This window comes from Phragmites australis, chromosome 6 (assembly GCF_958298935.1).
Source record: "Phragmites australis chromosome 6, lpPhrAust1.1, whole genome shotgun sequence".
In the NCBI taxonomy this organism is placed as follows: domain Eukaryota; kingdom Viridiplantae; phylum Streptophyta; class Magnoliopsida; order Poales; family Poaceae; genus Phragmites; species Phragmites australis.
The window spans coordinates 39166020-39395805 of NC_084926.1; the positions used below are offsets into that span (position 1 = coordinate 39166020).

Genomic DNA, 229786 nt, shown 5'->3' on the forward strand with positions numbered 1-229786 from the left:
AACTCGGATGTCATAGACCACTTGCATCGGTTATGTAATGTCTATCAGTGTTGTTGTCTTTAGCAATGTCCGTACAACTAGATATTTGGATAATGAATGAATGAGTTTATGTACTGACGCTTGCCATATGTCCCTATGACGCGTAAGAAAAATAAAGCAAAAGCAAGGTGATGAGGAGCCGGAGGTGTCCAGGACATGCTCACAATAACTCCGGTGCCGTAGGGGCATGTGCAAGTGGGTATTTCCGGGTATGAGAAAAGTTGTCTCAAGGGCTAAGAGGATGGACCCAGGTTGTGTGGGTAAAGTTGTACCCCCTGCAGGGTACAAGAACAATTTGAATTGTCACGCTCTCGATCATGAGCATGCTTCTGTTCATCCGCATCGGTCATAGAGTTTCCAAATTTGGGGCTATGGCATGGTATGTTGGGTTTGGTTGTTGAGGATTATTGGTTACATGAGATTGTTCCTTTTACAGTTATGTGCAGATTGATGTTGCATGATAGATGTACATTGAGTTAATTATAGATGCACACACATAGAAATCTAGATTTCTTACGAATATGAATTTACTTAACCTTGTGGCCAACTTCTTGCTAATGATTTAAATGCATAATCCTAGGAGTCGGGTTATTTATATGTACTCCTTATGGATTAAGTCTTGCGAGTACCTTTGTACTCACGCTGCTCTTTCAGGTTCCACAGGTGAGGAGGAGCTCGTGTTTGGCTACTTCACGTCCGCTGATGTAGGTGACGGGAATGAGTAGTGTAAGCTATTCGTGTGGCGTGCTTTTGAGTTGAGCCTAAGGGCATATGACTTCACCTATCTTTTGGTGTTAGTAGATGTTACCATTCTACTGCGTAGTTTCTCTATTCTTTTATTGTAAATTGTTGAAAATGATGATACTCTAATGCTTGAAATGTAAATTTAATTACTTTTCTTTCTTAAGCTTTGTTGTGATGTTATATGTTGGAAAGGCATGTGTTCCGATCTTTGGTATAAAACACGTGCTTGGACTACTGGGTGATATTCTGATTAATCATTGTAGTCATGATTATATAAATGGTCGACTTAATGATTAATTAGAATATTATTTAGAGGATTTCTCACACTCATAATCACTATCAACAAAATCAGGGTCGTTGTCGCTGTCTTCACTTGCACTGTTTGCCTCTGCCTTAACTCCTTGTTCAACTCTCCTTGACTTGATATTGTCGTAGAAAACATGAAGCTTCTCACCGACCTTCTCCTCAACAATGTTCTTAGGGCAAAAAAACCTTAGGCATTGTAACAATTGGGTTTGCTACAATGTCATCCCAATTCAAGCCTACAATATTATCATTATGATTCAAATATATAACAAAATTATTGACCTTTTTTACGATAGATGCCATAACAAATGTACCTGCATCGTTGACAATTACCCTTAGACCATCTGCAAGAGTCTTCCCTGGAAGCAACCAATATGTCTTCAAACATTGACTCTTCTCATACCCAAGTTTAGCAACAAAATCATCTATCCACAATGGTGAACAACTATCTGTCTCACAGTGATCGGACCAGTTCACTTTCTCATTTATGTAAGCCCAGTTTCCACCTTGACAACAAATAACACACCATGATGCAACTCAACAGAAAACACATCATTCCCAGAACCTACAAGATCAAATCCGCAATAATATAAGACCGGAACCTCCAGAGCAACAATTTCACCAAAATCCTAACTATAGGTGCAAAAGTTGAACATTTCGACCACCAAGAACATCTACATCCTACAACAATAAATTGAATAGATTTGGGCTTCAATTTACTTATCATACACGGACGGCGGCTCCCCTTTTCGCCGCCTGGTGGCCACCATACTCTCCGCATCACCGCAATCCTCGCCTTAACCTGGACTCGGGCGAGGAAGATCATGCCTTCTTTGTTGTTAGTTGGTCCCTAGCCGCCTCTTCGCCTTCCAAGTGACAAAAATGAAGTGGGGAGCGAGAGTGAAGTGGGGAGATGAGAGCAACCAGGGGGTTCCTTGCATATATTCAAAGCCGCGACCTCCTCACACGCATCTCACGTGTGACGCGAACACCATGTTGGCATGGCCACATCAGCTCCCAGAGCCCATGCGAAGGGGTATGGACCTGCAGTGCACCACTTAAAAAGTTTGATGGCTTAGAACTGAAAAAAAAATCATGGACGTATATAACACAACAGGATAAATTCATCGGCCACTAGTATATTTTACTCTTTGAAAAACATTATAATCCCATCCAACCACATGTATTGTAACAAGAGAGATCCAAATCACATGTTAACTGCTTTAGCCCATGCCCAAACAAAAGTCGTGACCCGGTTCAAGAGGATCCACACGGACTATATGGGCAAGCAAAGTTTGGACCCAATTGATGTTCCCTCAGGCGAATAGAGTGCCATCAGACAGGTGCTGACGTCGATTGGACGTGTATGTTTAGCATGAAACCTCTAGCGGCTTTTTTTGGCGGAACCGTTATAAAAAAAAATTATGCTTCTTATTTGCTATCTTAAATCTAGATCCTAGCAACCACATGTAACTCTTTCTTAAATCTAGATCCTAGCAACCACATGTAACTCTTTCAATAGCAAGTGATGTATCTATCAATAGTGAAGTATCTATGTTAATTTTGTCGATCTCTAAACTCTACAGCTTTGATATTCAATAGACGTTGTATAAATATATATATGATGCTGTGAATCTATGTGTATATGTTTTCAAATTGTATTGATGTTTTTTTAAAAAAAATCACGGCTCGCCACGAACATGGGTAACTCCAACGACTGTTTTCGCCGCGTTCCGCGCACTTGTCCTTCCGGTTTTCACACCGGGCGGCGGAGTGGATTGGTAGGCCACTGCGAATGCGAGCGCTGGTGCGCCGGAATTGGGGTCCCGCCGACCACGCGCGTGCTCAGCTTTGCAGCCGCCGCGTGTAACTCCTAGTGGCTAGTGGGATCAACCTTTCATCAATGGCATCTACATTACAGGACTCCATCATGGCTCGCAACAAGAAAAACAGCCTTCTGTGGGATTGTCCAATCCTCACCGACTACCAAGAGCGCAAAGGTATCAGGGTGCTTCATCCTCTCGGAGTGCTCAAACTTCGTGATGATAGGTATGGACAGTACACATAACGGAGTTATATTGATTAAAAAAATATTTTATTAATTGTATTTGTTTTGATAGATTAAACTGGTTTTCTGTTTAGTTGATTAAATATGAGATTATATGAGTAGGTGTAAGAGTTTAAATTGTGATATATGAAGATGTTTTTATGATACTGGTAAATGGATCCGTTTGTATAAATCAATACAGAAGCTTATATCTACTAGGTTAGACTACGGAGAGCAAATACAGGAGCTTGAATCCATCGAACTTCACTCTTAGGATAGGATGAGACAGTGTATTTGCACCCGTTGGACTATACTGTAACAATGGATTTAAGCAACCAAACAAACTTTTTTAACATTATATACATCCATCAAACTAGATTGAGACAAATTCTGATAACCAAACATACTCCAAGTGTAGTCTTCATTCTTTTTTTAACTGAATTAATTCTTTTATTTCAAGGCAAGTTCCCATTTCACACGTACAGTATGTGGGCCAGCTCTAACGAAGCACATTCATCGCAATCCTTTCCGTTAAATCTTTTCCAGCATAGGGGGTCTATATAGCTCCACTCTTTGGACACTAGTGCCCAAAGTCTCCCTCTTCTTCGTCTCCCTCTTCTTCCCCTTCCTTCACGCACGCATTCTGATTTCAGATAGAGACAGAAGAAAGAAAGAGATCGGGCAGTCTATAGCTAGTACGTAGGAGATGAGGAACGGTCGTGGGAGCAGTGAGTCTGAAGCAGGCAAGAAGACCATGGCGGCCTTCAAGCTCCCCGAGATGGCGCTCAGGTTGTGCGTGATCCCGCTCACCTTGGCGTCCCTGTGGGAGATGGCCACCAACAGGCAGGCAGATGACACCTACGGGGAGGTCAGGTTCTCCAATCTGTCTGGATTCAAGTAAGCAGCAGCTTATCTGAATTGTTCCGGCGTGTGTTCTGCTTAATTTGTTTTTCCAATTTTCTTCGCAACAACTTTACGACTTCGGACAGATGCGAAAAATAGAAGCAAGATCAACTATCATCGGTAATTAAGTTATGGCTACCTACTTAATTAGCTTAATTTTCCCCTTGTTGTTTCTTGATTCTCTTACTGTATGCCCTTTGGAGTTGGATGATTCTCTGCAAATCACTATGATTGAGATTTCTTGTTCTTTTACAACATGGGACTATAATTTGTATCATGAATCTGTATCGTTATTCTGAAAAAAGTTCAATCGTTTGTCAGGTATTTGGTTGGCATCAACGCCGTCACAGCTGCCTACGCGGTAGCCTCCATCTTGCTATCATCCTTCAAGTCCCTCGCGCAATATGACTGGCTGATTTTCCTCCTGGACCAGGTCTGACGCAACATATTTTTATTTTTTTCCCCTTTGAAGTTCACCAGTATGTATGTACTACAGTATTAATCTGTGGAGTAGCTACTGCTTACTAGGACCAATTTGATCAATTGGGTTAAAGCAATTGTTCATCAAGGAATTGGATACTGGAACGCATATCCTGCGGTTTCAGAACAGTGGAAACTTAAAAACTAGTAATGTTCAGAACAACCTGAGAAACTTCGTCATATCCAATGTTTTCGGAGACTGTATTTTTCATGTGTTAGCAGCAGACATTAGCATTTTCACAATTCAAACGAGTTAACACATTTTGCGTGCGTCCTTAGCATTACATATGAATGCTTTAAGATGTCACTAACTCTGGAAAGTGTGATGCTAACAACGACACGCAACCTAGAGGCTGGCATGCAAACAAAGATGGTCCTGGCCGCGAAACAATGACCGCTAACAAATGTACGACAACGGTTTTGGAACGCTGGAAATTTTTCTCTGGCTCCTGAAGTTGTTGAACATTTGTTTTTCTTTCTGAAGATCGTTCAAAAGTCATGTCACGTTGCTGCGTTCCAAGTATTGTCTGACGACATCGCCTTTGCCGGGGCATGCAGGCGGCGGCGTACCTGCTGGTGACGTCGGCCTCGGCGGCGGCGGAGGTGCTGCAGCTGGCGCGGCGCGGCGACCGGGAGGTGTCGTGGGGCGAGGTGTGCTCCTACTTCGGGCGGTTCTGCGGGAAGGCCACCGTGTCGCTGGCGCTGCACGCCGCGGCGCTGGCATGCTTCGTGGCTCTGTCCCTCGTCTCCGCCTTCAGGGTGTTCAGCAAGTGCCATCCCCCCGGCGCTTCCGCTGCTGACTGCTCTGAACCCGAGCAGGCAGGGGAGCAAGGGAAGTAGGCTGGTGACAGCAGCATTCGCCTGACAGGCTGATGTGCCCCCATTTGCATAAACTACTAGCTCTCGTCGTCGTTGTCTGTCGATGCTTGTCAGAGGCACTGGATGCAGTAGTGCGCATTTGTGCCTAAGACATGCCAGTGTTGCTGTAAGGGAAAGGCAACTCCATAAGCGGTGTAGACACACGGGTTACCTTATTCGTTTATTCCGACTACTTGATATATATCTACATATTAATTCTCTTACTTGTCTAATGATGTTTTTTATATATCTCTTCAATATGAATCTTATCGTAAATGAACGGATTTGATAGATCATATGTATGCAAGGACTAGTAAAATTTTTATCTCCATTATAATCTTGCGCGGTTTTATACATATAATAAATAGAAGGAAATTGTTGAAATGGAACCATCAGCTGACATTCAGGATCCTATCACAGCAGCGAAGTGTCACTGGACATGTGGTCAAGTAATGTGCCTTGTCGCTTGTCGGAACGCGACTGTGGAAGTAAATGGCATCCAATGAGGGCAAGAGACCAAGAACAGTGCGCTTAGCTAGAAAAAATTCAGAGAAAGAAATCTGACTACCCGCAGCAACAGCTCCCAGAAAAGTGGCACTCAGACTCAGCTTACCTGTTTGTCCCCTGAACCAATCAGCCATAAAACCAATGATTCACACATCTCACCTGGCCACTTCAGTCATTAGCAAGTAAACAAGAACATGATGAAATCTCAACCGCAAACTGACCATAAATCTTACATCCCCAACTTGCACAACCACAACCGAAGTCTGAAAATACATAATCACTGCCTAAGGAGAACATAATTCACATAGCAAAATCACATTTTACGGGGCGTTTGGACCATGGTCATCCTCCGGGGATTTTTCACGATTTTACTGAAAGAAAAATCCCATCATCCGAACATTCCCTTATCTGCGATCACCACTTGTACTGTCGGAAGATGGCCTCGGCCTGCGCGTTCTTGTAGGCGCTGCATCCGACGAGGTAGAGGACGACGAGCGAGACGGTGGCGACGACGAGCGCGATGTTGGCCTTGTGCCACTGGTCGCGCAGCGCGCCGAGGAGGCCGGCTTTGCAGGACTCGCACTCGTAGCACAGCTGCCCGGGGTCGTTGCTCCACAGCCCGCAGTCCGGGTCCGCCGCCGGCCGCGCCGGGTTCGTCCACACCGTCGGGCTCACGTAGCTGAACCCGCACACCGACGGCGGCTTGCAGCAACCCGACTGCATCCATGCACAGCGTCAGTTAACATTGCCAGGTGAATCAGAGGTTCAGGGTTCACGAACTGTTAACTGAAGCTGCAGCTAATTCCATCAAAGAAACTTTGCATGAAATGTTTAGTCATTTTGTTACAGCAAAAAAAATAGTTGGTCATTTTGCAGCATTGTCTACCTGTAGATCTGAAATTTGCTTCCTTGATCGCATCAGGGCTTAGAGATTGTGCCAAATAGATCTTGCCTAGATGGATGAACGACCAGCCCGGAATACGCGGGCACAGACAGACAAACTCCTCTCAAATGAGGATACCGAGATGATTATCAGTGTACCCACGCTAGCTGTCTGCCTGCCTGCACTCGCTCCAATCCAAGAACAAGACTCTCAAGCGTCCTAGCACTCGCTCCAATCCAAGAACAAGACTCTCAAGCGTCCTAGCACTAACGCAGAGCTCCACAATTGACAAGAAGTAGTCTCACTCCCCTAGGCACCGTCCCATGCGACCCTTATCTCCTATCCTATTCCTACAGTCTCTACCAATAGCTGATGTCACCCTTTTCTCACCGAGATATGGGACCACCTGTGTCAATGGTATGTGAACCATGATAGCAAATCATCGAAACGTAGCTAAATTAGTGAATAATAGTAATTCCCTCACTGCACGAAGGGTGCAGTGCTTTTGAGACGCGGGAATTTCACATGAATTTTTTTCTAGTGAACTTTGTGGTAAAATTGTATTCCAATGTTTGAGATAGAGCTTAAGGGAGGATTAAAAGTTAAGACACTTTTCTTCAAGAATTCCTCCACCACGCGATTGTGTTCCCAGTCTATGCCAGTATTTGTTTCAGAAAAGGTTGATTATATGGAACTATACATGGATGCCCCTTTGGACCATTTGGCGTTTGCACACTAGCGAAAGATGCCACAGTGACGGTAAAGATGCCGATGATTTAACCCCTGACTTTTTCTATGCCTTGTCAGAAAAGTTTGTCATCTGATTCCTCCTATCCCCTTATAGTAGCATCTCTAAAGGTTTCGAGATTGATTGATCCTAAAACATGGAAAAATTCCTTCTTCTTTTTTTGCTTCAGCTAAGTGTCACTAGCTACCAATATGTATGTTCAAAATGGAAAATGCTTTTCAATATTGAGAAAAAAAATCATATTTGAACATGCTTTTATTGGAGGTTTATATATTGACAAGTACTAAGAAAATTATGCAATCTTGACTAGAGAAGTTAAAACCAAGAGGAAAACATTAAACATTTCATCAACGCGATTCTTTTGCAGGAGCAGCAGTAGTGAGGTTAGAAGGTGATGAGAATGGATATATACCTGGAGCGGCGAGAGGTGGGACATGTAGAACTGGTCGGCAGTGACGAACGAGCCCTGCCGCGCGAGCTTCTTGCAGGTGTCGGAGACGGCGAGGCACGCCTTGATCTTCTCCCACCTGCCGGGGTCGTCGGAGACGTACCCGCGCAGCCACATGGAGAACCCGTCGAGGTGGTAGTCGTCGTATGCGCGGCCCAGCACCGGGTAGCCCCCCGACCCGCGCGTGACGGCGAAGGCGAAGACGAGCAGCACGATGAGGAGCACGATGAGCGCCGCCATGGCGAAGAGGTAGAACGCGAGGAGCCTGCGGCGGTTCCAGTAGGCGCCGACGAACCCGGCGAGGGCTGCCAGGAGGAGGAGCCCGCCCAGGATGGCGACGGGCCAGCGAGCCAGGCGCGCGCACTCCTCCCCCTGCGCCGACGCGAACCAGACCCCCGACGCGATGACGGGCACCGCGCAGATCAGCGCCATCAGCGTCACGCATGCCGTGATGTTGTTGCTCACAGCCATGGCGGGCGCTGCACGGTGGCCGCCGGCGTGAGTCGGGTTGCGCGGGTGGCGTGCAGGTGTTGTGTGGGGGTGTCTTCTGACGCGGCGCGGGGTGGCTTCGTCACAATCTGCGTGGGTGGGAGGGTGGCTCTGGGAGTTCGAGGAAAGGTGGCGGGGGTAAGGAGCATGGTTTTATTAGCCGGTAACAGATATTTATTAGGAGTTATCTTTTTCAATATTTATCATTTTTATCAAACACGCATACCAAAATATATCAAATGCAGTATTAATTTTAAATAGAAAAACACAAAAATACCCTTAAAAACTAGTCCAAATATTTTAAAATCTATCGTAAATAGACGGGTAAGAGATATTTTGTATGAATAAAATTAAAAACTATGTTTAAAAAAATGTGAAGTAACAAGTATTTGAAAACAAATGAAGTAGTCAAAAGTGATAAGTATTGATAAATGAAGGAAGTAGAAATAAGAGAGCATTATTGATTTAAAGATATAACGGTAGTGGTTGTTATGCGGGATTTAAAAAACAAAAAATTAGATCATAAAGAAATTTACTAGGCCTAACTGGTAATACGAAAATATCGGAATGTATCACTGATAATTTTTTTCCTGCCAAGAAGGCTGACATGTGAGGCGGGGAAAAGTATTAATTCGGTGGTCCACTGCCAACACTGTAGGCTCTAGAACAAGTAAATTCTGCTAAACTCATGGGTAGATGAGACCGTTTATTTATATTAAAATTTATATTGGAGAGATGAGTGAATATATATATAAGATATGTGAAAGAATTAATAGATAATTCAGTAGGATTGATAAAAGAATCAAATGATGATAATTATCCGATGAGAAGATGGACGGCCGAGAACATTGGTACGCTAAGAGCCTGCAGAGTTGAATTTCCACGAGCTTTTCCCCGACCCCGAGCTTGTAGCGCGTCTGCCAAGCGTGTGGGATTCGATGGGCGTCGGACAGTGTGGTGTAGGCATGGTCGGTTTGCTCGTACACCGGTACATGTCGTCATGCCACACGTGTGAGCGACGGGACGATACATCAGACAGCTCCTCCCGACGCTTTACCATGCACGTTTCAGTCTTCTAGTCTGCTCCTCGTCAAAAAGAGGAACCCGGAGCTGTTTCAGCTTGTTGTAGTCTTCTAGAGTCATGCACTCAAGCGTACTGACATACTGTAGTAGTAATTTTCAGTAAAACTTCTAGCGGTAGCTGCAGGGCCGTACTTCGCTCAATTGGCAATTCGTCAGTTCATCCTTCCTATTCTTTTTATAATACTTCTAAACTTAACTTCATACTTAGTCTTCTGCTTCAATTCGGAGGCAACGATAATTCATTTTCAAATAAATTCGATAAAAAAAACACATTTTTTAATATAGCCATATTTGGAACTTGAGAATTTTATAGAAATTAAACAAAACATCAACAATCACTAAGTATGAAGTATATATTCTACCTGTTCAAACACATGGATATTTTTACACACTTATAAGAGAACAATTCAATTTGACAATATTGAAAAAAAAATTATGTCTGTCAAGGGGAAATAGACCGTAATTTTCCGGTTGCATGTATTTGGTATAAGGCCCAATTTTGATTTTAGCACAGAGCCCTTAAATAGTACGGTACGGCCCTAGGTACCTGGCGGTCTACCAGAACAACGAGGGCGACATGGTGTTAAAAAAAGAAAAGAAAAAAAACCGACAAGGACAGCACATGCTGCCCTCTAGACGCTGCCAGAGCCCAGATGTATGCTCGCGCTGTGTACTTGCGTTCGTACCATGGCTTCATTCTCTAGAACTCGCGTCGCGTTGCCATGCTGGTAGAGAAAACTAGCGGATTGGCGTGCTTAGGTTGTACCTGTTTTTTTTCAAAAAATATGATAAAACAAAATTAAAAAAATTAGGTTCATCAATTTTGTATATCTCAATATTTATTTATAAATTTATTAATATTTAACACATTCATTTAATTATAAAAATAATAATATTATTTTTATGTATGCACATAATTTTAATACGTAGATGACAGTAATACAAACCTAATAAAATTTGTTTCATATTTTTTTAGTTTTAGTCTGTACATTTTAGATTATTTCAACCAATTTATCAATATAACTATTATACCTTTCGCTATTTTTCTAAAAATTATATTATACATATAAATATACGGATATATATATACATACAAACACGTATATATATATACATATATATATATATATATATTCATATATATACATATATACATACGTATGGCCACATAAACAGTACCTACCGTGCTTGAGCACCTCCACTCGCTCTAATTTTTAGAGCTTTAATATATAGTATTGATTCCATCGCTCTTTGCGGAAGTATGGTTATTACCCTATTTATCTATGTTAAAAATTAATAGATAAATAAATATTAAATAAAAAATAGATAATAAGATAACTTATATGTTCACATCTATACGAAATTACCTTCCCTATCATGCTGCACGTTCTTTTGCCTTCTTTTGTAAAAGCGTAAAAAGGAGGTTCTGCTTAATAATAAAAAAGAAAAGCAAGAGAAACGAGAGTGTCATCGAGCGTTCTGCACTTTAGCCGTGCACATTCTTAAACCACTTCTGCATCTATTATTAGTCACGGATAAAAATTGTTACCTACATCCATGATATGTAGACACGTTTGTATGCTCGCTAATATAGTAAATATACATTAAACATAAAAGCAAGTATATAACAATAATATTATTAATTTAAATCTGTCTCTCAACTAAGATAATAAACAAATATCTCATATATATATATATCATATTACTATATTATCGTATAGTTTACACATATAATTATTATTTTACAATTTAATAGTCCTTAGTGCAACCTAAACAATATTGTTCAACAAAACAATAAGGATGAAGTAGGTATACGGACGAAACAGCACATGTAGATCTATTTAATACCAGTCACTCTATATCTATTAGGTTTAATTTCAAATCTGTCTATACTTATAGATAAAAATTACATTTCATCTGCAGGCAAGCGGGTAAAATGTGCCCCCATCCCGACCCGCGAGCACGAAGCGTCCGGTGACAGGGAAGGGTTCACATGCACCGCACTGCACGGTCCGTCTGTGGAGGCACATGGCGAGGTCGGCACGCGCGAGTGGGATCCCGACCACTTGTCTCTTTCTGCCCATGGGGGAAGCAAAGCATCGGCCGCCGCCCACGTTGCCGCGTTCGCAGCCTCGTGCCGTCCGGCGGGCCACGAGCCCAGCTCGCCCGCCGCGGACGGACGGACGGACGGACGCGCCCCGCTTGTTGACGGCCCGTTCGTTTTCCCAGCCCGCTTACTCAATCCTGAAGCCCACTAAAGCCCACCTCGCGGGGAGTCCGCCGTCCAGTTGAGCGTCGCGTGTGCCGGCCCGCTCCTCGTCTTCGTGATTCCCAACCGGCAGCCTCCCCGGTCCGCGACCCCTTCGCTGGCGCCGGCCATGGCGTACGGACGCCGGAGCCCCGGGGCCTCGCGCCCCCGTCTCCTCCCGACGCTACTGCTGCTCGCGCTCCTCGCCTTCTCCTCCGCCTCCGCGGCGGCGGCGGCGACCCACGCCGCGATGCACAACAACAACTGGGCCGTGCTGGTCTGCACCTCCCGCTTCTGGTGAGCCGTCCATCTCCTTCCACGCCACACACCATAGCTCACCCCGCCGCGCCGCGGCGCTGTCTGCCCTGCCCGGCTGGCGAGGGATCCGGTCCTATTGCAGCGGAGTGGATAGGCGGAAGGATGCGTTCGGCAGGTTTCGCGTGTGCGACGGTTTAGGGAGTTACATATTTGTTTCGACTTCACGGGGCTGGTCAGCTTGTTGCCCTCTCACGTGAGATCAAATTGGGGGAGGATCACGCAAATGATACTGTTTGTGTATTTTCTAGTTAATGATTTAGATCTCTGTTTCGTAGCTAGTGAATTAATGCCTTCATACGCAAGCAGTAATCTTCCATTTCCTAAAAAAAAAAAAGCAAATTGTAATGGTTGCTTCCATTGATCATCGCGTGATCTTGCCGAGGTGGAGTTAATCGTGCTAAAACATGCAAAAAGTAGATTATGAAGTTCTTGAACCTCCAATTATTAGTCAGTTTACTGTTTTTACTGCAATGACTGCGATTATTACCAAAATGTAGTATGATTTGGTAGTTGATTTCTCATTTTTTTTTGGGAGGGTGAGGGGGCAATCTGACAACAAATCCGCCATTTTGTTGCTGGGGTTGTTGGGTAAGAATAATGGCACTTCAAAGATTAAATGCTTCAACTGTGATGACGGGAGTCCGGTTGTGACTCACTAACTTAACAAGTTCATTTTTTAAAACAATTTTGATCTGGATTCGCACAACTTTGCATTTGGAATGCATGTTAAGTTATCATAATCTAATCTAGCAATAGCATTCAACTAGATGGATAATGCTTTTACATTATTTGCACATATCTCTTACTAATTATTGTTGATGTTCCAAGGTTTAATTATCGGCATATGGCGAATACTCTGTCCCTCTACAGGTAGCATGTTGATTTAGATTCATGTGGAGTTTTAATCCTTGTCCTGTCTACAGCTTATCGCTTATTGTATACTTTTTGTTTCCTTTCAGAACTGTTAATAGATTAGGAATACCTGATGAGCGAATCATACTTATGTTGGCGGATGATATGCTTGTAATCCTAGGAGCAGTTATCCTGCCCAAGTTTTCAACAATGAGAACCACCAGCTAAATCTTTATGGTGACAATGTTGAGGTGAATCTCTGTACTCTGAAAATATTTGTTGTTGAACCATAACATCATAGTGCCTAAGATCACTACACAATGCACTTCAGAATGTTTACTTTAGCGTACAAGATGCGTGTCTAATCCATATGATAAAAAAAACAGCAAATCTTAATGCTTTGATTTTACTCTTTAGTTTCTAATGACAGGTTGATTATCGAGGGTACGAGGTGACAGTTGAAAACTTTGTAAGAGTTTTGACTGGCAGACATGAAAGTGCTGTACCTAGATCAAAGCGTCTCCTAAGTGATGAAGGAAGCCATATTCTTTTGTACATGACTGGGCATGGTGGTGATGAATTTTTGAAGTTCCAAGATTCTGAAGAGCTTCAGAGCCATGACTTAGCAGATGCAGTAAAGCAGATGAAGGAGAAGCATAGGTGGGCTATTGTTCATCAGTTTATTTTGTTTTTTCTTACATTTTAACATACAAAACCCCCATAGGTAAAAATCAAGGAATTTTCAACAATCAAATGTTGCCTATCTGTCTTCAGTTTGCAATTGTCGATTCTCACCTCTCTCTCTCTCTCTCTCTCTCTCTCTCTCTCTCTCTCTCTCTCTCTCAGATTTAAAGAACTGTTGATAATGGTAGACACCTGCCAAGCTGCTACTCTCTTTTCACAGGTTTGTTTTTGTTTCACTGGTCAAATTTCTTGAAATACTTCTTGACATATACATATTGGCCATGTGCGTCACTATAGATTTAGACAAGATGGCTTAATATATCTAATCTGCCATTATGTGGCACAGTTACACATTTTCTGTATCTGAATATAATATATCTCTGCAGCCATACCTGACATATTGAATTTCTGCAGCTTCAATCACCTGGTGTTTTGGCGATCGGTAGCAGCATGAAGGGTGAAAACTCTTATTCTCACCATCTTGATTCAGATGTGAGAATGTGCTTTCGATTCACAATTGTGACAGATATTCCTTGCAAATGTATGCCTTACTAGTTTTCATGAAGCTGATCAGTCTGATATATTTTTGTTGCAGATTGATGTTTCTGTTGTGGATAGGTTTACCTATTATACACTTGCTTTCTTTGAGAAATTGAACATGTATAGCAATGCCTCACTGAACAGGTAAAAGTGTAAAGCAGACTTCAAATGCTGTTTCTTATGTTTATGCGTACTGATTGTAAGTTCATTAATTGCCATATTCCAAACACAATGCCTGTTCTAGGCTTTACTGGGATATGTATTGAATAAAAAAAATATGGCTCCGTGTTTCTGTTTTAAGATGTGATTGAGTCTCTTGTTCCACTTAACGGTTTTCATGTGATATCATGTTAGTAGAAGAGCTGCATAGTTTGGGTTCTTTATGTATCGTTACACTATCTTTGATACCATATAAAAAATTGAAACACTGCTGCAACTGGCAAGCTTTTATCAGATTTGTGTGAATTTGTATTATCTGCTTACTGCTATTCTGTGGTCACATTGGAACATATATTTTGGGATATAAGAGTAGCATCTTTTTTTTTTCTTAGAAAAAGAATGGCATCTATCTTTTTGCCCAACAAGTAGGACAAGAATGGAAAGCGGCTCTAGAGGACAAGGAGGATATGCAACTATTTGACATAACAGCTGAAAGGAGCCTCTATGCCAAACAAATTATTGTTGTTATGCCAGGCTCAAATGTTGTTTCAGTTGATTTTGCTGACCTTTGGGAGTCTGTTGTTTCTTAAATTCTGTAGCTAAACTATTTGGCATGACACTCAAGTATATTCAGTTTTCTATGTCAAAAACAATGTAACCGGATAGTAACACTCTAATGTTCATATTATATTCTATAACCTTCTCATTTCTTACATTACAGTCTTTTCAACTCATACAATCCTTCCATGCTGTTGTCTACTGTGTATTATCGAATGGATATTTATGAGCGGCCCTTAAACGTGGTAATTCTGAAATTATATGTATTTCTAAATTGTAATTCACCTTTTTATTGTTCATACGCAAGCCTTTTCTCTTTATCTTCTGTCCTTAGGTGCCTGTGACAAATTTCTTTGGATCAGTCATGAAGACTCCACACGGATTCAGCCTACACAGGTTTCTTGGCTGCACATGACGATGAAACTCTGATGCCCATTGGAGATAATCTACATGACCATTTCATGTTAAAGAATGAGGCTGGCACTGGAAGATCAAACATAGAAGAGGTGAATGTTAGTCTGAGAAAGTTTTCAGATGTTTTGTTTCGAAGAGCTAATGCTTTACAAATTGCAAAATGCAGGAGGCGCAGTTAACGTCCCATGGATGGACAGAGATTCTGCTGGAACAGCTGGAGGGCAAGAATACTGAAACTGTTGTGATGTACGGACTGGGTGCTATGGGTATATTGTTGGCACTTTCAACCTGGTTATCAATGTAGGCACTATGAAGGGTGCTGCTCACACAGTATCCTCTTCCAGAGAGAACTGATCATACTAATCCTCCAGATAGTGGGATCAAAAACAGAAAAGAAAGCACTTTGAAGGGTTTTTGTATTTTTCCCTTGGTTTTTAATTCATGAGCGTCCATTAAATCTGGAGCGAAATTGCTGTATGTAGTTTTAGTATGCCACATTCAATTCTACTCCATTATCACTCATTATTTAACGTGTTCTTTTTTGGAATATTTTATGCGTATGCTTTACAGCTCTTGCATCGCATATCTCAATCAGTTAGGTTGTTTTGACAACCATTTGAGTAGAGCTTTTCTCCACGCAGCTTCTGAAATATTAATTAATATATCCATATCCAGGTGTAGGATAAAAGAATAATAGCTCAATATTGAAATTTCTGGAAGCTCGTTGCATGGTGATATTTTGGACAGGAAACCTGTTTACATGCACATTAGTCCTTAACCTTTTTGTACACAAAAGTACAGGTAATTGGGCAAGTATCATGTCAAAAGGCTCAGTTGGTAGAGCCTCCCATCGAGGAGGCCACCCACCTGGGCTCGAATCCGGGTGCTCGCAGCGGGTACCTCCTTGAGAAATCTGATTTTAGTGTGATCTTGGCCAGCCAGGGTTCGGTACCCCCCCCCCCCCCTACCTAAAAAAATCAATGCCTGGGGAATGCCTCTCCCTGGTCAAGGAAAAAAAATAGAAGAACTGTATACTGTATACAACCATTTATCACGGAAAGTAATTGTTGTTACCATTAGAGGCAACCTTTTCTGTGTTCCATTACCATATTGTAGTTTAGTTTAGTGCATTACATAAAGCATATAAACATGTATACTTATGACATATTTTTGCGCAACAATACCAAACTGAGGCTGCAATTTTCGTTAAGACAAGTATGCACACGCTGACTGCCTTACATTACATTTTTACTATCTCCATATGAACGAGTTAGCTTGTAGGGTGGGCACAAGTGTAATGAATCACACGGAGTTGCCCCTACCTGCCGTGATTCTTTTTTTCAATTTATGGTTTTTGGGGCATGTTTTATGTGTAAGGTGTTACAATTTTCTTCATTATTTATGTGACGACATGCAGTCGTGTTACATTTGTCTTCATTATATGACAACATGAAGCCAATATGCTCATTTCACTCAAATTTAAAGGTTTGTAACAATATTGAGGCAATATTCCTGGTCATGGTCCTCATGGTCTATACTTAAGCTGACAAGACAATAGGGGGCTGGCAATGCTGCGACAGAATTCAGTTTCACTTAGGGAACATTACTCACTTGCATAGGCACTTACTTGACTTCAACACCACAATAAAACCATATTTATTTGGCTGTAGAACTCTACATCTTGCCGTGTTACTCGTGTTCCCTTGCATTTGTCATTTTGCACATTGCATTGGGTAAAAAGTATGACATGAATTGCTGTTCTATAAAGTTCATTCTTGTTGTTCTCTATTATTTCCTGAATGTTGACTATGTCTGTTGTTTTCTGATTATGCAGCTAACAATCATTTGAGTCACCTGCTATAGTCTTCAAATTATTGTAAGTGTGTAATACTAGGGTGCACAATATATTCTGTTATAAGTTAACAAATATATACTTGTTAAACTTATTTTTTCTGAAATTTATGAATTATTCGAAGTAGATTTATTTGCAAAATTGAGAGCGTTTAAATGCATGGAGATCACGCAAAGCTATTCTATGATTGGAAATGTTGTCTTTTTCTCCATTCACAGCTAGCTGAGCTGACAGTGCTTGTGTCTGCATCGCTACAGGAGTGGGATAAACAGAGGAAAAGCTTTTAAATGTCACTGATGTGTTCTGCCCTCTATATTGAGCTCTTCCAAGGAAAAATGTTCACGAGTAATCAAAATTACAAAGCTTTTATCCACACAGTTCTGTCATCTTCCCTGTTCGTGGTCCTGAGTTACTGAAATTGAATTATTACCACCGACCTTAGTCTGGTCCTGGTATCTATTCTGGCCCTATTATTTGTTGTGACAAAGTCCGGATGGTGGTCCATGGTGGCAGTAGCCTTAGTGTCCATCTCATCCATAAATATTGTCTTGCCTTTTGCAGGGAGTTTCTTGCACACATATAACAGTACTGAAGCAAAACAAAGCAAAGATAAAGTGCTGATTGCATTTATCAGAATTCAGATCTGTCATCCAGAGCGATCTGAGTTCAGGACAGCTCCGATGCTTATTGTACACTACAGTGGCTGCTTTAGATTTGCAGTTGGAAGGCATTTTTGCATGTTACCTTTTGTAAACTGCATCAGTAGATGGCAAGTCATTGTCAGGGTTGTTATGAGAGAACAGCAGAGGAAAAGCGTCTGTGCTGTCTCAGCTGTTCTCCATTAAGGCACGGTCCCAGGGATCTACAGTCAGCTCTTCACCTCAACAGCAAATATCTGCGTGCCAATCTTTCAGATATCTTTTTTGGTGGATGCCCCATTGCCCGGTAATAACTGTTACTGGTTGGATGAGGAAAAAATTCAGTTAGAATGTATTGTCTGCTTTTTTTGCAGTGCCATGTTATATCATCCTTATATGAGCTGATTTTGCTCCTCTACTGACTAATAGTTGGTGGGATGTCATTGGAAGATGATTTAAGGGTACGAACGAGCCTCTGTGGAGGCAAATACACAATGGAAATGACAAGGAATTCTTGCATCGAAAGCAGTGGATGAACTGCCTGAGCATGGATATGCCATATCTGGCATTTTCTAGATTCAGATGCCAACTTGTTGGCTATATGTGCTAGGTATGAAAGGCTGGCGCACCAGCTCCTTTGAAATCACTGTTTGAATGCAAAGCTCGAATTGTTTACATTAGGGTGTGTTGATGGGACTTCATCCGATAAACCATGGTACCAACTGTCGGCTATGTCAACTGCATACCAAATCCTTGGGTGTCGGTGTGCTGGATGCTTTGGAGAATAATAGAATATGTTCACATCTATGGATGACAGTTACCATGCTGGTCTGGGATTATGTATGTGGAACTGGAAGTCGAATGCCGCAAGTGCCGGGGACTCAGAAAGTGGTTGTTCAGATTTCGGACTCCCATCTGGCTATCGCAGTTTCTGTACAGGCTAGTGAGGTTAAAACTTTTGGCTCAGCCTCACCTTATGAAAGATGGGGTTTCTGGAACTATGAACTGTGAAAGATGGGATGAGGATTCACAAAAGGAAATGAATCCAAGGGGTTCAGTGTTTGATGGTGAGAAGTGAAATTACGTGAGGCAAGTTGCTAAAAAATGGAGTGCAGCTGCGTGAGATACTTGCCTTATCCAGGACCTACGCTGGTACATATTCTTTCGCCTATGTTTCCTGGTATCTTGGTCTATACTCTATAGAGGTTGAATTGAATTATGTCGTCAGAATAGTATGAGCTAAATATATTGATAAATGAGACTGATCTGATAGGATGAAAGGGTGCATAGCGCTCCGTGCAAGCTAAAGTTAGGCGAAAAAGGCCCGTAGAGGAATAAAGGGATAGTTCAAATACTTTCTCGAACCCATACACTAATAGTGTAGTGCTCCGTTTGGTTGTTCTACCCTGATCGTTTGAAATATCATGCTACCGATTTAGCATGGTTTTCCTATAAGTTCATGGAGTGCGTACTCAATAGTAACGTACTCAATAGTGTCCTTGTGATTAGGCATGGGCTTCCTATATTCTGTTTTGGCACCAACATCATATAGTAACGTTCCCTTTTGTGAAGAACTGTGAATTTGGGTTCTCTAGAGCCTACGATCCGTGGTTGTAGCTGGTTATTAGTATTGGTTTTGGATTGAATCGCTTGCGGGGTGCACAAGTCTTTTTGGATTTTTTTAGTGTCCTGACTTGTGAGGACTAGGGATCCAAACAGGAAGTGCTTAAAATAGTTGGTTTTATTGTAGCTTCCATAAGACTGAAGTCCGTGTAAGCTTTTCCGTAGTTTTATATTTCTCCATTGAAAAAGGTGCCCCATAAGGCCATAATTCTGACTTCAGAGACGACTATCAAGTCAGTTGTGCTTGAAAGAGACACCAAGATAAAACAGGGACACAAATCTGTACACGAGTTTAAGATCTTATTGATCACTGTTGGTTAACAAAGATATCTTAGCTGGTCTGAAGTAAATGAACATTAGAGCAGGAATGGGAGTTGGTACAGTAGTGCTTTTGTTAGGTATGCTAGCTTTCCTGCACTGTTATCAATGCCAACAAACAGCTAGAGGCTAGGATGGATCTGTTCCCAAGGCGAGGTTAAAGAACAAGAAAGGGCATTTTCCGTGATCAGGAGTACTCACATGTCATTTGTACTTTGTAGTGGAGTAGCATGGGGGCAGTATCATGAGCGGACATTTTTATGTACAAGGTCTCTACAAAGTATAAACTCCACACACTTTAATTGGAGGGTGTAGAACATGTTTGATGATCTACACTAAGAATATAAGTCATCGGAGTAATAGTTAGGACACGCTATGCTGATGTCGAGTTCTTACTATTCACCTAAAATTAAACATGAGCTAGGAGTATCTCCAACAATACATGTGAGCTAGTTATAAGGCAGTTCACATCAGATTTTTGTCTAGGTGGAGAGAGGTGAAGAAGAGATAGAGAAAAGCTAGTTTTTAATCATATACAAGACAAAAGGTACATGGTGATTAGTTGAGAGAGAGCATGTGTGGGTGGACTAATTAAAACTTTAATTGTGCTATAGACCAACCATTGAGAAGTAAGCTGTTGGAGGCGCTCTAAGTTTTTTTCGATAATGGAAGCTTTTATTGAACTCAATCAAATACATCAAGATGATACAATCGAGCTGAGAACACTTCCGGCCTCTGTATAACTAAGATGCACCCAGCTAAAAGAGGAAAAAAGAAAACATCATAAAAGTCTATCAAAAAAGAGACAGGAGTTGCTAAAGTGCGCCAATTCTCCGACTAGACCGCCATCCAAACTCCTGGGTAAAAAACTCCCTGACCACCTGCTCCAATTATTGACACGCCTGTGCAACCATATCCCGAGAAGCTGGCCTCTGTAAGATGACCTAGGTACGGAGCCAGTGAGTATATTGGTAGATAACATGCAAAGAAGAATTAATATTTCTCTTATCAAACACCATATCATCCCTGCATAACCATAACGACCAGCAAGTAGCAACCGCCCCCAGCAGGACTTGTGATTTCAAGTCCTTTCTAATACCCTATAGCCAAGTACCGAACATATGAGATACACTACAAGGTCGGAAAAGTCCTGAAGCCACTTGTATGATAGACCACACAGCACGGGCAAGCCGACATTAAAAAACAGATGTTTGATTGTCTCCTCTTTGTGACAGAAGCAACACTTCGTACTGCCTTGCCAATTACGCTTAGCCAGATTATCCTTCGTCAGCACTATGCCTTGGCGTAAGTACCAAATGAAGATTTTGACTTTAAGTGGGACCTTCAATTTCCAAAGGCGTTTGTTAACGTTGGGAACATCACAATGTACTAAGACAAGATAATGAGATTTCACCGAGAACAGTCCATTTTAGGTTAAGTTCCGGTGGAATTCATCTTGCACTTGACTGAGCACAATATTAGCAATTCGCGGAAGTAATGCATTCCACGCTGGTAATTTTGGCCCTATAAGGTCCCTTCGAAAAGAAACATTCGGAGGGAAGGTTCGGAGGACTTCCGCTACAGTATCCTATTTGTTCCTTACTATGTTGTAAAGGCATGGATATTGTTCCCGCATAGTTGAATTTCCCAACCACTGGTCCTCCTAAAACCTGATCTGGGCACCATCATTGATTGTGAAACTTCCAAAGCGGAGAAAATCTCGCTTCACTTTCATAAGGCTGGCCCAAAAGTGTGAGTCCCCAGCTTTCCACTGGACTTGCGATAGAGGCTTTGAACCCAGATACTTGTTGCGTATCAGTTGTTGCCACATTCCATCAGACATGAGTAACTTATAAAGCCATTTACTGAGTAAGGCAATATTCTTTATATTTAGATCATGGATTCCGAGACCCCCTTGGTCTCTCGGGCGGCACAAAATGTTCCATTTAGCAAGGCGGTATTTTTTCTTTTGATCGTCACTTTCCCAATAGAACCTTGAGCAGAGATAATCAAGTTTTTTAAGTACCCCTTCGGTACCGCAAAAAAGCACATCATGTACATAGGCAGACTGCTAAGAACTGGATTAATCAGTATCAGTCGTCCACCTGTTGAAAGGTGTTTTCCTTTTCCAACTACTGAGTCGCTTCTCGATCCGTTCCACAACCCCATTCCAATCCGCATTCCTTAGTTTTCTATAATGAATAGGAACCCCTAAATACCGCATGGGGAAGCTGCCAGTGCCACACCCGAAGAGTTTGTTCGCTCATACCTTGGGCATCGCCAAAGCAAAACAATTCACTCTTTTGAAAATTGATCTTAAGTCCTGATAGTTGCTCAAAAGCACAAAGCAATAGCTTCATGTTGCGAGCTTTCTCCAGGTCATGATCCATAAAGAGAATCGTGTCATCTGCATATTGTAGAATAGAGAGACTGTCATCAATAAGATGAGGCACTACTCCACAAATTTGCCCATCTGATTTGGCTCTTTTAATAAGAACGGCTAGCATATCAGCAACAATATTGAACAAAATCAGGGAAAGAGGATCGTCTTGTCGAAGACCTTTTTTCGTGGAAAAAAGGTCCAACATCATCATTCACCTTAATTGCTATACTACCTCCCGAAATGAAAGTCTCAATCCAAAAGATCCACTTGGGTGAGAAGCCTTTCATCCGAAGAGTCTGTAACAGAAAGGACCATTTGACTTTGTCATAAGCCTTTTCAAAATCAACCTTGAAGATTACCCCGTTCAATTTTTTTTTCTATGTAACTCATGAATTGTTTCATGTAATATTACAACTCCCTCAAGGATATTTCAACCTCGCATGAAGGCAGTTTGAGTGGGACCAACCACTTGATCCACCGCGGAATTAATCCGATTGGTGGCCACCTTCGTGAAAATCTTGAAATTGACGTTTAGCAAACAAATAGGTCTGTGTTGCTGGATGCAGTTTGCCTCTTTGATTTTCGGCAGAAGTGTTATCACCCCAAAATTAAGGCTAAACAACAGTAGTTCACCCGCATGTAATTCATGGAATAAATTCATCAAGTCAAACTTTATGACATCCCATAATTTTTGGTAGAATTCTGCCAGAAACCCATCCGGGCCAGACGCTTTATTGTGTTCCATATCAAACACAGCATCCCATACTTTCTTCTCCGAAAAAGGGGCCGTAAGGAAAACATTTTCCTCCTCTGAGACCTAAGGGACATCCTCATTCCTGAACTCATCAAGAGAGAAGGAGTTGTTATCAGGTGGTCCAAACAATCTCTTGTAGAAATTTGTAATGAAGGCCTTCAGAGCTGCCTCGCCTTTAATTTTGTGACCATCTTGTTCCAGGCAGAAGATTCGTTTCTTCCTATGTTTACCATTGGCAACCATCTGAAAATATCTGGTATTGTTATCACCAAGCAAGACGTCCGTCACCTTCGCATGTTGGTATCACTTGAGTTCTTCTTCACGAAGAAGTCTGGCTAGCCGCTCTCTGGATTGATCTAATCGATCTCTCTCAACGTCGGTCAAGCCTCGTACCTCAGCGGCAATGTCCAAATCATTTATAATGGAGGCGCTCTAAGTAGCAGACATTTTCTGTTCTCAATCCTTAGCAAGGTTATGGGTCAAGCATACTCGCACTTTCTGCTGTAGTAGATGATGTTTTCATTTTGTCAAACTGTAGTCTTTTATATTTGTCCCTGGAGTTCTCAAATTCCTTTGTGCTCACTCATATACAAGTAGCAGGGTGACGGTGAGCCGGTGATATCATTATAGGCATAACATCTGTCCTTAGAACATCTCCAACCGAGTCCTCTTCCTACCCCTTATCCTATATTTGAGAAAAAAAACGATGAAAATCGGTCTCCAACCGAAACCCCCTATCCGCCCCCTTTTATTTGAGGAGCTCTTAAATCTCCTCCATCATCTCCTACATCTAGGGGCTCCTCATCCGGCCCCTCACTCGCGCCGCCGCGCCCGCGCACGGCCCCTCCCGCGTCGCTGCACTGCCCCGCACCTGCCCGCCCGCGCTTCCCTGCACCCGCTCGCCCGCCCATGCTGCGTCGTCGCCCCCTCACCCGCCCGCCCGTGCCGTGGAGGCGTGGAGAGAGGGAGCTCGAGGAGAGGGAGGTCAGGGAGAGAGAAGGAGCGGGGAGAGAGAGGGAGCTCTGGCCGGCGTCGGGAAGAGAGGGAGAGAGGGGAGAGAGAGGAGAGAGGGGAGAGAGGGGAGAGAGAGTTACCAGATATTAATAAAATAGAGATGATTCAAATATAGAGGGTTAAATATGAGGGGTCGGTTGGAACGCGCTGAGAACTAGGGAATAAAATCTGGATGAGGAGCCCCTAAATAAGAGGAATAGGGGGTCAAATATGAGTAGTTGATTGGAGATGATCTTAGAGCCCTTCTTTCGTGTGGTCCCTGGCCGGCTTGTGTTTCAAGCATTCTCTTTAGCAAATCTTGCTTTTGTTTTAATTGGAGCACTTTGGACTAGATGATTGAGAGCTACTATTTTTCTTCCAAACACAATCCTTAGGGGCATAATGGTTTTTTTGGGGGTTAATATAGTGCAGTAAACCATAACAGGCGTTGGATCAATCTTAGAGCTTATTTGGAACCCAGGAATTCCAAAGTTGAGATTTTTTTTCCCCATCTTCTAATGGTTCCTTAATGTACCACGTTCTGTGATGATGTTCATCTTTACCTCCATAATATTTCGTTCTCATTTTTTGCAGTATACAGATTTCTTTATGATTTGCGATCACACCTGATAAGGTGAAGGGCAATTTTGCACGCAAGTACACATACTCAGCATCTTCTTAACATGTTACATTGGAACCTTCAATTGTATTGATCTAGGAGGGGCATAAATCGGTTGTTGGTATAGCACGTTGCTTAAAGTATAAGCCCCTTGCGTCATACGGCAAGTACGTATAGATACATTATTCACGTTACCCTCTGTGCTGGTCTTGACTGTACTGGGACCATTTTTGTCTGTCCCCAACAAGAAGGAACATGGGAACCCCAAAACAAGCAATGCCCATACACAAAAGAATCTGCACGTGAAAGCACTAAAAATATTGTGGCACGCTACTATGTAGGGATAAAATTTGGCACCAAGGATGCAAAGCATGGCAATAATTGCCTGCTAATAAGGAATAAGTGGAGAGCTTGCTTGGTGTCCACCTCTCTCACTCCTCTCTTTTGATCTTTTCCTTTCTAACGGAATATATGTTAAAGTCTTGATCTTCTTGCTCTGCCTTAATGTCTCCGACTCCACAAGGATATCCTTTTAAAAAAAAAAATCCATGGACTCCACAATGAGGATGGAAAGCTAAAGCAAGGGGTTCTAGAGTGACGGATTGCTATGGTGTGGAAGATTTCATGGGATGAACTAGGTATCCTCATATAAGCAAGAAGAAAGGCACCCAAATTCGACTCGAATCTAGGTGATTGCAACCGCGCAATCTAAGTCGTCGAAGATTTTTAATGGTTCATATTGCAGTTGAGCACAAGGAAATTAGGCACGCCAACGCTTCTTTCATGCTTATTATGACCGGTATTACGATGTCACCAACCAAACAAGCATCCTCCGTCCGGTGCAAGCACCCCTTGTGCTCGTGATCTTTTTCATTGTGGCCTTGTCGGCGTCCATGGCCATGAGAGGAGGGATCACAAGCTCTACAACTAACGGCCGGCTATGTACAATGTCCTCGACGGGTTCCATTAAAGGCCGTCTTAGCACGGCTAGCTAACTTGTGAGCTATCCTTTGAGTGGTATTTGTAGTTACGGGGTAGTATTTATTAGCAGTACGACACGTTTGTACGTTCGATGCTGGTATGGTGCATGGTGAGATTTTTTATATTTTGTCCCTTTTTGCAAACATATTTTATAAATAGGCCTTTGCAAAAATATTTTTTTGAAAATAGGCCATTTTGCATAGCGTCATAACATGTCATAACATTTGACGACGTGGTTAAATAATACGGTGCCGTGTCAATTAGCACCGTGACAATCATGTATAATCTTTTACGTTAGACTTGTAAGATCATACGTGATATTTACTATAGCGTTAATTGTCATGACATCGTATTTAACAACGACGCTAATAGTCACAGGGGTCATAAAAAAGGTCTATATTTGGACATTGTTTTCCCATAGGTTGATGTGCAAAAAAAGTTTTTGAAAATGGTCAAAATCTAAAAATTCCAATGGTGTGCTTTTCTGGTGTTTTCACTCACCAGCTTAATTTCTCTGCGAGTGGTGGTTGCACACGATAAAGAAAAAGGAAAACGCGTCCCTGCAGATCTGTCTAGTGACACGCATGAGGTCTGAGGAAATCATGGACCGTGAGCGGCTTGTGAAGAGCCAGCCAGATCGAGGATGGTAATGGCACGTGCTGCAAGTAAATTAGGATTATCGCTTTCTGTCTTCTCATCCGTGTGATCTACGCGCGTGCTGCTCCCGTTGTGGAAGTTATCTTTCTACTTCTCCAAGATATATGTATCCTGGGTTGTTTATGGAATATGAAATTCCTGTGTTCCAAACATATCGTTTTTCTGTTTATCGAGGCCAAAACTTCTATTCTCCCCCCCCCCCCTGTTGGTGTTGTGATGGAGCCTGAACTTAAAAAGGATAAAACCCGTATAATTTTTTTAATTGACACTACAGTCTGGTCGTCCAAATAATATATATATATAGAGAGGGGGGAGTATCTCGTATAAGTAGGAGTATCTCATATGATAAATGATACTCTAGAAGTATATACTTATATACGTATTTTATAACATAAGAGTATCTTATATGATAAATGGTATATATATATAGAGAGAGCAAGTGAGTATGTAAGATCATCTAAGTGATATATATACTTTTTAAAGATATTTACACATATTTTTTAAGTATATTATATTTTATGTACAAATATAAAGGTATTATTAAAATCTATTAAAATTGATAGACTTCTTTTTAATTTTTTCATATGGTTCATATTGAAGTATCTTAAAATAAGTATATAAGTATACTTATAGTGATAAAGGAGTATATCCAGTTTATTTATATGGTATATTATAATAGAAAGTATGTATTTTTAAAAATACAGACTAATTTTTCTCTCTCTTTATAGGTATATGTATGTATATATGTATGTATGTATGCCTGTCTGTCATCTACTACAATTCGACACTTTGCTAGCGGTAGAGTCGTGTGAGAGGTGAGGATCCTACCTATTGGCCACACTCACATGCTTTGATGATCAGTATGTGCAAAACCGGATCTAAGACACATGAGCTTCTGCTTTTTGTCTCATTGAACGAACGAAATTAAGAATGTCAGATGGAATACGAAATACTAAAATAATTGTATATAAATACTCCTATCTTGATATAAAATAACGTGCGCTCATCCATCCATGCACGGCGCACGTAAATTTTTAATTTGGGCACAAAATAAGCAGTATACATTCATGTTTAAAATAAAAATTAGGAAGACTTCAAAATTTCAGAGATTTATGTATTGTAGTGTGGTTTTGAATGCAATATAAGGATTTGAATTTTTCAGCCTACTGTACTTGATAGAGTCCACAGGCTGCAGCAGAATCACTGTCTGCTTCTTTTCATTTCATGTTTGGAGCATCTGTTCGTCTAGGCGCAAGCATACCATGGGAAAAAGGGTAAGCACGCGCTTCGTACCTCCGAAAGTGCACCCGTGTCAGAGTTCTTTTAACATCGCTTTCAAAATTCAATTAAGGGCAAATAAAATTATCCTTGGGTACTGAGTTTTCTTATACAACAATTAAACTTTTAATTTTGCAAATCCAGACACTATATAAAACGCTATTGTGTGAGCTTCGCCCCATGGCTCCAAAATGTTGGTGGTCCTGGTAGATAAGGTAGACGGATCCAAAATATCAGTGGATTACAAGAACTGCTTATAAGCATAACGAGTGAAATTATTTCCAAAACAGATGATATAAATCATTTTCATATATCTAATCTAGGTATTCGTAGAGATACAGTACCGATTTAGAAGATTTTAAAAGTTGGGCTGAAATTTTATTTTCTATATCGCAGGAAGTAGACAGGACAGCATTTCATTCACATTTAGCAAACAAAAATGCTTACACACAAAACATGGCCAAGACTAAAAGACATACTGTGCAACTTACACTTCTTTATCTTACTCACTCTGATCCTAAATATAAGTCAACTTAGGTAGGTTCTAAGTTAATTTTTTTTAGCTTTGACTATTAATAGAAAAAATCGTCATAAGGTTGATATTACTGAATTTATCATGAAAAATACATTCATAATAGGCCACATCTAAAAATTACACATGCACGGTTTAGACTTATGATATGCACACCTATTTTTTTTTTAAAAAAAAGTCTAAACATGAGCATTTTATTTTATTTTTGAACTTTTTTACAATTGAACTTGCAACACTTACCTGTGACCCACTTCAATGTGTGGCAACAACAGAGGAAACATTTAATAAATAATCCATTTGTTCACCTACCTCTTAAATGTAGTTATGTAAACAAATTTGTGAAAAATAGTAAGCAAATTAGAATGGATTAGTGAGCAATTTAAAAAATAAGTTAAGACAATTCAGATCGTATTCAATAAAAATTTGTGAAGAAATTAGAACCATTCAAAGGCAAGATCAGATCTAGCTGGTACATATTTTCAATAAAAAATAAGAACAATTTGTGAATAATTTTGCTACAAGCAAATTTTAGAAAGCAAATTGGTTCAAATTTATAAGCAATTTTGTATATTTTTTTGGAGCAAGTGTGCGTGCCATAAGACTAAAGCATGAACGTGCAGTTTTTAGATTTACCTTCATAATATATTACTCTGTCTATTTGAAATAATATAATTTAATAAATATTATTAGTCAAGATGTTATATTGAACATCATATCTATGTCTAATGCACTTATATTTGTGATGTGAGGGAGCACTTTTGAGAGCCATGAACTCATTTACTCCACTCCTTTACCAGAATAACCCAAAAAGGAAAAAAAGACAACACTGTGGGCCCCACCTTTTCCACCACCCCGGCGAGATTTGCTCACCTTTTCCCTCCTCCACTTCTCACTCATTACTCCACCGCGCTCACTCAGCTCGGCTCGGCGAGTTTGACACCATCATCCTCACAGTGTCACACGGTCACCACACCCACTCCCACTTTCACTCCCGTGCAGGCGTGCACACTCCCCTCTCCGTCTCCAAGTGCGCTGTGCCGTGTGCGCACTCAACAGTCCAACTGTCCAAGCTCGGCAGCTCACCGGCGAAGCGAGCGTTAACCATCCATAAAGGGGCGGCAAAAGGAGAGATCAAACAAAGGGGTAGTAAAAAAGAAGCAGCAGCAAAAAAGCTCGCGCATTCCTCCCGTCGCCATTGCCGCCCCCTACCAGCCTCTCTCGATAAAAACGCCACCTCACTCCCTCTCTCACGCTCTTCCCGTTTGCCAAGCTTGCCACCTAGCTCGCTCCAAGAAGCAGTGGGTCACTGCTCGCCCATCGGCTAGCTTGCCAAGGCACGCGAAGAGAGGGGGAGAGAGAAGCTTGGTACTTGGAGGTGAGGAGAGGCGTGGCACCATGGCCGCGGCGCTGCCTTTTCTTGTCGCCGGCGGCGGCCGCATCCTTCTGGCCGCGTTCCTGGCGGCCTCCCTCTTGGCCTCGGCCAATGCGGCCGTCTCCTACGACCACCGCTCCCTCGTCATCAACGGCCGCCGCCGCATCCTCATCTCCGGCTCCATTCACTACCCCAGGAGCACGCCCGAGGTACGCGTCACATGCCCATGGCCGTCTCTTCTCCACTCGCCCAAATGCAGCTTGCTACGGCGGCCCTCTGGTTGAGAAGATGGCAGCTCTGAACTGACTGGTTCTTGGTTCTTGCTCTCATTCCGCTCCGCTCCGAATCGAATGCAGATGTGGCCGGGGCTGATCCAGAAGGCCAAGGACGGCGGCCTGGACGTCATCCAGACCTACGTGTTCTGGAACGGCCACGAGCCGGTGCAGGGACAGTACTACTTCGCCGACCGCTACGACCTCGTCCGCTTCGTCAAGCTGGTGAAGCAGGCCGGCCTCTACGTCCACCTCCGCATCGGACCCTACGTCTGCGCTGAGTGGAACTTCGGGTACCCACAAACATTCCTTGCAGATTGCAATTGTTTGTTCTTGATTGCGAAGTAGAACTACTGAAACATTGCAACTGCTATGTTTTTCAGTGGATTTCCTGTTTGGCTCAAGTATGTGCCCGGCATCAGCTTCAGGACGGACAATGGCCCGTTCAAGGTAGTGCCGCTGCTACCCAAAATATTTGATTTTTTTATGACACCAAAGGAAAAAAATTCCATCCTTCCATTTTTCATCAAATTGGTGCCCTGATGTGTCTGATTCTGCTGTTTTCGTGTTGGTGCCGCAGGCTGCAATGCAGAAGTTTGTTGAGAAGATCGTGTCGATGATGAAGTCCGAGGGGCTGTTCGAGTGGCAGGGCGGCCCAATCATCATGGCTCAGGTGAAGCCCTGAATGAAAATTCTTGGTGCCATTGCATCTCTGCAATGCAGCTTGAGATTTGAGCTGACAAGTGAGAGGATCATTCTCCAATTGTGCAGGTGGAGAACGAGTTCGGGCCGATGGAGTCTGTCGGGGGCAGCGGCGCCAAGCCGTATGCGTACTGGGCTGCCAAGATGGCCGTGGGGACCAACACCGGCGTGCCGTGGGTGATGTGCAAGCAAGACGACGCCCCAGACCCCGTGGTACGGTGTTGCACACTACTGCACCTCCATGGATCCATGGTGGTGTGGCTGGTGTGAAAGAAAAACTGAGTTGGTCATGCAGTTTTGTTGTCTCGGTACTCACCTTGTGTGAATTGATCATGGCAGATTAACACTTGCAATGGCTTCTACTGCGATTACTTCACCCCGAACAAGAATTACAAGCCAGCAATGTGGACTGAGGCTTGGACTGGATGGTAATTCTCTTGATCCAACTCGTGCCCAATTTGCACGAAGCCTGTGAAATCGTTTCAAATATTGATAATTGCCTAATTTTGCACTTTTACCAACTTGAAGGTTTACGAAGTTCGGAGGCGCTGTGCCTCACCGGCCGGTGGAGGACATGGCCTTCGCCGTGGCGAGGTTCATTCAGAAGGGTGGCTCCTTCGTGAACTACTACATGGTAAGAATAAGGCCATGATGGTCACACCGGACTGAATGCTGTTCGTTCTCCCTTGTTGTGAGTGACCACATTTGCATGTTCTGATGCAGTACCATGGAGGAACAAACTTCGGCCGCACGGCCGGTGGTCCCTTCATCGCAACCAGCTACGATTATGATGCCCCCATCGATGAATTCGGTATGCAGTGATTGCCATTTTTGACGAACTTTAGTTCCTGTCTGCTGCCCAGAGATATTTTCGTGAAGTTTACAGAATGGTTTTAGCTGTTGTCTGGCATGTTTCCATGAGTTACTGAGCCCTACTGAATATATCATGGCATGCACATTTCAGGTCTATTTAGACAGCCGAAATGGGGTCACCTGAGGGACCTGCACAGGGCCATCAAGCAGGCCGAGGCAGTGCTGGTTTCTGGCAATCCGACAATCCAGAAACTTGGAAACTACGAGAAGGTTATTGTTGCAATGAATTTGCCCCATACGTCAATGGTATCTCAAGTGTAAGAAAATAACCATAGATATTGACGGGCTGATCACTTTCTTCAGGCATACGTCTACAAGTCGAAGAATGGAGCCTGTGCTGCGTTCCTGTCGAACTACCACATGAATTCTGCCGTGAAAGTCAAGTTCAATGGGCGTCACTATGACCTCCCTGCATGGTCCATTAGCATTCTACCGGACTGCAAAACTGCGGTCTTCAACACCGCAACGGTGAGGGAACACTGAAGTTGAATATTTCTGTGGACTCCAGGAGCCTATGTTCTAACTGGGAAAATGTGATAATTGTGTAGGTGAAGGAGCCAACTCTGCTGCCAAAGATGAATCCGGTGGTTCGGTTCGCTTGGCAGTCCTACAGCGAGGACACAAACTCGCTGGACGACAGCGCATTCACAAAGGATGGCCTGGTTGAGCAGCTCAGCATGACATGGGACAAGTCGGACTATCTGTGGTACACCACCTAGTGAGTGACTGACTGACCTTGATCCTTGATAACGCTCCATTTGGAACATTTCTTTGAAAACCTGGTGGATACCCTTTGAATTATGCTCGTTGCAGTGTCAACATTGGTGGCAATGAGCAATTCTTGAAGTCTGGCCAGTGGCCTCAGCTCACTGTCTACTCCGCTGGGCACTCGATGCAGGTGTTTGTCAATGGGAAATCATACGGTACTAACATCTATCCGACTGCATTTCGTTACGATTAGGTCAGTACCGAATATTATACCGATGGAATGTTTGTGGTGTAGGATCTGTTTATGGCGGCTACGACAACCCGAAACTAACATTCGATGGACATGTGAAGATGTGGCAGGGCAGCAACAAGATCTCCATCCTAAGTTCAGCAGTTGGCCTTCCTGTAAGCTGATCACATCCCAGTTCCATGTCCTGAAAATCATCGTGCTGAAAAATGTTAACATTGAATATGGTGGTGGTGTAGAACGTCGGCAACCATTTTGAGTCATGGAACGTCGGCGTCCTTGGACCGGTGACACTCTCCGGCCTGAATGACGGGAAGAGGGACCTCAGCCATCAGAAATGGACATATCAGGTGCTTCTATCGTCCACAGAAATATTGTCATCTGCTTCATTTAGTTCACTAGCTCAAGAATAATCACACTGATTCTGAATCTCGCTGGCGCAGGTCGGCCTGAAAGGCGAGTCGCTCGGCCTCCACACCGTTACCGGGAGCTCTGCCGTCGAATGGGCCGGTCCTGGCGGCAAGCAGCCACTGACTTGGCACAAGGTCAGTCATTGCTCTGAAGAAATATTAGCAGTAATAGACAACGCAATAACTGTTGCGCACTTGCACAGTTGCACTGCAATGTGCCAGCAAGAACTGAATTGCTGCATTGTAACAGTTCATCAGCTGCATAACTGCATGTCCGCATCTTGTTTTCGTTAGATTGCATCTTGTGTGAATTCTTGTCATGTGTTTGCTGAATTATCCGGCGGCGCGCAGGCCTTCTTCAACGCGCCGGCGGGGAGCGACCCGGTGGCACTGGACATGGGCAGCATGGGCAAAGGCCAGATCTGGGTGAACGGCCACCACGCCGGCCGTTACTGGTCGTACAAGGCCTACTCCGGCAGCTGCGGCCGGTGCAGCTACGCCGGGACGTACCACGAGGACCGGTGCATGTCCAACTGCGGCGACCTGTCCCAGAGATGGTAAGCTCGGAGTGACCAACCCACGAGCACTGCTACGCGTACAGAGAAATTTTATATGTACTTTCTCCGAGAGGTTTGGCGGTAATATGGGCCTTTTCCTTGCGAAAAATTGATACTTGCAGGTACCACGTGCCGCGGTCGTGGCTGAAGCCGAGCGGGAACCTGCTGGTGGTGCTGGAGGAGTACGGCGGCGACCTCTCCGGCGTCTCCCTGGCGACAAGGACGACATGAACAAGAGCAGGAACTCATTCTAACTCATACATACTGCGACGTACGAATATGTTTACAGATTTTCGGAGCCCAGGAGAGTAGAAAACCGGTGACGCAGTATTTGTCGACAGTATTTAGGCACACCACAACACCGTACACACACACAGCTACAGTCTACAAGAGGAGATGAAGGTGACATTACTGCCGAGCGGAGAGGTTGTTGCCGGCCATCAGTGCGGCTGCAGGAACGGCAGCTAGCTGCACCACCGGCACACACTTCGAGCTCAATTCAATTGGATTCTTTTTTGGTTTCAATGACTCTGAGTATTGCGACAGTGTATGCAGGCAGCAGTGTTGCTTGCGATAGATTGCGGCTGCATTTTTGCAGATGTCAACATTGATCGACCTATTTTTATTTATGGAAGGGTAATGGTTTATTAGTCCATCCATTCTTTGTGCCGTCTTGAAAATTTCAGGATTTCCATTTCGTTTTTCTCTCGGTCAATCTACATGACAGGGAATGTTGAAGTACTGTAGTTGAGATCTATTTCAATCCGAAAGAAACATTTTGTAGGCGAATTAGCTCATGCACATGTGAGTATGTGACTCACCGTGGTCGAACTCAAATCCACGATAGTACAAAGTCAAGCGTAGAATGCTTGCAGCTTGCAGTGCCAGAGGCTGAGATACTGTACTAATCCCACAGTGCGAGTCTGACGCAGAAGCCATTTGAAAAATTTGCGAGGCACCGCTGTTCACGCGTCGAGACTGAAAAGTTGGCGTTGGAATCCATGAAAGTGGAGGCTCTGGCTCTGGTGGTCAGAGCACAGCTGAGGATGACAGGGCAGGGCCGATATGCAGGGTACTGCGCAAGAACATGTTTGTGTTCGTGAAATTTCAGATTCAGAAACGAAAAGGCTGGCGCCGAAAGTGGAGCGGAAAATGCACAGGAGCTTCGGCTGGAGATCTGAAGTTCTGCACTCCAAATGGAGCGCGCGCGGCAAATTTCGCAAAATTTATCCAAGAGGGGACGCGACGAGGCCCCTGCATTCCAAGGGTACGCATGAATTTGACATGAAATTTGGATGGAGCAGTTGAAGTTCAGCAAGAACCGGGAATTCTCATATCCCGAATAGGAGCTCGAGATTTTTGTTTTGGTTCCTATGAATTTGAACTTGATACGAAGTTGACGAAATTAGGTGCCTAGCATTTTCAAAGTGACTAGTTTGAGCTGTGGTATTCTGCTCGGCAGTGTTCTATGTTGGGCTTGCTAGGCCCATTATCAGTCTGGTTCTGCGAACTCACGATACCGTACGGACGCGCCCAGTCCGAACTCGAAACGGACCACCTGGTCCCGGTGGCGAGCCGCGCACGACACGGACTCTTCCCGCCAGTTCCTCCGTTTCCAGACTCGGCAAGCGTCCTTCTCCGACTCCGGCACCGTCTCCTCCTCCAATCCCCCACCCTCGGACTACAAATACCAAAGCATCTCATCCTCGACTCGCCGACACCGTCGTCCGCCGCAACAAGCCGCCCGCGCGCCGCCCGACCGAGCGATCGGATTCTCCCCGGCCGGACGCACTCGGGCCTCGCCTGCCTCTGCCGCTCGATCCGTCTCCGGCAATGGGTCAAAAGAACAAGGGAGGCGCCAAGGGCGGTGGCGATGTGGCGGCCCTGCCGACGCCGTCCGTCAAATTCAACCCCAAGGACATGACGGACCCGTTCGAGCTCCTGGACATGTGCGTGGCCGCGCTCCACGACAAGCTCGCCTCCCCCGCCACGCGCGAGGCGGCCATGGCGTCGCTCGTCGGCGCACTCGAGGGGGTCGTTCCACTCGACGAGACTACCGACGGCAGGTGCCTCGTCATCTTCGCCATCCGCGGCGCCTCCATCAAGAAGGCCGGCACTTCCTCCGCCCCTGCGGCCACCAGGGAGGCCCGCCTCGCGTACCGCGCTGTCGACCTCCTCGCGTTCACGCTCCGCAAAGGCGGCGCCACGGAGATCATGGACGAGTCGTTCCCGATGCTCTCCCGGGCGCTCCAGGTCCAGGCGTCACAGAACGAAGAGCCAATGCTGATCGCCGCGTTCGACTGCCTCGCCGCCGTCACCTTCGCAGGCGCGCTGGGCACGGAGGAGGCGGAGCGGCCGCTCAAGGCCATCTGGGGCGTGATATTCCCAGAGGACTTTTACAGTACACCTAAATGAGTGCATGCCGTCTATTTTCTTCATCCGGTGGTTTAGATTAGCCTAATGATACTCTATCGTCCATCAGTATCATGGGTATCATTAAAGAGTATCATAGGTATCATAAGGGTAGGATTGAAAAAAAAACTTTGATAACTTGTAAATTATATGTTTAATTAGGGAAGGTCAAAATGTTAGTTTATTTTTCAGATAAGTTTTCACTTATTCTGTTCATTTTATTTATTAGTGTTTCACCCTCTGTCAATCGGTCGATGATGGGTGGCGAAGCTCCGAAATCCGGTCAGTCAATAACGTAATTACTCTTAAGGGTATCAAGATAATTACAATAATACCTACTAAAATAGACGGTTGGATCATAACAATGATACTCTTCACCATTGAGTATCATGATATACTGTAAAGGTTCTCTATTCTCAAGCTCAAGCTCAAGCTTAAGATCTCCCAAGATCTCGACGAAGACGAGCCCGCTGGTGGTGGCCGCGACCGTGTCCGCGTGGACGTTCCTTGTCACCACCGTCACGGACTCGCAGCGGAAGGCGGACCGCGCCGCCTGGAACGCCACCATCGCGTCCCTGGCCAGTCTCCTTGAGGCCGACGACCGCGCCGTCCGGATGGCCACCGGCGAGGCGCTCGCCGTGTGCGTCGAGCTCAACCTCACGCAGCACCTCCCGCGCAAGGACATGGAGGCGCTGCAGGCCAGGGTATCCGACCTCGCCGCGGAGGCCGGCGGCAAGGGCGCGGTCAAGACGCTGCTCCCCGAGCAGAAGGACCTCTTCCGGCAGATCGCCGCCTTCATGGAGCGCGGCGAGCGGCCCAAGAAGTCGGTGCGGACGTCGTCGGACCGCCGTGAGTCGATCAAGGTGTCAACGTGGGCGAAGCTTGTGCAGCTCAACTTCCTGAGCAGGTTCCTCGGCAACGGCTTCCTCAGCCACATCAAGGGCAACAAGCTATTCAAGGAGTCCTTCACCATCGGCGCTGACGATCGCAAGATGCTGTCCATAGCCAAGAAGAAGGTAGAGAGCAAGACGAGGCAGAAGAGTATGAAGATGAACCGTGAGATGGCGTGGGAGACGAAGAACATTTTCCTCCTCCCGCAAGGAAGAGCTCCGGACAGCACCAAACCGGAGCAGATGCTGCAGCTTGGTTGGCACTGATGAAGTTTTTTTTATTTCTTATATATATCATGTTTAATATCTTAATTGGCACAGTTTGAAAGTTTGTTTTCTTATATATATCATGTTTAGTATTTTCTCCGTTTAGAAATAGTAGACGTATTTTAAAATAATAAATTTTATATACTTTAATTAATATTTAATTAAATTATAAGAATATCTAGTGTATAAAAATTATATAACTAGATTTATAAGTCAAAATAATTTTACAAGTTTTATAGCTATAAATAATATATTTTGTAAAAAAAATTAGTCAAAATCTAATTTCAAAGACCAAGCCTAAAATAAATAGGTTTACTATTTTTAAACAGAGGAAACATCTTAATTCACAGTTTGATAATGAGTTATAAAGTTGGCATTTGATTGATTTGCATTGACTTTCGATGTCAACAATGTGCAAGTTCGCTGCACAGTTTTTTTTTTCCTTCTGAGAAGGATGTGACTTTATTATTTATCAATAATAATAACTGTATATACAAAGAATCACTACGTGAAAAAAGATCATGAGTGACAGATAATAATTCTTGTAAGTGATAGGTCTTGCATCCATCACCCCTAACGAGTTATTGATGGTTAGTCATTAATAACAAGTAAGGACCCGTCACCTATGAATATTTTCTATTACATAATTGTAAGACATAAGTGACAGGTGATACTCTTCATCTGTCACTTATGTCCTGACATAAGTGACGGATAACATATTCACTGTCACTTATGTTAAGTGACCGGTAACCTCTTCAACTGTCACTTATGTTAAGTGACGGGTAACCTCTTCAACTATCACTTATATCTATTAGCCATGTAATGGGAGGAATAAATAAGTGATGGGTAAACTAGTTACCAATTATTTATATTTAATATAAGTGATGGGTAACAATGTTACCCCACACTTATGTGTATGTTATCATATGGAAATGTCCTGTTTCCAAGTTGTATCCTGGAGTGTAAACAGGATTTAACAACCGTCTTCTTCTTGCAAACAACAACAACACATCCAAATCTATATCGACAAAAACACATAAAAGAACTCGCTTCATCACATAATCGCAAATGTTACAAAGTTCCGATCAATTTATGACAGAATCACAAATATTACAAAGTTCCAATCAACTCATATTACACATATAAGATCTCACAACCTAAGGATTCTATAGTGGAACTCGCCGTGTGGGCTGATGACTTCAGTCACCAAGAACTCTGCGATTCGTCGTCGAATCTCCGGGAGTGCACCAACATAAAAAAAAAGAGAGTCAAATTCCTGAATAATTTGACGTGTAACAAATACCATGTTACCATGGAATTAAACAAATTACTAAAATTAGTTACGAATAATCTCGTATTGAACTTACATCGGAAGATTTGATATCCTTCATGCGGCGCGTGAGGAGTATGTTCCACGCAACATAGAATCCACAGGTATTACCCGGTGGTTGGTGGTGGCACTGCTGGAAAGAAAAATTAGTTTTATATCAAAAGGAAAAAAGCAGTAGCAGAGAGCATTTGGTATTATGTTAGGTAGCATTTACCGCGGACCTGGTCTTGTGTGTCAGTTTGTGGTCGGCTTTCGAGTCGTAGTCAGGTTGAGCTCGAATGTACTTGTCAAAAGCCCTACATAAGGATGAATCGATTATGTTAGAAAAGTTAAATATATAAACTAAGTCAGGCAGAACTTACGCGTCGAAGAGTCTTTTTACAACGCTGTAATCACGCTATCCAGGTTTGCCTTTTCGTCCTATTGGTTTTGACGAGTCAAGGTAGAACACCAAGTCCCACTTGAGGCAAATGACCAGTAAGATCCAATGGCCACCGGTGTTGTGGGCGCCTATCAGGTATTGTATTTTATAATATTGTTGCATTGCCCTGGCCACATGGTCTACAACGTAGTCGGGGTGAAGTTGGATGACCGATATTGTAATGGCATCAGGGTCAAGACATGCGATGTAATCCTTATTCTTCTTTGTTTCTTTCATCAAGTCTCTATAGATAAGAACATAGTTAGATTCAAGACTTAGTTGTATCAATTCATGAATATTCAGTTTCAAGGAATTTACAATGTGAAGATCCGTAATAATGAAACGTCTAGGCCATCAAGGATGAAGAGGTCGTATAAGTCATTGAAACTCATAATGAAGTAGTTGTCATCATTACTTAATAGGTGTCATCGTTTGTACTGTACGACTACGGATGTGGCATTGCTGTGTCTAAAAACCTGCATGTAGTAATTATGCAGGTCGACACATGCTTTTCTCGCCTTTGTTAAGCCATCTACCGTCATCATAGGCTTCCCATATTGGAATTTCGTGTTGGCACTAATCCATGCTGCTCCGATGTCTGTAGACTTTTTTGCCGGTACAATGGCCTTTGACATCTTCGACAGGTTCTTCTTAGAGCATTTTTTCTTAGCCTCATTTTCCTTCTTCTTTGGACTCTCTAGGGGAGATGGAATTGGATCTAGAAGCGAGGCTGCCAGATGTGGAGGAGGAGGCAGTGAAGCAGGCTTCTCTAGAGGAGGGAGCAACGACGGTGCACTTGGAGCTCATCAGACTGGGATGCACTGGAGACCACGATGTCGCCCCTCTTTCACTAGATCCTTTAACGAAGAGCTTCACTCAGAGTTGTGACTTCATCATTAGGGGGAGCTCCAACACGTGATCGGTGGTATTTCTATGTACCATGTCCACCGTAACCACAGTATAGTCTACATGTATCAGGACCATATATAAGATACGGACGTCTTGAAGCACTTAACCCCTTACAACCTCGATGTGATACCCACCAGGCCTAATTACAAGGCTGCATGGCGTGGGCCCTTCTAGCAGGTCAATCGTATCTGGCTCAGTCACGGCAGCAACTACTTGTTGCTCGACCTACTTGGAGGCACATCTACTCTTCCCTACAGCTTCGGGGCTAGCTTCCACTAGGATGGAAATATCTATTCCCTTTGCTGTAAGCTGCTCTATGATTTTTCAGTAAACTTTCCAAGTGATGCCCTGTGTCAATGCATCCACTTCCACTGCATGCCTCTTCCTCTTCTTGTATATCCCGAGGTCTTCGGGAAAGTCGTATTTCCAGCCCTGGGAACTTGATACACCTCGCACTTGAACCGAGTGCTCTGGGTTTCCCAGCGCCACTGAGAGAACATCATGTTCCCTGGCCCCGGTGAAAGAACCTTAGCCGGTTTCGGCTGCCTTTTCTTTTACTTTTTCTACAACTTCCTGGGTTTCGGTGTTTCTGAATGTGATTTCCCTGCTTTTGGATAGCTCACCCTTTGCACACAAATATGACTGCGATCGTCCCGAGAATTGGAGCTAAGGATTCTCGTGACCTTCTCTGGATAACTTTTTGTCCTCTGCCTGTCATTTAGCCCTTTTCCCAGCGTACCCGGTTGCGTTGGTCCTGTGGTTATGCTTGTTCCTAGTCCGAAAATGCTTCTTCTCACTCTCCTTTTTAAACTTCATCTGCGCAAAAGCATCCCAATCTTCCTCTTTCAAGTGCTTGTAGCTCTCGAAGGGTGTCACCCCTTTAGCCAAGTACCTATTCACAAGCTTGCTCTTAAAGCTTCGGTGAAGTTTTGCGATCGCTTTCATTGCTGCATTGAGTGCGACGATCGTTTGATGCCCACTCATGTTTCCAGGGTACTCCAGATACTTCTTGGCGATATTATCGAACAAGTCCCTCTTAGCTTCATCACTGAGGTCTTCGAACTTAGTCGTTATCGGCACACTCTCCCGAGCAATGAACTCTGTGACCCTCTGGAATCTATTTAGGGCCTTTTCATCCATAGGCAGCCAATCAGCATCGATTCCTGTGACGGTATCCTTGTCCGTCAACCACTATGTTTGTGGCCTTGCGGGCTCGTGCACCGCTACCAGCTGTCTGGCTTGGAAACTACTCTTCTGCCATCTAAAGAGAAAACAAGGGGAGCTGATATAAACAAAAAATACTCATCCATTTAACAAGTATAAAAAGCATCGACTCATATTAATACCTCTTCGGTGGGATTGTATTCTTCGTCACTTGCCCGACGTCGGCTCTCCCGCATTGGTGATGGGTCAGGGCTTGGGCTATGATACTGGCTTTCGCTGCTACCGGAGGAGAACATTGGGTGCGGGTTTGGGCTCCTATCCGCCCCATCTTGTGCTGGGGCAGCCTCTAGTACTAGCATCCTCTGTGCTTTTGGTTTCTCAGGGGTGACAATCCTCTTCTTCCCCATGATTTCTTAGAGGAAAGAAAATGAATCAAGGTTAAGGATATTCTTTGTTGGGGATGATCTCTCGCCCTCCCCTTTCGTAGGGTAACTCGAAGTCTACCGGAGGCTACGCATTCGGGTGATTACAGGGGTGTTTCAGGGAGTGCAGGTGAAGATCACAAAGTGCCTTCGGTCGCAACCCGGAGGTTGGCCCAAGTCCTTCATCCGTGCGGGCAAAGACCCAGATGATCTTTTGGTTGAAAACCGAAGGCTTGCCCGCTGTCCCAGCTACCCGCGTCGATGAAGGCGACAACGGGCCTTCGATCGAAAGCCGAAGACTACACCGTCAATTTTGCTGACTGAAATGGGCGAAGGTAGCAGCGCATCTTTGGACTGGGACCGAGGATCGACTCGTGGCACCGAAGGGGAGAAGCGAAGCCCATGGTGAACCTCCGGCTGATAGCTGAGAAGCCTTCGACGGAATCTTGGGGTCGACCGAAGGCTATGACTGGACGTCAGGGCCCACTTAACTGCCCAGGGCAGAGTTGTAATTATGTAAATACGCTTGATTGTACCATAATGCCCCCGAATATTCCGAGAATATAGCAGGTAAGGGGGTAAAAACTGCAAACCCCGCATGGAGTGGTTGAGTACGGGCTATAAATAGGGTCATACTGTATCCGAGACGAGGATCAATTAAGACAATTTACCCCAAACACATGTCACACCTAGAATCCTTCGGCTTTCCCTATAAGCGAAGGTTCTCCTTGTTTGGGACATCAGTTCCAACATTTGGCACCGTCCGTAGGGATCGAACGAACCGAAGCCATGCCACCCAAGAAGAAGACGAAGCCAACTGGTGCATCGGAGGCGTTGCCAGAACCTTCGGCTGCGGCCGGGGCTTCGGTCGAAAGACCCCCTTTGGCGCTACCAGGGTCAAGCAATGCTTCGGCCGAAGGAGCTTCGGGGGGGGGGGGGGGGGGGCGAACAACACTACGGTGTTGATGTTGCACCATTAGGAAGCAATGAGGACAGACACAGAGCGACCGTCCAGGAAAATGCGACACCAGTGCGGGTCGCGGAAACAAGCGATCGCGCACACTATGAGCCTTCGGCACAAGAAGGAGGGAAGGCGCGAGACGAAGAGTGGGAAGACCTGGATGACTTCGCAGAGTATGAAGACAAAGATGAAACACAGGAAGAAAGAATAGCCAGGCTAGAAGCCGAAGAGCTAGAGAGGCAGATTGCGCAGAAAAAGCGCATGTTAGACAGCCTGGCAGCAAGCCGAAAAGCTGCGGAATATCGCAGGCGGGCAGAGGAAGCTAGGAATACATTGGAGAAAATGCAAGAGGAAATCGATATGCTGCATCGTGTGGAGGAAATAGCTCACCACGTGATGCCGCTCGAAGACACGGCACGACCTCCACAGGACCTTCGACGACGGTCATCCGCGGGAGACCCAGAATCCCCGCTATCCATTGGTCTGCAGAACCAACCGTGGCCCTCGGGCTTCAAGATGCCCAGAGTAGTAATGTTCGACGAAGAGTCAGATCCAAGGGAATTCGTAATGAGTTTCGAAGCGGCAGTCGAATCCGCCGGAGGAGACAGTGCAACACTAGCGAAGGCCTTTGTGTTAGCTGTAAAAGGGATAGCAAGATCGTGGTACTCTGCGTTGCCTCCAGGATCCATCTACTCGTGGGAGCAATTGCGTAATGCCCTGTACAACAACTTTCAGGGAAATCGAGCAGACAAGATCTCCGCGAGCGACCTCTTCGCACTGAATCAACAACCAATAGAAGGGGCTGAGCGAAGACATAATCATCGATGTGGCAATACGGGGCATCAGAGGGGGACTCTTAGCATGAAAGCTTACAAGAAAAAGGCCAGGGAGTGTACAAGAGCTGCTCAACAAGATGGAAGAATATGCAAGATCCGAGCTCGACCATCTTCGGAGGAAAAATGAAATGGTAGCCTCAAAGGCAATAAAAACAAATACGTCGACCAGGGAGGCAGGCACTGGCCACCCTAGAGACAGATTGCTGCATGTGAGGAAAGCCGAAGCATCTGACTATACAACAAGGCAAAAGGAGGTCAATCAGATAGACTCCAGCCCTTTTGAAGCTGTTCAAGCGGCAAGCGAAGGTCAAAGTGGGGCTACTCAAGGAGGTCGAACTGGCAGAGGAAGGGGCCGAGGTGGACGAGTTCTGTAGGACCCGGCCACATTTTACTGCAAGTTACATGGCGAAGGAGCCGGCCACAGGACCAAGTAGTGCCCGCAGGTCATGGCCATGAAAGAGAGCTTAGCGAAGCAATCCTTCGATCAAGCAAGAACCATACACCACGCCGCACAATTCAGGCAAGGTGAAGCGTGGGAAAACCCCAACCCGAGCACGATGTTTGGCAACCAGTGGCGACTGATGCTTGCACCACCACAATATGCCCCTGCAGCCTCGGCTCAGCTGGATCAAACGAGGCAACTGACCCCCCCAGGGGAGCTGCCTCTGCCTCCACCAAGACCTATGATCGAAGCACCACCAGAGAGCAGTAAGTCCGTGAACACGGTAAATCATGGATACAATGTGGTGTTAGCAATCTCAGGAGGATCTAATCAGGAGACAGAATCTAAGAGGCAGCGGAAAGAATACGTGCGAAGGGTAAACCACGTTGGTGTAGGGCCAACTTACATTCACTCAAGATGGTCCAATGTGCCCATTACATTCTCGCAAGATGACATGAGGGTTTTAGATTACCCACACACGGATGCCTTCGTAATCACAACAAACATTTCAGGAAATGAAGTGCATAGAATCTTAATAGATGGAGGAAGCTCCGCGAATATCATTTCTGCAGATGCCTTCGACAAAATGGGTCTACGTCGAAGCGACCTAGACCAGGCTGGATCCCCATTGCTATGCTTCGGCGGGAACGCAATCAACGCTCTGGGAAAGATAATAATCCTAGTGTCATTTGGCGAAGGGACAAATTTCCGGACGGAGGATATTACCTTTGATGTGATCGACATCAACTATCCATATAATGCAATATTCGGTCGGGGAGTCCTGAACAATTTCAGAGTAATACCGCACCACGCGTATCTATGCATGAAGATGCCTGGTTCTGGAGGCGTCATAACGGTGCTTGGATACCAGCAAGTGGCCCGAAGAATCGAAGTGGGAATCACTCTAGGACGGCGAAATGTCCATATGGTGACGGAACCTTCAGCGGATCGAGAGGAGAGTGAGATTCGGCCAAAGGTAAACAAGGTGGCGAAGGCTATACCGGAGGGGGAAACCAGAATAGTGCCGCTACATCAAGAAAAATCAAATAAAAAATCACCATAGGGGCGGAGGCCCCAGAGGAGGACCAACAAGAACTGATAATGTTTCTTCGCAGCAACGAGGATGTCTTCGCTTGGTCTCCAAAGAACTTGCAAGGAGTCAATAGGGAAATCATTCAGCATAGTTTAAATGTAGATCCTCGTGCGAAGCCAAGAAAGCCAAAGCTCAGGAAAGCTTCGAGTGAAAGGGAAGAGGCAGTGAAGGCTAAGGTAAAGAAGCTGCTTGATGCTGGCGTAATACGTGAAGTGTTGCACTCAGAGTGGCTAGCCAACCCAATATTTGTTAAGAAAAGTAACGGTAAGTGGAGAATGTGCGTAGACTTCACAAACTTAAACAGGGCTTGTCCGAAGGATGATTTCCCATTACCTAGAATTGATCAGCTAGTGGACTCCACGGCTGGTTGTGAAATGTTGAGTTTCCTAGATGCATACTTAGGGTACCACAAGGTCTGGATGGCAAAGGAAGATGAGGAGAAGACAAGTTTCAGAACCTCCTTTGGCATATACTGCTTTGTGAGGATGCCCTTCGGCCTCCGAAATACTGGCTCAACCTTCACAAGGTTGATGCAAACAGTGCTAAGCTCATAGATAGGGCGAAATGTCCTAGCATACGTTGACGACATGTGGTCAAGAGTGCCAGAAGAAGTCAACATCTCGAAGACCTACGTGAAACCTTCAGAAGTTTGCGAAGGGCGGGGCTAAAGTTGAATAAAAAAATGCGCCTTCGGAGTATAGTCCAGGAGGCTATTAGGGTTCTTGGTGTCAAAGAGAGGCGTCGAAGTGGAACCCCAAAAGATCTAGGCAATAATAGACATGAAACCTCCACAAAGCAGAAAGCAAGCACAACACTTGATAGGCAGGTTGGCGGCACTAAACCAGTTCATTGCAAAATCTGCAGAACGAAGTCTACCTTTCTTCAAAACGTTAAAAAGCTCCGACCCATTCAGATGGGGGTGCGGAGAAGCAGGAAGCCTTCGATGAATTGAAGAGCTATCTGACAAAGCTCACACCCCTTTCCACTCTCGATCCTGGGCAGATTTGTTGTTGTACATAGCGGCATCCCCTTCGGCAGTAAGCGCGGTACTTGTGCAGGAGAGGCACGGAAACAACAAATTACAGCAGCTCCCAATATACTATGTGTCAGAAGCTCTTGCAGGGCCGAAGAGATTCTACATCGAAATGGAAAAAGTAGCATACACACTGGTCATGGTATCTCGCAAGCTTCGACATTACTTCAAAGCTCACAAGATCATAGTACCAACCTCCCTACCCCTTCGCGACATGTTTGAAAATAGAGAAACTACATGAAGGATGGCGAAATGGGCAACGGAAGTCGCCCCACTCATGATAGGTTTTGTGGCAAGAACGGCGATGAAATCCCAAGCGTTAGCAGACTTCGTAGCGGAATGGACACCGCTGGCCGAAGCCCCGGTTGAAGAACCGTCAGAACCGGTCTGGATCATATATGGCGATGGGGCGTGGGGGGCTATAGGAGTAGGTATGGCTGCGGTATTATCTCCACCTTCGGGCGTAAAATTAAGATATGCTGCCAGACTAGAACTTCGATCTACAAACAATATTGCGGAGTACGAAGCCGTCCTCCTTGGCCTTCGCAAGGCGAAAGCTTTGGGTGCCCGAAGGGTGCTGGTTAAGACGAACTCTAAAGTAATAGCAAGCCAGATCGACAAGACGTTTAGGCAAAAGAACTAGAGCTTGTTAAGTACACGGCAGCAGTCCGAAGCATGGAAAAGTACTTCCGGGGGTTCACGGTCAAGAGTATATCGAGAAATGACAACTTTGAAGAAGACGACCTCGCCAAAGCCACCGCACAATATCTGCCTATACCACCAGATGTATTCTACCAAAAGTTGACCATGCCAACCGTCGATGACACTTCGCGGATAGCGCGTTCCATTGCTATGATTGAAAGCGAAGATTGGCGCTCTCCAATAATGGCTTACCTTCGTGGTTATTACGAGCCTGAAGATAATGTGGAAGCGAAGCGTATGGCACAAAGAGCTAGAAATTATAAAATTGTGGGAAACAATTTGTACAAGGCCGGAGTCTGTGCACCTTGGTTGCTGTGCATATCTCATGAAGAAGGGCAGAATTTGCTAAAAGAAATACACGGTGGACTGTGTGGCTCGCATGTGGGTACACGAGCCTTAGTCGGAAAGGTATACAGACAGGGATTCTTTTGGCCGAAGGCGCTCAGTGATGCGGATTACATAGTCCGAAGTTGTATACAGTGCCAATTCTGAGTGAAAGGGTCAAGCAGGCCTTCAACGAAGACACAACTAATCCCACCAGTTTGGCCATTAACACATGGGGAATTGACATCATCGGCCAGCTACCAGCCGCTCCAAGGAACTTGCGGTATGCCGTCGTTGCGGTCAAGTACTTCTCCAAGTGGGTGGAGGCAATACCGCTCGTAAACATAACATCGAAAAATATCCAAAAATTCTTGTGACAGAACGTCATATGCCATTTCGGAGTCCCATGCGAAGTGACAGCAGACAACAACACCCAATTTGACAGTGCAAGATTCAGGCACTTCTGCGAAGGCTTGGGGATCAAAGTCCATTTCACGTCTGTGTACCATCCACAGTCAAATGGAGCCATCGAAAGAGCAAACGGTATCGTCTTCGCTGGTGTCACGAAGCGACTGCAAGGCCTGGCGAAAGCAAAATGGGTCGAAGAGCTGTCAAAGGTCTTATGGTCTATAAGAACAACAGTATCGGGAGTGATACCGTAGTTTGATTTCAGATGAGATCCGAAAAATAAAAAGATTATCCGTTAATTTCCTTCCTATTTTTTTATTTATTTTTATTAGTAAAATATGTCCTATATCCGTAGCGAGTAACAAGACTAAGAGGCTGAATGACAAAAGTAGATAAATTATTTAAATTTTAGAGATTTTTATTAGATGTGAGAGAAGTAGGAAAAGAGTTGATGCAAGAACCAACTCATGTTTTATATTATTGAGATTTCGAAGTGTTTCTACACGAAATTCAAACGAAGTTTAATCTCCACATGATTCGGAAAAAAAAAGAAACCCCCCAATTCCAAACATGACCTCAAATTACTTTTCAAACAATAATATGCGGCAATGTGCATCCTGTAGGGACAAGTAACTGCTTTGACGAACAACTCAACAGAACTATCTGTTTGACAAACAATTCAGCAGGACCTCTCAGTTCTGGATCGCAGGTCACGAACTGAGGACCTGAGACGAACTCCATTCAAGGACTATACAGGCAGTTTGACCAAACATACAAGGTGCAAAGATGCTAAAATAGGAGCAGATGATTGGACACAACAAACATGAACTGAAAAGTCCTCCCCAACTTCCCTTTTTTTTTTATCGCTAAGCCCCTTTACTTAGGACCTTCGTTGGAGGCCATTTTAAAGAGATGTAAGACAATGGGGTTCGAACCTCGGTGGACGCTGCCGCTCCATACGGCTTGCTATCGGGCTACTTGCCCGTTCGCAACAAACATGAACTGAAAAGTCCTCCCCAACTCCCTTTTCTTGAGGCGTCAACAGCAACTGGGTAATTTTTTTTTTATCTTTTTGTTAGGAAACCTAGTAGGTTACATATTGAAGTGGGTCCGTCTCGAATCCTAGTAGAATTAGAGTTCAACACTTAGGAGTTTTTGGTTCTTTATATACGAGGGAGATCCCTCATTGTAACATACAAGAAAACAGATGAATAAAGAATAGACAGCATTTACCCTACGCTTGTGTCTCCTTTTGCAATTGTTCTCTTTAGGGATCGCTGGACTCACCCAGTAGCAGCGGTTTCTCAACACGTTATCAGCACGAAACTCTACCGGAGATCAAGCTAGCGGAACGAATCTGCCTACGACCAATCTGCACTGCATCGACATCGTCGTCAAGCGGGCAGGTCTTTGGCCTAGCCTATGTCGGTGTATTAGGAACCAGGGGTCCCTGAGTCCCGAAGACCGGGCCGGCCATCCGCCACATATCACCATCCCGCGAGGTCCACCCTGCAGGATAAGAAGAAACTAAGTCCTGGGGGAAGGTGCTCGGGGCCGTGGCCTCTAGGTTCCCGAGCACCCCGGTTCCCCGATGATCCGCAGAGTCCAAATACCGGGAAGGAAGTGCTCGGGAGAGAGTGCCCGGGGCTGCACGTGGCAGCCCCTGAGGACTCGGTTCCCCGAAGGTCCCACCGAAGTGCTCGGGAGAGAGTGCTCGGGGCTGCACGTGGCAGCCCCCGAGGACCCGGTTCCCCGAAGGTCTCACCGAAGTGCTCGGGAGAGAGTGCTCGGGGCTGCACGTGGCAGCCCCCGAGGACCCGGTTCCCCGAAGGTCTCACCGAAGTGCTCGGGAGAGAGTGCTCGGGGCTGCACGTGGCAGCCCCTGAGGACCCGGTTCCCCGAAGGTCTCACCGAAGTGCTCGGGAGAGAGCGCTCGGGGCTGCACGTGGCAGCCCCCGAGGACCCGGTTCCCCGAAGGTCTCACCGAAGTGCTCGGGAGAGAGCGCTCGGGGCTGCACGTGGCAGCCCCCGAGGACTCAGTTCCCCGAAGGTCCCACCGAAGTGCTCGGGAGAGAGCGCTCGGGGCTGCACGTGGCAGCCCCCGAGGACTCGGTTCCCCGAAGGTCCCACCGAAGTGCTCGGGAGAGAGCGCTCGGGGCTGCACGTGGCAGCCCCCGAGGACTCGGTTCCCCGAAGGTCCCACCGAAGTGCTCGGGAGAGAGCGCTCGGGGCTGCACGTGGCAGCCCCCGAGGACTCGGTTCCCCGAAGGTCTCACCGAAGTGCTCGGGAGAGAGTGCTCGGGGCTGCGCGTGGTGGCCCCCGAGGACTCGGTTCCTCGAAGGTTCGCGCAAGATCATTCGACGACCCGAAGGGTCCCATCGTCGGGGTGTCAGCCAGTCAAAGGCCCAATGCCGCATTTAATAGGCACGCGCGGCCTGACATCCTGACATTCTCAGCTGCCCACGCCCCAGTGTCAGACCCTGCCATGCCCTGGCAGGGGGGCGTGGGTCCATTAAATGCACGGGTCCCGTCCCGTTTCATCCGAGTGCCTCGGGATAACGTTGCCAGAATCGAAGCGCTCCGCCCGCCACCCTGCCCTGGCAGAAAGACAAGACAGGGTGGGCGCACCGGGCACCTCTGAGGCTGCCCGGTGGGCCCCCTTTATGGCGCCCGAGGGCTTCCACAGTGGCGGGTGGTCGGATGCGCGCCGCATTTCTCCATCGCCCCTGTCACTTCGCCAAGACGAAATGATGACGCCTTTCTCCGTGGCACCTTGGCACTCGCACCCCCTCTTTCCCATTCAGGATATGTCGAGGTCGGCGCGCCTATAAAAGAAAAGGATGGAGAACACGTAAAAGGGTGTGTGGAAAAAGAAAGAGGACGCAGACGCTCGAACCCATTCAAGCCAAGCTAGAACACGAGAGCCTCAAGCTCTCTGTAAGCTGCTCTCTCTTGAAACCAGATACATCCTTGAAGAATTCCCTTCGAGGATAGATATAGCACTCACATAGGAGTAGGATGTTACGCCCCCGTGCGGCCCGAACCTGTCTAATCCCTGGTGCACCCATCTTTCTCGCACTAGGACGATCATCTCCCACCAGCCAACGCATTTATTTTCGTTTCCCACTTATTTCCCAAACAAGCTCGCTCAGGATCATCCCCCCGGCCGAATCTTTAAAAAGGGGGTCTCTTGGGATCCCTGCGACAGGAGTTCATCCTCCGACAGCCTATATGCCCTACACGGCACGAATCGTTTGCAAGAATTGAAAGGTACGATCGATTCGGTATGTATCCTCGTAGCTACTGTCTTTTGCATCAAAATAGATCTGAAATCTTGCATAAACAGTAGCATGCATCGTATGTATGATTAGTACTGAGTATGTATGAATAGTAGCACATACATGCAAAGCACAATAGCATCACCTCATATGCATGAACAGTATCTTGCACAATGAACAGTAGCCCGTAGCGAGATGAACAATAGCTTGCGAATTCGATCTATACAGTATGGCATCACGTCAAGAACCAGCATCGCATGAACTCCGAGTATCCGATCTGGTGGGGCCCGCAGCCACCACCGCCCCACCGATCGAAGGCCACCGCCACAGATCGAAAAAGAAAAATATGTCGGCTCATGCACCTCTCGGGTCCTCGGGGAAAGAATGGGTGCTCGGGGGGGGGGGGCAGCAGTTCCCAGACCCGAGCACCGCCTCCCGGATCTTAGGTCCTCGGGGGTACTCGGGGGGTACTCGGGGTGCTGGGGGGGGGCAGCAGTTCCCGGCCCCGAGCACCGCCTCCCGGCTCTTACCCTTCTCGGGTCCTCGGGGTGCTTTGGGGGCCAGCAGTTCCCGACCCCGAGCACCGCCTCTAGGCTCTTGTCGTTCTCGGGTCCTCAGGGGGGTACTCGGGGTGCTCGGGGGGGCCAGCGGTTCCCGGCCCCGAGCACCGCCTCCAGGCTCTTTCCGTTCTCGGGTCCTCGGGGGGTACTCGGGGTGCTCGGGGGGGGGGCTAGCAGTTCCCGACCCCGAGCACCGCCTCCTGGCTCTTACCCTTCTCGGGTCCTCGGGGTACTCGGAGGGCCAGCAGTTCCCGGCCCCGAGTACCGCCTGCCGGAACCAGAGGCTCTGTTTTTGCCTTTTAGACCTTGTGGTTTCTGAAAATTATGCAAATTTTTGGAATTTTACGGGCTTTATGGAGAATCCTGAAAATATTTTCCTGCATGGAAATATCTCTAGAATTTGAATTTTGCATGTGTTTTAGCCATTATGCAGTATTTACTTCTATGTTATTTTTGCTATTTAAATTGCCTGAAATGCGTTTAAATTCAGTAAAATTCACATAATAGCATAGAAAATATCAAAAAATTACAGCAATCCAATTTAGCAACATGAAGCAACTTTACTGGTAGTAATACTTATATCATTTAAATATGTAGATGGTTGGCATCACGAACAAGGAGTTCGCTGAGCTGAGTGCTGATGGCTGCAACTATCTCACTTGGGCATCGGATGTTCGGATTGTACTGGGAGCAAAAAGGCTCCGTGCTACAATTGGCCTGGGAACAAGTAGTACAATTGTTCCCATGGAGGATGAGAATGATCAGGCGCTTCATTTTCTCCGCCATCATCTCTCTCCCACTTTGAAGGATGAGTATATGGCAATGACCAGCGCTAATGCTCTATGGGACGCACTGTAGGAGCGTTTTGAGCGTCTTAAGTACACCATCAAGCCTCTCGCAGAGCAAGAATGGGTCCAGTTCTATTTCTGTGACTATAAGCATGTCAGAGAGTACAACTCCGCGCTGCACCGTATATGCACACTACTGTGTCTCTGTGGGAAAGATATCACAGAAGAGGAGAAAATTGAGAAGACTCTCTCCACTTTCCACCCGAATGCGACAGAATCCGCACGCAATCACCGTCAATCGAATTACAAGAAGTATTCAGAATTGATTGATGTGTTGCAACTCAATGAAGTTCACGACGAAGTCATAAACAAGAACTTCTTATCCCAGCCGCAAGGAAGGAGGAGTGGACTAGAAGTCAATCAACTCTTTTTCAAAGAGCGCAAGATCCGTAATAAGAAGCGGGAGAAGGGAGGAAAGAAAGTGGTGACAAGCAAAGTCAAGCCTAGTGATGATAATGGCAAGACAAAGAAAGAAGCCAAGCCTTATGGTGAGCAGAACCAGACATGCTTTAAGTGCGGTGTTTGGGGCCATTGGTCCCGCATCTGCAAAGCACCTAAGCATGTTGTGGAAGCATTCCAGAAGAAGAAGAAAGAGCAACCAGAAGCACACCTTACCATAGCAGTGGGGATGGAAGAAGACAAAGCAGTCGAATTTGAAAGGGATGCATCTCACATAGAAGTTGATGATGCTCCCGCAATGACTGTAAAAGACCTCCCAATGAAGGATGCAGAGGCCCCCACTTGCCCTCTTCCACTGCCATAGTAGATGCCGAAATGAATGAAGCGGAAAACAAAGCCATTGAAGATGAAGTGGCCAGATGTTTCGCAGACTCTATCTAGAATTAGAGTAATTAGCCATTTATTTAGTTAGTTGCTGAATTTAGGAGGATTGAATAAAAGAAAGCTCTAGAAGAGTGGATCTTAGCTGCAAATAATTTTTCAATAGTATATATAAAGTATTTAGTCTTTGTGCTACCTTCTTGCATGTGAATGATTGAATGCTTTATTTATAGAATATGTGTGGCGTCCGTATGTAGGAAGTGTGTATTGTGGATAGTGGAACCACAAATACAATCTTAAGAGAAAAGAAGTATTTCTATTCCATCAGAAATAGCTCTGGAAAAGTGATGACTGTCACTGGTAGTGATAAATGCATAGTTAGATCTGGAAGAGCCATAGTCACACTACTTATGGGAACTACTTTGCACATTGAAGAAGCATTGCTGTACCCTGAATCTACAAGGAATCTCTTAAGTTTTAAAGACATTCGCGCTAACGGTTTTAAAGGTAGAAACTGGTGAAGAAGATGATAGGGAGTACCTATACATCACTAAGCGTGATAGTGAAGAAAGAATAATAGAAAAACTTCCCTCCATGAGCAGTGGCTTATACTACACTCGTATTAGGGCACCTGAAGTGTTCACTACCTTAAAGACTGTATTCCGTAGTGTGGAATTATTCTCCCTATGGCATGATAGATTAGGTCACCCTTGTCTTAGAATGATGAGGAACATAATTACTAACTCACAAGGTCATGGCATAAATGTGAAGAATTTCCTGAATCATGAAGATTTTGTATGCCCTGCATGTGCTACCGGGAAATTAATAGTGAGACCATCTGTCTTGAAGGTACAGTATGAAATCCCTGCATTTCTTGACAGAATCCAGGGGGATATCTGTGGTCCTATTCAGCCGCTTTCAGTCCCATTTCGGTACTTTATGGTGTTAATAGACGTGTCCTCGAAGTGGTCGCATGTATGTTTATTATCTACCCATAACCACGCCTTTGCAAAGTTGATCTCGCAGATCATACAAATCAGGAATAATTTTTTGGATCATCGAGTGAAGTCCATTAGAATGGACAACGCTGGAGAATTTACTTCGAAAGCGTTCGGTGATTATTGTACTGGCATGGGGATTAAAGTTGAACATTCTGTACCCACACCCAGAATGGACTAGCTGAAGCACTGATCAAGAGAATAAAGTTCATTGCTAGACCGTTGTTGCAGCACTGTAATTTGTCTGCTACATGTTGGGGACACGCAGTCTTGCATGCAGCTGCTCTCATTAATTACAGACCCTCCTCCTACAACATCCATTCACCTATGCAACTAGTGCAAGGGGTGATCCCAAAGATTTTCCATTTACGCAAATTTGGATGTATAGTTTATGTGCCGATACCGCCGCCACAGCGGACTGCTATGGGGCCTTTGCGGAAAGTTGGAATCTATGTCGTTTATGAGACTGCATCCATAATCCGATATTTAGAACCAGCAACTAGAAATCTGCATACGACCCGCTTCGCTGACTGTATTTTTGATGAAAATAATTTTTCGTCATTAGGGGGAGGAAATAAACCCTTAGATGAGAAATGCGGGAAATTATATTGCAGGCTGAAGGAATTGCGGCACATGATCCTCGCACTAGTGAAGCAATTGATGAAGTATAGAAAATCACCGACTTACAGAAATTAGCAAACAATCTACCTGATTATTTTTGTGATTTGAAGAGCGTGACTAAGTCGCATGTGCCTGCACGCAATGCACCAGAGAGGGTGGAAGTACCAAAAGAAGGTACCCCTCATCTTATCCCAGGAGCTCCGAAAAATAATAAAAGGACAAGAAATCCGGTTACTCAAGTCCCAAATAGCCAGAGACGTCTAGCAAAAGTGGGAAATGAGAGCTTACCACAGCCGATCATAAAAGTGCCCCAAAGGAAAAAGAAGGGGAGCCAGTTAAGACCTGGCGATGGTATGGAACCTCAGAAAGTAGGCATACCAGATTTGAATCTTTCCACGCATGAAGGAACCAGCGAAAATGCGTGCGCTGAAATCGACGCTGGTAAACTAAAGGACCTTGCTCCAATAGTAAGAAATTATGAAGAGTAAGATGAAGAAGCACCTGAAAGTGCAGCCCATTATGAAATAGCAATAAACTATGTGAATTCAGGGGAATCTTAGAATAGAGCAACCACAATAGTCGACACATACTTCAAAAATAAAATTGCCACAGTCATATATCATGACCCTGAGCCTGCATCGCTCGCTGAATGTAGAATAAGGTCAGATTGGAAAGACTGACAGAAGGCAATAATAGCTGAATTGTTGTCCTTGAACAAAAGAGAGATATTTGGGCCAGTATGCCGCACACCTCCCCACATCAAACCAGTGGGATACAAGTGGGTTTTTGTTCATAAGAGGAATGAAAGGAATGAAATTGTGAGGTACAAAGCACGACTAGTGGCACAAGGTTTCACTCAACGACCAGGCGTTGATTATGAAGAAACCTATTCCCCGGTGATGGGTGGCATTACCTTTAGATATTTAATCTCAATGGTAGTCAACCTAGAGTTGAAAATAAAATTGATGGATGTTGTGACCGTATATCTTTATGGGAGCCTAGATTCGGACATTTATATGAAGGTACCTGAAGGAATACCATTGCTGAATCAGGATAGAGGAAATAGACACCTTTATACCGTACAATTGAAAAAGTCATTGTATGGGTTGAAACAGTCAGGTAGAATGTGGTACAATCGTTTGAGTGAATTTCTTAGAAAACGAGGCTACACAAATAGCACGGATTGTCCCTGTGTATTCATAAAAAAGTTCCAGAATGGATTTTGCATAATATCTATATATGTAGATGATCTGAATATCATCGGTACAGAAGAAGATATTGAAGAAGCAAGTTCATACCTGAAGTCTGAATTCGAAATGAAAGATTTGGGTAAAACCAAATTCTGCTTGGGCCTGCAGTTAGAGCATATGGAAGATGAAATCTTTGTACATCAGTCAAACTACACTCAGAAAGTGTTAGAGCAGTTTGGTTTTGAAAAATCATTTCCTGCTAAAACCCCCATGGTCGGAAGATCATTACAAGCAGATCAAGATCCCTATAGACCTAGAGAAGAGGGGAAGGAAATATTGGGACCGAAATTCCCATACTTAAGTGCAATAGGTGCGCTGATGTATCTGGCTAATTGCACTAGACCAGACATAGCATTTGCAGTAAACCTACTTGCACGATACAGTGCAGAGCCCACTAAAAGGCACTGGAAGGGCTTGAAAGATATTCTGCGCTACTTGCAAGGTAGCAAGTATATGGGCATGTTCTACAGAAAGAATCAGGATCTAAGTCTTCTTGGATACGCGGATGCTGGGTACCTGTCAGACCCGCATACAGCGAAATCATAGGCTGGCTATGTTTTTTTATGTGGTGGAACTGCAATATCCTGAAAATCGACGAAGCAGAGTCTTGTATCTACTTCGACGAACCACTTAGAAATAATAGCTCTATATGAAGCCGCACGAGAATGCGCATGGCTTAGAAGAGTGATCAATCACGTCCAGCAGTCATGTGGCTTGAACACTACTAACACCCCTACCATTATCTATGAAGATAATACTGCATGTATCGCACAAGTGCAAACGGGATATGTGAAAAGTAACCTAACGAAGCATATCAACTCCAAGTTCTTTTATGCTCATGAATTGCATAAGATGAACGAAATAAAGGTAATGTATACCAAGTCGTGTGAGAATCTTGCATATTTGTTCACTAAGTCTCTCCCTGCATTTAGTTTTGAAAGATATGTTCGTGGCATTGGGATGATGAGGCTTAGAGAGTTGCACAATTCAGGGGGAGATATTTCACATAACACATATAAGAAGAATTAAATCTTAGTCAAGAAGATTAAGTACCCAAGGTTAATCATGAGGATTACTTGAAGCATTTGGATGAATTGTACTCTTTTCCCCTTATTTGAGTTTTCCTGAAGTTTCTCATGGCAAGGTTTTTAATGAGACAATTCGTGTGACTATGTCGCGAGCTATGTACTCTTTCTCTTAATTTTTTCCACTGGGTTTTTGGGAGTTTTAATGAGACATGTGCATTTCGCGAGAAGTGCCTAAGGAGGAGTGTTATGAAACCTAGCAGGTTACGTATTGAAGTGGATCCGTCTCGAATCATAGTAGGATTAGAGTCCAACACTTAAGGGTTTTTGGTTCTTTATATACGGGGGAGATCCCTCATTGTAACATATAAGAAAACAGATGAATAAAGAATAGACAGTTTTTTTCCTATGCTTGTGTCTCTTTTTACAATTGTTCTTTTGAGGGATCGCTGTACTACACCCGATAGCAGCGATTTCTGAAACACTTTTAAAGATAACCGGGGAAATATTAGCCACCGAATAATAAGCAACGCGCGCCCAAATTTGGCAAACAGCGCAACTCCCTGGAAACCCATTGCAGTTTTGGGTGGCTCGATCACAACAGAAAGAAAGGAGGAGGGGAGGACCAGACAGAGCAGGAGAAATAAGGCCAAGGGAGAGGAGAGACAAATGCCCTTCTCTGTCTCTCTCTCTCTCTCCCCTCCGTTTTCGCCTCTTCCGCTCTTGAATTTCTTTCTTTGCTTTTGCAACCTGTTGGTTCGTCTGTTGGGTTGGAAGCTGATTACTGTATTTGAGAGAGAGAGAGAGCCGTGCTTACCATTTGAGATGTACCTCTCGCCCTTCTCCGCGACATCTTCGCACAGCGGCGAGCATGAGGCTGCGAAGGACAGCTCGATCATTGCGGCCGTCGATCGGGATAAGTACAGCCAGCAAGCAGCGAAATGGGCGGTGGATCGGCTCCTGACGAGGGGCAGCACGCTCCAGCTGGTCCATGTCAGGGCAAACAAGAACGGCCAAAACGGTAGGTGCCTTTTCAATCCCGATATGTTAAGAAGTTACGAATTTGCGTCAAAATGCAAGTAAAATTAGAAGAGGTCTTTCTACATACCAGCACCCTCTGAATTAGGCTAGTTTAGGATCATAAGCATTTTCACTTTACAGCCATAGGGTGCTAAACTGTTCACTATTCGAGCAGAACGATTTCATACAAACTAGCTGATTTTAGGATTAGGTAGTAAACGATAAATGATGGCCACTTTTCTTTCTTTTTTTTGTTTCTATGATTACTTACCTTTTGTAACAATATGATGCCCATTATTGTCATGAACCATGATGTGGTGAATTCAATGCTATGCAAGTAAATTTTCAACGAAGTTTGCAGGAAAATGAAGCAATAAAATGCACGTTGCTTTGTAGGATGATGTGTAATACATTGTTCTGAAATTAATATAACTGTCTGTAATTGCAACATTCGTGAACATTTAATGTTCGCTAGCCTCAGTTGTTGTATTCCGCAATCTAATTAACACACATTTAAATTGATCCCACCACTACAGAAAAATATCTGCAGGAACTATTTTTATTTAATAACTAGGCAAATAAAACTTATTCTTCAATTCAACATGGTTTGCTTTATATTCTAGAAAAACTGTCTGATTTATCAACACTTTTCTTGTTTCATATGACTGTGCTACAGCTGAAGGGGGCAAAGATGAGGGGGACGCAGATATGGCACAGTTATTTATCTCGTACAGAGGTTATTGTGCTCGTAAAGGGGTAAGTGCCAATTGAATACTACCTTTTTCAAATATTGGTAAATAGTAGGCCGAGTTCATATAAAATAATATCACTGTAGGGTATTTATCTATAACAAAAACATTACACTGAACCGTGTATAATTCATTGGAAGAAAAAAACTCGACTCTAGTGGAGAGAGGTCTGAAAGTCGTTGTTAGTTATAGCTCTGAAAAGGCTCTCAAAGGCTGGCCACCCAGAGGCAAGTGACTTTATGACCGCTTGGGACTACACTGAAAACGACACACAACGAGGGACTTTTTTTTGCGAGAACCGGGGTTTAAGCCCTGGCCGGTCGCCTCACAACCGGAGGACCTACCGTCATGCTATGAGCACGTTCTCAATAATTCATTAATAGATACCTAAAAAAGGATTCTGACATCAAATGTTTCAGTATTACAATAAGAGGAGTTATTCTATTCTGAAAAAAAAGAACACAAATATTCAAATGGAACGGAATGACTTCAAGCAATACTTATATTAATTCCGTCTGTAAATCGCAGATGCATCTGAAGGAGGTGATCTTGGATGGCAGTGACATCTCCAAAGCAATCATTGAATATGCCACTAGCAACGCCGTCACAGACATCGTCGTCGGGGCATCAACTAGGAACACATTCATCAGGTACATTACGTGCCCATTCATCTGTCATGGTTGTGCACCTTTACGTCCCCTTGATGCCTATACTGAAAACAGGCATGATCATTATACCGTGCAGAAGATTTAGAAATCCTGATGTCCCAACATGCTTGATGAAGATGGCGCCTGATTATTGCACAGTACATGTCATACACAAGGCAAAGGCCATCCAGGTGAAGGCAGCCAAAGCTCCAGCACCCTTCACTACTCTCCCTCCAAAGCAATACTCCCAATCAAATATAGAGTCCGATGGATCTTCAAGGTAAGTCTGTGAGGAGAAATATCACTTCACTAGTTACATTGTGTACCTGTGGAACTTATATGATTCGTGGTAATCTGAACACTTTCATTCTTAATATCTGGGATATAGCATGGACTTACCTCCAAAACTTGTTAACGTCCATGTTTCAACAAAATAAACTGGTTAATATCAACTAAAGAAACATTCTGATTTTTAAACAGATCCTCAAGAGGGGACTGGAAGGTTTCTCATCAATTGTCTCCGACGGCAAATAGAGCATCGGTGGACCGATTATCTGCCTATGCAAGGGCCCCATCGAGGGATAGGCCTCTTTCTGGAGCTAGGACAGCACCCCAGAAGGATTTTGACGACTACATCGATTTTATAGCACCGCCGAGGCCCTCAGTGACTCGTAGTTCCTTTTCAGATGACATTGATATCCCCATGAGCATGGAGTTTCAATCCATGGACTTTGCTGAATCTCTTGAGTTGTCCTCAGGGGTATCCATGGAAAGCCTAAGTTATGCCGGGGTAAGTACCTTGAAAACATCAAGTTTTATTTTATTTTATTTGGCAAGTGACAAAATCAAGTTACTACAGTTGATCAAACCTTATATGTGCAAACTCTTATTTTGTTTCACTTGAAATCAGAAGGATGTAGAAGCTGAAATGAGACGGTTGAGACTAGAACTGAAACAGACAATGGACATGTATAACTCCGCATGTAAGGAAGCTGTTGATGCTAAACAGAAGGTGTGTTTGCTTCTGTATTGCTAGCCTTAAGCATAAATGTCAAGTAATTCCTGAACTAATCAGAAGATGTTGATATAATGAACAATGATCTAACTGCAGGCAGCACAGATGCATCAGATGAAGATGGAAGAATCCAAAAAGTACCGAGAGCTAAGGAATGCAGAAGAGGAAGCTCTTGCACTCGTTCAAATGGAGAAAGCAAAGTGCAGAGCTGCACTGGAGGCAGCAGAAGCTGCGCAAAAAATTGCAGAGCTCGAGGCGCAGAAGAGATTGAGAGCAGAATGGAAGGCAAAGAAGGAGGCCGAGGATAGAAAGAAAGCAACTGATGCACTGAACAAAAATGATCTCCGGTACAGGAGATATTCCATTGATGACATAGAAGCTGCCACTCATAAGTTCGACAAGGCACTCAAGATAGGAGAAGGTGGGTATGGACCAGTATATAAGGCAGTACTGGATCATACTAATGTCGCCATTAAAATTCTAAGACCAGATGCATCACAAGGAAGGAAACAATTTCAGCAAGAGGTAAATCCGAGACAGCAACTACAGATTGTGGTAGCCTTGAAATTTATGTACATAATTGGTGTTGTCGGTCTACACTAGGCAGCTTTAATTATCTAGATATTACTAGAACCACAATTAAACACCAACAACATTCCTTTTCTTTTATTTGCAACAAATTTGTTCACTCTCAGGAAGCAGATTTTGTTCTCTGCAGGACATCCCAATCTTCCTATTTATACTCATTTCAATTGATAGTAGCTTGTCAATTATGTACATGAAGTCATGCTTAACCTGTCTATATTTATGACAATAATAGAATCGTGCTAAATTTGCAGAATGACATCCTAAAATGCATGCCTGTGACAAATTTGCAGATTGAAGTACTTAGCTGCATGCGGCATCCAAACATGGTCCTCTTGCTTGGAGCTTGCCCAGAGTATGGCTGCCTGGTGTACGAGTACATGGACTACGGAAGCCTGGAGGACCGCCTCTGCAGACGAGGTAAAACATTGCCAATCCCATGGAGCATCCGCTTCAAGATCGCTGCGGACATTGCAACTGGCCTTCTCTTCCTCCACCAGGCGAAACCGGAACCACTTGTCCACCGAGACCTGAAGCCTGCCAACATCCTCCTCGACCACAACTTCGTCAGCAAGATCAGCGACGTCGGCCTTGCAAGACTGGTGCCACAGTCCGCAGCTGATGTCACGCAGTACAGGATGACATCCACAGCCGGCACATTCTGCTACATCGACCCCGAGTACCAGCAGACAGGCATGCTCACCACAAAATCTGACATATACTCGCTCGGCATCCTACTGCTCCAGATCATCACAGCAAGATCACCTATGGGACTCACGCATCATGTTGAGCATGCGATAGAGAGAGGAGCCTTCCAGGAGATACTTGACCCAACGGTGACGGACTGGCCGGTGGAAGAGGCTCTGGAATTCGCAAAGCTGGCGTTGCGATGCGCAGAGCTGCGGAAGAAAGACAGGCCGGATTTGGGAAAAGAAATCTTGCCAGAGCTTAACAGGCTACGCAATCTTGGACATGAGTACGAAGCTGCCCAGGTCAGCAGCACGAGCACAAACTGCTCAAGCTCTGCACCATATAGTTTCAACAATGATGATGTCTCAATATCGTAATAGTGTTCCATGGCAGTAAGAAAATCAAGCATACTTAACCGTATAGACAGACAGGAGAGTTGCTTTCTGGGTCTGGAAAACCACTGCCTGTCTTTGCTTGAATTCAGATCCTACCTCAGATGAGATGATCATGGACTGCAGCATCTGATGATGGGGCCTAACTTAGTCGGTCAACCCGAAGAGATTGTTAGCATGTAGATAAGGGGAGCATACAAAGGAAACTTAAGGTGTGCATGTATGTAACATAGTAAAATGCAAACTTTTTTACTGTCACAGCAGCCTCAAGTTTTCAACTATGGTTTGCCCCTCTTTTTTCATCGCCAGGCAAGCACACAAGGTTCCTGACAAAATTAGTCTTAGTTTTAGCAATATCTCAACAGCATGATAACAACTAGGACCATTTCACTCAATTAACCATTGGGTAGAGTAGCAAATGCTGGGCATTATTTTTTTTGTACATTTTTGTTTGGCGCATAATCTCAGGCAAGTAAAAGGGAGTTACCAATCATCTGATCAAATCAGCAAAATATCGGAACAATCGATCGTCAATTTCCTTTCAATTTCAAGGGATGTCTCCAACGAGGCGACCATTGATCTCCCCCCGCACATTGGGGTCTTTGGTTTTAGCGTCCACGTCAGCAGGATCAGGTAACTTGGCGCATCGTTGACCTTAGTTACTTGGACAATGCAAGGATGTTAAAATCTACATTTAAAGAAAGAGAATAATGCTCTGCTTCACGGTCCTCGCGATGTTCGCCTTTGTTCTGCTCTGGAAAAACTCCGCTTCATCGCCCACTTCATCGACGATGTTTCGCAATGTATCAGAGAGAGAGAATTTTTCCATGTAGGTGCTTATAAGAGTGATGAGATGTAAGTAGGTTACGCTGCGTACCGGTGAGACAGTTAAGGTGACGAAATAGGTTAGCACAGTTCCAGAGAAGGTCCCTGATATGTAGTCCCAGTTTACCTGAAGCACAGTCGGCACGGAGTTAGCATGTAGGACAAAGAAAGTTGCAAGGCTTACCAAGGAAAAGAAGAACGTCAGTGGATACCTTCAACCATTGCCATGCCATCTCGTGTGCCCCTGAACTCACCCCTCTAAGGACATATATTGCGTCCTGATTCCTTACCTAAGCGTGCAATACATCTTGAGTTATTCCAGTAAGATGAAACAAAGTTTAGCCTTATCATGTAGAACGCATAGAGCATATGTTACAGGGCCACGTCACTTACGCAATAGTCCACCAACAGCACTAATGATTAGCATAAACAACAGAAATTTGTGTAGAATTTATTGCATGTTTATTACCTCAGGTGATAGTATGAAGTCCAATGCTTCACGGACAACATCAGGGTCAGGGGAAGATGCCAAAGAACCTACAAGGAAAAGGGTCAGGAATTTTATGAGGTCCCAAAAACAAGCACACATTTGAACAGTAAAAAAGATATATTTGACTTACCTAACACGCGAACTTTATCCTGGCTTAGATCAGTTTCTCTGTAAATCTTCAAGAGTGATTCATAGCCAGCTTCGTTCGATTTGTTCACTGTCTGCATCAAAGCAACATATGCAGCCTACAAAACAAAACAAGATTAACAAGTGGATAGTACATACTTTTCATAGTTAGCTATATACACATCTAAAATTTCCTTAAGATGCTAACCTTTCGAACATCTGGAGGGAGAAGAGGTGTTTCTCTGTCTTCCAGAAAGACATTGAATCAACGAACAGCTTCATTTATGGTAGCACCATGGCCAAGTTCCGCTGGAGCGGTTAAGAGTGTACCTCTTAACAAAGCATTCAGGTGGCCTTCACCACTCTTAGCATCCCAACCAAGTTTCCTGCAATTGATACTTAAAGGTTAGGCAAGACCTCAATATAAAATGTTCTTCCACTACAGAATGATAGAGCAATATATTTACTGTGCAAATGGCTCAAGGAAGTCAATTAGGAACTTCTTCAGATTACCCAACTCCTCTGGAGCTGCAACAGCCATCATCTCAGCAATGTTCAGACTTGTCTATAAAGCCAAATAGCTTAAATTGCTTAGAACAAAATCAAGTTTAAGAATAGGGACTTTTCAAGTAGAAAGAACATTACAGTGATTGCATGTGCAAGCACGGTATACTCAGTCTCATCCTTGTACGCAGCAATCAAATGTAGCAAAGAGACCAGCTTTTGTTTCCCAGCCATACAGAGGGCATAAGTGTCATCAAGCACACCTGTATCCAACAATAACAATGTAAGAACAGTTGGACAGGGTAAGACTGATACACTTGCAAGAAGATGCTGAGAGAATTTACCGTATCTGTCTGCTGCACTCAATTTGTTGGTCTCAATTGCATACCAAAGTGGGGATGCAAGTTCCTAATCATAGCTCACTCTATAGAAGCTGGTCTGGTTGACATTAAGTTTAATCCAGAAGTCGTCTTTCTTTTGGCATTCCATGAGCCCTGACAAACTGAAATCTTCTTGCTTCCCATGAAAAAGGACTTCTCTTGGCGTGAGTACGAACAGCAACATAGTGTGATAGGAACCACCCATTGACCAACTCCTGTGGATCCACTTGACAGAAACTGTGTCTGCAGAAAGCCTCTAAACCAGAAACAACATTTGATTTTGCAAACTGAGAAAAGAACTTGCAAAGTTTAAATTACTTTTAAACATGTCTCCGGATAAAGAAGTCCGCAATGTACCTGCTCCAGTTGTAGCTTTCCATCCTTTAGTTTCACATTTACGACAGGATAACCTTGCTGTTTTGTCCATGAATGCATTAATGTTCTAACGGGTTCACCAGATCCCTCTTCAAGGGCAGCCCACAAGTCTTCTGTCTTTGCATTTGAATACGCAAAATTTTTATGTATGCAGCCAGAGATTTCTAGCAAAAAGAAGACCAAAAGGACAACTTTTTGTTACCACTGAAAAAATATTTACACTGACAAGTGACAGCTAGTATGAAAATTATTTGCATTTTGCAATATTGTGTTCCCAAAGAATAGTCTCAAGAAAGAACAGAATAAAGTCCTAACAAAAGCTTATGTAATATAGTAAGTGGCATTTCCAAAAGTAAACCGACCACAGGGCCAGGTCACAGACTCACAGCATATTGCAGCCATGCGATTATTCAGTTATTGCTTAAGAACTGTGCCTTTTTTTCAAAAGAGAAAGAGAGAGAAATAGTAATGAATAAGCAAAGCAAACCTGAAAGGTCTCAGCCCCAAGATAGCTTTGTAGCATCCGAATGACAGAAGCTCCTCTCCTATAGCTTATAGCGTCAAATATGTCATCTATTTCATCAACGTGATTTATGTCCACCTGAAAATAATAGAAAATAAGCCACATGATATGTGCATCAATATGCAAGGCAAGTACTAAATATGCATCGATTGTGCCAGTTAGACAATATGATCACTATTAAGTCTGAACAGATAATGGTTACCAATTTTTAGAACCATGACAACATAGTTTCCAAAAAAGAACCTGTTGACCTTTTTACTTTCAACACTTTCTCCAGTCAAATAGGTTTGCTCTGACTGATTAGAAATATGCTATAGACACATATAAATATTCGGATAATTCCTCATTTACTGATGCTAAAGTCCTTAATGCCAGATTTGCCATCCCACATATCACTGACACATGCGATGAGCAAACCCAGGATTGGTAAATTTAGCAGTGGCAAATAAGGAATTGTCCCATATTTATTCTGCTTGCATCCTGGCATCAAAATTGGCCATGATACAACTAGATATCATATTCGCAATCAAAATATTTTCATGGTATTTTAATTAATAATTTTGCCAATATATGAAAACCAAAATTAAACATCAAGTTCTAAGTTGGAGACTAGCGGGTATAAAACATATTTCACAATATCCATATGACATAAACCCTGATGGGTGTATCCAACCTTCAGTCCCAATAGAGAGTGATCCACGAATGTTTTACCAGATCCGAGCCCTCCCAAGCGCAAGCAAAGGAACCTTCAGGTATGCTGATTGAAGTTCTTATTATCTTCTTATTTTTCTTTCAAATTATCAAGTAGATACTTGAATTCATTTGGTTTGGATGAGTGGCCTTTTGTTAGAGAACGTCGAGCGTACCAGCCCAATCGCCTCCTCGAGCAACTGTCACTCTCGATGACCCGGCCGAAAAGGTAACTCTTCTCAAGTTATCGATTTTCTTTCGGTCATTCTACTAATGACGAGTTTGTGTGGGTAGCTTTTTTTAGGAACATCTGGCGCGTCCTCGCAATCGCCAACTCGGGGGACCGTCATGCCTGATGACTCGACTAGAGGGGTAATTTCAGTCGAATTATCGCTCTTTAGTTGATCATACTTTCACAAGATAATGAATTCTTATTATCTGGTTCTTTGCAGGCTACTAATGCCTTGACTTTACCTGGTCAATGTGTAACTCCTCCACCAGCTCCGCCTGCCGGACCAAGAACAAAGAAGGTGACCACAAAAAGGCTAAAGTCAAGCATCATTTCTCACTTTTCGATTTCAAAGAGGTTTGTCCTGGATCCTAATCTCGACTGGTCGATTGACAGTCCTTTCTTTTCCTTTTCTCTTATTCTGTTGATTGCAGACTATCGACTGAGGCGCAAACCAAAGCCACTGCCGCCGCTAAATGCGGAGCAGCGGAAGAGGAAGCAGGAGAAGAGAAGAGGTTCTGAAACCTCGGAGACTTCGGAGCACCGGAGGAAGCTCGATTCCGTGCGTGCGTACACTAGGCGTGTAAAACAAACCATATCGGCAAAAATACGAATTTGTACAATATACCTGAGCGTATTTATTGAAATAGACAACATATTGTTGTATTCACGAATCTAGCATCTGTATTCGGCACACAGTGTGCCAAAAATCACATGTATTGCACACCGTGTGCCGAATACAGGGAACAATATATTCGGCACATGGTGTGACGAAATACCTGTTTCCTGATATATTTTTTTGCGTGTGTTGTTATTTTATGTAATTGGCAAATATGGTTGTGGTCGGTTGCGGTTCGCTTTTGTCATCTGATACCGGCATTTTGTTATTTCATGTAATTGGCAACTTTCAACTAAATTTGAATCGAGTTGCTAATTTAACTGTCATTTTATCTCGGTGAGTTGGCACTTCATGTTATTGGCAAATTTCAACAAAATTTAAAATTATGTACCCGGTGTGTTGTCATTTCATGTAATTAGCAACTTTCAACAAAATTAGAAATTATTTTCTAATTTAACTGTACATTTCAAAATGCATGAGAAAGAAAGTATGTAGTCTCTAAGGCGGCGGGCAGCCTTAACACTTAGGTATGTCTGAACATGCACAACATTAACCCTTGTATCATTGATCATCTTAAGATGGTGGTAGAAAATGACGACGTAAATTAGCGAAAGAATGCTAGTTGTGCCAGTCAAGGCTATCAGGGTAAGATGGTTGTAATCTCTAAGGTGGTGGTTGGAAGTTGTGAGGACGGGTACGAGGAAATCCAACATCATCTTTACGGTCATCACGGTCCTCCGGAGATGGAGGCCTCGGAGCTTTGTCATCTTGAGGTATCACAGTAGGAGCACGGTCCTATTTCGTTATTGGTTGGACACCATATCGATGTGGTGTGTGAAGATCCTCTTTTAGTGTTCGTTGAACCTTCTCCTGTATGGCTGGTGGAACATCGAGGCATTGGTGGCATGAAATCATCGTCCGCATCGATGTCATCATTTTCAGGTAGAATAGTAGAGGGTGCTCTTGTACCCCTTAGGTTCACTGATCTTTGTCATCTTCTACACGAACCAGGTATCACACCCCCGCCGAAGAGCATATGCATTGCCAAGAAGTGTGAGATTTCTTTGTTGATCAACTCTGCGTCTTCTGGGAATGCCTAACGCATAAGAGGAGCATTCGAATCAATAGCAATAAGATAAGTAGGGTAATCAAATAGAAAATGACGAACATGTATGTGGGATGCATACTGGTCGGGCAACATCGCCACCCTTCTTTGCCTCATACAAAAACCCAGCACAGAAGGATGGTCGGCTAGTTCGCACACCCTGAGGTATATTTGGCAGCGCTCGTACAAGAGGGCCCTAAGGTCGTCGGTTGTTACATGTAGGAGTGGAACGTTGAACGCAGAACATGACGGTCTTGCATGCAATTTAGACACAGCTTGGATTAGATTGCTCTCATTGAAGGGATCATCATTCCCTCCATGCACAACCTGCAAGGAGGCATTTAATGCTATATCGATCGTTGTAGGTGTCCATGGATAGCTAGTACTAGAATATCCTGCCATATATGTATTGATCTTTGACTGCAATATTTTTGCTCTGCACCAAAGCACGGATCGTTGGTTATTTAATAAACATTAAACAGGTATGAAATATCGTAATTGATATATACGAATGCTTAATAAGTAACTCATAAATAAGTTATGTGTCCTAATTATTTGACAAAGATTATGTAAATTAAATATAATTACTTTAACACTGCAGTGCATAAGACATAGTACAGATGAGTACATAATATAGTGAATAACACATAGTACAGATGAGTACACAAAACATATGAGTACACAATATATTGCACTGGCTCATTAACGATGATGACGCCGCACGTAATCCCCAGGAGTGTAAGCATTTGGCGGGTATGTGGCCCTCATCCCAGCGGCCTGAGCTAGCCCCTGCCACGTGTGCCCTTGCTCGTCATCTTCATCGCCGTGTGGTGTTGCAACTCCATCGAATGCGTATCCAGAACCGCTAACTTGACCCTGCATGTACTATGATGTAGGATCGTCATGCGGGAGCGTGGATGCCGGTAGTACGTGCTCCGACGGAGTCTGGAATGCTGAAGTCTCAGCATTCTGGTACCACTATGAACCCCCAGGTGCATCGGAATATTGGGGGTACTGGCCGCTCAGTAGCTTGGTGAAGCTGACTGCTTGCAATGCAACAGCCTAGTCAAAATCTTGTGTGCCGCTCCAGGTTGGCGTCTGCTGCGTGCAGTCAATGACGTCCTCGTGATGAGTTGATAATACTGGTGGAGGTGTCTGCGTAGCCTGAGGAGGTTGTGTCCACTGAGGGGGCTGGAAACCCAGTGTACACTGCTCGGGACTAGGAGCCTCCGTGACCTCCTTGGCTTCAGCACAAAAACATGTCACATAATGGGCCACAGACGAAGGTGCCCCCCGTGATTGTGCCTCACGAGCACTGGACGAGCGCCTACTATGGGAGGCACGGGATGGGTCCATGGCTGGTACGTCGTACCCCCTAGGACACAGGGCACAACCACCCAGACCACGTATCGCGGGCAACAAGCGAGACCCTCTCGTCCTCATGTAGTCCCGGAGAGGGTTCCGATCCCTTCGCGTGGATGACCCACTTGCTTCCTCACATGCTTGCTCTGCCTATGTATGCATTTCGTACCCCACTTCAGTCTGTATTTGTTGAGGGTTATGTCAGTAATACGGATGTGTAACTAATAAAAATCATTAAAAGTACAATATCACTTACCACCACATGAAGAAGACGGGCACGATCCTCAGGGAAGGGTCTAGGGGTTGGCGGTACGTTGCTGTTGAGTAAGGTGGCAAGCGTGCGGGAACGGTACCATGAAAAGGTACTCCTAGTACGTGCCATCGTCGTACTGTCCTGCAGGAACGACGACATCCACTGAGCCTGACTCCATCCACCTGGTTATGTGCTCCGCATTAGTCTCCGACCAGTCATGTGTGCCTGCATTCCCCTGTGCGCTCCTCCTATACATGACATAAACAATTATAATTTCGTAACATGGATCACCTAGCATAATAATGGTATGTACAATAACACACTTACTCGTGCGCCTGACCAGCGTCTCGTTGGGGAGGTACTGGCACCAACTGTCGATGATCGAACTGCCTTTGTACACGTTTAGGAGAATACACTTCCACATTATTCATGTACAGCAAGAAGCATCTGGTCATCCATAAGTCCGAGTCACGAAAACAAGAGGATGCGATGAGGCATCCGGTCGCAATTTTGGTCACTCGTTCCATACGCTATGGATTTCACTCCGCGAGGTCGGCGCTAAGGACGTCAAGGTCACTGATCACCCGGGAGTAGTTACCATGGTCTTGCTGGTGAGTCCATCTCAGCCTGCCATGAATCCACCGATACCCCATCGTAGGCCTCATGTCGTCGGCAACGCCATTGGAGATGGGAATTGGATAGTAGGTCTGGCTCACCCACGGTCGACAAACCGGGAGATACTCCCAGCTCCAGAGCTGTAAAAGGTGTAGGTAGCCAGAAATAGATCCCATCTTCTTTGACCACTGGGTAGCGACATACAATCCTTTGTACGTAGCAGCCAACACAACAGATCACCAACTGTAAGGTGTCGGCTCATACAGATGTAACGCGAGCTGACCCGCTAACCATACAATATGAGGAAGTACATAATCGTCTACCGCGTTGCAGAACATAATACCTCCCAGCAAGATGTACAAGTACACCTCGTAATGCTGCATAACTGTAGCCTCGTCCGCATCCGGTGTGCAAAGACCGAACTGTGGTAGCCTATGAATCCATGATATGGAGAGCCCAACATCCTTCATGTCATATTGCACATTAAACCTACAAGATGCAGAGACTCAATGAAGCACGAGCAACACTGGAACATATGAAGTGTTTTACATAACAAATAATTACCTGTCCCGAATATAACTCTTCCATTGCTCCTTTGCTGGTCGTGAAGTACTAACGGGGTGATCCTTATCAGCAGCCCGGTCAGCATGGCCACATCCCGCAAAGTTACGGTCATCTCTCCACAAGGAAAGTGGAACGTGTGCATTTCAGAACGCCAGCGATCGACGAGGCCTGTGAGCAGTGACACCTCGATCGGCGGGAGGGGAGTCCTGCCACCGCCCTCCATGGGAGCGCCGGCCATCATAAGAGCAAACGGTAGTAGTCCTGCCTATGTGAGTGGCTCGTGGAATCGAGACTCTAACTCCTTAAGCTTGCGCACACTCCTGGAACATAACGGGACCAACTGCAAAGGTATGCAATACATTTATTGAGTAAGTACCAAGTTATCAGGGCAATTGAAATTCACGTATTATCATTGTACCTGTTGCCCTGCGAAAATCATCCTTCCCCTGTGGTTCTCGTCATACCGTAGCTGAAGAAGCTCGGGAAGGTGAACGTGAGCCATGCCAATGATTTCAAGCCTCATGGTTCAATTAAAAAAAACAACGTAAGACAACAGCTATTACAAAATAGGTACAACAACTAATAGGTGCATAACAAATTACAATACAAACCATGTTTGCGATTAACTTCATAAAACAAACTCAATTGTAACAAATCTAGTACATTCCAGTTCGATCATAGCCTGATAGTTTACCGCCGGGTCGAACAAGTCCTCCTGTCATGGTCAAATTGTTTGCATATTTTGCACCTACGTAGTTCATCAATAGCATCTGCTGCATCCATGTCACATTGCAGCCTCGTGGATCTAGACCACCCAGGATCCGTGCGTCGTGCTCTGGGATAAGGTACCCACTTAGGTCCCTCGATTGTTTTGTAGCTGCTTCCGATGTTGAAGGAACGCATCTTTGGAAGTCATGTGCTCCTCAATGCATCGATCGTGAAATAGGGTGATACGTATTGTAATCCGTCGTTGCCGCCCATGTCCCTGCAAGCGGCGAAGACATGGAAGCACTGGATATGGTGCAGTTTTGGCTTATTGCATGTGCACTTCACCTCGTGAGGATCAATTTGACATTTTTGCATGGTGTCCCCCGCGCTGCATCCTGAAGTGTACCGATGGCGACACATGACCTCGAATTCATTATTGGTCCAGCCGTAGATCCTAGTTCGATGAAAGTGTGCCTTACTCCTCCTTCTGGATATGATTTCCTCCAACTTAGGTGCAAACCGCGTGCTGCACTCCATTGCAGCTATACCATGGTCTCGAAAATAGTCAATCGTTCTATAGAATGTGAGCTCAATGATAGCACACAACGGGAGGCCGCCTACACCCTTTAGGACATTGTTGAACGCCTCCACTATGTTCGTTGTCATGATCGTATACCTAATATGAGAGACAATAATTTTAGATGGGATATTTTCATAACCTAAAGTAAAATACAATCATTCAAATGCTATGTTCTAACCTGGAACCATGAGTATCATGTATTAGGGCCCAACGCTCCGCCGGCTTTCCCACTATTCACTGGCTAAACGTAGCACGTGAACGGCTAATGATGGTTTGGCCCTCACCATTTGCGTCCGCAGATGGTCCTCCTGTGCTTTTTGCTCTGCTATCATCTTGCGAGTGGTCTCATTTAATTCTCTCCATATCCCATTGAACTTCGCCTGCTGGTTCTGAAGACACAACCATTTGAACCTCTTTACAAGACCCTTGTTGTGGTACCTTGAGTACAGGTTCGCACCTAAGTGTCGCATGCACCATCTTCTCTCCACATCAGGCCATGCAATGGAGTGGTTTGTGATGTCATGCAGCACTTCCAATGCATGCAAGAGGCCATTGTTGCGGTCTGAGATGATGCAAACTCGTTCCCTATTGCCAACGATATGTGTCCTCACCAAGGTGAGGAACCACATCCAACTATCATTGTTCTTACTCTCAACCATTGCATACGCGAGAGTAATGATCTGATCGTTTGCATCTGCTGCTATCGCTGTCATTAGGTTACCATGGTACTTGCCGCTAAGAAATGTGGCATCCACACATACCACCGGCTTGCAATGTCTGAAAGCTTCGATGCATTGGGCAAAGGACCAGAAAAACCTAATGAGGTATCTGTCAGTCCTGCTGTATGACCCATCCTCTAGCCTGATCGGCTCATCCGCCATGGCCCACTGGGTCCTTGGATTTGTCATGGCAATCTTCTGCAGCAGCTTCGGGGCATAGTTGTAAGACTCTTCGAAACTTCCAAACAACATCTTCAACGCCTTTTGCTTCGCTCGCCACGCGGTGTGGTAATTGATCAGCATACCCATCTTAGTCTGCACCTCCTCCATAATAGATTTTGGCGACAAACATATGTTCGTGCCAACATGGGTGATGAGGAGTTGGGCTATGAACCTCGCATCAACAGCGTGACTCACATTCCTAACAGCCTCTTCGCTGCATGTTTGTGGGGTGTGTCTACTCAGCACAAAATAGTTCTCGTATTTTGGCTTATGTGCTCGTACGAATTAAGGACAATTCGGGTGCTTGATACACCTGATCTCATACTCCGTAGGGTTAGACCGGGCGCACTTGTGGTCCCTTCTTGTGATTACAGCATAGTTGCTGATAAAGTGGATGACGTCCTTCCTGTTCCGAAATCGTTGTTCCACCTGGATGTCGTTATTCTGGTATCCCCAGTTAGATAGGGTGTTATACTCAATGATGGTACAATCTAGCAGCCCAGCATCATGAAAGTACTGGATTGCCGGCACCAGGTCATCGTTGTCAGCACCTTCTTCATCCCCACTACCACCGACTTCATCATCCATGCATCCTGCATCTACCTCACCATGGTCCACTTCAGGTCCCTTTGTACCGGAAGTGCCCTCACCGACATGCCCTCCCTCCTCATCATGCATCACATGATGGTCTAATCCTTCCACGCTAGGCCCCACTTCACCTTGCACCAGTCGTGATACTATGTTTACGTACACTCCCATTTCAAAGTTCTACTCTAATGCCTTGCGTGAGTACAAAGCCCATACGTTATTCCTTCTCAAATCGAACAACGTATGGACAATGATCGAGCTGTTTGGCACAAGTCGTGGCCACACACCCTCTAGGATAACATTGTAGGACTGCTGGTTCACACGCAAAAGGCTCATAACATGTGATTTTAAGCCTTCTAGATCAATAGGTAGCTCAATCGTACTCTCTACGTGCTGACAGTTCTGAATTGATACGAGCCTCCCATGCAAAACAGCGGGACGTTCTCCATAATAAATATGGATAGTCATAGTGTCTCTGCTAAACAAACGTAAATTGGCAAATAATTACTTAGATATATGTACTATAAACAGCTAATTACGCCCCCATACATTATCATAACTCTGGTTATCATGCCTATCACAGGATCAAAATTACGGTTACACTATAGTAGATTCTGTTACGAGATCATAATTACTATTACGAGATCATAAATTATGCAAATATTATATCTACTCTATTTTATCAACTTAATACAATTTAACCAATGTATTCGAACGGAATAAATACTCTACTCACTCTAATTACATTTTCTAATCTAAATATTAAGTACATATATAATCTACGTACAAATTACAGTTACACTATAGTAGATCCTGTTACGAGATCATAAATTATGCAAATATTATACCTACTCTATTTTATCAACTTAATACCATTTAACCAATGTATTCGAACGGAATAAATACTCTACTTTCTCTAATTATATTTTCTAATCTAAATATTAAGTACATACATAATCTACGTACAAAATTACGGTTACACTATAGTAGATTCTGTTACGAGATCATATTTACTGTTACGAGATCATAAATTATGCAAATATTATACCTACTCTATTTTATCAATTTAATACCATTTAACCAATATATTCTAACGGAATAGAAACTCTACTTACTCTAATTACATTTTCTAATCTAAATATTAAGTACATACATAATCTACGTACTTACTATTACAAAAGGTTGTCCTCTCCGCGTGCTGCTGCTCTACTCCTGCTCGCGCTCAACTGCTGATGCACTACACCTCCTCGCGCTCGACTGCTGCTTCAAATGCTGCTCGCGCTTGGGCTCACTTGCTGCTCTGCTCATGCAGGAAACTCGCTCTACTCACGCTCGCTCTGCTCTGCTCGTGCTCGAATGCAGCTGACGGAATGCGCGCTGCGAGCCATTTTATAGCAGCCAGCCGAGAGGAAAATGAGCAGCGACAACCGGTAGACGGAATTAAGCAAAAAGCGAAAGCGAAAAGAAAAGAAAAAGTAAAACGTGACATGACGGCACACGGTGTACGAAAAAGCGTATTTCGGCACACCGAGTGCCAAATACACATTGTTCCCTGTATTCAGCACACGGTGTGCCGAATACAGGTGATTTTTGGCACATCGTATGCCGAATACATATGCTAAATTCGTGAATACAGCAATATATTGTCTATTTCAATAAATACGCTCAGATATATTGTACAAATTCGTATTTTCCACGCTAACTTATGGTGCTCTATAATGAAAATATATATATTGGATATATTAATGTTAAATATAAATTTAAGGTACGAAGATATAGATATATTGTGGGAGAGTCATTGGATATGCTATGGGAGTGCCGTTGAACAAACACGCCAGGAGCGATTCCGTAGTTTGATTTTAAATGAGATCCGAAAAAGGATGATGAGATTATCCGCTAATTTCCCTCGTAATATTTTCATTTATTTTTATTAGTAAAATCAGTCTCATATCTATAGCCGGTAACGAGACGGGTAGGCAGGAACGTTAGAGGTTGAGGATGGATAGCAAAAATGGATAAATTATTCGAATTTTAGAAGGGTTCATTAGAGGTGTCAGAGTATTGAGTAAAAGAATGTCCTAGCTAACGGGTCCCACAAAAGATATGCTGACCAACGGGGATATTTTCTGAACCCTGGCTTATCGCGGGACTAGGTCCAAACTTGCACGACTAGTGCAAGGCATGCGCGACCACCCTACTTGCGGTATTATGAGATCGTGGTATTATAAGACCACCTTACTGGTCGCGGGATCGGTCCTTACCTAACTCATATAATTGCATTTATTGCTATCTACTCAATTGTTTTCTTTCCCTGGGTATCTTATCCAGTGAACAAAGTTATGACTGACGTAGTTGGGCACTGCCCCGTCCCGTAACATTAAATGCTACGGATGGGGCCTTATAGGCCAGCGCAGCACCACACGTCCTGTAAGAAGGGATTTTGTTTGGATAGCTAGAGAGATCTCATCTAGATCTCCTTCTTGACCAAAATTGAGCTTGAGTGGTGAAGGAATCAATGTGTGAGGAGGGATAAAGTGGTTGTTACTATAAGAGATTTTGTAAGGGAGAGAGTTCTGAAATGGCTCATCTAGACCTCCCGAAAAAGGGACGAGTACAGTTTGGATATTAGTGAAGATGACGGGTTACATCGGCTGGTTGTAACCTGTGTTAATTATTTGCATCACCGTTCATCCTTATTTATATAGGGAGGGAAGGTAAGGGTGTGGAGAGTGATCGGAAGTGTGTGGGGAAGGTGGTGAGTTGGCGGGAGATGGTGAAGGTTCTGGAGGTGACTTTCTGTTTTTCTAATCAGCCGATTCTTTAGATAGCAAATTCTTAGAAAAATCAATTTATCAGAAAAACTACTTAGAAAAATTGCCCTAAACACGATATCATTGTTGATCTCGTGTAAAGAACCGTGTGAAGAACCTGAAGTATTTTGTTGCTTTCTACCTGTCCAACCTATCGTCGCATCTGAATGATCTCAGCAATGGAGTTCTCGTTCGACGGCTGCGGCGACCCGCTGTTCTCGGCGTTAGTGCAGTAGCTGATGGATCTCCCCAACGAGCTGGAGCGGCAAATGAACGCGCGCCGACGCGCGCGTACGTGCGCGACCGCAGGGCGATGGCTAACACGCCCATGGACGTCAAGGAGCTACCCTCCGGCGAGATCGTCCTCGCCATCGACATGCCCGAGGTCAGCCCCGCCGACGTCAAGGTCCAGGTCGAGGAGGGCAATGTGCTCACCATCAGCGGCGAGCGCAAGCGCCCTGCCGAGGACGCCGCCAACGGCAAGCAGCAGGCTCACGGCAGAGGCGCTGACGGCGAGAAGCAGGGCGTGAAGTACCTGAGGATGGAGAGGAGGATGGGCAAGTTCATGAGGCGGTTCCCGCTGCCAGAGAACGCCGACCTGGACAGTGTCCGCACAGAGTACAAGGACGGCGTGCTCACCGTCCCCGTCGACAAGAAGCCACCGCCCGAGCCCAGGAAGCCGCGTTTCGTCCAGGTCAAGGTCGGTGGCTGCGGCAAGCAGCAGGGCAAGTAAGTCGACGACGGATCCTTGATCGATGCACGCCACATCAGCTCAGGATTATGAGCAAATAATAACAGGCTGTGATACTTTGATGTCTGTGTTCTGCTTGGTAGTAGTGAATTAGTGTATCCTAGAATAAGAATGTTGTAATAGCATGTACTCGAGTATTCCAGCTTGTATCTCTGGGACTGAATCTAAATGGATATGTGACATGGAGAATGCAACATGGCCAATGTTGTCGTTTGTTTCATAGTGAAAAAATGTATCCAGTTGATAAGCTCGACAGATTCTTCCACTTCCGCTACCAAAAAAAACAAGGATAAGTAAAAAGTACAAGAAAGTCTTTCTCCACTAGAGACGCCCGGTAGGGCAGAGGATCATCCTGGACAATCTCAAGGAGCTTAACGCCCTGAGCCTGTTACCCCTTCTATGAAATTGTTTTCTTCTCAATCCTACTGCATCATCTTCACTAGGGCTTACAAGACCGCCTACTGCTTTTCTCACGAACAATGCAATGAAGAAGCCTTCCATGTCGTCCTCAGGATCCGTCCGCAGCAAATGTTCAGCTGCAAATGAGGGAATCCATGGTGATGCAACATTTCGATTTTCACAGGAATTTATGTTAAATTGTTTGGATGTATATAACATACATCCTTCAAAAACGGGAAGGCCACGGCGGCGCCATTGAGGGAACGGAGTCGCAAGCTCGAATCCGAGTGATGTAGCTAAGGGCAGGATGGAGTTCACGACATCCTCGTTCTCAGCCTGGTGGATGGAACATGTGCTGTAGACAACTCTTTCCACTGAGGGAACTGCAAAGATGGAGGGACGGCTTCAGTTTATGCAAAAGCTGCCCACTGATATGCAGCCATTGGACAGACACACTGAGTAGGGACTTACATAATAGAGCATGTGTGAGAGCTTTCCTCTGAAAAGCGGACAGTTTCTGTATCCTCCAACTTGTACTAGCATCATCCTGGTGATCTGCAGAACAAGGTTTCATTCAGTGCTAAATTATCTAATATAACCTTGATAAAATGGTGGTCTCTCTTTGAAATTGATTACTGTCGCATGTTGCAGGACTGCTGCCATAAAAGCCTTTGGTTACCTCTAGAATGTGAAGGAAGCAAGTAGTCAAGTCTCTCTGTAGAGATTCCAGAACCAGAGCAAGAGGGGTCCAATAGAATAGCACGGACCTGCAGCGAAATAAGGGATAATTGTTCCGCATGATGAAGGAAAAGCTACCATATCTGTGTCCAGAGAGGTTTATAAGTTATCAATAGAAGTGGAGGGGTCTACGAACCTCAGCATATGATGGATCGTTGCTATCTATATCCAAAAAGTCACCAGTGACTGTTTGAATATCTATAACAATAAGTTAAGAAATGTTGTTGATGTATCATATGTCATGAATATTGTAAGACAATGGATAATGTATGGCAAAGGAGTACAATTTAGATAAGTCGTACATTTGGGAAACAAGAGTAAAGAACACATACCATCGAATGATGATCAAATAACTAGTCAATACATGTGAAGGTTTAGCTCCATTGATTATAGATTTTATTCTCACTTATTTTCAAGAAGAATTAACAACACAAGTCTGAGAGAGACAAACTGTAGACGATCAACTTTAGTAGCATTTCTGGAAAGTCTTCCAGAATAAGTTGTACCAAAATAAAAAGGTCCAACATTTCACAGATATTTACTAAGGGTAGAAATTATGCAAAATTTCAGAGATAACTTTGTGCTTTGTATTAAAGGTTCAAGCAGTAGACAGATATTTTAGTAAGGAGACGAGGATGCCAGGATGGTTTATCAGTAAAAGCTATGCTAAAAGAAAATATAATTGCAAGGTTACTATTTGCTCCAGATCTTCTGACAGTATGTTGTAATGTCTTGGCCCTCTCTTTGTTAAGTTCGCAAGCTATAATACTCCCCTCTCCATTCATGAGTGCAGCAAGGTGGACTGTTTTGTTCCCTGGAGCCGCACATGCATCAATAACCTAAGTTTAATGTTCAACTGGAAATCAATAACTTGAAATTCTATAATAAATAAAAGGTTATACAACCAGAGTGATATTTTTCAACTGGTACATCAGAATGTTTACAGCATCCACAACAGGCATCAAAGAAGGAAACCCACAGATAAGCATATACATTTCATTTGTTAAATAAAAATAATATAAATCATTGAATTAAAATATGTCAGTACTATTGTATCTTATCCGTACCTGAATAACCATAACTTTTTGGTTCTATGAAGATGCATAGATAGGATTTTAGGAAGTATTTTTGCAGACTTATCTGATACGAGAAACCATTTGCAAAGTTATGTACAAAAACATATGCCTAATCAAGACTACATTATTTTGTAAATTCCAAACCATCAGGTCAGATGGTAATATAAATAAAAGAAACATTTCTCTTGGCTGGAAATGATTGCAAAACAATAGTAAATACCAATAAATTTTAGTCCAGATGTAATACACTGACCTTCCAGCCTGGCTTAGGGCATAATGCGACTGCTACCATACAACTAGCTTTCCCCTGTAAAAAGCGGTCCAAACAAAATAACAATTAATCAATTAATATTAATCATGTGTCCTTTCAAAAGTAAATGCAAAAGAATTGCAAGGTCACCTGCAAAAACACTTTTCCATCTGTGACCAATGGATGGTTATGCAAATCAGTTCCAGGTGGGAGTACCAACATGTCTGGAACTATATCATCTTTATCAACCTATTCAATGCCGAGTAACTTAGCCATGTCTCACTAAGAATGGTAGAGCTCAAAATAAAGTCACAGTTGCAGCAGTAGCATCATCATAAAACATCAAACTGGACTGATGTTTGATTAATAAGCTTGCTTAACATTAAAAGATAGATGAAGTACCATGTGTATTTTGTTCAATTCTTCAATGACAGACTCTGTAGTAGTCTTGAGAGTGTTAACACGAAGAGACCTGGGCTTTGGTTTGACTGAAGAAAAAGAGAATAACGAGCAGCATGGCATGCATATAAATTCCTTAGTAGCATATACTTTAAGTTTACTAATGACTGTATATCATTGATATCTGGATAGAAATCAAGCAAAAGCACAGAAGCAATTGTGACATAACCTTTCACCAAACATGGTCACGATCCTAATAGTGACAACCAAATTGGTTTGCCAGGTATGAAAACAACTGCTGTTTATTAATTATTATCGGAAGGACATTTCTTGAAAATAGAATCGACAATTCACCAAGAGCCAACTAGAATTTGTCAATTATTATAACAAGACAATTGTGTCAAACATATAGAAATGAACTCAGAAGCTAGCATAGAGTGAACAGTAGTATTGAGTAATGGCACATGGAAATGAACTCAGATGGTCCTCTGCACATGAGACACTAAGTTCACAGTTGTAACCATATTATAATTACGCAGTGTAGATAAATATTTACTTTAAGCTAGCATTTTTTCTGAAACACTATAAACTTTGAATAATCAAATGAATGCATCTGATTCTGAATGGTCAAGATCATTATTAGATCAGGGAAGAATTTAAAAGTACTCATATTACAGGGGTAGTGAAAGATAGGCTACAATGCAGCAAATCAGATAGAGGGTACCTGCTGTTTTCTCGCTTAACAAATCTTCAACACAGCTGACTTTCCTTCTGGCACAAACTTTATCAAGAGCAGTCCTCAGAGAATCTTTATGTAGCATAATTAACTGCTCAGCTGACCCAGAAACTGTGATTCCCTAGAAATGTAATTTATTGTCAGATTTTCTTTAATAAGAATTAGGAAGAGGAGGAGGAATAACTGATGAAGTTGAATGACATGTTGAACTGGTGTTTAAACATCAGAGCGATGTACAGGAGTATTGGTAAGATGGGTACTTAATCAAACCCACAACTCAAAGTATAAACATTTATAGAAACAAGATTTGAACTTAACAATTTAAGGGTTAGATAAAGACATAAAGTAAGGGTCCGTTTGATAGAGCTCCTCCTGATCTAAATTCTACGGGGGAAATGATTTTCTGAGGAAAATGATTCTGTGGTTAAAAGTGATTCTCTAGGGTATACTCTATGAAGGAAGTGAATTAGAGGAAGCTGGTTTTTTCAACTCCCAACATCTAGTTCATTTTAGGAAACCACTCCCAAGGAATCACTCTGGGAGTAAAAAACATCAGAGCGATGTACAGGAGTATTGGTAAGATGGGTACTTAATCAAACCCACAACTCAAAGTATAAACATTTATAGAAACAAGATTTGAACTTAACAATTTAAGGGTTAGATAAAGACATAAAGTAAGGGTCCGTTTGATAGAGCTCCTCCTGATCTAAATTCTACGGGGGAAATGATTTTCTGAGGAAAATGATTCTATGATTAAAAGTGATTCTCTAGGGTATACTCTATGAAGGAAGTGAATTAGAGGAAGCTGGTTTTTTCAACTCCCAACATCTAGTTCATTTTAGGAAACCACTCCCAAGGAATCACTCTGGGAGTAAAAAACTATAAACTACCATTTGGCAGAGCTCCCACTGATTCTACTTTGGGAGCTAGTCTGAGAGCTATGCCAAACATACCCTAAATGCACACAAACTGTTCAACTAAAATTGTCAATTCAAAAGTCTAAGTAACTGACAAACCTGACCAAAGAGAATGTCATAAGCAGTCACATAAACCAATTCCACTTGCTTCTGCAGTAAAAAGGAAAAACATAGTTAACTTGTGAATTGCTACCTGCAGGTATTATAGATTGCTAGGCATTTCTAAATTAGAAAGCCAGCATGACATGTTGTCAACAACACTGATACAAATAGCGTACAGCAAAAGGAATTCAATTCCATCACAACACTAGATGTAGTTGGCTGACCTTCCATTTGCTATTGAGTACTGCACATGATGTTAAAACCTCCTTAAGAATTGGAAGATCTGACAAAAAGGAACAAAGAAACATGTGGGGAGACGTTAACACAATAAAACACAAATTATGCGTCGAAGCGCAATAGAACACAAAGTTGTCATTTGCTCAATTCAAGCAGCATGGAATATTGTTTTATCTCCTAGTCCTCGGCCACCTCCATTCAGATGGACTAACATGGCACTCTCCCAACTAGACCAAGCAACTCTAGTATGTGGCTGCATAAGCATGATAAATCTGACTTCTTCCACGGACAATGACTAGAGCAAAGAGAATTAAGTGTCAGCAGTGAAAGTTATTCAATGTTAAAAGCTATTTCTCTTACATTGTGACATACAAGTGCGGCCTATATAAGATATGATATCCACATAGGTGCATCTACATTTCATGTTTCGACTGCCACGATACTATGGCTACAACTCCTCACTGCAGACAACCCACCCAACCATCACAACACAAGTAACACCGACACATCCGCCTCATCCCATCGGACAGCCGCGTGGGACTGCGTCAACAGGGCACTGCACTGGCATTCCGTCGAACACCTTGCGCGCGTGCAGGGGAGCTTGGGGGGCGCTTACTTACACTTGAGAGTCTGACAGACGAGAGCGAAGGTGGCGCGCTTGTTGCGGACCGTGGGGGAGTAGACGAGGGATTTGATGGAGCCCGCGGCGCGCCTGGCAGCGTCCCCGTGGAGCACGCGCCGGAGCACCGCGGCCGCCTCGCGCCGCGCGAAGAACGCGGCGCGCTCCGCCGCGTCCCGGCTCGCCATCCGGCGCGGGGGCGGCCGGTTCACTCCGGTCGCCGCGGAACCGCGGCTGCGATTCTTAGGCTGCGGCGGCGGCATGGCTGATGGCACCCGGCCGTCTTCGGAGTTGCGAGGGTTTTTTGTGCGCGCTGCCACGCTGAATTTTAGCGAGCACCCCGCAAAAGCCCAAACCCCTGCCCAAAGGGGTTTTCCGTTGCTGCTCTTTTTACGGATTTCATTTTATGTATCCTCTCCAAAACTATAGAATTGTAAAAAAAACAAAGTTTGGGTATTACAAAGCCTTGTATTTTTAAGGCTAAAGAATATGAGCTCAATTTTAAAGAAATACTATAAACTATTTGGATGTGTAAGAGTTACGCATTAGTAGTTAGATACATGTGTCATACTGTTAAATTAACCATAACTCGATAGCACGAAAAGAACTATCTTAACGTTTCATGATATTTGAAGAAATAATTTGTGACAATATTCTAGTTTTTTAAATAAATTAGTACGAATAATTCTTGCAAAAATATTAATACTCACAATTCAAATCAAAAGTTGCTTTGTGCTCAACGTGACAACCAACTTTTTATTACAGATATGTAAATCCAAAATTCTTTAAGAGGTGATGGTGTGGATTTCTAAGGCGGTGCATCGACCTATCAAAACACCAACACATAAACTAAAGTGAAGAAAATAAAAGGATTAGAGATAACTATTTGATTAGAGTGTAATTCTAAATAAGAGGTACTAATACTTTCCAAGGGAAAAAAAGAGATAACATTGTTGTTTGAAACAAATAAAATTTTAACCACACTCGAATATGAGTCGTATATTTCTACAATGTTTTATGTGTTTTCTTATCATCTCATTTCAACTACCTTAAGTATGTTTAGTTCTTTTATAGGCAATTTGCATTTTTTTTGTTTTTTCCAAGCTACACTCCATGGAGACTGAGGCTCTCTTTTTCCCTTTTTCTAAATCTAGGAGAGAATATGCTTATTCGTGATAATAGAGTTCTCGTCAAATTAAAGGGGTGTGAACACACTTATATGAATTCAGGTAACACCTACAAGGGATAAAAATAAAGGAAACTGAGATCATCGTCACCAGCTCTACTTTATTATTTAGCAAACTATTAATTTATCACACTCATAACATCATCTTCTATCGTATATAAGAGTTTCTTTATAACTACATAATATTATACTACTAAAACTCAAGATAACATCATTTTTTATAAATAAAATATCGCAAGACAACCAATTTATGAAACTGACTAACCCATACTTTTTTTATTTTTTTCTCATAAAAAACTCCATAAGTAGCGCATATCGGCCCTTTTTAAACGCTGCCATGACATAGGCCCCCCCACACACAGGTCTACCTTGACCAGCACTTTGCCCTAGCTAATTACATTTCCACCCCTCCAAAACCACCAAATTGCACAGCGGCCCAGACCAACCTAGTAGCTCTGCACACCTGGAACGTTCCCCCAAACCCCAGCCCCGACCTGACCGCCGGCGAGCTCGCCCGCCGGAGAAGGAGGTCACCGCCCCCACCTCTAGCGCAGGCGGGAGCGGGAGCGGGAGCGGGCGGTGGAGATGCCGTCGCACGGGGATCTGGACCGGCAGATCGCGCTGCTGCGCGAGTGCAAGTACCTCCCGGAGCCGGAGGTGAAGGCGCTCTGCGAGCAGGCCAAGGCCATCCTCACGGAGGAGTGGAACGTTCAGCCGGTCCGCTGCCCCGTCACCGTCTGCGGGGACATCCACGGCCAGTTCTACGACCTCATCGAGCTCTTCCGCATTGGCGGCGACGCGCCCGACACCAACTACCTCTTCATGGGCGACTACGTCGGTGCGTACGCGTCCCCGCTTTTTCTTTCTCGCGGCTCCCTGCTCCCGCTTTCATCTTCCTGGTGCCACGCGCGCGCCGTGGGATTGGTGCGGGAGAAGTTGAGGTTTTCGAACCCTACGGAGGATTTGAGCGGTTTGTTGGTTCTGTTGCGGCCGGATTGTTGGAAGAATTCACTGTCTGGAAATTAGGGGACGTCTTTGCCGGTTGCCTGGTTATGTAGGCTAGTGGTATTCTTTTGGTGCGATTTGTGGAGGCCAATGCCCTGCGGTAGTCATGTGTCAAGTTTGGGCCTAGTCTATGAGGATCTTGTCGGTGTCCTGGCCTTCTCGCTCCTATGAGAATTGAGAAGCTTTATGAGCTCTTGTGACAATCAAGAAAACAAGAATTTTCATTTATTGACATTTGGATTTGGGGCTGACAATTTCACAAGAAATGTGAGTGTGCTTCAGGAGTGGGTGTCCGCGATATGTTGGTCTGTTGCTTCTGTGCTGATCTTTATTTAGAAAGATGCAAAAATGTTGCACCATTCTCTTGGCACTTAGATATGGTGATGCCATAGGCCATGTTGTTTATTATAACATGTAGAAGGAAAACCCTATCATTTCTTTTCTTTTTTGAGCTGCGTGGATGGATAATCTAACGGCTTCTTTCATTTCCATCTATAGTCTCTGTAGCATCATTGTCATGTTTGTTAAATTGATTCTATTGCTCTTCACTGCAGATCGGGGCTACTATTCAGTAGAAACAGTTTCACTATTAGTGGCTTTGAAAGTCCAGTACAGAGATAGAATTACAATACTTCGAGGAAATCATGAAAGCAGACAAATCACTCAAGTGTGAGTTATGTATTCTTGATTTGGACTTTATTCTGGAACTCCTAATTTTTTGTTCCCACTTTGATCGTTGAGTACTTATAGGGCTACAAGCGTTCAAGATGGATTTTTTTCTGGCATGCTTAATCACATATTGTTGCCTCATTCCTCAGTTAACTTTCTAGAATGTTGAATCTGGAAATGGATTATTCCACAGCAAACACATGTTTCTAGTGCATAATGCTTCAACGATGCTTGCCTTGCGATTGGAACTCTATTTAGTTCATAACATTTCACAATGGTAAGCCCCATGAATCTTAACTGTTTTGGCTAAGTTATTAGGGCAAGAGCTTGTTTATGAATGTGTCATCTTTATGCTGGACCATGGCAGCAAATTTGTATTGATTTAGTGTGCTAAACCATAATGCTTTTGTTGTGTTTACACGCTTGGCATTGTCAACCAGTTGTTTAGATAAAAACGTCCAGCTAAGATATGTGATCGACTTATTGCCATGATTTTTTTGCCCTATTAACACATTGCAGTAATTTTCTTAACGGTCTCATTATGTCGTTCCTTAATCTTTCATGGAATTTAGCATTTTACTGATGTGGTACTTTTCTAATTCTGTGCAATATCCGAGTTGAAATGAACTTATTTCACATGGAACATGCAAAAAACGAAGTACTCTTCAGTTGCAAGAACATGCTAGACTTGCACACTTTGCTGCTTTCACGAGCTATTCTGCAAACTGTACATCTGTAGTGCAACAACATAGTTTTCTTGACATTGACTGCTTTGTTACAGGTATGGCTTCTATGACGAATGCTTAAGAAAATATGGAAATGCAAATGTGTGGAAGTACTTTACAGACTTGTTTGATTATTTGCCTCTCACAGCTCTTATAGAAAATCAGGTTTGTAATTCAAATGATTATGGTTGGGTTGACACTACTATAGCTTACTGAATGTATGCCTGACGTATGAGAAACATCCATTTGTAGGTCTTCTGCCTTCACGGTGGTCTCTCTCCATCATTGGATACATTAGATAATATTCGTTCTCTTGATCGCATACAAGAGGTAGGCAAGAGTGTACCACTTTCTTCATGAGCTAGTGTCTCTTTTCCGTTACCAGTATCATCAGATTGTAACTTGTGGATGTCTTGTTTGCTGGAGATAGTTTTGTGATTGACTGTTGGCTATGCACAGATATAGCATATCCGGTGCATAGTGCATAGTATATCATACTTTAAAATCCTAAACATTGGGCTGTAACTCTGATAAACTATTCTCTTGGTAGGGCTCTTATCTTTGTGTTGCTTAAACCGGTATTAGTTCAGGTCCTTCAATACAACCCTTTTGTATTGGTTTCTAATACTTTCTTTGATTTATCATGTGGATGCCACTCTTGAGCTTGCGCGCAATGCATTTCTATGTAGCATATCCGGAATGCTATCTTGTATATACTGACTACTGTTTCGGTGATCTTCATTCACAATTTGATTGAGGGCATGGTTAAATTGATAATTATCATTTGTTCCACTGCTTGCTCTTTTGATAGTTAAGCTTGTAAAGCGAGTCATTGGTGCATATTTTACTTTGAGGATGAAATCATTCTTCATTCATGGCAGGATTTTTTCTTTTGAATTTGTGGATATGCTCATGGAAAGTTTTAGTTTTGACTGAACTTTTTAAAAAAGTGGCTCTGATTTTTTAGTACTTTGACTGCACGGTGTTTTTGGTAGAGCACTATTTCTCTTTTGAGGCCTGAAAGGCTGAAACACTACAGTTTGTTATGTGGATAACTAGTAATAGTTACGCAGATAGCTTTTTGCCTGAATTTCTAGGGTGTGCTCATGAAGGCTAGGGAATGATGCCTGTTGGGCCTTGAATTCATAGCTTCTTAATTTTTATTCCTAACTTCCAAATTCAAAACTGCTTGTTTTTTCATCCTCGGCTAACAAACATATTCTGTAAAAATGCACGCAGGTTCCTCATGAAGGACCTATGTGTGATCTTTTGTGGTCCGACCCAGATGACCGATGTGGGTGGGGAATTTCACCTAGGGGAGCAGCTTACACATTTGGGCAAGATATTGCACAACAATTCAACCATACAAATGGTCTCTCTCTCATTTCAAGGGCCCATCAACTTGTAATGGAAGGATTTAACTGGTGCCAGGTGGGTCATCAGAGCGCTGTACTCCATTTTCGAATTATTTACCTGCTCACAATTAACTAATAATATTGGATTCCTCTTTAAAATGTCTTATGAAAAGTATGAATATAGTCATTCCATGATAGCTGCTGGAGTTTCTAGCTATCAACTTACAATTACAATTGTTAACTATTGGGGGCATTGGATGATATTTTATTAACAGATGCTATTCGATTCTTTTCTCATAGAACTTGTCCCTTACAAATATCTAAGAAAACTGTCATGGCCCAAGCCCATTAGGTTGTGCGGCAAGGAGCAACATGCACCTTCTTACGCTTTATTGTCTTCTATTATAAACTGATTAGGGTTTACATTTTCCTCAACATAACTATGGCTTTGTTGTAAGCATGGTCGTAGCACCCTTGTGGTTATTGACGTCAGTGTCACAGTTATGACTGCAAATTGCTGATTCAAGGATCCTCTGGTGTGCTGGCCTTTGAATGTAGTTTTTCCAGATATTATCCTATAGGAAGCTTGAATAATTACTGTTATGATACTACCATGCAGGATAAGAATGTTGTCACAGTCTTCAGTGCGCCAAACTACTGTTACCGCTGTGGCAACATGGCTGCAATTCTTGAAATCGGGGAAAACATGGACCAGAATTTCCTCCAATTTGACCCGTCACCTAGGCAAATTGAGCCGGACACAACTCGCAAGACTCCAGACTACTTTTTGTAATTGTGGTGGTGACTTTTTTAACTTAACGGTGTTGATGCTCCTCTCTTCCACAGCGCCAGGGTCTGTAGATCTTCTGTCCTTATTTACGGGTTCCATGAGCCCGAGCTGTATGTCTCCCAATTCTTTTGTTTGGAGATTTTGTTGCTGCTTCACGACCTGTATACTAGATGCTAAAAGTTAAATGCCAGTAGATTTTTCTTCTTTTGTTCTTCAACTTTATATGTTTGTACACAGAGTGAAGGGAAATTGCAGTAGGATCGCCCTTGTTATGTTTTCTTTTTCGGCTAAAACTTGTGCTACCAGAATCATCTGCATGGCTGAATAAATTCTGTCCAGATGGGAGGTGCTTTTGGTTTGGGTTTGCAGCATCCCCATATCATGTGCCCTCCTGCCGTATGATGTTGGTCGGCTGTCTTCTATTGTGTTTGGCATTCTACGGAGGGTGGCAAGTACGGTTACAAATATCGTCGGTAACTACTCGTTTATCACGGTTATTGAAGGATTCAATTTGTACCATTTTTATAAACTAAGCGGTTACTGACCAAACTTAAATTTAAAATTAAAAAAAATAAAAATTTGATAAAATTCAATAAGTTTTTATCAAATTCTACCAAATTACTATAAGGTTACCATCGGAAACCGGTAACTATTTACAAAACGGTAACTAAAATTCTGGTGAAAAATATAGTTTTCTTGGTTGTTTTTTAAAGTCATGTCTGGTTTTAGTCAAGATTATTCAGTATGTACAGATGGCACAAATTCTTGAGCCGGTCCACGAAGTCAGTTTCAATATTAGTTTGACGGGCTGTATTGCAGTACTTGAGACGAGTGACGGAACATGGGCCATAACATTTTACACGCAGGAAATTTGTATCGAAAGCATAACACGCATACTCGCAGTCAGGACAAGAAATTCAAGCACAGCAAAACATACTAGCGAACCAGATGTTTGCCGTACACTTAGTTCCAGCGTTACAACATGTCTTGGCTTTACAACATGCCTTTCTACCGGTCTGGGCAAACTGCCCGTCTAAACTACAATCTTCAAGCTTGAACTAATCAGGCTTCGTACCATGTCAGCGAGCTCGCGATCAACAGCCTGCTTGGCAAGTCCCCCGGGCAAGGTGCAATGTACGTAAGTTTCTTCCTGAAATGAAGAATGTTACAGGTGAACACAGAATCTAAACCCAGAGAATGATGCTAGCTTATTGGTATACCTTTGGATGTCAACATCTGTGACATGAATAAATCCGGCAACATTGCTGCAACGAATTGTAATTTAGGTGTTAGCAAATGATGTCACGAAAGGTAAATGCAACTTGCCCGGTTCTTAGAAAAGCTGTAAATTCTGCATGTCTTAGAAAAGGACGACTTTTTAAAGAAATTTCTAATGGATGAATCAAACAGTAATCTGGCAAGGGGGGCACAGCAACACAAGGAAATATGCCGCACTAAAAGAACCATATTCCTCCTTACTACCATGACAACTAAAACTATTCCTACAGAAATATTTATCGCCAGTTGAAAAATGGAAAGTTTGTTGCAAGATATAAACTAAATCAGAAGACTTTGGCTTAATCTTGTAACACAAGCAAGGTGGAATAGGTGCCAGGAACTTATGGGTTATGCTAGGCCAGCCATAACTGTGCATATCTTGATGCAAAAGATGTACAAACAAGAAGTGGCTCACAAAAGCTGCTGGTGCATATGGTGAATAATAATAGATCAGTTTAAAGAAAAGTAAACTAAATCGAGCATCTAAAATGTGATAGAACAACTACCAGCAACAAACTCCAAGGCTCAAATACTATGCATTTTCATTTTCCGAAGGCTGATGTATCAAATATACTATATAAACATTGTAGCTTTTATGGTATACCTCTAGTTTGCGCCTCTTTTGCGTTAACCCTAACTTATTGGCCCTAGCCTGTAAGATAAGTGAGCAATGGGTATGATATACCTAGAAATTATTTCATCAGGTTCCTTAGCATAAGAAATTCCAAGCACTGTATGGATCATATCCGTGCTGATGTTGACAGCAACAAGCCGAGTAGGATCTGCCACAGGCTCTGCACCGATAGGCAATGCTGAGCGGGGAGCTTGATGACCACCACCAATTCTGTACACTGAGACATCACTGAAATTGACAACGTTTGAGTGCGGTGCCAGATCATTTGCAATCCCATAAAAGTATTCCTGCAAGAGCGCATTAGGACTTAGGTTTGACAATTCAGAAGATAACTTATAGTTGAGCCAGTGAATAGTTGCCCCACAAAGGTTGAAAGGATAACATTAGAAAATTATGCAAAGAAAGGAAAGAGGCTAAGAGAGTGACAGTAGACAACAATGCAGGTATATTCAAGGTTTCATCAATAAAATTTCACATTAAATACCAAACAAAGCCTAGTAGTTTGTAAACCAAAGTTTGATGGCATAGTTGGGAACGTTCTATCTCAAGAAAATAAAACTTACCTTGATTCGGAAGCTTCTAGTCTTCTGGCGGTATTTTGAATTTCTGAGGACAACACCCTCTGATTTATGAAGTTTTACAACATCAATGTTGGGCTTGCTTTGTACTGCATCTTTTAACATCTTCCAGAGTTTCTCCTGCAAGAGATAGATCAGATAATCCGCACAAGCTGCTTCACTGTTGTATGATTTCACATTTACCTATGACTCCACATGTCAAGACAAAATGACTACCAGTACAACTCCGTAGAGCAATTTTTGGACAATATTAAATCACATTTAATGCATTACCATTACTGTATGCCAAAATGAGAAATCCTACAAGCTGATGTAATACTTGATTCATTTGTTAGTGACATCTGCTATACTGTATTGGTTTTGCACTTATATGAAGATTTTTCCGAATCTTTCTGAATGTCAGTTGGTGCAGACTGTGAGCATTCTTTTGACTATCTTATCTAGAATTAGGAATGTCACTATATATTTTTTTTCATTTGGCAGCTGAGGTTTCTTTTTATGTCCTAGAACCTTTTTTTTTTTGGTTGAATAGAAATATGTCAATTACCTTCAGTCTGTGCGACTGATGCATCAATGAAGCATACTAAGGGCAAGTACATTGGTAAATCCGAGCCATCTCATAGGTCGTCTCATGCAATGCCACGTAGGATTTTAGATGATGTTGAGGAGAGAGAGGGAGGTAAGAGAAAGATGTCGTTTTGTGAAGCAACAGTCTCATAAGCTAAAATTTAGGACTATGAGACTACTCCCCCACCATTGTACGAGTTGTCATTGCCATGCAACTCACAATGTTCATTTGTTCCATACACAAATTAAGGGGTTGTGGAATTACTATGAGACAACTGAAAAGACAACTCATTGCAGGGATTGTTTGTTAAATCGTCTCAAGATTACGTGTCAATGCATGAGGCAGCCTATAAGACGGCACCAATGTACTTGCCCTAATGGAGATGATCCGTTTATAAGAAAACATGCCACCAGGGAGAACGGTACAGTGTCTGTTTTATTTCTACTTGAGATCAACTGCTCCTTACTGCTGCCATATTCCTAGTCTATTATCCAAGGTGTCTCTAATTGCCCTAAAAGTAAATATCATCTTCTTACTCAATGGAATTTCAATTCTTTTATGAATGATTTTATAGGAAACATATATTTTTCTTTTATAAAAGGATTAACAAAATACCTTTATAATAGCATAGTACAATAACGAAATGCTTGGCTGCCTAGGACGTTTAGCAACATTTTACTTAGCTATAAATTGAACAGGTAACATTATCATCAAAACGAATATAGAGTACGTTTGCGCGGTTGTCAGTGAGTGTGAATTGCGAAACACAGCATACGCTTTCTGAAATAACACTATGTAGTATCTAGTAATATTCATATGAACAAAGGAATGCAGCACTTGCCTGTCCCAGTACCAGCACTACATTAGCCTTGAAGGTTTCAATTGCGTTAAGAAGTAACTGCAGAGCACATAAAGGAATTACAACTTATTGCATATAATATTAGCCACCAGCATGCATATCGACAATTGCTATAGTTATTTGAAATCAAGTACTTACCTCGTACCCAAGGCCTTCAACCCACCCCATGGTATTGATAACCATTCCAGCTGCCCTAGATTCAGCATTGCCAGAGAACTGTTTCTCCAACGTTTTAGCTAGCTCCTTCATAAGAACTTTGTAAACATCCGCATTAATACTGTTGGCAACAAGCAACAGTTGAGGTGCCAAAATAGTAGAAGAAAGAACAGTCTTATATACACAAAGCACTGAGCAGTGAGTAAGAATTGCCAAAGAATAAACTGGAAAGTTACCTTGGATTTGGGTGGCCGTAGAAGTATACCAGTGGCATCTCCAAGGAAATCCCATCAACTATATCTATAGGTTTCTCAATTGGTGTAGCAGAAATACATCCAGGTATCGTTATAGACCCCTGGCCGATATCTAAATCCACGTATGTAGGCTTCCAGCCCAGTTTGGCAGCCCAGCTAAGGAGCATTTTGCAGAGAGTACTTTTTCCAGAATCCGTTGGCCCCACAACAATCACTCTAGGTCCCTAAGTCACATAGAGTAAGAAATATCAGTGATTTAGTCCAGGGAAATGAAGATAAATATAAGTACAAAGGTACCATACCAAGAACAACGGTTTGTTATGTTTCTGTAAAACAAATCATGTACATGTCAATCTATGATAATGTTCTGGGGCACTCGTCACCTTTGTTAGGGTTGAATTGCAATTTGTTCATACAGAATTGTATCGAACTATATCGCGATCTGTTATCATCCACACAGAATTAAATATAACTATGTCGCGGTCTGTTTTCCGAACATCATGTAAGAATCACATAGGACAATAATACATATGTTCTTGAACATTAATACAAAATTACAGATGGGGTTATGCCAAGCTTCATGTAGTTTTACACTCACTCTCCATCTCTAGGAGTGTGAAATCCCCAAGCCACACAGCGCAACAAAAATTGCAAAACTAACAAGCTGACTAACTAATTGTTTTATATGATACAACTTTGCATCTCCTACAGATCTTCAACTATGCAACAATCCTACCATTATATGATCATGAGACGCCAGATGAAATGAAACGGGAGCACTCACCTGCGAGGCCTCCAGGTCACCCCCCTGCGCTGCGGCAGCCCTCGCCCTTGCCCTCCGCGCGTCAAGAATGGCATGCGTGTTGACGTAAATCACCATTGGTGTCTACAACCCACAACACAGAATCATCCCACACAAATCACATCCAGGAACCTCAACACCCTAAATTTACACAGAAATAATGATAAGAAAAGGAAAACGAGCCCTAACGCTCACCTCGTCGGACGTGTACTCGCTCTCGCTGACCCCGTCCAGCTCCACCGTCGCGCCGTGCCACGTGAAAATCTAATCCGAAGAGCAGAAAAGGCGAGTCAGCACTGACTCGCAATGGTGGCAGAAGCAGGATGAGCCAGGTGGGTGTCTTCCGTGGGGAGGGGGAATGGTGGGCGGCGCGCTTACGGCGATCTTGGAGCGCGGAGGGACGGGGACCCAGCCCTCAGGAGGCAGCTCGGTGCCGAAGATCTCCGCCGTGCCGGCGATGAGACGCACGCGGAGGGGCGCATCGGGTAGCACCTCAACGCGGAGCTCGCTCTGCGGCGCAAGCTTGTACTGCCGCGCCGACTGCGGAGCCGCGGCTGCAGCGGCGGCCATGGTGGGGATTCGGCGAGGGTTTGGGGCGTGCGGGAGAGAACGAAGAGACGGGATGTGACCGTGTAAAATGTAAACGAGGATTTTAGCCTAGTTTTTTGTTCGGTGTTTTAGTTCTGTTTCTTTAAAAGAGAAGGGTGATGGGAGGATCTTTATAAGTTAGGGACTAACTAATAACTGTATATTATAACGAAAATATAAAAAATGAATATGTTATCATCAAGTATAAATTCAATATATGAAAATATGAATATGACATGAAAGCACTGACGAACGAATACGTTAGAAACGATACCGTAATTTGGTTTCAGATGGAATAAAACAAGAGGAAACGATTATTCGTTAATTTTTCTCATAATTTTTTTATTTATTTATATTAATGAAATATGTTTCATATCCGTAGCCGATAACGAGATAGGAAACTGAAAAACGATGGTGGAGAATAAAAGTGAATAAATTATTTAAATTTTAAGAATTTTTATTAGACAGAGGAGAGTAAAGGAAAAGGTAATACGAGAATTAACTAGTATTTTATATAATAGAGATATGCAATATATTATGACCCAAAACATCTTCATATTCGAATTAGTTTGATTTGGATTCCAAAATTTTATAAAAACGTGCAGATCTCATCATTCAACTTTCCTGATATTTGATTTGAAACTTGAACTACGGACCCACTGGTACATAGTGTTGAACATAGATTTGAAACTTGAACGACGCACAACCCGGCCCACAACCTCGCAACTGGGCTTTTTCTTCCTTTTCAGCCCATGAACGTTATTCGACCCAGTTTGAATGTTTCCTGATAACGGCCCACGCAAGTTATATGCTTTGACATGGGCTTTCGGTTCTTAGGCCGATACAACTGAAATTCATTTTCTTTAATATTTTTAATTTTCTTTTTGCTGTTTTGTCACTTCAAACTATACCACAGGTGCTAAACTAATATCACATGAACAATTAAAATTATACAATACGAGAAAATCAGAGTATATAAGGGAATCTACTAAAAAATGTGCCATGGAACATTTTAAAAATTCAAGGAACAATTGAATTTTAATATCAGAACAGTACACTTTTGTTGCTGGAACAATCTCAAATATACCACGGAACAATGGACATTCCCTACTAGAACAATAAAAAAATTACCATGAAATAATGAATTTTCATTATTGGAACAATCCAAAACATACCGCGGAACAGATCAAGAATGCTAGAACAATCCAATACCATACAAATAAATTTTTTTGAAAGAAACAATTAAAAAGGAGATTGGAAAAATTAAATAGATTATCATAAAATATAATTTACGAACTAAGTAACAATCCAATAATAAAAATATTAAAATAAAATGAGGAAATAATAAGAAAAAATACATACAATCAGAAAAAAGAAAAAGAAAAAGAAAAAGAAGGAAACAAAACTGGGCTGACACAGTGGCGCATCCAAACATGCTACTTGGTATGAGCATGCATGCTACCTGGCCTTAAAATGCACAAGTTGTTCTGCAGTGCCTTAAAAATGCACATGGGCCTTTCTCTTCGAACCTGACAAAAATCAACAATAGAAAAATGTTCAAAAGCTACTACTACAAAGCTGTTTTGAGAGACAGGTAAAATATAAAGCAAAACCAGCACAAGGCTTATCTCCTGAAGCAAAACCATGCTTCAGAAGACAAAAGGCACTTCTGGTATTTACATCAGCTTAATATATTGTTTTTTTTTTTGGAGATAGTATCAGAAGGCACTTCTGGTATTTCAACAAAGTAATCAAATCGTTAGGTAACTGCTAGAGAACAAATCAGAGATATATCCATGTTTGTTTCAGTTCACATATATACAAGGTAGCAAACCTCAACAAATTAGTTACTGACTGGTTGTTGATATAGAGAAATCAGAGAGGAAGTGCAAGACATACTTGAGGAAAATACAAAGCATTGTAAGTGCATGTTCTTCATAAGTCATAAGAAGAAGCAAAGAAAAATTAAAAGAAGCATGGATATATCCATTCCAGGAATTCTCGTGTTAACTGAAGAAAAGAACTACAGATCATTGTTTGGTAGAGCGCGTTGTATATCTGCCAGGTTAAAAGTAACTCACATCTGTGTTATGAATCAAGTTATAATGAGCAAATTCCTCTAACAAAATTGAAAACTAAAAGCCTACAACTGATACATTCTTCAGCTCAGACAGAAGGTTATAACTAATACAAAAGAACTAAATCAAACTAAATTATATGTCCAATCTTCAAAGTACTGCCAAATCCTAAGCAAGACAGAAGGCGGCAGCACCAGCGGTGATATGTGGTATACCTGAAGTTGAACTATTGGCGTTGACAGAAGGTAGCTGCGGCGGCGTTGCTAGAAGCAAGCAGCCCAAGCCCAAGTGCTTCTCCGGTGGCCTAGAGCTAGAACAACCTTCTTTGGTAGGCGGCATCGGCAGCTCGTTGGGCGTCGGAGGCTTCGTGGCACAGGATGGCTAGACGAGCCGAGAAGCCAAGACGGTGAGGGTGGGCTGACGGCGTTCCTCAGGCGTCAGCGGTTCTGTGGTGCAGGACGGCTAGACGAGCCGAGGAGGTGAGACAGCGAGGGCGGGCCAACGGCGTCGATGTGTCATGGGGGTAACTGGGCAGGATGGATTGGCACAGGGCAACGCGATCCGGTTCCGCAGCCGCATGTGGTGATCCGCAGACGAGTGATGTCAAGGGCAGGTTGACAGATCGGTGGGGGCGGGTGGGAGGGTGAGGCGAGGCTTGTGGTGTCGTGGCCTGTGGGGGCAGCAGGAATACTAGACGGGAGTGGTGGCGGCAGAGGTCTGGGTGAATGGTGATGGACTTTGGTGTCTCAGCCGAGCCACCGAGGACTTGTGGGTTTGACTAGGGTTGGCTTGCCTCAGGATGAGTGGGTAATGGCGAGTTGTGGACCACTGTGTTGGGCCTATTCGAACTCCAAAATAGGATAAAAACGGGGTTTCTCGAATAAAAATAGGATCCTGAGAAAATGGGCAGATGAGACCTCACCCATTTTCGGCCCTGTTCCCAAATGTCATTGTTAGCATGTGCTATTATGGGCCGGCCACATGGGCCTTGGCGCCCAAGCCTGGCGGCTGGGCTGCCTCAGGGTTTTATGGTAGTTGATCATAGATTAGGCAAGGGTCTCGGTGATTGGGTGTATTCTATAAACCCATCTATAAACCCTAGACGATTCTTGCCTATATAATGTACACCCCTGTACTTCTATCAATCAATCTACTATTTCCCTGAGCCATATTCGCTTTCATGGTATCACGAGTCCGGGTTTCCCCTCGGATTCATCTTCCGCTGCCCTAGCACACCGGCCTCTTGCCGTGCTGCGCCTGCGCGCCGGCTTCCTGCCGTGCTGCGTCTCCCACCTCTCCTCCCCTGCGCACCGGCATTCCTGCCGTGCTGTGCTAATGGCCGGCTCCCAGCCGACCTCTCCCACCGCTGCCGCTGCAGCTACTGCCGCCGCCGCCGCGGCCACACAAGAGGAGGCGAACGCCGCCGTGGCCGCCGCGCAGCGCCTCACCAAGGATCGGCAGGCCGAGCGCGACGCCGCCCTGGCGCGCGCCCTCCAGGCTGAGCAGGAGGCCGAGGCCGCCGCCAAGACCCGCGACGCCGCCCTGGCACGCGCCGCCAAGGAGAGGGCGGCCGCCGTCGCCCCTCCGGAGTCCTCCGGATCCGCCCTGGGTCCCCACGCCGCCCCGGCCGACCTCCATGCTGCCATGATCCTTCACGAAGCCGCCGCACTTCTGAACTTGCATGCCCAGGCGGTCGCCGTCCACAACATCCGAAGTCTCGTCCCTATCGTCCTCGACGTCGACTCCGGTAATTTCAATCGCTGGCGTGATCAGTTTATGTTGACCCTCGGCAAGTTCTCCCTCCAGGATCATGTCCACCTCCCCTCACCGACCCCTGCCTCCCCGGACTGGGCCCGGATGAACTGCGTGGTCAAGTCCTAGATTCTCGGCACCCTCACCGACGACCTCGCCGAAGTCATCTCCTCCCAGGGCTCCACCGCTAGGGATGCCTGGCTCGCCGTCGAGTCTCAGTTCCTCGGCAACCGGGAGGCGCGCGCCATCCAACTTGAGACGAAGTTTCGCACCTTCGTCCAAGGCGATCTCTCCGTCACCGACTATTGCCGCCGGCTCAAGAAGATGGCGGATGATCTCGGTGCCCTCGGCGAGATAATCACCGACCGCACCCTCGTCCTCAACGTGATCCGCGGCCTCAACGAGCGCTTCGCCCACGTCGGGACGCTCCTTCGCCGCAGTCGGCCCTTCCCCTCCTTCCTGGAGGCGCGCGACGACCTCATCCTGGAGGAGCTCACTCTGGAAAACCGGCAGACCTCCCCTGCCGCTGCTCTCGCCGCCTCCACCACCAAGTCCTCGGCTAGCGCCCCTCCTCAGCAGTCCGGCGCCGGTTCCGGGGGCTCTGGCATCGGGAACGGTTCCAAGGCCGCCCACAGCCGTCGCAGCAAGCGCGGGAGCGACCAGCGCTCCACCACCGGCGCCCCACATCAGCAGGCTGGCGGCGCCCAGTCTGCGCCCGGCGCCAAAAGCGCCGCCCCTCCCGGCGCCACGTGGCCCACCTTCTACAACCCCTGGACGGGGACCATCCAGATGTGGCCTGGTCCCCGCCCTCCGCTGGCGCCAATTCCCCAGCCTCGTCCTCAGCAGCAGCAGGCCTTCATCGCGCAGCAGCCGCCTGCTGCCGCACCTACTACCGCCGAGGGGGCCGGCCAGTGGGCTGCACCAGGGTTCTACAACCCCACGGCCGGACTCCCCTCCTGGGATCAGCAGTCCCTGGCCTCTGCGTTTAGCACGGCATCGCTGAACCAGCCTCAGGCCAACGAGTGGTACTTCGACTCAGGTGCTACTTCTCACATGACCTCTACTTCCAGCACTCTTTCGCATGCCTGTTCCCCGCGGTATCCTACTCCTTCATCCATTGTTGTCGGTAATGGCTCTATAATTCCTGTCATTGCCACTGGCTCAGCTGAGTTGCCTCGCTCCCTGCTTCTTAATAATGTTCTTGTGTCCCCACAAATTATTAAGAACCTTATTTCTGTTCGCCAGTTTACTACCGATAACAACTGCTCTGTTGAGTTTGACCCCGCTGGTTGTTCTGTGAAGGATCTGCAGTCTCGGAACGAGATCGTCAGGTGCAATAGCTCCGGGCCGCTGTACCCCCTGCGTCTCCCTCCAGCACACTCCCTTGTCGCCAAGGTCGCCTCCCCTCTGTGGCATCGGCGTCTTGGTCACCCCGGTCATGAGGCTTTGTCGAAACTTGCGTCTAGTGTCTCCAGTCATATAGAGGACTGTTCAGATTTATGTCATGCTTGTCAGTTAGGGCGTCATGTTCGTTTGCCCTTTTATACTTCAGCATCTCGTGCGTCTAGCAAGTTTGATCTCATTCATTGTGATCTGTGGACATCTCCCCTTCCCAGTGTCTCAGGTTATAAATATTATCTGGTCATACTTGATGATTGCACTCACTATTTGTGGACTTTTCCTCTGCGACTTAAGTCTGACACTTTCAGCACGCTCGCCAACTTCCTCGCCTACGCCTCCACCCAATATGGCGCCTCCGTCAAGGCTGTCCAGTGCGACAACGGCAAAGAGTTCGACAACTCTGGCACCCGCACCTTCTTTCTCACCCGGGGCATCCATCTTCGCATGTCTTGCCCTTACACCTCGCCTCAAAACGGTAAAGCTGAACGCGTTATTCGCTCCATCAACAATGTTGTTCGCTCCCTACTGTTTCAGGCCTCCATGCCTCCTTCCTACTGGATCGAGGCCCTCTCTACGGCGACCCTCTTACTTAACATTCTGCCTACCAAGACTCTCGGCTTCTCTACGCCGCACCTTGCCCTCTTTGGCACGCCGCCGGTGTACGATCACCTTCGAGTCTTTGGTTGCAAATGTTACCCCAACCTGTCTGCCACAGCTCCTCATAAACTCGCTCCTCGGTCCGCCTTGAGCGTTTTCCTTGGATATTCCGCTCATCACAAAGGATACCGCTGCCTTGACCTCTCTTCCAATAGAGTCATCATCTCGCGGCATGTCATCTTCGATGAGACTGCCTTTCCTTTTGCCGAGCGTGATGGTCCCCGCACTCCCACGGACTTTGAGTTTCTTGATACTACTGACGTTGTGCCCGTTCCTATTGGACCGCTGCACAAAGTTTTGCCTGCAGGTATCTCCACCAGTGTCGCCGTTCCTCGCCCAACCTCCTCTGGAGACTCGGCGGCCTCCGCTGGTGCCCCCAGCGCCCCCGCCAGCCCTCCTGTGGTTGAGCCTGGGGCGCCCCTGGCACCTCCTGCATCGCCGGCGTCCTCTGCCGCCCCCTTGGCGCGCGCGGTCCACGACCCGCCCGCGCTGCGCGCGCCAGGGTCACCGACGCCCTCTTCTGCGCCCGGCACGGCCTCCCCCGCGCCCTCGGACCCGCGCGGCCCTCCCCCGGCGCCCTCGGCTCCACACGGCCCGCCGCCGGGCTTCCCGTCGCTGGCGGCGCCCGCGCCCCATCCGCCTGCGGTGCCTGCCCAGTGGGTTGCCCCGGATCGCGCCATCACTCAAGTATACACGCGCCGGGGCCACCCGCCGACTGCCGTGTCGACCCCGCCTCCCGCTGGGAGCCCTCCGCTGGCTGCCAGCTCCCCCCCGGAGTCGTCGTCAACTGCTGTTGTTAGTCCGTCTTCCCCGCCGCTCCCTAAAGGTGCTGTTGCGGTCCCTCCAGTGACCAATCAGCACTCCATGGCGACGCGCGCCAAGAGCGGCTTTCGAGTTCCGTCTATCTTCCATGCCGCGCCACTGTCCCCCGTGCCCAAGACCTTCCGTAGTGCACTTGCCGACCCGAGTTGGCGTGCCGCTATGGAAGAAGAACATGCTGCTCTCCTGAAGAACCACACCTGGGATCTCGTGCCACGTCCCCCTCGGGCCAATGTGGTGACGGGAAAATGGATCTTCAAGCACAAGTTCAACGCCGATGGGTCTCTCGAGCGGTACAAGGCGCGCTGGGTTCTTCGAGGATTCACCCAGCGTCCTGGTGTGGATTTTGCCAAAACTTTCAGTCCTGTGGTGAAGCCTGCGACTGTCCGCACAGTGCTCTCTCTGGCCCTCTCTCGTCGATGGCCTATTCACCAGCTTGATGTAACGAATGCGTTCCTCCATGGCACAAATTTGTCAAAATTTTGGTTATTTTTCGTCACATAGTCTCATATATAAGTAAATAAAATTTCAAAATTAGATATTTCTAAGCCTCATTATCCCAATGACATGAATACACTTTTCAAAATTAGATGCAGTGAAAGACTTAGTGGATAAATCTGCAAGATTTTTACATAACTTGGTATGCATTACCTTTATTTCATTTATTTATACATTTTATGAGCATAAAAGAACTTAAGGTTGATATGCTTCGTTAAGTTGATTTTCACATATCCTGATTGCACTTGTGCAACATATGCAACATTATCTTCATAAATAATGATGGAGGTGTTAGTAGTGTTCAAACCACATGACTACTGAATATGATTGATCACTCTTCTAATCCATGTGCATTCTCGTACGGCTTCATATAAAGCTATTATTTCTGAGTAGTTCATCGAAGTAGATATAAGACTTTGCTTTGATGATTCCAAGAAACTGCAGTTCCACCACATATAAAAACATAGTCAGTTTGTGATTTCGCTGTATGCAGGTCTGATAGATACACAACATCTGTGTATCCAACCAGACTTAGATCTTAATTCTTTCTATATAACAGATCCAGATATTTGCTACCTTGTAAGTAGTGCAGAATATCTTTCAAGCTCTTCCAATGTTTTTTAGTGGGCTCTGCACTATCTTGTGCAAGTAGGTTTACTGCACTATATTTGTCCTAGTGCAGTTAGCCAAATACATCAACGCACCTATTACACTTAAGTATGGGAATTCAGATCCTAATACTTACTGCTCCTCTTCTTTAGGTCTATAGAGATCTTGATCTGCTTGCAATAACCTTCTGACCATAGTGGTTTTGGAGGGAAATGATTTTGTTTTTTCAAAACCAAACCGCTTTGACACCTTTTGAGTGTAGTTTGAATGATGTACTAAAATTCCATATGTCACATGCTCTAGTTGCTGACCTAAATCTTTCATTTCAAATTCATACTTCAAGTATAAGCATGCTTTAGGCATCAGGCGTTTGCACCCCAACTCTCCAATAGTACCCATTATGAATTGTATGTTCTATGTTAAAAGATTAGGGGGTGGGGACTAGATGGTGCTTTTGTTCTTGGTTTTGATATATCTTTCATCCATATAGCTAAATGCAGTGCAAATACATATAACATATGTCGAGCACCTGATTCAACCTGAATTAGATCAAACTATCATGGAAATGCACTTAAACTTCGTAGTATGGTTGCTGATATGATCAACCATAGCTGCCTTGTTGGTTATTGCTACTATCAAATACCCACAGGTTTCGGGTACCTGGTGGGCATGAGCACGGGTACAATATTCCATCTGTCACCCTTCGTGGGCACAGGTAGGTTAACCCAATTCAGGTCTCAGGTCGAGGATGGATTTGCTTCGCTTGCACCTGACCTGACCCGACCAATTGCCTTCCCTATTCATGTCTTGTGGGTGCTATTGGATCGAATAGGGTCTTATAAATGAGGTTTCACAAATTTGAATTCATTTAGCGAATGAGGCATGGATGATCATTGTTTGGTCCGTTCCCACCCTTACATTGGAACTTCGAATCCCATTAAACAGACATTGTAGCATGCAAACACATGAGTAGGGGCGAATCTTTAGAGAGAGGGGGGGGGGGGCTCAAGCCCCTCTACCCTCTGGTGCTCCATGGAGAGGAATGAGAGATAAGAGGGAGAAGAAGAGTGAGAGGGAGGAGAAGAGGGGGAGACTTTGGGAGAACAGAAGAAGGTGAGCCCTCTTATCAGTCTATCTTGTGTCTGCCACTGTACATGAGCTATCATGTTACAAGTCCTTTGGGCAATACACATCGCTTGTTTCTATGAAGTTTGTGAAAATTCAAAAGCAACAACTAGGCTTCTCTGAAAAGCACACCACACACCGAGAGATCAATTTGAGATTGGGAGTGTTTGTTTTGACAATTCCACGGCCCACACTGGCAGCAACCTTCAAAACTTGTAGGTAGGCTTCATTTTCTATTTTAACTGCTACTGATAGATGACCATTCTGTCTTGCTCCCACATACATACTCTCATCTCCATTGTTCGATATAAAACCCCAGCCTCCTGCTTTCTCTCTTTTTTTTAATAGAGATTACCTCGGCTTATATTGAAAGCCAATTACCAAGTTTAGGACAGCAACAGAGAGAAGAAAGAAAGCAAATGAGATAGTCGGCTACTGGTGAACCAGAGCCCAAAGAGTACAACACAAAAAGCATTAGAACGCCAAACCAGTCTAGCCTATTACATGAAGGGCACCTGGGTGTACACTAGAGGTCATACACATATGAGCCTGAACCAGCAGCAAGAGTGATGCTCCGAATATACTCGCAGACAAGAGATGATGCACCGTCCACCTTTAGTCCATCGTCACCCCTGAGAAGTATGCTCTATTTCTGCACGAACGACATAGTTAGGATCATAACTTCAGTCAGTTTGTTGGGGAACTTCTTCTCGACCGCCATGGTGTTTTGAGTCCTCCATAGAGCCCAGGCTAAACCTGCAAAAAGGAAAATCCCAATGTTTTGAGAGATATTAATTTTTTTCGGGAGCTAGCTTGCCCATAAGTCGGCTACCAAGGTAGGAAACCCATTACAACCAAAGGTATCTCTCAAGGCACACCAAGAGAATTGCATCAGTACACATCCAAAGAAGAGATTATTAACGTCCTCATGATTATCACACAGACAACAGGTCGAGCTCCCTTTCCAACCCTTATTCTTAAGGGAGGAGGCTACTGAGAGTTTATTATGTAACATTTGCCACAAGATTTTAATTCTGAGGGGGATTTTGCATTTCCAAATTTTCATAACCCCCTTGCTAGAAACCTCCTCAAAGGTGAGAAACATGTATAGAGACTTAGTGGTAAACCTCATTGATTTATCTGGAGCCCAGGCCACCTCATCACCATTATCATTCAACTGAACATTTTGCATCTTTTGTAGCATCAGCACCCACTGGAGTAGATCAGCAACAGTCAAATTTCTTTTAAACTGAACCTCCCATTCGTTATTGACCTAGCATTCCGAAACTAAGGCATCAGGATCAAAGCATAGGACAAATAAGTTAGGGAATTGGGTTTTGAGTAGGGTATTTCCCAGCCACGCATCCTTCTAGAAGAGAGCATTGTTGCCTTTATTCACCTTATAAATAGCTCCCCACTGGAAAAGGCGCTTCATCTTGTGTAAGCCCTGCCATAATTGAGAAGTGCCCTTCTGCCTGGAGGTAAAGAAATTGTCATTTGGCATGTACTTGTCTTCGAGGAGCTTAAACCCTCAGATCCAGAGCAAAGCTTCCAAACCCATTTGACAAGCAGACACTCATTCATAATTCTTGTGTTTAGAATGCCAAGACCCCCATAGTCTTTAGGCCTGCAGATGACTCCCCATTTAGCCAAATGATATTTATTGACATCCTCAGCCCCCTCCAAAAGAATCTGGACATGATAGTGTCCATCTTCCTATGGACCCCTCCAGAGAGGAGATAGAACCCCATGGTAAACATAGGCAAGCTGGTTAAGCAAGAGTTTGTCAGTGTAAGTCTGCCCCCATAAGTCAAGTTTTTATCCTTCCATGGGTCTAGCCTTTTGATCAGTTTTGTTAGAGTACCAGAGGAGGTAGCCATGCCTAGGTGGTGGTCAAAAACAGGAATACCTAGATATTTCAGAGGGGACTAACCTAGCTTGCAGTTGAGCATATTTGCTCCCCTTTCCTAATCATTTTGCTCCATCCCAAAAGCAAAGACCTCACTTTTATAAAAATTAATTTTAAGACCAGAGATCCATTCAAAGCAGTAAAGAATGATCTTGAGGTTTAGGATGGAGCTGTCAGAGCCATCAATCATCAACATATTGAACATGTGTGATTCCTCTTGGAATCAGGTGGTCTGCAACCCCCTTAGCAGCCCTTGGTTGTTGCTTTGTGCATCAGGGCATTCAAAACATCAATAGCAATATTGAAGAGCAAAGGGGGGAATGGATCACTCTATCACAGACCCTGGTATATTTTGAAAAAAAGCCTCCCTTTGGCCATTAATATTTATGCAAACTCTGTCCCCCTTGACAGATTGCATAATCCATTCTATCCACATAGGAGGGAACCCTTTCCCCTCCATGAATCCTTCTAGGAAATTCCATTTTACCTTATCATACGCCTTCTCAAAGTCTATTTTCACCAACACCCATGTTGTTTTGTCCTTATTAACTCATGAATTACTTCATGAAGGATCACAACACCCTCCAGAATGTTCCTCCCCTTGATGAAGATAATTTGACTTGGACCAATAACCTCCTTGGCTACTGGGGTCAGTCTATTATTAAGGACCTTGGTGAAGCCTTTATAATATACATTGAGAAGACGAATGGGTCTGTATTGCTTGATGGTGTTAGCCTCCTTGACCTTTGGTACCAAAGTTATAACCCCATAATTTAGTCTTTTTAGATCCAACCTCCCATCATGGAGGTCATGGAACATGTCGAAAATATCCTCCTTAACACAGTTCCAGAATACCTTGAAGAAGGTAGCTTCGAAACCATTAGGCCCAGGGCATAATCTTCCTTCATCTCTATGAAGGTAGTCCCAATTTCTTTAGTAGAGAAGGGTTGAATCAAGGTGTCTTTTGCCTCATCTCAAAGTCTACAATGGTTATCCTAGAAGGTTTCAGCTAATCTTAGCCCATCTTTAGAGTCATAGCCAAATAGCTTTTTGTAGAAGTCATAAATATGCTCCTTAAGTTCATCTTTAGGGCTGATTTCTCCATGACCACTCTTCATAGACAGGATCAGATTCTTTCTCCTTCTCCCATTAGCTAACAGATGAAAAAAATCTTGTGTTATTGTCACCCTCTCTCACCAGGGTCTTCTCACATTTCTGTTTCCAAAGTATCTCCTCCATGGAGAGAATTTTCTCAATGCTTTCTTCTAGTTTGTATCTGATCTCCCATTGAACTTTAGACAGCCCTTCAGAATCTGCTTTACCATCAAGCACAGCTAGCTGGGCCAACATATCTAGCTTGTTCTTGTTCTGTTCATCAACCAGTTGTCTATACCATCCTCTCATAAACTGCCTAATGTCACCAAGACTGCCATTTCATTTATCCATAGAGTAACAATTAGCAGATCTTTTTGCTTTCTTTTCTAGCCACCTCTAGCATACAAGATCTTTGAAGTTGTCAACTAAGAGCCACTGTCTTGGAAAGGTGAAGTATTTGCATCTTTGGATCCCAGCCTCCCCTGAGTCCAAGCAAACCGGTGTATGATCAGAGCTAACTCTAGTCAGGCTCCATGCATGACATAGAGGAAAGGATTGCTCCTAGCCACTGGACATAAGGAACCTATCAAGGTTCACCATAACTGGAGCTAACTATTTGATAGTCCAAGTATATTTGGGGCCAGCTCTTTTCACTTCTCTTAAGTGAAATTTTCCAATAAAACCATTAAAGAGGTCCACAAGATTCTTATCAATGTTGTCATTATTTTTATCCCCGGTATCTCTAATGAGATTGAAGTCACCACCCAAAAGAACTGACAGTGACATCCTATCACATATGTCATCTAGTTCATAGACGAAATCCGTTGAATTGTTGTGATCTGTAAGGCCATAAACAATGATAAACTCCAAATATACTGCTATTACAAAATGTAGATGAATTGCAGGAGCACTGCTTTCTCCCCCTTTACATAAGTTGAAGAAATAGCAGGAGCACTGCTATTCTTTCACTAAAAGAAAGGAAGGGTTTCTTCTCCTTTGCATTAGCACCCTGAACATTATTATTGATCTTAAGTCGATCGCCTACTGGTAGGAACCATTTTTTAATACCGTGATTGGCTTGTTGCTCTGTATTGCCGGACTGGGAGCAGTGGAGCCTGACCGATGTTTGGGTCCCAACACATACCTTGTAAGTAGATCAAACCTAAAAAATTCCCTGGGATCAGAGTGCCAAGCAGCGAAGCGAAAACATCACAGGAGCCTGACGACGTTGCAGAGCCGGTAGAGGGCGTGCGCAACAATGCACGCGACGCCTCTGTGGATTCCCAGCAACAGCACAGTAGGACCCCGGTTCAAAGGCGGAGGCAGTCCTTGGGGAGTGACTGCCACGGACGGCGATCTTCGTCGGTCGATGCGCCCGTAGTGCAACGATCGGATGGATCTCCAGCAGTTGCAGGCTCGCCACGTGGGTCGTCGCTACTCAAAACAAAACTGGGAGGGAGCACGTTCGGCCACGACCCGGTGCATGGGCCTGACTGGGCCAGGCGGATGTTACTTCTCTTTTCGGCTGGTCATCGCATCTCTCAAATCCGGGCCGACAAAAATACGAAAGCAAAAGTGATCATTTGTGCCATTTGCATCCGTTGGGTTTGGACCACGTGCCATCCTGTAATTCATGTACATTGCAAAAGACTGAAATGGTACCGAGTTGAGAGTACAATTCCTAAAACAAAAAGTCCAATTTTCCTCCATCAACTGTCACGGTCTGATTCCGCCCTCAATTGCAATACAAGTGGAGCTAGCTAACGAAACCAGACATCTTTCGTCGAGTGGTTTCTACCTCAGTTTTATCTTAGTTTAAGCCACATCAACCTATGAGGGACAACCGGTCAGCAAATTGGAAAAAAATAATGGTAATGGGTCCATATGTCGGCCACTATCATCTTGTTCTTCCCTCTCTTCTTCCCCGATGGATCCGGCCTCCCCCTCACGAACAAGCTTGATGCGGCTCCTGGGAACAAGATGCCAGACTGAGGAAGGCATGACGAGCGGTGGGCAACGACGCGGCGCGGGCTTTGCAGGTCAGCGATGGACTTTAGAGACAGCCTGCAAAGTACACGTGAGAGGCAGTGGAGCAACAAAACCTTCTTCGTGGCCATGCTTGATGGATCTCACTGTTGGTGCACGTGGGGAAACAAAATTTCCTTCTCTTCTATTTCCTGATGTGCTTCGCTAAAGAGCATCGATTTGGCAACGGGTTTTGGGTGGATTTGGTTGTTAGTAGATTTTTGTTGATACTCAAGTGTCAAATCTATGAAAAGCCTATGGCGTTTGGGAGGATAACGTGGCAAAAACGATTGTGGTGAAGGCCGGTGAGTCTGTCCATGTTGAACACGTGCAGGCCTGAGACACCCTGGGCGACGGTGGCAAAGGGTGTGGCGGACACTGAGGAGCTCAAGATCCCAGCAAGAAGGTGGTATCGACAGGTTGGACCTAGGGGAGAGAGTTTGTAGGTGGGACCTACATGGTTTTTTCTTATTTTATCTATTCATTTTGGTGAGTGATTGTCACATAATTTTCACATCTACACAACAAAACCATCGACACATCAATGTCAACGTGAAGCAAAATAAACGTGGAAACCACAAGGAAGAAAGATGTCTGATTTTGTTAGTTAGCGGAGGTTCAGTAAAAGGTATTGCAATTGAGGTCGAAAAATCGAATTTTTGTTATAGTTGAGGAAGGTAAATTGATTTTTTTTTAAAAGTAAGTTAAGTACAATTGACAACGAACCGCTGCCCACAATTTCGCCGTCAGCTTTTCTTCTGCGTCACCAACCACCTCTAGCTGTTCCTGTCGCTCTTCCCACGTGCACTGCTTGACTCAGAGCTGCCGACAGAAGCTGAGAGGGCAAAAACTGCTGAAGGTTTGGTTCCAATTTCTTTGGAGTTGCGCACATCATAACTGACGATCTATCTGTTGGAATGTATGGGGCGGCGTATGGTCAGAGCCCAACAAACAGAGTGGAAAAGGATCACACGTCGGCTTGTACCCCAAGTTTACTTCGATGAGCTTTTGTGCTATAGAAAACAGAAAAGCGCCTGCTATGACGTCATTGTCTCCTCATGCAGACCTCACACTGCATTCGGCTATCCACTTCGATAAGTTATCTGGCAGTCCAACCTTCCTCCTATCAGCCTGCCGGCCTTCCCGGAACCTTCCAGCGCGCACCTCATCTGCCACGCTAGTATATACTCACGAGATTCAAACCCGCCAATCCACGGCGGCACAGACGGCCTAGACGGCCGTATCCCGGCAACCCTCGTCGGGATCGAGCTCGCGGGAGGTTAGCCGCCAACGTGGTCTCCCCTTCCGATGAGCGAGCCGAGCGCTGGGCCGCCGGAGAGAGCTCCTGTTCTTTGGGGTCATCGATCCGCCAGTTCGTCAGGAAACTCCAATCCGAGGTAACACTGCAATTGATCCGAGCGTTTCTGGAGTTGAGCTTTCCATATTTCTGCCCTACTCTTCCAAAAAACAGATATCGGTTTGGAGGTGCTTAATTCTCACTTGTTTGTAGTTATAAAAGATCCTGAATCGATCATTTTTCTCTTCTCTATTATTTTTTATAAAAAAAAAGTTTGTATGAGCAGGTATACAAGAGCATCTCCAGTTGACTCTTAAATCTCGCTTCCTGAATGTTGTGGAATGCTAGGAATCCAAAAGAAAAATTATTCTTTTTTGACTTATTAATTAAATTCATTTCAAATAAGACTTATATTGTTCAAGCCAATAAACAGAGCTGGAGTTATAGTTAAAGCAGCCTGTAGAAAACAAAAATAACTAGTTATAGTAAGCATGAAGGGGTTAAATTCCATTTATCTTTTTTATCACACTATATATGCTGGTAAATCACTTACCTAAGTTATGAAAAATTAATTCATCAGTTATACTAAAAATAATATAAAAAATAAGATAGAGTGAGATACAGAAGTGTAAAAGAAAATCGATTAATCAGATGCGACATGAGTCCCTAATTCCGAATCAAGAGATTTGTTGTGGAACCTGTCAAGTGAGTAAAGTAATAATATTAATAACCAGATCATCTAACCCTGTTGAAAATAAAATTGGATTTTTGAGGGAATTTTGGAATAAAAGATAAATACATAATGGAATTTGAAAAAAAATGCTTTCTATTTTGGATTATTTCTTCTTCAATAGGATAGCTCTCTCTCTACTTGGCAAATAAAGTCATACCTAACGCCACTGAAAATTTGTTAATTTGGTTGCTCATGTGAACAAGTTATCATGTAATGACCCCTAGAAATCAAACCAGTTGAATCGAACCGTATCATACGAGGCCTGGGTAGCATTTTGAAATGGTGGATATATTGCATGTAACCCAGCGAAGGACGTCATTGATAATCTTGTGGGTGAGAGTGAACTAGTTGAAGTAATGCCGAAGATTTTGCGAGGCCATCACAATTACATATGTCATTTTTTTCATTTCAGAATAGTAACTTCGGTCCTGCCAAAGCATTTGAAACATAATACACTAGAATCTGTTGAAACTTTTCATTGACTTGTGTTTCTTGCATAAATATTGCATTTACTGCTGAAGGATAAACCGCTATGAACAATAATATCCCGATCTTCAGATCTGAGCCAGTCAGGGCTATGAGCTTCTTCAAACACTCTTTCAGCTCATCAAAAGTATTCTGCTACTCCGCACTCTATCTAAAGGGTCAGAGCCTTTAAGAGTTTTTAAAAAAGGCAAGCTTCGCTCAGCAGATCTAGTAATAAACTGACTTAGGGCTTCTAATTTCCCAGCCAAACACTATGCTTCCTTCCTATTTTACGGAGGCCTCATGTCAAATATTGTTTGTATCTTTTTTGGATTTACTTTGATACCCCTCGTTGATAAAAAAAAAACCAACAATCCCCTAGAGCGCACATCGAAGGCACACTTCTCGAGATTCAAATTTAGCCCCACACTTTGCAGATTGCTGATTTAGTAAAACATTGCAATTTCACAAAATAATTTGGGGAGACCTATGTAGCCTAGTGGAAAGGGCGCATATTTTGCGGATTGAAGTCTCCACTTTTTCTTTTTGAGATAGAAGGAACACGTACAACTCCACTAGTGTATTTTTTTGGTAAAAATCTAAAAGTAGTCGACATATATAACCATATTTATCGAAATAGATAATATGTCATCGCATTTACAATTCTAGCATACATAGTCGGCACCTCATTTACCAAAAACCGTTTTTTGATATATAAGATGTCGAATATGAGTCGATGCCACCATTTTTTGCACACAAGATGTCGAATATGGCATTATGGACTATATTCGGCACCTCATATGTCGAAAATTAAGTGTATTCGGAACATGAGGTGCTGAATATGGTCTCGGCATCTCGTGTGCCGAATATGGTCGGGATTGTCGTGCGGTCACGTTTGTGTGGTAACTCCTCTTGTAACGCATGTGCTTATGTGATAATTATTCTTACAAATTCTTACAATATGTGTGCTTATGTAGCAACTGCTCTAATAACACGTGTGCTTGTGTGGTAATTACTCTTACAATATATGTGCTTATGTGGCAATTACTCTTATAAATTATTACAACGTGTGTGCTTGTGTGGTAACTGCTCTTACAACGTGTGCGTTTGTGCGGTAACTGCTCTTACAACGTGTGTGCTTGTGTGGTAACTGCTCTTACAACGCGTATGCACCTAGGGGTTCACAGTGGTACCAGCACGATGAGATTTTGGCACACCAAACTCCATCAGAGCATGTACTACAGGCGTCCACACTTTGGCATGGAGATCCTTCATCATGGTACATGTAGGGCCAAATTAGCTGGTCTAGAAACACTTTGGTGGGGTTATAACAGGTAGGACGATGATAAGCAAGGGCACACATGGCAGGGGCCAGCGCAGGCTGCTGGGATGAGGGTCACACAACCACTAGACGCTTACACTCTTGGGGATTGCATGCGTCGTCGTCGTTGAGTAGGCAATGCACTTGTACTTATTCATGACACATGTATTATTCACTTTATTTTTTAAGTCATCTCTATTATATCTTATTCACTATATTATTAATATAATTATTTTTAACTTATTTAATATCTATAAAATAATTATGACACATAACTTTATTTATTACTTATTTGTTAAATAATTACATATTAATTATTATATTTAATATTTTTTAAATAATGATGGATTCGTGCTTTAGTACAGAGCCAGAACGTTGTAGTTAAAGAGCGATAAATCTATGATGAAATCTTCTAGTATAGCATTTTTATGGGTACCTACAACGATTTGTATAGCATTAAATGGTAGGGTACTAGAGCGGTTACCAAATAAGCACACGTGTTGTAAGAATTTATAAGAACACTTAACACACAAGCACACACGTTACAAGAGCCGTTACCATATAAGCACACGTGTTACAAGAGCAGTTATCATATAAGCACACGCGTTGAAAGAGCAGTTACCACATAAACACACATATTATAAGAATTTATAAGAGTAATTACCACACGTGTTACAAGAGTAGTTATCATGCAAGCGCGACCGTACGGCAATTTTGGCCATATTCGGTACACGAGGTTCCGAATATGATTCTATAAACCATATTCAACACCTCATGTATCGAATACACTTAATTTTTGGCACATGTGGTGCCGAATATGATCTATAGTGCCATATCTAGTACCTCATATGATGAAAATGTAGCGTCGGTTCATATTTGGCACCTTATGTACCAAAAAATAGTTTTTGATAAATTAGATGCTGAATACGCATGCTAGAATTGTAAATACGACGATATATTATCTATTTCAGTAAATATGGTCATATATATTATCTACTTTTATATTTTTGCCATTTTTTTTAGTTCTTCCTTCACGCGGTAATCGTCTCGGCTTGAATTCGAAATTGATGTATCAGATTCATATTTGTGGGGATCTGATTGCCGTTCCCTGTTCTTTATTGTTGTGGCATATTTGGATTCGAGACACAAATTGCCAAACTGTGGCAACCCACACACCTTGTGATGGCCTAATCGCTGAACGAAGGGCAATATTAGGCGAGGATGTGGGCCATACTGTCATTCCACAAGTGCGATTGCAAACAAAAGAGTGGCTTCAACTTTATCAAAATAAACTAGTGGCCCGTTTCGCTCGACTTGGACAAGTAACAAAGTTTGGCACCTAGGAAACACGTACCAGTAAGGGATTCTACAATGTAGAGAAGACCTTCACTAAAAATCACTATAGAAATTCCGTGTTTGTAAAAGGATGCGCGCCGCTGAAGTCATGCTATTGGTACTGCCTGAGAGGCCTGCTAATCAGAAACTGGCAAGTGGCAATTCGGTCTTTTCACCCACCCTGTTTGGTGTAGAGTTGTAGACAAATCAATTGAAAATGCGGTATATTCATTTACCAAGTGTTCAAGATAACGCCGAAGACGACGACGAGTTGTACAAGTCTTCTTTAGGAAGGAACAGGTTCATTACAGCACAACACCATCGCTTTCGCACTCGGCTCGGCTGACATGCCGAGGCATTGCACCAAGCCAGCGTCGACTTCGGGGGTATAAATTAAGTTCCGTCATCACTGCAAGACGATCTTTAGCTGTGAGCTTCTGCGGCCATGTGAAAGCGGCCCTGCCGTTGGGGTGCGATCACACGAAATTTTCGGTGACTTAAACCAGTGCCTCTGACGACAGGAAAGGCTGCTTCCAGGAAATTTCGCTCCTGCAGAAAGCATGTTCCTTCCGCATTCATCAAGGAAAAAAGGAAGAAAGAAAGGAACTTCCTTACTGCGCGTCCTTGTCATTGGTGTGGGACTATAAATTAAATGGCAGAGGAGCGCACCAAGGGACATGCCAAGCAAGAGCATGCAGTCCATGACACTAGACATGCCTAATGCCGTGCGAGCGATGAGCTCGCACCTGGGGGCGCCCGTCGCGCGAGAGCCGCTACTGCAGCCGGACCTGCCGCCGCCTCCGCAGATACGAGCGGAGGGTGGACCGCCGGGCGATGCTGACGCGGCCGGCCATGGCCGGAGTTTCCCGTGGCTGGCCACCGCGGGCTTCGGTTACCTCACTTTCAGCTCTGGAATGGCTCTGCACCGCTCGCGTGGCGACCCCGGCGCCGTCGCATTCATCCTCTTCGCGTACGTCGACCTCGTCTTGCTCTTCTACTGCCTCAGGAGGTACGAGCGCGCCGAGCCAGGCTCGCCGCTCAGGGACTGGCTGAAGGTGGCCGTCTGGCTCCTCACCGCGTCCCTCACGCTATTGTTCTCCTACAAGGTGGCTGCCGTCATGCCCGCCGCCGTCGCCGTGCTCGTCTGGGTATTGGGGCTCGCCACAATTACCGGAGGGTTTGTTGCTTTTTTCTGCTCTAAAAGACGTAAGACTTCTGTACGATTGTAATAAATTTTTTTCAAAATAGATGGACTTTTCTTATTTCCCACCTAATGTACTTAAAACGCTCAAATAGAAGCAAAGTAATCAAAGAGACAAAGCAATAAGACTAGTTCTATAGCAACATGACTCCACGGATGAAATATAAACCATAGGTTCTCTTCAAGACTATTTCATATGTCTTTGTGTTAAAAAACTCGTAACTTCCAAAGAAAATAGAGAAGATGTACACCGGACAAGGTTATCCTCCAAAATGATAGTTTAGTGGTAAGGGGACTCAAGATCTGCTTAAATACATGAGTATGTGAGTGTTTAAGCCACTAGCATCAAGAAAAACAACCCTACAAAGATGAAATATTGCAGCTCAAAGAAAAAGATCACTGGGCAAGAAACCTCCAAGTTGATGATCTAGAGGTAAGGGTACTCAAGACCTATGAGCATACACTCGTATGTGAGTTTTTATGCCTCTAGCAACAAAAAGAATGATCTCACAATGTGCTGAAATTTCAGCCCAAAAACCAAAACGAAAATCAAAACCAAAAACCGAAAAACTTGCGAACTTGCAAGGGAACCAATAGAGGGAAATTAGAAGGAGGTGAATTCAAACATATACAAAAACATAAACTAAATTACTCAAAGAGATCAGTCCTATTTTAGATGGATTACAAAGATTTATCTCTCAAAACTCTCACATATTATATAGGCTAAGCATTCATCCTTCTCTCCTCTAAAAACCTAGTTCTAAGGCTCTCAAATGAGTGGCACAAGGGGGCTCAAGTGGCTGGTTCAAAGTTCTCACTAGCCCTACCCCTCTATTTATAAACTTACGAAACTTGGCCCTTAAGTTTCCTCCCCTCTCTTGTAGTGCACTCCTACTTACCACCGATGGTATTTTAGTCTATTTTCTGCTTCATTCATCGGACGACCACGACGCCTTCACGGCTTAGCTTCGCCTCGACGCAAGTTTCGCGATGGTGCCACATACTCCTCCAGTCCTCCCACGATTTTGAGGCCAAACCGCGAAACCGCTTGCACGCTTCTCAAAGCGTGACTCACCGCCTTGCTTACACCTTAAGCAAGCGCTTCGATGTCGACGCATGTACTCCGTCATGCTATCCTGACCGCCGGCAAGTCTCTCCCGCTCCCGATCCCTCAGGCCGCCTTGTCATTTGCACTGGCATCCCTTAGCTTGACTTTGTCAACACGCCATCTCTATCCGCCTTCAATGCTTTGCTTGACCTCCACGTGTTTATCTAGGATCACCCTTGACTCCGCCTGGTCTCCTTGAGCGTCTGGCACTAAGCACTCCGCTTAGCCCCGATCATCCCGTCGTTGACCGCCAAGTTGCATTCATCACCTGCACACCATGAGACAAGCAAACATATATCTCCAACTCCAATTCCAATTAGTCCATAATCATTATGCTCAAATGAAATCTCAAATCAATTCAAATCATATCAAAACTCATGCAAAACCGAAGATCATCAAACCAAATAAATGACAATGTTAATCACTCATCACAAGAAAACCAAGGCACATTTCAACTTGGTTTCTCAACTTCTGGGGCTCCCCGGTCGGCGTCTCGGTGGCAATCGGCGTCAAGAGTGACGCACAAGGTAACGAGCCGACACGTACTTTGTGCCAGAAGCCAGGCACTGGAAGTCTGCGCGTACGACATAACGTTGCGCACCTCTCTCTCCTCCCTGTTCCTGTCCTCACCCTCACACGCTCTCGAACCGCTGGCCCGCTCTCTCGATCTCCCTCATTCTCAAGTCTCAACTCTCTCACCCCAATCAAAGCTGCTACTTGTGGCCATCATCGACATTGCCAGTGTCATCTCTCCTTCAAAGCTGCCGGTCGATCTAACAACTTTGTCTAACGTCATCTTCAGCAGACACTCTAAAATTTCATCTTTTATAATATTATTACATCATCTCCTAATACTATTATAGTATCATCTATTTTTTTCATCATCAGCAGCTACCTTATTTCCTACATTCCATTACTTACCTCATTTCCTCGGACCCACACGCATACTCAGTGAACAGTGATACGAGGTGCTCGATCCGCCCGCAAGTTTGCCGCTGCCTTCCTCCGTCCGTATTACTGTGCCGCTAGAAACAAGAGCTGTTGGAGAGCATTTCGATCAGCAAAAGGACAAACCAGCAGTCGGCACAGTATTTTGCTGGATCGATACGGGAGCTATTGGAGATGGCCTAATGCTGGCTCAAATTCACATCTCCCGATCGCCTCTGCGCCTGAATCATGGAGGGTTCCCCCGATGTGACAAAGTTTGCTCTTGTTTCCGCGGAGATCTGAGGTTTGGAAGTTGGAACCTCGTCACCGGCCACTGCGTGCGCATCCTTCATGCTCCATGCATGACTTCTCTTGCACGTCATGGGGGAACAAAGTCTGTGCGTACGTGCTACAACGCTGACCCCGTGAGGCACGATAGGAAATAATCCTTAGCGCTTCTGGTAGCGTTAAGCTGTTTTAGTTCTGTTTGGGTAGTTCTCAATTCTGTCAGTTAGCTTCATGTTGTTATTTCAATTAGCTCTGCGCTGATCGGTTTGTGGTCACACAGAGAAGTTGTTAGATTAGTTGGCCCATCATGGTGTTGAGTGCGGGACGTGCTGGAGGTGTGTGTGTGTGGGGGGGGGGGGGGGGTTGGCGCACATTGTGACCACTTCGTGCGGTGTTCAGCTCGGGCATTTCGCTCATTCAATTGAGCTATTGTAGTTATTTAAGCAATAAAATCAGAAAACCACTTCTTCATTTGAGTAGCACAAAAAAGCGTTCTATTATGTCGTGTGCGCTCACTCTGATCAATTCAAAGTTCAATTGATCTTGAAGGATTAGTGAACAAGGCTTTGTCCGACATTTGGTATTAGAGTCATGTTCACAATCCAGCCAGAACCATGTCGTCGTCTCGGACTCCAGCGAGTGCACAGTCACAGACACCTCCGTGACAAAACCATCCTTGTTCACCAACACCTCCTCCACGCCGACCATGGCACCGTGATGATGGTGGCTGTGAGATCGTCGTGCAACATGTCATCAAGGAGGTCAACGGCTCATCAACATACCCGACGCTAACAAGGACGAACTATGGTGAGTGGACATCAATGATGAAAGTTATGCTCCAAGCACGTGTTCTATGGGATGCCATCGAGTACGGTGACATTGGGCTACAGGAAGACATGATGGCTCTAGAGGCCATCCTTTGAGCAGTGCCGCTAGAGATGATATACCCTTTCGGTGAAATGAAGTGCCAAGGAGGCTTGGGAAGCCATGAAAATCATGCGCGTTGGCGTGTAACACCTGTGCAAGGCAAAGGCTCGGTAGCTCCGAAAGCAATTTGAGGGAATTTCATTTTGTGATGGGGAGTCGATCGATGACTTCGCCATTCGTCTCATGGGATTAGTCACCAATCTCGATGTTATCGGCAACCGGATTGAAGATAGCAAGGTCGTCAAGAAGTTCTTTGCATTATTCCACCTAAATTCTCCATCAAAGAAGTCATAGGACGTCTTAAGGTGGCTGAAGATCACCTCAATCTAGGGCCACAAGAGAACAACAACAACAAGCTACTCCTGATGGAAGAAGAATGGGCCGCAAGGATGAAGAATCACCAAGAGGCTGGAGGATCTTCTTTCGGCAACAAAGGCAAGGTTGGTCATCAATGTGCAACAAGAAACCTCTGAAGAAGCAAGAGGGTGGGAACGAGTCTGGTGCGAATCACGACGTCTCTTGTGACAAATGCCAAAATTGCAGTAAAATGGGACAGGGGGTCCATGACTATCGGAGGCTGAAGCGGACCAAAGAGGCACACATGACCCAAGGAGATGAAGAAGAATCCTCCCTGCTGATGGCTATGGCCCATGCCACCCCAACCCCGCCGCCAATTTCTAATGCGCCTGCTCTGCTTCTTTATCTGCTGCAGTCGACACATGTTGCATCATCGCCACTCCAGCTTGTTGAAGAGAGATTCTTCACACAACTTGACCAAGCCCAAGATGTAGACTTGTGGTACCTAGATACTTGGGCCATGAACCACATGGTGGGTTGTCACAGCATCTTCACCGAGCTCGATGGTGGTGTGCATGGCATAGTGTGAAATTTGGTGTTGGTTCGATCGTCGACATTGAAGGACGCTTGACAATTCTCCTCACCTGCAAAATCGGTGGAAACCAGACTCTGATGGAGTGTACCTCATTCTAAGAATCACCACCAACGAAGCAGGCTATCAGATACTCATTCATGATGGAGTGCTCTGAATTTGTGACCAACGACACCGGCTACTCGTTAAGGTAACTAGAACCCAAAACCGGTTGTATATGGTACATCTTAAGATTGCAAGACCGGTATGTTTGTTTGTTCGTAGTGAAGATAGTGTGTGGCGTTGGCATGCCTGATATGTCCATCTCGCCTTCGACACACTTAGAAAGCTGGTCGCAGGTGAGATGGTGTGCGGTCTACCTCGACTCTAGAAGGTCAATCAGCTGTGTGACAGCTAGGTGCCAAGCAAGGAGTAACACAACACCTCACGACTCCTTATTCACCACAGGAAAATGGTGTTGTGGAGTGAAGGAACGAGATGGTATTGGCCATAGCCGGGAGCCTGCTCAAGGCGAAGGAGTTGTTGGGCTACTTCTATGGAGAAGCGGTGAGCACAGTTGTTTACATTTTGAATAGGTCCCCAACTTGGAGTGTGGAGGGTATGACCTCGTTTGAAGCTTGGCATAGTTGCAAGCCGGGTGTTGGCCATCTCAGGACTTTTGGGTTCATCGCCCATGCCAAGTAGACCCACCAAAATATAAAGAACTTGGAAGATCAAAGCAAACCAATGATTTTTGTTGGTTATAAACCGAGCTCCAAAGCGTATCATACATACAATCTAAGCATCGAGTAAATGATCATAACTCGTGATGTGGAGTTCAATGAAGCCACAAAATGGGAGTGGGTGTCGAGGCCCGCTGGAGCTAGCATTGTTCCTACGGACACGTTCGTCCTCAAGTATTCCATGTGCCATGAAGATTCCTCAGCTAGCTCAAGCTCTCCCACGACTTCTCCACAATGCCAAGAGGATGATCCCGCTTGTGTTCAGGACTCACAATCCTCTGACATTAAGGGGGTGCTCGACATCGACCATAACAACGTGCCATTGTGACTTTGCATCATTGACAACATCATCAGGATAGTGACTCCCCCTCTTCACGTGGCATGATCTCAATGCCGGCAAGCTATTCTTAACTTCGACAAAGGAGCTACAATTCTTTCATGAAGCATAGAGACAACGCTATTGGTGGTGTGCAATGCTTGATGAGATCCGGTCCATAGAAGACAATAACACCTGGGAGCTTGTCGAAAGGGGTCAATTTGGAGGAGGTCTTCACTCCAATGGCCCATGTCAAGTCAGTAAGACTTCTGTTGGCCATCTGCAGCACATGAACAATGTAAGGTCCATCACATGGATATGAAATCTTGTTTTCTGAATGGTGAATGTTAAGAAACAGTGTACGTCAAGCAGCCACATGGTTTCATCATTGACAGACAAGAGCCCCGGGAGTACAAACCCAAGAAGGCGCTATATGGGCTTTGCAAGCTCCATGTGCTTGGTATGAGAAACTTGATGCAAGTTTGGTCTCACTGTATTTTTGTAGAAGTTCTTCAAAACATGGCGTTTACACGCACAAGAAAGGTGCAACCCAGTTTGGGATGAAGGACCCGAGAAGCGACTTAACTCGCTTGTCACGCATGAGGATGCGCAGAAAGATGAGTAAGACAGGAAAAGAATTTGATCAACTTCATAGGAAATATTATCTTTATTATTACAAAAAGGTACTCTTAGTACTTACACTTGGGACTTATAGAGTTTATTGATGACCAACGAGCTATGTACATCTATTATCTTAAATCTAAACGACACAGACTAGATTAAGTCGATCAGCAGTGACCCCTATTACTTTGGAGTAGCGTAGGTGATGTTATATAGGCTCCGGATTAGTCATGGAACCAAGCCTGTGGGTTTCTGGGTTTGTATCTCAAGGCTTCGTGATTGCGGTCATGACTGAAACTTCTTATCCACCTTGATCCTTGAGCTCTTGGGTTTTTGCTTGGTTGGTGTTGAACTGCCATATCGACACTCCGCTTGTCGCAACAGAGATCTGCCTTGGGACAACCCCGGATGGTGATGACTCTCTCGGGTCTTGAGATCTTTATGCATTGAGAAGCGTAATGCGTGACTGCCATAAATTTAGCAAGGGTAAGTCTTCTCAAGATGGCATTGTATGCCATCTCAAAGTCGACCACGTCAAAAAGAATATTTTCTATTCAGAAGTTGTCATGCTTCACGAAGGTAACAAGGAACTATATCTGGCCGATGTGGGTGGCCGAAGATCCGAGTAATATACCATGGAAGTCTTGAGTAACCGGTTTGATAGCAGACCGGTAGATCTGCATCCCTTCAAGCGTGTTAGCGAAGAGGATGTTAAGGGAACTCCCTCCATCGATTAGAACTTAGGTAACCCCGCAGTTATTTATCATAGGCTCGAACATTATCGGGAAGCAACTTGACCGTATGAAGTTATCAGTGCAATCTTCTTGGTTGAAGGAGATCTCAATATTTGACCACTTAACGCCTTGACGACCCTTTGGGATGGCAGCTAAGACTTCTCAGGCCACTGTCTTGTACTTCCTTTTGGACAAGTAGGATGTAGAACCACCGAACATATGGAAGATCGTCCTCTTGTCCAGCTGAAAAGACATTGGATCCGTGTCATCCTTACTACCGCTGGAGCTAAAATCCCTACGCTGGGTCGTGACCTCAGTCTTCTTTCCTTTGGCTGCTTTCTAGACCTCCGTTTTGATCGTCTTCTTCAAGAGGCGGTACTCATGGAGATTGTGGTTGTCGGTCTAGTGGAGGTCGTACCAAGGCTTATTGTCGTGTTCACCGGAGCCTAGTGTAGAGTTCTTGCCCTAGGAAGAATCAGGATGCTTGTCAGGATGGGTGTCAGGAGGATCTGCAAAAACTTTCTTAGAATTATTTTTCTTGCCCTTACCTCCATTGATGTTCTTCTTGCACTTGGTCTTTACCCTATCTCCCTCGAGCCCGGGTTGAGGGTGTTGATGCCCTGAGTCTTCTCCTTAGCAAAGAGGAGCATGTCTTCAGCCTTGGTGGACTCATTGATGATCTTAATGTGCTCCGCTGATCTCCTTTTGAAAAAACTCCGGTGAAGTCTTTGGTGTTTACACCTTTAATCACTGGACCATCCGGTTTGTGCACCATCTCCTGAAAAATACTCCAGTGAAGCATCCGGTGTGCACACTATTCATCACCGGACCATCCAGTATGTATACATTTTCAGACACACATTGACACACCTCCTGAAAAATAGTCCGGTGTCCTCCTCACTTAAATACCGGACCATCTGATGAGCACTTCAAATGTTGCCTCTGAATTGAAATGTTTTGGCATGAACTTTATCTGAACATCAGACCATCCGGTGTGGTCAAATTTCCACACACTGGACTATTCGGTGAGTATAATTTTTTTCTAGCTTATAGATAAACACATCAACTCCAATATCTTTGGTTAGTCTCAAACATAGACAAGCACAACCATGCTCATGCAATACCCAAAATCATCAAACCAAATCGACAAACTTATCAATCACTTATCATATATAAACCAATGCTCATTTCAACTTGGTTTTTTAATCTCTAATAGCGAAAACTTCTCGGGGGTAACTTTCGCCGGAGGAAGTGTCCAGATCCATCATAGATTTTTCATCAGATTGATCCGGTTTTATATCTTGATAATCCATGTTGTCAAAAGCTGCAAGGATTGATCTGGACATGTTGTGAATCGGATATTCCCAGTTGTCTTGGCAACCGAGTGGTTCGAATTCTATGCCGTAATCTTTAGCTCATTGATCCATAAATTGACTTACATGATCGCTTGAATTGTCGCCAGAAAGTTCTTCATCGAAATTCACCCAATCGATCATCAGCTCGGCAGGAAGTGAGGTAAAGTTGTCGTGGAACTCCTCATCCAAGAAACCAATTCTTGACGAATGCTTGGGTGACGTCGATAGCATGTTGTGTGTAAACTCTTCAACACATATTGTCATGATCTCTACGGCCAACGCAAGCTGTCAACGATTTATGAACCGCTGATCTAACGAATTTGTTGAAGAGGTAGGGGTGCTTCGAGTAGATAAATCATAGGAGAACATATGGGGGTTTTATATTGGTTCGGGACTTTTAGAGGATAATAATCATACGTTATGTTTGTTTTGTATTGATTTAAACCTGTTAAAAAGGGTACGTGGCTAATCTAGATGAATGTAAACCTAGTCGACGACTTTCTTTCTCGGCTTCGGATGTCTTCTAGCTTGTATAAAGGATTGTGCGAATTCTAATACTTTTATCCTCCGCAGGGGTTTTAGGCTCCGTATATATATGGGAGTATCGTACATCCTCTGAAGTCTTACTTCTTTTTAAGATAGACTTTCCTATTTACGGATACCCTGAGTACCTATAAGTAATTTTTTTATCTAAGAATCTCTTTTCTAAAGATAAAAGATATACTTAAAAATTATAAAAAACCCTAAAATATCTAAATATAATAATTATCCAGTATTAATCGTTAGGGGCCTTTGCGACAGACCAGCCAAGTCAACTGCCTTTGCGACAGACCAGCTGCACTTGGCTAGCGGCTCGTGGTCTCCGTCTGTCTCCGGCTCTCCGCGGCTAACTGCCCGAACAGAGCAGGTCATCGAGGAAGTACGCCTCGATGCCCCCGTCGAGGTCTCCGTGAATTAAAGAGAGTAACCAATTAATTGGACAAATTAGCATGAATATGAACTAAATGTCAGATATCCTGCAAGAGGACCCGGTTCAAACTAAGAGGAGAAACACATTATTTCACAAGGAACCGGGCATGCACCTCCGCGGCGACCCCGTCGGCGGCCGCTCCCTTTCACGCCACGGAACGCCATTGTCACTCGCTCGAGCGAAGGTGGCATTGAGCGCATGAGCAGGAGCTCCATGACGGAGAACCCGTTGTCACAGACCGCTCCCGTGAGCCTGTAGACCTGCAGGTCCCGTCGCGAATCAAGGCGGACAGACTCTTCGCCTGCATCGCTCCGCCGGTGCTGGTACTGACAACCTCGCCGCCTTTCCGCCGTCCTGATCACTCACAAGACAAGAACATATCATAAACGAGGGAGCCCATGCAGAGGAGGAGCCGAGAGAGTTGCTTGGCGATCGATGCGTACATGTGGCGTGAATCGGGTATGGTGCCTCACGGTGAGGTCTGGAAACCCCACCGTCGTCCATCCCACGGCTACCGCTCACGGCCTCCTCTTGCACATCCCAAGTACGTCTGTGGCAAGGAGTACTCATGCACATATCATTTTTTTTTCTTCTTAGATCATCCTGCGTTTAATTTCCTGCTACTTAAAAAAATCGTGCTCTTTCCTTGAAAGTCGTACTTGTATCCTTTGGGTGATCTTCTATTTCAATAAAAACATTCATCAGATATGTACAGTTGCATTTTTAACTGTAATGGACATGTTTAGTGAAGCTTAAATTACTTCTTATGTGTAGTCATCAGATATGTTCTCTTCATGTGCTTATTCATAAATTAAAATTCAAGTGTGCAACGCCGATGCTCTTTTCACGTGTGCAAATTAAATTCATTCAATTCATGCCTTCATGTGTACAACACCGCATATATGGATCAAAGAGAAATTAATTAAACACAAGAAAATTTAGGTTGAGTTAACTAATCTTTTCGTTAATTTACATAAAAACTTAAATTTACTTTTCGCCGCTGCCTTCCTTCTCCTCGCCATTGAAAGAGAGCTTGCTCCTCTACTTGTCAAAGGAGAGCTCCACCTCATTCTCTCTCCTTCTAGGACGTACGATACCTCATCTTAGACTAATCAACATAGTTCAACATTGGTGTAAAGCGGCGATTCCTGATAATGAATTCAGGATATATTAAATGATAGACATGTTGATCTGCGTTACTTATGGAGGGATCAAATGGACGTATGAACACGGGGGGTTATTCAGGTCCTGGTCTCCCATATAGATCGGATGAATTGGTTTTTCGAGTCCTCTTTATAAGCCAGATTCTGCCCCTTCATATAACAGGGGAACACAGGGAAAAAAGAGCGTACAAATGGACAAGGTCAAACTGCGTAGCATACCTACTCCTATCTCATCATGGCAGGGGTAAGCACGTCCAATCTGCTTTGGTCGTCTTGCATACTCTGTCTCATCCGTTGTATGTCACACTTGGCTGCAAGGCCATCCTGTAGCATTAAATGCTATGGGACGGGTCATTCCATCCTTACATCTACCGACAGCCACGCTCGCATAAAGAAGATGATTGTGGAAGGAAAAAACTTGAGTTGACGGTATTTAATATGATTTGACTGGTTAGGTAGATACCTGCCCTGCGACTAGTATGGACTGGTGGTAGGACCTTATCCTTTTACCAGGGGGTTGGTCGACTGAGCTTCGTCTTAGTCGCACGGTGAGGCCATGGTCTTGAGGATATCAATCACCGATTGACATTTGGCAGCGGATGCCCGTCAGGTGAGACACCCCCTTACCTACTATACCGACAGTAGTTTTACTAGAGCGGACATGGTGAGGACCCACGATGGAGCTAGAGGGTGTGACAGATCACATTAGAGATGGCGATGGAGAGGGTAGAGGTGGATGGGGAATGGAGGATTGATTTTTTTTTAAAGGGAGGCGAAATGATTGCGGTTGAGAAGTGAAACTGTGTGTGGTAAGTTTTGTACTTTTAACGTTGTCCCCAGACTGCCCTTAAGTATCCCTACCTCACATTCCAAAGTATTCCAGACTCTTCTAAGTGATCAGTCTGAGAAATTTATCTTAAACTATCTGGCTAGGATAAAATTTATCTTAGATACTTCTAACAGTATGTCTTATCTTATACTTCTAACAGATAGATGACTATTTTTGTTGCAGTGTTTGTTTGTGAGGAATATGTTTAGTGATGGCTGTTAGACTGAACCCAACAGCTTCCCTTTGCGGGGCAGATTCCCGTCGTGAAGGGATTCCTGTTCCCTTCAGCGCTCCAACGGTTTCCCTTCACGACGGGATTCCCAGGGTCATTCCTTTTAGGATGGGATTCTCTCTCCGTTCCCTTCGCGATTCCCCTCGAAGGGAAGCTGTTGGAGATGAGAGAAAATAAAGGGAATGAGAACAGGGAAGGGAATCGGGAAGAGAACGAAATGAAGGGAATATAGTTAGGGTAGTCTTAATCCAAGACAAAGCATATCCTGTTTGGCTCAGTAACAGCACCATCGATCTACTCCGTTCCGAGCGTTGTAGTCTATGCACTGCAAGTGACGTGCGACGTTGACGTCAGACCGTGGAGTGATACCAACTTATTGATCCCACGGCAGTAGCTTTTGCTCCCGACTTCTTGGAGGTCGGAGCAACGTCACTGGGCATGGCGCGGCTGGCGAAAGCAACTACCGTCTACCGCGTCAGACGGACCGATCGGATGGATAATCGCAGCCTCTCCAGGCTGCTCCCCTCAAAAAAGAGAGCGAATCTTTCTCGGCTGAACCTGCACCCCTGCCCAGCTGCCCTTGTCCCCTCACCGACATTAATCCTTGGCATGACGGCCATTGGTCTTGCTTTCCTGGTTTGCTTTGCGTTTGGTTTGTTTGCTCGCCTCGCTTTGCTCTTGTCAGCGATGGAGAGCTAATTTGGTTCGCTCGGGCCGATGAGAAAAGGCTGAAAAAAACCAGCAATCGAGGCAACAAGCAAGTCAATCAAATATCTGATTTTTTACCCATTTAGATGGGAAAAATGCAAAACCCCCCAAAGTCACTTGAATTTTGATTTTCCCCCCCAAAAGTTGTTTTCTTGCAAAAAAACCCTCCAAAGATATGGTTTTGTTGCAAAAACACCCACAAAAATTCAATTTTTTTAATTTTTTTTAAAAATCACAAAATATTCTAAAAAAACTAGAGACAATTCATAATTTTTGTGAAATTTGTTTTAAAAATAATATCCTTTGCATCATATTTCATGGAGAGTAAGTTTGAAAAAAAACGTGCAACTCATTTATTAATTCGAGTTAAATGCATAGTTAATTATTTACTAATCCCAAAACCATGAAACAAATTTTTTTAGTCTTCTTACATGATCCTCTATCTTTTAAAAATACATGAAATTTTGAAATAGTTATTGTAACGTGTAGGATTGAGTAAATGTGTTGCAGATAGATTAATTCATAACTAATCCATAACACCTCCAAAATTAGTGAAACCATTTTTATTAGTTTACTTAAACAATTATTTGTGTAGGAAAAATAATGGTAGACATGACAAAGTTAAAATAACATGAGTTAATAAATGAGCTGCACATTTTTCTTTTTTTTCAAACTTCCTCTCCATGAAATATGATACAAAGGATATTATTTTTGAAAACAAACTTCACATAAGGTCTTAAAATTGTCTCTAGTTTTGTTTAGATTTTTTTAGATTTTTTTGTATTTTTGGGGGTTTTTTCAACAAAGTCAAACTTTGGGGATTTTTTTTAACAAAACAACTTTTGGGGGAAAGTCAAAATATAAGTGACTTTTTAGGGGGTTTTTGCATTTTTTTCCCCATTTAGATAAGCAAGCGGCAGCAAGGGATCTAAGACACAGTGAAGACCGGAGATATGTTGGAAAATAGCACTTTTAAATTTAATTTAATTCACTTTCAAAGTATAACATAAACAAGAACATATGCAAATAACGAGCCTCGACTAGATCCGATTAGCTCTGACAAACCCTGACTAGATCCAACTAGCTTTCCGAGTAGTTTTCCGACAAACTCCGACAAGCCCTAACTAGATCTAACTAGCTTTCTGATAAGCCTTGAAAGTTTTCCGAATATGTAATGGATCGCAATGAACAAACTTAGCAGCAGTGTGAGATGTAAAGGCCCCTATGATAATGATGCAACAGACGACGACGAAGATGACGCAGAGGAAGTCGATCGTGAGCAGTCGCGATGAACGCTTCCCAAAAAATTCACCTTCTCCCTAAAAACGACGGGTTTTAGAGACTTACTCTCTCGTTCGTCGGTGCATGTCGGCACAACAGGATGGAGTAGACTACGTGTGATGACACACTAAAGTGAAAAATAGGCAAAACCATAATTGCGTATATTTTTTATGGCAACAGCTGGCAGATATATATAGAGGGAGAATCGCTGGTTGAGACACGCCACGATCGAAATCTTAATCGATACGATTTTTATATATTTAGCTATTTACCCACATAGAAAAAAACTAAAGCTGTAAAAGTATGCCACCCTACGCAAACAACTAGATCCGATTTCAGCAGTCCTTTCACTTAGGTGTCGCACACCCTTCATCTCGGCGAGACGAGCAAGCGCATATGTTCTTCTAGTCCTCATATTTATATATGCTAAGTAGATAAAGAAGAAAATTCCTTTGATCGGTCTCTGTATATCTACTTAGTAAAATATGACAAAAAGATATACCCTCGCTGCTACTTCTTAGGCATTTAAAATTTATTTTAAAAAATTAAATATATTGGGCTAAGCCCATATATCTAACAAGATCCAGGGTTTTGATTTTATTTTATTGGGAGATCGAGGGTTCGCATTGCAGTTAACCAGCTTTGCCATCTGAAGAACGCGCGCCTAATCTGTTCAAAAAAGAAGAACGAGGGCCTACTGCTGCTGCCGGATAGTCACTTAAACATGCATGGCCCAATCTTCAGAGCTAGCCCACGTTCTCTTTCTGTGAGTCAAACTGGAGAACCATGGGTCGGATTGGATTCATGTTGTTTGAAGACAAAAAGAAAAGGGAAATGTCGTTTGGTACAATCGTGTTCGAATATTTCAGAAGTTTTGTTAAAGGCTAAGGGTCTATTTGTTTCGAATTCTGGATTTTGAATTATGCTCCATAATCGAATTATGCAAATAAATAGACGGATTTTGAAAACAGATTGCAGTAATTTAGACTTAGATTATGCTATAATCCACAATCTATCTCAGAGTAGCTTCTACAATTCAGAATCTAAATTATCACAATCCGTAGGAGAAACAAACAGACCCTAACTAGCATTGACAAATACCTCTAAAGCAATACTAGTTGTGAGTTCAAATATCCGAGAAACACCACTGGTTTTCACACGAATTTCATCCGGTCCATGCCGGCAAAAGATTAGGTTTGGCCATCTATTCAACTCGGTAAGGATCCGATTCATCTGACTTAAAGGGTGAAGTTAGACAGAACAGTATTTTTGTTTGATGTGCTATATAATTTGAAGTCGGATGCCCGAGCAATGTCACTGTTCATAGAAAATATTATGTACATGATACTATAGCGCTACTGTAGAACTAAAATATTGTCCCCTTCATCCCTCGGCGAGATACCCCTCTCCACCGTTGCCAATATTTAAGCGTGTACTACTGTTAAAGGCATCTCTAGCAGATATTCTAAAAATTTATCCTATATAACACTATTATAGTATCCCCTTATACTATTACAGTACTCTTTATTTTTTCTATCTCCAGCAGCTACCCTATTTCCTACCTTGTATTACTCTTCTCCTCCATCCAAACCCACAGTTAGGCCATCTCCAGCAGATACTCTAAAAATTCATTCCATATAACACTATTACAGTATACCCTAACACTATTATAGCATCCCATATTTTTTTCATCTCTAACAACTACTCTATTTCTTACCTTTCATAACTCCCCTCCTCCTCTCAGACCTACACACATACTCAGTGCACAGTGATATGAGCACCCTTTTTTGGCCGCAATTTTGCCGATCTCCATTTGCAGCCTGTTTCCCTGTAGCAACGAAAAAGCAACTTTGGAGTAGCTGTTGGAGCAAGATACAGGCAGGGGCGATCGGCAAAACACGCAGAATAGGGAAGCGACCGTCCGATACGGCCTTTGTTGGAGATGGCCTCAACCTCGATAAATAGTGTTGCGGTTGCTACAGTGTTTTAACAAATTTAGAGTATCCGATTCTCACTCCTCAACACTATAGCACTGGATATCGCATCAAGAGCAAATTCGAGTGCTACAGTATTTTACGGGATATTGTATCAGTGAAAATCGAATCTGCTGGAGATAGTCTAAAGTATCAAGGAAAGTCATGCAAGTTCACATTGTTTTTTAAAACTTTTGCATCATATGATGTAGACAGCTTAATTTATTATTTATATCATATCAGCGCATCATTCAAAATCCAATTAAAACTAACAACAGATCACATGATGTATGATATATCACCTAACATAAAAGTCTATTGCTAAATCACTCACCTATTATCACCGAACAAGTCCATAACAACCATCTCTACTCTTTAGCACACCATGTTTATATCCTTCCTTCCTTTCACTTCTATACCAGTCTCCAGTGTCTAAATATTAAAGTAACTATTTTTAAAAATTATTTTTGCAAAAGTTTATTTATAAAAAATGTTTTTAAAAAGCATCAAAAAGTCAAAATTCCACCGGGCTACGAGCCAATACCGCGTTCGGCACCGAACGTATCGATACTCTTCCATTATTGCCCGGTCCCACGGCCATTATAAAATGCCGCGTGGTCCTCCATTTGTCCACTACGAAGCTTCCGCGAAGCTTTGCCCCACTGGCCGGAAAAGACTTTGCCGCCCAACGACTCGCATCAGTGCTCGGTCCCATCCTCCCACTTGTCAGCAATTGTATAGCGCTGTCGGCATTTGGCGTGACGTACTCCGCGAAGCTTCGCCCCACTGGCCGGAAAAGACTTTGCCCGCCCAACGACTCTCATCAGTGCTCGGTGGGAGGATCATCAGTGCTCGGTCCCATCCTCCCACTTGTCAGCAATTGTATAGAGCTGTCGACATTTGGCGTGACGACTTCGCTAAGTACCTGTCCTGTCACCATATTAATCGTCGATAGGTCTGATGTGCTTGATGATATTAAAAAAACTCAATTTTTATATATTATCCCATATAAAGATGATTTTTATATGAAAGTTATATCTATTGATGATATCTATAACTTTATAATTAAATACTTTTTATTTTAATCAGTTTAAATAAAAAATGCCTAGAAGTTTCAGATATGAAATTTTTAGTAACTACTTGGGCATTTAAACTGATTCAAATAAAAAATATTCAATTATAAAATTATAGATATTATCAATTAGTATAATTTTCATATAAAAATTATCTACATTTAAGATCATATAAAGAAATTATAATTTTTTTAATATCGTCTATAAGATAGAGGACATGTCGACAATTGATAGGTCAATAAGTCCCTTGTTGGCGCACCAAAATGTCGACAAAGGACTAACCGACAATTAGAATGCCGACAAAGGATTAATCAGCAATTAGAGTGCTGATTGACACTCATTTCCTCAATTTTCCCATTTTAAATTATATTTTTGCATTTCTAATAAAAATAATATATTTTTAAAAAAGTACGAGCGAAGAAGCGCCGAGCATCCTCCGGGACAGCCACTCTTTTGTCCTCCAGCGTAAAGCTTCCGGCGCCTTTCCTGGTTGAATGCATTGACCACAGACATGTCCGTCAATTGCTCAGGAGTACCTTCTGCTGTTCCAGTCTGCACCCGCAAGCGCTTTTGGTCCATTTGTCGACAAAGCACTAAACTACGCAAATTTTCCAGGAAACCTGCGGCAGTTCTACGCGGTTGCTCGTTTAGCTCAGGGAAAATATAAACGATAAGTAAAGGAGAAGGAAGGTATTAATACCAGATTGCCGGTGTCACCCTATTTCTAGAAGAGAGCTTTCTGTTGCCGGTGCCTCCTGTTTCCCGAGCCAGTGTGTTGGTTGGTGCACATGAAAAGAGCTTTGGTGAGAAACTTGTTGAGGTAGGATTGAATTGAACCGGATGCTTGGTCCTGTTGTCCTGGTCTGCTTGCTTCCCTCTTAATTCTTATTGCCGAATTTCTCCCCTTGCTGTAAAGGTTACGGCATCACAATCCAGTTAGGCAGATTATGGTGCGCTAGAAAGTATGGCAAAAGAATGGACGTCGCAATTTTGACATAGTTTTTGGCAACACACTAGTCATAATACGTGGGGCATGGAATTAATAAGAAGTTGTGGTGAAGCAGAAATATGGCATTGAACCCACCACAAGCTAAAAAATATTTGATTCCAAAGATAACAAATCTATTACTAGTATTTGCTATCCATTCTCTCAATCCTGGTTGCGTCACGTAAGCAAGAATTCGAAGATCATTGGATCGCTGCGCTGGAAGGTCGGATCTGCCGTGATAGATACATGGCTCGTGTGCTCGGTGCTCTAGAGCTTTCGACGATTCGAGCTTTCCCCCATCTCTCGTGCTCCCGTCTCCTTCGCTGCACAAGAATCCCGAAGCATCGCACGCCGCAGCTCCCTGTCGTCTACTCTTGAGCAGCCGACACTCCCACAAGACATCGTCGCCGTACCCGAACTCCACCTCCATGCCCCTCAGAGAGGCCACCTCCTCCTCCGCGCTACCCCTTTTCTCTCTCATCAACGACCGGCGAGCCCAAACCTGACTACCGACATCATAGTACGAAATCGAGATGTGTCAATCCTGACACCAATCGCGCTGGGAGCACCGTCTTCACCCTCTCGGATACGGTGTCTCGCATCTACCGTGTCGCCGCGATCCTCTTCTGCTGCGAGGGCGTCGCCGTGGCTGTCCTCGGTTGTATAAGCGGCAAGCACAATCCCTCCCTTCCTCTTTCGTCAATTCTTAGGGAATCTTGCATGGCAAATATTGATCCCTCTTTCCCTCTCAAATGGAAAGACATGTTCTTGAACTCTTCTCCCTTCAGACTTTGTTCAGCAAGTTTTTGAGTGAGGTCCTTGTTCTGTTCTTTTATATTTGTCAACTCGTCACCATGATTTCGGAGCAACGATGGCATCACAGTGTGTTGTTCCTCCAATTTTGACCTAAGAATCATGTTTAAAATTTCAATCTCATGTTTTGTAGAGCTCATATCATCAACCTGCTCTACAAGATCTGTCACCAAGACTCTAAGTTGTGAAATCCCATATTGGTACTTCAATACTCTCTCATTGTTATCGATTGATACTGCTAATATCCCGAGACTTGTTATTACTATCTTGAGTCAATGCTTCCTAATTTCGTTTCACAAGCTCCTCAACTCCTTCCTTCTCTTGAATAGCACTGCAAAGGTTAATTTGAAGAGAATCGATAGCTGCTTGAAGTGTAGCATTTTTACCAGCCAATTCCGCTTCAGTAAACATGTGTGCCCTTAATAATTCATCATCATCTTTATTCTTGAGTTGAAGTTTCTCAAGGTCATTTCTTAACAAATTAAGTTGCACAATAGCCGCTCTTACCTGACTTCTCATATAACTAGCTTCAATTTCACTGAAAAGCATGACCTCAAGAACTGATTGTAGCACTACCAGATTTTGGCACTACTGAGATGTGAATTGAAGCTCTTTGATGCAAGCCCAAGCCTCTGCTTCAGCTTGATACATATTACAATATATTCATGCTCTTTGGCGGTAACCGTTTGAATTTATCGATAACCATTCGGTTTTAGCAATTTATCTAGTGGTTTTCTCGTATTTCAGTGAAGTTCAACAACAAAAAAATAAAAAAATGGCTCAATCTTGTAAAATCAATAACTAATTCATCTTAGCTTCAAATCAGGTGAAATAAATTTTGTTGGTTTTCTTGTAACATGGTCTACATGATAAAATTATTTATACTCATAAAAAAGTTAAATATTTTCTGTGAGAAATGTATTTGTTAAACCAAGTTAAATACATAATTTACTCTTTGCTAATAAAAAACTCATGAAACCAATTTTGTTAGCCTTCTTACATGATCCTATATCTTTTAAAAATACATAAACTCATGAAATAGTTATTGTAACATGTAGGATTGTGTAAATATATTGCAACTAGATTAATTTATAACTAACACATCACACCTTTAAAATTAATGAAACCACTTTTATTAGTTTACTTATACTATTATTTATGTACAAAAAATATACAAGAAAAGGTTAATTACAGTTCTGCTCCTAACGTAGTCACTTTATGTTTGTGAAATTTATAAAAATCATAAAGAAATTAATAAAACTCTAAATGAAGTGAAACCAATTTTAAAGATCCTCTTAAGATATTCACTACACAAGAAAAATATGTGTTTATATGTTAAGCTTTTCCTTAACATAAGTTAATAAATGAGCTGCACGCTTCAACTGTTTTCTTTTTTTTTCAAACTTCCTCCCTGTTGAAAAATTTGGCACTTTTAGGTTTAATTTAATCCATAAATAATTAAGAGCGTAAACTGATAAACTAACATATTCATATTAACAGAGCATAATCTAGTTATATGTATGAAAGCTCTACATATGCCTAGATCTACTATACTCAAAATTAGGAACCGTAGAAAATAAAGTATGAGTAACATGGTTTTTACGTAGTTTTAGGTTTAATTGCTGAAGATGTTGGTTGCACCATGTTGACGACACGATCGATTCTACTGATGACGCGCCGAATTTATTGACGATGACAGCGGGCAGCGCCCAAGCGACCAGGAAGACGAGCCATGGTGAAGAACTTAGCAGTCACGTGGAGCGCTTCCCAGAAATCAAATTCGTCCTCTCCCAGTGCAAGATCTCAAGAGCGAGGGTTTTCGGAAACCTTCTCTCCCGGTTGCCGGTGCACACCGACGCTAGGATGAAGTAGACTACAACGACAGCGCAATTGAAAGAGAAAAAGACAAAACTCAAACTCTTATATAGACTCACATAATGAGAGCGTTCTCAATTTTAGAGCTACGACCAATAGTCAGACTCATATAGGTGTGTTCTTTCAAGAATGCCTTGTAGGTCAGCATCTTCGTTACTTAAAATCAACATAACACATTAAGGCTGTCGGAGGATTAACTCCTGTCGCAGGGATCCCGAGAGACCCCTTTTTAGAGATTCGGCCGGGGGGATGATCCTGAATAAGTTCGTCGGAGAAATAAATGGAAGTGAAGGTAAATGCAACAGCCGGTGGTGGGGGTTGATCGACTTAGTGCAAAGGGAAGTAAATGCACCGGAGTTTAGATAGGTTCAGGCCGCGCGAGGGCGTAATACCCTACTCCTGTGTAGATGTAATAACTGCCCTGAGGAAGTCCCTCAAGGATGTTGCTGGTTACAAGAATATTGTGTCTAACTAAGAGCTTGAGGCCCCTTGTTCTTGGCCAGGAACTACGGTTTGATTCTTGGTGCTTCTATCCTCGATGCTTGCGGGTCCGTTCTCCTTCCTTTCTCTTCTGTGTGCCGACTCTTTTATCCGTTCGCCGGCTGCGACACGCCCCGAACGGGAAGGAGGGGGCACAAGTTCCAAGACGCCATGACTGGGAAAGGCATCATCATTTTCTCTGGGCGAAGTGACCGGGGAGGTGGAAAATGCGGCGCATGCCCGGTCACTTGTCACCATAAAACGCCCTGGCAACGGGCGCCGTTGAGAGGGCCCACCGGGCAGCCACAGAGCTACCCGGCGTGCCCGCCCTGTCTTGTTCTTCTGACACGGCAGGGCGGCAGGCGGAATGCCTTAATCCTGGTGATGTTATCCCGAGACACACCGGATGACACGGGACGGGACCCGTGCAATTAATACCCCCACGCCTCTCTGCCAAAACGTGACAGGAACTGACACTGCGGCGGGAGCTGTTGGGAATGTCAGGCCGCGCACGCTCATTAAATGCGGCCTCAGACCTCTGACTGATTGACTCCTCATCGGCGGGCCCCTCGGGGGCCCTTCCGGGTCGTCGAGGCACCGAGCGCTCGGGGGTACTGTTCACCTCCCCGAGCACTCTCTTCCGAGAATGCTTATCCTTGTCCTCGGGGCACCGGGTGCTCGGAGGTACTGTTTACCTCCCCGAGCACTTTCTCCCGAGCACTCTTGTACGAACCTTCGGGGAACCGAGAGCCTGGGGGCTGCCATGCGCAACCCCGAGCACTCTCTCCCGAGCACTTTTGTACATATCTTTCGGAGAACCGAGAGCCCAGGGGCTGCCAGATGCAGCCCCGAGCACTCTCTCCCGAGCGCTTTCACACTGACCCTCGGGGAACCGTGCGCTCGGGGACTGCTGCGCGCAGCCCCCGAAGACTCTCTCCTGGAACTTAGCTCTTCTGATCGTCGGGGGACTAGGGTGCTCGGGGGTGACCGGGCACCTCCCCGAGCACTTTCTTCCCGGTACTTAGACTCTGCGGGGCATCGGGGAACTGGGGTGCTCGGGGACTAGGGACTGTGGCCCCGAGCACCTTCTCCCGGAACTTAGACTTTCCTCACCTCGCGGGATGGTGACACGTGGTGGACGGCTGGCCTGGCCTCGGGACTCAAGGACCCCCGGTTCCTGATACACCGACAAAGGCAATAGCCAACCTGCCTTACAGATCTCTGAGAGTATTGCATCTTCATTCAAGTGGGTCAAACAACAAAGGTACTCTACTCTAGTTAGACCAATAGCATGTTCTTCTCAGGTCCTAATTCACGGGATCTCTGATTACATAGGTTGGATTACCACTATAGCATAACTCACATAGGTATCATACTCATCTCCTTCGATGCATTATCTATCACATCCCGTGATAGTCCCTTTGTAAAGGGATCTACCAGGTTCTTAGCTGTTTGGATATAATCCAAGCTTATCGCTCCGGAGTTTCTCAATTTCATCACAAACTTCAATCGTCTCTTTACGTGCCCTGAAGACTTGTCATTATCTTTAGAACGGTTTACTTTGATAATAATCGTCTAATTATCACAATTCATAAGAATAGCTAGTACCGGTTTCTCAACCACATGTAAGTCCATCAATAACTCACGCAGCCATTCTGTCTCAACAGTGGTTGTGTCTAATGCAGTGAGTTCTGCTTCCATAGTTGACCTCATCAAGATGGTCTGTTTGTAAGACCTTCATGAGACAGTAGCACCACCAAGAGTGAATACATATCCACTTGTGGCGTAAATCTCATCGGCATCAGATATCCAGTTTGAATCACTATAAACCTCCAATACCGATGGATACTCAGAATAGTGAAGATCATAATTCATAGTACCAAGCAAATAGCGCATGACTCACTCAAACGCATGCCAGTGCTCATCGCCTAGGTTAGAAATAAACCAACTCAATTTGCTCACAGCAAATGAGATATCAGGCCTTGTAGTACCAACTAAGTACATGATTCATCCAATAATCGGAGAGTATTTCAGTTAGTTCCTACCATTTTTCTTATTCTTTCGAAGTATCACATTGGGATCATAAGATATTGAAGAAGGCTTGCTGTCTTGGTAGCCAAAGCGGCTCAAGACCTTCTCAACATAACGAGATTGTGTAAGAGTAATCTTATTCTCTCCTTTGATTAACTTGATATTTAAGATTATATCAGCATCACCCAGATCTTTCATATCAAAGTTTTGAGATAAGAAAGACTTGACCTCATTAACCACGTCAAGGTTTGTCCTAAATATCAGTATGTCATCAACAGACAAGCATAATATAACTTTCTCACCCCTACCATGGCAATAATACACACATTTATCTGCCTCATTGACTGAAAAGCCTGTAGATATTAAAGTTTATCAAACTTCTCGTGTCATTACTTAGGAGCTTGTTTAAGACCATACAAGGATTTCAATAACTTACACACCATGCCTTCATGACCATTTACTACAAACCCATCAGGTTGTCTCATATAAATTTCCTCGTCCAACTCTCCATTAAGGAAAGTTATCTTAACGTCCATCTGATGGACGATAAGATCATATGAGGCAGTCAAAGAAAGTAGCACTCATATAATAGTCAATCTTGCAACAGGTAAATAAGTGTCAAAGAAGTCTTCACCTTCCTATTGGGTATAACCATTGTCCACAAGCCGAGTCTTGTACTTTTCAATAGTACCGTTGGGCCTAAGCTTCTTATTAAACACCCACTTGCAACTCATAGGTTTGCAACCATATGGTCGTTATGTGACCTCCCAAGTCTCGTTAGTGAGTATGGAATCCATTTTGCTTCAAACAACATCCTTTTAGTAGTTTATATCTAGAGATGCAAACGCTTCTGAAATAGACTTGGGAGTGTCATCTACAAGGTACACAGTGAAATCATCACCAAAAGAATTTATAGTCCTTTTTCTCTTACTCCTCCTAGAAGCATCACTATAATCCTCCTTAGGATCTAGCTCATGTGTTTGTTCATAAACTCAAGAGGTGGAGTAGGTTCAGAAATTATCTCAAAAGATAGTCTAGACATGCTATGTAAATCTTTCATAGAAATATGTGCTCAAAAAATATTGCATCATGAGACTCTATTATTATATCGACATGCATGTCAGATACCTCAGATTTAACCACTAAAAACCTATAAAAAATGCTCTGATAAGCATATCCCAGAAAGACATAATCTACTATTTTAGGTTCGAGCTTGTACTTTTTAGTTATTGGTAAATTGACTTTCGCCAAGCATCCCCAAGTGTGCAAATAAAAAAGTGATGGTTTTCTCCTTCTCAGTCTTCATATGGGGTTTTCTCCTTATACTTGAGAGGAACTCTATTCAAGACATAACATGAAGCCAACAGGGCCTCCTTCCACCATGCCTTATATAATCCTGCATTGCCTAACATGGTATTAATCGAGTCAGTCAATGTGCGAGTCTTCCTTTGGGCAACCCCGTTTTATTGGGTGAATAGGGAGGTGTCCTCTTATGAATAATCCAATGCTTGTCACAGAATAAGTCGAAACCGCTAGAGAAATACTCTCCATCATGATTTGATTTAATTCTTTTGAACATTCTCTCTAGTTAATTCTCAACTTATGCCTTATAGATTTTAAAGTGATCTAGAGCCTTATCTTTCGTTTTCAACAAATAAACATAGCAGTATCTAGTCGCATCATCAATCAAAGTCATAAAATATCTTTTCCACTCTTCTTCAACAGACCATTCATTTCACACAAATCTAAATGTGTGAGTTCTAGATGTGTCAAATTTCTCTCCTCGACTGCCTTGTGGGGCCTACGAGGTTATTTTAAACGCACACAACTATGGAACTTAGAACCTTTGACCATGGAAAATTTTGAAATTAAACTCATGCTAGAAAGTCAAGTCATAGAACCAAAATTCAAATGACATAACCACGAATACCAAACACTAGCATCATTATTAATATGGCCAAAAAAAGGTTGATAGACTTATTACTGAAATCAGAAAGGGAAAAATGGAACAAGCCTTAGCACTCATAGCCTTTACCAACAAATTGTCTATACTTTGACACTACTAGTTTATTGGACTCGGACACCACCTTAAACCTATCTCTACAGAGAAGGTAGTCACTAATTAGATTCTTGTTCATTGTAGGGATATGCTGCACGTTCATCAGCTGCGAGTTTGTACTCCCCTAGATGGACTCCCAATGATCAAGTCAATCGGGTGATCCTTGAAAATGTGTGTATGCTTCACTTGTGGTTGTTGAGGTGTATCTTGTGGTGGTCCAACATCTTGAGCTTGAGCTTGAGCTTTCTCTTGAGAGATATAGACGTCATGTGAAGGAAGTGGTTGATCATCCTTGTCTTCATCTTTATCAACTTGGGGTGCCATTGAGGTGTGCGGAATTGAAGTAGAGGGTACATCTTCATCATCCTCCTTAGGCTTGATATCCCCAATTGCCATATTCTTCATTGCATCTCTCAAGGGTTCATCACCTACATCATCACAAGAAATATCTTCTCCTTGCTAGTTATGATAACATCAATATCACTAAATAAGCATGTGAAGCCTAAATCACATAGTTGAGCTACGGAAAGCAAATTGAAGCTAAGTGACTCTACTAAAAGAACATTAGAAATAGAGATATCTTTTGAGATAGCCACCTTACCCAAACCTACCATATTTGCCTTAGAGTTATCACCAAAGGTGACTTTATCATGATCACCCACTTCATCTTCTAGAGAGGTGAACATCGTTATATTGCCGGTCATATGTTATGTACATCCGCTATCAAGCACCCAATATTTTTCACCGGCTTTGTAGTTCACCTACACACATGGGATCAAGCTTTTTGTTTAGGTACCCAACCAAATTTGGTACCTTTCATGTGAGATACAAGAGATTTAGGCACTTAAGTTGCCTAGGAAGTTTGCCCTTAGCTTGAGTTCCGATGAATTTTGCCATGATTTTACCACTTTTAAGCTTATGTAATAGAAAATGATGATAATTAAATGTGGACTTGTATTTAGAAGGCAAAATAGGAAGGAGTTTAGTAGGAATTGGACACTCCCTCGTGTGGTGTCCGGTGACTTGACAATGTTGGCAATATGAACCAACTTCCTTGATGAAACAATTCTAGATCTCCGGTGTCTTCATGACCCTTTTTACCGGGTTAGGGAAGCATCTAAGTCCTTTCTTGTTGTAGTATAAAGCATTCTTCATGAGAATTTCCTTGTGCTTGTACTCCTCCTTAGTCAACCGGGCCACACAAGACTTGAGACTTGCAACCTCACTTTCAAGCTTTTGCTCCCTTGCATGGTTAGTCTTAGAGGATGATGTAACATCACATGGTGTATCAAGAAGATCATCACAAGAGGTAGATGCATTGATCTTAACTACATCAATATCAACCAATTCATTCAAGCTACGATCAATGGCATCATAAGCATACTCAAGTTCTTGGTGTTTGTACATCAAGCCATTATGCTCAAGTTTTAGCTTGTAGTTACTAGCCTCAAGAGACTTGCTAGATGCAACTACTTCATCATGTTTCTTAAGCAAATTATTGTATTTAGCAGGCAACTCATCATGACTAGAACTAAGTATGGAATTAGCATTTCCAAGAGACTTGATATTAACCTTTTGCCTTTTGATAATAGTAGCATAGTCATTCATTAGCTTAGATAGATCATTAGGAGAAAGATCATCATCATCACTACTATCATCTTCCTCACTCCTCACCTTGTTGTTACCTTTTGCCATGAGCATAGGTGGTGGAGGTAGAGGTGGATTATCATTGACGATGGTGAGACCCGCGAAGTTGTTGTCATCAGTATCACTTGAATCATCACTTGAGCTTTCACCGGAGACCCATTCACCAACAATGTAGGCCTTACGTCCTCCACCCTTCTAGAGCTTCTTCTTCCTCTTGTCTTGATCCTTCTTCTTGTGCTTGTCCTCATCCTCACTTGCATCAAACTTCTTGGACTTGTTCTTGTTTTTCTTGTCGGGATGAGGGCAATCATATGATATGTGATCAAGGTTACCACAATTGTAGCACTTCTTCTTGTCTCCACCACCGAACTTGTCAAATTTCTTTGAGCGAAATTTGTTCTTCTTGGGATCATAGTTGTAGCCCTTCTTTTGAAACTTAGAGATCATCCTTGTGGTTCTTCTCATGAGAAAAGCAAGCTCGGTGTTGGAGTCATCATCATCATCTTCATCATTATCATCATCTTCATCGCTTTCACTTGATGATGGAAGCTTCATCTTCTTCTTGTTGTTGTCAACCATCTTTGCTTTGAGAGCAAGGTTTTTCTTGGATGATGACTCATGATCTCCAAACAAGAACATCTCATGAGGACATATATTTCTCACGGCATCGGTGATGGTCATGTCATTGATGTCCCTTTCATGAAGAAGAGAGATGACAATGTTGTATTGTGGCTTGGGAAGCACCATCAAGATCCTACGAATAATGTCTCCATCGAACAATTGGGTGAGTTCAAGGGAATTGATTTCTTCCACAAGCATGTTCATACGAGAATACATGTCATTGCACAATTCATTTGGAAACATCTTGAATTGATTAAGAGCATTCATAAGCACATGATAACTTTCCTCACGAATTCTCCTAGAACCCTCATGAATTTCACAAAGAGCGATCCAAATGTCATGAGCGAATTCTTTGCTTCTAACTCTAGAGAAAACTTCTTCACTAATTCGTTCAAATATAGCATTCTTTGCCTTAGCATTCCACCTAACTTCTTGTTCGGTAAAAGGTTGATCAAACCCAACAGAGGTGGCTTGCCAACACTCGGGGGAAATAGCCTCAAGATAGCTCGCCATGCGAACTTTCTAATAGGCAAAGTTCTTTCCCTCGAATCTTGGCACGCTACTTCCGCTCCCCGGGGCCATTTCTCTAGGATTTTAAGCCTATCAAGAGCACGAGATTCTGATACCAATTGAAAGGATCGAATGGCCCAAGAGGGGGGGGGGGTGAATTGGGCGCTAATTAAAACTTCTACCACTTTCTAAAATAAATAACAACCTTAGCCTAGATAAAGGAGAATGCAACTACGTGATTTAAATTAGGACAAGGCAACTAAACAAGCAAGATAACTAAGAGGGAAAACGGTAAAAAGAAAGACTTGCAAGAACCAAGATACTCAAAGTAAAATGCGGGAATGTAAATAGTTGGAGAAGAGAACACCAATTTTTTCCCGAGGTTTCGAGAAGTTGGCACTCCCCCTAGTCCTCGTTGGAGCATCCACCAAGGATGTAGCTCCCCCTTGAGTCACCAAGACTCAAGTGCTCCCTCTTGATTACCACTTCTCCATCTCCGGATTGGCGGGCATTAAACCAAATACATCATCTCTTCCCGGGGCTCCCACAAGTCCTCTAAGAGCTCACCAAAAACACCTTCGATCATCAAGACCGTCTAGGTGTTGCCAACCACCAAGAGTAACAAGCTTCAAGCTTCACTTGACAAAGATAAAGCCTAGACAACAGCTAGATGCACACTTGTTACTCTCCAAGTACTAAAGATGTCCTTAATCTTCAACTAAGAACTTGAGATTAAACACAAGTGCTCTCTCTTGCTTCTAAATGACACACCAAGTGTATGAGCTGCTACAGGGTCGCAAGAGCACGAAAAGAGACCAAATGAGTCAGTATTTATAGGCTAAGGATCAAGAATTAGCCGTTACCCAACAACCCAGAATTTTTTTTTAACGCCGGAAGGTCCGGTGTGAATAACTCGGTTCACATCGGAATATCCAGTGCTAATACCCCTGACAGAATAGCTGTTAACTGTTCCATTAGCCGTTAAAGCTCCGGTGTTTCATCCGGACTAACGCCGGATCATCCGGCGCATGAAAACCGGCCAGATGATAGTTTGCAACCTCTCTGTATAAATTCATCCGGCGTTTACTCTTCACAACGCAGGACCATCCGGCGTGTAGACTTAAGCCCATTGCAAATATTTCTCCGGTGATCTCACCACTCGAACGCCGGACCATCCGGCGTGTAGACTTAAGCCGAGATTTCACTGCAAATATTTCTCCGGTGATCTCACCACTCGAACGCCGGACCATCCGGCGTGGTCTTCAACAATTTTACAACTCAGAACTCTTAGGAAATTGCTCCGGTGAGTACACTCTTTATACAGAGGATCATCCGGTGAGTTGAATTTTCGCTGAATTTATCTAATTCAAACAATCTTGAGTTCTAACTTCTTGGATACTGAACCAAAAGCTTGTATGACCAACCTAGCTATAGAACTTCACAAGTGTGCATCAACTATGTCTAGACTTACCTAGGTCAAACTACAACTCTTAACCCTTCTTTATAGTACGGTCAAAAGACTAAAAAGAAATAGAACCTATACTACTCTAAGTGTCCTTCATCTCCTTGTGACACTTAGAACTAGAAGATCCTTAACCTTCATGTACCGGTCCTTTGATCGTCCATATAAGCGCTTAAAGGGCAAGAGTATCAAGACATCATTGTCAATTAAGTTTTTCTTTTTTTCTTTGATACTGTTCAAAACGTATACATTAGTCACAATGATACGGTTGTCATTAATCACCGAAACTCTTACCTCTTACCTAGGGGCCTAGATGCTACAGAAACCCCACATCTACTACCATTAGCAATTTAGTACTAATAAAGGGTGAGCCTCACATAGGTCACCTCTCTGCAATATAAGTCTTTGAGATTTATTAGAAATTATTTCATGGGTCGATCCTAATAATTCTAACACTCCCTGTAGAATATGATGCAAACGATATTATTTTTGAAATTTTTTTAACATAAGGTCTTAGAATTGTCTCTAGCTTTTTAGGATAATTTTTGATTTTGTATTTTTAAATTCAAATCTAAAAACCGTTCGATTTACAAATACGGTGCGACCCGGTAAGCTTGGTAATCGTGATTATTGAGTGGTAACTAACGATAAGTTGAACCCTAGCATCCATTGGCGGCAAAAACAAGCGGAGGAACACCTTGGAGCGGTTGCACCCTTTGGAGCATTTGACTTTCTAATTGACTAGTTTTAGCATCATATATACTTCGTTCATTTCAAAATATGGGGCATATGAGGATTCAATAAAACCAAACTTCATAAATTTTGATTAACAATTAGCTATATGATGTGTATGTTCAATGTATAAAAGATATATCAATAGATTTATATTTTACATCTTTTTTAATAGGATATTGGTTTTATAGTAATTGATAATATATTGTAATAGAGTTTAATGATCAAAATATTTCGAAATACTTTCTCAAATCTCAATACACCTTATTTTCAATTTTCTCAAATCCTAATACACCCTATAAAAAGAAATGGAAGAAGCACTATCTTACTGGAACATTATGACTTTCATCCGCATAGAATTAATAAAGCCCATTAATTCAGCTGTCACTAGACGGCCTTAGAAAATGGTGAAGTGGCGAAAAGTTATATAAAATTCACGATTGGGTTGCACGAAGCCACGAACGCTATCCCGTGTGGAACATCCGAATAAGAAACACAAAGAATTTTAAAATGCTATGTTAGTTGATTTCCACTAAGGCTGTTTAGATGCTTACAAGGGATTTTAGAGAGAGATTGCCTCAATAAAAAACTACCCGAGGTTAACTTCATTGTATATTTTATTGAAAATTCTTATGAATTACATCAATCCATAAATTCATAGGAAAGGCGAGAAACTATTTCAACAAAAGGTTTCTTTGAATGGCCGGCTCTAGGGAATCTATTGGCGGCAAAAACAAGCGGAGCAACACCTTGGAGCGGTTGCATCTTTGGAGCATTGGACTTTCGAATTTATTAGGTTTAGCATCGCATGTATTTCATCCATTTCAAAATATGGGTGTATATCGATTCAATAAGTCAAACTTGATAAATTTGAGAAAATTACTACCATACCACACTCTCTTCTACTTTACTAAAAATACTGAGCTATGTCAATGATAGGTGAGATCTGACCCACCTGTCATAAACATACTAGTGTTATTTTAGCAAAACACAAATCCTCATAATTGTATGGGAATAATTTTCTTAATATCTCTGATTTTAAAAGTACCTTTTGTTGAGAAACCGCTGCTACCGGGTGTAGTACAGCGATCCCTCAAGAGAACAATTGCAAAAGGAGACACAAGCGTAGGGGAAAAACTGTCTATTCTTTATTCATCTATGTTTACAATGAGGGGTGCTGCCCCGTATATATAGTGCTAAAAACTCCTAAGAGATAGAATCGAATCTTTCAAGAGATCGAGACGAGCCCACATTCGGTTGTGAAACTCCAGGTTTCCTAACACTCCCCCTTGGACACTTCTCGCGAAATGCATATGTCTCATCAAAACTCCACAAAAACCCAATGGGAAAAATTGAGAGAAATAGTACATAGCTCGCGACATGGTTACACGAATTGCCTCGTTAAAACCTTAACATGAGAAACTTCAAGAAAACTCATTTAAGGGAAAAAGAGTACAATCCACCTAAAATACTTCATATAATCTTCATGATTAACTTTGGGCACTTAATCTTCTTGACTAAGATTTAATTCTTAATATCGGTATTATGTGAAAATTCTCCCCCTGAAATATGCAACTATCTAAACCTCATCATCCCAATGCCACGAACACATCTTTCAAAACTAGATGCAGGGAGAGATTTAGTGAATAAATCTGTAAGATTTTCACATGACTTGGTATGCATTACCTTTATTTCATTTATTTTATGCAATTCATGAGGATAGAAGAACTTGGGGTTGATATGTTTCGTTAAGTTGCTTTTCACATATCCCGACTGCACTTGTGCAACACATGCAGTATTATCTTCATAGATAATGGTAGGGGTGTTAGTAGTATTCAAACCACAAGGCTGCTGGATATGATTGATCATTCTTTTAAGCCATGCGCATGCCCGTGCGGCTTCATATAAAGCTATTATTTCTGAGTGGTTTGTCGAAGTAGATACAAGACTTTGCTTCGATAATTTCCAGGATATTGCAGTTCCACCACATAAGAAAACATAGCCAGTCTGTGATTTCACTGTATGCGGGTCTGACAGGTACCCATCATCTGCGTATCCAACCAGACTGAGATCCTGATTCTTTCTGTAGAACATGCCTAGATCTTTACTACCTTGCAAGTAGCGCAGAATATCCTTCAAACCTTTCTAGTGCTTTTTAGTGGGCTCTGCACTGTATCGTGCAAGTAGGTTTACTGCAAACGCTATGTCTGACCTAGTGCAATTAGCCAGATACATCAGCACACCTATTGCACTTAAGTATGGGAATTCCAGTCCCAATACTTCCTCCCCCTCTTCTTTAGGTCTATAGGGATCTTGATCTGCTTGTAATGACCTTCCGACCATGAGGGTTTTAGCAGGAAATGATTTTTCAAAACCAAACAGCTCTAACACCTTCTGAGTGTAGTTTGACTGATGTACAAAGATTCCATCTGCCACATGCTCTGGCTGCAGACCCAAGCAAAATTTGGTTCTACCCAAATCTTTCATTTTAAATTCAGATTTTAAGTAGGAACTTGCTTCTTCTATATCTTCTTTTGTACCAATGATATTCAGATTATCTACATATACTGATATTATGCAAAATCCATTCTGAGACTTCTTATGAATACACAGGGACAATCTGTGCTATTTGTATAGCCTCATTTTCCAAGAAATTCACTCAAACGATTATACCACATTCAACCTAATTGTTTCAACTCATACAACGACTTCTTCAATTGTACGCTATAAAGATGTCTATTTCCTCTATCCTGATTCGGCAATGGTATTCCTTCAGGTACCTTCATATAAATGACTGAATCTAGGCTCCCATAAAGATATGCGGTCACAACATCCATCAATTTTATTTTTAACTCAAGGTTGACTGCCATTGAGATTAAATATCTAAAGGTAATTCCACCCATCACCAGGAAATAAGTTTCTTCATAATCAACGCCTGGTCGTTGAGTGAAACCTTGTGCCACTGGTCGTGCTTTGTACCTCACAATTTCATTCCTTTCATTCCTCTTACGAACAAAAACTCACTTATATCCGACTTGCATACTGGCCCGAAAACCTCTCTTTTATTCAGGGATAACAGTTCAGCTGTTATTGCCTTCTGCCAGTCTTCCCAATCTGACCTCATTCTACATTTAGCGAGCGATGCAGGCTCAGGGTCATGATCTATGACTGTGGCAATTTTATTTGCGAAGTATGTGTCAACTATTGTGGTTGCTCTATTCCAGGATTCTCCTAAATTCACAGTCTATTTCATCATGGGCTGCACTTTCTTGTGCTTCTTCATCTTGCTCTTCATAATTTCTTACTATTGGAGCAAGGTCCTTTAGTTTACCAGCGTCGATTTCAGCGTGCGCATTTTCGCTAGTTCCTTCCTGCGTGAGAAGATTCAAATCTGGTATACCTACTTCCTGAGATTCCATACCATCGCCAGGTCTCAACTGGCTCCCCTTGTTTTTTCTTTTGGGGCACTTTTGCGATCGGCTGTGGTAAACTCTCATTTCCCACTTTCGTCGGATGTCTCCGGCTATTTGGGACTTGTGAAACCGAATTTCTTGTCCTTTTATTATTTTTCGGAGCTCCTAGGACAATATCGGATTATGGATGCAGTCTCATAACCGACATATATTCCAACTTTCTGCAAAGGTCCCATAGTAGTTCCAAATTTGCGTAAATGGGAAATCTTCGGAATTGCCCCTTGCATTAGTTGCATAGGTGACTGGATATTGTAGGAGGATGGTCTATAATTAGTGAGAGCTGTCGCATGTAAGATTGCGTGTCCCCAACATGTAACAAGCAAATTACAGTGCTGCAACAAAGGTCTAGCAATGAACTTTATTCTTTTTATCAGCGCTTCGGCTAGACCATTCTGAGTGTGGACATACGGTACAAAATGTTGAACTTTAATTCCCATACCAGTGCAATAATCATCGAACGCTTTAGAAGTAAATTCACCAGTGTTGTCCATTCTAATGGATTTCACTCGATGATCCGAAAAATTATTCCTGATTTGTATGATCTGCGATATCAACTTTGCAAAGGCATGGTTGCGGGTAGATAATAGACATACATGCGACCACTTCGAGGATGCGTCTATTAATACCATAAAGTACCAAAATGGGCCAGAAAGCGGCTGAATAGGACCACAAATATCCCCCTAGATTTGGTCCAGGAATGCAGAGATTTTATCTTGTACCTTCAAGGTAGACGGTCTTATTATTAATTTTCCAGTAGCGCATGCAGGGCATACAAAATCTTCATGATTCGAAAAATTCTTCACATTTATGCCATGACCTTGTGAGTTAGTAATTATGTTTCTCATTATTCTAAGAACAGGGTGACCTAACCTATCATGCCACAGGGAGAATAATTCTGCACTTCGAAACATAATCTTCAAGGTAGTTGTCGATGACACGGGAACCAGGGGTCCCCGAGTCCCGAGGCCGGAACAGCAGATTGCCACTTGGCGCCCTCTCGCGGGGGTTATCTCCCCGAGGTACGAGAAGACCAAGTCCCGGGAGAGGGTGCTCGGGGTCATGAACAGTGGTCCCTGAGTACCCGAGTTCCCCGATGACTCGAGAACACCAAGTCCCGGGAGAGGGTGCTCGGGGCCATGAACAGTGGTCCCCGAGTACCCGAGTTCTCCGATGACCCGAGAAGACCAAATGCCGGGAAGAGAGTGCTCAAGGCTACAAACAGTGGCCCCCGAACACTCAAGTCCCCCGACGACAAGAAAAGCCAAGTACCGGGAAGAGGGTGCTCGGGGCTGCGAATAGTGACCCCCGAGCACCCGAGTCCTCCGAGGACCCAAGGGAAGTCAGTTCCGGTAGAGAGTGCTCGGGGCCGTGAAGAGTGGCCCCCGAGCACTCGGTTCCCTAAGGACCCAAATAGCAAGTTCCGGGAAAGATTGCTCGGGGCCGTGAATAGTAGCCCCCGAGCACTCGGTTCCCCGAGGATCAAGAAAGGGCATATCCGGGAAAGAGTGCTCGGGGTAGCGAACAGTGGCCCCCGAGCACTCGGTTCTTCGAGAGCCTAAGAAGTCCTTCACCGGTGGCCCCCGTAGGGGCCCAGCGGTGAGGTGTCAGATGGTGAGAGGCTCGATGCTGCATTTAAGAGGGCGCGTGGCCTGTCACCTCCAACTGCTCCTCCACGCTTGCTATCAGTTCCTGCCACAACCTGGCAAGGAGGCGTGGGGACATTTAATGCACGGGTCCCATCGCGGGACATCCGGCGTGCCTCGGGATAACATCACGAAGCCCAAGGCGCCTCACCTGGCGCCCTACTGTGTCAGACTAGCTCTGACCGGGCAGGCGCGCCAGGCTGCTCGGTGGCTGCCCGGTGGGCCCTCCCCGCGGTGCCTGTTAAGGAACGGCATGATGACGAACAAGAACGAACGGGACACGTTTTCAACTCTCCCCGTCACCTCGCGCAGCAGTCCATGATGGTTGCTTTCCATTTATAGCGCATTGGAACTCGCGCCATCCCTTTCTAGGCACGCTACCGTCCCGACGACTATAAAGGCGGGGTGGGCTCCCCAGAAAAGAACAGGCCGAGCTGAGTGAAGAGAAGCACAGTCAAGTTCAGTACAGGCTGAGGTCGAGTACCGAATAACAAGGAGCACGAAGCTCTAGACTAGACAAATATTCTTGTAACCCAGCAAACACTCAGAGAGATATTCTCAGAGCATTTATAGCATACACACAGGAGTAGGGTGTTACGCTCTGTGCGGTCCGAACCTGTCTAAAAATCCCCTGAGTATTTACTACTTTCTGCATCCGATCATTCCATTCCACCTGCATCGCATTTACGCCCATTTATTTCACCCGCAAAACGGATTCAGAATCATCCCCCGGACGAATCTCAAAGGGGGTCCCTTCGGATCCCCGCTTGAGTAGTTCACCCTCCGACAGTAGTGAACACTTCAAGTGCCCTAACGCAAGTGTAGTACAAGCTACTGCCCATGGAGGGAAGTTTTTCTAGTATTCTCACTTCGCTATCACGCTTAGTGATGTGTAGGTACTCCCTACCATCTTCTTCACCAGTTTTTACATGGAAACCGTTAGCGCGAATGTTTTTAAAACTCAAGAGATTTCTTGTAGATTCAGGGTATAACAATGCTTCCTTAATGTGCAAAGTAATTCTCATAGGTAGTATGACTGTGGCTCTTCCAAAATCTACTATGCATTTATCACTTCCAATGACAGTCATCACCTTTCCAGAGCTATTTCTAATAGTATGAAAATACATCTTTTCTCTTAAGATGGTGTTTGTGGTTCCACTATCCACAAAACACACTTTCTCCATGCGGGCGCCACATATATTCTATAAATAAAACATTCAATCATTCACATGCGAGGAAGTAGCAACAAGATTAAATGCTTCATTAACTATCGAAAAAAATAATATTGTTTGCAGCTAAGATTTCTCTTCTAGAGCTTACATTTATTCAATCCTCTAAATTCAGGAACTAATTGAATGGCTAATTACTCTAATTCTAGATAGAGTCTGCGAAATATCCGGCCACTTCTGCTTCAATGGCTTTCTTTTCCGCTTCATTATTTATGGCATCTTCTATGTTAGTGGAGGAGGGCAAAGTAGAGGTCTCCGCATCCTTCATCGGGAGGTCTTTTACAGTCATTGCGGGAGCGTCATCAACTTCCATGTGAGATGTATCCCTTTCAACTTTGACTGCTTTGTCCTCTTCCATCCCCACTGCAATGGTGAGGTGTGCTTCTGGCTGCTCTTTCTTCTTCTTTCGGAATGCTTCCACAACATGCTTTGGTGCTTTACAGATTCGGGACCAATGGCCCCAAACACCACACTTATAGCATGTCTGGTTCTGCTCACCATATGGCTTGACTTTTTTCTTTGTCTTACCATTATCATCACCAGGCTTGACTTTGCCTGCCACCACTTTCTTTCCTCCCTTCACCTGCTTCATATTACGGTTCTTGCGTGCTTTAAAAGAGATGTGATTGACTTCTAGACCACTGCTCTTCACTTGTGGCTAGGATAAAAAGTTCTTGTTTATGACTTCATCATAAACTTCATGAGTTTGCAACACATCAATCAATTCAGAATACTTCTTGTAATTTGATTGACGATGATTGCATGCGGATTCTACCGCATTTGGGTGGAAAGTGGAGAGAGTCTTCTCAATTTTCTCCTCTTCTGTGATCTCTTTGCCACAGAGACACAATAGTGTTCAAATGCGGTGCAGCGCGGAGTTGTACTCTCTGGCATGCTTACAGTCACAGAAACAGAGCTGAACCCATTCTTGCTCTGCGAGAGGCTTGATGGTGTACTTACGACGCTCAAAACGCTGCTGCAGTGCGTCCCATAGTGCCTTAGCGCTGGTCATTGCCATGTACTCATCCTTCAAAGTGGGAGAGAGATGATGGCGGAGAAAATGAAGTGCCTGATCATTCTCATCCTCCGTGGGAACAATTGTACTACTTGTTCCCAGGCCAATTGCAGCGCGGAGCCTTTTTTGCTCCCAGTACAATCCGAACATCCGATGCCCAAGTGAGATAGTTGCGGCCATCAGCTCACAGCTCAGTGAACTCCTTGTTCGTGATGCCAGCCATCTACATTATTTAAATGATGCAAATATTATTACCAGTAAAGTTGCTTCATATTGCTAAATTGGATTGCTGTAATTTTTGATATTTTCTATGCTATTATGTGAATTTTACTGAATTTAAACGCATTACAGGCAATTTAAACAGCAAAAAATAACATAGAAATAAATATTGCATAATTACAAAAATAAATGCAAAATTCAAATTCTAGAGGTACTTTCATGCAGGAAAAATATTTTCAGGATTCTCCATAAAGACCGATGGTTTATACGCAAAATTCCAAAATTTGTGTAATTTTCAGAAACTACAGGGTCTAATTTGCAAAATTAGAGCCTCTGGATAATTTTCAGAACAACCAGGGGACTAAATGCAAAAGACAGACTGCACTGAAATTAAAAGAAAGTATGGGGGGCTAAACGTAAAATTTCTGATTTTCCGCCTTTTTTTAGGTCATTGGGCCAGCTTGCTTATCTTTTGGGCCGGCCCGGCCCAACTGGCCCGCCCGCCAGATCTATATATTGGGGCGGCTAGGGTTTCCAAACCCTAGCCGCCACTCACTCCAGTGGCGGTGCGACCGGCGGCGCACGTGCGGGCGGGAGCAATGGAACCGGCGGTGGCGCGTTTGGGCGGCCCGTATGGCGAGCGGCGGAGCCGGCGGCGGCGTGTGGCGGCGCACGTGCAGGGCGGGAGTGGCGGCGGAGCTACTGTTCATTGTGCTAGATCAATCTACAGAACGACGATCATACGGTATTGCTAGTACTCGCTACTGTTCATGTGTTACCGATCAATTTAACGCAAAGTAAAACGGTAGCAGCGATTATACGTACCGATCAGATCGTACCTTTCAATTCTTGCGAACGATTTGTACCACGTAGGGCATATAGGCTTGACCAAAAGACCTGCCTGCTTGACGACGATGTCGATGTAGTGCAGATCGGTCGCAGGCAGATTCGTTCCGCTAGCTTGATCTCCAGTAGAGCTTCGTGCTGATAACGTGTTGAGAAACCGCTGCTACCGGGTGTGGTCCAACAATCCCTCAAGTGAATAATTGCAAAAGAAGACACAAGAGTAGGAGAAAAACCACCTATTTTTTATTCATCTGTGTTTATAATGAGGGGTGCTGCCCTATATATATAGTGTCAAAAATGACTAAGAGATAGAATATAATCTTTTAAGAGATTAAGATAGACTCACATTCAGCTGTGAAACTCTAAATTTTCTAACACCTTTATTCAATTAGGAATATATTGTGGGTGGAATAATATTCCACAGACAGAGCACATAATTCTGTCGAGGTAAACTACCTAGCCCGTCTCTAAACATTTGTCGTGTGTTTCGTTCACGGTATGAGACTTTTTCCCTGCACCGGATCTTTTGTTCGGGGATGGCGTCGCCCCATCCATCCGAATATTCCCTCAGATACTGGACGAGGCGATCCAAAAAAAGAGCTGGACGAGTCCATCCTGATTCGCTGGCTCGCTAGCAAGAGGTTCGTGTATAAAGATGGCCAAATGGGCCGTGCTTATTGGGCCGGCCCGAGGCACGGAACTGTAGGCACGGCCCAGGCACGGCCCGGCCCGAGCCGAGATGGGCCGGGCCGGCACGGCACGAGGCCACGGGCCGTGCCTGGGCCGAGCGCGCGGCACGGCGGGCCGGCACGGCACGGCCCGGCACGGCCCGGCTCAGGCACGGTTGGCCCAGGAGGCACGGCCGGGCCGGGCCGGCACGGCACGCGGCGGCCCATCACGGCACGGCCGGCCCATCACGGCACGGCCGGCCCGGAACGGCACGGCCCACCGTGCCGGCTCGGCACGCGGCGGCCCACGGCACGCCCGGGCCGGCACGGCACGGCACGGCCCACCGCGGGGGGCACGGCCCGGCCGGCACGTGGGGCATGATGGGCCGGCGGGGGCACGCGGGTTAACGGGTTAAACGGGCCGGGAACGACCCGTTTAACCCGTTAACCCGATATTTTTGAATTTTATAGCCGTTTTGTGACCGTTTGAGCTCCAAAAAATTCAAAAAAAATTGCAAAAATCACCATTTTTCACCTATAAATAGAGGAGCACCTTGCCCTTCCATTCCACACCAGCAACACCATTTTCTCTCTTGTTTCCTCCTCTCATTCTTGTCTCAAAGTTCGTGAGAATTAGCAGGAGTGCCATCCGGTGATCATGATACATCCATAGATCATGATTTTTTTTCTCCAAGGACTCACAGGGGACTACGGCCCCTTTGATACTAGTGCTGCAGGTGATGATGGACCCGACGGTGAACCTCCGGTTGGTTCACATCCAGATCCAGGTGATGCAGCAGGAGTGCCATCGTCAGGCTCTACAAGTGCGCACACATTAGCAAGCAGCGGGTCTAAAAGATCAAGAGCCGGTACTTCCGATGTTTGGCAAGACTTTGAAAGGATCTACAAAGAGAAAGATGGGGTAAGTGTCAGATATGCTAAGTGTTATATTTGTAAAAATGAATTATCTGCAAAGCCCTCGGGTGGAACGGGGCACTTGAAGAGGCACGCCATAAGTTGCAAGCGAAAGAGTGGAGCAGCCATGAAGCAGACGGTGTTGCAGTACAACCCCGACGGCTCTGTTCATCATTGGGAGTACGACTCTGCCAATGCTCGAAAAGAGCTATGTCGCTTCATTGCAAGAGCGGATCTACCACTCAATATCGATGAGTCTGCTGCATTTGAAGATTACATTAAGCAAGCTCATAATCCTAGGTTCACGCATGTTTCTAGACAGACAACTAGTAGGGATATGGTAAAATACTACAATACGTGTCGTAGCAAACTTAAAGAAATGTTGCAAACATGTACATTTTCAGTTGCTTTGACCTCGGACATATGGGCAGGTAGGGCTAGAGAGGATTATCTTAGTGTGGTTGCTCATTTTGTTAATAATGATTGGGAATTAGAAAAGAGAATAATAGGTTTTCGCTTGATTGACAACGCGCATACCGGTGAAAATATTGCTGAAAAAATATCTCAAGTAGTTGCAGACTTTGGCCTCACGAATAAAATATTTTCTATCACTTTAGATAATGCCGGTGCAAATTCTAGAGCAATGGATATTCTTACTCCGTTGTTTAGTACTTATGCTGAATCTTTCTTGTTACATCAACGTTGTGCTTGTCATATTATCAATCTTATAGTAAAATCCGGTTTGAAGAGGTTATCGCGATACTTAGAAGATTTTCGTACTGCAATATCTTTTGTGAACTCCTCTAACCAACGAATTGCAGCATATAAACAGTATTGTGTTGCAATGGGTGTGCGTCCACGTAAGTTTGCTCTGGACATGCCGGTGAGATGGAACTCTACTTTCTTGATGCTTAAAAATTTGATACCATATAAGAGCACATTTGGTGTGTTTATTCATACACATTACCATCAGTATGGGGGTCAAACTTTACTCACGGAAGCGCATTGGTATGTTGCTGAAAGGATACTGGAGTTTCTTGAATTTTTTTATGATTCAACTGTGAGTTTATCAGGAGTTTATTATCCAACATCTTGTTTAGTAGTGCATAATATTGTTGAAATTGCTACTCATTTAAACAACTATGAAAATGACAATCTTTTAAGAGATTGTGTAGTTCCTATGAAATCTAAATTCTTAAAGTATTGGAAAGAAATTCCTTTGTTATACGCTTTTGCCTTTATTTTAGATCCTAGAGCTAAAATTGCAGCTTTCTGTAGAGTTCTCGCAATTCTAGGTGATGCTCTTGGCCATGATTATTCTAATTATTATACTAATGTTCGTTCTAAGTTATTCGAAGTTTATAGTAAATATGAAACAAAGTATGGCGGAGTTCGCCTGCAACGACCTCCACTAGCACCCACAACAAGTAAGAAGACGACAACGTGGGGAAAAATATTTGGTGCAGGTTCTTCATCAAGAAGTTCAGACTCTTCGTCACGATCGTCTACGGGCACCGGAATTCCAACATCCGGAGGGGAGCTAACTACCTTCATCGACAGTGACGTTATCAGCCACGAACAAGAAAACTTCAACATACTGCAATGGTGGCATGAGCACAAGACGAATTATCCAGTTCTTTCACTGTTAGCGCGAGATTTGTTAACGGTTCCTGTATCTACAGTTTCTTCTGAGGCTGCCTTCAGTCTTACAGGAAGGATAATCGAAGAGAGAAGAACAAATCTGTCAAGTGAGATGGTTGAAATACTCACCATAGTAAAGGATTGGGAACAAGCTGAAGCACGAATGCAACACACTGCAGAAAATACTGAGCTTGAAGAATCATTCCAAAATTTGTATCTAGATGCTGATGAGAACGTGTAATTTTAAATTTTCTGAGCTAGGTTGTACTCTTTTTTCCTTTGCTAGAAAGGTTTTTAATGAGGCAACCTATCAATAAAGCTCATTTTTAGAATTAATCATGTGCCCCTATTATTTCTAAGTTTTTTTATTCATGTTTTTTGTTTATTTTTTTAAAATACCCCCCGCGGCCCCACCCCCACCTACCTCTCCTCTCATCCCTATAAATACCATCTACTCCATCTCAAACTCCACCCTGCCCACCCATCTCTCTTTTCCTATTTGCTAGCCAAGTAGCCAGTATTCACTTCACATCAAGAAACTAATTCCATATTTCAATTCATGGATCAAGGCGCCGAGAACTCAGGTGTATGGTCTCAAGTGTGGCAACATTTTGAAAAGGTCTTCAAAGAAATTAACGGGGAACAGGTAAGATTTGCTAAGTGTAATATATGCAGTATAGAAATAGGTGCCAGATCTTCACATGGAACGGGACACTTGAGGAAGCATATGAAAAATTGCAAGCAAAATTCTGGGGTTTCTAATGAAACCATGTAATTTTCGGAGCATAATCATTGGTTGTACTCTTTTTTCCTTCTAGTAGAAAGGTTTTTAACGAGGCAACCAATCAATAAAGATGTTATGTATTTATTTTCCATATTTTTTATTGTTTTTTTGATTTTTTAGCTATTATTTTTGATTTTTTTCCTATTTTTTTGAGTGCTGACGGGCCCCCAACGTGCCTCCACCGTGCCGACCGGGCCCGTCGTGCCTTCCCGTGCCGGCCGGGCCCGTCGTGCCTTCCCGTGCCGACCTGGCCCGTCGTGCCTCCACCGTGCCGATCGGGCCCGTCGTGCCAAACGGGCCTATCGTGCCTCCATCGTGCCGAACGGGCCCATCGTGCCGAACGGGCCCATCGTGCCGGCCGGGCCCATCGTGCCGACCGTGCCGTGGGCCGGCCCGGCACGGCACGGTGACAGTTGGGCCGTGCCGTGGGCCGACGGCTCGGCACGCGGGCCGGCACGGCACGGCCCGTAACAGTAAATGGGCCAATCGGGCCGTGCCGATTTCGGGCCGTGCCGAGATGGGCCCGTGCCGGGCCGGCCCGATTGGCCCATTTGGCCATCTTTATTCGTGTACGTGTGTGTTCATCCTTTTTATTTAGCTATCGATTTTATCTATAATATAAGAGTAATTTAAAAATTCAAAACGTTTTAATGGGTAAATTAGAGCTTATTAGCAACTTAGTTTAATTAGTTTGATAAAAAAATTGAGCCACTATTTAATTAAAATTTTCTTAAAAAATTACTTTTAAAACTTCTAACAATTTTTATTGTCTCAAATAAATTCAAAAAATCAGAAAAAAAATCACTAATATTTTTCTCATATGATGTACTAATTTATAACTAAATCAGGTCATTCAATCCATCCAATTAAACAGGAAACTAATCTATACTATTCATTCTCATCTCACCTATCAAACTAAAAACTAGCTTATCTCATCTATCCAACCAAACAAAAAAATTGACTTATCACATTAAAAACAGGATATCTCATCTAACCTCACCCTCTAACCAAATACATCTTTAGGATCGTCGCAAAAAGTGTGTTTAACAGCTTTTCCACTCGCAACAACAAAGGAGAATTGACCTGCTACAATGCTACTGCTGCTCTTCTAACCAGGTGCAGCATGGTAGAGTTATATGTGTCATTATTGTTTATTTAACTTTTTCTTAGGCACAGTCTTTTCTTATTGCGTATGCATGGCGAGCTTGCATAAATGTGAAAAAGGAATCGAGCGCGCTTACATCCACTTTTCAAACTCTAACAGGAGGTTCAAGCTCATGTTTATAACCCTCCTAAACAAATTCTAATTTCGCAGAATACCTCCCTAGTTCCGAGAACCACCTTCCCTGATGTCAGCCCCGTGATCTGTTGTCCAAAGTAGATCTAGCATCGAGGTATCGTGACTGCCATGTCCCAGAAGCTACTGTCACATGCTATCCAGGTTCGATTGGTTACTCTATTAGAGCTTCTTAATTCGATAGGTAATTATAATTTTAGAAAAAAATATATTTAGTTATTTGTATATATTATTCTAGTTTGTTTTAGTGGATATAAATGTATGTATGTAGCTTGCGGACGCACTCTTCTGTATCTGCTCATATAAACGTGTATATTTATCAATATTATAAAATTATTTTCATATATGCAACTAATCATAATCTCTCCTCTTGTATTTGCTCATATGACTTCAGATTCGATCAAACAAATAGAAATTCAGTTCAACCTGTCTAGATAAACACAAATAATCAAATATTCTTTTTTTCTAATAAATATAATTTTACTCAACCTACTTCTCTTAACTGTATATACGGTACAAGAGGACAACCAATTACACCCTAACGGCGCCCTGTCTAGTACTATACTCACGCACTCAGAAAAGGAAAACTGAACTACTCACAAACTATGTACATTCGGACGGCGATCCATTGACTTCGCTTTGTGAAATTCGCAGTATGCAATCGGACTCCCTCCAATACTTTCACTCTCCTCACGCACTCTGTCGAAAAAAAAATTGTCTTGGCGAAACTCCGGCTAAAGTAGATATGTAAATAGTAGTAATACTTGGTCATCGGCTCAGCGTCGCTGCTTCCCGATTCTCTACGCGTTAAGGTCATCTAGCAACTATTAAAATTTTATATCTTATAATATTATTATAGTATCTACTATTACTATTATCATATTTCTTTTTTCAACTATATCTAGTAGATATTTTATAAATCAAATTTATCTTTTCTCTCCTATATTAAATTGGTTTTCTTTTACTCACGAAAGCACTGAGCCATTACTGAGTGACCCCACACAGTATTGTGACCGAGCATTTCATTCAGCAAATATGTCACTCCTCTCTCCTTTCTGAGTCTTCGCAGTATCACTATATAGCTCAAAACCGACTCTACTGGAGCACATATACGAGACAAGCACAATCCGTGTCCAGATTCTCTCAGAAAAGTTTCGGTTTCAGATCTTCTCTGGAAACGTTTCTCTGTTGAATCGCCCTCAATTTTTAAAAACATTTGGTAGGAATTCTGGATTCAGATTCTTAAAGAAAAATATTTGAAAGTGAATCAAATTGGGTGAAACATCATTTCGGTTGATTCTACTAGCAGTGTTAAAAATGAGAAACATTTCAGGTGATTCAAGGTGAAACGTTTCGAGGTTTGACACGTTTGACAGAGATTCTGGAGAATCACCAGGGAATCTAAGGGCCTGTTTAGCAGAGCTTCCAGAGCAGCTTCCCGGATGGAATCAAGGAGAGCTCTGTCAAACAGCAGCTTTCAGCTTTCAGCTCACTGAGTGGAATCCGTGGGAGTGATTCTCTGAAATGAACTAAAAGTTAGGGAGCTGAAAAAAGCAACTTTCCATAATTCACTTTCCACAGAGAATCATTTCTTCTATATATTTTATTTTAGAGAATCACTAAAAAATCACTTTCAACCACATAATCACTTCATCCAGAGAATCACTCCCCGTAAAAAATTTGAATCAAGAAGAGCTCTAACAAACAGGCCTAAAATATTTTTTCAACCAATCAGAATCTTAAAAGAGGTAAGTCACCGGTGAATAATAGAAGTGACTTACCCACACTGCAGTACTACTACAGTGGAGAGAACAATACTATTGCAGTTTCTCACTACAGTAGAAGCAGCACATCAATTCATAAACAGTAGTCGCTACAGTGTTTTACTGCAAATCACAGTCCTCTCATGGACCACTGTTCATTTATTGTTCACAGGTAGCTTTTTCTCTTCTTAGTCAGATGATCTGTTTCTGCCTAGATTCGAGGTTCCTCCATTCTCTATTTCTTTGTATCGTTTGCTCTTCATTCCTCATTTTCAACCTCTCTTCCATTGTCTCCTAGGTAGTGTTTGAACTTATCGGCGGTTATCGCTCGAAAATCATGGTAACCGAGTTTATCGTTTCGCTTCAATAATAGAAACCGATTGTTTTTTGATTTTGAATTCAAAAATTTCAAAACAATAAAAAAATCCTAAGAAAAACTAGAGAAAATTCGAAGATCTTCTGTGAAAAAAATTAAAAAAAATAGTGTCATTTGCATCATATTTTGTAGGAAGAGTTTAAAAAAGGAAAAAGTTGAAATGTGTAGCTTATTTATTAACTTATGTTAAGAAAAAGCTTTAAATATAAACAAATATTTTTCTTGTGTAGAGAGTATCTTAAGACGATCTTTAAAATTAGTTTCACTTCATTTAGATTTTTACTAATTTCTCCATGATTTTTACAAAGTTCAGAAGCATAAAGTGAATATATTAAGAAACAACACTGTAATTAACTTCTTCATGTCTACCATTATTTTTTCTACATAAAGCATAGTATAAGTAAACTAATAAAAATAGTTTCACTAATTTTGAAGGTGTGATGAATTAGTTATGAATTAATCTAGTTGCAACACATTTACACAATCCTACATGTAACAATAACTATTTCATGATTTTATGTATTTTTAAAAGATATAGGATCATGTAAGATGACTAACAAAATTGGTTTTATGATTTTTAGATTCGCAAAGAGTAAACTATGCATTTAATTAAGTTTAGCAAATATATTTTCTCACAGAAAATATTTAACTTTTTTTATGAGTATAAATACTTTTATCATATAGATCATATTACAAGAAAAATAACAAAATTTGTTTCATTTGATTTGAAACTCTGATGAATTAGTTATTGATTTTACAATATTGAGCTATTTTTTGATTTTGTTGTTAAACTTTACTAAAATTCGAGAAAACCGCTTGATAAATCGCTAAAACCGAATGATTACTGACAATTCGAACAATATGAAAAAACCGTTTGATAAATTGTTAAATACGGTCGATAAACGTAGTAAACCGATCGGTTACCGTTCGGTTGATTCGATCTAAATTCTTGCCGAATTTTAAATTTTACGTGTAAATTCTAAGCAAATTATCGCTGAATTTTATCGGATTATTATGATAAGCACGATTTTTTTATAACCGGCAGTAAGCTGCTTTTAAGAGCATCTTCAACCGAGCCCTCTTCTCACCCCCTATCCTATATTTGAGGAAAAAAACGATAAAAATCGATCTCCAACCGACCCCTATCCGACCCCCTTTATTTAAGAAGCCCTCAAATCTCCTCCCTCACCTCCTACATCTAGGGGCTCCTCATCCAAACCCTCATTTGGGAGAGAGGGGAGAGAGAGGAGAGAGTTACCAGATATTAATAAAATAGAGGTGATTCGAATATAGTGGGTCAAATACGAGGGGTCGGTTGGAACACATTGAGAAATACATGATAAAATCTGGATGAGGAACCCAAAATAAGAAGAATATGAGGTCAAATATAAATAGTCGGTTGAAGATGCTATAAAGTACAAACGGGTTTATATATCTGCTCAGCTCACCACAACCACCCAGCCCGGAGCCCCAGAGCGCAGTTGCGCGTCGTTTCCACGGCTCGTCGATTCCCCCCAACTCTGAAAGCTGCTTTTAGAGTTGTCTAACTCATTGCCGCTCCCCTCATGCTGCCAAGGCACGGCGTGCTCCTTTGAAAAAGCTGTGCGACACCGCCGCCGCATTGGCCACTGGTATGATCCCTTCGAATACGCGCTGAAACAGCATTTTTTTACATGAAGCTATTTTTCTCTCCCTTTGTGAAAGGACAGTTTCCCCCATCATTTTGTGCATGGAAGACATGGTAAGTACCAAGAATATGGATCAAATCTCAGGGCATATTTGGGTAGGAGGGAGATTGGGCTTCAAATCCTTATGATTCAGTTCAATTTCGAAGTTAATCCCAGCCCATAAAAGCAAGTGCTATAAGTTGTATTGGCACATCCTGCCCCCTGCCGGCGCCGGAGTTTGGGAGGAGGGTAGCCGGAACTGGGCGCAAATTCGTCTATGGTGGCGGCGCCGGCGCCGAAGCCATTGCGACGAGGCAGCGGGATGATGCCGGCGGGACCTTCTTGATGGCAGCGGCGGTCTGTTTGGGAGTGAACGAGCGGGACAGAGAGAGGAAAGGACTGAGGGGGGGGGGGGGGGTGGGGCGGAGGTTCGTCGGCGGCGGGCGGTACTTTGTTTGAAGAGCTCGATCATCAATTTATCCCGCATCGTCCCTGTCGTTCGTCATTCTCTCTCCTCCCGCAGCGCAAATTATATTTTTATTCGCCTCGTTTCGAACAGAAAACTCATTTCGATTTTAACTTTCTAATACCTAGGGATTTCAATTTTATTTTCAATTTTTTTCGTTCATCAACGAAAAGATCGAAATTCGCGAAATTAGATGTTTAATCCTTGGCAGGAAGGGTCCCATATGTCAGTAAAAAAAAAATCAGAACCCCTCTGAAATTCCTGAAATTTTAATCCATACTAACACCCACAGTTCGACAGCTCTAACGTGTTCGGTTTGATTTGTGCAAGCCACCGTTTGCTTTTCCCATACATTGGGGCTGCTCTCAATCCTTAGTTTTATAGTGGGGAGTTGAGTGTGATATCGATACTTAAGTGGTGAAGTAGACTTATTCATATTTGAAATAAATACTAACATAATTTCAGAAAAAAATGGCAAAGAATTTCATCTGAACTAGTGACATGTTTAACCTTGGAAATTCATCACTATCCCAACAGCAGTTAATGCTATTTTGTTTTTAATAAACACAGGCAAGATTCACATATGTTTAGCTAGTAATTTTTTTGAGAAAATGTTTAACTAGTAATTGTCAGCTTGTAGGGGTATTTGTCTATTCTTTGAGAGTTTGGTCTTTATGTCGTGAGTCATATTAAGCGAAAATATGCAACAACATAGTAGGATGAAATTGGGTTCACTATGACCTTGAAAACCTTTGGTAAATAGTTGCAATTATGAGACGGATACTACACATGTGATGTAATAGCACATTGAATTAGATTTTTAACAAGTGAAGTTTTATAGTGAAAAACATGTTTTGCATTGGATCAGTGGATTATTACAATACTAAGCAACTGTTACTTGGTGAAAATTGTGATTCCATCATATTTCAATTAACTACCATATGTCTATATGCATCTGTTTTTAAAAGATATTTGGATTCGGTCCACATATATCAACTGCAATACAGTTTTAAGTAGCGTGTAACAACATAGTATTCTCGAAAATAACAGATACAGATACCTGACAAACTTTACAAACGGTGATCAAATTAAACACAACAGATGGAAAGGATGCATGAGAAGATGCTCATTGACAAAATTGTAAATGATTCACCAATTCCACCGTTTGCGAACAACTTGAATAAGAATTCTCAACACATTAATTTGCATCGCAGAGCAGCACACATCATACTCACCCAAATCAGTGTGCACATTTCAGATTTTGCTCAAGAACCCCTCGTCGCCAGTGATCTATGTGTCTGTCACGGTAGGGAGATATACCTAGCTACCTCATCACCATCACCTCAACACGCAGCTAGTCTGAGATCAGAGCAGCAGAAGCGGTTCATGGATGAAGCCCTGCTCGAGCCAGCACCAGAGGACCGTGAGGGAGCATGGCCCTCGCTGCTGACGATCGTCGGCTTTGCGTTCCTGACATTCAACTCGGCGATGGCTGTGTACAGCTCGAACAGAGACGTGGGAACCATCTCCTTTGTGGTCTTCTCCTACCTTGACCTCGTTCTGCTCTTCTACTTCCTTCGCCAGTACGAGAGGACACTGCCGGAATCACCCCGCCGGGAGCACATCAAGATGGTTGTGTGGCTGCTCACCACGATGCTCACTGCTGCATTCTCATACAAGGTGGCGGCGATCATGCCGCTCCCGGTGCAGGTGCTTGTGTGGGCAATGGCTGGAGCCACCGTGCTCGGTGGTTTCTACGCTTTCTTCGTTCACCAGGAGAAACCTTGGCAGGACGCCCCAAAGGCATAGCGAGGTGCAAATAGCATCGATCCCTTTCATTTAGTTTATCCATATTATTAAGAATTAACCATGCACCTTTTATTTCAAACTTTTTACTATCTCCCAGATCATACTCTAACCATAAAGGTAGTAACTTGATTGACAGTTGAACCTGATTGTGTACCAAATCTCTCTATGTCTGCATGGCTAGGGTTGGTCAGTTGAGTCCACACTCCATACCAAGATTAAGTTTCAGTCAACTAAGGTGTACACACAAAGTTCTAGGCTGGGTAATGCCATTGCAATCCAAGAATTGGGCACGACATTTCGATCCCACTTTAGTTCTGCTGGCTCTGTGGAAAATGAGCTTTGCATGAGTTCATGACCTTTGGAATAGCATTGCAAGAAGGGAATCGGAGAAATCTGTGAGACCAAGCTGTTGGCCTGAGAGGCTGAGGCAATGAGCCATCGCACTCGAAAGTCTCAAAATGATGGGCTCCCTGGACTTCATAGGTGTTTCAAGTTTTCAAAGAGCCAATTCAGTGGCTTATGGCAGGGTTGGATAGGAATTGGCGTCGATTTCTGACCTTCATACAAGGGCTCCACTCTTTTGCAAAGGAGGGAAAAAGAAAACAAAAGACAAGGGGTCTACAATCTTTGAAAAAGAAAAAACAAGAAGAGTTGGCAGACACCAGATAATAAAGTTGGCGGCAAGCATTTCAAAAAGGTGGGCGGCAAGCATTTCAAAAAAAAGGTGGGCGGCAAGCATTTCAAAAAAGTGGGCGGCAAAGTTCATTGAAACTTTAAAAATTTATTATCTATAACACTATTATAGTATCTACTAATACTATTATAACATTTTTTTATTTTTTCATCTCCAACAGTTACCCTATTTTATTTTTTTCATTACTCTCCTCCTCTCCTCGGACCCACCGTACACACGCTATGCACAGTGGTACGGGTGCTGTTTTCCTTCAGCAAATTTGCCATCTCCGAACGCAGCCCGCATCCCTGTAGACATGAAAAAACAAGTTTGCCGATTCTGTTGGAGCTTTTTGCGGGAGCAGGCGAGCGGCAAATCGTCAGGCACAGGGATACGGTAGCCGGATGCCGATTCCCTTGGAGATGGCCTTACTGGGCATCCGAGGCAGCTCCCAAGCCAAACTGGCTGCTCATACTTGTGGCTACTCTTCAGCTAAACTGAAACTGGAGACATTGAAACAGGTGCTCAAGGAAGCTGGAGCTATCTTATCGATGTCCAAGTGACTCGGCAATGCATCCAGTGAGCAAACATTCTGACCTGAAAGAGGTTTCTCTTCACAGCTGGAAGCTTTGGGCCAGGTGTTTAAAGAAGCTGGAGCCATCATATTGGCCTCCTATTGACTCTGGAACGCCTGCAGTGAGCAAACATTCTGACCTGAACTCAAATTTCACAAGGGCAACCGCCCAGAATGAAGAAACTTTAATTGGGCAAACGCCCGCGCACCAGTAATGGAGTTGGCCAGATGCATGAACTTTTACCATCGGAGACAGCTTGACCAGTTAATCCGTGGCAATGTTAGGACCCGACATGTCATCCACCTGAGCTATTAGTACACTAACTGCTTATTCTAGGGTGTTTGAAACATCGTTACGTTCACACTGCACTCCATTTTCATGGATTATCACTAACATCATCGCATAACTGCACTTGCTTTAATTTGCTCTAGCTGCAGTTGCACATTGCTTGCTTGTGTTCACTTCGCCTAGAATGCTTCTGATCAAATAAGCTCTAACTCGTAGCTTCACTTGCACAGGGTGCCTTGGGGGAGGCAAAAATTCGACAGGTATGTCCTACATACGCTCTGGCCCGTCGCCTTTCTGCGCGTACGGGCCGGGTGTCCGGTGAGACCGGCGACCGGCGTCGTCTCAGGCTCCCAACTTGCGGGAACTGAGACGCCTGGCAGGCGCCGCCGGCGTGGAGGACGCGCCCTGCCGAGTTTTTGCTGCGGGAGCGCGGCACGGATGGTGGGCTAGTGCGTCTCCAAGTGTCAGTGTATCAATTTGCTCCTTGCTATTACAAGTGGATTACGAGTCAGTAAGTGTCAAGTGTGTCTATCATAGACCGTTTGTTGTCATCTTTCTTTTGCGAGTCAGAAAGTGTTAAGTGTGTCGTCTCGTTTGATTTCTACTGTAGCATTGCGTGTATACTATCTTTGGTTTGCTTGGTTTCCCTATCCTGTGCTGCACGCACGTAGCGTTCAACCACAGTGAATAAACACTAGCGCGTTGACGGTGAGTATCACCGGCCGCTGGAGTGTCTAGTTTAGTATATGTTGTTGCGTGTATTTTGTTGCGAATTGATCAGTTTCAACAACTGCCTATGGCAGTTGCTCGTTCGCTTGTCTATTCGGGAGGGATGTCTCCCCAATAGCACTGTTGAACATGTATGTAATATAGACTTTATAATGCAATGAACAATCAATCAATACTATAATTCTACTCTCCAATCTCTTGCTTACTATCTAGTTCAACACATTATCAGTCATGTGATTTATACGACACTAATCAATACTATCTACTAATGGTGGTGGAATTGGCGAGCTCTCAGTGCCCTGCTACTGTAGCAGTTGGCCCTGTATATGTACATGTATATACACATGTGTATATATACGTATATTATATATATGTATTTTTTTTGGAAATTCTAGAAAAATGTTGAAATGAATATTAGTTATATTAATAAATCGGCTGAAAAAAATCTAAAATGCAAAGAAAAATATCTAAAACTCAAAAAATATGAAACAAATTTTTTTAGGTTACTATTACTTTCACCTACATGTTAAAACTATGTGCATGCATAAAAGTGCCATTGTTTTCGCTATAATAATTGAATGTGTTTAATATTAATAATTTCATAAATAAATATTGAAATGTACAAAATTTGTGAACCTAATTTTTTTAGTCTTCTTTTGTCATTCTCTATATAGCAAAATAAAAACGGGCGCGACGTAGACACGACAATCAGACTAGTTATATTAAGAAGAGGAAAAGTCTGAATACAAAGCCGAACCGACGACCGGGATAGTTATAAAATACATTCGCGCCACGGAAAGAAACTAGCGACCTAGACAACACCTCATTCCATCAGAGTTCGCAGCCCTACTGCTCCCCCCAAACTCCAGAGCCTAGCCTCATCAAAGATTTCACCCAGGAGTGCCCCTACCACCGATCGAGTGGCATCAAAGACACATATGTTCCGTAGCTTCCAAATAAACCAAGCGTCAAGAATCATCAATGAGTTTAAACCCTTTTGGACCTCACTGGGAACTCTTTCCTGAGTCTGCGACTGCCATGCCTGAAGACGGTAACGAAACCATCCTGCGTCAGCCCCTGTAAGTCCACTCGCCGGATCGCTTTGTACCACACTTCTCTCGCAAACACGCAATCTGTAAGAAGATGTTGCATCGATTCAGTCACCTGATTGCAAAGCGAACAAGTCGACGGGTGTTGTAGTCCGCGACGCTGCAGCCTATCAGCCGTCCAACACCTGTTCTGTGTGGCCAACCAAACAAAGAATTTTGCGAGTAGTGGCGCCCAAGACTTCCAAACTCTCTTATAGGGTTCAAAGTGGATGGATCCCGTGAAGAAACGTTGATATGCTGAGCGCGTCGAGTACTGGCCTGATGCCGAAGGTGTCCAAATGTGCTGATCAGAGGTGCTCCCATCCAGAGCCACCCCCTCAATTGCATCCCAAACACGCAAAAAGTCGACCATCGCCGGCACAGTCAGCCCTTCGCCAATGTCCTGAATCCATGCCCGATTCGTCATGGCAGCAAACACCGTGCGTCTTGCAAAAGCTTTGCTCCGCACAAAAGGGATCAGAGCGGGTGCCAAGTCCATAATGGAACGACCATGAATCCACTGATCTGACCAAAAAAGCGTTGAAGCGCCATCACCCACCTCAGTAATCACTGACAACGCGAAGAGTGCTCGTGCCTTGGAAGGGATTGTAATTCCAAGCCTCCCCCAAGGTCGGTCCGGCTACGATTTCAACAGCCAGAGCCAACGCATCCGAAGAGCCCACCCAAGCATCTCCAGGTTATGGATGCCGAGTCCGTTGAGCTCCAGAGGATGGCGGCACACACAGCTCCAAGTCATAGCACAATGACCCACATGCGCATCTTTCCAACCCTTCCAAAGGAATGCTCGTCTACGCTTGTTGACCTACACAGAAAGGTGAGCGCGATGGCTCCCCAATCCACAATGTACTCACCTCTATCATGGTGCTCAAAGCAGCAAACCTTCGCCTTCTTCCTCTTCGACATCGCCTATAGAGACACAGAGGACGAAGGCGCCACCAACCTCATCACTTTAGTGCACCATGGGGTCGGCTGCACCCATGACACGCCAACGGCACGCCCCTCCGTGGTGCTCGTCAGTCGCTTCTCCTCGTCAACGGCGATGCAACTCCGGTGCCTCCCATCACCAATGGTGATCTCGCCAACGACGACCCCCCCATCCTTCGAGGCACCAAAGGAGGCATCTTCACCCCCTCTTTCAAGACCGACAGCGGATCCACTAGATCCAAAGGGGGGAGACCAGCACTGGCAGCAAAACCATTGGATCTGATGGGGCAAATGCCATCAGTGGCATCTCCGAGTTCTTCACCTCGGCAACGACGCTATCCATGGTCCGGTAAGCTCACTATCTCGCTTGCTCAACACAAGCAACGATGAACATCTCCAGCTCCGATCCATCAGGGTTCCACCAAGACGCGATCATCATGGCTATTCTGACCTCCTCTGAGGCAGCACCACCTCCGGCTCATCATCTCCGCCGCACGGCGACAACGGCAGTGAACCGGCGCCACGACCTCGTGTGCCACTCGTGGAACCTAGAGGCTCTCAACCTCTTCGCTGAGTACGCCACCTCTAGCGGCACTTAGGCGGTGGCGACCTAGCTCTAATGGCAGTGTCACCACAGGAAGAGGGCGCCCGAGGGGGGGAGAGGGATGGGATTGTAACCTGAATCGTTCCCCCTTATATGACCGACACATTTTTACAATAATCCCCTGGATTTTTACAAAAATATGCACGGGTTTTATAATCTCAATTATAAATTGTACTTCTTGCATTTAAGTCCCTTAGGTTTTTAATAATTATAGAAATTTGTGTATTAGCGTATTTTATCTGTATTACCTCAGTAATACTCTAGGTATTCAATATATTACAGTTTATTACACATTCTTATTTATTCCATGCAATCTTTTTCATTGCAACTTATTAAATGGAATACACATTTTCTATATTTATCATTTATTTAAGCCTCCATCTAGATTACCTTCATCGTGTCTATCCAATATTTATAGTACTGAGTCTGTATTTCTGACTGTTACTGTAGTGTCACCTATTCCATCAGGAATTGTGTCCAAAACATTTTCAACGATTTGTCACATGCCTATATTGAAGGTCTATATCTATTGTCATTATTGACATATTTTGACTCACAATTTTCCCAATTACAATATTTCCATTTAATTTACTCTCTTAGTAAATTAATGCACTGTCATTTCATGTAGCACATAGCTGACATTACCAAAAAAGAATTTACGGAACTTGCATTGGATGGCAGCAGTTATTTAACCTAGGCTATAGATGTAAAAATAAATTTATCCGCTTGGAAGTTCATTGCCACAATAACTCCACCACAAGAGAATGCCGAACATATTTTTGAGCATTCCAAATATGCAACTTTGTATATTTTATGGCATCACCTCCATCCATATCTACAAACAGAGTATTTAATAGAGGAAGATCCACTTGCTCTTTGAAACTCCCTCAAGGGGAGAGATATAATCAACACAGAGCAGTAATCCTACCTGAAGCACAACGCGAATGGCCACTCATTCGTTTTTAGGATTTTAAGTCAATGGCAGACTACAACTCTCAAGTTCACAAAATCTACTTAAACTTAAGATTTTGTGATCACACAGTCTTGGATAAAGATATAATTGGGAAAACTTTATGCACTTTTTTTCACCCATCTTTCCGGGTATTGCAACAACAATATCACCAGCAGAAATATGCAAAGTATTTTGAGTTGATATATACTTTACTTTAGGCCAAAAAGCACGATGAATTTCTCATAAAGAATCACCAAAATTGCACAACGTGTGCAATGCCTCTTCCTGAAGTACATGCTAACTCTCAGGATACAAGTAAATTTCATGGTCATAAACGGAACAACAAGAAATCCAAGGGAAAGTGGAGGTTTTCCAATAGGAAGAAAAGAGTGGAATTGACAAGTGCAAATGTCATTTCAGGAAAATGATGCTAAAGACAATTATAAAATTTGTAAAAGGTATGGATGTACGAATCATTGTACAAACAAATGCCAGATTCCAAAACATTTGGTGGATTTGTGTTTCAAATCTATTGGGAAGGGAAAGCAAGTTCATAGGGATAAGTTTGAGGCTCACTTCAATGAACAACCAGAACAAAACTTGGTGGCGAACTCTTCTTGGAATGTTTGTAAGAACAACCAAGAGATAGTTTTGTCGAAGATTAGTCCCTGACAATATGTTTGTAAATTGACTGGGTACATTCGAGTGCAGGGTTTAATCATGAGATGAGACACACGATGTATACAGGTTCGAGCCTCAATTGGAGTAATACCCTACGTCCTGTGGGGGTGCTGCTGCTGTATATTGATGATCTCGAGTACAAGCAATGTGGCTAAGACTATTACAAGGAGTAGATCGGATCTAATCTAACCTAGGGCTAAAGTTGCCGAGTAGCTCCTCTGCTAGGGTCTTCATGCTTGCCTCTCTCATCCTCCTCCTCCAGCCTTTCCACCATATATAGGGGTGAGGTGCCGACTCCTATCCAGCCGTAGTCGATAGGAAGTTGTCTTTCTTGACGTTCAAGTAGATAGATCTGTTTTGGCTATTGATCGTTCTGAGTTGGGTAACCAATCTAGACCTTCCTAGTATGTACTTTCTTGATTTCGGGTGTATCAGGTACCGCTGATTTGGTTCCGTGATATCTGGAGCTGGCTAGTATGTGTTGTACTTACCTTGTCTGTGTATGATATACTCCTTATGCACATATACCCCATAGTTAGATATTCGACAGTAGCCCCTAGCTCTACCTAGGAGGAGGGGTTTCCATAAGCGCCCACTCGAGTGCCATCAAGTTTAAGCTTGGTTGAGTAAAGTGGATCAGGCTTATAGTCGAAAGAATTGAGTATGGATAGATCCTTCCTCGAGTATCGAGTGGAAGCTCAGTCGAGTCGAGCGCCCTATGGCTAACCGCACTCGAGACTTGAAGAAAAAGATTAAAGAACTCAACTAATCGACACTCGACTCTGAGTAGAGTTAAAAAAACCTTTTGAAATTTGAAACGATGGGTATAGGCACATTTAATGCAGGCAGAAGGGCGTATAGAGATTCGCACGTCGTCATCATTCCTCTTTTCATGCCAGTCAAAGCATTGTAAGATGGGAGTGGTCGAAGAGACGGTAAACTTTCGATTATTTACCCGTATGGCCCGAACTTCTAGCGAACATTCCTTGCCATTGTCACCAGTCTTCTTGCACAAGCCCCTCGGCTTTCTCTGCCCCAGCACGCACCACTGCCAAAAGAAATTTAGATCCATGGATCTCAGTTCTTCTTCGAAGATCCCAGCTCCCTCTTTGCCGGAGAAGCGGTCACACGCAGAAGCCACCGGTGTCTCGCCCGATCAGTACGATGAAGCGCGGTTCATGATCAAGGCTTGGACACCCTATGCGATGAAAGAGTCTCGGCTGGTGGAACCTGAAGCAGAAGGAGTGGTGCCACCATGCAGTGTGGTTGAATGGAGGATGGCATCTGGTGAGAGATTCCCTTCCTGCAAAATCGAGCACGAGTATGTAGTCTTCGAATCGTTCTTCCATTGCGGATTCAATATCTCTCCTTCCAAATTTCTTCTCAATGTGCTCGATCGGTATCAAATTGAGCTTCATCACCCGAACCCAAACTCCGTCACCATGCTGAGTGTTTTTGTCCATCTGTGTGAGGCTTTCCTTAGCATCGAGCCAAGTTTAAATCTATTTTAGTACTTTTATAAACTGAAGAGGATTACAGAGAATAAATGTGTCAGGGGGTGTGGTTTCCAATTGAGGAATAGAATGAAAAATTCCTATACCTTGGTTCGCCTAACCTCCTCCTGGTCGAAGGATTGGAAAAATTTTTGGTTTTACGTCTCCAATCCCGACCCAATCGGTTTTCCTTTAGTGTATAGAGGCATTTTCCCCGTCCAAAATCTATCTTGGACACAAGAGCACCAAGAGTCTGACCACACCACCTATTACACCGACAGAATTGGCATACTGAGGAAATTGGCCTAACCGGGTGGCATGTGGCTAGAGATTTTATTAGCAAGAGATTGAGACCCTTGAAGACGCAGACGCACCTGGCTTGGGAATACAGTGGGGATGAGGATACCTCCAGGGACGTAGCCGGATGTAAGGCTTAGTTAGCACTTTGCCCTTTTCTTTTTGCTATGACCTTTGATCTTTGTCGAATAACCTTTCTTCTATTTTTCAGCCCTACTTGCACAGGATGTCACTGCCCGGTTGAACAAGCTCTTCTCTTTTGAAGCACTGGAATGTGGCATTCTGCCTTATTCCCTCACGAATCCTCGACCAGATGTAAGGATTTTCTTAATGGAAAAGTAGGACCGGTCATTTATTTGATCTGACCTGTCTGTATGACTGCAGGCTCCAGTCTTCCACCAAGAGCACATCCTTTCGAGCGAGGTCTTTGATCTCGACGGCACTTCTTCTGCGGATGCTGTCGACAAGGGGAAAGGATCAGCCAATGAGGAGGTCAAGGGGTCTCTTCGATCGAAGAGATCGTCCTGGTCTCCTCACCAGCTGCATGACCGGAGCCCTCTCAAGCGCAAGCTAAGGAGCCCATGGGTACTAAAATCAAAATTCTCATTATCTTCTTATTTCCTTTCAAATTATCAGGTGGATACTTGAATGCGTTAAATTTGAATGAGTGGTCTTTTGTTAGGGAACGGCGAGCGCACCCGCCCAATCACCTCCTCGAGCAACCGCCACACTCGATGACTCAGCCGAAAAGGTAACTCTTCTCGAGTTATCGATTTTCTCTCAGTCATTCTACTAATAACGAATTTTCATGGGTGGCTTTTTTAGGGATGTCTGGCGCGTCCTCACAATCACCAACTCGAGAGGCCATCGTGCCTGATGACTCGACCAAACAGGTGATTTCAATCAAATAATCGCTCTTTAGTTGGTCATACTTTCACTCAATAAATTTTTTTATCATCTGGTTCTTTGCAGGCTACAGATGCCTTGGCTTTGCCTGGCCCTTGTGTATCTCCTCGACCTGCTCCGCTTGCTAGTCCAAGAACGAAGAAGTTGATCACCAAAAGGCCAAAGTCAAGCATCATTTCGCACTTCCCAATTTTGAAGAGGTTTGACTTGGATCCTAATCTCATCTGGCAGTCTTTTCTTTTCCTCTTCCCTTATTTTGTTGATTGTAGGCTATCGACAAAAGCAAAAACCCAGGCTGCCTGCGCCTGACCAGTCATCTGGGACTGACCTCCCCATTTGACTCAGCCTCGGCTCCAACTTCTCAGACTAAAGATCCTGCCTTGAGCACGCCCGAAGAAGGCCCACAACTCAAGGGAAATGAAACCTCAATATCGATGCCAACCAGTGACCCTTGAGCAGTGATAAAGGTTCTTCTCCAAGTTACAGACGCTCAGGTAGCTACTATTGAGGCCAACCACCACAAGAAGCTCGAAGCCTAGAGGGAGAAAATCGAACGTAAGTTTGTCCTCGATCACAAGTGCGTGATTCGATTGTTGGGTGACTAACAAAAGTTATTTTCCGGTTTACCTTCTTCAGGCCTTGAGTCCTCCTGTAACAACAAGGAAAAACTTCTTTATGACGCAATGAAGAAAATCGACGATGACACTAAGTATTAGGAGAAACTCGGGAATCAAGTGAAAAGCATGTGAGCCAAAAGGAAGGCCATGATGACTAAACGGGATGCTGCCATCACTCAACAGGATGTTGCGGTTCTTGCTCATCAAGAGTTGAAGGAGCAGACACTCGACCTCATATCCCAATCAGCCTCTGCAAGCACCACCACATTGCTCGGTATCCTCAAGAGTTACAATCTTGCGCTTGGTACCTCATTTGTGACAGTTGGGTTCAATTGTGTCTTGCCTTTGGCGTCATCGGATTTAGAAGTGCCAGCAAGAATTACGAGCCTAGAAACTTTGACCTCGATGACACCTTGGTGCCTTTGACACTTAGAATTTGCGTCCTTAGGAGTGGTGGCCGCTCGACCATATCCAGTCTTTGCTTGTCACATTTGACCATATCCAGTCTTTGCTTGTCACATTTGACCGCTGCACGCTGATCTTCTTTAACTATAATGGTCCCATTGGGTCCCGGGATCTTGAGTGTTTGGTAGGCATAGTGAACCACCGCCATGAACTTGCCCGGCATTGGGTGGCCTAGGATCACATTGTACGCTGTCTTGAAGTCTGCGACATCGAAGGTTAGCTTTTCTATATGGAAGTTATCGGGCGTGCCAAATGTGACCGGCAGCTCGATCTGGCCGAGAGGCATGATCGATGAGTTAGGAGTTATGCCATGGAAAGGCTCAACTCCTGTCCTATGCTCTGATGTCTGAACTCCCATCTTGTCCAAGGTTTTGGAGAAGATTAGGTTGACTGAACTACCACCATCGACCTTAGTTCTGGAAACTTCGATGTTGAGTATGGTTGGCTGAACCACAACTAGGTATCGACCAGGATGTGGTACCACGGCCGGATGGTCAGGTTGATCAAAGGTGATCGGTTGTTCTGACCACTTGAGATACCGTGTGGGCCCAGTTAGGGCCAGGTTGACCTCTCGTTCGACTGCCATGTACTGCATTTTGAACTCATACGTGGTGGATCCTTCGAAGATGTGCGCCAAGCTGTGGTCAGCCTTGTGAAATTGGGGCTCATCACCCTCAACGTTTGGCTTAGCCTGCTTATTACCACGCTCAGCATTTGCCTTGATCTTTTCATCAAGTTTCTTCTTGAACACATAGCACTTGTCGAAGTCATGTTGGCTGCTCTGATGGATGGGACACCACTTTCTGCCACCTCGACTGAGGCCTTTGTTGTCCCCAGTGTTGCACGATTTGCTCCTGTCTAGCATAGCTATAATCGTATCGGGACCCTTGCGCTTGTCATCGGGTTTTTTCTTCTTTCCTCCGCTCTTCGAGGACTTGGGATTGTTCTTGCCAGATTGAAGGTTTTTAGCGCACACCTGAGCTTCCGCTCATTTTGCGCACTTGTAAGCCAACTCAAAAAGCTCTTTGACTGTACGGATCTTCTGAGTAGCCATCTTTCCACACAGATCTGTGTCCTGAACACCTTGTTTGAAGGCAATGATTACTGACACATCGGAGATGTCTGAGATCGTGTTACGTTTGTCGCTGAATAGGTGGATGGAATCTCGAAGGGATTCGTCATCGCCTTGGTGCAGCGGGTGAAGGTCGTTCTTCGTTCTTGGGTGCTCGAATGTGGCTTGAAAATTGGCTATGAACTGAGCCTTAAGTTCTGCCCATGAATGAATCGAGTTGGGTAGCAAGTTTAGCAACCAGGACCTTGCGGGTCCATCAAGGGCGCTTAACAGGTATCGAGTTGGGCAGAGCAAAAATGGGTCTGGCTCTATTTCTGTGACTTCAAGTATGTTAGAGAGTACAATTTAATGTTGCATCGCATTTACACACTATTGTGTCTCTGTGGAAAAGAGATCACATAAAAGAAGAAAATTGAGAAAACTCTATCCACTTTCCACCCGAACGGGACAGAATCCGCATGCAATCACCGTCAATCGAATTAGAAGAAGTATTCTGAACTGATTGACATGTTGCAACTTCACGAAGTTCGTGATGAAGTTATAAACAAGAACTTCTTATCCCAACAACAAGGAAAGAGCAGTGGCCTAGGAGTCAATCACAGCTCTTTCAAAGCGAGCACGAACCACAATAAGAAACAGGGGAAGGGAGGAAAGAAAGTGGTGGCAGACAAAGTCAAGTCTGGTGCTGATAATAGAAAGACAAAGAAAGAAGTCAAGCCATATGGTGATTAGAACCAAAAATGCTATAAGTGTGGTGTTTAGGGTCATTGGTCCCGAATCTACAAAGCACCAAAGCATGCTATGGAAGCATACCAGAAAAGTAAAAAGGAGCAACCAAAAGCACACCTCACCATTGCAGTGGGGATGGAAGTGGACAAAGCAGCAATAGTTGAAAGGAAAGCATCTCACATGGAAGTTGATGACGCTCCCACACTGGCAGTGAACGACCTCCCAATGAAGGATGCAGATGCCTCTATTTTGCCCTCCTCCACTGCTATAGAAGATGCCATGAAGGATGAACGAAAAAGAAAGCCATTGAAGATGAAGTGACCGGATATTTTGCAGACTCTATCTAGAATTAGAGTAATTAACCATTTACTTAGTTGCTGAATTTAGAAGGATTGAATGACTAAATATAAGCTCTAGAAGAGCAAACCTAGCTGCAAACAATTTTTTCGATAGTCCAGGTCGTGGTTGGGGCTTCATAGTGGCTAGGTTAGTGAAGGGAATGGAGGAGGTGGTGATGGGTGGGCAGTGGGAGGTGTGATGAGGCGGCAAGTGCGCTGCCAGCCGCCAGTGGTGGAAGGTGAGGCGGTGGTGCTGCAGGGCAGTCGAAACACCGGTGGTGGCAATGGCGGTTGCGCTGGGCAGAGGGGTTGCAAGGCAGGGTGAGGGTGAAAGTGAGTAGCACCGGTGACAAGGGAAAACGTTGTGCGTGAGGAAGACGACATGTCGCACGTTCCCCATGTTAACAGCCGAATATGTATGCACAACCACTTTCAAGATATGGTTGCTGCAGCCACCCAATAAGGTTCAAATTAAAGGTGGTCAACAAGCATGAGCATGCCTGTCTAGATAATTTATAACAAAACTTTGTTATATAGTAGAAAAACATTAACTTTGGAGATTTAAGGTCACTACTACAAAAACTATTTTTTGAGACACCCAAGGTTCATTTATACAAGCGGTTCATGTGACAAACCGCCTGAGTAGTAGGCTAAGGCCCATGCTGTTTCGGGCCGCCTGTGAAAATAATTCTATTTCAACAACCGGTTAACATAAGTAACCACCTACAGAAATGAAGCATTTTTACAGGAGGTTCCTTATGTGAACCGCATGTATAATTTCTCCATAAATAGTCCCTCACAACGGGGAGCTCCATTCAGACAAAGCTCATTGTGTCCAAACAGTACAGCTCAAAGGCAGCCACGAGTTTTGAAAACAAAGGGGGACGGTTTTGTTTTGAATTCCTTGGAGGAGTCATCCAAGGTAAAGGTATCTCCTCCCTACCTAGTATCTTTTTGAAGTTTAAATTTAGATTTAAGGCTTAATTAGAGTTTAGATGTGGTATAGAGATGCTCATGGTTCTAGCCATTTAGATCCTCGAATTAGCTAAAATTTGCAGCCAATGTTGATTTAATTGTGTAGATTCACATGATTCTAGCATTATATTTCAAAATTTTAGCTAAAATTTGATGTTTTAGTATATAGGAGGTTTTATCCTGAATGGGGAATTTTTGATATATCTAGATCTAGATCTAGATGTAGAGGGAGAGAAAGTAATGAATCCATATTGTTTTGAGCCATAAATTTGCACCAACGTAGATCCAATTGCGTAGACATATTCTAATCATAACAAGCCCAATTTCCTCATTTTTTTAAAAAACTTTTTTATTATGATTTTCTTATTAATTAATTTATGGATCTAATTTTGTGGTTGAAGTTAAAGATGGATAGAGCATGGATGTACGATGTGCCAAGACATGAACAAATATACATCAAAGGACTCTCTAATTTTATTGAAGCCACCGAGAAGGATGCTTTGACTAAGAAGACAAAGGAAATACATTGTCCATGCTCTGACTGCAAGAACCAGAAATTTTGGGACAAATTAAGCATAATCAAATCACACTTAATATTAAGAGGTTTGTTGAGGATTATACATGTTGGTCCAAACACGGCGAACAACGTACACGCGAATCAAACGATGACATCGCTGCTAATCAAGTGGATGGTGATGATGAGGGAGTCGAAGGTGATACTGATGTTATGATGGATGATGATGCTGATTTTGATCTGGAGGAAATATTGTGCCACATAGAACCACATGTTTTAAGGGACATGATAGGTTTAGATAATTTTAAGGCATTAAAGAAGGCATCGAAGGAACTTTTGTATGAGGAATCGGAGGGCTATGATAAGGAGTTTACGGTGTTGCATTCGGTGCTTGAACTTCTAAGGTTGAAGGCCAGCAGTGGATGGTCTGACAAGAGTTTCTCGGATTTGTTGAGTCTCTTGGTAAACATGCTTCTGAACCCTAACTCCTTGCCCACCATCACTTATCAAGCGAAGAAGCTTATTTGCCTATTGTCATTGGATGTGCAAAAAATACACACATGTCTGAACCATTGTATCCTCTATTATAAAGAGTATGAAGCCTTGGATAGATGCTAGGTGTGCAATGCGAGTCGGTACAAGAGAAATGATGATTGTGAGGATGAAGATGCTTCCGCCAACACGAAGAAAAATAAGAGTACTGCTGGTCATGATAAAGAAGACACTTCTTCCAATGCGGAGAAAAAGAGAAGAAGTCCCGCCATGGTGATGTGGTACCTGCTAGTGATCTCCTGCTTGCAGCGTTTGTACTCGAACCCTAGGAACTCTGAACTGATGTGTTAGCATTTCGATAAGCACAAGAAGGATGGAACTAAGCTTCGACACCTCGCTAATGCTAGCCAATGGAGAAAGTTCGATGTCATGTATCCAGATTTCACTGAAGAACCAAGGAATGTAAGGTTCTCGTTGAGTACCGATGGAATGAATCCGTTGGGAAAAAAATCCCTGACAATGATTTCGGGGTGTATCGGACAACGGGTGCGTGATCTTTGTTCGGGGAGTGCGTACTTAATTTGTTCGTGTATGTGCAACTCAAGAACACTGAGGATTATCCAGGTTCAGCCCCCCTCAGGGTAATAGCCCTACATCCTGTGTATTCTTTTCTTGTGGTCTAAGTTGGTTACAGATGATGTTCTTTTTTCAGCTTTCATTGCCTCCTTTACAAGCTTGGTACTCCTCCCTTTATACATCAGAGGGAGAGAGGATTTACACTTGAGTCAAAACATAGACCCAGGCCTAGCTAGAGCTTCCCACCTAGACCCATCATTACTAAGAGCAGACGTATCCCACTTGCTGTACGGCGCTACAGGGCTGTCCCATCACTCCACCGCCTGCGTCATCCCGGTCGCCTGGACTGCCCTGTCCTGTCCCCACGCGTCGCCTGCGCACCTGCAAAAAATCTCCTGACATGCCTATCCGATCATCCCGTAGCGTTTAATGCTACAGGACGGGACATGGCAGCTCTGCGCCGACCACGCCTTGGTCGACCAGAAAGAGGACCTGGGGAAGGGAAATACTCTAGTGAAAAAATATTTACTGTGATTAGATTGTTTAGAAACATACCTGCCCCACGACCAGAGGAGACTGGTCACGGGGTTTGCTCCTGCGACCTGGTGAGCGGTCGGAGAGCCTGGTTGCGTGGTCGCTGGCTGGTCGCGCGGTCACTGATTGGTCGCGCGGGGTGACCACGGTTCCGGACAAACATGGCATACAACACCTGCTGATATTTTATCAGCGTCGGTCCACCTGCGAGGGGACCCCACTATTCTTTACACCGACATAATCCTTTCGGTGACATGAGCACCTCACATAGCACTTGGCCAATGGTCCTGGCCATCTACAGCCTTCCTCCATGGTTATGCCTAAAGCGAAAGTGCCTTATGCTGTCCATTCTTATTCAAAGACCGAAACAACCTAGCAACGATATATATGTGTTTCTAGAACCATTGATGGAAGATATGATGAAACTATGGAATGATGGGTCCAGGTGTGGGATGAGTTCCAATGACAGTATTTCACGCTGAAAGCCATAATTTTTGTTACCATCAGTGACTATCCTACCCTTTTTTTCCCTATCGAGATAGTTTAAAGGGAAGTAAGGATGTGTAGCATGCTTGGATGAAATCGAGACTGTGTACCTTTCGTACACACAGAAGTTATTGTACACACGACACTGATAGTTCTTAATTAAAACTCACAAATACCACAAGATGAAGAAACATTTTGAGAATGCGATTGAGCAAGGTACTGGTCCAACACCTCGTAATGAGGCATTAGTGTTTGAAATGGTCAAGAGCACCAAGGTTGTTTTTAGGAAGCCACCGAAGGGTAAAAAGAGGAAGAAAAGTGAGATGCCAACCAACATGCTGTGGAAGAAGATGTCAATTTTCTTTAAGTATTTGTCGTACTAGAAGGACTTGGACGTTCGCCACAGCATCGATGTTATGCACATTGAGAAGAATATGTGTGATGGCATCCTTGGCCTCTTGCTGGACATATCGGGCAAGCCGAAGGATGGAATCAAGTCACGTAAGGACTTGGTACATTTTAAAATCAGGCTAGAGCTACACCTTGAAGACAGACCAAATGGGAAACATTACCTTCCCCAGGCTAGCTACTCTCTGATACCTGAGGAGTAAAAGGCAATGTGCAAGTGCTTACGTGGCATGAGAGTCCCGAGTGGTTACTCATCCAACATCAAGAAACTAGTCTCGATGAAACATTTGGTGGTAATTGGCATGAAGACTCACAATTGTCATGTGATGATGATGCAGATGCTCCCTATTGCAATCAGGGGTATCAAGCCAGGATACATAAAGGTGGTCATCACACAGTTGTGTCACTTCTTCATCGCAATTGCACAGAAGGTAATCGATGCTAAAAAATTGAGTGCTCTACATAGTTGGTAGAGACCCTGTGCCAACTTGAGATGTGCTTCCCTCCATCCTTTTTCGATGTCATGATACATCTTTTGGTTCACATCATGAATAAGATAATTGCACTAGGCTATGTATTCTTACATCAGATGTAGTTTGAGCGGTACATGGGCATTCTCAAGGGTTATGTATGGAATCATGTCACCCAGAGGGTTCCATGATCAAGGGCTACAGTACCGAGGAAGTCAGTGAGTGTTGCATCGATTACATAAAATATGCGAGATGCAAAATCGATTGGTGTACCTATATCTCGATATAAGGGGAGGTTGCCTGGGAGAGGGACCAAAGGAAAGAAAACATTCATCGATAATGATTACAAAGTAGTGGAAGAAGCACATTTCACCATCTTGCATCAGCTCAAGATAGTGGAGTCATACATCGAGCAACACCTGAATGAGTTTCACACAGAAAATCAAGGCCGCTCAGATAATTGTATCTTGAAAGAGCACAAGCGTCGCTTCACCACATGGTTAAAGAACCAAAACCTTCCAGATGGAGAATCCGTAGATAAAAAAAATGTGAAAATGTTGGTTTATGGCCCATCAAGTTTAGTTACATCATGGCAAACATATGACATTAATGAGTACACGTTTTATACTGAAGCAAAGGACAAGAAGAGCACGGCCCAAAATAGCGGCATTCGGATAGAAGCCTATGACACAACAGGGGAAAAAGATCACCTACTATGTGTTCATAGATGAAATCTGAGAACTCGACTATAGAGTGAATCTGCAAATCCCTATCTTCCGATGCAAATGGGTCAAACACCCAAATGGCATAGCAGTGGACAACTACAGGCTCACAACTGTCGACCTCAGCATTGTAGGCAACAAAGATGACCCGTGCGTACTCGTTGATCACATCGCATAGGATTTCTATATAAACGACCCCGCGAATGAAAATAAGCACATAGTTGTTGCCGAAAAACAAAGGATTGTCGGAGTTGAGAATGTGGAGGATGAGGAAGAATACAATCAGTTCAATGATGTGTCGCCTTTTGAAGATCCAAAAAAGATCAAACTTGTAGAAGCAACCCTTGATAGATCTGTGATGTTGATGAGCGCATGGCTCCTTCAGATACGATCCATACTATTAATATTCCTCAAACCGTACAATATCCAATTACAAGAGCACGTGCACAACAATTAGACCACCAGGTGAACTCGTTTCTCGCTGTTCATGCTTCCTTGGATGGATTACTACTAAATTCTTGTGATATTTTATTGCATAGGAATGTGGGAGAAGTACCACAACCTTACCCGGACGTCACCCCTCGAAGGACAAGTCTACTTGGACTCGAGGATGAGCTCTAGTCGTGGTCATGGTCGAAGTCGTGGTCATGGTCAAAGTCGTGGTTGAGTCTCAGGATAGCACGTTAGCAAAACGGGCATAACTGTCTCATACGAGGTCCATTTTAGGCGATCTTAGATATAATGAAAAGCCTACGATGAGCCCTTTCTAATGGATATGAGATCGACCAAATATTCCTTATAGTTTAGCTAGAGTAAAAAAAATAAGATGTTGCGTCACCGTTTTGGACCTAGTTGGGTCTTATAATCGTGTTGGGGTCAGATTCCAGGCTGTGTATGCCTCTTTCCAAGGCTGCACAACCCTAGGTCGACCTCCTCACATCCCCCTATAATAATTTAGACTTGGGTTTAGCTTAGATTATTCTGTTTTAGATAGTTTCACTGTTTATCAGCTTGTTGAACCTCAACTCGAGTACTTCATTGATAATTAGCAATATTCATATTGCATCTAACTGTTCTTCCTTGTGTTCTCGATTCACTTGCAAGAAAAGCATTCTTGGCGAGATTAACCACGTCTTGACATGGTTCATAACTACAGAGTAGTGGTGTAGTGGTTGCGAGGATACTCAATCTGTTCTGGTCGAATACTTAGGATCATCAACGTCGAAACTCCATCAATCGACTTATCATATTATATTTGGAAGATCAGGCAAGTGCACATCAAGTGGTATCAGAGCCTCAGTTGCCCGTTAGGTAATCTTAGCTACCCCTTTTTGTTTCGTCGAGTTCCATTACCTAGACTACAGAAAATTGCCCCAGTTTATGTTTTAGTTTCTGCTATCCAAACCACTTTGAGGCTTTCGTAATTTTGTTTTCAGTTTTCGCGTTATTGAGTTTGAGTCCATCGTTGGTGTCTTTGTTGTTGGTCGAGTCATCGTGTTCTAGTTTCTAGTGTCGAGTCTTTGCTAATTTAGTCATCGAGTAACTCGGCTTGCTCTAGTCTGCTAAAGCCGAGTTTCTATCCCCACTCGGGATTCGACTACCCACTCGGGTTCCGACTAGTCACTCCGACCATCCACTCGAGATCCGACCACCCACTCGAGGTCCGACCATCTAGTCGTCGTGACCACTTAGTCGGAGTCACCCACCTTCTTTTTATTACCTTTATACCCCTGCTCTCCAGAAAAAAGTTTGTGACCCACGTACCTCATTGGTCTTAGAAAAGTTAGTAGAAGAGTTTTGAGTTTCTGTCACATTCGCAAAAAAAAAGAGAACAAAATCAAGCAAGAAGCAAAGAATGCCAAAGAAAAAAAGAAGAAGCAAAGAGTGCAAAAAAAGAGGAGTACAAAAAAAAATTGAAGAAAGAAAGAGAGAGAATCAATTTGCATTGCGAATTTTGTTCCATTGTGTTTGTGTCTGATATAGTTTTGGGATTGCTTAAGCTAGTTGTAGGAATGTGTTCGGGCCAGCAACAGTGACGAGTACTCTGGACATTTATTCAGCTTTGCTAATCTGATTTCATCAATTGCTATTTCTTGCTACTGAATATTGTCTGTCCAAGTTACACCTTCTCTCGATCAGAACGGTATCTTCCCTTGCAACTACCTCACTCGCATCCAATAAGGTATCATGAACCAACCACTGATTGTGCCAACTGCGGTGATTGGTATGAATACTTGCAAGAGTGTTTTAAGACACTTGAGAGTGTGTGACTCCACCTCCACCACCTAGTAGTCGATAGGGATATTTTATCTTTCGTTCTTTTCTATCTTCGACTAACCATGGCAGGAGAAGCATCTGATACACAGGAGTGTGTTTTGAGGGAAGAACTCACAATAGTGTTGAATGATCATCGATAAGCTATTGATGATGATATTGATAAGAAACTTGCGGAGACAAAGACTACATTGCAACGACTTAATGATAGTATTGTCATGCTCAATACACACTTTTATCGAGTGGTTAATCAGCCACCAAACCATAAGTGTGTGGATCCTCATGGCACAGCCCATGAGTAAGAGGAGTTCATCGTAGATGATGAAATTTTGATGCAAGAACAAGACGCCTTTGATACACGACAACGAAATCGATTGAACTTCAACCGTCAAGGTATGAGAGGTAATAATTTTTAGCAACATAACTCACGTGTTAATGATGATCCATTTGCTAAGGTTAAGTTTACTATACCAGCTTTTGCGGGTGCTTATGATGCTGAAAAGTACTTAGATTGGGAGATACGGTTGAACATAAGTTTAATGCTAATTTGATTCCTGAAGTGCATAGAGTTAGGCAAGCCACTAGTGAATTTAAAGATTTTGCAATCATCTGGTGGAATAGAGTTTGCATCGATGGGTTAGCGCATACTACATGGAATGCTTTAAAAGTTGCTATACGTAACAGATTTGTTCTACCATCTTTTAAACGTGATTTGTGTAATAAATTGCAGTGCTTAAACCAAATTGATAGATTAGTAGAAGAATATTATCAGGAACTACAAATTAGTATGTTGCATTGTGATATTATTAAGGATGAAGAGGCTGCAGTGGCACACTTTTATGGAGGGTTAAGGCGTAAAATTCAGGACATAGTTGGTTACAAAGAATATGATAGTGTTTCTAGATTGTTCCAACTTGCGTGTTTGCTAGAAAAAGAATTCCAGGGATAACAACAGAGACTAAGGAGCAATTTTGGAAGCACGATAACTTCAAAATCAACACTGGGATAAGTCAAAATGGCCACACGTTCAACTACACGGTTTGCTGCCCCCTTCTCGAGTAGGGTGCATTCAACAGTACCTTCAACACCGTCACACGCTCCCGAGGTAAGAAAATCCGTAAGTGTGCAAGGTCAGCCAAGAGCTCTTTTTCAGTTGCTTCTATAGGCCAATCGACCGGGATTGTATGCCACTGATGCAAGGGAATGTGCCACATCATGAAGGATTTCCCAAGTCAACGAGAGTACATTGTAACAGAAGACAGTGGATATGTAAGTGCTAGTGATGTTGAGGATGAATATGCTCTTGCGGCTAACTATGCAGGTGATGAGGATGGACGTGAGACGGATATCAATCATGAGGAAGTGTTCGATGCCACTGCCACAAAGGATTATCAGACCCTCATTGTGCAGCGAGTTTTAAGTACTCAAATGGAGCAAGCGGAACAACTACAATGCCGCAATTTGTTTCAGATGTTCCTCATAATCAAGGATTATCATGTTAGAGTTATTATTGATGAAGAAAGCTGTAACAACTTGGTAAGTTCATATATGATCAAGAAGCTTGCCTTGTCAACAAAAAATCATCCTCACCTTTATCATATTCAATGGTTCAACAATAGTGGTAAGGTGAAGGTAATGCAAATAGCTAGGGTTTTATTTTTCTATTGATTCATACCATGATTGTGCTAATTTTGATGTAGTTTCTATGCAAGCATGCTCTCTTTTGCTAGGACGATCATGGGAGTTTGATACTGATGAAATACATCATGGTAGAAGTAATAAGTACACCCTTATGCATAAGGAAAGAAAATAATTTGTCTACCTTTAACCCCTGCTGAAATTATGAAATGTGAACAAGAGATAGCTGAAAATAAAAGAAAAAGTTTGAAAATGAATCTGAAAATCAGCAAGTAGCGGTAAAAAAATTTCCATCCAAAAAGAAGAAAGCAACAACAATTTATAAGTCTGATGGAATTAGATTGAAAGGGTGTGTTATGCTTGCTACTAAATCTGGCCTTGCTAAAATTTATGCTAATGAGCTGCCATGCTATGCTTTGATATACAAAGAGGCCTTACTTTCACTAGAGAATATATCTAGCTCTTTGCTCTTGCTGTTCCTAGCCTTTTGTAGAAGTTTTTGGATGTATTTCCAGCTGAGGTACCCCCAGGATTACCACCTATTCAAGGGATTGAGCATCAAATTCCAGGAGCAACTTTACCAAATTGTGCTACAAGTACGACCAACCTGGAAAAGACTAAGAAAATTCAGCGACAAGTTCAAGATCTATTGGACGCGGGCATGTATGAGAAAGTCTTAGCCCTTGTGTTGTTCCTATTTTTTTGGTTCCTAAGAAAGATGGCAGTTGGCGTATGTGTGTTGATTGTAGAGTCATCAATAATATTACTATAAGATATCGTCACTTTATCCCTAGGTTAGATGATATGCTTGATGAGTTGAGTGGTTCTATAATTTTCACTAAAATTGATTTGCGAAGTGGATACCACCATATTAGAATGAAACTTCGAGATGAATGGAAGACTGCATTTAAAACTAAGTTTGGTTTGTATGAGTAGTTAGTAATGTCTTTTGGGTTAACTAATGCACCTAGTACTTTCATGCAATTGATGAACAAAGTTTTGCGTGCTTTTATTGGGAAATTTTTGGTGGTATACTTTGATGATATCTTGATTTACGGTAAGACACAAGAACTACACTTTGATTACTTACGTGTTGTTTTTAATGCATTGAGAGATGCACGTTTGTTTGGTAACCTCAAAAGGTGCATATTTTGTATGGATCGAGTTTCTTTTCTTAGTTATGTTGTTACTCCATAGGGAATAGAAGTGGATGAAGCAAAAAATTGAAGCCATAAAGAGCTGGTCAACCCCTGAGACTGTTACTCAAATGAGAAGCTTTCATGGCCTGGCAGGTTTCTATCGGCGATTTATGTGGGATTTCAGCACCATTGCTGCTCCATTAAATGAGTTGACAAAGAAAGAAGTGATATTCAAATGGGGACCTGCACAAGAAAAAGTATTCGAGTTGTTGAAAGAGAAACTTACCCATGCTCCTTTACTCTAACTCCCTGATTTTTGTAAGACCTTTGAACTAGAATGTGATGCTAGTAGGATTGGAATTGGAGGAGTGCTAATTCAAGAAGGTAAACATGTTACTTATTTCAGTGAGAAATTAAGTGAGCCAAGACTGAATTATTCTACTTATGATAAAGAATTGTATGTTTTAGTTCGTGTGCTTGAAACTTGGCAACATTATCTATGGCTCAAAGAATTTGTTATACATTCTGATCATGAATCACTAAATCATATTAGAATTCAAGCTAAACTAAATAAACGACATGCCAAATGGGTAGAATTTATTGAGTCGTTTCCATATATCATAAAATATAAGAAAGGAAAGGACAATGTGATTGTTGATGCGTTTTCTAGGCGTTATACCATGTTATCTCAACTTGATCATAAGATTTTTTGTTTAGAGACCATTAAGGACTTTTATGCTGTTGATTTAGACTTTAAAGAAGTACTTGAACATTTTAAAGAAGGGAAGACATGGAATAAATATGTGCTGAATGACGGATTGCTCTATCGTGCTAACAAGCTATGCATTCCAGCTAGCTCTGTTCGTCTTTTGCTGTTGCAGAAGGCGCATCAAGCAGGATTGATGGCACATTTTGAAGCAAAGAAGACTAAATGTGAGCTTGAGTCGAGGACAACTCCAATTCAAGATGGGGAGGATGATGAGCACATATAAATAGAGTATTATAAAGTAACTCACTTTTCAATCAAATAACCTAAGGTTGAAAATATTTCATAAATTGGTACATTACATGAGAAGAATATTAGTGAATTTTTTTCAGATTTTTGGAAATTATTTGAGGAATTAAAAATTGCTAGAAATTATAAAAGTAGATTTATTTAAAAAAATTAATTAAATATTAGCTAATGATTTTGGGTCAGATCAATTAAAATAGGTTGCTAGTGAGCTCTAATTTACTCATGAAAACATTTAGAATTTTAAACTACTTTTATACAACTATATAAAATCGAGATTTAAATGAAAAATGTGAACAAACGTACAGACATCAACGAGCGAGCTCGGACCTGGATGGGTTCATCCGGTTCTTCTTTTGGATCAGCTCGGCTAGGCCTGGCAACGTGTCGGGTCGGGTCAGGGCCCCGCGGGTTTTAGACCCGGTGGAGGCGGGGGCGGGGGCGAAATTGGACCCGCGGGGGTCGCGGGTCGGGTCCCTGAATTGGGTTCGGGTTGGGTTCGGGGATACATTATCACCCGCGGGGCTTCCACAGGGGCCCGAAGCAGTATGTGGCCCGTCACCATGTCACTTCCGTGGAGCAGCCGGCAACACATTTACGTTGCAGCCTTGCAGGCCCGCACCCCGCAGCCCACCCTGCTAACCCTAGCCGCCATACGAATCGTTGCCATCCGCAATTCCCCATCCGGCTCATACGAATCGTTGCCATCCGCTATTCCGCTACATCCGGCGCCGATCGCAAATCTGCTGCCGCTGGCGCCCGCGCCTCCATGCCGTCCTGCGCCTGCCTGTAGCCCATCCCACCAGAGCCGTCCGCGCTATGCACCAGCCGCCAGGCTCCCGCGGTCCCGCCGTCCCGCCTACCGCCCGACCTGCAGCGGTGCCACCTGCCTCAGGCCGCTTTGGGTCCAGCAGCTGGGAGACGGCAGCCGCGCACGCAGCGTCCTCTCCATCCCGCCTCTTCCTCGCCTCCTCCACCCTCACCGCCGACAACGTCCTCGTCTTCGATGCCAGGCTCCCGCCTGCAGCAGTGTCGCACTGCCACCGCCCGCCTGCCTCGGCAAGTCGCCAAGTTGGCAGTCGGCACGACCGCACCAAGGTCCGATCTTCTCTCTTCCCCTTTCTTCTTCCTCTCCCTACACTTTGTATTTGGTTACATTTTGTGCAGAGAAACCGATGGTCCGATCTGAGAAAGATTTCATTTTCTATATGGTTACATCTTGTGTAGCAATGTAGATGACTAGATGTTAATTTTGTGCAGAGATTGATTTCCCTCTATTACTATGCAACAATTTGCTCATCCTGTCCTTCATCGCTGCATGGTGAAAAACAGAAGACGCTTCTGTCCTTTTTTCTGGTCAATTATTACAATTTTAGGTGACTGGTATATAGAAAAGTTATGCTATGCATTCTGTTTAGACTTAGATATGAATCTGACGATTATCGTTAAATCTCGATGCTCATTTGATGCATGTTGTGTGGACTCTGAACTACGTTTTCCTTTACTTGAGTAATTTAATACTCAATTGAACAAGAACACTTGATAGTGATAGTATGCATATTTGACTTGTGGTTATGGTTGCTTTGTTTCTTTATGGTATGCAGAACATGTCAATTTTGTCATGTTGATTGGAAATGTCAACTCCTAGTACTAGTGGATCTTATGCTGGTGGTGCAACTGGTGGTCATGCTGTTGCACAACCATCTAGCTCAGCAGCGCAATTGGAATCTCAAGGTACTCGTACTGATGATGTGTTTGAGGTAGAGGATGATGTTACTGTTGGTAGTAAGAGGAAACTAAAATCTACTGTCTGGCAAGAGTTTGATAGAATTAAAATAAACAATGCATGGAAAGCTAAATGCACATGGTGTAAGAAAATTCTAGGAGGAGAGACAAGAAATGGTACCAAACACTTGCATGGGCACCTTGAGATTTGTCCAGATCGAGCAGTTAGAAAGGGCTTAAAACAGTTTAGTCTTAAGTTAACAACAAACCCACAAGACAGGACAATTACCTTAGAGAAACATGTCTTTGATCAAGATGTGGCTAGGAAAGAACTTGCACTTATGATATATGTCCATGAGTACCCTCTATCTATTGTGGACCATGTTGGCTTTAGAAAGTTTTGTGGAGCATTGCAACCTGCATTCAAAGTGGTGTCTAGAAACATAATTAGGAAGGACATACTGGATATGTATGAAGTGCAAAAGCATTCTATGGTCAAGTACTTTCATCAATGTCAATCTTGTGTTGCCATCACCACGGACATGTGGACAGCAAATCATCAAAGGAAAGGCTACATGGCAGTGACAGCACATCACCCTGATGATGAGTGGAGGTTGAAAAGTTTCATTATGAGGTAATATTGATTTTGTTCTTTATTTTCTATATTGGTTCAATTTTATGTTACAGCCCCTCAATCACTACTAAAGTTACCTATGTTGTAATATGTAGGTTCATTTATGTTCCAGCCCCTCATACTGCCGAAGTGATAACTGATGTTCTTCATGAAGTTCTTTTGGATTGGCACATTGAGAGGAAACTGTCCACTATAACCCCTTGATAATTGCAGCACCAACGATAATCTCATAGAGAAAATGACAGATAAGTTGCCACTTTCCACTTGTATGTTGAAGGGTAAATTGTTGCATATGCGTTGTGTTGCACATATATTAAATCTGATTGTGAAAGTTGGAATGTCTATCTTGGAGAAGGGGATTGAAAGGGTTCGAGATAGTGTTGGATTTTGGGCAGCCACACCTAAAAGTCATGAGAGGTTTCAAAAAATGGCTTCCCAAATGAACATTAAATATGAAAAAAGAATTGCTCTTGATTGTAAAACTAGATGGAATTCAACTTATCTAATGCTTAGCACTGCAATAGGGTACCAAGAGGTCTTTGAACGCCTTGCTCAACGTGATAAATTGTTTACTCCTTGTTGTCCAACTAAGGATGATTGGAAATTTGCTAAAGAACTTTGTGATAGATTGAAGATGTTCTATGATGTTACTGAGTTATTGTCAGGCACCAGATATGTAACAGCAAATCTTTTCTTTCCCAAAATATGCAATGTTTATTTGGCTATTAGGAAATGGCAAGCTAGCAGCAACTCTAAGGTAGAAGAAATGGCAAAGTTGATGAAAGAGAAATTTAATAAATATTGGTCAGATGTTCATGGTTTGATGGTTGTTGCTGCTGTCCTAGATCCTAGTTATAAACTGCAATTGTTGAATGCTCTTTTCCTCAAAATTAATGGGACAGAAAGTGCAGCTAAGGAATCCGTTGAAAAAGTTAGACTTGTTGTACAGCTTGGTGTTGCAATACTAAGATACCATAGAGGGTATTGCAACAACAGATGGTTTTGATACTAGAGCTAGTGTTGTTGCATAGACCAAAGATGATGATGATTGGATTGACACATTCGATGAATACATAGCAAAGCAACCAGCTGCGACGTCTTCTTATGTGCGCACAAAGCTGGATTTGTACTTGGAGGAGCCACTGCTACCTAGAACACAAGATTTGGATATCATACACTGGTGGCAATATGCAGGGCTCAAATATCCTACTTTGCGAAAGATTGCTCGAGATGTTATGGCAATTCCTATGACAACAGTAGCATCCGAGACAATATTTAGTACCGGTGGGAGGATAATTAGTCCATCTCAAAGCAGTCTTGCTCCACAAATGGTAGAAGCACTTATGTGTATGCAAGCTTGATCTCAAGCTGATATGTTAGGTAAAAATACTTATGCATTTCTATATTTCAATACTTATATGTAACTAACATGTGTATGCACTAACTTGTGAACATTGTATTATTAGGGCACCAATCCACATTTTCAAGCGCATTGAGGACTTATCTTGAGGATGAAGAGGAAGAAATGGTAATATCATTCTATCGGTTTTGTAAATTGTTATCCTTATCTACTACTTAATATATGAGTGTGCTAATGATGCTCTCTATATTTAGGAGGAACCTGATTCAGCTATTATTGATTGAACGAAGAATTGGAGGAAGAATGGAAGCTCTACAATTTGTTGTGGCTCCATGCTTATCTTTCAGCTATTATTGTTAATTGTTATTTGGTCATTGGGCAAGACATGTTGTAATAACTAGTAATGTACTGCTCATTTTGTTGTTGGCCTGTAGCTTTTTGCTTTGGCTACTTGCTTACTGTCAAGTGTCAAGTGTGAAACTGTTATTTATGAATTGTCTTTCATGTGTGGAACTTCGAATCAGGATTCAGGATATGTGAGGATAAAACCATGAGATGGTTTGCTATTATGTAAGGATGCTGATAAAATCATGTTTTGTACTTCTGTATGCATGTTGTTAAGTTATTTCTAGGTTCTGTTCTTCTGTACATGTGTGAATGCATGGTTTATGGTTGATTTCATTATTTGGTACATCTGCTATTCTATATATATCATTTTCATGGTTGGGTAACCAGTTCATGGTTCTGTACTTCAAAATGTACATGTTCTGTGGCTACTGCATGTTCAAAACCCGCGGGTCCTCGTCGGGTTTCGGGTCCCCGCGGGGTTCGGGGTCGGGTTCATTTTTGCACCCGACATGTGATTCTGGTTCGGATCGAGTTTTTTTATTCGGGTTTTGGGTCGGGTACATTCTGGCTGCACCCAGCCCCGACCCGCCCCATTGCCAAGCCTAAGCTTGGCAGCAAAAAAGGTTGGACATCCCATCCGGTCCTTGTCCCGTGAACCAAACGCATCCATAGTGAATTTCATTGTATAGCTTTAGTGCTGTTCCTTTTGTTTTGTTTTTTTTCTTATCTGTTCCTTGTGCATTTCTGTTTCTTATCTTTTACCATATTGGCAGTACCCCCTACTGCATTTCCCTATATAAAAAGCAAAGATCATTATGCAACTTTGAATGTCTCGTACAATGGCAAGTGGAACTTTGGATTTGTGGGAGGATGCTTCCTTCCCGTCTTCCTGATGGAACTCAAATGCTATTAAAAGTCCATGATCAAGTCGCCAATTTGCAGCCGCTTGTGAAGTCACGACCGTCAGTTTCGGACGTGTTTGGTTGGTGGCCAAACTTCGCCACACAAGAGATCCAAAAAGTTGTCGCGTACAATCTTCAGCGGCAGCACTAGTGCAATCGTGAGCCCACTGGCGCAAACAGGCAAATGGACATGGATTTGGACAGCATTCTGCAAACCCTGCAAATTTGAACCAACCTACCATGTCTAAATCCTGTTGTGCTTCCGCACGATCCATGGAACCCTAAGCTTGATATGCTGGACGGCTGGAAAAGATTCAGTTGCAAAACCATAAAAACGCAACGAAATTTAGCATAAGTTCATTGCATTGACTAATGACTGTACAACTCAATTCACGTTTTCATGTATGCATGGGTCAGACTATCGTCTATCTCAACCTCAAACATTGCCTGGTGGACTCAAGGAACTTCACCACCGGCATGGAATCCGATGTAATTAACAGATTACAGATAGGGTAGAACTCAGGTCAAATTTGAAATGGCAGGATGTATCACAGATTCACTTTGGTTTTTGACCATCAAAAGCATGCAGGAAGCAGTGCACCAGAAACCTGGCAACTCCAGATGCTGCATTTATGGCTTATGGTACATAGTTGCTTGGTCTGGCAACTTAGTTGAGCTCTCTGGTTCATTCTTGACATTGCCTGGCTCGTCAATGGCCATCGCATTTGCATCTGCCTGCTATAATTGGCAGTACCACGAAGAGAAAAAGACAGCTTTGGTTAGTTGATCGGTGTAACCATGGCGACCAACACCAAGAGTAACAAGCAAATTTTGAAATTCTTCCAAGATGTTACTATATTGACGAATACAAAAGAAGATACTTACAGGAGCTTGCTTGGAGGAATCAATGTCTTCTACTATCGGTTCCAGCCCTCTGTGTTCAGATGTACCTCTGCTACCATCCTGCAGAATGTGAATAAATAAGAATGTCTATTTCAACAATTAATCACAATATTCTATGAAAGAAAAATGCAAAAGTAACTGAAAAATACCTGAAGTTTGGCCTCATTTTCAGTAAATTCTCTCTTGACTTTGATACCTAGAATGCTTCTCCTGCAACAAAAAAGTGACATGAGGCAGGGCAGGGCACACAATAGCCATCAAGATGGAAAAACCTAAACGTAAATGAATAGCATCAGAGAGAGAGAGAGACCTTGTTGACTCTTCCAAAGGCTTGTGATAATCCATTTCCATATCAGAATCAGGATCGTGCCTTTCATCTGGATCCTCTTGATCTTCATCTGGCTGTACCTCAAACATACAGGTACCCCCAAAATATAATCAGATTTTGACTTATCACTTCCAAGACAAGACCAAGACCAGAACACATTCAACAATTACCACATGTCATTTGTAAAATTTCATTTCTGGTAGCCCAACCGTGTAGCTTCACATTTGGGGCTGATCACATTCAGAAACAGTGGTACAATATTCATGTAGATAGTTAAAGGATCAAACTAACAAAAATAAATTATTCATAATCCGGCCTTTGTTCAAAATTGGCATAAAGGATCTATGTTCAATTCAGAATATTAAAAAAACTATCAATCCTAATATTCAGACAGGTTGAGCCCATGGATATAGTACTAAGCTTGAGATGGTGGCATCAAAATACATCTCAGATAGATTAAAAGAAACTTTTTTGACAAAAACCACGCTCTTAACCGTAGCATAGTCCATGGTATACAATAAAACAAATAAACCACGTATATGGAACAAGTGTGCATCCAAAACCAATACAGATGAGAAGAATCAAAGAAAAAAGGTGAAACATTCAAATGTATAAATTATCTTGGCAGGCCACCTCAATTGAAAAGCATAGCACACAAACATATGGTATGAAGACAAGGTATGACTGCTTGAGTACATCACAAGCTAATAGTCGAAGTCACTACATGAAGCAAGACGATATTAAGAACAACAGGCATTAGTTCATTTGTTGTAGAAAAAAAAGAAAGGCGCCAAGTTTCCATTAGCCTTCTAGCTTTGGTCAACTCAAAAACAACAATGTTCTAAAAGCAGGTCTATTAGGTCATATACAAGGAGCAGGTGTCCTCTGTGTTACCATATATCGACTGGTAACTGGTAAGGCTGTATAATCACTAATAGATGGGTGAGGCATTTAACACCGCTTATTGATAATTAACATGACTGGATCTACGTATTGCTACTAATTTGCTTTTAGTAATCTGCATCTGGTAGAGATCAAGTTTCCCCAGTTTACCAAATTAAAAATAAATAGAAACCACAAATCTGGTACTCATGAGGACAGACATGCAAGAAAGAATCCAGCAACTATATCGTACCCTCTTTGTCCTCTCGTCATTACTTTTTTAGATCAAACAGCATGGACAACAATCAACTTGCTGCTTTTAATAGGAAGCTCAGTTTCTCACCTCAGGTAACTCCGTGTCAGGAGGTCGCTCTTGAAACTGGACACTAGGAGCATGTCGAAGTTTTGAAAGATTATCCAGAAGTTCGCTTCTTATATCATCCAGTTGTTGTCGTGTATTTTTGTTCTCCATATTACTTGGTGCAACATGAAGAGTGTAATCCGGACCGAAGTATTCGTAGTACTCGTTGACAGGCATCTTGTCTTCAAGCTCTTGACCAAGCGCAACTCCAGTCTGCACAATGATTTTTTTAATTAGAAAAAAGGACTAGATGAAACAAACACCCAACAACATCAAAATTCAAAATAAGTGTTACATATATTGAGTCTATGTAATGCCCCTGTGTTATAAGGGGTTTTCTGCATATTGATCACCTGTACATGTATATATATTGTTTTATGGCCTCCATAAAATACAAGTTATTATTCCTAACATGGTATTAGAGCTAGTATTTCTTTTGAAACTTAACAAACTCGTCCCAACCTTAGCCCACACGCATGTTTTTCTCTCCCCACTGGCTTTCTCCTTCCACCTGGCCAGATCCGCCTCCTCCGGCCATCCCCGTCGCCAGATCCAGTTGTCACCGCTTGCTTAGCCACTACCGGGCCGTACCTCCTGTGGCCGATCCGCCACCAATTCGGCGCCACCGTGAGCCCAATCCAAAATCCCCCCGACCCGATCCGCCCTTCCGGGGTTGCATCGTTGCCGCTTGCCCTCCTTGGGCCGCATCGCCACCGCTATCCCTGGGACGCACCGCCGTAGCGCGCCTTCGACCTTCTGTGAGCCGTCACCGCCAATTTTTCTATAAGTAAAAAAAATTCCAGGTATCATGTTTCTTTCACCAAGCACTGTTTCAATTCCTCGTTGTTCGGTGATTTTTTTATGGTGTCAACTACCGTGATTTTGTGCAGTATATGCGCATTCACATGTGTGGGCTTCGTCTTTGGGACGTTCTCTCTTGCGACATTCCTTATTTGTCTTCCCATGTTCTTCCAACAAAGCCAGTGAAGCTTTCCGTCGACAAAGCAGCTACTGAAGCTGTCACTGCTGCCTATGATAAGGTTGTCTTCGCTTACCAGGATGCCTTGGAGTTGTATTGAGATCAGTTGTCCGATTATGCTCAGTGGATGGATGATGATGCTCATGTAGCGTATATCCTGGTGGCTAGTGTCGAGCTCCGGATCTCCTCTAAGATTGTTAAGTTTTTTATAGCCTTTCAGATGTGGACTCATCTTCGTTAGAACTATGAGCCTTCTCGGGATGCTTTCTACATGTCTGATGTTTGCCAGGAGCAGTCTCTTGAACAGGGTGATGTCGCTGTTGACATGTTCTACGCTTAGATGTCGGCAGTATGGCGTCATCTGGACTCTCTTTGTGTTGTTTGTTGCCACTCCTGTAAATGTTGTTTGGACCTACGTGTTGAAAGGGATTTTCGTCGCTTCTACAAGTTCATGTCTCGCCTTCCTCCAGAGTTTGAACAGCGTCGTGCTCAACTGCTTGCATGTCATCCTCGTGTCACGCTTATGGAAGCCCTTATAAAGATACATTTAGAGGAGACTCGTCTACATGGCTTTGGATTGCTGTCACTTCCCTCAATTCTATCTACTCGTCCACCTACTGCGCCTACATCTTCGTCTACACCGCTGCCTACTCCTCATGTCACTCTTTCGCCTTCTGCGGCCACCCCAAGTGGTGGGGGTCGCCCTAACTGCACCTACTACATCAAAGAGGGCCATATTGAGACAAACTGCTACCGAAAGAAGAAACATCTTCAACAACCGTCTGATGCTTCTACCCCGACTACATCGACTGACACTCAGCAGGAGATTGTGACACTACTTCGATGCCTAGTTGCTACCTCTGCCTCCTCACCAATAGGTTCTGTTGGCTTTGATATTCCCTCTTCTAGCACTAAGAGACCACCTTCTGCATAATCAGGTACCTCACCTTGGATTCTTAACTCAGGGGCATCTTTTCATATGACTTCTGATTTACACTCTATCCTTGTTTCATCCTCTTGTTTCTCCTCTTCATACCGTTACTGTTGATGGTACTTCTCTTTCTGTTGCTGGTCGAGACACTCTTTTCACTTCTTTTAGTGTTTCATTTGTTGCTCATGTTCCCAAATTCACCATACAACTCATGTCCGTTGGTCAGCTTATTGATCATGGTTGTCGTATTATTCTCAATTCTGACTCTTGTTGTGTTCAAGATCGTCACACGAGGGCTCTAGTTGGCACTGGCCCTCGATGTCGTGATTCCCAACGTCTATGAGAGCTTGACTGGTTTTGTCTTCCTCCTGCCGCCACCACCGGTCTTTCTGCTTCCTCAATTACTGGCTCATTCCAACTGTGGCATCATCATCTTGGCCATGTATGTGGGACGCAATTGTCTTCATTAGTTCGTCGTAGTCTTCTGGAGTCTATCTCAAGAGATGTCTTTAGATTGTCAAGGTTGTAAACTTGGTAAACAGATTCAACTACCTTATCCTCATAGTGAGTTCGTGTTCTAGCATCATTTTGATCTTATTCATTCTGATGTTTGGGGTTCAGCCCCCTTTGTTTTGAAAGGAGGTCACAACTACTATATCATCTTTATAGATGATTTTTCTTGCCACACTTGGACTTACTTTATGTCTTCTCGTAGCGAGGTATTATCTATATATAAGCATTTTGCCACTATGATTCGCATTCAATTTGACATTCCCATCCGTGTTTTTTGAGCTGATCTACTAGCGAATTTCTTTCTAGACACCTTCGTACTTTTCTTGCGGAACAAGGCACGTGGTCCTAATTCTCATGTCTTGACGCTCATGCCTAATAATGGTGTTGCTGAACGCAAGCATCGTCATCTTCTTGAGACAGCTCGCGCGCTTACGATTCTCTTCTGTCCCCCCTCACTTTTGGGTTGAGGCAATCTCCATTGCCACTTACTTGGTTAGCATCCAGCCTTTCTTCTACTCTCAAGGGTGAGATTCCTTTTGAGCATCTATGTGAGCGTCTATGTGAGCATCTTTGTGACTAGTCTTGTCTTTGTCTTTTTTGTTGTGTTTCTTGCATTCTTCTCGCCCCTCGTGAGTGTACCAAACTTACTACTCATTCTGTTGAGCATGACTTTCTAGGCTACAGTGTTGAGCATAAGGGTTATCGATGTTAGGATCCAGTTGCTCGCCAGATACGAATTTCTCCGTATGTTACCTTTGATGAGTCTCTTTCCTCTATCCTCATACCTCCTCTATCACTTCTTCAGCTTTTTTGGTTGAACCAATGTCTTTTCTCACTTTTCCTAACACACCCATCACCGTTTGTCTTCCTTTCCCTAGCAACTGGTGGCACCCTCTATTGTTGCGCCTTCTTCGGTGCCTACCTTGCCCATGGCTCCCATCTCATCTGATCCTCCTCCTCCTAGCATTGTTGCGTCTTTTCCTTTCCACTACACGCGTCGTTCCCATGAGCTCACCAAGCATATTGGTGTTGATGCTTCTTACACACAGACACAAGTACAAGATGAGGTTATTGATCTTCAGTATGTTCCTCTAGAGCTTCAGTTGGCTGATTTCATCATGAAAGCACAAAATACAGCTCAACGCAGGCTCTATCTCTCCAAATTCAGTGTGGTTGACCCACCATAAGTTTGAGTGGGGGGTTAGAGATATATATCGAGTCTGTGTTATATCCTCATATTATAAGGGGTTTCCTGCATATTGCTCACTTGTACATGTATATATACTGGCCTACGGCCTCCATGGAATACAAGTTGTTATTCCTAACAATAAGGAGAAATGTATACTATTCTAACATCTACAATCTAAAATTTAAGTCCAGCAACGGAAGTCCTTGGTACAAGACGAAAGAGATCTTTCAGCTAATTTATTCTCTCTACTACTGATCTACTCTAAGCTTGATAATAAGAGTAAGCTTAGCTAAGGCACTCTTGCTCGGCACGAATCCTCAATAATTTGAGAGAAGTTCTGTTACTGCATAAGTTCATACACCTATTTAAGCTCTTTAACAAATATATCCATTTAAGTGAGATAACATATACAAACATTCAAACCATGCATTACATGTATTGCTCAAAACCCTGGGCCATGGGTGTTATGTGGCTTGAATTGTAGTCTGGTCAACATAAGCAAAGGTACCACCAATATCTAGAGTGTGAACTGAAGTGGAACACAAAAAAACATTAGGTTCTAACACATTCTAGCTCGCCTTTGCACATCTACAACTAATTTCAGCGTAACCCTCATTGGTCATTATAGTGCACCAGAAAAAGGATTCAAGAAAGTCAGCTTTTACTTAGATCATCATACCTCATAACACCAACACCGTGCAACATTTCTTATGGTATATCCACCACCACCGAGAAGCAACAATGGAACGTTGAAAGACCTCATGTACTTCACACATTCTGCATGACCTCTGATTGAGAGATTGAAGCAACCCAACCTATCCCCAGACAAGGAATCAGCACCACATTGAAGCACAACTGCACCAGGGCGGAAAACCTCCATAACTTTGCCCATGATTGGCTTGAACAGGGACTGGTAGCTTTCATCATCAATCCCATCATCCAGCGGAACATTCAGTGAGTAATACTTCCCCTTTGAATGCCCAATGTCACGGACATCCCCTGTTCCTGGGAAATAATCCCCAAACTTGTGGAATGAGACCGTCATAACTCTGTCAGTTGTGTAGAAAGCCTCCTCAACTCCATCACCATGGTGGATATCAATATCAACATATAGAACTCTCTGCACATATCAAGACATCACATATTAGAACACCAAAATGACTAAGTGCGTTGTGACGAAAGATTTATAAACAAAAAGGGAAGCCATCAACGAAAATGAGTGACGATGGAAATGGGGAGAATTTTGCAATAGCTACTTCTGGACCTAATCTACCCCCAACGGCTCATACCCATCACCAAGCAACTTCACAGAATTACCCATCACCACGTCGCTATACGGAAGGAACCAATCAAATCAGACTGACTAATCGAGCCCACCGAACCAGCGAAAGGCGAGGACGATATCGTGGTGCTTAGAGGAAGAATCATCACCTCGTGGTGCTTGAGGAGCTCGAGAATGGCGAGCACGATATCGTTGACGTAGCAGAACCCGGACGCCTCGCACTTCTTCGCGTGGTGCAGTCCTCCCGACCAGTTGATTGCGATGTCGAGGCCGTGGTTGAGCTTGACGGCCCCGCCCACCGACGCGCCCGCGTAGGTCTGGCAGAAGCTATAGAGCCCGTCGAAGACGGGGCAGTCCTCGCCGACGTTGAACCGCTTGAGCGCGCGGATCTGGTCCTGCTGCGTCTCGGGCGTGACGGAGCGGAGGAAGTGGATGTAGTCGTCGGCGTGGAAGCGGCAGAGGTCGCGGTCCCGGGCCAGGTTCGGGCGGAGCACCTGCATCTGGTTGAGGAGGCCGTAGCGAGCCAGCAGCGAGTGCGTCATGCGGATGCGGTGCGGCTTCATCGGGTGGCCCTGCCCGTAGTAGTAGTTGCCCACCTCCGGGTCGTAGAAGTAGCACACCCGCCGCTTCTGCCCGTCAGGGCCGACCGACGGCAGCGAGTTGCCGCCGGATCCCGCCGACGCGGGGTCCATCGCCGCCGCCGCTAGGGATTTGGAGTTTAGGGGGGCGGGATTTTTTTTTTCTTTTTTTCGGATGCTAACCGAAGAGGAGATGTGGAGAGGAGGATTTATACGAGTGGGAGAAAATCGGAGAAGATGCTGGAAAGCGAGGTAGGCGACGACAAATGTGAAAACGAGGGATTGATTAACTAATTTTCTGCTTTTGAAATTATCACTTTGTTATTATTATTATTATTATTAAAAATAAAATAATGATTTGATCAAGAGAAACGAATATACCCGGCGCATATGCACGTCTGCAATATTGATAATACACTGGGATATGTGGTACGAATAAACGTGTGATGTAGACGCATCCAATGTCCTGAATTTAGGTGCAAATGATTCGATACTATGTTATTAGTAGAACAAAACAATAAAGATTTTACATGGAGGAACTAAATATACCCTCGGTGCATATTCATTGCATGCGCTGATAATGCACTAGGATATGTAGTACCAGTGGAGGACATAGGATTTTGAAATTAGGTGTACATTCTTTTTCAAAAAATTTGACGATTATATTCTGAAATATATTACTTCATTCAGACTAATTTGTTCAATGTGAAAGCTATAAGTAGTTAATCATATCCTTCGTATATTCTTTTTGCGACTCATAAGTATAGCAATAGTTGAATCTCTGGGTTAACCTGGATACTTCGGGTGGTCGGAGTCTCCGGATGTTGCTCCGACAAAGGTGCTCGGTTTGAGTCAAACTGTTTAATCCGGAGTCTCTGGGTTCGGTTGTATATCTGGATCCTCCGTGTTGGATTCTAGACAAGACTCTCGGCTGAGCGTTTTAGTATCAATTCGGATACTCCGGATCAGTATAAAAAGAACTGTAATGACTAGTTTTTGAGGATGAGTTTAAATACCCTCTCATCCCTCTCTTTCATTTGCAGCTGAACCAACTCGAGACAAAAACACTCAAGTCTCTTTAGAGCCCTCCCGCTCCTCTAGTGCATTAAATCTTGCAAGGACTTGAGAGTTGGATTGGAAAAGTGAGATTGAGTGCTTGTGAGCATAAATCCATCTTTGAGCATTTGAGTTTGTCATCAAGATGTCAATTCGTGTTCTTTACTCTTGGAGCTCCGAGCTCCTCGGCTAGGCATTACTCGGAGAGCACACAAGCTTGTAGAGTGTCTCAGTAAGTTTATGAAGGTCATCCTCACCTCCACAAGGAAAAAGAAAAGTTAAGTAAGCCTTGAGATTGATCTTCGTGGTCGCTCAATGAGGATAAAGGTTGAGAGAGATCCGGCTCTTTGTAAGCACTTCAACGGAGACGTAAGATCATTAGATCCGAACTTCGGGAAACAAATTCTTGTCAACTTTGCTTTCGTTGTTATTTTAGTTGATTTTGGACGATTTGCCCCGATCTAGGTGATTGTATGTTTCTAGCTACAGGTGAAGTGTCAAAAGGTTTATATACGACCTTAGAAACATGCGGTAACACTTAGAATCAATTAGAATTGCTTAGGAGTTGATAGCTTTCGATTTCCTGTTTTTACCCAAACTATCCGGGTTGTGGCTAGAACCTCTGGACACCAGAGTATCCGGTTTGACTTGGAATATCCGAACCGTTTAATCCGCTGCAAAATTTTAATTTTCAAGATACGTTTATTCACCATCTCTAGACGACATCACGTATATTCATGAATCAGGATATAGTTTGGTAAGTATCAACTGATGCTAATTTTGTGACATTTAGGCCGTGTTTGTTTGAGCTTCTGCTTTTGAGCTTCTCTGAAAAGCAGTGCTTTTGGCTTTTCTGAAAAGCTGCTTTTGGAAATAGGTTGTTGGCTTCTGCAATAAATTTTTGGCTTCTCAGCACATAGCTTCTCAGATAAGCACATCTCAGCGAGCTTCTCAGCTTTAGTTCATTTTCCTCAGAAACAGGCTTCTGGCTTCTCCAGAAGCCACTTCTCCAGAACCTCGTTTGTTCTGGCTTCTGGCTTCTGCCAGTAGCAGAAGCAGTTTCAGAAGCAGAAACAAACACAGCCTTAGTCAGTAGCACCTCAATTTCTGCTGCTATACATCATTTGGTATTTGCAAATTTTGTCATGCCATCTATTATTTGGGAAAATCACTTTTCTGATCCTCTCCCCTGGCCATCTTATATTAGTTCATGTAGAAAATGTAGATCCTGCCATCCTGGGAATTCAGAATTCACGGAAATAAAAATGTTACAGAAGGAGCAGTGTAGTCTACGTAGAACAATTTTATTTGTTACTTTGCTTGCACTATTCTATGTTTACGTCTGCTGGAACTTGGTGCTTTGGCCGTCCAAGTATTATTTACATTGTTCGTTTGGGTGTCAATATTACAAAAAATCATCTGTCATTGCTTCCAGCGAGCAGCACCTAGACCATCTAGCAAGTTTGTAAGTATACAACTGTATGTTGCAGGTCTCCAACCCCTCGGCTGAAGGTAATACCACAGGGATGAAAGGGAAGACCAACAGCGAGACCAAGAAAAGGTTCAGTGAGCAACTTCATGATGAAGGTGAATCCTTCAGGGCAGTTTTTGACAAGAGAAAGCAGCGCATTGGAGTTTTTGAGAATGTAGACGATGAATAATCCTTGACAGAGAAGCCTCTCTCCCATTTTCATGTTTGAGGGAAAACATTAGTTCCAATGTGCTGTTTTCTACAACCTTTTCAGTCGACAGGAAGTGAAGGCAATTGGAAGTTGTTGCTCTTCTCGCTTTCTTGTATCTGTAAGCTGTCAACCAGGGTTCCAAAAACCGACGGTTATCGAGAAAAATCGCGATAACCAGTCATCTCGATCCGGCTCGGTTTTAGAAACCGAACGGTAACTGAATTTGAATTAAAAAAATCAAAAAAATCTTTAAAAAAAGTAGACACAATTCTAAGACCTTCTGTGAAATTTTTTTTTCAAAAATAATATCGTTTGCATCATATTCTATAGGGAGGAAGTTTGAAAAAATAAAAAAAGTTGAAGCATGCGGCTCAGCTATTAACTCATGTTAAGGAAAAGTTTAACATGCAAACACATATTTTTCTTGTGTAGAACGTATCTTAAGAGGATCTTTAAAATTGATTACACTTTATTTAGAGTTTTATTAATTTCTCTATGATTTTTACAAAGTTCACAAATATAAAGTGAATGTGTTAAGAAACAGCACTGTAATTAACTTTTTCATATCTACTATTATTTTTTCTACGTAAATCATAGTATAAATAAACTAATAAAAGTGGTTTCACTAAATTTTTAGGTGTGATGGATCAGTTATGAATTAATCTAGTTGCAACACATTTACACAATTGTGCATGTTACAATAACTAATTCATGAGTTCATGTATTTTTAAAAGATATAGGATCATGTAAGAAGACTAACAAAATTAGTTTCATGATTTTAGATTAGCTAAGAGTAAACTATGCATTTAACTTAGTTTAACAAATACATTTTCTCACAGAAAATTTTGAACCTCCAATGCCCACCTTAACTATCGCGATGGATATATTGATGTTCGAGCACAGAACCGCCCCATCGTGGAGCATTCATAGCCTGCTATTGAGTATGTGCTTGGTGTAATATGGTAAGGATGAGTTTGTCGTCATCATCATCCGACGACGACAAATCTAAGATAGAACAATGACTCATTTCAGAAACGGAACGAATAACAAGGCCAATAATTTAGTGTAGGAACCAGGTGAATAAGCATGCATATATAGAGGTGAAATATGTAGCCATTGTAAATATAGTCGTTAGAAATATATCCGTTGAAAATATAGTCTTTGAAAATATAGCCGTCGAAAATAACACCATTTAAATATAAAACGATTATTTGTTAGTTACAAGATATTAATAAAATAGAGATGGGTATATTATAAGAAGGCAAATTTAGAAAACTGGTTGGTACATGTTGCAAAGTAGGAAAGGAAACTTGGATAGAGAATTCTCTATTCAGAGAAATAGGAAACTAGAAATAGAGAAGAAATAGTACTCTAATCTTTGCGCGCGGTAGTGCAACTATTGCTCGTGCCTCCCACATACGGGACTATTAAAAATTATGCATTAATTTGCTTTTTTTTGCTATCTTACATAATAGTTAGAAAATACGAACTGGTTTGAATTATAAATATGTTATCTTGGATCACATCATCACGATTCGTCCTACCACTACCAGGTTACCACACTTCATAAGATAATACGAAGGCACACAAGTCATCTGTAAAGAACTACATAGGCAACCCATCATTGAAAACTTTTAATGCTTCTAGCAGGTGAACTAAAGCAACTAAACTGCCAAAATAATTTATCTTGCACGATTATACGAAGAATGCAGTCATCCTTTGTCGAAGTGCACAGCAAAATAGCCTGCCACCACATCAGTTACACAAAGAACAATTTGTCTGGGAAGCGACGGAGCCCCAATTCAACCTCAAGCTCTCATCGCACTCACTCCAGCAGCAGACTCTAGGGCATGTGCTGCACAATTACAAATTCTAGGGCAAATGTAGACTCGAAAATAAGTACATAATAACATGATGACCTAGCTTCTTATTCTTGATCAACCATCCTTATGTCTTGCCGTGTTAGTTCTTCTTGTGCCACCCAAGTAGATGGTGTCTTTTGTAGTCTTAATTTGCCACATGCTCGAGAGCACTACTATAAAAATGCCTAATAATATCGGTTTTTTAATCGGCATTGTTTGCTCGGTACTGATAGTCAGTGATTATTAGTGTCGGTTCCAGACTCAGCGCTGAAATTTTTTTTCAGTTCCGGTTCATGTCTTCAACCGACACTGAAAAAGGTTTTTGTCGGTGAATCAGGAACCAGGGGTCCCCGAATCCCGAGGCCAGACCAGCAATCTGCCACGTGGCGCCATCCCGCGGGGTCACCTCCGCGAGGTAAAAAAGACTAAGGCTGTGTTTGTTTGCTGCTTCTGAAACTGCTTCTGCTACTGGCAGAAGCCGGAAGCCAGAAGCCAGAACAAACGAGGTTCTGGAGAAATGGCTTTTGGAGAAGCCAGAAGCCTGTTTCTGAGGAAAATGAACTAAAGCTGAGAAGCTCGCTGAGATGTGCTTCTCTGAGAAGCTATGTGCTGAGAAGCTAAAAATTTATTGTAGAAGCCAATAACCTATTTCCAAAAGCAGCTTTTCAGAAAAGCCAAAAGCACTGCTTTTCAGATAAGCTCAAAAGCAGAAGCTCAAACAAACACGGCCTAAGTTCCGGGAAAGGGCGCTCGGAGCCACAGTCAGTGGTCCATGAGTACCTAGGTTCCCGATGATCTGCGAAGACTAAGTGACTAAGAAGAAAGTGCTCGGGGAGGTGAACGGTCACCCCCGAGCACCCAAGTCCCCCGACGATCAGGAGAACCGAGTACCGGGAGAGATGTGCCCGGGGCTGCGAGCAGTAGCCCCCCGGGCACCCGAGTACCCCGAGGACCCAACGAAGGAAATTCCGGGAGAGAGTGCTTGGGGCTGCGAGTAGCGGCCCCCGAGCACTCGATTCCCCGAGGATCCGTACAGTCAAGACTGGGAGAGAGTGCTCGAGCCATGAACAATGGCCCCCGAGCACTCGGTTCCCCGAGGACCAAGAAAGAGCATTTTCGAGAGAGAGTGCTCGGGGAGGTGAACAGTGACCCCCGAGCACTCGGTTCCCCGACGACCCAGGAAGCCTCTCCGTCAGTGGCCCCCACAGGGGTCCAGCGATGAGGTGTCAGCCGGTGAAAGGCCCGAGGCCGCATTTAAGAGCGCGCGTAGCCTATCACCTCCAACTGCTCCCGCCACGCTCGGTGTCAGTTCCTGCCATATTCTGGCAGAAGAGCGTGGGGACATTAAATGCACGGGTCCCATCCCGCGCTATCTGACGCGCCTCGGGATAACGTTGCAAGGCCCGAGGCGTTCCGCCTGCCGCGCTGCTATGGCAAGCGAACAAGACAGGGCGGGCACGCCGGGTCGCTCTGCGGCTGCCCGGTGGGCCCTCTCCGGGGCGCCCGTTACCAGCGCCATCATGACGACTGATGACCGGGCGCGGAGCGCGTTTTCAACCCCCGTCACTTCGCACAGAGGCTATGATGACGCCCTTTCTATTTATAGTGCCTTGGAACTCGTGCCCTCCCATTCGGGGCACGCTACCGTCGGCGAGTATTTAAAGCGGCCGGCAGCACGGACAAAGACAGGTCTTGGAAGTCTTGAAAGCTCGGCAAGCTCTGCACGGTTGAAGAAGTTAAGGAAGTAGAGAAGATCGAGAAGTCCAAGGGCACCCAAAGCCAACAGATACACATAGATCGAAGAACACCTTCGTACGAGCATAGAAGCCGAAGAACAAGGAGCCCCAAGCTCTAGGATAGACAGACATTCTTGTAACTAGCACATTCCTGAGAGACATTCTCAGGATATTTATAGCATCCACACAGGAGTAGGGTGTTACGCCTCCGTGCGGCCCGAACCTGTCTAAACCCCCAGTGCATTTACTTCCTTCCGCATTAGATCATTTCACCCCACTAGCCATCGCATTTACATCCATTTATTTTTTCAGCAAACTTATTCAGAATCATCCCCCCGGTCGAATATCTAAAAAGGGGTCCCTCATGATCCCTGCGGCAGGAGTTAACCCTCCGACAGTTTCCGAGTCAAAAAATAAATGAGCCGGCTCGAAACCCTACTGTTGCTCCTGCCGCCGCCACAAATCGACTCATCTCATCATACAAACATATCTCACAATCAAATCGACTCATCTCACATAGTTTGGAAATCAGGAACGGAAGAACTCAATGACCTCTAACATTTGATCCTCGTCAAGAACTATCCAAATCTCCAGAATCTCAATCCATAAAGTTTACAAACTAAGTACTGCGCATGGCAAGCTCACGTAGATTTCATCCCTATACCCAAGCTCGCTTCTCTGCCTCTTCCCCGCCCCCACGGTGCTCTCCATGGACACCGACGCCGCACTCCACTCCTACAAAACCCTTCCAGCGTCACCAGAATGCGTTCATGAGCAAGAAATGCTCCAAAATCTCCACGAATCGAGAGGAAATTGAGGCAGCTCACACCGATTAACTAACCAAAACAATACGACATGCGAACGTAGCCTGTAGAGACATCGAAATCAAAGGGGGATGAAGACTTCGAGCAAGCGAGCTCACCTCTGCCTCCCCCCTCCCTCAAAATCGTCGCCTTCTTCCTCGCAATTCTCCCAATACGTTTGTGGTCCAGGTACACGCTCTCTAGCTGCTCCGTCACCTCCTCTATGATGGTTGCAAACTCCTCCAGTGGATGTTTGGCTCGCCACAGCAGGTGACAAAGCGCCCGATACTTGTGCTCCTCCATTGGCTGTAGCTCGTCGTCTACGATGGCAGGTTGTCGTTCGATGACCCCTCAGCATAAACACGTTGCCCGTGGTCACCACCACCTCGGCGTCTAGCGTGGAGGAGGTGTGGAGGTAGAGAGGACGCGCGGAGGAGGTGGGGAGGTAGAAAGGACACAAAGAGAGAGAGAGAGAGAGAGAGAGAGAGAGAGAGAGAGAGAGAGAGAGAGAGAGAGAGAGAGAGAGGCTGGTGGAGAGGAGGAGGAGGCGAAGAGATAAGACCGAGCGAGAGCAGACAAGCCGACACGAAGAGATAAGACTGAGCGGCTCGATCGGACGTTGCGAGAGAGCCAAAGTTCGATTGAAAGGAAATTTCGGGTCCGAGCTACTTCACAGCCGGTTCCATCTACAATTGGTATTGATAGGTCGGTATCAGTGCCGGTGTTTTAGTGGATCCATCACTGTTCGAATACAAGAGGTTACAAACTAGCACTGATACCGTTTCAGTGATGATTACTGTTCAATCGGTACTGATAGGATACTATTTTTATCAATTCTGTAGTAGCAGAGTCTGGTTTTGCAGTGAGTGGATCTGTCTATTCTTGGACACCCGTTGGGCTAAGAACCGAAGCTGTCGGCTGACGAGGGTATTTTTATAGCGCGATCCTCTATCATCTCTTGTCTTTGTCTCACGCAGCTCGGAGTGACTCGTTCGTGCGTGACAATGTATTGGTTGTCCTCGGCTTTCTCCCATACGGCGTATGGCACAAGCTGATCGGCGGTCCACACCTACTCGCTCTTGTAAGCCTTGCGACACAGTGTGTGCATCACCTAGTTGCCCTCGCGGCTCGCGGTAGATGAGCCGCACCTCACAGTAGTAGAAGCGCGGAGCTAGACGATATCCTCTTACATGGCCCATGGGATGCGCGTCAACATTGAATCGTCGTGCAGGAGATGTACTCGCGTCAGGTCCTCGCCCTCAACAACGAGACGGTAGTACCCGTCGTCTAGCGCCAGGTGTTGTGAGGAGCGCCCAAGCCTCAACGACGTGTGTGTTCCGTTTGCTTCGTGAACGCAAGGATGACATGACCACTGCAGTCGCAGATGATGTAGTCGATGCTCAAGCTCCCAGAGCTGTCGTGGTACACTGATCTGTCGAAGTTGAGCTTGCACTAATTAGTTACAGGGTCATCCGGTCAGGAGGATCTACAATGATTGATCGGTGTCCGGTAACACAAGTGACCTTTAACCCAATATATAACCTACTTAGTTTTACTTAGCACATGACATTAGTTAAAATTCAGGAATGATCACAGTCTAGTCTGCTTAGTTTTGTTAGCTGACTTGTGATCCAAAGGATCGTAGGTAGCTCATAAATTTCAAGGATTTCTGAAAGTCAAAACCCAACACACTAAAATTGATATCAACAACAACTCCACCAAACAAGTCTGCAAACTAATTGTGTGATATAGGTTTTTGAAAAATGTATGGTTATTTGATCTGTACCAAAAAGTGTGATTTTGATATAATTAAGACCAAATAAGTGAAATTTACCCATAAAGTTGTTTTGATAAAAGTCAAATTTTTAACTATGTGCTTTTCCATTGGTTCGATTTTGAATCTCTAACTACGATGAGACTTTACAACCTAGAACCCTCCAAATCGAGTGAAACACAATCCTCGCAATAAAATACAATTTATTTAATGACACATGACAAGTGATTATTTAAAATAATATTAAAATAATGGAAATATGCAAAAAAAAAAATCCATTTTTGAAAACTCGTAAAAATAGTAACCAGTCGGCAAGCGAAATGCCGATAGGATATCTATCAGCAAGTGAGATGTTGACAGTCACATATCGATATTTCACCTACCGATATGTGATTTGTCGACAGCAAACTATCAGCAAACAACGTACCGACAAGAGCCTCCATTAAGGGGTGTGGCGCCGCCCACAGGGGCATATGCCCCCATTTTTATTCTGTTCTTCCAGAGAAGGTTCGACGTGAGAGAGAGTGAGGAAAAGAGGATAGGAAGGGAGGAGGAGGGGAAGGAATGAGAAGCTTAGGATTGAAGGTAAAAAAAATCCTTATTTTTCTTGTTCGTAGAACTAGTGTAGAATTGTTTAGAAAATATAATGTACAACAAATTAGTTTAGGAAATAGAGTTAGAAAATAAACTTAGAAAGTAGTGTAGAAAAAAAATAGGATTTAGGGTTTAGGGAAAAATAGGGTTTATGCTTTAAGAAAAATTAGTTTAGGAAATAGAGTTAGAAAATAGACTTAGAAAATAGTATAGAAAAAATTAGTTTAGCTGTACAAATTTAGTGCGATGTAAAAATAAAGTTAGAAAATTTAGTTTAGCATATTTAGTTTAGTTGTAGAAATTTAGCACGATGTAAAAAATACATTTAGAAAATGTATTTTACAACATTTAGTTTAACATTAGCGCAATTTATCAAGCTTTAGGAAATGTTTTAGATTTTTTAAAAAACTTTAGAAATAATTTTAGAATAGTATACAAATTTTAGTATAATTGCAGAAATTGTAGTGTGATTTACAAATAAATTTAGCATGATTTAAGAGTAACCTTTTGAAGGATTTTCGATCAAAAATGTCAGGAGACGTTATTTTTAGTGTGTTTTATGGAGAATGATATGTTATGCAATGAAGCTCGCGCAGCTACACCGGCTCGTGGCGCTAGACTTCAGGAACAACTCTCTCACGGGCAGTGTGCCCGCCGGTAATCCATCCATCCGCGCGAGCTTAGCCATTAATCCCGCGTTGATTCTTGATAGCAATGTGTGATTCGATTTCCTGTGTCTCGGGTTGGCTAATGATGAGTTCGTTTTGCTTCATCCCAAGAGTTGGCGGTGAAGTTGCAGGCTGGATTCTAGTACGAGAACAACAACGACCTGTGCGGCGTCGGGGTTCCCGCGCTTCGGCCGTGCACCCCGGCAGACCTCATCGACCCGGACAGGCCCCAGCCGTTCAGCGCCGGCATTGCGTCGCAGGTCACGCCGGGAGATTCTTTTGATTGCGGCAGCCACAGGGGCGCAGCAGAGCCCGCTGCGGGCCTTAGACCAAGGCGCTTGCACTCATCATCGCCGTCGCCGTGTCCCTCCTCGCGGCCACGGCGACAGGTCTGTTCGCGCTCTCGTGGCGCCGGTGGCGCAGACAGAGGATCATAGGGAGCTCATCCCTAGTCTTCCGGCGGCCGATGCAGCACCAATGCGGCGCCCGCTGCGAAGGTGTCGTCGGCCCACAAGAGCACGTCGTTCGCACTGGTGAGCCTCGAGTACTCGAATGCCTGGTCCGTTGCAAGAGTACTCGTCCGTTGCAAGCTATCTGTCTTATGGTTTCTATAGATTGGCTTTACAGTTTTCATGTTTGTGCCGATTTATATGATATTGTTCCGAGAATAAAATTGTGAGTACATGTTGTAATATATGAGGAATATTATATGTTTGCATTTGTGTGTTTTCATTTCATTCTGCGATTCGGTCGGCGACTCATCGGATCGGGATAGTGACGACAGCGGCAGCTGAGCAGGCTCAAAATCAAACCGACTCGTTTATTTTTTTCTCTTAGGAACCTTTTCAGTACTAACTAGTAACCATAGACCAATATTGATACTCATTATTAATGCTAGTTCATACACCAGCACTAAAAATAAAGAACTATTAGTGCCGATTCAAAAACCACCACCGATAATATTTTTTAGTTGATATTGATGACCATTTCTATAGTAGTATGTGAACAATCACATTCCATTCGCACACCACCACCCCACTATCCGCCACCGCTGGCCTAGCGCCGCTGCCACACCCTGCTTTGAAATTTGTTCTACTGATGTGAGAACTTTTGTCATTGGCATTCGAAAGTTACCAAAACTTTTGTTGAATTAATGGACCGATGTGGCTCAGCTCCCAAAATTGGTCCATTTTGGGTGGAGGCAAGGTCTTTGACAAACTCTCAAAATTACAAAATGGTTTTGCATAGCCCCCCTTTAGCGTAGCGGAAGCTAGCTTACAGAATTAACTAATGGGATACAACTAATGCTTATCCTTTCAATTACAACTTCTGCTTCTTTGTAAGCTGTTGCAGAATCTTGTTGTTAGGAGCACTTTGGTTGTGGATAAGCTAAAGCAGAAGCTATGTTAAAGATAACCTAAGATGCCGAGGAGCTACCAAGTGTTTTTTTTAATACTTTTGAGTTAGCCGTATTAGATTCAAAGGGTATATACTAAACCAAGTTTTAGCATTTGAATATTAATCAATATTATCACCATTAAACTGGTAGGTTTACAACCCAAGCAGATCATAAGACATAGTCGCCAAATTAACACAAAGCCCTACATTGCCCACTCCCAAAGATTTAATTTCTAACGCATAAACGAACTACCATGTGGCTTTTCTTTGGTGTGCCCGTAGCAGGTGGCACAATAAATCTTGTTAGGAATTAGTTGTCGGCAATTATTTGTTGCAAAAGAAATACCATCGAGCATCGACCATACAAGAAGAGGTTAAAAGAAAACAGTACCTGCCAGCCACTTTCAAAATAACCCTAGTGAAAAATTGAGAATCTTATAGTGTGACATGTTTATCCAAATAGATTATTGATCTGGTACAAAGATTATATGCTTTATTCACAAGATATCATAATCTGTTTTTCCGATATCATTACAACCTCATATGTTTTGGTGCTTCGAGGGGTTGCAATGTTCTTCAACGACAAAACGCAACGTTAATACCTTGACCCTGTCGACCCTTTTCCTTCCCTCTTGACCAGAATAGAAAGTCGAGTGACGTGCCATCTCTTCACGGCTTTACACATGTACACACAAAGAAACACCTGCAGCATTTCTTGCATGCCGGGGAGTGTGGCTCGCCTCTCTCCTCGCCTCACCCTCCTCCTAATAATACCACATACGTGAATTTAACTGTAAGTAATAAGTCAAGAGGACATAGAGAAGAGAGTACGTGAAGAAACAGCGATGGAGAGGCTTCGGTGCAGCCGACGGCGCCCCGGCTCTTTCCTCCTCCTCGCCGCAGCGTTCCTGGCGGCGGCCGCCGTGTCGAGCGCCAACATCGGCGAGTTCGACGACCACTGGCAGAAGCGCAAGGAGGAGGCCGAGGCGTCGGCCAGGGAGACGTACAAGCCCAACCCCTTCAACGTCACCAACAATCTCAACGGCGACGTCCACAGGCACGCCCCGTCCTTCCCTCGCTTGCTACTCTACATGTATAAATATCGTTCACACAAACGGTTGGCAAGCATGCATGAGCGGGCTACTGCTGTTCATCTTGAAATATGTTTTTTTTAAAAAGAGAATTTTATTAACTCTTATCATTATATCAAACTGATATAACCACTTTAAAATTTACACTCTTTTTTTACATAACTAAGATATGCACATATATTACTTAAGAAACATGAATCCGGTATATAAAAGACACAAAATAAAAAGATCAAATAAGATAGAAACACATTTCCGTTTCAGTCACGTACATATGTCATAGTAACTATCTCGCCATGATCTTTAAATTCGTGTGGTCAATGTTTTGAAACTTTAACAGTAAATATGTGTAAATGTATTTATATTTGTCATGTTAAAAATTATTCTAGCAGATTAAGTAGTTTCATGCAACTGACCTGTTCAATATCGTTGTGCACGCAGAGCGAGCAGCCCGCGGCGTGGGCTGGGGGCGAAGAAGAGCAAGTTCGCGGGTCCGTGCCGGGCGACGAACCCGATCGACCGGTGCTGGCGCTGCCGCCAGGACTGGGCGACGGACCGCAAGCGTCTCGCTCGCTGTGCCAAGGGCTTCGGCCACGCGGCCACCGGCGGCCTCCGCGGCAAGATCTACCTCGTCACCGACCCGACCGACGACGACATGGTGAACCCGCGGCCCGGCACTCTCCGGTGGGGCGCCATCCAGACGGACCCGCTCTGGATCACCTTCGCGCGGTCCATGATCATCCGGCTCTCGCAGGAGCTCCTCGTCAACAGCGACAAGACCATCGACGGCCGCGGCGCGCAGGTGCACATCGCCAACGGCGCCGGGATTACGGTGCAGTTCGCGCGCAACGTCATCATTCACAACCTCCACATCCACGACGTCAAGCACAGCCTCGGCGGGCTGATGCGGGACTCGCCGACGCACCTTGGGCCCCGAACGCGGGCCGACGGCGACGCCATCTCCCTCTTCGGCGCCACCAACGTGTGGATCGACCACATCTCCATGTCCAACTGCGAGGACGGCCTCGTCGACGTCGTGCAGAGCTCCACGGGCATCACCATCTCCAACGGCCACCTCACGAACCACAACGACGTCATGCTCTTCGGCGCCAGCGACTCGTACCCGCAGGACCAGGTCATGCAGATCACCGTCGCCTTCAACCACTTCGGCAGGGGGCTAGTTCAGAGGATGCCAAGGTCAGCCTGTCCATCCAAATGCGCCACACATATGCACTGCAAATCTTTGTGGTTCACGAAATGCCACTCCATGTCTCACTGACACGCATCAGATTGACCTGCATGCCAAGTCTTATACAATCGATGGCATCAAAACCACGTTCCACTGAGTTTACAAAATCACTTGCTGAACGGAGTTCTACAACCTTTGATTTTGCAGGTGCCGATGGGGCTTCTTCCACGTCGTGAACAACGACTACACGCACTGGCTTATGTACGCCATCGGCGGCAGCAACAACCCCACCATCATCAGCCAGGGCAACCGCTATATTGCACCACCCAACATCGCCGCCAAAGTGGTAATGAGTCTTTCTCCAATTGGGTGCATAGATGAATGGAATAGTAATGTGCCGCGAGCACAACTGCGAATGCGTGATCAATTCTCTTAACTTTCGTAAGAAAATGTAATTTTTTGAGCTGCGTGCAGTCAAACCGAAACCTCAGCTGCCAATATCTTTATAAATATTGAGATAAATCATTTGAAGAATGACATCACTATATTTGTGTAGAAAAATAGTTTTGTAGTACTATAATTTGCTACAGGTTACATATTTGTTATTTAAAGTTACCGAGTTGTGTTTTAGAGATTGACGATGTCTAAAATCAACGACACTTTCTTGAGTAACCTGTCAATTCTCCATGAACAGATCACGAAGCACTACGCGGAGGAACAGGTGTGGAAGAACTGGGTTTGGCACTCGGAGGACGACCTGCTCATGAACGGCGCCATCTTCATGCCGTCCGGCGGCGCTGTCCCAAGGAAGATCAAGGACGACGACTGGATCAGGCCCAAGCCGGGTTCCTACGTCAAGAGGCTCACCCGCTTCGCCGGTGCGTTGTCGTGCAGCCCAGGCAAGCCGTGCTGACCGCCGGGCGCCAGGGTTCTGGGAGGCACAGCGGCCACCGTTGCCGGCCAGGTCGGGAGACAGAAGTGAAAGCATGCTGCTATGTGTTTCCTGCAACGAGGGGTGGGATCCTGATGGAAGAACGCAAGGACATGCACATAGGAGGGAAGCCAGGTCACTTTGCTAACCATTTGCCTTAATTTCTTTTTCTGGAATTGGTACAGTACTGTTTGATTATTTTCAGATAGGGTAGGAATTCTTTCTATTCCAAGTGTATCTATATATATACAAGTTGTACAACATGAACCACTGTTGTTGTGGTCAGAAGTCACATAGTATTCACATAATGTTAATGTTCAAGAAGGAAGTAAAGGTTGCTAATACGGGTTGTTTCACATTTAATTCAGTATTTCATTGTTCTAATCTCATGTGAATGAAACAAGCATTGAGGACCGACAAAACAAATTTCCTCATAAATTGTCAGATGAGCGGTACGGTAACATCAGAGAGCACAGCGCAAAAGGATTGCTAGTGGAAGTACCACAAAGGCACAAAGATCCCATCCAGAAAAATTCATTTGTGATTTTCCGGTTCATGTTCTTTTAGAAGCCTTCCTTCAATGCATAAACTCTGCTTCGAAAAGACAGTGGCAATCTGTTTATTGCTGCATCAATTTCCTGAAAACAGAGTAGTCATAAGATTTACGGTTTTGGTGCAAATATTTTATGCATTAACAGGAGGGAGGGTGGGACCGCGGGGCTATGAAATGCTTAGAGATTGGTAAGAGAGGCATCTGCCTTAGTCACAGAGAATGCAGAACAAATAGGCAACAATTTTCAGTAGGAAATGTAAATGCAGCAAGACAATTGACATATTGTGCTTCATTGTAGGTACAACTTTAGAGTACAAAAGAAATGAGCATATTGGTGAAGGCGTTTCAAACGAAAACTAGGACAGCCAAGTGGAAACGAAGCATCCTAACTATTAGGATAAAATGGTCAAGTAAAAGGAGTCAAAATGCCTTGAGTTGACAGAAGAAAAAAAGAATTGACAGGAAGAAAAATTGTGCATCTGGCCATAGCATATAAGTAGATAGAACTGAGGCATTGGTTAGATATTAGCCCACCTCTGTAGTATAACGAGCTGAAAAGTGAATAAGTAGAATAGCCTTGTTTTCAAGCTTGTCAGACTGACTCACAATCTGCATGTATTGCCAAACATAAACTTAAGTTTAAATACAAAGAAAAACATTGGAAATTGAATAGACAAAGTTCAGAGTAACCTCAGACAAGTGCGTGTGCCCATATTCTTTTGCATGCTCAATCGAAATGTAGTCATCAAGAAATGTACTCTGAAATTTGTACAGCGCATTTCACTAGATTAAATATAGGAACAAAATGAAAACTCACAAAGAGAAAAAGAAAATGACAGAAAGTAAAACATTCAGTACAGGAAGTGGAACATGTTTCTGACGAATGTTGCTACTTTCAATGCAATAAAATTGATTATGTGTTACAAAGTGCAAGATAAGGTATTTCCACCCTTTCTTAAGCTGAATACTAGCAACGGCAACAAATTCACGGCAAAGTGATAACTGATAAGAAGGCATACCTCCACAACAAGAATTTTTGCCTTCAACACATCCGCATTGCCAGGATCAAGGATAAAATCCGACATTGTATCTCCCGTGAAAGCAATCTCAGGTGTTGTCACTGTATTTGTGATCTGCAAACTACGAATCGGTCAAAAGGCACATACACGTCAACAATTGTTACAAGATTGTACTTCAATTTTATCTCGACATCCACCAAGACAGACAGACCTCAACACCTGATAACTTGAGCCTCTTTATCTCGTTCCCAGGGAGGCCAAGATACTCCTGCTTGAGCTTTTGCTTCACCGTGTATATCACATACCCCTACACACCTCGCGTGATTCAATTCCATCCAAATATTGCCAGATTCTCATAAATCATCCAAGAACATACACATTTCCAAGGAGAAGTTATTCAATTCGCCCTCACCTGGCTGGGTATGACGTGGTAGGTCCTGAACGCCCGCACCTTGAGGTCCCTCCTGAGCTCGTACTCCTCCCCGACCTCGAGTGGCACGAGCTTGTGCACGAGCTCAGACTGGTCCATGGCGCGGTGCACCTCAAACAGCCGCGCCACAAGCTCCGCAAGGCACGCCGGGACGAAGATTGTGGGTGGGCGCATCCTGTAAAGCCCGCGCGTGGCCACGTACATGGGGAGGCCTCCGATGTGGTCGAGGTGCGCGTGGGAGATGAAGAGGAACTCCTGCGAGACAGCGCGCTGCGGGCACCGGCCGATGTCGAAGGCGAGGCTGAGGGTGGGGAAGATGACGCAGGTCTCGTGCCCGCCGATGGAGACGCCCTCCACGGGGTAGCCCTCGATCTCCAGCCGCGGCTTCTCCTTCGCCCGCGCGGCTGGCGCGGGGGTGGGAGCAGCAGGGGAGTTGGGGAACGCCGGCTCGCCGTTCTTCCCCATGCCGCCGCCGGCGAGGGAGGGGGTTTTGGTGGGACTCAGATCCTCTGCTTTGAACATCGGCGTGCAGTCGCTATAGGATGCACCACCGTTCGATATCCAACGCTGGTCCCGTGTGCCCGTGTCCTTCCTTCTCTGCCGTCCTTCCTAGGGCGCGTGCGGCTACAAGCAAAATCTATTGGATCTTATCCTATAAAATATTTTTATGTGTTTTTTTTCCAGTTCAGTTAGTAGATCATATGATAAATGATATATACGAGATTTTATAAGATCTTTTTAATAGAATTATATAGAATTTACTTCTCGTGGGCAAAATAGCGAAAGCAAATTCTATAAAATCCAATCTTATAAAAAAAATATATTTTTTATAATTACATGTACCTATTCTCTCCTCTTTAACTCGGCCATTATATTACGAGATAAATAATCTTATAAATCTTGCTTCTGGAGATAGTGGGCGGAGTAGAGGGAAAACAAAGGTCGTAGCCGGTAAAGGGAATCAAATTACATATTCTAACGAATCTGGGAACCTACATCGACATCTCAGTAAATGAAACAAGCATTGAGTACCAACAAAACAAAATTCCTCATACATCAGAGAGCACAGAGCAAAAGGATTTCTAGTGAAGATACCCAAAAGATTCCATCTACAAAACTCCATTGCTGATTTCCCAGTTCATGTTTTTGAATCAAAGCCTTCCTTCAATGCATAAACTCTGCTTCGGAAAGATGGCGGCAATCTATTTTAATCAATTTCCTGAAAACAGAGCAGTCATATGATTTAGGATTCTGATGCAGATATTGTTCGCATTAAAAGAAGGGAGGGCGGGTTCAGGGGCTATGGACCGATTAGAGATGGGTAAGTGAGACATTTGGATTACTAGCAAAAATGCAGAACAAACAGGCCCAATTTCCCAAGAGGAAACATAAGTGCAGCCATATTGATTGAGCTGTTTCTAACAAAAACTAGGGCAGCCAAGTGGAAAAAAAGCATCTTAACTATGAGCGGAATCAGGATAAAATGCCCAAGTAAAAGAGTAAAAAATGGACTTGAATAACATAAAAGAAAAGTGTGCAACTGGCCATAGCACTTCAGTAGAGAGAACTGAAGCAATTGTTAGATATTAGCCCACCTCTGTTGTAGTATAATGGGTTGAAAAGTGAATCAGCAGAATAGCTTTGTTTTGAAGCTTGTTGGACAGGCTCATTATCGCATTGTATTTTCTTTCGTGCTCTGTTTTAATTCTTATTCTACTAGCTTGATAGGTTGTTCTAGTGCTAGATTTTCTCTTGCTTAATTGTTATATGCCGTTCATTTTTTAGTATGATAGGGTGTTCTTCCTTCCTATATGTGTTGTCATCAATCACTAAAAAGAGGGAGATTGTAGCATCTAGATCCCTAGGTAAGTGGTAAGTGTTTTGGTGATTAATGATATTCGTATTATTGTGACTAATGTGTATGTTTTGAAGGGAATTAATTTTTTTTTAGTTCACAATGGTTGAATGGGTTTTCTTAGTCCCTCATGAAATTCTATTAGTCGATCAAAAGGATAGTTGTGTCAAGACTAAGGATCTTCTAGCTCTAAGGGTCACAAGGTGATAAAGGACACTTAGAGTAGACATAGGTCTCTTTTCGTCTTTTTAACCGTTCTATAAAGGAGGGCTAAGTGTTGTAGTTTGATCTAGTTGAGTCTAGACATAGTTGAATGCACACTTGCGAAAATCTAGCACTAGGTAGGTAATTGAAGCCCATGGGTGAGAAGTAGAGAAGTTAGAACTCAAAGTCAATTGAATTGGATAAGTTCCAGAAAATTTATTCTCACCGGATTATCCGTGTGAGAAGGTTTAAACTCACCGGACTATTTTCCCTCTCAGTGAAGGTTTCAAATGATTTCACCGGATTGTCCGGTGATTGGAGGAATTCTGCATCGGAGCATTTAACAGAAGAGTTATTTTTTCAGAAAAAATCTGAGTTGAACTGACCGGATTATCCGGTGATCAGAAGGACGCATATACCGAACTATTTAACAGAAGCACCGTTTTTTCTGGAGAAAATCTAAGTTGAAATGACCGGATTGTCCGGTGACGTAAAGGAAGTGATCACCGGACTATTTAACTGTGACTTTGTATTTTTGGAGAAATGATTTATAAGTCATCGGATTGTCCGGTGATACTATGTGTAGGAACACCGGACAATTTTGCAACGGCTACTGACAGATAGCAGACAACATGTGAAGAAAAGTAATCTCACCGGATTATCCGGTGATGACAGAGGCGTGTGCACCAGACCATCCGGTATTCACAGAAAATATGAATAGTTAGGTAACGGCTAGATTTGAACCTCTAGCATATATAAAACATCTGACTTGACTTCATACATCTCTCTTGCAACCTAGAAGTATTCATACACAGTTGGTATCATTTAGAAGCAAGGGAGAGCACTTGAGGTGATTTGCAAGTTCTTAATTGAAGATTAAGGACTTCATTAGTGCTTCAAGAGTAGCGAGTGTGTGTCTAGCTGTTGTTTAGGCTCGATAGGGATCAAGTGAACCAGTTAGCTTGTTACTCTTGGTGGTTGGCAACACCTAACCGGTCGTGGAGATTAGAGGTGTTCTTGGTGAGCTCTTGGAGGTCTTGTGGGAACCTCAGGAAGCTCGTGTACTTGGTTCGATGCCCGTCAATCCAGAGATAGAGAAGTGACAATCACTAGTGAGCACTTGAGTCTTAGTGACTCAAGGGGGAGCAACATCCTTGTGTGGATGCTCCAATGAGGATTAGTGAAGAGTGCCAACTCTTCGATACCTTGAGAAAAACTCGGTGTCCTCATTCCTTACTCTTGTTACATTTCGCATTTTGCTTCTAGTATTTACTTCATGCAAGTTTCAATTCCGCACTTTTCTTATGTTCTATATGCTTGCATGTTTGTTTTTATCATTCTAGCTTGCTAGGCCATCTAGTTTATTTTATTCATTTTGGGCTAAGATTGATCTTTGTTCTAGAATACGGTAGTTGGTTTAAGTTTTTATTAGTTCCCTATTCACCCCCCCCCCTCTAGGGCCATTAGATCCTTTCAGACTCAGAGGAGGAAGATGGAGTTCTAAGCTATCTGTTAAATCCATTGAGCCGCTGCCTTTGCTCCCTTTTGTAGACATGTCCCTAAATTGTGGGCCCCACTTGACAGCCTGGAGGCCGGTACTTCACATCACGCTGATGCTTCTTCTTCTTGTTAACTCCATCTTCCTTCACATCCAGAGCTTTCCCCTTCAGCTTCAGCTTCCCCCAACAACGTTTTGGTATTCTGACATCTCGCTGCAACAAGGAGAACCAAACAAAGTAGGCTCAACAAAGCAAAGCATCATCTGATCTATAGGGTTCTAATGCACAAACACGCATCTAAGTTGCGACGCTTCCCTCTCCTCTCGACGCCTCTCCAAAAAAGGTGGCACAAGGTGAGGGTATGACGGCATGGGCGAGTAGGGTAGAGGGGCATGTCAGACTTGTAGGGGAGGGGAGGATCGTCGCTAGCTCAGGAGAAGGGGGCGGGGGCGGAGACGACGGCGAAGGGGGGGGGGTCGAGTGGGAGGTGCGACAGGAGGAAGGACTGTGCCAGGACAACTGGACGTGGGTGGATCTAAATTGAGGTTGCTAGGGGACAGTGGTGAAGGGTAGGGCGGCCCTGTTCCCACGACGCCGAATCATACAGTGCCGATTGTAGCCAGCCTGTCGTCATCCCCTTCCCCATGCGCCCCTGAAGGCCGCCATCCACACCAAACTGAGGCCTACCACCGTCAAACCATCGCACCATGCTTGCTCCACCCAGCCGCAGATCGCGTGAGTTTAGCAGAATAAGGACTAAACTCGCGTGTTTTCTCCGGGTTTTTTTGGCTTTTTTTATGATCTCGACTGGTTTTGTAACAATGGTGGGAGGGGAGGGAGCGGTTGACACACTACCAACTCGTGCTTTATATAGTAGAGATTACGCTTCATTCAATTGAAAAAAAAAAGAAAAACTGAAAAGATCGAAAAGTTACAAAACCAAGTTAGAAAAAGATTCAAATCATGTAGAAGAAGTTTCAATTTAAAAATCACAAGTTTTAAGTTAGAAAAGTTTCAATTCAATAAAAAGTTTCACACGAGAACATTTATCTCCAAAAATTTTCAGTTCAAAATAATTAACAGAGAAACAAAAAGAAAGAAACCAAGGTTAGGACTTGTACCCGCAGCAGCAACTTGCCTTCCTCCTCCTCCACCTATGGCATTTCCTCTGACTCCAGGTCAAGGCGCGGCGCAGGAGTAGGGACAGGAAGCATAGGTGGCCGCAACAGGATTCTTGAGCAGGGAGGCATTAGGAGATGAGAAGGGGGAAGGGATCGAATGAGGAGTTGTGAAAATGGGAACGTGTTTTGATTTTGGTGTCGGACAACATCGCTCGTGAGGGCATCGCCATGAAGGAATTTAAGTGATGTGGAGGAGATATAGGGAGGCGAGAAAAGGATGATTGTTGTCTTGTAAAACAATTATCTTATAAGCTAAAAATTAGCGATACGAAGCGACCATTGTACTATTTGTTGTTTTAATAGATGTGTTGATGGTCCGTTAAGTTGTCTGAAAGACTATCTAAGACTGTAGTTTAGCAATAGCAATTTTATAACCCTAAGATAATCATATTAACAACTCAACTAATATGCTTTATAAATGTCAATTTCTTTTCAGAAACCTAACAAATAGTTGTAAAAAAATCTTGTGATCTTTTGTAGATTACGCATATCCTATAGTTCCATCCTGTTGGTGCTACATGGTCGTTATTGGGCTGGGACTTCTGAAGTTCTGATTGCACCAAAGTTGTGTTTTGATAAGTTTTTTATTTTTATATTTTTTTTTATTAAAAATTTAAATAAATAAATTCTTTGTAGGAGAAATTGCAAAACTAGACGCCTGCAACCCCTTTTCAGAGAGCGGTTAGGCCACCTAACCGCTCCCTAAGAGGGTGGGAGGCCTAACCGCCCTCTCAGAGAGCAGGTACGACTTGCCCGCCCGTGCCACATCCCTTACCGCCTCCTGAGGGGGCGGGTAGGGGTCCTTACCGCCCTCTCGGGGGTGGTAAGGGCCTTCCCGCCCACGCCACTCGGCTCCCCCTCTCCATCCGGCATCTTCTATAAAATGGGCTAAAATTAGCCCAAAATCTCATTTTATTCAGAAAAAAGAAAAAGTTGAGAAGAGGGAGGAGAAGAGAGGAGAGGAGAGAGGAGGAAGAGAGCCCGGCAAAGCCCTGCTGTATTTGAGCAGCGGATTTGAAGATTATTTTCGGGTAAGTCTTTTTTTCCTTTTATTGTTGTTAATTAGTGCAGTAGTATTATATGGCATAGGTTTTAGACATGTATGACATAGGGTTTAGAAAAATTGTCAAATTTATTTAGAAAATTGTACGATAGCAATGAAATATAGAATATTATTTTTAATATATTAAGGTTGTAATGTGCGATATAGGAGGTAGCAATATATGATCATTTGCGAACCTAGGATGTAGCATTTAGAAAATGGTAGTGTTTAATTTGCACACGGTACAATAGGTAGTAAATATAGATTGTATAGAGTGATATTTATAGGTTAGTTTGGTTAGGACTAGTATTGAAAACCTATTGTTATGTATGAATCGGTGTCGGTAAATTATTTTATTCGATAATTAGAAATATAGTTTGTTGGTCTTAACATTGGTTATGTTTGCGGGTGTTTCTAGGGATGGTAGATAAATTAATTTTTCAGATATATTATGGTGAGGGTGAAATTAGGTACGGTTCTAACGGTGTAGATCTGTCTGGATTTCGTCATGTCATAAAGGGTCTTAGTAAATCTAATGAGAGAACCATTGTGGGTGTGTGCAAATAGCTCATGCGGTTTTTCTAACTGGATCCGCAGCAACATGAGCTGAAGTTGAAAGCTGTCCTCAGCCGTGCTAGTCATGGATACTTTGGTGAGCTAGTTCTCATCGAAGCCACATCAACTTGGAGGCAGTATATAGATATATGTTGTGAATGTGGCCTGCCGCTGGTTTTTGTTAGCTGAGGCGTACCTGAAAGATCAAACTGAAGTGAACTATGCGGAAGCAGTAGCCGGACCAAGTGAGGCAGTGGAAGATGAATTAAAGGCGGCTAATGTCGGGTCCAGAGAGGATGTTGTGATATTCCAGAGCTGCAACTGATGGGTGTAGCTGATGAAGGGGAGCACATCCCTAGCATCATTGAAGATATAGAGTTGGAGGAAGGTCTTGCCGATGGGGATTCATCTGACGAGGAGGGTAATGCTCCAGTTCCTGCAGAGTGGAGGGATCATGAATTTTTGAAGATGTTGGTTAGCGAGGCTGACCGGACACCGTGGTAGTACTATGAGAACGAGGTGTCACAGGGTGCTATGTACCCTACAAAGGAGGCAGTTATTGATGTAGTGAAATTCTAATCGTTATCTCTTCGGAGGTAATTCAAGGTTGTTAAATCCAGTAAAAGGGAGTACGATGTGAAGTGTTTGGTGCCGCAGTGTCCTTTGCGGGTGCACGTATTCAGAGGGAAATGGGTAGACTACTGGCAGTGCTCAATAGTTAAGGAACATAATTGTCACATTGAGGAAATAGAGTTCGCCCACCGGAACTTGTCATCTGCCTTCATTGCAAATGTTATGTACGGGAGATTGTGGACAACCTAATGTATGAGCCACGATCAATAATCCGTGCTATTGAGCAAAGGTTCCAGTACACAATAAACTATGCGAAGGTATGGAGGGCAAAACAAAAGGCTATTGAGATGAGGTTTGGAACATATGAAGATTCATATCACAATCTACCTCGTCAATTAGCCACAATTTGTGGAAGGAACCCAGACGACTACTATGATATCAAGCATTACCCCTCTACTGATGTGGAGTACAGCGGGAAAAGAGTGTTGCAGCGTGCTTTCTTTGCATTCGCTGCAACTATCAAAGCATTTCGATATTATCGACCCATCATATGCCTAGATGGAACATTCCTGACTGAGAAGTACAAAGGGCAGATATTGTCTGCAATTGTGGTCGACGGTAACAACCAAGTCCTGCCACTAGGGTTTGCTTTCGTAGAGAGTGAGAACGGAGACAGCTGGTATTGGTTCCTAGAGCGGGTCAAACATGCAATTGTTTTTGACCGACCAGATGTGTGTCTCATTCATGATAGACATGCAGGATTATTGCAGGCTTTGCTGGATATGCAACATGGTAGTGTTCGATGAGGTGTAGCAGCACAGTGGCCCGACCTCAAAAGCAGGTAGTGCATGCGCCATATGGGTACGAACTTCTACAGACAGTTTAAAAACAAAGAGTTGATGAAGCTTTTCAAAAAGTTGTGCAGTCAAAACCAGCAACGGAAGTTCAATGCGCTATAGGCAAGACTTGATGAACTGACTCTAAAACAAATTGCGGAGGCTAACCTAACGGTGATGAACCAATAGCTCTCGGACCTCTTCCAACCGATACTCCGCAAATAGTAAGGAAATCAGGCTCATCTATTAGGAGCTTCTCACAGTGGATACGTAATGAGCCAAATAAAAAATGAGCTCTGTTGTATGACAGTGGTGGTGCAAGGTATAGAGTAATGACTACAAATCTTGCAGAGGTTTATAACTGGGTCATGCGAGGAATGAGATCCTTACCACTAGTTGGAATTATAGAAGGCATTTTGCATGGGACTTGTAAGTACTTTATTGATCGATATGCAGCTGCTAAGATTGTAATGGAGGACATTCGTATGCTTTACAGACAGATGCTATATGAGTACATGGAGAAGGTCAATAAGAAAGCCCACATGCATCGCGCAAATCAAGAGGGGACTGCACAGCACAGGTTCAGTGTCCTATGCCGGGATAAGGGTCGGAGGGGGGGTAGACGTGAGCGGCATGTTCAAGAGTGTGTGCTAAGGAGTGGGACATGCATCTGTAGTTGCCAGAAGCCACAATTACTCCACAAACCTTGTACACACGTCATAGCTGCGTGTGCGGAGCACCATATGCTTCCCAGGCAATATGTTTCAAAGTATTTTATGAAAAATTAAATACTCAACACCTGGAATCATGAGCTGTATGGTTACGGCATTGTTGACACTTTTACAAGTAATCCAGGGTCTGCAAGAATATATGTGCTTGATTTGGAAAAGATGAAGAACGCACCTGGCCGAAGACAAACTCGTCGGATTTGTAACGATATGGATGAATCCGAGGCTAGCCCTAGGGTCAAGCGATGCAGTTAGTGCAATGAAACAGGTCATACGTACAAGTATTGTCCCAAAAATGCACCTGGTGATGCACCTGTTGTCTAGGTGAGTTTTATAGTGCGTTGTGCTCGATTTGTACCATTTGAACCTTCATTTGTAGGTCACTATCGCAGTGTGTTAATGTTGCATATAGTGATATAGTTAATTTGCATTCAAAGTATATTGTTACTGTATATATCTAACAATGCATTAATGCATGTCTTTGAAATGCAGATATGGCGGACCCTGCGACCCCCGAGCTTCTAGACCCTGCAGTGGACAAAAAGCATCGCAGCTTCTTATCCGCCGAGCAGCAGACGGAGCTAAGAGTGTTTCGACCACGGGGCCCTGGAGAGCTGCTCACGATAGACGAGCGATGGAAGCACAGGTACTTCGATAATTTCATACGAAATTGCCATATCACTGATGTAATTCCATATTATTGATATACTGCAATACTTGTAGGTTGGCAGTGGCGGGATATCATTTATGATGTACATAAGGATGTAGCTGGTAACATGGACCGCCTCCAGCAAGGGCAGCACCTCAGTGCGTCGGATGTTGCGAGCTTCATCAAGCGGGTTTTCGACAAGACCACGCGCGCCTTAAAGGTAACCTCCTGGCGATCCACCACAGATGTAGTAGGGGAAGCCTCCCAAGTCTAGTGGTGTCCACACCGAGTCGTCTCGGGGGTCAGATGTGCACCGTCGTTCATCCGTTTCGGCACCCACACGACACCTTTTACCACGTCATGGAGGCTCGGAGCAACTTGGTATGAATTTTAATTTCGAACGACATTCAACAATATTCGTTACTTACTACTGCATTGATTATTAAACTTTCATTAGGTGCACATACACAAGCCTCGACGTAAACTCGTAGATCGAGCCCTGTGCGTCCACCCTTAGATACTGGCGGCCCCCTTCATCCCAGTTTTTAATACTTTCAGCAAATGAAGTTAATATTGTGGTCAGGTTACTTCGGTGACGAGGCCGGTCCGTCTTCAGCGGCCCCACGCCCGACCCCACCCGCAACGTTCGAGCCATACTACGGCACGACAGCCTGGCCTTCTTCTGCTGCACCGGCATACCACGCAGGTACAATTATACAATTTTTACTACTACTTTCAATACCACATTGTTCGTATCTAACATAATTATTTGTTCGTAGGCCTCTCCAGCCAGTACACATGGACGCCAGCAGAGCCTTCACAGTCCTCCTACCCTAGTCAGTAGGATGAGGCTGGCCCGGACGCCGCATACAACCTCGTTCGTGACTTCTTCGGGGGCACACCTGACTACGACGTCCTCCAGCGGTCCCAGGTACCCAGTGCTCCCCTCCGGACACAGCCCACGCAGGACGAGGCCTTGACACTGGTGCTCCCTACTAGGCCTACCAGACACGTCGGTCCACCCGACCCCCTCACCTACTCCAGGGGTCACGTGAGGGTTAACCAGTAGCATCGGGACCACGATAGAGCACACGGGCGATGGCAACGAGGGAGGCAGCAGTAGAATTTTAGATTTTATGTAACTTACATATGTATATTCGCTTCGCAATGTACTCCTACGTATTCAGACACGTTTACTCTTTATGGTCCACTTAGCATGTCGTAACTGCATTTCGTATTCCAAAACGATGGCATCCTAGTTGCATTTCTTAATCCGACACGACCACAAGCTACATTCTGTCATCGTCATTATATCTTACAAAACAACTTATGCAATGAGTGATACCTCGCTTCCTCTATTGGGAGTGTTACTTTAATGAAGAAGTGACCACACTACTGAACTTTAACCATGACATGACAACACATGCCTCCTTGCGCAGGCTTTAAACAAGAAGTGACAACACTACCCAGCTTTTTCCAAACAATAAATGACAACACAGGTAATAATAAATGTGGAATCTCTGACCATGATCAATGACACAATTTTTCCATTCTTCAAGATGGAATCCGATGCTCCTTCCACCAGCTGCGCCCCTGCACTCACTTCTTTCTTCAAGAGAGAATCCAATACTCCTGCCTCCCCCAACTATAAATAGCCGAACCTCCTTATGTTGATGCACCACTCATTTCTCAGATCTCTCAAGTGCAATGTCTTCCTCAGCTCTATCAAGCCTACCAAAGAAACATTGGGGGACTACCATACCTGAAGGTCTCGAACCACCAATGTGCTTCTGTGGTGACCTTTGTAAGCTCCACAAGTAACAGGACATCTCATACACTTATAGGCTGCGCTTCTTCATGTGTGCCAACTACGAGTATGACAAGCCTCAACATGCAACAACTGGTTATCAACCGGTATGACAACAGATATCAGCCTCATCTCTTCCGATTTCGCACCCTATTTTACTAACCGCTCATCTTGTTCTATTTGTCCAGTCCTCTCCACCGCTCTGTGATTTTATTCAATGGCTCGACAATGAGCAAAATGACGCACAGAAGCAGTGGTTTGACATGAACATGAGTTGGAGAAGGGAAGCGTACGCACGTCGGGAGTACGAGCAACAGCATGAGGAACTTCGCCTCAAGCGGGAGGAAGAAGAGCGCATGAGGAATGCGGTGCACGACCGTAGCGTGGCTCAGGCTCGGGAGGCTGAGAGGGAAAGGAAGCGGGAGAGAGCCCACCGTGCTAAGTCGGCAGATCCCGATGCCCTCCGAAAGGGAAAGTATCCTAGATGCACTCAGTAGAGAGTATCTAATATAACCCGACGTACTTTTCCTCCCTAAGGCATTTTATGATTAGGATCGGCGCATTAATAATTAGGTCTTAGTGCGAACCGTACATGCCACCTTTGTTTCCTCGTCGTGTCGTTGCGGTTACAGTTTATTGTAATGTTTTCACCCTATGTTTAATACTATGTTTGTCGTCGTTCGCACCCCATACCCACGTAAAATGCTGCGAGTGCTAATTACTGATTTTTTATTCTCCAACTATTACATAACCTACTCCAAATTTAAATTCCAAATTTTCTTAAAGCCCTTTTTTTATTTCTTGAAGCCCTTTTTTTATTTTTTAATTAAAAAAATTACATTTTTAAGGAAAAAAAGATCATAACCACCCCCTCAGAGAGCTGCAAGGGGGCTAACCGCCCTCTCCGGACCTACCCGCCCCTTGAGAGGACGGTTAGCTCCCTTATCGTCCTCTGAGGGAGCGGTTAGGCTTGCCACCCTCTCAGAGGGGCGATTAAGAGGGCTGCAGATACCTAGTTTTACAATTTCTCCTACATAAAATCTATTTATTTAAATTTTTAATAAAAAATATAAAATAAAAAAACTCGCACTTGTCCTGCCAGCCCAGCTACTCGATCTGCTAAAATGGAAAGCCCGAGCCTGGGCCAAGTGTCCTGACGCAAGCCTTCGACCAAAGAATTTTTTAAAATAATATTATATTATTGAAAAATTGTAAAAATAATATTTAAAATAGGAAAGTCGTGAAAATATGGGCTAGTCGACACTCCGGCACACCAATTGTCGATAGGTCCTGTCTCCCATATATGTGCTAGTTGACACATCAATTGCCGATAGTATTTAAAAAAAATTCATAACTTTTTTATATGATGTTGGATGGAGATGATTTTTATATAAAAATTGTATCTATCGACAATGTTTATAACTTTGCAGTTGAACACTTTTTCAGTTTAATCTGTTAAATGTCTAAAAAGTGGTTATAAATTTCAGATCCGAAAAATTAGATCTGAAATTTCTAGCCACTTTTTGGGTATTTAACGGATTTGAATGGAAAAGTGTTCAACTGCAAAGTTATAGACATCATCAATAGATACAATTTTAATATAAAGATCATCCCCATATGAGATCATATGAAAAAGTTATGAATTTTTTTTAATATTGTTTGTGGGACACCAGACTTATCGGTAGTTGGTGCGCCGACATGTCTTCACGTGTGTGTCAAATGGGATGTTAGCACTCTGATTCCCGATAGGTGGGTAGTCGATAATTGGAATATTATCTGGTATCTATTTCTGCAAATTTTCTATTTTAAATAATATTTTTATAATTTTGCAATAAAATAATATTAGTTCAAAAAAATTCTCCAACCAAACATAAGTTGCGATGCAGGAAGCAGCCACATGAGCATGACCAGTTTTTCCCTGCCACTGAACTACTGAAGAGACTAATTTTCTCCATGGCAAGACGAAGACCAGACCTTGGTCGCCGGTCGTTGCTCGAGTCTTTTCCTTCCTATCCTTCTGGTTTGATTTCATTTGATTTGTGCTTACCGGCGGTCACAATTATTTGACTAACCGGAGAAAGATTGCGCGCACGTCCAATTCAATTGAAACATGCAAACGGTTCCTTTGAATTTCTTTTCCTTCATTTTGTTGTAGCTGTCTATAATTTCCACGATTGGCTTTGCACCGCGCCCGATGGAGATTGGAGGGATCAAAATCCACATGCGTGCAGTGCATCGATCGTAAAGATCTGAGCTAAAACTAATAGGGTTAGGTGAGAGAGCAATACTATCTTTTTACTATCTATTAGCTGAAATTAGTTAGATTGAATCAGCTAATGAGATAACTATTAGTTGAGATATTAACTAATAGTTAACTACCATATTAGTTGGTCTATTTAGATCAACTAGATCTAATTTTAACAGCGAACTATTAGCTCTAACTGATCCAACAGGCTCTTAGAAATTTCACATGAAACGGCATAATTCCCACGGAATCTCGCAGAATTCCCGAGCTCCAACGGGACTTCAAGCGTGAGGTCTCGCACCCCAAAGCAGTTGATCGAGTGCCACCAACCCCCAACGTAAGCAATTGAGTGTGAGATTAGATGGGCAGGAGCGAGTGAATAGGACCAGTGATATGGCATCCCGTCCAACTGAAGTAATTTTTGAGTTACATGCACCCATAAATCGAATAGGAAATTTTAATTGCTCTTGCGGACATATGTCTTATTAAAATTATTTATTTATATTGAGATTTATATTAAAAAATATAAAAAAAATTATAAGATATATAAGAGAATCATGGGTGGATAAATATTACGTGAGAGGAATAGATGGACACGTTTAGAGATGTGTGCGTAAGGGTATGTGGATTTGCAAACACCTATAAATTT

At 43.6% G+C, this 229786-nt stretch overlaps 13 protein-coding genes and 3 pseudogenes across 16 annotated transcripts; 10 read left to right on the plus strand and 6 right to left on the minus strand.

Moving 5' to 3' along the window:
* The first annotated feature begins 3724 nt into the window (after nt 1-3724).
* LOC133922398 (CASP-like protein 2D1) lies at nt 3725-5601 on the plus strand. The gene is made up of 3 exons (XM_062367726.1): nt 3725-4033; nt 4361-4472; nt 5078-5601. Exons 1-3 carry the CDS (start codon nt 3843-3845, stop codon nt 5357-5359), a joined length of 585 nt encoding a protein of 194 aa, XP_062223710.1. The 5' UTR covers nt 3725-3842; the 3' UTR covers nt 5360-5601.
* A 458-nt stretch (nt 5602-6059) lies between these two features.
* LOC133922399 (tetraspanin-2-like) lies at nt 6060-8584 on the minus strand. The gene is made up of 2 exons (XM_062367727.1): nt 7928-8584; nt 6060-6601 (listed from the first exon to the last, which is right to left on the minus strand). The coding sequence occupies exons 1-2, from the start codon at nt 8432-8434 to the stop codon at nt 6299-6301; spliced, it is 810 nt and encodes a 269-aa protein (XP_062223711.1). The 5' UTR covers nt 8435-8584; the 3' UTR covers nt 6060-6298.
* Nucleotides 8585-11835: 3251 nt separating this feature from the next.
* LOC133922400 (uncharacterized) lies at nt 11836-15857 on the plus strand (annotated as a pseudogene).
* A 12975-nt stretch (nt 15858-28832) lies between these two features.
* On the plus strand, nt 28833-33732 carry LOC133922401 (beta-galactosidase 4). The gene is made up of 17 exons (XM_062367728.1): nt 28833-29517; nt 29665-29873; nt 29964-30030; nt 30161-30253; nt 30352-30495; nt 30622-30710; nt 30811-30916; nt 31006-31093; nt 31247-31365; nt 31459-31623; nt 31704-31873; nt 31969-32078; nt 32159-32268; nt 32350-32460; nt 32554-32655; nt 32872-33077; nt 33200-33732. The coding sequence occupies exons 1-17, from the start codon at nt 29332-29334 to the stop codon at nt 33306-33308; spliced, it is 2184 nt and encodes a 727-aa protein (XP_062223712.1). The 5' UTR covers nt 28833-29331; the 3' UTR covers nt 33309-33732.
* Nucleotides 33733-34910: 1178 nt separating this feature from the next.
* Nucleotides 34911-36646, plus strand: LOC133923214 (uncharacterized). Its single transcript, XM_062368637.1, has 2 exons — nt 34911-35478; nt 35895-36646. Exons 1-2 carry the CDS (start codon nt 34911-34913, stop codon nt 36644-36646), a joined length of 1320 nt encoding a protein of 439 aa, XP_062224621.1.
* Nucleotides 36647-56877: 20231 nt separating this feature from the next.
* Nucleotides 56878-61135, plus strand: LOC133923215 (U-box domain-containing protein 52-like). The gene is made up of 8 exons (XM_062368638.1): nt 56878-57073; nt 57749-57828; nt 58350-58480; nt 58566-58748; nt 58949-59258; nt 59379-59480; nt 59580-60008; nt 60362-61135. Exons 1-8 carry the CDS (start codon nt 56878-56880, stop codon nt 61133-61135), a joined length of 2205 nt encoding a protein of 734 aa, XP_062224622.1.
* Nucleotides 61136-61844: 709 nt separating this feature from the next.
* LOC133923216 (aminopeptidase M1-A-like) lies at nt 61845-70033 on the minus strand (annotated as a pseudogene).
* A 5583-nt stretch (nt 70034-75616) lies between these two features.
* Nucleotides 75617-76170, plus strand: LOC133922404 (19.0 kDa class II heat shock protein-like; annotated as a pseudogene).
* Nucleotides 76171-76370: 200 nt separating this feature from the next.
* Nucleotides 76371-82021, minus strand: LOC133922402 (25S rRNA (cytosine-C(5))-methyltransferase NSUN5). 2 transcript variants are annotated; one of them, XM_062367730.1, is made up of 13 exons: nt 81663-82021; nt 81030-81088; nt 80803-80850; nt 79775-79907; nt 79054-79139; nt 78802-78900; nt 78655-78708; nt 78020-78164; nt 77462-77523; nt 77267-77354; nt 77059-77142; nt 76809-76970; nt 76371-76724 (listed from the first exon to the last, which is right to left on the minus strand). In XM_062367730.1, the coding sequence occupies exons 1-13, from the start codon at nt 81922-81924 to the stop codon at nt 76510-76512; spliced, it is 1497 nt and encodes a 498-aa protein (XP_062223714.1). In that variant the 5' UTR covers nt 81925-82021; the 3' UTR covers nt 76371-76509. The 2 variants fall into 2 exon arrangements, with proteins under 2 accessions (XP_062223714.1, XP_062223713.1); XM_062367729.1 differs by having other exon boundaries at nt 80803-80853.
* Nucleotides 82022-83205: 1184 nt separating this feature from the next.
* On the plus strand, nt 83206-87684 carry LOC133922406 (serine/threonine-protein phosphatase PP2A-3 catalytic subunit-like). Of its 2 annotated transcripts, XM_062367733.1 has the most exons (6): nt 83206-83685; nt 84407-84521; nt 85303-85411; nt 85499-85576; nt 86486-86677; nt 87221-87684. In XM_062367733.1, exons 1-6 carry the CDS (start codon nt 83433-83435, stop codon nt 87392-87394), a joined length of 921 nt encoding a protein of 306 aa, XP_062223717.1. In that variant the 5' UTR covers nt 83206-83432; the 3' UTR covers nt 87395-87684. The 2 variants fall into 2 exon arrangements, with proteins under 2 accessions (XP_062223717.1, XP_062223718.1); XM_062367734.1 differs by lacking the exon at nt 85499-85576.
* Nucleotides 87685-88223: 539 nt separating this feature from the next.
* LOC133922405 (protein CLP1 homolog) lies at nt 88224-93266 on the minus strand. The gene is made up of 10 exons (XM_062367731.1): nt 92899-93266; nt 92716-92784; nt 92503-92604; nt 91701-91942; nt 91447-91585; nt 91291-91347; nt 89867-90001; nt 89355-89590; nt 88612-88656; nt 88224-88541 (listed from the first exon to the last, which is right to left on the minus strand). The coding sequence occupies exons 1-10, from the start codon at nt 93088-93090 to the stop codon at nt 88454-88456; spliced, it is 1305 nt and encodes a 434-aa protein (XP_062223715.1). The 5' UTR covers nt 93091-93266; the 3' UTR covers nt 88224-88453.
* An 18811-nt stretch (nt 93267-112077) lies between these two features.
* On the plus strand, nt 112078-113496 carry LOC133922407 (uncharacterized). Its single transcript, XM_062367735.1, has one exon. It carries the CDS (start codon nt 112905-112907, stop codon nt 113454-113456), a length of 552 nt encoding a protein of 183 aa, XP_062223719.1. The 5' UTR covers nt 112078-112904; the 3' UTR covers nt 113457-113496.
* An 11451-nt stretch (nt 113497-124947) lies between these two features.
* LOC133923217 (uncharacterized) lies at nt 124948-165032 on the plus strand. Its single transcript, XM_062368640.1, has 4 exons — nt 124948-125145; nt 160169-160262; nt 162023-162577; nt 164340-165032. Exons 1-3 carry the CDS (start codon nt 124948-124950, stop codon nt 162571-162573), a joined length of 843 nt encoding a protein of 280 aa, XP_062224624.1. The 3' UTR covers nt 162574-162577; nt 164340-165032.
* Nucleotides 165033-191579: 26547 nt separating this feature from the next.
* Nucleotides 191580-199380, minus strand: LOC133922408 (probable histone deacetylase 19). Of its 2 annotated transcripts, none has more exons than XM_062367737.1 (7): nt 198752-199380; nt 198000-198440; nt 193691-193921; nt 192448-192539; nt 192287-192347; nt 192120-192197; nt 191580-191969 (listed from the first exon to the last, which is right to left on the minus strand). In XM_062367737.1, exons 1-7 carry the CDS (start codon nt 199292-199294, stop codon nt 191865-191867), a joined length of 1551 nt encoding a protein of 516 aa, XP_062223721.1. In that variant the 5' UTR covers nt 199295-199380; the 3' UTR covers nt 191580-191864. The 2 variants fall into 2 exon arrangements, with proteins under 2 accessions (XP_062223721.1, XP_062223720.1); XM_062367736.1 differs by having other exon boundaries at nt 191580-191972; nt 198752-199378.
* Nucleotides 199381-211598: 12218 nt separating this feature from the next.
* LOC133922410 (pectate lyase-like) lies at nt 211599-213950 on the plus strand. Its single transcript, XM_062367738.1, has 4 exons — nt 211599-211819; nt 212283-213038; nt 213238-213376; nt 213725-213950. Exons 1-4 carry the CDS (start codon nt 211599-211601, stop codon nt 213941-213943), a joined length of 1335 nt encoding a protein of 444 aa, XP_062223722.1. The 3' UTR covers nt 213944-213950.
* A 340-nt stretch (nt 213951-214290) lies between these two features.
* Nucleotides 214291-216566, minus strand: LOC133922411 (nuclear ribonuclease Z-like). The gene is made up of 6 exons (XM_062367739.1): nt 215946-216566; nt 215745-215840; nt 215534-215647; nt 215205-215273; nt 215049-215123; nt 214291-214599 (listed from the first exon to the last, which is right to left on the minus strand). The coding sequence occupies exons 1-6, from the start codon at nt 216483-216485 to the stop codon at nt 214525-214527; spliced, it is 969 nt and encodes a 322-aa protein (XP_062223723.1). The 5' UTR covers nt 216486-216566; the 3' UTR covers nt 214291-214524.
* Nucleotides 216567-229786: the final 13220 nt, after the last annotated feature.

Bases quoted from the DNA above. Each gene is read 5' to 3' on its own strand.
- LOC133922398 (XM_062367726.1), top strand. From the start codon at position 3,843: ATGAGGAACGGTCGTGGGAGCAGTGAGTCTGAAGCAGGCAAGAAGACC. The intron at 4,034-4,360 runs GTAAGCAGCAGC...ATCGTTTGTCAG, and splicing joins TCCAATCTGTCTGGATTCAA to GTATTTGGTTGGCATCAACG. The intron at 4,473-5,077 runs GTCTGACGCAAC...CGGGGCATGCAG, and splicing joins TGATTTTCCTCCTGGACCAG to GCGGCGGCGTACCTGCTGGT.
- LOC133922399 (XM_062367727.1), bottom strand. From the start codon at position 8,434: ATGGCTGTGAGCAACAACATCACGGCATGCGTGACGCTGATGGCGCTG. The intron at 6,602-7,927 runs GTATATATCCAT...GCATGGATGCAG, and splicing joins CCCACCTCTCGCCGCTCCAG to TCGGGTTGCTGCAAGCCGCC.
- LOC133922401 (XM_062367728.1), top strand. From the start codon at position 29,332: ATGGCCGCGGCGCTGCCTTTTCTTGTCGCCGGCGGCGGCCGCATCCTT. The intron at 31,366-31,458 runs GTTATTGTTGCA...CACTTTCTTCAG, and splicing joins AACTTGGAAACTACGAGAAG to GCATACGTCTACAAGTCGAA. The intron at 32,079-32,158 runs GTACTAACATCT...TTTGTGGTGTAG, and splicing joins TGTCAATGGGAAATCATACG to GATCTGTTTATGGCGGCTAC.
- LOC133923214 (XM_062368637.1), top strand. From the start codon at position 34,911: ATGGGTCAAAAGAACAAGGGAGGCGCCAAGGGCGGTGGCGATGTGGCG. The intron at 35,479-35,894 runs GTACACCTAAAT...TATACTGTAAAG, and splicing joins ATTCCCAGAGGACTTTTACA to GTTCTCTATTCTCAAGCTCA.
- LOC133923215 (XM_062368638.1), top strand. From the start codon at position 56,878: ATGTACCTCTCGCCCTTCTCCGCGACATCTTCGCACAGCGGCGAGCAT. The intron at 57,829-58,349 runs GTAAGTGCCAAT...TGTAAATCGCAG, and splicing joins GTTATTGTGCTCGTAAAGGG to ATGCATCTGAAGGAGGTGAT. The intron at 59,481-59,579 runs GTGTGTTTGCTT...ATCTAACTGCAG, and splicing joins CTGTTGATGCTAAACAGAAG to GCAGCACAGATGCATCAGAT.
- LOC133922402 (XM_062367729.1), bottom strand. From the start codon at position 81,924: ATGCCGCCGCCGCAGCCTAAGAATCGCAGCCGCGGTTCCGCGGCGACC. The intron at 80,854-81,029 runs GTCAGCCAACTA...TTTTTACTGCAG, and splicing joins TACTCAATAGCAAATGGAAG to AAGCAAGTGGAATTGGTTTA. The intron at 76,971-77,058 runs GTAAGTCCCTAC...CCATCTTTGCAG, and splicing joins TCTCACACATGCTCTATTAT to TTCCCTCAGTGGAAAGAGTT.
- LOC133922406 (XM_062367733.1), top strand. From the start codon at position 83,433: ATGCCGTCGCACGGGGATCTGGACCGGCAGATCGCGCTGCTGCGCGAG. The intron at 85,412-85,498 runs GTTTGTAATTCA...ATCCATTTGTAG, and splicing joins CAGCTCTTATAGAAAATCAG to GTCTTCTGCCTTCACGGTGG. The intron at 85,577-86,485 runs GTAGGCAAGAGT...AAATGCACGCAG, and splicing joins CTCTTGATCGCATACAAGAG to GTTCCTCATGAAGGACCTAT.
- LOC133922405 (XM_062367731.1), bottom strand. From the start codon at position 93,090: ATGGCCGCCGCTGCAGCCGCGGCTCCGCAGTCGGCGCGGCAGTACAAG. The intron at 90,002-91,290 runs GCAAGTGCTGCA...TATCTCTTGCAG, and splicing joins TAGTGCTGGTACTGGGACAG to GAGAAACTCTGGAAGATGTT. The intron at 88,542-88,611 runs GTATACCAATAA...TCTTCATTTCAG, and splicing joins ACAGATGTTGACATCCAAAG to GAAGAAACTTACGTACATTG.
- LOC133922407 (XM_062367735.1), top strand. From the start codon at position 112,905: ATGCCAAGCAAGAGCATGCAGTCCATGACACTAGACATGCCTAATGCC.
- LOC133923217 (XM_062368640.1), top strand. From the start codon at position 124,948: ATGGCGCGGCTGGCGAAAGCAACTACCGTCTACCGCGTCAGACGGACC. The intron at 125,146-160,168 runs GTTTGCTTTGCG...AGCTGCTTTTAG, and splicing joins CCATTGGTCTTGCTTTCCTG to AGTTGTCTAACTCATTGCCG. The intron at 160,263-162,022 runs GTATGATCCCTT...TGCACATTTCAG, and splicing joins CGCCGCCGCATTGGCCACTG to ATTTTGCTCAAGAACCCCTC.
- LOC133922408 (XM_062367736.1), bottom strand. From the start codon at position 199,294: ATGGACCCCGCGTCGGCGGGATCCGGCGGCAACTCGCTGCCGTCGGTC. The intron at 198,441-198,751 runs GTGATGATTCTT...TGATATGTGCAG, and splicing joins AGCTCCTCAAGCACCACGAG to AGAGTTCTATATGTTGATAT. The intron at 193,922-197,999 runs GTATGATGATCT...ATCATTGTGCAG, and splicing joins CACGGTGTTGGTGTTATGAG to ACTGGAGTTGCGCTTGGTCA.
- LOC133922410 (XM_062367738.1), top strand. From the start codon at position 211,599: ATGGAGAGGCTTCGGTGCAGCCGACGGCGCCCCGGCTCTTTCCTCCTC. The intron at 211,820-212,282 runs GTCCTTCCCTCG...TTGTGCACGCAG, and splicing joins GACGTCCACAGGCACGCCCC to AGCGAGCAGCCCGCGGCGTG. The intron at 213,039-213,237 runs GTCAGCCTGTCC...TTGATTTTGCAG, and splicing joins CTAGTTCAGAGGATGCCAAG to GTGCCGATGGGGCTTCTTCC.
- LOC133922411 (XM_062367739.1), bottom strand. From the start codon at position 216,485: ATGTTCAAAGCAGAGGATCTGAGTCCCACCAAAACCCCCTCCCTCGCC. The intron at 215,841-215,945 runs GTGAGGGCGAAT...CGAGGTGTGTAG, and splicing joins ACCACGTCATACCCAGCCAG to GGGTATGTGATATACACGGT. The intron at 215,648-215,744 runs GTCTGTCTGTCT...CGTAGTTTGCAG, and splicing joins TCAAGTTATCAGGTGTTGAG to ATCACAAATACAGTGACAAC.